Below are 288,358 nucleotides of genomic sequence, written 5' to 3'. Positions count from 1 at the left end.
TTCCACAATTAAAAAGTAATTGTATCTGAAGCTATACATAGTATTTGAACATGGTTAATTTTTATTTAACAGTGTAAAATAACGTAATATGGAAATAACATAATAAAAAACACTTTTAAAATTTTATTCTTTTGAAGATTTTTAAAAATTTTTATTTACTTATTTGACAGAGAGAGAGAGAGCACAACCAGGGAAAGGAGCAGAGCGAGAGGGAGAAGCAGGCTCCCTGCTGAGCAGGGAGCTGGTTATGGGACTTGATTCCAGGACCCTGAGATCATGACCTGAGCTGAAGGCAGAGGCTTAACCGACTGGGCCATCTGGGTGCCCCTTGTCAGGTACTTTTTCAGCTCTTTTCTACTGATTAACTTTGGAGATTTGAATAACATGTTTCTATTTTTAATACATAAAACTTAAAACAGGACTGTTGACTTTTTTATATTCAAAAAACCCCAGAAAATTGGTGCACTTATCTCTATTTCCTATCTGGTGGTCTAAGCTTCCTCCGGGCTCTTATCACTCACTGGTCAGAAGTTTGCCCCATGGGAGTGAATTCACCCCCCACTGTTAGTACTCTCATCCGTCCCTTCTGGGGGAAGCCAGAACGTATGCCATTTCCAGAAGTGGTGACAAGAGCCAGAAATACGGGGAGTAATGGATTGGCCTCCGTTCCTGGGATATTATTAGGTGGGCTGAGACCCCAGAGGCCACTGTGTGTCTGTGACATCAGTGTGGCCCAGAGAATCTGAGGCTGTATGTTAGTTGTGTTAGTTGTATCTGATACTGTCTCATCGCCCCCTTTTCAAGCATTAATTTCTCGTTTTATGTACACAGTATTTTCTTGAACATTATTAAGGTTATTTATTAAATTTATTTATTAAAATGTGTTCTATTCCCTGAATGATTCTCAGAATGTTTCCCGGAGATGTCCTTGTACTCCTTAATGTGTCCCTTCCGTTGATTATTCTCCATCAGATAGCTGAGATTTAGGCACTTATGTATTTTAATAATTGCAAAAGGTTTATGACTACCTCCACCACACAAACACACCCCGAATCAGCGTTTACCATATGCCATCTATGATCATAAGCATGTTTTAGTTATCAACTCCTTCAACTGCCATCTCACATAAGGAAATGGAGTTATGAAGGGGATCCTACAGGACTCAACGCCCAGCCTCTGACCCTAGAAATTGAGTTCCTTGCCACTGCAGAACACCTGCTGTTCTATCTGGTTTGCATTTAGGTTTTATTTGATTAAAGCATCTAAATCTTTTTTTTTTAGATTTTTTTTTTAATTTGACAGACAGAGATCACAAGTAGGCAGAGAGGCAGGCAGAGAGAGAGAGAGGAGGAAGCAGGCTCCCCGCTGCGCAGAGAGCCCGATGTGGGGCTCAATCCCAGGATCCTGGGATCATGACCTGAGCCGAAGGCAGAGGCTTTAACCCACTGAGCCACCCAGGCACCCCAAAGCATCTGAATCTTAAAGTAGCCCAAAAGTCCAGTAGTGCTATTGGTCCTATATTTTATCTCCTGTTCTTCCAAGGTAGGAAATCTGTTAGCTGGACATAAGGCTGTCTCAAATACGCACTATGCTTCCAAGCCTCCCTTGCAGCTAAAAGTAGGGGTGGGAAAAATTCTGGCCACTAGGATGGGAATACGAGGGCTATGTGGCTGGTCATGAAGCTTTCCTAAAGAGACCGCAAGGCCCGGTCTGATGTGCTTTCTCCTTAGTCCCTTCCCCATGTCACTGAGAGGAGGGTGGCTTTGGGCCGTGACTATGACCACTTCCTTAGGGCGATGAGCTGGGATGAACTGTCTGCTAGGTTTTCACAGAATGGAGCTGCCGTTCCGGAATTCAGTGTTGCCCTGTGAACTCTCACCTGAGCAAGGAATACACTTTGTCACATTTAAGCAATTGTTCTCTGTGTACATGTTATTACTCTCGTCCCTTGCCGCCTAATGCAGTCCTAAATAATACAATGCTCAAAGGCTTATAATGAAAAAAAAAAAAATAGCAGCCACGTGTCTCTTGCCAACTCCCCAGCCAGGTGTCTTCCCATATTTGCATTCACATTTCTTATTTTTTTTTAAGATTTTATTTATTTATTTGACAGACAGAGATCACAAGCAGGCAGAGAGGCAGGCAGAGAGAGAGGAGGAAACAGGTTCCCTGCTGAGCAGAGAGCCTGATGCGGGGCTCAATCCCAGGACCCTGAGATCATGACCTGAGCCAAAGGCAGAGGCTTCAACCCACTGAGCCACCCAGGTGCCCCTGCATCCACATTTCTCTCTCTCTCTCTCTCTCTTTTTTTTAAGATTTTATTTATTCATTTGAGAGAGAGAGAATGAGAGAGAGAGAGCATTAAGTGGAGAAAGGTCAGCAGGAGAAGCAGACTCCCTGTCAAGCAGGGAGCCTGATGCGGGACTCGATCCCGGAACTCCAGGATCATGACCTGAGCCAAAGGCAGTCACTTAACCGACTGAGCCAGCCATCCAGGCGCCCCTCCACATTTCTAAATGATATATTTTTTTGCGGTGTTTTTTTGATTAATCAATTTCGACAGAATTTACTGACTGCCTTTTATGGTTGATGTGAACTTCACTCTCTTAAATCTTTCCTTCCTCTCCCTCCACCCTCCCAGTAGAGATCTATTACAATGTATTCAGCTAAATTGCTATTCCCTAATGACACTGATACAATTAAGTGAACATTAATCACTGATAAGGCCAATTGTCACTTTTGCTTACGTGTCTTCTTCTTCTACTTTTCCCTTGGTATAATTTTCTTTTTATCAGTGAGAGTTTTCTCTGCAGTTGTGAGGTTTTTCCTTTAATCCCTCTTAGTGGACAGGCTTTTGAATTTTCACTTTACAGCTGAAGACTTTGAGGCCCTTTCTTTACCGTAATGATAGTAACATTTATTAGGTGTTGCGTTGTGTTAAACCCCGAGCATGATGCTCAGTGAATGCTCTCTGGTGCCTGCTCGTGTCCCTACTTTACAGAGCACGAAGCCGAGGGCAATATTAAATAACTAGCCTACAACCACAGAGCTGATGGGGGTAGAGTCGGGACTCAGACCCGGGTCTCTCTGACCCCAGAGGTTAACCCTCTTAGTTAGGGATGAGGAAGAGGAGGAGAGGGACATTGCCGAAGTACTTACGTACAGTCTGGGAATGACCAGACAGAATACGAGAGAGGAAGCACATACCAGATAAATATCAGCTCTGCCTTACCAAAGAGCTCCTGACTCAGCCGAATAGGGAAACAACAGCATTTTGTTTTTGTTTCGGCTTTTGTGGTTTGCTGCGGGTCTGGAGAAGAACCTGGGCATTTTGCTTCAAAGTAGAAGACGGGCCACAGCAGGGGCCCACAGACCTTCGTTTCCCAAATACGAAACTCGAGGATCTCACCTCGGGCCCTGAGCTGCCAGGACCCCAGACTCCTCACACACCGTACCCCCTTTCATGGCTATGCTCTCAGATCAACTGTTTCCACTGTCTCTAGGGCTTCGTGAGGACATTTATCCTACATGGATACACACACACACACACACACACACACACACGGGAAAGGTGAATCTGCTACATCTGTGTGCAGCGCTGTCCCAAGAGGGGACAGGGACTCTCTGGTGTTGGCACTTCCTTGAGAGATATTTGGGTGATTTGAGGGACAACACACTAGGACCTTTAAAATTGGAACCATCCGCGAAAATCTGAGGACTTGTCGCCAGAACAGAGATATTGGAAGTAATAAGATTAATCATGAGACGTTAATGAAGTAATGGCTTACTCCTGCCTTTTGAGTCAGCACCTTCCTGGGTTTAAATAAATCATGAATTACAGGAATAACATTACCTGAGATTTACGGAATATCTCCCAGCTGTTTGAAAAAGCTGTCTCTCCCTGAGGATCAGTCAGAGGAAGATTTTTTTTTTTTTAATTATCTTGAATGACTAAGATTACCGTTTAACTGGTGAATTATCATTTCCTACTGGACTCTCGAAAGCGCTTAATTATACATAGCGAATAATTTGCTCCAGCTTTAAAAATAAACTGGGATATTGCTTAAGTCCCTGTTTTAAAACCCTTATGGGAATGTGCTACTAATATAAATGAAATCAGTGTCTACACAATTCCCAGAGTAGCAGTGTATCCTTACCCCGGTCTATAAACTTAGTATTATAATGTATACCTCTTGGGGCTGAGGTGAGACTGACTGACAATAATCAGCAATGGTTACCTACCAAGCTGTTCCAAGAGCTTTATACGGATATATTTATAGACATATATATATTAACTCATTATCCTCGCAACCACCCTATGTGGTGGGCGCTATTGTTCTTTATAGATGGGGATACTGAGGCACAGAGAGGTTCAGTCACACAACTGGTAAGGGATAGATCTGGGGTTTCAACTCAGGCTGACTTCAGAGCCCATGCTCTAGGAAACAAGAAGGAGGTTGGGTTGATATAGACAGTGGGTGATAAAATCCCAGAGGAGGCAAAAACATCCAGCTAGAGTAGAAGAGAAGTTAGGCCATGGGAGATGATGATGCTGGGGGCTAGGAGTCTTTGAAAAGTAGAAAGTGAGAAGGAACAGTGTTCTTAACACTAGGAAGGGACTAGAGATCTGTGTGTCCCACCAATACCTCAAGGACCCATAACCACTGGCTGACTCTGCCCTGGGTGGGGGGAGGGTATGGCCAGTAAGACCTCAGAAAAGAATGGCTTTAAGGGGCACCTAGGAGACTGTACCCCAAAACTTGGCTATGGAGCTGTGGCCACAGAAATGATTATTCTGCTCTGCGTATGAGAGAGAAGCAGAGAGCCTCCAACTTCATTTAGTTTTTGCCAGTGGGAAGCTCTGCTATGACCAGACGGAAGGTGCCTCCTCAAATGTTTCATTCTGTACAAGACTCCAGGACCTTTGCACAACCCGTGGAAAGGAAACAAACTTCTTTCAGTCTCACCTGATGGGGGTTAGTGATTAAATTTACCTGATTTTTTTGAAGGAAGAAAGGTACCATTTGGGTTGGCAATCATTTGATAATTTCTGGAGCCACATGGAGGTTTGTTATGCTGTTTCAGCTACTTTTGCTTCAGTTTTAAATCCTCCCTATCAGAAGATTGAAAAGGATAAATGTGTTATTTTTTGTATACTGAGTTTATGGCTACACACTCTTAAGTCCTATTCATACATTCCCCCGCCCTCCCCGCCCAAAAAAGGCCTCTGTAATCTGAGAGTCTTGTATGTTTGGTTTTGACAGATAGAGACATCTGCAACTGTGAGTTCTAGGGGCACTACATTGTAGAGTTGATGTGACTTTTGTGGTGTTTGAGGGAGACCAAGGACTAGCACTACTTTCCTTTGCCACCCCACAATTCATCACCAATTGAAAGACACTCGCGTATGACAGAAGACCCAAGTCCAGGCGTTTTGTCGGTAAAGTCAATTGAAGAAAATAACTTGGTCTGCAGCCATTTCTGGACCTCGTCAGTACTTGGCATCAGTCTAGACCTCGGCACATGGTACCAGATCAAGATTTCATATTTGTGGCAACCCTGTTTCACACTCTTCCTCGGACAGAAGAAGGATGGGCATCTGAACCTGATTCTGGAAGCAAGTCCTAGGCTCACCTCTTATCTCCTATCTGGAAGTGGAAACATTTCCTACAATACCCATCTCATCCTGAGTCCAGGCAGATCCAGACCAGAAGAAAAAAGAGGGTCAAGCAACACGCCGCTCCCTTCCTTCTCCCAATGTTTATTGCTTTCTGTCTGCTGGCCAACTCTCCTAATGTTTATGTGGCTAGATTCATCAAATTGTAATGACCAAATAGGACAGGTGCAGTTATCCTTATCTCTATTCCTGCCGCGGAGGAAAGTAAGGCACAGTGAGATTATGTGCTTTACTAACAAGCGGTGAACTTGAACTTCAAGCCCAGTCTGGCTTCGGGCCCTCCCAATTAACTATTCCCCAGGACTGCTTCAGGAACGGTACCTGTTTCTTGGGGAGCAGCGAAGAAGGGTGAGGAAAGAAGGGTTGGATGTATTATTTCAATAATGTCGGTAATAAACATAAGGGGGGGTTAAAGTTCCTGTTGTCAACACTGATTGATTGTGGGCCGAGAAAGATCTAGCTACTTCTCAGCCCTGTTCTTGGCTTCCTCATGTGTAAAGAGAAGAGGTTGGATTCTTACAAGGGCTACATTTGTGTCCTGCTGTGAAACAGCACAGATGCTCAATCACAGCCAAGCTGTGCAGGGTCTGAAATATGCATGGTTTTGGTGATGCCTCTAACAAAAAGAATACAGGGTCACAAATGCAAATTTTGGGGTGAACATGAATATGGCAAGATGAGAAAAGGGGAGTTTGGGTCTCGAATTATATTTCTTTTGGGGTACAGAGGTCTTCTCTGGATGTTGTTTCTGTTACAGCTTGTTTGGTTCTCCTGCAGAAATACTAGGCTTTGTGGACAAATCCCCATTTGGTCAGTTAACATCTATCTCACACCTACTTATTAGGCAAGGTGGGTCCCCCCCACCCAAGCCTCCACCTATTATGAATCAGAGTGCAAAGACAAATTCTGTGGCTAACGGAATTGCTTCTGTTGGACAAAGGCAAAACTTACATCAGGCAAGATTAGCAAGATTAGAGAAGGCAGGAACCTGCCTTGGTATTGTTATTACACAAAAGTCCACACCAGATCAGGACATTCTGCTGTATTTCCTCTGTGGGAAATCACTGACTTCTTGGTACCAGGCAGTCTGAATTTGGGAATCTTCTATTCAGGAATTTCCTTTTTCTTTTTCTTACTCTTTCTTTCTTTCTTTCTTTTTTTGAGTTTAAGATTTTATTATTTATTGTTTTCTCACCAGAGCACATACCTTCCCCAATGTCCATCACCCAGTCATCCTATCCCTTCTACCCTCCTCCGCTCCAGCAACCCTCAGTTTATTTCCTGAGATTAAAAGCCTCTAATGGTTTATCTCCCTCTCTGGTTTCATCTTGTTTCATCTTTCCCAATGATTCTCTGTCTTGTTTCTCAAATTCCTCATATCAGTAAGAGCATATGATAATTGTCTTTCTCTCATTGACTTATTTGGCTTAGCATAATACCCTCTAGTTCCACCCACATCATTGCAAATGGCAAGATTTCATTTCTCTTGATGGCTGCATAGTATTTCATTGTATATGTATACCACTTCTTCTTTATCCATTCATCTTTGATGGACATCTAGGCTCTTCCCATAGTTCGGCTATTGTGGACATTGCTGCTATAAACATTCAGGTACATGTGCCCCTCCGGATCACTACATTTGTATTTTAGGGTAAAGGCCCAGTAGTAGTGTACTGGGTCGTAGGGTAGCTCCATTTTCAACTTTTTGAGGAACCTCCATGCTGTTTTCCAGAGTGGCTGCACCAGTTTACATTCCCACCAACAGTGTAGGAGGGTTCCCCTTTCTCTGCATCCTCACCAACACCTGTTGTTTCCTGACTGGTTAATTTTACCATTCTGACTGGTGTGAGGTGGTATCTCATTGTGGTTTTGATTTGTATTTGCCTGATGACGAGTGATGTTGAACACTTTTTCATGTGTCTGTTGGCCATTTGGAGATCTTCTTTGCAGAAATGTCTGTTCTCTTATGTCCTCTGCCCATTTCTTGATTGGATTATTTGTTCATTGGGTGTTGAGTTTGATAAGTCCTTTTTAGATTTTGGATACTAGGTCTTTATCTGATATGTCATTTGCAAATATCTTCTCCCATTCTGTCGGTTGTCTTTTGGTTTTGTTGACTGTTTCCTTCGCTGTGCAAAAGCTTTTAATCTTGATGAAGTCCCAATAGTTCATTTTTGCCCTTGTTTCCCTTGCCCTTGGTGATGTTTCTAGGAAGAATCTGCTACTGCTGAGGTCGAAGGGGTTGCTGCCTATGTTCTCCTCAAGGATTTTATGGATTCCTGTCTCACATTGAGGTCTTTCGTCCATTTTGAGTCTATTTTTGTGTGTAGTGTAAGGAAATGGTCCAGTTTCATTTTTCTGCATGTGACTGTCCAATTTTCCCAACACCATTTGTTGAAGAGACTGTCTTTTTTCCATTAGACTTTCTTTCCTGCTTTGTCAAAGATTAGTTGGCCATAGAGTTGAGAGTCCATTTCTGGGCTCTCTATTATGTTCCATTGATCTATGTGTCTGTTTTTGTGCCAGTACCATACTGTCTTGATGATGACAGTTTTGTAATAGAGCTTGAAGTCTGGAACTCTGATGCCACCGACTTTAGTTTTCTTTTTCAACATTCCTCTGTCTATTCGGGTTCTTTTCTGGTTCCATATAAATTTTAAGATTATTTGTTCCATTTCTTTGAAAAAAGTTGATCGTATTTTGATGGGGATTGCATTAAACTTGTAGATTGCTCTAGGTAGCATAGAGAATTTCACAATATTTATTCTTCCAATCCATGAGCATGGAACATTTTTCTGTTTCTTTGTGTCTTCCTCTATTTCTTTCTCTTAAGTTTTCTGAGTAAAGATTCTTTGTCTCTTTGGTTAGATTTGTTCCTAAGTATCTTATGGTTTTGGATGCAATTATAAATAGAATTGAGTCCTTAATTCCTCTTTCTTCTGTCTTGTTGTTGGTGTGTAGAAATGAAACTGATTTCTGTGCATTGATTTTATATCTTGACACTTTACTGAATTCCTATGTGACTTCTAGCAGTTTTGGAGAGGAGTCTTTTGGGTTTTCCACATAAAGTATCATATCATCTGTAAAGAATGAGAGTTTGATTTCTTTGGTGATTCAGATGTCTTTTATTCTTTTGGTTGTCTGATTGCTGAGGCTAGGACTTCTAGTACTATGTTGAACAGCAGTGGTGATAGTGAACATCCCTGCTGTGTTCCTGACCTTAGGGGAAAAGCTCTCAGTTTTTCCCCATTGAAAATGATAATCACTATGGGTTTTTCATAAATGGCTTTGGTGATATTGAGGTATGTACCCTCTATCCCCACACTTTGAAGAGTTTTGATCAAGAAAGGATGCTGTACTTTGTCAAATGCTTTTTCAACATCTATTGAGGGTATCATATGGTTCTTGTTCTTTCTTTTATTAATGTACTGTATCACATTGATTGATTTGTGGATGTTGAACCAACCTTGCAGCCCAGGAATAAATCTCACTTGGTCGTGGTGAATAATCCTTTTAATGTACTGTTGGATCCTATTGGTTGGTATTTTGATGAGAATTTTCGCATCTGTGTTCATCAAGCATATTGGTCTGTAATTCTCTTTTTTGATGGGGCCTTTGATTTTGGGATCGAGGTAATGTTGTCTTCATAAAATGAGTTTGGAAGTTTTCCTTCCATTTCTATTTTTTTTTTTTTGAATAGTCTCAGGAGAATAGGTATTAATTCTTCTTTAAATATTTGGTAGAATTCCTCTGGGAAGCCATCTGGCCCTGGGCTCTTGTTTGTTGGAAGATTTTTGATGACTGCTTCAATCTCCTTACTGGTTATGGGTCTGTTCAGGTTTTCTATTTCTTCCTGGTTCAGTTTTGGTAGTTTGTTTGCCTCTAGGAATGCATCCATTTCTTTCAGATTGTCTAATTTGCTGGCTTATAGTTGCTCATAGTATGTTCTTATTGTTATTTGTATTTCTTTGGTGTTGGCTGTGATCTCTCCTCTTTCATTCATGATTTTATTAATTTGGGTCCTTTCTCTTTGGTTTTTAATAAGTCTGGTAACAGCTTATCAATCTTACTAAGTAGTGCAAAGAAACACCTCCTAGTTTCATTGATCTGTTCTACTGTTCTTTTGGTTTTTATTCCATGGATTTCTGCTCTGATCTTTATTATTTCTCTTCTCCTGCTGGGTTTACACTTTCTTTGCTGTTGTTTCTCTAGCTTCTTTAGGTGTAAGGTTATGTTGTGTATTTGAGACCTTTTTTGTTTCTTGAGAAAGGCTTGTATTGCTATATACTTTCCTCTCAGGGCTACCTTTGCTGCATCCCAAAGATTTTGAACTGCTGTGTTTTCATTTTCATTTGTTTCCATGAATTTTCTTTCAATTCTTCTTTAATTTCCTGGTTGACCCATTCATTCTTTAGTAGGATGCTGTTTAGCCTCCATGTATTTGAGGTCTCCCAACTTTCTTCTTGTGGTTGGGTTCCAGTTTCAAAGCATTGTGGTCTGAAAATATGAAGAGAATGATCCCAATCTTTTGGTACCAGTTGAGTCCTGATTTGTGACCCAGGATGTGATCTATTCTGGAGACTGTTCCATGTGCACTAGAGAAGAATGTGTATTCTGTTGCTTTGGGATGGAATGTTCTGAATATACCTGTGATGTCCATCTGGTCCAGTGTGTCATTTAAAGCCTTCATTTCCTTGTTGATCTTTTGCTTAGATGAACTGTCCATTTCAGTGAGGAGGGTGTTAAAGACCCCTACTACTATTGTATTATTGTCGATGTGTTTCTTTGATTTTGTTATTAATTGGTTTATATAGTTGGCTGCTCCCATGTTAGGGGCACAGATATTTAAAATTGTTAGATCTTCTTGTTGGACATACCCTTTAAGTATGATATAGCACCCTTCCTCATCTCTTATTATAGTCTCTGGCTTAAATTCTAATTTATCTGATATAAGGATTGAAACCCCAGCTTTCTTTCTTTCTTTCTTTCTTTTTAAAGATTTTATTTGTTTATTTGACAGAGAGAGAGATCACAAGTAGGCAGAGAGGTAGGCAGAGAGAGAGGGGAAAGCGGGCTCCCTGTTAGCAGAGAGCCTGATATGGGGCTTGATCCCAGGGCCCTGAGATCATGTCCTGAGCCAAAGGCAAAGGCTTAACCCACTGAGCCACCCAAGCACCCCATCCCAGCTTTCTTTTGATGTCCATCAGGATGGTAAATTGTTTTCCACCCCCTCACTTTAAATCTGGAGGTGTCTTTGGGTCTAAAATGAGTCTCTTGCAGACAGCATATCGATGGGTATTGTTTTTTATCCATTCTGATATCCTGTGTCTTTTGATTGGGACATTTAGCCCATTTACATTCAGGGTAACTATTGAAAGATATGAATTTAGTGCCATTGTATTGCCTGGAAGATGATTGTTAATGTATACTGTCTTTGTTCCTTTCTGCTCTATGTGGCTTTCAGGCTCTCTCTTTGTGTAGAGGACCCTTTCAATATTTCCTTTAAGGGTGGTTTAGTGTTTGCAAATTCTTTTAGTTTTTGTTTGTCCTGGAATTTTTATTTTTCCTTCTGTTTTCAATGACAGCCTAGCTGGATATGGTATTCTTGGCTGCTCTGAATATATCATGGCAGTCCTTTCTGGCCTGCTGGGTCTCTGTGGGTAAGTCTGCTGCCAATCTAACATTTTTACCATTGTAGGTTACAGACCTCTTCTCCCAAGTTCCTTTCAGGATTTTCTCTTTGTCTCTGAGACTTTTAAGTTTTACTATTTGTTGCCAGGGTGTTTTATTGATTTTGAGGGAGGGTCTCTGTGCCTCCTGGATTTTGATGCTTATTTCCTTCACCCAATTAAGGAAGGTCTCTGCTAGTGTAGTTTGTTTCAATATACCTTCTGCCCCTCTCTTTCTTCTTCTTCTGGGATCCCAATTATTCTAGTATTGTTTTGTCTTATGGTATCACTTATCTCTCAATTCTCCCCTAGTGATCCAGTAGTTGTTTATCTCTCTTTTTCTCAGCTTCTTTATTCTCCATCATTTGGTCTTCTATATCACTAATTCTCTCTTCTTCTTCATTTATCCTATCTCTCTTCTTCATTTATCCTAGCAGTAAGAGCCTTCATTTTTTATTGCACCATATTAATAGCTTTTTTAAAATTTCAACTTGGTTAGATTTTAGTTCTTTTATTTCTACAGAAAGGGATTTTGTTTCTCCAGAAAGGGATTCTTTATTATCTCCTATGCTTTTTTCAAGCCCAGCTAGCATCTTTATAATCATCATTCTGAACTCTAGTTCTGACATCTTACTAATGTCCATATTGATTAGGTCCCCAAGCAGTTGGTCCTGCCTCTTGTTCTTTTTTCTGAGGTGAGTTTTTCTAACTTCTCATTTTGTCCAGAGAAGAATAGATGAATGAGGGAGCAAAAAAGAGTAGCAATGACCCCAGAAAAATATACACTAACCAAATCAGAAGAGACCTGAAACCAGGGGGAGAAGAAAGGAAAAAAAAATACATATATATATATATGATATCATATATATACACACACACACACATATATACACACATATATACATACATTACACATATATATATGATATCATATATATATATATATGATTAGGCTGGTGAATAGAATAGAGCCACACACTTGATTTTGGGTGTATTTTGGTCTGTTAGAAGAATCTGCTTCCCAAAATTAAAAAAAAAAAAAGAGAGAAATACACACACACACACACACACACACGCATATGTAAACACAATGCAGTGATGGAATATGACTGTAAGGATGGAAATTTAAAAAGATTTTGAAAAAGGAATAGAAAAGGTAAGAAGTTGGTTCAAAAAAAAACCAAAAAGAGAGAGAGAGAGAGAGAGAGAGAGAATGTGATCAGACTGGAGACTGGAACAAAGCCATACACTAGATTTAGGATATATTTTGGTCTGTTAGAAGAAACTCTATCCCAAAATTTTAAAGAAAGAGAAACTTATATGTATACAAAAAATAAGGTTAAATACAGTGAAGGAATAGGATATGACTAAAAAATAAAAATTAAAAAAGATTTTTAAAAAGATATTGATAAGATAAAAAAGTTAAAATAGGTTAAAATAGTAAAGAGGAAACATTTAAAAAATAGAAAAAGAAAAAAATAATGAAAATTTTAAAAATTTTACTTTGAAAGACTAAAGAATCATCGGAAAAAAGCCATGAATCCTGTGGTGTATTTCCCTAACACTGGTGTTTTGCAGTTCTCATTGATCGGTGAACTTGGTCTTGGCTCAATGCTCTTCTGCAGAAGGGGCCTGTGGCAGTGATTCTCAAATGTCTTTGCCTGAGGCAGAATTGCGCCGCCCTTGCCAGAGGCCATACTAAGTAATCTGCTTGGGTTCGCTCTCGGGGAGCTTTTGTTCCCTGAATGTTTTCTGTAGAGCTCTGGAGGATGGGAATGAAGATGGTGGCCTCCCAGTCTCACCCAAAGAGCTGAGAGCTTGGGGCCCTGCTCCTCAGCGCACCCTCAGAGAAAAGCACTCAATCACTCCATCTCCCTGGTCTCCGGCAGCGCTCCGAGCTCACCTGGCCTGTGACCGAGTGTTTCTATCTCTGGCACACAGCCCTGTTTGGAGTCTCCAAACCCAGCAGATTCCTGCAGCACACTCCTGGGCTGTTCTTTGCACAGGAAGGTGAGTTTCCCAGATGTGCCACTTGTGGGGTCCCTGCTCGAAGAGCAATGGCCCAACTGTGCCTCAGATCATGGTTTAAGGTAACCCCAAGGTGAGAGCCCCTTCTTCGGTTCCATCTCTGTGGCCAGCTGGGGAGTGTGGGAGTGTGGGAGCTCTGCCACACTCAGACACCTCTGGTCTTTCTGTGATTCCTCAGGTCCTGAGATCACACTGTCCCCACGAGGGCTCCATCCCCTGCTTAGCCTCTGGAGTGACATCCCTCAGCGGAGCAGACTTCTAGAAGTTCTAATTTTGTGCTCTGCTGCTCCACCGCTTGCTGGGAGCTGGCCCCTCCCCCTGCAGTCTATCTTCCCATATACCGCCTCAGATTCGCATCTCTGCATGTCCTACCTTTCAGAAAGTGGTTGCTTTTTTGTTCATAGAATTGCTGCTGTTCTTTTCTTCAATCTCCTATTGAGTTTTTAGGTCTTCAGTATGGCTTAATAACTATCTAGCTGAATTCCTGGAACCAGACAAATTTAGGTCTACTCTTCTGCCATCTTGCTCCTCCACCCTATTCAGGAATTTTCTGGCAATGACAGCTGCCCAGCACCTGGAGACCCTGGAGCTTATGGGATGTTGCAATCTTTCTCATAAGGGAAAGGGAGTTCTTGGTTCCATGGGAAGCTGAGCTTGAATATGGCCCTTTCTTGTAGAAGAAAGTTGCACCTCTGACCTGATCCAGACCAGCCTGCTGTCCACTTCATCTGGAGTGAAGACACAGGATCTCCTGCAGACATTTTTGCTCATTGCACCATATGTCAATATTCACATTAACTGTTGCTTTAAAATGCTTCACTATGTAATGTGCTATTTATTGAGCACTTACTGTACTACTGAGTACCTACTAACCTTGTGGAATAGGTTCCATTATTACATCCATTTTATAGAGTGAGGAACAGAGGCCTAGAGAAATAGAAATAGTGTAATCCACCATTGTCACACCTGGCCCATGGCAGATATAGAAATCTGACTCTGATTTCAAAGCCAGTGTCCTAAAATCTTTTCCCATTAAGTCTCCCAACATGACAGAGGGGGGAAAATCAAAAAAAATTTTTTGATTTAGAAAAATCAAAATTTTAATTTTGGGATTTTCTGGACAGGCTTCTCTGTGCACCTGTAGGCAAGTCAGTTGCAGCCTTAAAGGTAGCCCTGTCCAGGGGACGTGAACAAATTCCCCACTCCAGTATTGGGGGATGGGCTAAAGGACAATTCTCTAACTGGTAACACTATTAATAACATTAATGAAGCAGAGTTTGTGTCCTCTTCACTTTGGGATCTTTGGTGTTTGTTAGGTTCTCAATGGATGTTAGAAGAATGAATGAAATGAGAATTCCTTTTGGTTTAAGAGGTAGAATTTTGGCACAGGTTGGAAAGCAAAAAGGTATAAATAAAGGTAAAAAGAAAGGCATAAAGAAACATAAAGGAGGGGCGCCTGGGTGGCTCAGTGGGTTAAGGCCTCTGCCTTCGGCTCGGGTCGTGATCCCAGGTCCTGGGATCGAGCCCCGCGTGGGGCTCTCTGCTCGGTGGGGAGCCTGCTTTCTCCTCTCTTGCTGCCTGCTTCTCTGTCTACTTGTGATCTCCGTCTGTCAAATAAATAAATAAAATCTTAAAAAAAAAAGAAACATAAAGGAAACTCAATAATATTCTATTTCAGTTCACACATTTTTGATAATAAGCCATTGAGGAGAACACACACACACACGCACACACACACACATACAAACACACAGACATTATACCATGCATACCACACACTGCAAATAATTCTTGAAGCTAAGTGTGACTAGATTATCTGGCAAATCTTTCAATGAGACTCATGGGCTTCCTTTCAAATTACCACTGACATCACACTATCACACGAATTTTTAAAATTGATCTGTCTTGGGTGTATTGTGGAGGTAAAACTGAGGGACTATATTTCTTCCTTTCTCACCTTTGTAGTGTAACTTTCAGGTACAAATATAGATTAAAGTGTTGCTGTTGTTAAAATGACACCGTTTTTCACATAAGCTAAGATTAGTTTCAGAAGAGAAATTCACAAGCTCTGGTCCACCACAGGAGCCCCTCATCGTTGATTTCCCAGAGCAGTAAAAAATCAATCTGCTCACCTGGTTCTATTGAGAACCTACTGTGTGCTGTGAATGAGTCAAACAGATGTTGTAAAGATGTTCTTGCCTTCTTGTATTTGCAACGTGGTGGAAGAGACAGTGCATTTATAGACAATTTTCCTAATGCTGTAGCTAGTGCAAAAGAATTAGCATTCATAACTAATATTAAAACTAAGAAAGACTTACAAAGTAAACCAGTGCAATTAACTACATACTCAGATGTCTGGGGATTAACAATCAGGGTTGATTGAGTGGTTTAACCACCACAGGCTTCTGCGTAGCTGTCTTTGAGATAGTCCTGGTATTCCCCTCATGGGCACAAGATGACTGCTGCACATGTAAGTAAGACATCCCCACATGGCCATGTCTGAAGACAAGAGGGTATCAAGGGAGAGAGATCTCCTTGCATATGTCTCTCTTTTTTCAAATAAATGCATTTTTCAATACTTCCAACAAACATATTCATATCACATTGGCCATATCTGGGCCACAAGGACAAGCCTACCCACAAGGAAGTCTAGAGATAGAAGCAGTTGGGGTTCTATAAAAGGGAACAACAAAGAATTAAGAGAGTTGGGAATAGGTTATTTAAAAGCCAACCCAAAGTCAGAAACAATGATTAACTGCAACTAAGTGGCATAGACTTAGCTTTCCAATAGAATTTTCTTCAGTGATGGTCATGCTCTATATCTGTGCTGTCCAATATGTGAGTCACTAGGCTTTGTAACACCTGACCACTAGAAATGGGGCTAGTGTGACTGAGAAACCAAATTTCAGTTTTATTTAAATTTAAATAAACACATGAGGCTAGTAACTACTGTATTAGACAGAGTAGAATTATAAATAATATCTTCTTAGAGGTCAGAGGCAAAGCAGACACATCACTTTGGGCCAGAATAATGTGGTAGCCTTCATGGATGATGAGGAACTTGAAATGGATTCAGAAGACAGTTGGGGTTTGGAAGTTTTCTAAGACAGTGGACTTGTCCTATGTCAGGGATACAGAAAATCATAAAGTGGGATACCTGGATGGCTGTCAGTTAAGCATCTGCCTTTGGCTCAGGTCATGACTCAACTGGGATTGAGTCCTGCATCTGTCTCTCTGCTCAGCAGGGAGGTTGCTTCTCCCTCTCCCACTCCCTCTGCTTGTGCTCTCTCTCTCTCTGTCAAATAAATAGATAAAATCTTAAAAAAAAAAAAAAGAAAATCATAAGGTGTTCTTAGGAGATGCTAAGCAGATCTGTTTTACAGAAGTAGGTTTTTTTGTGGAGAGATGCGCAAAAAGCTGAAAAGCAGGTTCAAGTCAGATGGCAGAAATTTTTTGATACCAGCTTTGACTGTGTGCAATAGGTAAGTTATATTGTTGAGAGAAGAGTAAAATATAAGTTGGTTTCATAAGTGGGAAGCCATTAACCTTGTGATAGTATGAAAGATTGACCTGGTGATGGTAAGAGGGATGGATAGAAGGTAGGAAATTCAGTTAGGACAGTGTTGCCCAAATTTTTCATATTATGACTCATAGGAAGAATGGTGGGACAAATAGATAATGCAGCCCCTGGCCAGGAGTGACCAGCCCAAAGACTTGCGCACCCCAAGGCATTCATGCCCATATTGTCAAATGACAACCACCATGTCCTCATACCTGGACTCTTTATAGCACAGTAGTGAGCACCAGCACACAGCTGGCATCCTCTAAGTTAGCAGCCTGTCCTGAATTAAATAGGTACTGATGTATATGAATAAGGAAGAAAAGAACATGAGATAATTTACAAAAGAAATTGAAAAGAATTGGGAACTAATGAGATGTAGTTAGTATAGATTTTGCCATTGACAGTAACTCCTAAATTTTGAGAATGATACCAGAAATAAAAACAGTTTGAGAGATTGTTTGGAAGGCACATGGTGATCTCAGTTAAAGATATGGAGGCAAAAACTGAACCCCCTATTGTTGGAATCTCATCAGTGGCCCTAGTGATCCATGGCTCTAGTAGTCATCCTCTTGCATAGATCCTGTCATATTGACTCTGTCTTTGGCCATGTGATTTATTTGGCCAGTGAAACATTAACATGACGCAGGCAGAGGCTTGATGAGTGTTTGTGCCTCAAGGCACAAACAAAACTCTTGGAACCAGCCACTGTGGCATAAAGAAACTCAGGCTAGACCAATGACTGAGGAGAGGTCATGGGCAGAGAGATACAAGGCTATGTGAATACATCTCGGGTATTCCAGCCCTAGTTAAATCCCTAGTTGATTGCAGGCATGGCAGTTGACTTCAGCAGAAGAACCACTCAGCAGAGCTCAGTCATTTCAAAAATTGATTAGAAATGATAAATCGTTGTTTTAAGCCACTCCACTTTGGGTGACTCATTAGGTACAAAAAGATAATGAAAAAAATATTCAAATAAAAATGTTCAGGGAGGCCTTGGTGATATAGGCATAGAGCTCACGCAAGGGATCTGAGCTTTACATGTAATTTTGGAATGTATTCATGCGTCTGTCATAGCTCTTAGACTGTAATTGAATTGATTGCTTGTTTTCCTCACTAGACTATGAGCTCTTTGTGGATAGGGACTGGGTCTTTTGTAAATCCTAGTACACTATGTCTGGTTCAAAGCAGATGGATACTCAAGAGATCCGTGCTGAATCACAAAACAAAGAATAGAGTGAGGTGTCATAAAAAAGGGAATAGACCCAGGGATTAGATAGGCCAGATCTGAACTCCAAACCTCCCAATTGCAATCTATGTGACCTTTAGTAAGTCAACAGTCCTTACCATGAATGTGAGTAATGTCACCTGCCTCTCCAAGCCACTGAGAAGAACCAATATGCAGTAGACACTCAACAAACTGCAGCTGTTGTTGTTGAGGATGAATGAAATGATGGTCAAAATGTCTGTACAAATGAAATCAATAGAGGGAAGTGCATAAAGAGAAGAGCTGTGAAACTGGGGTAGAACAAGGGGGCAGGTAAAGGAGAAAGCAATTTAGAGAGAGCTAGAATGCATGAGCGAGAGTATGAGAGGAAGACCCAGACCAACTAGAATGTCAGGAAAAGAGCCAAGATTGGGTGTGTTTTACTGGCCAAAAAGGGAAGAATTTTTTGAAGATTTTATTTATTTATAAATTTATTTAGAAGAATGTGGGTGAGCAGAGGGAGGGGTAGTGAGAGAGAGAGAGAGAGAGAGAGAAAATCTCAAACAGACACCTCACGGAATACAACATGGGGCTTGATCTCACAGCCCTGAGATTGTGACCTGAGCTGAAATCAAGAGTCAGATGTTTAGCTAAATGAGACACCCAGGTGCCCCTGGGGCAGAGATTTTTAAGAAAGATCCATATCAACATTGCTAGCATTAGTAGTGATAGTTTATGGCGTCTGCCATTTGTGTATTTATTAAATGTCAGACATTGATCCAGGATTGTCAGTAGGGAAACCTTTGAAGAAAAAGATTGAGCTGTCTTGCATAATCTAACTAGGATTTCTTCTGCTCTTTATGATGTCTGCTTTGATCTGGTGGTTAAGAAAGTTTAAACTTTATGTGGTTGCGCTTTGAGTGTCCAGTAGAATCGTCAGAGGGAAGGGATTGGTGGAGAGTAAAGAAATGGTACAAGGGAGTATTATTCACATTAGGTCTTTTGGGAGATTCAATCTCAGGAATCAATTTCTCTGAAGTCATTTCTCTCAACCTAAAGACGGGAAAGACTTGAGTCTTTGAAACATGTTAAAACATGCACTAAAACCAATAGCTACAAAAACAGAACCATCCGTTATGCAGATATCTCTCATTCCATTGTGCTAGAGTTGGAAAGAAATAAGGGCAGACTCTTTGGGTTTTTGGTTTTTGTTTTTGTTTTCATTTTAGTATAGCTGACACACAATGTTACATTAGCTTCAGGTGTACAACATAGTGATTCCACAAGTTTATACATTATGCTCTGCTCACCACAAGTGTAGTTCCCATCTGTCACCACACAACACTACCACAATATCACTGACTGTATTCCTTACGCTGTGTCTTTATTCCCATGAGTTCCTCATTCCATAACTGGAAGCCTCCCCTTCCCCCATTTTGCCCAGCCCCCACCTTTCCCTTCTGGCAAATGTCAGTTTGTTCTTTGTCTTTATAGGTCTGATTCTGCTTTTCATTTGTTTATTCATCTGTTTTTTGTGGGTTTTTTGTTTTTTAAGATTCCACTTATGACTGAAATCATATGGTATTTGTCTGTCTCAGTCTGACTTATTTCACTTAGCATAATACTATCTAGATCCCTCCATGTTGTCTCAAATGGCACAATCTGTTATGGCTGTGTAATATTCCAATACATGCATTCCAATACATGCATGATTTTATATGTATATACACATATATGTATATATCACATCCTCCTTATTCATTTATCTGTCAATGGACACTTAGGGTGCCTCCATATCTTAGCTATTATAAGTAAACCTTCAATAAACATAAGGGTGCATATATGTTTTCAAATTAGTGTTTTTGTTTTAAGTAAATACCAAATAGTGGAATTCTTGGATCATATGATATTTCTGTTTTTAATTTTTTGAGGAACCTCCACATTGTTTTCCACAGTGGCTGGGTTAATTTACATTCCCACCAACAAATGTACAAGGGTTCCTTTTCCTCCACATTTTTGTCAAAACTTGTTATTTCTTATCTTTTTTGTTTTAGCCGTTCTAACTGGTGTAAGGTAGCTTTTGATTTGTACTTCCCTGATGATTAAGGATTTTGAACATCTTTTCTTGTCTCTGTGGGCCATCTATATGCTTTCTTTGGAGAAAAGGTCTATTCTGGTCCTCTGCCCATTTTTTGATTGGATTGCTTGCCTTTTTGGGTGGTGGATTGTGTAAGTCCTTCATATATTTTGAATATTAATCAAAATAAGATCAGACTCCTAGCGAAATCAGATTTTGTGGGTAAAATTCTGGAGTTTACATTTTTGAGTTTTGCTGCTCACTGTCTATGCTCTCTTTATCAGCTGATAGCAACCTGGATTTGATCTGGGAGCCGTCTTTGTTCCAATCTTAGTTCATATCGTTAGATGGAGAGGATTTCTCCTCTCCTCCTCTTTCCGCTCCAGGAGTAGATAATGACAAAGATTATTTAATAGAACATCACACCCATGCAACCATGGTGACTGGTTCAGAGATGGGTATTTATCCTAAGCCAAGCCAGTGCAGTCCAATCAGAGCTCATTCTGATGTTTTGCCTGAACACCTAAGAGAGAAATGCCCCCTTCCCACTGAACACAAGCCTGGGATGTTACAAATCTGGAGCTCCCAACCACCATCCCTGGAAGAGCTGTTGTCTGAGAATATAGTCGACAAGGTAGAAAGCAGCATGGGGAATGGAGAGAGCTCTCTTCCTAATGACGTTGCCTAAATTTCTGGATATAGCTATACCTGAGCTTTTTGGCTGTATAATATCCTTTATTGCTGAAGCCAGTATGAATTGCTATTTTCATTACTCGCAATTGAAGAATTCTTACTAAGAAAAACTCTAAATAATGTAAACGTATTAGGGTATAAAGAGAGAAGAGTAGCAGACATATGTCTTTCAACATAATGCCTGAACAGTTCTGTTGTATTGGACCCACTAACCACTCCGTTTTAAAGAGGAGAACTCTGTAGTTAAGAGAAATGAATCAGTTTGCCCAATGTCATAGATGAGGGAAAAAAAATGTCATTTAACCTAGATGATAAGGAAGCAGTGGACAAATTACTACTACAGAATGGCCAAATCCAGCCCACCACTTGTGTTTATATGTCACATGAGTTAGGAATGGGTTTTTACATTTTAAATTGTAGAAAAGAAATGGAGAGATGCATTTCATGACACATGAAAATTACATGAAGTTACCACTATGGGAGACAATGTGGCAGTTTCTTACAAAACAAGACATACTCTAATGATATGATCTAGCAATAGCACTCCTTGGTATTTGCCCAAAGGAGTTGAAACCAATGTCTCACAAAAAACCTGCATGCAGTTTATGGTAGCTTTATTTGTCATTGCCAAAATTTAGAAGCACCTAAGATGTTCTTTAGTAGATGGATGGATAAAGTCTGGTAGAGCCAGATGATAGAATATTATTCAGTGCTGAAAAAAAAATGAGATTTCAAACCATAAAAAAATATGGCAGAACCTTAAATGCATATTACTAAATGAACGAATTCAATCTGAGAATTGTACATACTTGAGGATTCCAACCCTATGACATTCTGGAAAAGGCAAAATTATCAAGACACTAAAAAGATTAATGGTTATCATTTTGTTTATTGATTCGTGACCATTTTTATAGTTTCTCTATTTCTTTCTTCTTATCTTGATCTCCTGCTTTTGGTTTGATGACTGTCTCCAGTGGTATGCTTCTATTCCTCCATCTTTATCTTTTGTGTATTTACTACAAGTTTTTGCTTTGTGGTTACCATGAGGCTTACCTATAACAATCTATTATCTGTAACAGTGTATTTGAAGTTGCTAAAGACTTACATCTGATCTCACTTTATTTTATTTTTTTTAAGATTTTATTATTTATTTATTTACAGACAGAGATCACAAGTAGGCAGAGAAGCAGGCAGAGAGAGGAAGGGAAGCAGGCTCCCTGCTGAGCAGAGAGCCCGATGTGGGGCTCGATCCCAGGACCCTGGGATCATGACCTGAGCCAAAGGCAGAGGCTTAACCCACTGAGCCACCCAGGTGCCCTGATCTCATTTGAAAGCTTAGCATTTTGAAGCTATTAATATTTAACACTATTTTTCACTTAATAATATTTGAGATCATAGCATATAACTTCTGAATATACAGAACTATCTAATAAGCTTGATCTTCTGTACAGTATTATTCCTTCCCCAATACTCCTTTGTACTACTGCTCATATTGACAGATGGTTAGGTTACTAATCTGTAACATGATCTGTATGTATGCATGTACGTCACACACACTCTTGGATATAAATGTCCGCTCGTGTGTACAAATGCACCTGGGGATGGATTTTCTCAATCTTTAAATTAATTTCTTTTCATAGTGGTGGAAAATTGAATTAAGCATTTTCTTTAGCATTTTTTGTCCAGGTTTACTTGTTTGGGGTTGGAGTAGCAGCAAGACAGAGGAAGAAGAGTGCCTGAAAACTTAAAAAAATATATATATCTAATAGGAAGAGTTCAGCTTTTTTAATATCAAGAAAAAAATTACTACTATGGGTGGCCACTATGCTTGTGGTTTTATCTAATTGGCCTTACCCAAACATCTGTGAAGTGAATATTCTTTCCCTTTTGTATAGTGCAGAAACGGAGTGTCTGAGCAGTAAATTAGCCCCTCACATTCCCATGTATTATACGTAGTAGGATTAGATTTGAAACTTTGTCTTCCATCTTAAACGTACTAACTTCATTTCACAAGACATGGTATTGAAACTTAAAAGGGAATCGAGAGAGATGTTACCAACATAATTTCAGGTTTCGATTTTTAAAGCCCTCCAGTGAGGAGTCAGACTAATATTCCACAGTATTCTCTTCTTACCAGGGCACCACTGAAGTAGGAGGAAGAACAAAACCCCCTTTTTGCCAACACATGAACAGAGAGATGGAAGATTTATTATGTAAGAGACCTATGAACAGAAACAATAAAAAATAGTCATCCTAACTGAATTCAATATCTGCTTATTATCTAGGTCTTTCTAAATTTCTCTCCTTGACAGTACCAATTAGCTACATCTCACGAAGAGATTTATAATCTGACAAGCCTGAAACCCTGGTAATTAGGAAACTCCTCATTATCACTCATCTTTTGAAGAGTGCAGACTGGCAGGCAATTGTCAGCTCTAAAGTGGTCAAGCTTTAAATTGGCTGAGGGTTCCTGGAGCCTCTCCCTCATGTCAGGAGGAGAAGAGAAAAAAAGCTGCAGAATTTGGGGCCTTGCTCTTGAACCCATTGAAATAGGGGATTCAAGCCAAATAAGGGAGTCATCTTATTAGCTGGGGCTAAAAGTCTACTCTGACCTTTGACATCTGAGGTTTTTTTTTTAATTGGTAGTATTCATATAACATATATAAGTCTGGATTTTCCAGTTTATATCACACATGTCCTATCTTAATACCTCACAAAATCTCCACATATTGTTACTGTGAGGCAGAAAAGCACATGAACCAGAAAAAGCACATGTTAGTTTATAATAATGGTAATTAATACTTACTGACCATTTATTTTTCATTAAGTACTGTGTGGAGATTTTTTACACGATCTCCTCACCTAACGTTAGCAACAACTTTCTGAGGTATGTTCTTATAACTATTCCCATTTTACAGGTAAAAAATTAAATAGTTAATCCAAGGACCCACTGTTCGGAAGTGACACAGCTGCGATTCGAATCTGTTTCTGACTGACCACAGTCATTGGCTGTAAACATGAAGCTCTAGTCCACAAAAAAAATACCCTGTAATTATACATCTCTCAAATGGAGCAATTTTCTATAAGTAGGAGACGGATGTTTGAAGTTACTTTGGGGCTACATGTCCCTTGGTTAGGGGCAAACATGGATTATAGCCATGTGATGGAAGAGCATTTTCTGGAGAAAATGTGGTTTGAAGAGTTTAACTGTTCTGCAGGAGAATGTAGAAGGCTATTTTACTCAATGTAAATCTTTATCTCTGCAGGCTGTGATTTCTATGATGTCTATATATTATTGTTTAGTTTTGGAGGGGGGGTATGCCTGCCCATGTATGCATGTGTGTGAGTGTGTTTTATTATTTAAACAATTGGCTGCTGGAGCAAGAGAGCCAAGAACATGAAATGACAGGAGAGATGTTCAGACTTGATTGTCAAAATGAACCGAAGGAATCTCTGGACTAAATTGCTGATGTCTGACAGAACTTCTATGGAAGAGTCTCCGAGATCAACCTTGGGAAAAACATGACCCTATCAAAGGCCTTAGAGCTACAGAGATAATGGAAATTCCTACCACTCGTCATCATGGAAAGAGACCGATCCTGGGTTAAAAATAAGAACTATGCTGGAAAGCCTTTAGGGGTAAGGTGACCTTTTTCATCTCTTTGATTTTGATAGACACAGGCAGAAGAGATGAGAGGTACTCAAAGACCCTTAAAGAGGAGATGTGAGCTATTTCCCAAAATTCAGGGCAAGGTGTGGATTAAACAACCACCTGATGCCTTTTGAGATGAATTGGATTCATGAACTCTGAGCAAAGCCAAATTTAGCACCTAACTTAGAATTTCTCTCCATGGTTGTGCTTTTCGATTTCTCCAAGATCTTTAGTAAAGTCTCACTGAATATTATAGCCTAGTGTCCGCATTCACTTTGAGTTGAGTAGATTCTTTTTGATTACATTTGAAGAGGAACACCAGCAGGCAGAGTAAAGAGAGTCTATAGTTGCTGTTTCCTTGTTCAAAATGTCAGAGAGACCAACTGTGTTTTTATATTCTTCCTCCCCAATTCTGCAAAATGAAACCAAATATATAAATAAGTTATTAATCCACATTGTAGTTGCTGTTGGTGCCCCAATCATATCTCTCAGACTCATCATGTCATTAGATAACCATAGCGAGTGTATTGGAAAAGAAAATCGAAGAACTCTCTCTGGATATAAATTGAAAAGATCAAGAGATGTCCAATGGAAGACAGATAAGATTTGAAAGCCAAGCCTGTAGAAACAACATATAAACCATAGGGAAGAAAAAAGAAGGTAACAAGAAAAAAGAAGAGAGGAAATTATCAAAGAACAAACATAAGGAATGACACAGCTCTTTAGACTAAGTCCAGCAAGAGCTCAGCATGATTATTAAAATAAGACCCACGTTATAGTGGGTTGTGTTGCATGCCACTCAGATTTCCCTACAGGACTGAAGTGCTCATTCCCCAAGTCCTGGGTGTATTGGTGGCTGAGGGTTCTCAGATGATTCCCCCTTGGGCAGTTAACATTTGCTCAAGAGTATTGCTTCAGTCAAGGTCAGTCCCTTGTTGGCAATGGCTCACATCCATGCCTGGTCAACAGAAGAAGAGCACATAAAGGTCCAGCCTACCTGCCTGAGGTAGGACAACCCGGAAGTGCTATTCCAACTCCATAACTCTCCATAGGATTAGCCAAAGGCTCTGTTGCAACTGCATCACTGTTCAATGTCTCCTCCTGCCTAATCCCACTTTCCTGATCCCTCACACATGCTGTTTTCAAGAGCAGTTTCAGTAAACTTCCTGCACAATATTCTCTGCCTCTGAACCCAGGCTCAGGTAATACCAAGGCATACTGCGATAACATTTCAGAACTCAAAGGCAAAAAAGAAGATCCTAAAAGCTTCTGGAGGGCAGTGGGGGACAAAAGATCAACTGTGAAGGAACTGGGTACAGAATGGTATTAGATTTCTCAATAGCAACATTGAAATCTACAAAAATGTCTTTTAAATAATGAGGGGAGGAGCACCTGGGTGGCTCCTTTGAGTGACCGACTCTTAGTTTCGGATCAGGTTGTGATCTCAGGGTGGTGAGATAAAGACCCATGTGGGGCTCTGTGCTCAGTAGGGAGTCTGCTGGAGACTCTCTCTCTCTCTCTGAAAATAAACACATAAATCTTTTTAAAAGAAGATAAATAAACAATGAGGGGAGAATATTTTCATCCTATATTTAGATTAGCTCTTAGACTGTAGGTTCTATCTCATGAGTATATAAATAAATGAAAGAAGGGCATAAAGACATTTTTATATGGGCAAGCACTCAACAAATCTACCTCTTTTTCAATCTTTCTTTAGAAAATACTAGAGTGAAATGATACAAGAGGGAAGCACAACAAACTGAGTATAGACAGTCTATCAAAATGAAAGATTTAACCAAGAAAGCAAAAGACACGAGAGATAGGAAAATATGGGACGTTATCCAGAAGGCTGGCAAAGATACAGTCTTAGGAATGCAGACTTGCAGCAAGCTAAGAGAAAAATTGGCCCAGATAGAATCAGGAGAACAGCAGGCTCCAGAAAGGAAGACTCCAGGAACCAAAATAATTAATAATAATAATAAACTATTAACTCCAGCAGAAATATATGTTTGAACCTGATTCTAGTGAGTTGAATATTTGCATAATCATGGTAATATAAACATGGACTCTTGATTTAGTAAAGCATATGACTATGTTGGAGTATTGAGTAAAAGGAAAAAGGTGGGACATGCGGATGAGCTAAGTGCTTTTGTAGAATATAGTGAAATCAGTGGATACCTTCTTATATTGATGAACAAAAAGATAGTAGCATATGCAAAATTTTATAAATATGGAAGTAAATACTAGGAAAGCTAAGTACAGGTTGCTTCATAGGGGGAAGAAATGAAGGACGGTGCAAGGAATGACTTTTTATTTTTTATTTTTTTTAAAGATTTTATTTATTTATTTGACAGAGAGATAGAGAGCACAAGTAGGCAGAGCGGCAGGTAGAGGGAGAGGGAGAAGCAGGCTCTCTGCTGAGCAAGGAGTCCGATGTGGAACTTGGTCCCAGGACCCCAGGATCATGACCTGAGCCGAAGGCAGCCGCTTAACCGACTGAGCCACCCAGGTGCCCCAAGGAATGACTTTTTAAAATATAAACCCTTAAGTACTGCTTATATTAGACTTTTAAAGCCATGTGCACACATTTATTTAATAAAAAAGAAATGGCAAAAAATGTTATGTAGTGATAGTGGCAAGTGGGGAGTGCAAAGGTGAAGGAGATGGCCTGCATCAGCCAACAAAGACTCATGGAACATGTGAGCATTTCCTGAGAGTTACTAGAAAAACTTGACAAAGGGATCCTGGTAAAGCACTGAACTTCCTAAAATCAAACCATCTTGATATACCAGTTTCACCTTTAGTTTCTGCGGATAGGTTTGAAACATAATGACAAGTGCCTGGCGTCCATTCTACCATAAGTACTCAGGCCTATGGTGGGCATCACTAATTTTGCACTGCTCTATTTTACACATAAACATGATCAATTAGCACTGTCCAGCATGGGCACAGAAAGGAGGAGAGACAACATGTTTTCCAAAGCCCTGGGGCTTCAGAACCCTTCTCAATACAAGACTCTAAGAAATATACCAGTGAGATGGTGAAATGACTCTGAAGGGCTATTTCACTTCCAGAACTCCTCATAGGATTGGCATCCCTTATAGACAATTTGCCATCCCTAGTATAAAAGCCTACCTCCCATATGTTAGTCTGGGTCTTTTCAAAAACAGATGCTAAGACAAGATTAAACGTACCAATGATTATGGGGGAAACAGCTGTGAGAGAAAATGGAGATGCTGGGAACCATCAGACTGCTGTACAACTCTGTCTCTAATAAAGGAAAGAAGGAAGTTTGAAGAGCAGTACAAGGAATGTTTGGCAAGACCACGGGGAAGTCCTCAAGTCAAAATTCACAACTTAGAAAAGCCCTGTGCTTTCCAGGAATGGTCATGCCTTAGTATCCTTGCCATGTTCAGGCATTGGCTATGGGAAGCATGGCCTCAGACTAAGCACAGTGATGCCCTTCAGAGCACAGCAACTGGGCTTAGTCAATAATTCTCCCTGCAGTTGGAGTTCTATAGTTCACATTGCCATGATTGCCACACTTCACCTTGTGAAATCAAGGGCACTGCGCAGGTTTTAGATGGGCCTATGGAACTAGATACCTGAAATGCAGATGTGACCACAGAGACACAAGGGTATGTTGAGGAATTGGGAGTGTGAACAAGGCCAGGCTTTAGGCAGTAGCAGACAGACTGAGTTGTTGGTATCTGCCTCCTAACAGATCTGGCCAGATATGGATAGGAAAAGCAGAATAATTTTGTTAGCCTGAATTTGGGCAATGAGATTGAGTAGAAGAAATAATCAGAATTAAGAGCTAGGAAGATCCTCTTTGGAATCTTCCCATGTGTTTGTCAAGTACTCCAAAGCACCGACCCAACACATTTCTGCTCTCTGCAATGGCTGAGACAAAGCTATTTTATTTTATTTTAAAGATTTTATTTATTTATTTGACAGACAGAGATCACAAGTAGGCAGAGAGGCAGGCAGAGAGAGAGAGAGAGAGGAGGAAGCAGGCTCCCTGCTGAGCAGAGAGCCCGATGTGGGGCTCGATCCCAGGACCCTGGGATCATGGCCCGAGCCGAAGGCAGAGGCTTAACCCACTGAGCCACCCAGGCGCCCTGAGACAAAGCTATTTTAATCAGTCATGACATTAGAAGCTACAGTTAGTCACAGCACTAACAACAAAACCCATTAGTAAGCACCTAGTAAGTATTTATTTCTATGCAGTGGGTACTGAAAACAAAGTTCTTGACCTCTGGGTGCTTACAGTAGAGTAGCAGCATAAGCAAATCCAACCAGTGGGTGCTGCAGACACCCACACACCCACACATCCACACACCCACACCCCCCCACACTCATAGTAAGCAACCCCCTTTACTTTAAAGAGAGACATCTGTGCCAAGTAGGCCCTAAAAGTCAGCTCCTTTGTCTGCTGTGCCATAAAAAAACCCAGAGATCTGTTTCCAATGTTAGATAACATATTTTTAGGCTCTAGTTACTGTCCTCCCCAAACTCACGACATAAAAAGCTTCTCTTTGAATTCATTTGTGTCATCATGTCTACAGAACTATACAAGCCTAGCCACTTAGGTTGTTGAAAAACCATCATTTTTTCCAGTTAGGCCAAAGATCGGTCATTCAGGCACGTCTGTTGTAGCTGATTCCATTAAAAGCTAGTGTCATTGACACAACTGTCAAAACATGTCAGACTGTATCATAAACCACCATCTTGGTTTGAGGTACTCACCAAATGCTGAAGATTCTCCCTCCTCTAACTCAGGATGTGGCGAATTGTATCTTTCCTTGCTTCCAAATCTGAGTATCTGAGTAATAAACAACACCAAGAGAGATCCAGGTTTGGTTTATGCATACTGTTGAAGTTTCAATATTCTGTGATGTATGAATTTGTTACCCATTGAACAGACAGGGAAACTGTGTTAGAGAAGTTATTCAAGGTTGCACCATGAGTCATGAGGCCATATCAGAACAGGAACACTTAATCACGTCATCTATACTCTAGCGTCCCATCCTTACATTTTATCTAGCCCAACCTCAAGTTGCCAGCAGCGGTCTCCACCAAATCTAGACTGTAGTGATCCAAATACTTGGCCGAAGAGTCATCTTTGTTATCGCATCATATTTCTAAAGTGAAGTCCAGATGGCCCTGCCATTGATGATTCAATAACACCCTAGGCCTTTTTTCAAACCCACCTTCTGAATTGAAAAAGAATAAGGAAAAGATTTGAGGACTTTCTAGTTCTTAGTAACTATGGTGAGATGATCTACCATTTTTAATCTATCTGTAGAGAAATACTCTGCTTTCAAAGAAGTGATGTGAAAACCAACTAAAAAAGACAGGAAGACACTCTCTGAAAAAGAAGAGGTCCCCAAATGATAAATACTAGAAGTGTTGATCACTCGGATGCAACTGGCCTCCCTGAATAATCTAACACTGGAAAAGCTACAGACCGATTATGTGCCTTGGCCACGTCCCTTCCATTAGAGTTAATGAACATCTCAGGGACCTGCTGGGCCACATTCCCATTGTAAGTACTGAGCTAGGATCAGACACTGCATTGGAAACTCAAAGATTTTCCCTTCCCTGAGAGGAGTTGCGTCATGTTTTGTTTGGAGTGTATTCCTAACTCTATTGTAATAAAAAAACAATTGAGTTAATAACATGCTGCCTTTGGAGAAGAGTCAGGATTTGTCTGAGAAGTGGTAGTGGCTTGGGTTTTTTGTTTAAAGCCTAAAAATAAGAAGGAACATTTGGCGGAAACCCAGGTCCTGAATATACTGTATTATTCTAACCATTAAATATAAGGAGGTTTAATATAGGCTTCTTAATTATTATTTTTGTCAAATGGGTAACTCCTGGAATGTCCCACATTAGCCTTAACTATATTAATTTTTCCACAGCTACAAAAGCAGAAGAAAGTTATGCCACAACTCTTCTTTTCACCAAGCAGTTGTTCTTGGGTTCATCTTTTGAGCTAAGAAAAATATATTAAAAATTTAAGGTAGTCATCTGAAGAATGTAATTTTCATGAGGAAATAATGAAATCAAATAATGCTTTACCTTAGAGATGATCATGAGGGAAAAAACAACACATTTCAACTTGCTTTTCAAAAATTCTTTGACAATTTCCAGCATGTATGCATACTCTCCCACACAACCCTCACACCCACACATACTCTCAGACGACACACATGCACCCTCATGCATGCCTCCCTCCTTTGGATCACCTCACCACGTTATCTAGATTCCACTGATCCTGCTGCTATCTAAGGAGTTACTTGCTTTTGGATCTGTCAAAAAAAAATGTTTTTTAAACCAGTGTTTTCAGGGGTCTAATTCTGTGGGGTTTGAATATGTGGTCCAGGGTGTGTGTGTGTGTGTGTGTGTGTATGTGTGTGTGTTCTGTGATTACATGGGTTTAAGAAATTCTGAGGTAAAGAAAGCTAAGCAGATATTCTTAGAGTAGGATCTTAGGACAATTATTCAGAGCCCTAATGTACTGTATACATCCCTTATGGAAACATGTTGTGCATAGACTGTGCTGTCTGATTGGTAGCACCTTGTGACAAGGCTGTTGAACCTTTGCTATGTGGCCGATCTGAGCTGAGATATGCTGCAAATAGAAAATACACAGTGTAGTACAGAAAAAAGGATAAAATATCTCATTAATAAATGTTTTCTATTGATTACATCTTAAAATGATATTTTAGATATATTGGATTCAATAAATGTATCATTAATGTTAATCTCACCTATTTCCTTTTGCCTTTTTTTTTTTCTTTGACAGAGAGAGAGAAATCACAAGTAGGCAGAGAGGCAGGCAGAGAGAGAGGGGGAAGCAGGCTCCCCACTGAGCAGAGAGCCCGATGTGGGGCTCGATCCCAGGACCCCGGGATCATGACCTGAGCTGAAGGCAGAGGCTTTAACCCACTGAGCCACCCAGGCACCCCTCCTTTTGCCTTTTTAAAATATTTCTACCAGAAACCTTAGAATTACACATGTGTCTTGTGTTATATTTCTATTGGACCATGCTGATACAGAGAATTTTTCAAACATAGTTGACCACAAGAATTAGTTTTTATATAATATCTTATGGATGCAGTCTGGTAGGCTTTGAATTCTGAGATTACACCATTTACCATTTAGGTCGGGAGTGGTCAGCCTTTGTAACAGAAGTGGAAGTAGTTTTGCATTCCTCTGGGAACACTGGTCAGAATGAAGATGAATCTTGTGTCTAAAAGTATTTTCCTGGGGCGCCTGGGTGGCTCAGTGGGTTAAAGCCTCTGCCTTTGGCTCAGGTCACCATCTCAGGGTCCTGGGATTTAGCCCCACATTGGGCTCTCTGCTCAGCAGGGAGCCTGCTTCCCTTCCTCCCTCTCTGCCTCTCTGCCTACTTGTAATCTCTGTCAAATAAATGAAATCTTAAAAGTATTTTCCTGAGATCCTACTATATGCCAGGCTCTGCATGAGGCACAGACACGGGTCAGTAGATCCTAGATAGGGCTCAAGAGATAACAATAGAAAGCAGTAAGTAATGGCATTGTGCTTTACAGAGTTTACTCAAATGCGGTTCCCAGACGCCACCTCAGACCTACTGAATGAGCTCTCTGGGAGTGGGGCATTTCTAGCAAGCACTTTCAGGGATTGTGGAACACAGAGAAGCTTGCAAACAACTGTGCTAGCTGGGTGGGTAAACATGAATAAAACATCTTCATCTGTCAGCCTCTTGGTTGCAAGCAACAGACATGGGCACCAGCTATCTTAAGTAAAAAGGGAATCAATTGGAAGGATATCAGGAGCTTACAGAATTGAAAGCAGGCTAGGAAAATGGGCTTCAAAAACAGAAAACAAGGAAATCTCAGAGGCTTGGCAGCAGGAACTGTATAGCTTAGGTGTGGTCAAGATATCACCAAACTTACAGCCTCCGGGGGTTTTCCATCTTTGCATCAGGCATGTGAGATTCAAAGTGTGAAATAGGGCTCATGGTCAGGCGTATATTGGGGTGAGGGCAGGACTTAATCTCCTCTGTGTCTGTTACAGGAAACAGCAGTGAGGGGTAGGTTCTGGGAAAAGCCATCTTCTCCATCATCCCCAAGATTACAAATAATGGAGAATTCCTCTAGAAAGAAGACCAAAATATTACCTAGAAAATGCACGATCCAGTGGTAGAGGGAAAGACTGAATATTCAGCTGCTCCCAGACAACCACTGCCCACTGTAAGACCCTGCAGTAAGATAATCTCCAAAGCTGAGAGACGGAGTATCAATATATATTATTTGGAAATTCCTCTGCAGGGAAGATGGGCTTCTTCTCCCCATCCATAAAATGAATATTTTTATTTTATTCTTTGAGCTATAATCCAATAGCCTCATTATGAATTTTATTGCTCAGATTGCCCCATTTTGGTCATTGGGAGCTCTTCTGGATTAGTTCCTATGACCTCTCTCCAAACTAGTTTCTGGGCTGGGAGAAGCTTTTTGAAGGCAGGGACTCTGTCTTATTTGACGTCGCAGAATGGAAAATGCCTTATTCATCGATGTCACTGGGCTCGAAGTTGAAGATTCAAATTATTCTTTGACTTAGCAAATACTCTGATGTGTGAGGTTACACAAGAAGCAGCTTTTGTCTAGGTCAGTAACCAACATGTAAAAGAGTGTTTAACAGCTTATAAAAGTGTGTCCGGTTGCATGACGTCATTCCATCTGCACAACCAACCTACAAAGTTGATACTTGAGAACAGAACCCACATTGGCACTGGCAGTAGAGCAGGGTCTCAGAGGTGGGGTCTTCTGCAGGGTCAAGTTTCAGGTCCTTAGTGGGTGGAGAGGTCCAGATCCAGGCCAAGGGCTTCTAAGAACTGAGCCAGGATGGCTAGGGTATCAGGTAGGGGATAGTCATCAAGCGCGTGGTCAAAGGATGCAGTTTAACCACAGCATAAATATCTATAATTTTTAACCATATTAGCCATATTAGAACATGCCAGTACAAATGAATACTTTTCTCTATATATAAGCACCATGTTCTCTGCTTGTGGGCACGATTATGCCCATTTTATAAACCAAGATCAAATAATGTGCCAAGGCTGCAGAGCTAAAGATAAGCCTAGATTTCTCAGTAGAGTTCTGTTCATGACAACATGAATTTTGTAAATTAAGGGAATGAACTTGAATTTTGAAATTAATCAGATTCAGATGCACCTTCTACCTTTTCTTAAAATCCCCCCTCATAATATGAAATGGCACATGATTGCATTCAAATTCTAAACCATGGGTGCTCAAATGCCCCCTGACTCTTTGATAAGACATCCTGTTTACGAGAAGGAGAAATGACACATTTGTGTGTGTGTGTGTGTGTGTGTTTTGACACACATCAAGTTTGAAAGTGGAATTTTTCGGGGCACCTGGGTGGCTCAGTTGGTTAAGCGACTGCCTTCCGCTCAGGTCATGATCCTGGAGTCCTGGGATCGAGTCCTATATCAGGATCCCTGCTTGGCAGGGAGTCTGCTTCTCCCTCTGACCCTTCCCCTTCTCATGCTCTCTCTCTGTCACTCTCATTCTCTCTCTCTCTCTCTCTCTCAAATAAATAAGTAAAATCCTAAAAAAAAAGAAAGTGGAATTTTTCTATTTTCCAACCTGAGACCCCATCCTTCTATAGAGAATTTCTACTTCAAGGTGCTAGAAGGGCTCTTGCCAGCGATAGTCTGGCCATGTGGCTTCCTCCTTCTTGATCGGCTTCCCTGGACTGCTTGTGGTTCTGCACAGCTGGGACTGATAAGAGACTCCTGTGCTCATTGGGCAGTAGTTTTAAAATTCTTATTTCTATCTTTCATTCTCTAGGACAGATTACTGGGTAGAGATGCAGGTTTGCATTTTCTGTCTTCCAACAGGAGAGTCAATTTGAGGCATACACCTGTGTAAGTACGTGTGTGTTGTGGACTGTGAGCTCAATTTTGCTTTTTGCGGACTCATTCAAAACCCTAGAGGTCCTTACTTTGAACAGGTGCAATTAAAAACAGAAACAAATCCCCAAATTTTCCACTGTCCTCAGTATCTACTAGAACCTTTGATTCCTGGGCCTTCTAGAAGGAAAGGGACCACTGCAGGTGCAGTCTTCATGGAAGATGCAGCAGTAGGAAGCCACGTTTGAAGACAGGTTATTTAATTTCTAAGCCTTAAATTCCTAAGTAGCCCAAATTTTATGATGTTGTCTTGAAAAGTAAATGAGAAAACGGATTAAAGATTCCTGACCACAGAGTTAATGCTCAGTTAAAGTCAGCTATCATTATTGTGGTGTTCAGTCCTTTAGGGGCCATAGCTGATTGGACTATAAGGAAGGGAAACCAGTGAGCAGACTAACCAGCACCCTATGCCAAGAATGACATGAGTAAGTCCTCAGAAATGGGACTTATTAATACTCAGAGGAAAAGTCCATTACTTAAAGAAACTGAAGCTAAAAGGCCAAGATGTAGAAGCAAGGTCATACTAGGAATCATGATGAAACCCAGAAAAGCTCAATTTCTGGGCTTCTGTAATTTTTGCTTTTTTTTGAACATGTATTAGGTTAGCCAATACACTTGTTTAATCATATAATTTTGTTACTTTTGACTTTTGAATGCATGTGTGTTGGTTTTGTGTCCCTATACCATTTAAGGTCCAGAGAGGAAACTGTAATTGCTCTGGGTATCCCAAACAGAGAGGATTTAATATAGGGAATTAGTTACACAGCCCCTGGAAGAGCTAAAAAGTGAAACAAGAGATGTGAGGTTGGCAATGGTAGGAAACTAGTACCAGGTCTGGGACTGGAGAGAGAAAGGATTTAAGTTACCAAAGCCCAGGGTCTGGGGTCATATGCTGGAAGCTGGAGTGATAATAGGCTGACAGGTGGCAGCTAGGATCAGGTTCCTGCAGAAAGGAAGCTACAAAGGAAATACAGCCATATCACCAGCACCCCCATGAAAAAGAGAGGGGAGCAGTATTCTTGCTCTTTCCTCCTCCTGTCCTTCAGTCTTGTACCGGTGCCTCCCATTGGCCAAACCACCTAAAAGGCAGAGAGCAACAGAACCTGAGGAATGCAGCTCCCTAGGGAAAGGAGCCTAGAGCAAAAGGGCACTGACCAGCAAGGGCCAAACCATATAAGCTGCTCGGTGTCATCTGTGGCATCTCCAAGGTGTGTCTTCTCTGTAGGTGGTCCATTCTTGAGGTGGACATGCATGATTGCCTCTGTTTGGGGTGTGATTCTCTCTTAGAGCAAGGAGAAGAGAAGCACTGAAATTCCATAGTCAAATTCAGGAGAATAGGCTTAAAAGTAAAAAGGATATTTTTAAACTCATAGAACTCTGCAGCTCATGTCTAATGTTTTCCAGCTACAACCTGATGACTCAGAAGATTTTTTTGGGGGGTTTTGTTTTAGCAAATCTTGATTATCAATGTGATCAGCCCTCTCCCAGATCTGGAGGGAATGATTAACAGGAGGCTAGCTGTGAACTGAACTAGATAACGTTGCACTTGAAAAGGATGCATCTTGCATCCTTAATCTCAAGGATATTTTATTTAGAATTGAAATAAATTTTGCCCATGACCTCTGGTGGGGATGGATTCTGAATTTTGGATAATATTTTGTGTGTTGCTTGCTTTATTACCTTCCCAGTCACTCTGATATATGTATATATATGTATATGTATGTGTATGCATATGTTTTAATTGCCTTTGGGTTAAATTATCAAAGCAATTGAAAATCCTAGGCAGTTCTTACATGGTAAAAGCTGATTTTAGTTCATCTATGCAGTGTCAGAAGTTGAACCCACTTGTAAAGTATGACTGGTTACACAGGTTTTGTCTTTTCCATTGCCTCATGGCAGAGAGGTAGATTCCAACAAGACTGGCCATTAATATCCTGCTACTGCTGGACACCAACTAGAAAAGTGGGCTAGACTTTTTCAACATCTGGAAATCCTCAGTCAACTCCTTCTGAGCTTAGTATGAACTCATCCTGATGCTTGTTCTTTCGTTCACGTTTCGCCTCAAGGAGTTCACCCACAGTGTATTTATTTTAAAACCAATCACTGCAAGAACTTATCACCTTACCAAGAAACACATCATAGACTTACTAGATTTTGGGCTGAAAATATCCCTGGATGTCAGTGGAGACTGAGACTACATAGTCATGAACTCCATTGTTGGTAACATAATTCGTGGCATTTCACACATTTGTCTATGAAGTTATCCCTCATTTATAAAAATATTAGCCTTTCTGCCATATGGTTGTAAATGGAAGGCACTGAGGAGGTCCTCCAACTTGGCATACTTCCCATTTCACCAACAGTTCCTGAATATGGGATCCAGTGGGAAACTCCTGTCTCACTTTTCACTCCTTTCAGTGTATCAGGCATGTAGAGCTGGATACTGGTGGGGTGTTTGTCAGGCCCATATTAAATACCTCATTTCCTCTGAGAATTGACTCTCTCCATATACACAGAGGACTGGGCCCCAGGTAGCCATGTTTATACAACTTAACTTCATCCACAATTATTGGACCAGAGTGGTCAATTGCATGACTCATTTCGGGCCAGTTTCTTTATCCCCAGAATTTACAACAAAGAGAATGCTGTTCTGGTGTCTTGAACAAAGAAGATTTACATGGGCAGATGTAAGTAGTCATTTCACCCAAGAGCATGAAATTCAAGAAGAATTACATGCAAAGAGAGAAAAGACAAAGAAGTTAAAGTATTGACTAGTGAATTCATTGCCTATTGTACCACAAATTGCCCCCAAAATAGCAGTTAAAAACCACCAACACTTATTAGCTTACACAGTTTCTGAGTATCAGAAATCTGGGACCAGCTTAGCTGAGTATTTATGGCTCAGAGTCTCTCATCAGTGTTCTGTCAAAATGTTGGTTGGAGCTAGAGAATGCACTTCCAAAGTCACTCATGTGGCTGCTGGCAGGAGAGTTCTGTTCCTTGCCGTATGACTTTCTCCATTCTTTTGCTTACATGACATGGCAGCTGACTTTCCCCACAGCTGAGAGAAAGAGAGAGAGAGCAACCAAGATGGCGGTGGAGCTTAATTCTCCTCTTCTTGAGTGCGTACTGGGTTTAGTGACTCTTCCAAAGACAAAATTATGGAAAGGGAAAAGTAGTAACCATAAAGTAGAGAAATATGGCAGATATCAGCTTAGCCAAGTAAGGTTAACATTGCCAGTTTAAGTCATGTTGATATTCCATACTCCTGATAAGATGTAATGAGCAGTTTATCTCATCCTGTGGTATTCTTTCCTCAAACCTGTAATCCCAGACTAGTTATGAGAAACTAGCAGACAAATCCGAACTGAAGGACAGTCTACAAAATACCTGACCAGTACTGTCCATAAGTCTAAAGCTTATTTAAGAAAAAATAAAAGAAACAAGACTGAGAAATTGTTATAGACCTTAGGAGATTAAGGACACTTGGTGAATAAATGTCATGAGATATCCTGGATTAGATCCTAAAGCACAAAAAAGACATAAGTAGGAAAATGGCTGAAATCTGAATAAAATATATGGTTTAATTAAGAATATTGTACCAGTGTTAATTTCTTAGTTTCGACAAATGTACCCCAGCTATATTAACATAAGGAGAAGCTGGGTGAATGAGATATAGAATCCCTTTGTACTACCCTTGCAACTTTTCTGCAAATCTGCAATTATTCCCCCCCCCAAATATTTAAACAACTACTCCCCCATTAAACAAACAAAACCAAGAACAATGTGCAAATTGACAAGCCCTGGGGGCGGGGTGGATCATACCTCTTATGAAGGAGATCAACTTGTATGTGGGTGGATAGGATAGTCTAACAAGACTTCTCAGAGAGAATAAAGTCCAGTTGCATGCAGAAGAAAGTGAAAACCGTAGCTGTAGCATCATTAAATGTTCAGCAGCTTCTCTTAGAATCGTACAGGCTCAACAAATGGGGTGGAGGTGGTACCTGGTGTGAAAGAGAGAGTAGCACAAGCAACGCTAGAGAGAGAGTTCTGGGCTCTTGGGATGAAACTAACTCAACGTTGACTTTCTGTAGGAAATTAAATGAGTCCACTCAGGCTGACATTTAAAAAATACCATACACTGGGTAGCTTAAACAACAGCAGTTTACTTCTAATGGTTCTGGAGCTTGGGGAGTCCAAGGTGGGGAGCCAGCATGGTTGCATTCTGATGAGGTTTCTCTTCCTAGCTTCTTACTAGGTTACCTTCTTCCTAGGTCTTTATGTGATAGAGAGAGATGATGTCTTTTCTCATAATGGCACTAGTCCTATTGTTATCCCCAACCTCACAGACTCATTTAAACCTAATTACCTTCCAAAGGCCCCTTCTCTAGAGATACATCCATAAATTTAGGGCACCCACATAGGAATTTCTGGAGGAGGGGCATGAATATTCAGTCCATAGGGATATCATGGGATACCATAGGGATAAATCTCTGTGGCTTAAATGTTTATTTCTCACTTACGCTCTATGTCCATTATGGGTTGTCAGGGACTCTGTTCCTACTATCTTCACTCAGGAACCCAGAGCATAAGGGGTCTTTACCATTAGTTATTGCTGTAGGCAAGAGAAGGGAATGTGACATCACACACTGACTTATTTTTTTTAAAGGTTTTGTTTAATCCCTGTTATTTAACATACAGTGTGATTTTAGTCTCAGTTGTACAATATAGTGATTCAACACTTCCATATATCACCCAGGGTTCAATAAAAGAACACGCCTTAATCCCCAACACCTGTTTAACACATCCCCCCAAGCATCTCCCCTCTGTAACCATCAGTTTTTTCTCTATAGTTAAGAGTTTGTTTCTTGGTTTCTATCTCTATTTTTTTTTTCCATTTGCTCCTTTGTTTTGTTTCCTAAATTCCACATCTGAGTGAAATCATATGGTATTTGTCTTTTTCTGACTGACTTATTTCATTTACCATCATACTCTCTAGCTCCATCTATGTTGTTTCAAATGGAAGATTTTGTTCTTTTTCATGGCTGAGTAATATTCCATGGTTCCTTTTTATGGCTAAATGATATTCCACATCTTTTTCATCCATTCATCATTTGATGGACCCTTGGGCTGTTTCCATAGTTTGGCTATTGTTGACAATGTTTCTATAAACATTGGGATGCATGTATCCCTTTGAATGAGTATTTTTGTATTTGTTGGATAATTACCTGTAGTGTGATTGCTGGCACACACTGACTTTTAGAGATTTCTGCCTGGATGTGGCATACATTGCTTCCATTCACGTTTTGTTGGTAAAAGCAAGACTCATGGCCAGTTATAACTTCAAAGGTGTGGTAAGTTCAATCTTACCATGTGTCTGGAAGGAGGAAAATAGAATGCTGGTGAACAGCCCTAATGATCACTATAATAACAAGTCTATGGCAGAATGTCACCAGGGAGTGTTACAACCCTTCTGCCTCCTCCTGCCTTTTTCCTTCCTTCTTATCTTTATATCATTTATCCCTTCCTTCTTATCTTTATATCATTTATCTTTTACTCCCTTCCTTCTTATTTTTATATCATTTATCTTTTTCCCCCTTTTTCTCTTTCCACAAATGATCATTTTTGAATCACAAAAATGATATATTTAAACCGCAAAAAATTCAAATAATATGGGAACATAAAAAACAATTTACACATTTATTTTCTCTTGCCAGAGATAACAACTCTCAACAGGTGGAGTGGACAGCCCTCTTTGAGATCATATTTTGCAATTTGCTTTTTTATTTAAAGTAAATAAGGGGGGCACCTGGGTGGCTCAGTGGGTTAAAGCCTCTGCCTTCAGCTTAGGTCATGATCCCAGGGTCCTGGGATTGGGCCCCGCATTGGGCTCTCTGCTCCGCGGGGAGCCTGCTTCCTCCTCTCTTTCTGCCTGCCTCTCTGCCTGCTTGTGATCTCTGTTAAATAAATAAAATCTTAAAAAAAATAAAGTAAATAAGGTTTCTTGGACACCTCTCCCTGTTTTTAAATCAGGAAACAACAACTATCACCACTTCTACACAACATTAACAAGGATTGGGGCACCTGGGTGGCTCAGTCATTAAGCATCTGCCTCTGGCTTGGGTTATGATCCCAAGGGTCCTGGGATTGAGCCCTGCATTGGATTCCCTGCTCAGCAGGAAGCCTGCTTGTCCCTCTCCCACTCCCCCTGCTTATGTTCCCTCTCTTGCTGTGTCTCTCTCTGTCAAATAAATAAATAAAATAAAATAAAAAACATTAACAGGGATCATTTGTTGAACACCTCTGTTGTAATGTTTTATTTTGTTACAACATATACATATACATACTGTGTACATATTTTGCATGCAGCCTAAAGAAACATCTATATTTGGTCCTGCCTCTACCACTAACAGTTTTGAGACCTTAGCCTAATATCTTGATATTACTGATTCTGTATGTTTTTGTCTTTTTTTTTAAACAACAACAGAAACCAAATGGTGAGCCATATGTTCTCACTGGAACTATGGGTCTAATTCTAACTATATTAGGACTTGTGGTATTGTTGCTGTAAACAGCAGACACGGACTTTCACTAACTAAAGCAAGAAGAAAGAATCAATTGGAAGAATATTGTACAGCTCAGAGACCAGAGGGAAGAGTGGAAAAAATCATGTCTGAGGTGGGGCAGAAATGAGCGGTTCTTGGGGGATCTCTGTAGCAGGAGCTCATGGGCTGGTTTCAAAGGTTTCTACCACTGGATGACTCAGGTCCAACAGCCTTCCCTCCTCGGGTTTCTCTGTAGAAGACTCAGCTTTCTGGGAGAGAGAAGCATATAGTTCTAGCAGTTCATTCCACTGACCGCAGGGAGCTGGGTATTGTTGATTGACAGTTCTAATGAACCCACCTGTGATGGAGGTTGGGCAGATACCCAAGGGCAAAGAGAGGAGCTCTTAGGAGAAGTAAAGAAGGAGGGAAGGCAGACACAATCCAAAACAGATGTTCACTGCATGAATTTCTTCCTTTTTCCTCACCATGTCCTTATTTTTCTTAGCTTTTATTATGAATTTTCCCAATTTTCTGCTGTCTTTTGCCTATCAGTGTCCTGGGTTTGGCAGCCAATGCTGGGCGTTACTTAACTGAGCTGGTGGGGTTTCAGTGTCTCAGGGTTTCTGATCTCTTCTTTGATGACCAAGAAAATGCCTTCTGGAAGGATGATTGAACTGCAGCACATACGTCTGGTTTTCAACATACGGAGTCTCAATGATATCACAGTACTTTGTGCCTTTCTTGTTTTCCCAAACAGCAAAATTAAAAATTCTTAAATTTACCTGTGGCACTGTTTATAATAGCAAAAGCTGGAAACAGACAAAATGATGGAGAAGAGGTTGGTTAGATAAGTCGTGCCATCTCTTCCTCAGGTGTATCAGCCCATGACTCAACTCTTCTTCTTCTTCCTTAACTATGGAATCCTCAGAGCATCCGAGTAGAGATATGAGCTCTCTTTCCAGAAAAATGTACATATATTTTGCATGCAACCTCAGTGTTTTGGATATTTGCAAACCCAGTAAAAGTTTACATATAAATCCAGAGACATTTCGTAACTATTTTATATACTCTTGATGTAATGGAACACTATGTAGTTTTAATCATTATGATATGAGTATGGTTTTCATATGAAAGGTTGTTTCAAATATATTATGTAAAGAAAAACGGGCTGCAAAACAATGCAGAGTATTTATTATCCATGATTTCAAAAAGAAAATTGTTTGTGTGTGTATGTGTGTGTCTGTCTAATAGCATTTGAAATAAACTTGGACAGTTGTCAGGAAAATACTAAAAGCATTTCTCTCTGGTGGATCAATGACAGATACTTTTTTTCTTTTTGTTTGCTGTGTTATTTTTGTATCCTCCTAAAATGAACACAAATTATTTGTGAAATTTTAAAGATAGTAAGGTGTGATAAAGGAAATACATGCTTTGGTCACTTATGGCTCAGCCTTTTCTTGCTGTGTGGTTTGCTTGCTTCCTTCCTTCTTCTTCCTTTTTTTTTTTTTGTTTTAGAGAGAGAGAAAGAGCTCACAGTGGATGGGGGTAGGTGCGGAGGGAGAGGGAGAGAGAAAATCTCAAGCAGGCTCCATACCCAACATGGAGACTGATATGGGGCTTGATCTCACAACTTTGAGAGCATAACCTGAGCTGAAATCAACAGTCAGATGCATAACCAACTAAGCTGCTTCCCATTGGGAAGAATAGATAAAAGAAAGTTCTAGGTCAGGCATTAAGGAGAATCCAAAAGGTTAAATCTGTCATTTATCACTCTTTCTCATCATAACCTTTCTGTTCTTATTACTGATGCAAATGGCATATTAAAAATTTACCATTTCTCTCCCCCATTCAAAAGCAATATGTATATGTTGTAACAAAATAAAATATTACAAGAATGTGTGATTTTGAAAGTGAAATTTCTTTGTAATTTCTTAGCCCCTGTCATGGCTATTAATGATTTAATCTATGTACAACATTACACACACACACACAGTTTGTTTCTTAAATGAAAAGAGAATTGACATATATGGTTTGCGATGTGCTTCTCTTTCCCATGTAAGATTTATTTTGTGCATTTATGTCTGGTCATTGAGCTCAGTCTCATCGTTGGTTTTTTTTTTTTTTTTTAACACTTCTATGGTGTTTTTAACACTTACGTAGAATTCAACCGTGAGGATACAACATAATTTATCTACAGCCCTGGATCCAGTTTTTCAGTGTAATGAAAAATATTGCAATGAAAATTCTTGTATCTACATCTTTGCACCTATGTGAGAGTATTTCTGTAGTAGAGATATCGAGAAATGTAATTCTTAGTTTTAGTTTTCCATCAGATACCTGTCACGCCAACCCCATTTCTTAGTTAATCTGTGGGTCCTACTGAAACAGTGGCAGAAGGCGAGCAGCTGAGCTGTCCTGCTGGCTGGAGATTGGAAGTGCTCGGGATTCCTTCTTGACCAAACAGCTTCAGTGTTAAGAAAACATGACTTTCTGAGTTACCGCAGCTAGCATGTTTGTTTTGGTTTAATTACCGGTCAGAGGAAAATACGTCCTGGGAGAGAGTGTGTGTCTCCATCTCATCTTCTCTTCTCATGTTTATTTGAGAAGCAGAAAGATCCAGTGACTACTTGAGGCAATATGAGGGATACTAAGGTTGTCACTTAGGATGTCAACTGACTTTTTTTTTCTTTTTTTGAGCAAACACTGCTTCACCGAAGGTGGATGGAGCCAGTGAATATTCTCTTTTTTATTTAAAAAAATTTTAAAGATTTTATTTATTTATTTGAGAGAGAGCACAAGAGGGGAGCAGAAGGTAGTGGGAGAAGCAGAGCAAGGGGTTGAGCAAGGGACCTGATGTGAGACTTGATCCTAGGACCCTGGGGTTATGACCTGAGCTGAAGTCAGACGCTTAACCGACTGAGCCACCCAGGTTGCCTCCAGCTGACTTTTTTGACAGTGAAGAGAAGTATGGATTATTCTAAGAAGTTTGACTTCGACAGGTCAGTGCTATTTATTCTTCCCTCCTGAATCTGCAGGGATCCATCCCCACATCAAAAATACCCTACATCTAGCTCTACAGGTTGAGAGTTTCCCCCACAGACAGAAATGTTCACAAACATCAAATCAAAATGCATCCATACATTCTGTACAATTCTGTACAGTAGTGAAAACAATTAAACTACATTTAGTATCATGGATGAATCTTTAAAAAATGTTGAGTATAAAAGAATCAAGATACAAAAGAACTCACATGGTATAATCTCTGGTTATCTCTTGCTGTATGACAAATTACTCCAAAGCTTCTTGGTTAACACAACAGAAGTCCCTTATTATTGCTCATGGTTTCTGTGGGTCAGATATCTGGGAGTGGCTTGGAGCAATTCTGCCTCAGGGTTGCTCTTGAGGTGAAGGTTGCAGTCAAACGCCTCTTTGGGGTATGGTCATCTGAAGGCTTGACTGGGTTGGGGATCCACTTCTGAGGTGGCTCAATCACAAGGCTGGCAAGTTGATGCTGGCTGCTGGTGGGAGGCCTCCAGTTCCTGCCCGTGAGGGTCTCTTCAAAGGACCACTTGAATCTCCTCACGCTCCCTTCAGAGTGAACAATCTGAGAGCTAGGCAGAAACCACAGTAAACTTTTATGACAGGCTTAGAAGTTAGTCACACAGACCAGCCCTGAATCAATGTAGGAAGAGACCATAAGGACACCTGCATCATTGGGGGCCATCTTGGAAGCTGGCAACCATAATTTCATTTCTTTGAAGTCCAAAAATAGGCAGAAAATATCTACATTGCTTAGGGGGTAGGCTTAGGTCTTAAAATTATAGGAGAAAAAGGGCAATGATTACCATCAAAGAAGAAGGTGTGAGTGAATAAGGATCACTGGTAAAAGAACACATTTTATGTTTTATGCACTTTTCCAAAGCGTAATACATTTCATAATTGCAAGAAAATGGTCTTAACATTTTTTTTAACCAAAGGGGAATTGACATGAGAAACAGAGAGTCGGGGCGCCTGGGTGGCTTGGTCAGTTAAACGTCTGACTTTGGCTCACATCATGAGCCTAGGGTACTGGGATTGAACCCCAGGTCTGGTCAGGCTCTGTGCTCAGTGGGGAGTCTGCTTGTTCCTCTGCCCCTTCCCTCTGCTCTCTCTCTCTCTCTCAACTAAATAAAATCTTTAAAAAAGAAAAAAGAAAGAAACAGAAAGTTTTCTATTTTCTTTTAGGTCTCAAATGTAGATCAACGATTCCTAAAGGTTAATCGAAAGTATGGTCAAATGAAGAGTAACAACAACAGCAACAATTAACATCAATAATAATAGACAATTAGCCAACAGTTCTTATGAGTTCCAGAAAATAGAATGCTAAGTGCTTTATACTGATTTCCTTGTTTAAGTTATGTATCAGTATAGTTATACTGTTATTTATCAGTTACATATCAGTAAGTTATACTGATTTCCTTGTTTATACTGATTTCCTCATTTAACAACTAATTTGCTTCCAGTGTCCCCTTCTTCACAACAACTAATTTGCTTCTAGTGTCCCCTTTTCATAAATTAGGAAACTGAGAATTAGGGTGATTTAGGTATCTTGCCCAAGGTCACACAGGCTAGTGTTTGGCTACAGCCAGGGTTCGAAGCCAGCCAGTGTGCCTTTCTGACACAGAAAAGAAAGTCCGACTACTGTTAGACGTTTTCACCTCTTTATTTTTGCCTAGATTGAACAAATTTAGGAAACCTTTAGCTGATCAGTCAGCCAGGATTTCCAGTCAGCGACTGACACAGTGAGTCCTGTCAACTAGACTTCAATATTAAAAAAATGAGCGAGAAGAAAATAAAAATAAATAGATGTGTTCTAAATGAATAAATATATCAAGTAATTAATTTTATTTATTTTGCTAATATCTTGTATGGAGCATATCATGTGGCAAGCATGGGCATGTGGTCTACATGTCCTGCAAGTATTAGTTCTTATGCAATCCTGTGACTGTCCCCTGATGACCACTCTAATTCATCTCTAAGAGGAAGTCTCTGGGGATCTCCCTTTCTTCACATGCCCTGAGACAGGCTGGAAGTTTTCTGTTTTTCCAATTACTTGACTTTTGACCCCTGGGGCTTGATATTTTAGCATCTTCCTTGTGCAAATCAATTCCACTGCAGTACTGTTGAACCCTGACTCCTACTGGATTTTAGGGGGAAAACAAAGATGAATGTATTTTCTTCTGTAACCTGATAAATGAATCCTTGTTTTCTCAAACTTTCTGACAAGCTCTTGGGTTAACCTGGATGGGGACATTAAAACCCTTGAGGTTTCCCTTATAAACTTCATGACAGGAAATGGGCATACATCTTGGTTTATTTCAGTTTCTGATTTTAGTTCTTTTAATAAGTGCTAAATATGATTCATTCAGTTATTTTCCAGCATGTTATTTCTCCAAATCACCCATCAGCAAGTCTGAACCTGTCTGCTTGTTGTTCTAATGAAGAGATCTCAGCCTCCTTATCAGCAATGCCTCTGGGACACAGGCTAAATTCTACTATGATAAATCAATTTAGACTAGGAGAGAGCCCTAGTGATGGAAAGTTATTTTGTTCGATCAATATTTGCCTGACGTACAAATGGACACGGTGGAAAACCAAAGTTAAAATCTGATTTTTATTTGCGTTACCATCGCTATCATTACAAAAAGGAACAATGTAAATTTGCGAGAAAACGTATGGCTAACCCGTTTGTTTATTCAGCAGTTACTGAATATCTATCGTGGGCATGGGGGCCAACAGTCAGGGCAAGGATAGGGGTATGCTGAGTTTCTGTGTGTGGTGGTGGTGGCAGTGGGGTGGGGAGTGGTGGATGTGTATAGAAAGCTAGACAAATAAATCTAATGTAGTATATTGCACATAGCAAATGTATTTGGGGAACAGGCATGGGATCCCTAAATCAATCTGGGCACCTGGTGAAGGTTGACAGAGTAGAGCAAGACTTCCTGATGAAGGTAACACACCTGAGCTGTTTCTTAAAGGTTAAAGAAGGATGTTGGGCAAAAGAGAAAGAGAAGGGCTCTCCAGACAGAGAGAAACAGTGTGACATATTCCAGGAGCATCAAGCAGTTTGGGGTTACTGCAGCTACTTAGTATGGAAGTCAGGGAGTGATCTGAGAGGAGGAAGAGAGGGGCGGGAGAATCCAAGGCAAGGAGAGCTGGATATCCGATATTAAAGAGCCTGGTCTTTATTCGGTAGCAGTGGGGATCCTAAAAGGGCTTAAAGTAGGGAAAAGACAAGGTGAGATTTGTGTTCTAGAATGATCTCTCTTGGCAAAATTTTGAAAACATGTGTCCTTGTTGGTTGAGCAATTAAACCTCCAGACAATTTGTGTGAAGAGGAGCAAAGATTTAGCGACTTAGGTAGAAGTGAAGTTATCTTTAATAGAGAAAAGTTGAAACCAGTGAAAAGGTCCAGCAAGGCAGAAATTAGAAAAATAAATTTTAGTAAATATATAAAATGGGAAGTATATTTTAGAAACACTGAAATGAGGTTGTAGATAAGGAAACTACTCATGGTACATGAAAGGGAAAAGTGTAACAAAGTGGTATATTCAGTATGACCTTGTGAATGTTTATTGAGACTAAGCATACATATATACATGTATAATGAATATATTGAATACTGAATAACATGTACCTAGATATGGGCATCTCTGGATAGTGGGATTAGGGATGTTCAGTTTTTTTCTTTTTTTAAAGGGGGGATTATTTATTTATTTATTTATAGATTAACATATAATGTGTTATTTGCCCCAGGGGTAGAAGTTCAGTTTTTTTTCTTTTATTTAGCTGTATTTTGTGATTTCTATTTTTTAATTATTTATTTGCTTGTTTTTTTAAAAAAAGATTTTATTTTCTTATTTGTCAGAGAGAGAGAGAGCACAAGCAGAGGGAGCCACAGGTAGAGGAGAAGCAGGCTCCCGGCTGAGAATGAGGCCCAATGCCGGACTCCATCCCAGGACCCTGGGATCATGACCTGAGCCAAAGGCAGATGCTTAACTGACTGAGCCACCCAGGCAACCCGTGATTTTTTAGTAATAAATATTTTTTACTTTATGTTAAGAAGATACTTTTTTTTTAATTAAAGATTTTATTTATTTATTTATTTGACAGACAGAGATCATAAGTAGGCAGAGAGGCAGGCAGAGAGAGAGGGGGAAGCAGGCTCCCCGCCGAGCAGAGAGCCCGGTGCAAGGCTCGATCCCAGGACCCTGGGATCGTGACCTGAGCCAAAGGCAGAGGCTTTAACCCACTGAGCCACCCAGGCGCCCAGAAGATACATTTTTTTTTTTTTTTTAAAGATTTTATTTATTTATTTATTTGACAGAGAGAGATCACAAGTAGGCAGAGAGGCAGGCAGGGAGAGTGAGAGGGAAGCAGGCTCCCCGCCAAGCAGAGAGCCCGATATGGGACTCGATCCCAGGACCCTGGGATCATGACCTGAGCCGAAGGCAGCAGTTTAAACCACTGAGCCACCCAGGCGCCCACATTTTTAAAAAATATTTTACACAAAAGCCGGTAATCTCCGGCTACTTTGGTAGCGGCTTAGATGAAGACAGAAATCAGGAATGCCAATGTGGAGGTATATATTCCATCTTCCGTTGTATTATCTCATGGAACATTTTTTGTTGTACTTCTGATTCTAATTCCTGTGACTGCAGATACGTTGTAAGGAGAATGAAAGGCATGACTTTTATCGATTTTTCTGCATTGGGTTTGGGCACAAAGTTCACACCAGGGTCTAGTCGCTCTTCTACCATTGCTTTGTAGCTGTAGGGTGACAGTCACCTGCTGCCATTGGCCTGGTTACAAAACGTACTTCTTTGCTTTGAGTCTCTGAACCAAATTTTAGTCTTCTCTGAATCCTCTTCCTAAATAGGTCTTGACTTTTGCACTTCCATTTACATTGACCAATTTTAGCAAAAATCCTGTCGAGATGGTTTAGCCATCATCCACATCCTTGATATCTGATCACCTTCCTCATTTCCCACCAGCCCCCTTATCTGCTGCCTTCAGCAAGAATCCTGTTTTGGGGCACCTGGGTGGCTCAGTCAGCTAAGCCTCTGCCTTCAGCTCAGGTCATGAGCTCAGGGTCCTGGGCGTGAGCCTTGCTTAGGGCTCCCTGCTCAGCCGGGAGTCTGCTTCTCCCTCCCTCCCTGCCCCCCACTCCCTGCCCCCCACCCCCGCCTCCTGCCCTCCTGCTCCTGCTCTTTCTCTCAATTAAATAAATAAATGAATAAAATCTTTCTTAAAGAATCCTGTTAGGTCACTTGAGCAAAGAATTACACTAGTCATTTAATAATTTTCTACCCACATTTCACCCTCATCCCACCCACATTCTGCTTCTTGGCTATAAATCCCCAACTTTTCCTAGTTGTATTCGGAGTTGAGTCCAATCTCTCTTTTCCAGAGCAAAGCCCCATTGCAGCGGTCCCTATACATATCACAACAGTAGCCCCTGAATAAACTTGGTCTTAGAGTGCTTTAGTAAGTGTCAGAATAACTTTTTCTTGAACAGATTTTAACAAGGTAATTCTATCCCCAAGCCCATTGGTCAGCTCATAACCTCGGTGGCTCCATTGCAATCAGCTTTTCTTGAGACCTATCAGATTTCCGTTCCTGAAGTCATTTACTTCACCCTCCAGATCCCAGTCAGCTCTTTCCTAATCCATTTATGTTGCCATTTATATTCACATGCAAATTTCACAAATTTTGCATTGGAATAATAATTATTTTGTTTTTTAATAAGTATTGTTATTTATCTTTTTTTTTCCCTAGCCTCATTTTTATTGTGCTTTCTTTCATTCTGGCTTTATGACATCTCCTAAAGTAGTGGTTCTAAAATTTTCAGGTGCATAATTGCTAGCTGGGGAGCTAGCTAAACATGTAGATTCTCAATCCCCACTCCTTCCTGATTTACTCATTCTGCTTCTGGGCTTGGAAATTTGCCTTGTAATTGGTGCCCTGAGTAATTCTGGTGGACATGGTTCATGGACAACACTTTGAGAAGGGCACACCCCTTTCCTCTCCTGGTCTACACAGCATAGCATGCTTTCCTCTCCCCTGGCCCCTGTTCAATGGCTCTAGAAAACCGCATTAGACAACACTTGTAAGAACCAGGATCCACAGACTCCAGGGTGGTCCCTGGTACCTCTGAAGTTGCAAAGATATTTGAGCATGCTCTCTTTTCTGGTGAGAAGTTCTCTAGCTTTCATCAGATTCTCAAAGAAATCCACCATCCACAAAGTCAACCGTACAAAGCCATTAAGCAGACCTGTGCCTTGAAAATTATCCTTCCACTTGCTATGTTTCATGTCTGAATTTTGTGTAGTTGAGATTGTTTTCTTGGAGCGGGTCCATGTCTGGGTGCACATTCCATTGCATTGGCACAGGTAGGAGAACATACCCTGGAAGGGTGGTGCAGAAGACTTGCCTGTTGACCACCTCCTTCCCCCTCCCTCATCATCCTTTTCCTTAGCATTTTTCTTTTATTTGCGTTGTTCTTCATCTGGGCCTGTTTCACCTTCTTTGGAAGTAACTGTACAGCCTCATTACTGTTCAATCCTGTGCTCCTTAAAATGTGCTTCAAGTAAGAAACACAGAAGTTAAAAGAGGCGGGAGGGTAGCTTTATGTGTTTCTGTCTACATAACTGAATTTATTGCTCCCAGAGAGATTGTGAAATCTTTTTGTATTTTAAGTCTCTGAAGCAGTGAGGGAAAGAGGGTACAGAAACGGTTTTGGGTGTGCATCCTTGCAGTCAGAATTTGGGCACAAAACTTCGATCTGCCAATGGCATCAAGTCTTGACCTTGGGCTGGACAATCAAATAGGTGAAGTAGCCGGGACTCAGCCTAATCCACTTTGGTGGTGGGCAGTTGTGGCTCTATCCAGGTCCCAGAGGCAGCACTTCGACAATATGCCATGTTCAGTGTCAAAGGCGCAAGCTGTCATGGTTAGCCCATGACACGGAGGTGGTGGTGGTGGTGGCCTCAACAGCTCAGTTCTATGGCGTAGATTTTAGAGTTGTTCCTGGTTGTACAGCTTCGGTGCCAGGCTCTGCTGCCCTTCTGGAGGGTCTGAAGCTCCTCTGTCCACTTTCAGGAAATTGCTTTCTGCTGATATTAACCATACCCGGTTGCTCTTGGCTGTTCCCTGCCAACATACCAAGGGCAACTTTGCTTCCACATCTTCCCAAGTCCATTTTCTCTTTCTGAATGACATGCCTTTTTATCTAATGTTATCAGAAATTCTACCCTGTTTAAAAAATCATACTGACAGTTCCCTCTTTTTCTTTCTTTTTTGCTTATTATTTTTCATGGAAGTTTTCAAATGCACACAAAAGTAGAGAGAGTACTGTAGTAAACTTCCATAGTGCATTACCTGGTTTCAGCGTTTATTCATGTTTCATCCTTCCTTTCCCCACTTTATGGGGGATAGAGGGAGAGGAGATGGAGAATTTTATGGCAATTCCTTGACATCATATCATCCCACCCATAAATACTTTATATGTATCTCTATCAGATAAGAACTTCAAAAATAAGATAAGCACAATGTCAATATCACACCTAATAAAATTGCCAATAATTTTTAACATTCAATTCCTGTCCATGTTCATACTCTCCTAGTGTGCTCTGAAATGAATTTTGACAATTAGTTTGTTCACATCTGGCTCCAGATAAAGTCCACACAATGTATTTGAGTGATATGTCTCTTTTTCCAATTTATTTTAAAAATTTCAATATAATTCACATGGATGAAGGTCTTTTATGTCTTTGAAAATCTATAGCAGTTCCCCCTTCCTCTTTATTTCATGCTATTTATTTGTTGAAGAATTTCCCAATGTCTTGTAGAATTTCTCAATTTCTGGGATTGTCTGGTCACATCCTCATGGCATTATTAACATGTTCCTCTCCCTTTTTTCCTGTAAATTGGTGGTTAGATCTAGGGGCTTGATTAGATTCAGTTTTCATGTTTTGTGTCCTAGATTTTTCCTTTCTTTTTAAAATCTTTCTTTCTTTCTTTCTTTCTTTCTTTCTTTCTTTCTTTCTTTCTTTCTAATAGATTAAGGTTGGTCACATCACATTCTCCCTGGGTTACAAGACTTGACTCAACTCCTGGACTATGAGTCTCTTGAGGGCAGAGAGAAGGTCAAATACTTAACATAAGCCTCTGTCTGTAACTAGTGTGTGTTCAGTGCATATTAAAGTGAACACCCTTGCCCATCCCTTCTTCTTATTTTTAAGATTTTATTTATTTATTTATTTATTTATTTGGGAGAGAAAGAGAGAGAGAGAATGAGAGAGCACACAAAGAGGGTGAGTGACAGAGGGAGAGAGAGAAGAGTCTCCCTTTGTCCATCTATTCTTGCTGGATTTTTTAAAAAAAATCTTTACTTCAGAGAGAGAGAGAGAGAGAGAGAGAGAGAGCGATTGAGCGCGCACAGAGGGAGAGTGAGAGTATAAGCAGACTCCCTGCTGAGCAGGGAGCCTGATGTGGGGCTCAATCCAAGGATCCTGGGATCATGACCTGAAACAAAGGCAGACGCTTAACCCACTGAGCCACTCAGGCGCCCCTATTATTGCTGGATTCATATGAGCTCAAATGAAAGGTGTGTGGGGTGCCTGGTGGCTCAGTCAGTTAAGCCTCTGCCTTTGGCTCAGGTTATGATCCCAGGGTCCTAGGACTGAGCCCTGAATTGGGCTCCCTGCTCAGCAGAAAGCCTGCTTCTCCCTCTTCTTCTCCCTCTGCTGCTCCCCCTGCTTGTGCTCTCTCTCTGTCAAATAAATAAATAAGATCTTTAAAAAAACAGTGAGAGGTGTGTGTGACAAGCATTTGCAAAAGAGTAAAGTATTAAAATATGGGTAAGTGTGACAATAATTATAATTTTTTGTATGCTTTTTCTTTTGTACATTCAATAGATACAATCTTTGGTTGAAATGTTTTTATCACCTTTTTAAAGAAGGGGTATATATTCCTAGGGCTAAATCATTAATGAAGAGGGGTTACAGTGCCATCTATCAGGTGGCCAACTTTTTATTATGTGGATTAATGGTATGGCTTCCCATAGGGAAGTGTCTAAAGGAGTGAAAAGTTTTTAGAGTGATTGATTGCTCAAACTCTTTTGGTTGCAAGTAACAAAAATCTAAACCATAATAGTATCAGCAAAAAGGAAAGAATTTTAGGCTTGTATCTCTGGAAAACCTAAGGGTATCTGTTTCTCTGATTGTTGATCTTACCCCATGGTCTCAGTTTTGGTCAGCTTCCCTATGTGGCCATAAATAATTAGTTTTAAGTTGTCTTCCTTGGAACATCATACTTCCACACATCAGTCTTTCCTGCTTGCTCTACAGAAAAGTTCAAAGGAGAACTTTTAGCCATGTTAGTGTCTTCTGTCCATCTCTAAAGGAATCGCTGTTGCTAAGGAAAAGGGGCCATTTATTGGTCAGGATTAATTCACGTACCCACTCCCATTAGGTGGCAGATGACATTCTAATCAATAATTCTGTCACATGTGATAGAAGAGAACGTTTCCTTAACCCAGAGCAGATGAGACCAGAAGAAAAGGTGTAGGGGAAAAAATAGCGGTTATCTGTGTGTACCTCAGGGCAACCTTAGCTCAGAGCCCTACCCTACAGGTCTCTCTGGAAGGTGCACTTTGTTAGAAGTAAATTCAGGGCTCTTAGCTTTCTCGACAGTTTTTTCCCCCTTCAGGTTTAGTTCGTTTGGTCTAGTAGGTCACTCTTTGATGTAATGAGTGACATAATGGACTATTTCATTACAATTCTAAAGAGGTTATACACTGCAGTTCTAACATGAAGTTCTTGATAACCTTTAAGGGGTCAATGGAATCTCGGAGAAGTCCAATCACCAGTCCAGCCTCCTTAGAGTTTTATCCAAGGATGATCATTTAGTTTACTACTTCTGGAAGGACAAACGCACAGATGAAGTGTTGGTCTGAGAGGAATATCTTCAAGATACAATAGATGAAAGAATGATCATTGAGCAGCGTTTTTATAGACCATAAATCACTTTCCCTTGCATTTGACCTTGCAACATCTTCTAAGACAGGTTTGCCAATCTCCTCTGTTACAGATGAAGAAATTGAGGCTTCTAATCATCAGTGACATGCCCAAGATTACATAGTGCTTTAGACAGGGATTTAAGGATTTCAACTTTGAGTCTCATAAGTTTAAATGCCACCCTGTAACTCTACTGCCTCCCTGATGCCTCCAGACATTTTTAAAAGAAGGAACACATCCTTTTGGAACTAATCAGAGGGAAGGTCTGGAGGTACAAATGAGCCATATCTAAGCCTGTTATTTTGTTACCTAAATGGGTGCCAGAAAGCTCAGGTGGGAGGATGACACCTCAACAATTCATTCACCCCCAAATTCACTCCTGAATTGTTAGGAAAATCTCGTTTGAACTCCCAGCCAACTGAGAAATTAGAGGCAGACAGGCAGACAGTGACGACGTTGTTTTGTAACTTTGTGCCTTTTAAAATTAACAGAAACTTTGAAGTGCTGCTTTAGATTAAAAGTGGCTAACCGGATATAGGGAAAAGAGCCACTCAGCTGGATGAATAGTATTGTAAAAGTCCAGACTGAGTTATAGAAAAGGAATGCAGAAGAAAAATTTTTACAATAATGTTTTAATTATAATACGAAGGCAAATTCCTCCACTCCACTCCAATCCGAGGACAAGCTGATATGTCGCAGAAGCGCTGGGAAGCATACAGCCTGATAGTAAGTCCTTTTATTTTAAGGCAGGCTTGAAGGCTAAAACTTTCCAGTGCCCAAACCCTTCACGATTTAAAAAATATATATATTTTATTTCATTACGGAGTTGGCGTGCCCTCGCAAATGTCTGAACTGGGAGTAGGGGCGACGGGAGGAGAGCAAGACTGAGTCCATTCTTATTAATATTAAATAGCCAAGTCTGTACCCTTGAAGCAACTCGGGAGAGAAGAGCGAGAGGAGCTGCTGACATTGACAATGAATCCAAACAGGAGTTGCAATAGCGGTGTCCACCACGTTGCCTCTGCCCCCGCCTGGCCTTCTGGGAGTTGTAGTTTTCGCGGGAGCGGCTCCCCCGGCGAGCCGGGAACACCCCGTCCGGGCCGAACTACAGATCCCAGGCAGCGCGCGACCGCCCGCCCCTCCCGCCCGGGTGCGAGTGTAAACTCGCCGCGCCGGGGCGGGCGGCCGCGAGCGGGCGAGCGGGCTGAGCTGGGCACTGCGCGGGGTCGCACCGCTGAGGGGACCCAGGCCCCGTCACCTTCCCTTTGCCCCGGGGCTCTGTTCTCACTTTCGAGCAGTGGAAGGACGGGAAGCGGGAGCCATGCAGTCGGAATCGGGGATCGTGCCGGATTTCGAAGTCGGGGAGGAGTTTCACGAAGAGCCCAAAACCTATTACGAACTCAAAAGTCAACCTCTGAAGAGCAGGTGAGTGGTGACAGCTGGAGGGAGGCGCGGCGGGCGGCTGGGGGGCCCCGCGCCCCACACTCTGGGGCGGGGAAAGCCGCTCGCCCGGGCTCTGGGACAAGGACCCCGTGTCCTTGCCCGGGGGCAGAGGGCGAACTGCCCCCCGCAGTTGGGGGCCGCGCCTGCCGGGCCGGTACACCCCTGGGGGGCTCCGCGCAAGTGCGCGACGGGGGCGCCGCGGGCAGCCCGGGACGGCCGGCCCAGGTGAGGGGTCTCTCGGCTGGGGATACCAGCTGCTGAGATCGGGTGGGGGCTGGGGAGGGACCTGGCGCGCAGGTGGGGGAGGAGGAGCGCGGGTCCCGGACCCTGTCCGGGTGGGAAAGAGGAAAAAAAAGAGTTTCTCGTGAACCCCTTTTCTGGAGATCCTAGCGGGTTGAGGACTCAGAGAGGGAGTGCTTGGGGTGGATTGAGGCGCGAGGGAAGCAATTAGTTCGTCTGTTGTCGCCTCCTAGGAGTCGGGCTCCTCTGGGAAAGCCCGCCCCTGGCCGCCTCCAGGTGATGCTTCCCGAGCCCCGCCTCTCACCTTGCAGACCTCGCCACCCGCGCGCGGGCGGGTTTGGGGCCGCGGGTGGGCGTGTCTCCCGTTCAGGTTAAACTCCCTAGGCAATAGAGTTCCATTCAAATCCAGGCCTTCCCTGGAGGGGAAGAAGCCTTGGAACTGGAGGATATTGGGACACACCTGCTTGGCAGGGCCCCTGCTTGGCCGCGACACGTGTTTTATTTGCTGGGGACTGCTCCAAAACTTTCTGGAGAGAAGTGAAGACACCCGCTGGTCTGGCGCCCCACCACGTCGAGTGCCCACTTCCTATGCTACCTCCATTTCCACTCGTCCATCGGAATGGGTTGGGTATCTTCCTTTCACTGTCCTGTGGTCCCTCGGGGCATTTCCACTGTTTACCAAGAGGGAGATGGGCATTTGAGGTTGTGATAGTAGAGAAGGATTTATGTCCACCCCTTTCAGTTGAGAAAGAAGATGAGGCTCTGCCGGGAAGGTTCAGCAGTGCTTCTGTACCCATCTCAAACCTTCCTGCCTGCCCCTCGCAGTGGGCAGAGTCTGGGTGAAGGGGCCTGGCTGGCAGACTGCGAGAGGTTCTAGAAATCAGGGTGGAGGAAGAGAAGGGCAACTGAATCAGGAGGGAAGTAGTATGGTCTTTGCTTCTGGGGCGCGTGGGGCTGGTATTTGTTCTGGTGGCAAGCAGCACCAGGTTCGTTTCCTTCAGGGCTGTGTCAAGACTCTGAATCCAAGTCTGGGAAGAAAATCTGGGAACGACATACCCACTGACTGGGCTGCTAAAGCAGTCTCTTTGCAGAAGCTTGAAGGGGATTGGAAGGAAATGCAGCTAGATGCCTAAAACCAGCCTTTAGTTGATGGTTTCTCTTCATAATGGCTGTTTTGTGTGTGAGCATAGATTGTGTGTGTTGGGGGTTGGGGGTTTTGAGTAATATTGTGTAAAGGGTATTGTTGGTTATGCTCACTGGGGCTTTATGTGCATTCGGCTGAAGGGACCAGTGTTTTACCGAGCAGTCTCTGCTTTTGCTTCTATAAGCAAATGCTTACATGGCCAGAATGAGGGAGTGAGTGTTTGAGTGTGTGTGTGTGTGTGTGTGTGTGTAGTCCTGAAAGAAATGAATTAACCGGACTGTTTGGAACATTTTTGATGGGAGCTGATACATAACATTAAATGAGTTTGAGAGAGTGAGGAAAATACCATCTGGAAAAACCCAAATGAGTGCCATGAAACTCATGTTGAAGGATTTGGGCCTGTTCTTTTTCAGAGTCGGCAAAAAATTACTTGCAAGGGTGAACGTCCTCGGTAGCTAGCTAGCATGTGTAAGGAAAAATGTGGGTACGTGGGAAGCAATGGCTTCACACGTTGAAGCTAGAAACAGGTGCGGGACAGAACCGGTATGGAGAGGAATGCTAAATTAAAAAAGTTGTTGTAAAACTTGTCTGTGGAGCAGACACATGCTCTTTGAAATAAACCAGTTAAATAAAATCTGTGAATAAATATATGGGGTTGGCAAAATTTCCCTATACTGTTTTCCACAGTTGTCTAACTTATTGTCATCGGCATCTGTTGTGTGACTTTAAAAGGGCTACATGTTGTTGGGGGCCTCCTCATGGCTTTTTGTCTGAAGTCTTTGCCAGGGCACCTCCCTTCTTGTAAGTGTTGGTTGGAAAAAGCAGAAATGGAAAGGTTAAGACTGCCGTAGCCATTTCGTCTATCAGTTATACTCTCTGGATTGTGTCTTGGAGTTGAAAATGTGTTCAGAGTCGGCCCACCTCTCAACAGCTCCTCTGCTCCCTCTTTGGTCCAAGTCCTCACCAGCCTGTGCCAGGGTGATTGCTGTAGTCTCTTAACTGCTCTCTCGCCTTCTCCTCTTACCCTTTCTGGTGGATTTTCTACATGGCAGCCTTAATGTTCCTGTTAAAATCGGTTCTCGACGGGGGGCAGATTTTTGCCCCCCCCAGGGGTCATTTGACAATGTCTGGAGATACTTCTGGTTGTCTGAATGAAAGGGCATCAGTACTGGTCTTCAGTAAATGGAAGCCAGAGATGCTGCTAACCATTCTGTAAAGCACAAGAGAGCCCTGGCAACAGAGAATTATCTGGCCCTCAATGGTCATCGCCAATGCTGAGAAATGGTGAGTTAAAACGTGCCACATCATGCCATTCTCTGCTTAAAATTCTCCAGTGGCTCCTGGCTTCAGTAACACTCTAAATCCTTTAACTGGCAAAAGGCAGCCTATATGGTCAAGCTCCCTGTCAGCTCTGAGTTCATGAGCTGTCGCCCAGCTCATTTTGTCGCTGTTCCTGGAACACTCCAGACCCCTCCATCATAAGGCCTTTGTATGTTGTTCTTACTGGTGCCTCTGTGTGGACCATCTTTGCCCAGAGAGCCACAGCGCTCACTTCCTCACCAACTTCAGGTCTTACTTTTAATACCCTTAGCAGGCCCATCCCACTATGTACAATTGCTTTTCCTCCAGACTCTAATCTTCCTTGCCCTGCTCTATTGGTTCCATAATATTTATATTACAACTGACTTTGTCATTTTTAATATGTTATGTTTATGTTTCTCCCCAGTAGACTGCCAGCTTCAAGGGAGCAGGGTTTCTTTCTGTCCCTTGTTTACTGTTGTGCTCCTAGAATCTAGAGCAGAGTTTCTCAACCTCAGTGCAATTGACATTTCGTGCTGGATAATTCTTTGTTGTGGGAACAGTTCTGGGCATTGCACGACGTTCAGCAGCATCCTTAGCCTCTGCCTGCTCGAGGCCAGTAACCTCCTGCCCCCAGTTGTGACCACTGGAAATGTGTCCAGACCCTGCCAGATGCCCATGAGGGGCACAGTCACCCCTGTTTCCGAACAGTTGGCCTAGAACATTGCCTGGCACAGTAATGGTTCGTTGTTTGAACGGGTGTTACTTTCTCTTTTAGGACTCTACTTAGGATGGGGTGCTTGGTTCTGATTTTGCATTCAATATTGCAGCCTTTTAAAATAGGTATCCGCCAAGGTCTCTCCAAAGAGGAGCTTATGTACTCTTTGTTTGGGCTAAGCTCAGATGTGCAGGTGTTTTATGAGGAAAGACAGTTTCATTCCTAAGCCAGACCTTCTGGCCTTTAGGAGTGTGAAGCTTCTGGGTTTAGATCACGTGAACCCCCTTTTGGTCATATTCAATGGCAAATCTGTGTGAGAGGAAGACACATGCTATGAGGGAAGGTTCTGATAAAGAATTGCTTGCAGTTTGGTTTCCTCAGCAAGGTTTTGTTTGTTTGTTTGTTTTTAAATTTTATTTATTTGAGAGAGAGAGCACAGAGAGAGAGAGAGAGTGAGAGAGTGAGAGGGAGAATCAGACTCCCTGTTGAGCAGAGAGCCCTCCCTGGGGCTTGATCCCAGGACTCTGGGATCATGACCTGAGCCGAGCCACCTAGGCGCCCACCCCTGCATCCCCCAGCAAGGTTTTTGAAGCCTTTGTGTGCGCTCCTGGGAATGAGCTCTGAATGGTGGGTGGCAGGGGAAAAGTGCCAGATATCAAGGGTGAACCCAGAATTCACACGTTGGCACAGTCCCACCAGGGAAACACATGTGGAGCTGTTCAGTGTGTTCCTAGCAGTGCAGGAACTCTCTGTAGGGCTTTGGGATCTGAAAACATTTTAAAACATGGTCACATCTCTCAGGTTTAAGGTTCTCTTGTTCACTTGACTAGGTGTGAAATTCTGTGGCTTTGTAGTCACTAATGCCCCTTTCCTGGACAGACTTCAGAATTGACCGAATCTATTTCCAGTTTCCTCTCGTCCAAAATTTTAGTTGCATTTTAGGTAACTGTTGTCTAACTTCCTGTGAATTAGAAATGGGAATGAGATTCTTAGATTTATTATGGCAAGATAGGATACAGCTGTAGTTCCCAAATGCTGATTCACAGATGTGTGAAGTTTTCACAGGTTTGTGGTGAAATGAGAAAGACAAAGACTATTGTGGCGCATGCACACGCACACGCACACTCACACATTTTAGTATAAGGCCATTGCTGTTTCTTGGATTTATTCTGAGATTTTTTTTCTCCTGTTTTCCTATTAAAAGTACCCTTTCTGAACCTGCATGTTCTCTACTCTGTCTTTCCCTTTTATTGCAGGCTGGGACCCAGACACGGTGGTAGTTATTTTGCTTAACCATAAAGCCAAGGGCAATACCCTAGGGAACACGGAGAAGACAAGATTAGAAGGAACATGGACATATGAACGAACTTGTGGAACACAGCTGGCTCTCCATCTGACCTATCAGTTCGAACTTCTACTTGAAAGAGAAATCTCTCTGATTAAAATATTTTTAAATATTTTATTAAATATAATATTTAATATAAAATATTTAATATAAAAATATTAAAATATTTTAAAAATATTTTTTAAAATACACTTTTTTGAAATGATAATCCATTCTTGGCAAAACAAAACTGTCAATCTCTTACTGGTTTCTGAGAGTTTTCTTGATTTTTCTGTCTGATCTGCGGGGAACTGCCAGCATTATTCTGACATCACTGTCTCTAACTAGCTGGGTGACCTTGGTCAGGCTGGGTGACCCCTGCCTTCAGTTTATTCATCTGACTAATGGAGGCCTGCATCCTAGGGGTCTTAAAAACAGTAGCTGTGACATTGACTGTGGGAGAGTATTAGCATGGTGCCAGGCACATAGTAAGGGTTCAGTAAAATGCTAGCAAATGGTGTTCTGATTATTAGTTCTTACTTCTTTATTACTTAGCAGTGAGTCCTGACATTCCAGAAGGTGTTTGCCTTTGGTTCTCTTTGGCTTTCTTCCCTAAGGCCAGAGTTGTTGGTGAACAACCACCAGTCTTCTAATGAATACCACCACTTAATGAGGTATTCAGAGACATTTTTTCACATTTTATATTTTTGATCCAACCCATAAAAATTTATTTGTGCTGGTTAAAAAAAAAAAGCAGTTGTGGTCTCAAACCTCATATTCAGCGCGTGTCTACTGAGCTCTGGTATGTGCAAATTAACACCAATAAACATAGTTAACATTCATGGAGCACATACCCTGTGCCAGGGTTTTTATGTATGTGGACTTAGTCTTTGCAAAAACTTGCATGAGATGATAATAATGAATAAAAACAACTAGGATGTTAATTATAATTTTTGAAACTAGTAATTCTTACACAGTGCTTAGCACCCGGCCGGACTGTATATTTTGCTTGTATTAATTCAGTTAGTTTTCCCTTCAGCCTTGGATGTATGTATTTTTATTATTCCTATTTTTTAAAAATATTATTTATTTGAGAAAGAGAGAGAGAGAGAGAGAAGCAGACTCCCTACAGGAAGCCCGATACGGGTTTCGATCCCAGCACCCAGAGATCATGAGCTGAAGGCAAGACGTTTAACCGACTGAGCCACCCGGGTGTCCCTTATTATTCCTATTTTACAGGGAAAGAAAATGGGATATAGTAAGTGGATGGGCCTGCTTTTAACCTTAGACCGCCTGGCTCTAGCCCCAAGCTCTCGTGCACTAGCCATGTAAGAGGACCATGCACAGCAGTGGAAATGCAGCACTGTATAGTTCTGTACGTTCTCCAAAGCTCCCAGCGGGTGAAGGAAAGAACACATGGCCCCAGCTAAACATACGAGGCAGAGTGTGAGCTTATGGGGAGGTGGGCGTCAGCAATGGACCTTTCCCAGAGGAAGGGACATTGGAAGCCAGTTTTGGGAACAGGTAGGGATATTTGCATTTGGCCTTGAAGGTCAAGCAATACTCAAGCATTATTTCTCTACAACATTCAATAAAATGTTAGCCCTCTTGGAGGACATGTCCTAAAATGGACTTCTGGAGGGTTTGGTTGCCTTTTAAATGTTTCAGTAGACTCCCGAAACTTCCTGAGGGTCTGGGAGTACCTGGTGGTGGCAGAGACCAGCTGCACACAGACGGCTTCAGAGGGAGCCATGACGAAGTGCTCCGCGCAGGCTTTGCCACGTGACTGCTGCATGTGTGTTCAAGACACTTAGCTTCTGGGCCTCAGTTTCTTTAACGGTAAAATGGGGTCAAGAGAACCATTCTCTTACCTTTGGGTTAAGTTTTAAAGTGGAAATAAAATCTGTTAAAGTGCTTTGCAGAGGGCCTAGCACATATTAGTAATACAATTCTTTCTTTTCTACTTTACCGTGGACATTTTGTTCTTCTTCATGACAATAGCTAAGACACGTATAGATCTGTGAATCTGAAGCCAAATAGGCAAGATCGAGGTGCCTCACACTGGCAGGTGTTCAAGTCTTATTATGCAAATGAGTTTTGTGGTATGATTAGATGGGAAATTTGATTAAAGTGGATTGTAAGTGTTGGTTCTGCGTGTTATTAGAGATTTCCTTTTCCTGAGTGTGGCTATTTATGGAATTTATTTAAGTGTATGTATGTGTGTGTGTTTTTAATTGCCTTTGAGTTCTGCAGTGCAGTTTGCACAGGCTGATGTTTATATCTGCTCCAGTTGTGCAAGAAGTGGAAAATATCCTTTTTTTAGAACAGGTCACATGTGCTTACTGTCAGGAATAGGACCTCAGTGTAAAAAAATGTATCTTGGGACAAATCAAAGTTACTAAATTTCTCCCTCCAACTGCTTTGTTTCAGAACTGGCAGTATTAGGATAAATAATAGGGAAAAAAAAAACCACTCAGCTATTTTTTTTCGGGGGGGGCATTTTTCAAGGACAGTAAGCAGGAGTTTCACTTGTTTTGTGTATGTGTTTGCATGGGTGTTTTAAGTATGAAATGTACTTTGCTGTTAGGTTTGTCTCACCAAAGTAAATTATAAAAATATGTTTGACTCCACTCCAGTTATATGCATAATTTGGAGAAAATAATCAAGAAAATGGGTCAGAGATACTAAATGGAATTACTACAGGCTTTTGATAGTGTAAAGACAAGTTGCGGTTTATAAGATGGTTTTTGTGAGTCTGGCAAACATTTCTAGGGTGGGGGATTCCACTGAGTCATGAAGTCTGTCTTTATAGAGGCAGATGTAGGCCGAGGGCAAGAAGACCTGCAGGCAGGTCTGGATCTCTTTTGCGATTCCTGCCCCCCCCCCCCCCCCCCCCCCGCTCCTGTTCTCTGTTCCTGAGGTCTTGGGGCAAGGACCAGGCTCCTCCTTTCTCTAGGTTGATTCTCAAACATGGCTTCCTTATTTCTTTCCCTCCTTTGGCCTTTCACGCAGGCCACGGAGAACAAAGGGATACACCTTTGCGGGGTTCATGCGAGACCTCTCTCCTGAGATTCAGAACCGTGAGCTCCTTGTCTCCAAGTTTCAAAATTTCCGTGGGCTTCTCAAACAATGGGCGCTGCCCCAAGTGTGTTGCAGATGATAACCTATTGGTTGTTTTCCTCCTGAGTCAGAAGTTGAGGCAGGGGGAAGAGTGAGGCAAAGGTGAGAGAAAAACCCACGGGGAAGTAAATGGAACCTCAGAATCATGAGGACCCTAGTGTCCTCCCCAAGGTGCTTCTAAAACATCCCTCAGTCACTTTAAGCAGAGGCTGTCTAACTTTGGGTCAGAAGGACCTCAATTTATTTGTTTTTCCTTTTCTCCCTCCTTACAGAAGTTATTTATTAAGCACCAATGGTGTGTCAGGCTCTGTGCTGGCCGGAGGGAATCAAATGTAGAACCAGACAGGCCAGGTTCCAGCTACCGTGGCGTTCCATTTTGGAGATGGGAACATAGTTAATAATGTACCAAATAAATGGACAGTATAATTTTTGTTGCTCAATAGGGTGTAATTGATACAGTGTGATTGGGAAAGAAGGGGATTTTTTGATTGGATCTGATATCAGATCCCATGACCTCATGGAGGAGGTGATTTTGAGGCAAGACCTGCGTGTCTGAAAAAAAGTGTGCAGATCTTGGTGCTACCACTCACTAGCTGTGTGACTTTGGACAAGTTACCCAACCTCTTCAAATGTCAGTTCCCTAACCTCTTTGAATCTCAGTTCCTTCTTTTGTAAAATGGGGGCAGTAGCTACCTTGTAGGGTTGCAGTGTGGATAAAAGGAATTGCCTATAAAGCCACTAACATTAGGCTTCACCTCATAGGTGTTAGGAGACACACAGGACTGGTTTAAAGCCATACATGAATAGTGGAGAAAAATACAGACATTAATCTTCCCTGTAACTGTTTATAACTTGGATTTAAGTGTTTTCCTAATGTTGAGTGAGTCACAGATTTATGCTTGTCTTTATAAACCTAAGCTTGGACTGAAACTGGAGATGTCTCTTGTTATTTTTATTATCCTTTCTTTCCTCCAGGATCATCTTACTTGAGTTGTCCCCTTGCTCTTTTCACTGTTGTTGCATTGAGATCATTCATGTTTGACCAGGCTTTGCCTAGAAATGGTTTCTGGTTGGATTTTGAATTAAGTTTTGGTATAAAGGAGAAGGCCAAGGGCCCTAGAATTAAAACGTCGAGCTTAAGAGTCATTTAACACAATATACACGTACCCCACGAACAGCTCTTACGGAACTCCTGACTTGCAGTCCTGTGTTTCAGCCCCTAGATCACGCTTCCTCTTCACACTGATGTGAAAATGTCAGTGTTGGTGCAGAAATGGAAATTCAAGAAGCCTCTCTTCCCACACAGCACCTCAAGCTTTCCTCAGTGTTGACATCTACAGGCAATAGCACGTTTTTAATTCAACAACTTAAAACAAAAATCTTCAAAGCATTCGAATTCCAGTAGCTGTGTTCTTTGATTCAAGTACTCATGGAGTGGTGACTTTCAAAAGGAAAAATCCTGGGTCATGTGAGAACAAATATTTTAAATCCAAATGCAGTGGGTTACAGGTCTGTGGAGTGCACGGGTAGAATCCTGTCCTTCTATAAGAAAATTGTGGTTTGTTGAGCAACTTCAGGAAGGCATCTGTGGCCTTCACCCTCACCACCCCCGCCCCTTCCCCAAAGTGGGATAACTTGCTGAATCATTCACACGCATTTGTCTGTGTTCCTCTGTGATCAAAGGCAGAATGGGAAAAGTGGTTGTCTCCACTGTTGGGAATGTAGAACCTACTTTGTAGAACACGTTTGCCTTCTAGGAAGCTTAACTTGTTTCGGTGAGAAGAAGATTTGAAGTTGGGAAGATTCATTTAGCCTGATGGCAGAGTTTATCTATAAAATTACAAACTGACAGATAGGAATGCTGCATTTCCTTCGGTACCTTTATTGTAAAATGTTCCTAAATACAAACTGGTTTCAAGACACATGTTTTGGGGCGCCTGGGTGGCTCAGTGGGTTAAAGCCTCTGCCTTCAGCTCAGGTCATGATCTCAGGGTCCTGGGATTGAGCCCCACATCGGGCTCTCTGCTCTGCAGGGAACCTGCTTCCTCCTCCTCCTCTCTCTCTCTCTCTCTCTCTGCCTGCCTCTCTGCCTACTTGTGATCTCTGTCAAATAAATAAATAAAATCTTAAAAAAAAAAAAGACACATGTTTTTCAGAGCATACATTTCAGTTTTGTAACTGGACATTTGAAACTTGATGAAAGGAAAAGCATGCAGAAACCCTTAAGATGATTTCCTGATGAGCTTGGAACCTAGCACAGTCCTGGTAAAGCCTACTGGAGGATCTCGGTGAGATCTGGCCATACTGTCTTGCTTGCATCTCTCCCAAGCAGCTGGAGAGAGTACTCTAAAATTGAGTCAGTGAACAGCCACACAGATAATGCAACAATCCCTCCTCCATCAAAAGAATTGGGTACATTATTGTTTTGTTTTTTAACCTTTGTAGTTTTTCAGCAAAAGATGGAAAGGTACTGTTGCTTTGTTGTATTACTGAGCCTGCATAACAGCACCATTTAAATTTAGAACATTGGCACCTTGGCTGGCAGAACCCTTTGCAACTAATTTATAATGCTTTTGGCAGAGAATAACTATGAATAAACATTAAAATAGTGTTGGTCAGTTAGGGTCATTTACTTTCAAGGGAAGAGGAGGACACCAGCCATGCATTCTTGAAAATTCCATTTATTTAGTTTTAAAAGAAGAGTTTGCAGTAGCTTAGTGAAACAGTACCTAAAAATATAAGCAACTAGCATGATTCCTGACATTCCAAATAAAAGTTTGTCCATTTGCTGCAAGGAAGCATGTTTGGAGGGTAACTGTTCGTGAGAAATTGGCACTGGCTTGCGTGGTGGACAATTGGTGTGTAGACTTTTTGGAACCATACCTTGCATCATCTTAGCAAGGTCATTTGTCCACTTGTCTTTAGGTAGGTAAACACTAATGATGTTTTATCTAAGTAAATGCTGTATATGTACATGCTAAATGATGGGATCCCGGAATGCAGTTTTAATGATACTGATTGCATATGGAAGCTTTCAGTCTTTGTTGATTCAGAAACGAACCAGAAGTTTTGATGGCACTTGCTTGGTCATAGCATCATAATCACTGAAAGGTGTGATTTAACAGCAGGAGGCTGAATGACAAGGACAGTTAATTGGGGTTTGTTTTTGGAGTCAGTGATACTGACTGAGTCAGTCATTCTGCTGGTCTGCTGTACCCTTCTTTCTCATTCTTGGGTTCATATACTTGGCATCTTTCTAGTCACTTCTCACTAACAGACAACTTCCCTTTCTTTATGTGTTTTCTCTCGTGGACACCTTTAGTTTGCCTGCTCATAGTCTCCTTTCCAAATTCCAGTAACAACCCCTTCCCACATGCTCAGCCCATCTGCTTCAGTTTCGCGGTTCTAGGAGTGGAGAATTTGACACAGGCCCTGCCACGGTTTTTTATCATGGAGATTGGTTTCAGGGAAGTACATGTTGACTAGTGAAAATGAATCCCAGGATTTTATTAGGGTGCTAACAGAAAGATTCTCCTTTTATTTCCATTGATCTTGAACTTTGGGGAGATGTCGGTGTTCAGAATAAAGATACCTCCTAGGCAGAGAACAAGCAAGTTCTTAAATTAGGTTAACGTTAGTTGGTGTAGCAAAGTGGCGCGCAACGGTCGTACGTGTAAATAGTTCCTGCTTGGCAGGCAGCTTTCCTCCACCTGGAAAATCAAGGACTCAGACTCCTTCTGTCTTCTGGTTCTCCCTTTGCCTAGGACCCTGGAGTCCTTCGTGTCTGGTGGTAAAAAGGAAGAAGAAGAGGAGAAGGCATAACTAAGGTCCAAAAGTGACAGGCCTCACTTTTGCTCAGATTCTGTTGACAAGGACCAGACTCCCATCTGTGCCTGGATGCAGGGGTGGGAGCTGGAAAATACAGATATCAGCTGGGCAGCGATGTTTGTGTGCTGGAGAAGTGTGCATTTTGGGTGGATGGCCAGCCATCTTTGCTGTGATCCTATTAGGAGTGTTTCACCTCCGGATCAAGTTGTGGCTTTCCTTGGTAGGCCTAGTTAGGCTTATCTTTGGACTTTTCTGTTATTTAACCAATAAATTCCTCTTCTAAGTATACATGGTTAGTTTGGATTTTCTGCCACCTGCGTGGAGACTGTCCATGCTTTTGTGTTGTCTGAATCCGACCTTTCTGCAGGGCTTCCTATTCTATGTCATTGAGTAAAATCACCACCCCAGTTCCCTTCAACAGCAGCCCATCCACCACCACCACCACCACCACCACCACCACCTGAGTGTAGTGACTTTCAACATGTGGCCCTCAGGCTTGTTATAAATGCACATTCTCAGACTCTACTGCAGTCCTACTCAATCAGACACTGGTGGTCAGTCCCAGGAGTCCGTGTCTTAATAAGCCCTCCACAGTTAGTGGTGCTCACTCATGTTTGAGAAAGACTGCCCTAATGCTGTCACCATAAATCCTCTGTCTCCATATGGAGTTGTGCTTATATTGCTGTTTTGGAATGAACAACTTCCTGGATTAGAATACATTTAGTAAAAAAAATGGGGTGCTGATTGTTATGATCAGGCTAGGGATGATCACTGGCAGTCATTCTGCACTGATTAAAAACCAAAAACCAAAACCCAAAAACTTTCCCTTCTAAAAAATTCACTTTTAGATCTACCCTAATGAAACCAGGGAAGGATTCTTGGTCTTCTGAATGTGATCTCTGGGTGACTTGGAGTTAACCTAGCTGCACTGCCCTAAGGAGCCCTGGCCTGTACCTCAAGACAGGGTTGTGATACAGACTCCAAGAGTGTGCAGTCACATGACTGAAAGATTTGATTGAGAAACAGGGTGATGATTTTGAGCATGCCCCCATGACCAAATTGTTTTTCACAAAACTTCTGCTGAATAAAATTTGAAATACGGCTTTCAGCCTGTTTTCCTGTCTTAATGAATTCCAGACAGTTTGCAGAGTGTAGGAGCTTCCAAAACAGGGGGATGGAATGACTGGGACCCGCCAGCCTCTGTCTTGTCACAGAAAGGGCGTCCTGACTTCATGGAGTCACTGCCCTTGTTCTGAATCTCACAGGGCCATTCACTTATCTGATGGAGAGGTATAGACTGCGGCAGGGAAGGACGAGGCCAAGGTTGTGTCAGACAAAAAGAGCCTATAGAGAACTGCCAGACTCCTTACTTTAGCAGGAAACTCAACCTTTACCCCTAATCTACTTAGACCCAGGCATTTTTTGTTTGTTTGTTTTGTTTTGTTTTGCTGTATGCTGACCTTCTTCAGAGAAAAGGCCTGCATCTCTTGGTGTAAACTGGTTAAAAGCCCTCGCCAGTTGAGGTCTAAAGTTCTGGGTGTAACCTTTAGAATAAGACAGATTTGTAACTTGAATTCCAATTTGACTACCTTTAGCCTTTTTTTTTTTTTTTTTAAATCATTGGGCAAGCTTTTCTTGTAGTTTTTATGTCAGTAGCAGGCTTGATGGGGCTCTTGGACATTAATATGATCTAGGCTATGGAGTCATCATGCGAATTAAAAGAAATAGGTGGGTGAAGTGCTCAGCCCCCAAACCTGGCTCTTGCTGCTGAGTATTTGGTCCCTGCATTCTGGTTCCCTTTGTATCCGCAGCATCAATAAGGGTTTGACTTGAAATGACTTTTTAGCCAGGAGGTAAAGGAGAGGGCCGTAGAAGAGAAGGGGGAGGCCTTAAATGATCCCAAAGCTGGAGAATCCGCAGAAGGATCTTTGAGAGCCGAAGCAGGTCAAGTAGTGGTGAACTGTGGGAAGCCTCGCAGGGAGGCTTTTTAAAGATGGCACCTGCTATTTACGGGTAAGGCGTTCCCTTTGTTGCCAGAACAATCTTTGTCTTTATCAACACGTTGCCTTTCATCATAATTACAGACTATAGCCAGGTGGAAGAATAAATAATAAGATGCGCTGATCGAGATTTCACAACACTGAACAGTCTAGCAGCCGAGCTGTATCGCTGTTTCCACATGCGAATCTGCCATTCCTAACTGTCAGCTTTCAACTTTGCCTCCAGTGAGTGCCGGCCTTATCTCTTCACATTTAACTCGGAGCCTCTTCATATAGCTGTCCTTATCCGAAGTAAGCCGTGATGCCCTGTGTTCCTGAACCTCAAAATCTTCATATCTTTTACTCTGTCAGGATTTTCCATCCTTGTAGCAAAGTATGGCTATTTTTGAGACTAGAGCCAAAGTTTTAATATTTTTTTTTCAAAAGAATTGTTCATTTCATGCTTGCTTTTTATCCTTTATCCTGAATTTTCTGAAAACTTGATTGCTCTAGTCCTTTGCATCTGTAGGGCCATTTCAGTTAACCATCTATTTGGGTTTCCATCTATTGGTTAAACTGATCCTGTGATAAAACTGAAATGTTTTTTAATCCACATCAATATGATAGCTTCCTTGTCTTTTATTTTTCCTACCTTTATTGAGGTATAATTGACAAATAAGAGTCGTGTACTTTTAAGGTGTACAGCTAGATGTTTTGATGAACATATACCACAATCAAATAGCTTGCTTTTCTTGAGCCTCAGAAAGTTTCTCCCCCAAACCATTGGCTAACGTGGTCACTAGAAAGCAGAAAGGGGGATGAGCCCAAATGGTAACTTTCTGTCTCAGGAGACAAGTATGCATGACATGGCATACATAAGTAGATGCCTTCATCATTGCGGTTTTGACCTGTTAGCTGGGTACCGGGTTACCTGCCTTATCAGATTGCTGTGAAGATTCAGTGAGGTACCGAGAGGACTTCCTGTAGGAAGCGTGCTGCAGATGCCGGCTCTCTGCTGGTGAGCCATGGCCCTACCATTCCTGCTGCACGACCATGAAGCCTTTCTCGGACCCCAGTGCACCCATGTGCTGCTGCTCGCGTCACTGCCATTAGAGTTTAGGGATTGGGGCACCTGCGTGGCTCAGTGGGTTAAGCCTCTGCCTTCAGCTCAGGTCATGATCCCGGGGTTCTGGGATCAAGTCCCACGTCGGGCTCTCTGCTCAGCAGGGAGCCTGCTTCCCCCTCTCTCTCTGCCTGCCTCTCTGCCTACTTGTGATCTCTCTGTCTGTCAAATAAATAAATAAAATCTTAAAAAAAAAAAGAATTTAGAGATTTACCTAAGAAGCAAAGAAGTGGTTAATCTATGCAAGTGCTATTGACTCCGTTGTTTGTCACTGGGGAGTAAATAAATAATTCAATTCCCCATAGCTTAAACCCCCCCGATCATATAGTCAGTTCTCAAAAGTTGGGAATATATGCAGCAAGTTTTTGGACACGTGCCAGCACTCATTTTTCTCCCCGAGTCTGCCAGGCCACTTTCCCCAACTCTCATCTGTTGTGTGCAGAGGAATGGCACTAATTTGATCAACAATTAATGGGAGACATGTTTTATAAGAATCCATGCACACATTCACACCAACACATACTGGATTCTCAAGGCCTCATTTTTCAGAGTATTTGCATCTTTTCTCTGGTATTATCATGACTAATCAAAACTTCACTCTTGGTTCAATAATTCCTGTCCTGAATTTTATAAAGAAACAGAGAAAATGACAGTTTTCCTCTTTCCGTGTGATTGAAACACACACACACACATGCGCGCGCACACACACACACACACACACACACACAGAAGCAAAGGACCATAGAGTTAGATGCTTTAGGGTAAGAACCAATGTGCTCAGAGAAGTCATGAGCACAGGGGAGAATGAAGATGAAGCCTGGGAAGGATGGTCAGATGTGGACAGTTGAAAGACCTTCTGAGTTCTGCTTTTTTGTGAGAGAGCAGGATGAATCAGCTGTGTAGGATGGAGTTGAGAGTTAACACACCCATATGTAGGGGAAGAGCCAGCCATTAGAGATGGACAAGGCGGTTTTGGAAGTTTTCAGAGTAGATTTGTTTCTTGGTCATCTAAATAGGGGGATATTAAGATATCTGACACCCTTGTTTTTTCAGAGTCATAGTTTGGGAATGATTTGCAAAATCCTTGGGCCAATGTTCCTTGCCCTAGGAGGTGAAAATGATTTTCAGTAAATATTCATAGAGCCCACTGTGGAGTCAGGAGATAATGTTGAGCATGAACCTTTGTCACTTTTGACAAATGGGTGGCCACCAAGGGATGGTGTGGAACCCAGATCAGGCCATCAAGGGCCAGGGGAACTCTTTCTGGGAGTGGGAAAGAACCCACTTGCTGGTCACATCAATTACCCTGTGAAAGAAATGTACTTTAAACTGGTACTCTCTGAAGACAGTCTTTAGTTGTCACTTCGTTTGATGCTCGTATTTAAAAGATGATGCCTATTTTAGGAAATCAAGCATCTTCTACCTATAAATAGGCTGATAGGTGATACTTATTGTCTGTCAGTTCTTACTTGAAAGACGCCCAGTGGGAATGGAGAATTTTTTCACTGAGCATCTCCAGGATCCAGGATAGCTAGTGTCTGACAAATAATCACTGAATAGAACACCTGGGTGGCTCAGTCAGTTAAGCGTCTGCCTTCAGCTTAGGTCATGATCTCTGGGTCCTGGGATCGAGTCCCACGTTGGGCTCTCTGCTCAGCATGGAGTCTTCTTCACCCTTTCTCTTCCTCTGTGCTTTCCTTCCCTCTCTCAAATAAATAAATAAAATCTTTAAAACAAATGCCGAATAAAAAATGTACAAAATGGGTGATGTGTTTCTTATGTACAAGAAGGAATCAGTACCTTTCAGGAACTCTGTTAAAGCACTTTCAGGAAAGTGTGTAAAATATTATCTTGACTTTTTTTCCTATTAGCTATGGGCCCTGAAGTTTTTCTGAGGCTCAGTTTTCTCACCTAAAATATGGGGGTAGTAGTGTTCCTTCTTGACATAGCTGTGAAGGTTGTAGAAGGTAATGTGTAATGTGCCAAGTGTATGTAAATGCTCCATTAAGCTAGTAGGGGCCATCAGTGTTATTGCTCCTATGGGTGCTCAGAGATGAAATAAATATGCAGTCAATTCTTGTTATTTGTGGTAGTTATGTTCTGTTAAACCACTGTGAACATTTGGTTAGAGGACACTACACCTTTGCTCCTAGAGGAAAGGCACAGTTTGGTTCCTGGAAGTCTCTGGTCACAACACGTTTGTTAATTAACTAATACCTAAATTTGTTTTATGTGTTTTTGTGTAAGGACACTTTATTTAATATATATTTGATTCACTGACATTGAACTCAAGGCCAGCAGTGCCGTAAGTCACACTGGATTGAACCTTCTCTAACAACTGTATTTCCTGGGTGAGGCACACCCTAGCCTTCTCGTGCAGAGTAACAGTAGTCTTGGGGACTGTCTTAAATGGTGAAATCACCTACAAAAACACAAAAATGCAAAAAGCATGGCACTAAATAAGCCTTGGAAAGGACATTTGTCTACTGTATGAGAACTGGAGCAAGTAGGCAGAGTGTCACCTTGTTGGATGTCAGTCGGGAATGCATGCATTGGATGACTCAACTTTTTCACCTCTTGGCACGTATCCACAAATGAGCGCAAAAATGCTACAAATATTAATTTGGGGGTTTCAAGTAAATTTTAGTAAGTAGGTGAATTTGCAAATGGGGGTTCCACAAACAATGAGGGTTGGCTATATTAAAAAATTGTTTTCTTCAATCTTGTTCCTCTAGCAATTCTTTCTCTGAGCTTAAAAACATGCTCACTTGGGAAAATATTTTCAAACAGTGTTTGCTCCAGCATTGTTGTGGATTATACGTGAAGGCACATTAACGAAGCTTTTCTAAGGACCCGATCTCCCATTTTTACATTTATTTGCCAATAAAAACGGTCCATTACTTCCAAATTTTTGAAGTTGAGTGGGACTGTTCAGATATGTTACTTTTAATTTTGACATATTCCAACTGTTCTTTACGAAGTAGAGTGTGGGAATGGGGCTCTGGAAAAAGAGCAGAGGTATTACGGGGGTCACTGGTGAAGAACCTAGCAGAAAGTGGTAGAATGAGGTAGATATTACGGTGTAGGCAGTTTTTCAAGAGACTGGGCTCAGCTTACTTCTCAGTGTATTGCAAATTAGCATATTATAAGGATCAGCAATTGTTATTGGAACCATGTCATTGTTATAAACATTACCTGAGTACTTGTTCTTGGAATTCTTTTAAGGAGAGAAGAGAAGACTTACTTTTAGTGGGGCCAGTGGTTTTAGGTTGCCTAGGAGGCAGATCACATAATTTAATAAAAACAAAGAAACCCAAACAGCAACAATAGCAACAGCAGCGCTTAGCATTTTTCAAGCCCTTACTATGGGCTGTGCCTTGCATTGATGCTTTCACCTCTTAAACTTTGAAAAGATGAGCTCAGTAGGGTTAAAGTCATTCAAGTTGCCTGTTGCTTTGCCTGTCATAGGTAGCCTGCCTTATGGATCTTCATACTGTATTTATGTGTAGGATAAAAAGAATTGCTTGTTCAGTTTGTCTCTATGTGTGTGCACATGTGTGCACATTTGTGTGTGTGTGTGTGTGTGTGTGTGTGTGTGTGTGTGTGAGGCCTGGGATCAGGAAGGTGCCTATGTAAATTTTTTCCCTAGGTTTTTCCTGTGTTAGAAAAGTCAAAAAGCAGAAGGGATGAATAATTTGGATCTGGCACAAGGACAAACATATTAACGCACTTCCTATCTACCAGGTACTGTGTTAAACACTTGAAATGCCTTCTATAATTTAATTCTAATATGCAGTAGGTAAGATCCCATTTTATAGATGAACAAACTAAGCTTGGCCATCTTCATTCACTTGCCTAAAGCCATTCCAATAAGGGTGGAACCATGCCGTAAGCCGAGGACTGTCTGACTTTAAAGCTCACCTTCGTAACTGCCATACTGCAGTGGTTGGTGTGTATATTGGGGTACAGAGAGGGAGGCAGGCTGGGAAGTGATGAGGGGTGACAACTCCTGTTGATTTTGGAATAGAAAGAGGACTAGGTTTCTGATGAAGTAAAGATAGGAGACTCTGGGTGTGGTTGAACATCTGAATCCAAGAAAAATAGGTCTATCTGTTAAAGGTAGTCCTTTGTTTTCAAAGCTGTTTCTAAAGAAAGGAAGGAGTTTGGTGCTGAAGGCTCCAAGAAAGGTAGCAAAAGATGGGATGGCGGACGCTCAATTATTCATAAGGATATATGGTATGTAAGTTGTAGATGTTCCTCATTCCTCATTAAAGATCTTCAGATTTTCCTTGCTGATGACATCAAGAAATCTTATCTACATACCCGTACTTATGGTCTGCCACTGAACATAGAGCTCCCGACATCTTGATGTTTTTCACTTATCTTTCTTTTCTTATCGCTCCCTCCCTCTTCAACCTGACTCGTTAATTGCTTTTCCTGTGTGTCTTCATAAAGTTATAGCCAGTTTATTCCATTCTGGACTGTTTATCTTTGAATGCCAAAGGCCTTGAAACATCATAATGTTGTGTAATGAACATAACTTCTGCCTTGGCATGTGGGTGTTAAGAGCATTAGTCATTGCAAAGTATTGAGTTAAATATTTTCAATAAAAGGATATAATGATCTAATAGAGAGGAAGAAATTATAAAAATACTAGTTGGTGGCTTTAATGGTGAGCTATATATTTAGTGGGTTCCATCAGCAATGGGCTAGACATTCTTAGAATGAAGATAAAAACATTATCACTCCTTATTGGTGGGAGGGAAAAAGACCAATAGAGGGAGGGGGGGAAAGCACTTGATTCTTATATGTACTAAGAGAAAGGTAAACCATCTGAGTTTCCAGTGCTTCTGTTCTCACATCCATCTTTCACTAAATACCACAATTGCTGGAGATTTCCATGAGATATTTAGGATAGGGACTCCTGGGCTGCGTCTTGTTGGAAAGCCCTTAGCTTTGTAATCATTTCTTCCTTTTTTTTTTTTTTTTTTTTTTAAGAGAGCCATCAGGGCATCTTTGCAATACCATTAGAGAGCCAGGGACGTCCTGAGCAAACGAGATGTTTCTTTACCCATGGAGCTGATTTTATGAAGAGTTTTGGTCAGCATGAGTCATTGTGAAACTATGTACCTTGCTGCCCTGGTTTATCTGTAGACATCTCCCTGTGGCAGAAGATTGAATCCTCATCTCTCGCTGTCTCCCTGGGCATCTAAAGATGTTAGAGGTACATTGGTTTGCTTCTTGCTGGGGAGTGTGTGGTAGGTACTGGCCTTCTCTGATGGAACATTGCCTGGATGCGTGGTCAGTTGTCAGTGTAGCAGGTTGATGTGCTGTCTTATTTCCTGGGGTTGGAGGTTTAAACCAGAGACACCGGGTGCTGACTCTCCTTTACCTTTCCGGCTGGGCCTCTTCAGCCATTCCAGTAAACAACTTGGGAGCTCAATACCTTTCTTTCCTAGAGAAGCTCTGAACTAGGACATTACTTTCATATCAAAATAGAGGGCCTAAACTCTGTCTACGGCCACCACTAAAAATTTCTCGCCAAACTGGGTGTTTTCAAAGGAGGTCCAAGTCAAAATGTATCACTTAAGGGAAAAAATTGTTTCCCTTATATGTTATCTTTTACAAATGGATAATTATTTTCACAATCACCTTTGGAAGTTAGGTCATTTTTGGAGTGGGGGAGTGTGTGGAGGGGAGCTCTGTTTTCTCCCGATTTCCCTGCATTTGTGATGATATTTTGGGAAGGGTGATTGATCTCTAGTCCTCCTTTGTCTGATCTTGAATAGATTGTTGTCATTATCAACTGAATCCACAGATAAAGAGGTAGTTTTGAATGGGAGCCAAGTAACCTGTTGATGTAAAGTCTGTTTTACCTTTTATGATTCCCATCATTAGCGCCTCCCTCCTTTCCTGGCTCAATCCCCTGTCATTTTAAGTAGGCAACAATTACGGGTTTGCTAAAGAAGCTGGCTCCTGCTGCCAAGGATCCTATTAATTATCACTCTATCTCTAATTTAGCCTTTCTAGTGTTGAGAGAAGGTGCACGTAAGCGTGTGGCAGAGCGGCTGCCATCACATCTTCTTTGTAATAATCTCCTTTCTGGGACAGTTCAGCGGACTCAATGTTCAGCCAAAGGGCCGAGGTGGCCCTGGTGAGTGTTTTCAACTCTCTTGTACAGGTTGTTTGGGAGGTTAAGTTCTGGGTGGTTTTCTTCTCCCTTTGACTGTGACCTGAGTAAAAAGCTGATGGCTGGCATTTACGTTGGGAATTCAGACCTACTCCCGGTCCGTCTGTGAGCTCAGATGGGGCACCTCGAGAACACTGCGGTGGTTTCCCCACGAACTGATTTTCCTTCCTGGGGGAAGGGGAGCATGGAATCGATCCTATGCCTGTCTTCAAGAAGGTAATGTAGACGCTAATGAAAGTCACTTGGTTGATAGTTCCTTGTATAGCAGATTTTTTTTTTAAGAGACTGGTGATCTTTATATAATACTGAGTCTTGGTTTCTTACCATTCATCAGTGGCTTAGATCGCTTGCTGTTTGTTTTCAGAAATGTTCAGTTCACTTGTTGGAGTGGACCTTTTTTTCAGAAGTTCCACTGGATCATTTGATTAGGTTTGGAGTGCTTAAGCTTCCTTTTCCACTTTTTTTTTTTTTTTTTTTGTTATTTTTGGCAGTGGTGGTGTTTGAAGCTGTTGAAGTGATTCACTGCAAAGTGAATTAATTTTCCACATCTTCAGATGTGTTTTCCAGTCGCCCCCAAGTTTCTTTTCCCCCTCTCATATGATTCTGCAGTTGTAGTTCTGTCGCTCTTGTTCTTGCTGGAGCAAATATAAATGCTGATGTCACCGAATTTCTTAAATTACAGCTGGTGGGGATTAACAGAAATTGTAAAAGAATACCACTTCCTCATTTTGCTTTTTTCTTGACTAATTATTGTCCTTTCAAGTCGTGTAGGAGGATGGGGATTTGGAAGTAAGTTCCCTGTCCTGAAGTCAGGACAGCAATTTTCCTTTCCTTTTCTTTCTTTCTTTTTTTTTTTTTTTGTTTCTTCTGTTAAATGTTGTTTTTCAAAAATGATTTGGGTTAAGGATGCTCCTTGCAGACGCCCTTTTATAACCCTGGCAGACTTGCCCTACTCATGATTTTGCACATTGGGTTGTCTTCTATCCTGGGTGAAGGGTTTTGAATACTTCCCGTAAGTAAGTTTCCTTATATAGAATATTTTTACTCAACAGTCTTTTGCCAACTCCAGACGGTTACTGGTATTAGGTGAAGGGTTGTGATTCATTTATAATTTTTTTCCAGAGCCTTTTGTTTTCCAAGGAATGCTGAGTTCTGTCCCCATTGTTTTCTTGTTTAGAATCTATATGTTCTTTTTGAGCATTCAGTGTGCTTGACATCCTCAAACATTTATTTTTCTGACTTTCCAAGTCCTTGTTCTAGTAGCTGGAGCCTCAGAGACCCAGGCTTTCCGGTCCTTCTCTTTGTGGTTTGAGTGATGGCTTTCTGAACCTTGTCCTGAGAGTTCTCTGGGCTTCTAGGCGGGACATCAGAGGCCACCTGGAAGTATGTGTAAATGGTGGCTGAGCAGTGCACCACCGTGGTATCGATTGGACTGCAGTCCCATGGAAATGGAAATAGAACGGGTTCAGCATTTGCACTTTCCTCTGGTGGTGTTTTTGCTTATTTTGTGTATTTGGAAAAGGCAGCCGTATGCAAACTGCTGACTTACTATTTTCCCTGGAATGGAAACCATTTGGATTATTTCAATGAGTTTTAGCTAAGATTTGTTTGTTCACAGTATTAGTTTTGTTTTCTGGTGTCCTGTTTAGAATAAGACCAGAATGTGTCTTTTTACTTTATGGAAATAAGTGCAACTTGGTGACTTGGGATTTTGCAAACCAACGTGAATTTGAAAAATTATGTTTACTTCAGAGTCAAAATGGAAACTCCTCAGTGAAAATTATAGATACTTACATATTTCCATTTTGGGTCACTTTCTTTGAAAAAAAATTTTTTTGACTAAATTATTTGAGATTTCAGAGCAGTCTCTTTTTCTGGTGAATCTTCCCCACTTGTTAATTTTTCTAATTTTGAAAGAGAAAGTGAGATTAAACAGAATTATAGGACAGAATCACGTGTTCTACACTATTTGACATAACATGCCAAATGGTGGCTTGAACTCTTCCGTTGTCTCTGAGGATAGAGTGAATCTAGTTGAGCTTTTAGTGGTTAGCTTTGGATTAGGAATAAAAATAGAATTTCTTTGCTGTAGGAACTCTTCAGGTCTGGTTTGAGTTCTTGAGTATAAGTTATGGTTGTTCAGTCTCTGGAAAATGTGCACTGCACATCTGTATGTTCTTACCCAGCACTTCCTTCCAACATTGTGATGTTAAATTCTTGGAATTGAGGTGAGAATGGTATAGGTATCAGCAAAATATTTCGAATATCACCATGGAGTTTTGCTTAAATGTGAATTTCACCAAGTTTGGATAAATAGAATACAGGTGGGGAAAGAAAGAAGAGTTATGAATCTGCTTAATTGTTTGGCATGAATTATTTTTTTTAAAAATAGCTTTTATATTTATCTAGGAAATGCCACTCCATATAAGAACTTGGGAGTTGAATAGTTGAGGGGAGGTGGGACCTGGAAACATACCATGAGGTAGTAAGAGGAACTGTGGTTGAAGCATCAGATACACGGTACATTTTACTAGGTTGATGGCTGTCACTGTTTCTGTTCGTTTCATCCCAGCAAGTGGCACCATGCAAGAACTAATAGCTACTGAATATATGCTTAATGAATGGAGGTTTCGGGAGCCTGGTATCAGGCCCAGTTGTGCCAGCAGCTGATCGCGTGACCATGCGTTAACCACTTGCGAGGACTGTGTCTCCTCTTATGTACACTGTAGGGTAAGGACTGGAGCAGGGTCGCCGTGTGTTACTCTGCTGCTCCTTCCCCCAGCTACACCATGGCACAGGTTGCCCATGATCACCTTGCTCTGTCCCATGATCCCAAGAGGTGCCTTGGAGCCTTCTGACTTCAGTGTACCGGGCTTTCACAACCTGTCGTGGATACTAGATGGCAGACTTAATCATTATCTCAGAAGTACCTTCTCTCTCAGGTCCCTCACTATGGTTCCTTGGTTTGGGATCATTTTCTTTTTGATACCTCAAGCCCACTTACAGGTCAGAAATATTCTATGATGTTCCGTGGTGAGCAGGTGTTTGCTTAAACAATGGAATAACAACAGCATACACCATTGTCGCTCCTTGAAATAATTTTTCAGGTAGAACTGGCAGCTACAGATAGAACTTAATGAATGATTCCAGACCATATTTCTCCAGTCAAGTAAGATACCAAGAAATGATTAATTAAGGGTTTTCACTTTTACTCTCCAAAGCTCGCTTATCCATCTAGGGAGTGATTTTTGAACACCTGTTACGTGCCAGACATTATGCTAGTGGAAAGATGGCTGGCCCATAAGGCATGAGCTCTGCCTTATAACTCACAGCAACATGAATATGATGCTATGTTTGTAATTGTACCTTTGGGGACAAAAGATGGAGGGGTCACCTCCTCTGGGGGGAGGAGGGAAGAGTGAAGTCTTATAGAAATGAAATTTGAGTTTATTAACAAAATTTGACTGCTGAGCCGAGGAGAGGAGGGCATTCCCGGTAGATGGGAGACACAGAGGTATAGCCCAGTATGATGCCTTTGGAGCTGTGTAAGCTTTTGAGCATGACCGGAACACCAGGGAGCATGGATGGATTGAAGCAGAGCAATAGCACTCTGACTGCCAAATGAAGGATGGGTTGGAGGATGGCCAGATCTGGTGTCACAGAGGCCGGGTAGGATGGTTCCGGCGTAACAGTCTCTGTGAGAAATGATGATACACACACACTGTTCAGCCCTAAGAGTGGTTGTGATTGCAAGAGGATGCAAATGTCGTTCTAGATTATACAGGCAGTGAAGGCAAAGACAAGACTGTGTGCATACTGCTTACTAGTGACAGTAGTGATTGCCTACTCATTTATTCATTCATAGTTGCGTGCCTCTTCTGTGCTACACACCTGGGAAATACAATGGCCAATAAAACAGACATGGTCTCTCCCCCGAGGGAGCCTGTATTCTAATGGAGACATGGTCAAGTAAACAGACAGTGACATACTAGTATGCACTCTTTTTATGTTACATGAGAAGAATTCTAAGTGTCTGTCCTATCACAGAACCACCCCCTTTTACTTCAGCTAACTCATGCCCTGACCACCCTGCCGTCTGGTCCCTAGAGTGGGTTTTGAGGATAATTTGAGATAAGCACTGTATTGTATATGCCTTGTACTGCACGTGCTTATGCGCACACATCCACCCACACCCACCCACACACACACCCCAATTAAAGATATCTGCGGTTACTCCAGAGGTAGACAAGCACCAAAATAAGCCATATAAAGGTTCCTAAAGGTCAGTCTGCTCCAGGTAAAGCTCCACGTATCTTCTGACATTCCTGAACTCTTATGTTTTACAACTTAACTCTTCTTGGATCTGGATCTCATGAGTTCCAGATCCAAGAAGAGACATCTTGGCTCTTGTGGTCCTTGCTGGCTTTGGTTGCTGCTTCAAGTTGGTCTTCATGTCCGTGTTCCAGGTCACTTCCAATGTTTGAGGTTCATGTGCAGTAGCAAGAATTTGCCTCAGGGCAGCAAGACTGGTTGACATTAGATAAGTGACTTATTTTAAAGTCAAAAGAGGCCAAAATATCTCTTTAAAATAAGTTCACATTTTGGTACAGAAATGGCAGTAACAGCAAATTCTCCCCCCACACATAAATCTCCACATTCTCCATCCAACTCAGGATAATCTCTTGATTATAAGGAGTCAAAATTTTGCTGGGGGATTCTGGTAGAAATTCCGGAGAAGCCATTCTAGGTTCAAACACTGTTCTTCGAAGAGGAAGCATTCTGACTTACTACAATGATAATTGCAGCTGGTTTAGGTGGAAGGTGCACTTTTCCCATTTTGCCTGGCCTGGCTTGTATAGGTGGCATATTCTTGGTGCTGAAACTCTGGAGTCAGACTGTCCTAGGCTTGAATTTCATCTGCACTGATGAGCAGCTGTCTGAATTGGGCAAATCACTGAGTCTTTTTTTCTTCACCTGTAAAATGAGGTCACGGTTAAGCTTGGAAGCCCTTTTGTTAAACCTGCCTGGGTTTGTATATCTGCTCTACTATTCCACGACATTGGGCAACTTGTTCTCTTTGTAGTTTGCTTCCCTTATCGGTGAAGAAGAAGAAGAAGTAGTAGTAGTAATAGTAGTAGTAAGAGTAGTAGTAGTAGTAGTAGTAGTAATAGTAGTAGTAGTAGTAGTAGTAGTAGTAGTAGTAATTCCTATCTCATAAGGATGTGGTTAGAATTAAATGAGATAATGTACACAAAAGATTTGGTGTGGTATCTGGTACATGGTTAGGACCCAGTGTTACCTTACTTAGTTTTCTTACCATGATTATATTGAGCATTCTAAAATATTCTGTAATGCTATTGGATGACTTATATTCTTTTTGAAAATTAAAACTTTAAATTTAAAAGCTGCATATGTGCTTTCCTTTTTCCTTTTTTCGAATTGGAGACTTGGGGTGCCTGAGTGGCTCAGTCAGTTAAGCGTCTGCCTTTGGCCTAGGTCATGATTCCGGAGTCCCGTGATGGAGCCCCACGTTGGGCTCCCTGCTCAGTGGGGAGCCTGCTTTTCCCTCTGCCCTTAACCCGCTTGTGCTCTCTCTCTCTCTTGCTCTCTCTCTCTCTCAAGTAAATACAATCTTTTAAAGGAATAAAATAAAATTTCAAGGTTTGGAATATGGTTGCCAGATTAAATACTGGATGTCCAGGTAAATTTGAATTTCAAATAAACAAAGAATAGTTTTTTAGTATAAGTAAGCCCCAAATATTTCATGAGATAGTTACACTAAAAACTATTCTTTGTTTATCTAAATTCAAATGTAATGGACTATCCTATATTTTTATTTGCTAGATCTGACAACTCTAATTTTGGGGTAAAACTTAACCCTTCACTTTCTCATCCATTTTTTTTTCTGAGGTAGATGTTTGTGGATGCTTAGACAAGCACAATGAATGATACCTTTAGAGCATGAGCCTAGAAATAGTTACTCAAATTTGATGGAATATCCCCTAGTATCTCTAGTAAATCTGTCTCCTAATTCATAGAAGCAGTGGGACTATCAAATTGAGGTTATGTTGACACCTGAGCATACAGTACACAGTTGCTTGAAAATTCTGAAATGTTCTCGTGTTGGTTCTACCCAGAGGGAAGTATTAATAATGACACATTAATGGGGTAGGTATGCATTCCAGAGAATCCTGAAAACGTAATCATCTTTGAAGGAAATTACCTCATTACTCTTTGAGTCGCTGATCTAGGGAATCTCATTTCCTGTGGCTGGCCTGATTTTCCAGGTAAGAAAATAAGCATATCAAGTGGTTAGTTTAATAACTTAGAATAATTTTATTGTGCTTGCAATTTAAGTTAATTTTTAGGTAGGTTTGGTCCTTAAGCTGTTAGACTGTTCAGAGACTTTGAGAGAATTAAATCCAAGACTGAGGTCCTTTCAATTCAGCCACTATGTACGGAGTATCTGCTGGGTGTACAGCAACTGCACAGGAGTAGAGAGGAATTGCAAAGACGGCCCCAGCCTTCAAAAACCGTAGTGTTCAGTGGAGCCGCAAGGCCAGAAACAATTACGACAAAAGACTGAATACATAAGGGCAGGGTCTAAGGGAAGTAATGCCAGGTCCCAGATGGTTGAATGTAGGAAATGATTAATTCTAAAGAACAAGCGGAGTAGGAACATACTCTATTAGGAATGGCTTTCTAGAGGTTCATATGAGAAAGAACTCTTCAAAGCTGGGAATGACTTCATTTGGGAAATGAATTGGACTAGGTATAGGCTTAGCATTAACAAAGACCTGGGGGTGGACACATTTTGAAATGAATATATTATTTAGACTCACAACAACAAAAAATATACAGCATGGCAGCTGGCTGCATCCTCTTCTCTCGTGAGTGACTGTTTCTGGTCTAGAATTTCTGGATTAGGAACTTGACTTTATGTAGGTGGAGCTGGATTTGTTCCATGTTGGTTTCTTAAATATTTATTGTGCACCTGCTGTTGCTATGTATGCAGTGGCCAGAAGGACTTAAGCAAGTTCAGACACTCTTTCAGTTGGTCACTTAAAACCAACTGAAAGTTTATTTAAGTATTTTTAAACAAAATGAACTTTTTTTTTTTTTTTCCTGAAATGCATTCCCAGTGATCACTGCTTTAAACTGGGCAAAAACAGCAGAAGGATATCTTACTAGGCAGTCTGACTTTGGGTATTTGCTGAAATGACTTTGAAGGCCAGCTTAACTCATTTCCTGTTGGATGACACTGGTTTATTAGACTTGGCCCAAGTCAGAGTTAATAGCCTTAATGGTTTTGAATGGTCCCAAATGATTCTCCTGTAGTGTGCCATTGGCTGATGGGAAGGTTTCTGCAGATGGTATGCAACACATACATACCGGCTTCAGCCGTAGTAGATGACAGGGAAGAGCTGTTCCCAACTGAGGTGTAGCCATGGACATTTGGACTCCCGGAGAGTAAGCATTGCTAATACTTAACAATGGAAATACTAAACAATTTTGCAACAGTTCTTTCCTAGTACTTTTTGTTGTTGTTTAAAATGATTACATATGAAATGAATGCCACTTAAAAATGGCCCCAGCATTTAGAACTCGTTCAGACCACCCAACTTCTCTGGCACATGAATTAACATCTGATAGGGTGTTCATGTTGTAAAGCGATTAAAAAGGCTATGTCTTGAAGAGCAGTGGATTGGCAGTTTGCCTAGTGCCCGAGACACACTACTGAGACTTTGGGATGGAAAAGTTCAGTCTTCAGTTAGTGTGTGTATGCTGGGCTGTAAGCCTCTGAATTAGACTGGAAATTAGCAAGGCATGCAGTGACCCCTGGTATTTTATTTTTGTAAATTACGATTAATCTTTGTCTTTCAAATTCTGAAAGGTCCTGCTTTGTGTGTATTTTGCCATTTCAGGTACTGGTGAGGTAAGATGAAGCCTGGATGTAAACCCTTATGGGGTTCCTATCCATGAAAGAGCATCACCAGCTTATGTCCGTTTGAGTCTGTGTGAATGTTGTTGTTATTATTTTTTTTTCCTTCATGGGCCAAATATTATGTAGTTTCAGTATCTACTGTTGGTTCTTACTGCCTTATTTTTGGCCTCTCTTAGTATCTTCCTTTATATATCTGTCATTAAGTTATAATTGAAGCTTGGTGTTTTATATTTAGAATGATGCATGGAGGTTTAGCTGTGCCAGCCATTCAGGCTTAATAGCAAATGTTGGTTCATGCCAGAAAGTTCTTGAAATCTGGTCTCTTTTTTGGGATGTCCAATCTAAGCAAACCATCCCTTTTTACTCTTAAGCTTAAGGCCATGGGGAAGCAATTCAGAAAATATTTCTATATCTATACATGTATCTATACATGGAAGAGCATCTTATTTCTGATTTAAAAAAAAATTGGCTTGTTAGTTCACTCTTCAACCCAGAGTCACACAGCCTCAAAAGGGACTGCTTTGACAAGTCTTTATATCACTTCCTTTCTTAGTTTCCTGACTTTCCCACAGGGTATCAGTGAATGCCAATTCTAGAGTGGGCACATAGCGACAGTAGATGACACCCAGGCCACAAGCTGCTTCCCAGGGGCTGCCAGACACTATCAGACATTTCACAGCTCTTGAATTCTCTGGATTTGGGCCACTTTTGAACTCCATCCATCAATCCATATAACCAGTTTTTCAGCTAATATTTACTGAGGTTTCAGTATTTGCCAGGCACCATCTAGATTTTAGGAGTTGAGCCATGAACCAAACTACCGAAAATCCTTATACTCATGGAGCTTATGTGTGGGGGAAGGGAGGAGTGTAGAAATAAATACATGCATAAATAGTAAAATATATACTATGATAAAGGGTGATAAGTCCTATGGAGGAGTTAAAGCACGGATGGGTTGGGGGTGACTTGTAATTTAAAATAGAGTAGGCAAGGAAGGCCTTCCCGAGAAAATGACACTTGAGGAAAGATCTCGAGGAGGTTAGAGAGAGAGTGGGTCATGCTCGCATTTGGAAGAGAAGCTCAGCAGACAGAGGGAAGGATGAGTACATAGGCCTTGGATAGGAATGTACTTCCTTCAGGATCCACATGCTGTCTGTAATGGCTGGGACAGGCTGAGCAAAGGGAAGGGTGATGGGAAAGGCAGGATGTGAGGTCAGGGAAGAAGTGGGATCCAAATGGAGGCAGACACTCTAAGGGTTTGTAAAGACCATGCTCTTTATTCACTAAAAATGGGGAGCCATGGCAGGTTTCCAGCTAGAGGAGTAAGGTGACCTGCTTAATTCAGGTCGCAGCTCAGTATGGTGGGGTCTGAGAATTTGGAGGTTCTTTGAAGTTTTGTCATTGTGCAGGGGCAGATTTGTTCAGCATTCTGAGCTTCTGGTTTTTGTGTTTTTTTTTTTTTCCCCTTCCTCCTTATAAAGCAAGCTGATGGACCAGATAATTTTTATTGACCTTGCAGGTTTTGATACTCTCTCTGCATTTATTGATTCCTACCTCCATCTCAGTGTGTGTGAGCTTTTCATATTTGTGGCTGATTACATTTCTTTTTGAGTTTGCACAGCTGGACCTCAGTGTGTGAAATATCTTACTGCACTTTATTTAATTTCTTGAAAATTTCCATAAACATCTCACATTGAAAACCTTATAAATATGAAGTAATTTTATATATTGATATTAAAGGTTGCTTGCAGGTTAAATGGTGTGGGTAAACACAAATTATATGCTTTCTCATATGGCCTTAATGCTATTTTTGTTGTTGTTACAGAAATAGAGCTAATTTATTGAGTGTTACCGTGAGCTATCAATTGAGGTAGAATGATAAACAAAGCACAGCTTCTGCCCCTCAGGGAGCTGAGTAGGAGGAGAGAGTCTTGGCTAAGGGACGACCCACAAAGCAGTTTTAATGCAGGCATTAGGGCAGGAAGCATAGCCAGCCTGAGGCCTGTGAGAGTCCCACATAGACTAATATTCAGATGCGCTGTCACACCGGTATTTTTAAGTATGTTCACCCCCAAGCCAGTTAGACCTAGTACCGTGTGGGATAGGAAGTGCCCGGGACCCAGCAGCTTCTCTTCCACAGCCTTGAGCAATTTGGCTCTGCCCCAAACTTGCATCTCACTGTTTAGCACGCCAAAGTTGTAGCGTTAACTGTCTCTAAGGCAGTTTAGGGACCATCTTTTGTTTCTTAAGAATTTGGGCATCTTAGTCCTTTCCCTTCGATCAGCATATTTTTTCCACTTCCTGTGAGAGTTTAGTGCCCTTGGAGACTGGTGCTCCAGGTAGACAATGGCTGGTCAGCTTATTCACCTCCCCTGTGGGGAAATATCGCCCTCGCCTTGCCTTACCTTCAGGTCTTCAGTGCGTGCTCTGTCAGGAGTCAGATGGGGCCCCAGTTGTGTCACCCACTGGCAATCTGTTCCTCGTATTCTGTTAACTGGCTTCATTTTGGGCAGCCAAAAAAATGTTGTAAGTTTCCAGGTTGAGGATTCTGGAAACAACTCCCCAGGAGATAAGAGGGCTGCCACTTGCCCAGACTGGCCCTTCAGCTGTCTCCTGGCGTATTCTGGGGCACTGGAGGCCTTGCTGTTGAGGACAGCTACCATGGTTGTGAACATCCTGATTTTAGCTAACCCTTTAGCACCTAAGCTGGGAACAGAGCCAAGAACTCTTGACTCTGATGTCACACTACTTCCTTTTGATTTTTTTCTACCTGGGGCCTTTTCACACATTCCTCCTGCAATCTGGAAAATTTTTCTACCACTCTCCTTTCTACTTTCTACTCCATCTTTCAGTGTCAACTTAAAAAGTTTGCCTCCTGACCCACTTCCTTGCCCCCTACTTGAGGTAGCTGTGTTATTCCTTTATGCTTGCTTGCTTGCTTCCTTCCTTCCTTCCTTCCTTCTGGACAGAGAGGGTGGGGAGGGACTCAAGGAGAGGGAGAGAATCTTAAGTAGGCTCCATGCCCAGTACAGAGCCTGACATGGGGCTCAATCTAATGAGCCTGAGATCATGACCTGAGCCAAAATCAAGAGTCTGATGTTTAACTGACTGAGCCACCCAGGCCCCCTCCTTAATGGTTTCTTGATCTTTTTCTTCATACCGCCTTCTCAGATACTTAATTACATACATAATTATCCTATACTTGTCTGTGTGTTCAGTATGTGTCTCCCAACTTCATGAGGCCAGGGAACCCAGTGATTTTGTTCACTATTGTATTCCCAGAGGTTAGCCCACGGCCTGCACACATAGGCACTGTATAAATATTTGTTGATTAAGTCCCTAAGTAAAAGAATAAAGTGATTAAAAGGCAGACCCTGCATTTTCTCTTGTCTATTCATATTAAGTGTCTCTGCCTATCCTGGCTAAGGGTAACAACTGTTATTGACTCTGCATTTTATTGAGGATGCTGAAGATGTGATTTTTGTCTCCAGCTTAAGTCTGTGGCCTTGCAGAATTTTATTAAAGTTGTCTCTGCAAAAACCAAAACTCAATGACACATACAAGTCAGCATTCTTTAACTGGTGTAGGCTTGACATATCGGGCTATGATTTATCAATTTATTTTGCTGTAGTTGCATTTTTGTTCCTTAATTCTGTTTCCAGAAACGAGCTTTAGTTCTCTTTAGATCCTCCTCCATTCTATTTGTTGAAAATGAATAGAGAACTATTGCTTTTTCTTAATAGGATTCATAATGCTTTTTTGGAGGGATTTATTTTGGCTTACATAATGGAGCTTTAAAGAGGGTAGGAATAGAAAACTAAGTAGTACTTTCTCTAGAAGAAAGAGCAAAGTTTCCTACTGTGTGTATAAAAGAAAAACAGCGTCCACAGTGGACCTTCTTTATTTCTAAAACTGAACTGTCTTGTGCGTTCATATCACAAAGATGGGCTTTTCCTAAGCCAGGCTGGCATATGTAATTTATAGAGAAAGCATGCATTGTTCTGCAGGATACATTGCGGTTACACTGGCTCCCATAAGATGAGCTCAACAGTATCTATGAATAGTCACACCCTAAATTACACGAACTGAACAGTTTTAAAGAGGTGGAAAATCTGATGCCTACTGTTTCCCAGACAGACATGCGTCAGGAAAAAATTTGGGGAGGTGGGGAGTGAAACCCAAACATCACTACTTTACATTCCCCAGCATAGCACTTGTTGGTTGTGTGACCCTGGGCAACTGAATTAACTTCTCTGAGTCCCAGAACCTCCATTGGTCAAGTGGAGATAAAAATACCACCTACATCAGTAATTACGAGAATTCCATGAGATAATATAGGGAAAGGGTCAAAATGCCCAGCACATTATAAATGCCCTAGAGATACAATTATTACTTGGAGGATAGTGTGGTGAATAGGGTGGTAGTTAAGGGCATAGATTCCAGAGGTCCTGGTCTAGGTTTGACTCCTGGATCTGGAGCTTATTGGCTGGGTCATCGTGACCTGGTAACTTGACCTTTCCATGTTTGAGTTTCCCTATGTGTAGAATGAGGATAGTGATAATACCTGCTACATGGGGTTGTCCTGAAAATAAACATCTGCTTCTGGTACATGCGAAGTGCTATGTAAATGTTTGCAGTTGTGATGAAGAAGCCTACAGATTGATGGTTTAGGGTCATAAGTCAGCTTCCGTTTTGGACCAGATTTACCAACATGAAGTTGTCAACTTCCTCAAGACTAATTTTTCTTTATTTTTTTTTTAAATGAGGATAATTCCAGTTTTAGTGCCAAGTTTTATGAGAAATCCATGAGATAATGCATGTGTAAAGTGCTTAGAGTAGGAAATGGCACGTGGAAAATAATTAAGTCGTAACTACAGTGAAGACTTTTCTTATAATTGTAACTGCTTCTATTATTTTTAATTCCACTGGTAATATATCTCTGGCTTTTACAGAACTTACATGGTAAGATGGAGTCCACAGACCCTCTCTGGAAATCAACATGCTTCATATGTAGGAAATAATGTTGAGGTCTTTTGTTACTGTTGGTATATCTATATAAATGGAGCTATTTCAGGAACTTGAAAATACTCAGTAAACATCTTACAATCATGCATTTATGATTTTTTAGGTCACAAAAGATTGAAGTCAGTCAGGGTCAATGTTACGTGGACAGTATTATATTCATGGAAAATGACTCCTAGGAAACATTAGGAACTAAAATTTCCAAAATAAAGAAATAAAGAGTCATTACATTAACCATGTTTAAATCAAGTCTGTTTCTTTTTCTTTCTTTTTTTTTTTAATTTATTTATTTGTTAGAGAGAGAGAGCGAGCGAGCACAGGCAGACAGAGTGGCAGGCAGAGGCAGAGGGAGAAGCAGGCTCCCCGCCGAGCAAGGAGCCCGATGTGGGACTCGATCCCAGGACGCTGGGATCATGACCTGAGCCGAAGGCAGCCGCTTAACCAACTGAGCCACCCAGGCGTCCCTCAAGTCTGTTTCTATTTCATATCTTCACTGGGATTGTCTTCACAGAGTAAAGTTTTGACATTGTTTAGATTTCTGATGTTAAATCTCACTTATGACTGATAACCATGCATTGTAACCGTGCATCACCGGAAATGGATAAACACTGATTCCAATGTTGGTAACATTTTCCATTTTAGTCATTTGGGTCACTGTTTCTACAGTATCTGTATTTAAACTTTTGTGTTGTTTTGCAATATATCTTTAGTTCAACTTCCTTTTTTTAAAAAAATAAGGTAGGGAAGGAGAAACAGTGATTATAGTACAGAGCTATAAATGGCATTTGAGAAAAGCAGGACTTTGACAAGCATTTGACCCCAAGTCCCTGTGTTTTAATGGAAGGTGGGAGCTGGCACTGGGCAGTTGGATGTGCAAAGAAGCACAAATGGTTGTACCAGTCCTAGGTGGTAAGATACTCAAGTCAAACATGGAAGTGCTAATGAAATCCCTACATTGTGTTCTGGAAGGATGCGTAGAGTTATTCAATCAAAAGTATATGGGAGAGCTTTCTTGGCGTCATGTGCAAATATCTGCTGAGAGTATGAGAATGGTTTGAAGGTTGGATCCTTGAGGAGAAATTAATTCAAGTTCAGTGTCATAGGGGCCATAGAACTTTTAATCTATGATTAGGAGGCTGGGCTTTGTTCCAAGGCCAGTAGGGAGGCATGGAAAAATTTTAAGTAGGAGCTATGGGATTCTGTTTGTTTCTGAAAAGGTCATTGTGGCAGTGCCATAGAGAATGGGTTGCAGAGGGTAGTGACAAAGAAGACCAGTGAAGTGCAGGCAGGAAATGGTGCTATCTGTGACTTGCCTGGTGGTTGGAGAGATGGAGAGATGGGGGTGGAAATAAGAGATATTGGGGGATGAAGAAGAACAGGCCTGGGTAATTGGTTGGACTTAGGTGGGAAGAGAGTGAGAAAAGAATGGCTCTCAATCAAGTTTACGTTTCCATGCCTGAAAACAAATAGAGATTCATTCATCTCCCCTGCAAGAAGCCCAGGGGGTCTGTGACCACAGCCATTAGTGGCTCCCCAGAGTTAGAACCATCCTCACAGCCATTTGTCTTGGCTTTTTCCTCATGTTTTTTACTTCATGGTTGCAAAATGGCTGCCTCTCCTCCAGGAATCACATCTGCTTAGAAGAGGGGAAAGGGAAGAGGAGTAGCATCTCTACCAGGAAGAAAACACAGACTTTCCCAGGTACCAGCGGCTCCCTGCTTTCCCCTCCCACCCCCTCCACCTGGCTTTCCTGGCTGTAGATGTCTCCTTGTATCTCGGTGGCTGGAACTGTGTTAACATGGCATCTTGTGTCTGGGCACTTGCCACCCTGAGCAAGTTTTAGTTCTGTTAGTAGCAAACAAAGGAAGTAGAATTTTATCTGCAAATAGTTACTGGGTTTGCCTCACCAAGGTTTCTGGCAAGAGGTGGAGGGGTATGAAATGTTTGAGGACATGGAGGAGTTTAATCACATGGGTGGGAAATGTCAGTGGGCATGTTTTCTCTCAACTCTGCAGTCAGCCCCAAGCTGCAATTTCTCATTAACATGTAAATTTTGAAGTTCCATTATATAATTGTTAGCTACCTTCAAATACCTGTAACTCTGAATTGTTTTAAAATATGTTAAACTCATCTTGTTTCCTGTCCGATTAAAATTCTCAACCTACAAAACACATTTTTCTCAAATTTATTCCAAATCTTATCCCTAATTTCTCAGTGGACCTCTTCAGGTTTAGAGCAAATGAGGACAGTTCCATTTGGTGTTTCCTTACTTATGTGCAAGTAAAATCAGGGAATGCATGATGGAAAATGTCATACCCTTTACTATGACTTTTGTATCTCTGAAGGATATAATTATTCTGTGTTTAAAACTAGGGAGGAGAAATGTTTGTTCACTTTTTTTTGAAGGTAACATTATTCAGGGTATCATAAGGTGCAAATATTTGTTTTCTACTCTAGTTTAATTCAAGAAAGTCTTATCACCTAATATATGCAGAATTCTGTTAGTGACTGTTTTAGCTAACAGCAGTGCTGAGGAGAAATTACTTTCCAGGTTTTGAGGTATAGCAGAATAGGAGAGATTTTTGGAAAGAGGCATCTCAAGCTTGCCACTTTGCTTTGTGATTTTGGGAATATTGCTTAATCTCTCTGAACTGGTTTATTCTATGAATTGGGATGATATACATCTACATATATACAGAAATAGCTTGTGCACCAGGGTGGCTGGGACACACTCCTGGTGCAAACAAAACATGGTAGGGTAGGATAGGGAGAGATTAATTTCTTTTCGGAAACTTAAAAAAGGCTCTGTGGCAGAGGGAATTTGAACCCCATGTTGGAGAAAGCAGAGGGTTTACTGGATGATGGAGGATGGTCCTAGGCTGGGCAAATGCACAGCATGTAGGATGTGTTTGAGGATTCTAGGGATTTATTGTTTTCAGTAAAGGACAAAATGAGGAAAGCCTTGGAAGTCTGGCTGAGTGAGTTTGGACTTTGTTCTATAGGTATAGATGTAGGGGAGCAAACAAAGACATTCAAAAATTATGTACAAATTGAATTTTGGTGGAAGTAGACTTTATGGGTCAAAGAATATGTACCTTGAAAATTTTCATAGCTTTAAAAATTAAACTTTTCATTTTGAGATAACTATGGACTCTGATTCCTAAAATACATGGTTTTAAGAAATCATCCTGAGGGAGCCCATGCGCCTGCCTAGTTTTCCACAATGGTGACACCTCATACAATATCACAACCAGGAAACCAACTGAAGACTTTTAAAAAAATTTTTTAAGATTTTATTTATTTATTTGAGAGAGAGACAGTGAGAAAGAGCATGAGAAGGGAGAAGGTCAGAGGGAGAAGCAGACTCTCCATGGAGCTCGGAGCCTGATGCGGGAGTCAATCCTAGGACTCCAGGATCATGACCCGAGCCTAAAGCAGTTGCCGAACCAACTGAGCCCCCCAGGTACCCTCCAACCGAAGACTTCTTTTTTTTTTTTTTTTTAAGATTTTATTTCTTTATTTGACAGACAGAGATCACAAGTAGGCAGAGAGGCAGGCAGAGAGAGAGGAGGAAGCAGGCTCCCTGCTTAGCAGAGAGCCCGATGTGGGACTCGATCCCAGGACCCTGGGATCATGACCTGAGCCGAAAGCAGAGGCTTTAACCCACTGAGCCACCCAGGTTCCCCAACCGAAGACTTCTAAGGACAGTTTGTGATATGCTCAGTCTGTGTTTTAAGTGGGTGGTCCTAGTGGGGATGGTCTGGAATAGATTAGAAGTACAACATGGAAGCTAGAAGACCCATAGGATGTTCTTGCAATGATCTAAGAGAGGGCATGAAGACAATGGTGATGGCTTTGGAAAGGAGGGGATAACCGAGGTAAGAGCGGTAAGATTTGGCAATCACGTGGGATGATAAGGCCAGTTGGTACTTTGTGCAATTGCTCAACCAAGTGTGGACCAACTAGTGTGCCAGTCACTCTATTAAATACTGTGGGGGGTGAAAAGATGATCTAACAGAGATGAGGCCAGGTGGAAACTCAGACTGAACAAGACCATGAACCCTTTGTAGAGGGGCAAGTACTATTCTGCTGCTGTTTGTTATTACCATGATGGAATGCAGGTCCAATGTGTCTGCTATTCTGATTTCTCAGAAACCAGAAATCTAGATTTTTATCGGAGATCTCCCAATTTTAAATGTTATCCAATATGATTAGAAAAATAAGAGAGAGAAGGATGCACGTGAACTAGCACTCATTTGTGGGCTAGATTCACCCATGGATGCCCAGTTCCTACCCTCTGTTTTCTCGATGGAATATTTAGAGCTTATTTCAGAAATGTTTTGAGCTTATTTCAGTTGCCTGCTGTTGTGTAACAAACGACCCAAACTAAGCGGCTCAAAACAATAATGATTTACTATCCCTCACAGTTTTGAGGGTTAACTGAGTTCAACTGGGCAGTTCTGCTGGTCTTGCTTAGGGTCCTTCCTGTAGTTATAGTTAGGTGATGGTTGAAGAAATCTGGATATCTGTCTTGAGCGCTGAGACAGTTGGAACTTTCTATTCCTTCTATTCCTTTCTATTCTTTCTATTCCTTACATAGTTTCATGGTCTCTTGTGGCCTCTCCGTGTGATCTCTCAAGGAGGGTCACTGAATTCCTTGCCTGGTGCCTCAGGCCTCTCCACCATGAATGTTCCAAGAAAAGGTAAGTGGAAACTACTAGTCTCCTTTATGACTAGGAGCATCACCTTTGCCACATTCCCTTGGTTAACACAGGTCAAGAGGCCAGACCAGACTCACTGTGGGAGGGGACTACACAAGAGTATGAACACTGAGTAGCCTGGTTCGGTTGATTGAAGGCCATCCTTGGAGACAACCTTCAGCCGTTGTTGGAGACTACCTACAGCTGAGGTCAAGATGTCCACATGGTGGTGACATTACTTATTAAGATAAGCCAGAAAGACAGGGCAAGTTATCCTATTCGCTAGCTCATGTTCCTCTGAAGTTTTTAAAGAAAACATCATTTAAAAAAATTTTTTTATGGTAACTGTGATTCTAACGAAATTTGGTTTTTAGTATAATGGCTTTCTTTGGACATGTAAATCATTTGTAGTCACCTGGGTTCCAGTCCTTTAAAAAACTAGTAATAATAAGTGATGAGACAGGTCTGTGCTGGTTTTGGTGAGAGTGTGTTTTTCACATATGTAACCAGTTTGTTAATGTTGCGTCCCTAACTCAGAAAAGGAGCCCTCAAATAAAATCTGTTGAATAGGAGTTGTAAATCTTTCCTAGCCCTTAATAGGTACAGCTACAGGGTCCATTCTGTTGGTGCTTTTGTATTCCTAAAACCTAGAACCAGCTACATAATTTGTGGGGCCCAGTGCAAAATGGAAATGTAGGATCTCTTATTTAAAAATCAACAATTTCAAGACAGTAACAGCAGGGTATTTAACCAAACCCGGGCCCTATGCAATTACCCAGCTCACTGCCCCTCAGGCCCGCTCTGGTCAGACTCTTGAACCTGTGTGCAAATGTTGGGGTCAAGTATATCTTTCCAATAGAGGGCTGTTGGCTCTAATCAAAATCTCAGTTGATGCTGACACCCCAGAAAGTTTCAGAAGCACTGCTCAGACAAATTAGAAAAGGTAGAAGCTTTGTGTGGAACGGTTCTGTCTCCCAGGCAGACTGTACACCTTCTGGCCACAGCAACTGGTCTTGGCCGGCATCAGATGGAGCTTCCTGCCAGTCAGTCTTCCTGAATTCCAGTGACACCAGTGCGGTAGGGACAGTACATGTTGTTTAGTGTTTGACGGGTTATCTCCTGCGTGTCCTTTCTCTCGTTTTACTGAGCTCCGCTTCTGAAGCATACAGAATGGATTGCCTGTCTCATCTGTGGGCACGTCAGTACATTTGGAACAGACACTAGCACGGTTTGTTATGTTGAAGATCTGGAGGTTCAGGGGTCAGCGTCTCTGGAAGCTAGGTTTGGACTGTGGACAGGGCTGCCACATTGCGTTTCTTGTCTCCTGGTTCTGGAGTTTGTGAGTCCAAGATCAAGGTGTGGGATGGGATGGGTTGGATTGCAAGTCCAGGATCTAGGCGTGGGATGGGAGCCAGGCCATGCTCCCTCTGTCAGTGCTAGGGAGAGATAGGTTCTAGGCCTCCTTTGTGAATTCCGGCAGTTCTTAGCATGTGGTACCCTAACTCCAAGTCTTCAGGTGACTTCTCTTTGCATATGTGTCTGTGCCCAGATTTCCCCATTTTATAAGAACATCAGTCGGATTCAGTTGGGACTCAGTTTCCATATAAGGTCATATTTGGAGGTATTGGTGATTGGGACTTCATCATATGAATTTTGGGGACACATAATTCAACATGTAGTAAGAGCATCTTCTGATGATGGTCTGGGAATGGCAGCCCCTGGCATTGGGCCATGTACAACCAAAGTGGCCATGCCCTGTAAGGACCTCAGTCTGCTCTAACCATTTAAAGAAGAGGTGTTTGTACAGTTGAGTTTTTATATACATGAGCCACTTGGATTTACTTGTTTGGGTCCCTGATTTGTAGCATCGTAAGCTCGTATGTTTTTTTGTTTGTATGTTTTTTTAATTTTTAATCTTCCCTGCCAATCAGTGGAAGCCAAGGTCAAATTACCTGTACACCCACACACCTGACCCTTATAATAGAATAATAATAAGCTAACATTTATTGAATGCTTATTATGTGCTAAGAACTCTGCATGCATTATCTAATTTTATCTTCACAACAACTCTATTAGATAGTTACTGTTATTCTTCCATTTAACAGACGAGGGCACTGAGGTTAAGGGTGGTTGTGTGATTTGCCCATAGTCACATAGCTAATTAAGTGACAAGGTGTGATTTGATCCCATGTCTGTTTGATTTCCAAACCAAAGCACCATTTCATAGGGTGTGCACTATACTTTTAGAGGAATGCTTACATAGGACACTTCACCATTCAAAGCCTAATCTGTCAGAGGCCTTTTCTTTCTTCTAGATCGTTCCCTGATTAAATATTTTCCACCTGTGTTTATTTCTCTCAGGATTCTTACCTCTTTTCAAAGTAACCACCAGGCCTTCCCTTGGTTTTATTGGTATCTATTTAAGTAAATCTAGGAATGTGCAATCTGAATTAATTGAAATTACAAATGGCAAATGATGATTGGGATTATGTTCGAGCTGTGTGTTTTACAGATCCTTAAGAGAACATAAAAATTAACTCATTTCCTTGACACAGATGAGAAGAGAGCCCTACACATCACCAGAGAATTTCCTACCAGTGATAAGGAAAATTAGTCTCATCTAATTTATACTGCTTTCGGTATAACGTGCTCTGTGATGAGAGGGGAGGACCATTCTCTTGATAAACACCTTTATGCTCTGTTTCTTTTTTTCCCAGGAAGCAGCTACGATTCTCTATCAGAGTGATTGTCAGTTAAGTTTATGTGTATAAAAAGACAGGCTCTTTTCCAGGTGTGAGAACAATGCTGATTTGGAAGCAGAGGCCAGGGTATCCTCTGACGGATTATGGCGAAGTTCAGATACCAGAAATTATGTTTTGCTTGGATGCTTCTTGCCTCACCTGCCCATCTGTATCGTATTAAGTTGCAAACAATATGATAGAGTCATCTTTCTCAACGTTCTGATTGTTTTTGACTAACAGTCTATGTTGAACAAGTAGAAAAGAAAGACAAGGTGCTTTATTTGACTACAGTAGACTTAGTCAAGTATGTACCTACACACACAGATGCATACTTATGTATACATGTACCTTTGTGTATATGTGTGTGTGTGTGTGTGTGTGTGTGTGTGTGTGTGTATAGGTATAGCCTTTGTTAAAATGCCAAGTCAGATATGTTGCTTTCAGTACCTCAAATATTGACCGAGGACTTCCCAGTTCTAACTGAACTAATTGCTAGGGCCTATGGGATCCTTTACTTATTTGAAAAAAGATACTTATTTGATAAAAGATGTTTTAAATTACCCAGAATATATATTTTTCCCTGTGTGTCTAAAAGCATTGTTTCACAAAATGTAGTTTGAAGGTCACCTGTGTCAAAGTCATCTGGGAGTGCATTAAAAATATGAATTCCTGGGTCCTGGAACTCTAGTGCTATGATTCGAGGGTTTCGGGACCACTGTATTTTGCTCAGCTCTTCTGTGAGTCTTTGTCCCACTGCAATTGGAGAGCCGCGGTCCGAAATCTATCAGCCTGAGGATAAAGGTTTAATTTAATTTTATCTTTTTTGCTTTACTTTCTTCTTGCCTGTTTCTCCTCCTCTTCCCGTTCCCTCAAACATATTAAAGAAAACTATTTTAAGAGTTATTCTGATGGTTTATGTTTTTTATTGTTCATGAAAGGCTTTTGCTAATTGTAGCAATATCACAATTCCGTCTTTTCCTTTGTGGTCTGTATAAAAGGAGCCATTGGGGAAGAGGTTTTTTTTGTTGTTGTTGTTTGGTTTTGTTTGTTTTGTTTTAAATACTGGCTATTCTTTATAGCAGATCTGCAGGAAGGAACAACATGCTGTTTGTTCTTTTCTCAGGATGAACCATGGCTTTCTTTGCTAGTGGGTGTTATGATCAGTACTTTCCAGCAAATCATAACTGATTTGTGGTTCCTCCTTTTTATAAATCCCAAAATTTAGGACAGACATTTCTGGTTTACAGAAGCTTCTTTTGAGGGTGAGAGAAGGCCATCAGAATTCTCTGGGAAATCATTTTGAAGGATTTTCTGGTATCTCAGAATAGGTAGTGATAGATGATTGCCTCAGTGTTTAGTGTTAAGGATTTTAAGATTTCTAAGCACTGGAAATAGTTACGAAACTAGAGTCTTGAGTGAATTTTTAAAATATGAAGTTTTTCACTAAAAGTATTCCAGACAAATGAATTTCCTCCCCTCATTCCCCCGTATTAGAGAAGTTGCTTTGTTGAGAAGCTGGACGAGCAAACTCTTCTCCACTTTCATCCATGACAAATCAGTAGTTGGACTGCTAGAGGTTAGACATTTTTCAGGTGATTTGAATGGATACTCGGGTGTATTAATGTAGACGATTTTAGAGGCAGGTCCTTCTTTGTAAAAGACTTGACAACGCAGGGCAATCATAATTTAAGTGTTGTAAGGTTAAGAAACTTTTGTGGTGATTTTTTCTGAAGCGTCAAATCCAAGGTATGTTTTCCGTTGGAGACCCCCCCCAGGTAAATCTCAAGGATCCTCTGTATCCCAGTCTGGAAAGATTGGCCTGGATTGTGGGCTCCAGCAGCTAACTGTTTGGGTTTTGTTTGTTCGGGCTGGTTAATACAAGTGAGAGCCTGTTATCTTTGTCAAAGTGCTGTGGTTGGATTTTTTTTTTTTTTTTTTAATGGTACAAATCTATTCTCTTCCTGCTGTGTCTCTTCATGAAAGCTGTGTACTGGCAGAGAGAGCTCTTGGCTGCGGAGCTGGGCTGACCATCGTGGTGAGGACTGTAATTCGGGTCATCCTGTGAGGGGCTCAAAAATTCCTCATAAGGGCTGAGGCAGGGCAGGCTGAGTGGAGCAGTGAGTCACGGCGTGCTGGGGCAGTTGTGTCCCGAAATAACAACAGCAGTGGTGGCAATTTAATAGCAGTCGCCAGCCTAGCATTTATTGAGGCTTCCAACGTGCCAGGTACTCTGCTAAGTGCTCCACACACATGATCTCATTTAAATCAGCAACAATCCCATGAGCCGAGTACCATGTCATCTCCATGTCACAGGGCAGAAGCTCAGAGTCATGGGATTAACAAGGAGTGGAAGTGGGACTTGAACCCTGATCTTTTGGATCCCCCAACTCATGCCTTTCAAAGCTGCACTATACTCTCTTTGACCAAAATGCACCATGTCACCAGGTTCCCTGCCTCTTCTTAAATCACATCATCGTCATCAGTGTTTACTTGGCAGTTTTGACTTAATGATTCAGGGACCTGGAGAGTCTCTCTTCTTGTTTTTTATGAGTTCAGGTTTTGAGTGAGAAGGAATAGGACTGCATAAAGTTCAGCCTTGGGAGACTGAGCATGACCTTCTGCCTGGAACCATGTCCATTTCCTGAATGGTCAGTAGATAAAAGGAATGCTCTGGGGTGAAAGGTTGAGGAGGGTTGGGTAAGAGAGAAGGGGATTGGCAGGTGGATGTATCCAGGGTAATATCTACCTTCAGGGACAACAATAAAAGGACCCACAGCACCTAAAGTTTACTGCTTTCTGTGCCTTGTAAGCCCTTTGTATGCACCACCCCTGTGGAGTAGGCATTGCACTTGACCCTTGAATGACATAGGTTAGGGGCATCTACCCCCTGCACAACTGAAAATCCATGTGTAACTTTTGATTCCCCCCAAACCTAACTGCTAATAACCTCCTGTTGAATGGGAGCCTTACCAATAACATAAATAATTGATTAACACACATTTTGTGTGTTATTTGTATTATATACTGAAGTCTTACAATAATGTTAGCTGTAGGAGAGAATTATCCAGAAAATCATAAAGAAGAGAAAGTACATTTGCAGCACGGTACTGTAAAACATCCACATGTTAAGTGCACCAGCACAGTCCAAACCCATGTTTTTTAGGATCAACCGTATTTTAATTCCAGTTTCACAGGTGAAGGAAGGTCATTCTGCTTTTGTGTAGTAGAGCTGGGAGCCTAACCAAGGCAGTCTGGGTCTAGATACTGGATTCTTTCTACTGTTGCCCCTTCTGGTGACATCTGTTGAACGCATATGTATGTGTCAGGCCTTTTCTGAGTTCTTATATATATTTATGTTTACTCACTTAACCTTCTCAAGTATCATAATGTGCATCAACATATTAAAGGTTCTGAAATGGGCAGTAATGAACAAACTGGTGTCTTCGCCCTGTGTTTCTCAGACTTACTTGACTCCAGAATTCTCCTGCCTTTTTTTTTTTTTTTTTTGGTGGGGGAGGAGAGTTGGAGGGAGAATATCTGCCAGTGTGTACTTTGGGAAATCCCAAACAAGAGAATCATTTTATTCTGACCCCTCAAACACAGGTTTAAGACATGATTTATTTTCAAGATAGAGTAAGGACTCCCTGAGTGTCTAGCTTTGTTTTGTAACTGCCCAGTGCCCAGTGACCTTCATCAGAGCTTCATCTTGCTGCCCCCAGGGGCATGAATACCTGTTTCTATCTACTTTATAGGAATGTTGACAGTAAATGAGCATTAAGCTCTTTGGGCTCCTTAGACGAAAGAAGCTGCTGACGTCCAAGGTCTTCCTAATGTCATATCGCATATCCAGAGTTCCTTCATTTTGGTTAACATTGAAAAATGAATGTATATCCTAGCAGGACAGATTCAGTAGCCTTAGATTACTCAGAAGAGGAAAGGAAATATATCTGGAAAATATTTATAGCCTCCTTGAGTTAAATCTTCAAGTGCTTAAGGGTGGCATTGAGATGATGGGTGACAGTCACTTGCGTAACATGGATACTGAGTTTCCCATAAGACCGCGAGAGCCATATGTTTGTTTGTATGGTCTTATCCTTTTGATGTCCAAATATTTGAGGCCAGAGACCTAAATACATATCTGGGGCATATATTCTTGGAAATGTATGTTATTTTAAAGTTTTGTTTTAGAATTAGAGTTTTATCAGTGTATAGGTAAAAATTCGTGTAGTTGTAAATGGCATAAAATCCAACTCAAGTAAAAAAGGTTTCTTGGTTGATTTAGAGGAAGAATCTAGGTCCTTTCAGAGTTGGTTTGAACTTCGTGGTTGGTTTTACTCAGAGGCCTAGCATTACTGTCGTGGGTCTCATTTCTGAACCTGTCCACTTTAGTGTCACCTTTATTGTATCATTGGTTCTACTTAATGTCAGGAGAGTACCAAATACTCTTGGGGCTGCTTACTCCCTCCTCCATATCCAGAGAAAGAAAGAGTGTGCAAATGAGAGAGGACAGACAGACAGACATGTTCCTGGGAAGCTCTTTCAGAATAGCAAGGAAAAAATCAAGCCTTTCTTATTGGGCATTCTCAACTCATGTTCCTTTTCATCAGCTGATGCCTTTGATGTGGGAATGGGTTGAGACTGAGTGGAAAATGCAGTGGTGCTCTATTCCACACGTAGGTTCCAAGGTGAAGTGAGCTTTTTCAAAGGAGGTCTGGATCCTGTAGGAAAATCAGGAATGGGTGTAGATATAAACATTTTGGACTCAGGACACAATCTGATAGTTTTCTCTTGTACACTCATGTTAACAGTTACTCGTGAAACTGCCCTTTTAATGAATAAAAGACCTAGATTGAGATTTAACTTATTAAGGATTTAGTTTTAAGTTCTTAGTAGTATGGGCTACACCAGACCAAACTGAGGATTCTCTTCCTTTTAGGTTGTTGGAAATTCCTGGTGTTTGGTATTGATTTGTAAAGCATATCTGCCCAGTGGTTCTCTGTGCCAAAAGCCTTTTGGATGAATGAATCTGAGTTTTATTAAAGTAGTAAAAATTACCCTAACTTTGTTTTTTCTTTGTATTGATCTCCTTGCTTCTGACAGTGAACTTTTTGCTTTAGTAAATAAAAAGTTATGTTTCCATATGGGTCTCGTAGGTGCCTGACATTGTATTTTATTCTATAAAATTTATACCACTGATAAAAATAGAATGCTTAATATCGAGAGTCATAAATTCCAGGAGTGCTGGTAGTAGCCATTAGTGGAATGAATGCTCACTGTGTGCCTGGAAAGCACTGTGCTCTAAGTACTTTTTCTGAATTGTTCTGTTTGTTCATTGCAGTAGCCCTGGGAAGGCGGTACTCTCATTGCTTCCATTTTGCAGATGGGGAAACTGAGATTAAACAATATGCACAAGGTCACATGGACAGGAAATGGTGGAGCCACAACACAGATCTTTTTTTTTTTTAAGATTTTATTTATTCATTTTACAGAGAGAGAGATCACAAGCAGGAGAGAGACAGGCAGAGAGAGAGGAGGAAGCAGGCTCCCTGCTGAGCAGAGAGCCTGATGTGGGGCTCCATCCCAGGACCCTGAGATCATGACCTGAACTGAAGGCAGAGGCTTTAACCCACCGAGCCACCCAGGCGCCCCAACACAGACCTTTTTGACCCTTGACTACTTTTTGTCTCTTGACCACTTTTCCTTCCACCAGCAAAGCCAGGATGCTTCCAGAGTACTCCATTTTTTGTTAAGTTTGGAATTCCTGTGAAGTTTTATTATGTCTTTATGTCCTTCTGAAGTTCTATGCTTCTGTATATATTAGTAGTGGTAGAGGATCGAAAGAGCTTTTACCAGCATGATCCTTGGAAAAACCCGAGCCAGGAGTCTTTCATGAAAAATTTGCATCTACCCCAAGAGTCAAAAGAATTTCGAAAAAGAAGAACAATGTCGAAGGGCTCACACTTCCTGATTTCAGATTTTATTGTTTATTTATCTGATAGAGAGAGAGACAGAGAGAGAGACAGAGAGAGAATGCACAAGTATGGGGGGAAGGGCAGAGGGAGGAGAGAAACCCAGGCAAATTCTGTGCTGAGTGTGGAGCCCAATGTGGGGCTCAGTCTCACGACCCTGAGATCATGACCTGAGTCAAAATCAAGAGTCAGATGCTTAACCAACTGAGCCACCCAGGAGCCCCATCACACTTCCTGATTTCAAAGTATATTACAAAGCCACAGTATACAAAATGTTGTGATACTGACATAAAGACACACAAAAAGACCAATAGAATAGAATATAAAGAGCTCAGAAATAAACTGACACATGTATGGCCACAGGATCTTTGATAGAGGTGCAAAGACCATAGAATGGGGAAAGGATGGTCTCTTCAACCAATGGGGTTGGGAAAACTGGATATTCACGTGCCAAAAAAATGAAGTTGTACCTTTGTATTACACTGTATAAAAAATTAACTCAAAATGGATTAAAGATCAAACATAAAATCAAAAACTATAAAACTCCTAAGGGAAAACTTGGGGGAAAAGTTTTATGACATTGGACTTAGCTAAGGATGATTTCTTCGATATGACAACAGAAGCACAGACAACAATAAAGGGAATGATATACCAGTGAGACTACATTAAACTTAAAAGAACTTTTGTGCCTCGAGGGACACAATCAACAGAATGCAGAGGCAACCTATGTAATGATGGAAAATACTTACAAATCCTATATCTCATAAAGGGTTGATATCAGAGTATATAGGGAACTTCTATAGCTCAACAACAAAAAGTCGAATAACTCGGTTTAAAAATGGGCAAAGGACAGTCCTCTGAAGATGACATACAGATGACCAGCAGGGATGTGAACAAGGTGCTCAACATCACAAATCATAAGAGAAATGCGAATGAAAACCACCATGAGGTATCACCTCACGCTTATTAGAATGGCTGTTCTTAAAATAACAGAAAATGTCAAGTATTGGCAAGGACATGGAGAAATCAGAAACGTGTACTGTTAAAGGCATTGTAAGATGGTGCCCATCCTATGGAAAACTTGTGGTGGTTCCTCAAAAAATTAAAAATAGAATGAACATGTGATCTGGCAATCCTCCTTCTGGGCATATATCCAAAAGAATTGAAAGCAGGGTCTCAAAGAGATATTTTTATACTTTTGTTTCTAACAGCAGTATTTACAGTAGCCAAGAGGTGGCACAACCCAATTGTCCATGGACTATTATTTAGCCTTAAAAAGGAAGGAAGTCTGTTACATGCTCCAACACGGATGAACCTTGAGGACATTATTGTGTGTGAAATAAACCAGTCCCCCAAAGACAAATCCAGTGTGTTTCCATTTATACGGGAACCTAAACTAGTCAAATTTGCGGGAACAGAAATAGAAGAGTTGTTGCTAGGGGTTTGGGGAAGGGGAAAAGGAGATTTTTAAAATGAGTGTAGTTTCTATTGTGCAAGATGATAAAGTTTTGGAGATGGAACTGGGCACTTAGAAGATGGTAAATTGTGTGTGTGTGTGTGTGTGTGTGTGTGTGTGTGTGTCTGTTTTTAACCAGAATTGAAAACGCAGAATTTAAAAAAAACAGAATTAGAAACTGCTGCTGATTTAACTACTTGATGGAGTTACTTGAACATTCTAGTCAAAGTTGCAAACTCCAAGCCTACAGGCTGAGCGTGGCCCACAGACACATTCGGATGGAGCCATAAATCTGTTTTCGACAAAATATGAATTAGTGGTTAACATTTAAAAAAAATTAGGAAATTTCACATAAAAATAGCTTCCCTCGGAAAACTGGAAAATCTGGAAAGTCTGGATCCACATTTCTGTCTAATCACCAAGTGGCTGGAGCTGAGGCATAGCCTCTTTTTAGACTGGGCATGAAATTCAGATTACCTTTTTCTCATTCCCTAGTTTCTTATACTAGACCCAACTTCTCATAGATTTATCCTAACTTGCTGGCCATGGGAATGCTAGGTTTAACGTAGTAAACTCCTTAATTCCAGGTGCCTCTCCTAAGAATACTCCGGGGACGCTCACTGGTCCTACACTAACTACTTCATTTTCCGGTGCCTAATCTCTAAGTGGCCCATTCTGTATTTAGGTTCGAGAGTTATGACCCGTCCTTCCATAGGAACAAATACAGCCTCAGTGCCTTTTTTTTTCCTCCTTTGCTGTTTTGCTTGCAGCAAATGTTGCCCTACAACTCATGTTCTAAATATAGATGTGTTAAATTTCAAATGTGAAAGTTTTTGATGGGTCTGAAGCCAGTTTGCTAATCAGGGGAAATGCTATGATTGGCGCCAGTGTCTTCACAGACCCTGGGGGGATTGTGAAATCCAGCCGCAACTGTGATTCAGCTCTGGGGTTGAAAGAAAGCTCAAGAGTTTTCCAAGTTGTTTTTCTTCTTAACAGCGTGGTGGTGGTTCTTTGACTGTCGTAACTCAGAAAAGATAAATACATGTTCCTTAGTTCATTTTACTAGTACTGGATTAATAGTACAGTAATAAATCATTTCTACAAGCAAAAACAAATCGTGTTTTCTTATTCTCTCTGTGCTATCTGCAAGTAGAAAGAAATATATGGGCGCCTGGGTGGCTCAGTGGGTTAAAGCCTCTGCCTTCAGCTCAGGTCATGAATCCAGGGTTCTGGGATCGAGCCCCGCATCGGGCTCTCTGCTCAGCAGGGAACCTGCTTCCTCCTCTTTCTCTGCCTGCCTCTGCCTACTTGTGATCTCTGTCTGTCAAATAAATAAGTAAAATCTTAAAAAAAAAAAAAAAAAGAAATACACAGACCCAAGGGCCTACTTGTTATGGGAAGTTAAGAATGGTTACTTGTGCAAAATATAAAAAGTTCAAACTGGCCCAACTTTTTATCTTGTATCTTTTAAATCTTATTATGTTGTCTTTCAAGATAGGGCTAGTGGTGTCCATTGCAAGTGGGAACAAAATATTAGAAAAGTGTCGGCCAGACATTTTTCAAGGTTACACATTGCTTGACGTTCATGGCTGCGTGTAAGTACGTGTGTGTGAGGCGTTACTAGGAGTGCCGCTGTGGTGCATGCTGGGTCTAATTCATTTGTGCAGTAGAATTGGGAAAATACAGTTTGATGCTTTGACTAATAGTGACCAACAGTAGAGGAGCCCTTAGTTTCGAGTGCTGGTGGCTGAGAGGTATTCAAAGAATTTTCTGGTAATGAGACTTGGGTAATTACGTTCTTGTGCCCTGAGTTGCTCCTCCAAGAAAACTGATGTGCCGAATCCTTATCTCCTCTCGCCAGAAGTGAGGCTGTCATCTAGCACAGTCGGTGTCTCTGTTTTTGAGAAGAGATATGACCAGAGTTGATTCCATCACTATGCGGTACAGAAGTTTTGAAGATGAGCAGTGGGTCAGAGAAACCAGACCAAACATGCCAGCTGAACGAAACCGTGCATTGCTGGCTGAAGGGGCCTGATGGTGAACAAAGGGACAGATGTTTGGAGTTGCTTTCCCCATTTTTATTTCGCTGCTTGTATCTATTAGATTGGTCAACAGCAGCACTCACTGGTAAAAACAGGAACAACAGATTCAGATTTCCCAATGAACTCTTAGCACGAGGCTCTCTTCCTTTCTCTTCTGTTCGTTCCTTTATTTACTCCTCCTCTCCTTTCCTAATCTCAGTTGACTTGATAAGGCTTTTTTTTTTTTTAAGATTTTGTTTGTTTATTTGACAGACAGAGATCACAAGTAGGCAGAGAGGCAGGCAGAGAGAGAGGAGGAAGCAGGCTCCCTGCTGAGCAGAGAGCCCGATGCGGGGCTTGATCCCAGGACCCTGAGATCATGACCTGAGCTGAAGGCAGAGGCTTACTTAACCCTCTGAGCCACCCAGGCACCCTTGATAAGGCTTTTTTAACTGCAGAAGAATAGTGTCATCTGAAGAAAAAGTTGTAAAATTTCCTTTTCACCATCTTCAATCCTACCCTTCTAAAGACCTCATTAGGTCTTTAGACCTAATGTTTCTATCAACAGTCCTTCCCCTGCTCATGCAAAACTATGTGTGGGTGTGTATATCTATATCTATATTTATCTATATCTATATCTATATATGGTTGTTTAATTTTTTACAAAAGGAGACTCCTGCTGTCTACAGTGTTCTGTAACTTTCTTTATTTTCCTGATACCGTTTCATGGGTGTCTCTCCAGATCAGTACATTTAGCTAAAAACCATTATTTTTAATGGCATTGGAGTATTTCATGGTATGATTTTATCATCACTTATTTATATAATCTTCTATTGATTAATTCAAATTGTTTACACATCCCCTCCTGGCACCCCCCGCCCCCGAAACACCGAACAGTGCTGCTTATTTTTCATATTTTTTTTGAAAAGCCTTGACCCTGTGTGACACTTGAAGAGGAAAGTTGGCAGGCTTATTTTTCATTTTACTTTTATTTATTTATGCTTTCATCTGGTTTCAGGAGCTTAAATCTCTAGCTTTTCTAATTTGCTAATTTGCCTTTTGGAATCTTTGCATGCTGGCTTATCTAGGCTTCAGTGCAGAGTTTCTCAGCCTTGGCACTCTTGTCATTTGGGGCCAGATAGTTCGTTGTTGTGGAAGTAGTCCTGTATGCTGCAGGATATTTAACAGCATCCCTGGTCTCTACTCACTAGATTCTAGTAACATGCCAACCCCCGTGTCAAGTTGTAATGACCAAAATGTCACCAGACACTGCCAGTGTTCTCGGCGGGGGGGGGGGGGGGGGGGGCAAAATTCCTCCCCCCCCACCCCCCGGTTTGAGGACCACTGCTATGATGTGTAATGTATATAACAGGGTCCTTACTTATAATCTGTGCTCTATTTATCAAACAGTTTGAGTATTTCTTGGTTGTATTTGGGGCAACACTTGCTCAAATTAGAGAACCATGGGAAGGAGATGGAAATGACAGGTGAGTTGTGCATGATTTCATTCGACTGGGGTTCAGGCCCTTCCGGTGGTGCATGTAGTTCTGTCCTTGGCACTCCAGATAGTTCAAGTGTGTAGGAGACAGTGGCACCCAAGTAGCCAGTCAGCTGCCCCCCCCCCCCCACTTATCTCTCTCCTACCAAATCTCTCCAGCTTCTAGCATTGGGCAGAATAGCCCCACTTGGGCATATCATTGAGGGGCTCCCTACTTTCCATGTATGATTTGTTTCAGGAAAGAGATGCATTGTGTATTATTTAAGTCACTTTATATCTTACAAATGACATTTTATGGGTGATTTGCTAAATTATTAGGGTGTGTGTTGTCATATCTGAACAAAGCTGGGCATCAGGCCCTTAATCCGAAGTGTGACCCCTGACCAAAGCATTGTTTGTTTGCTTATTACGGAAAGTCACATGGCCTTATGTTGGTTTGACTTAATGCCTTTTTAAAATAGGTGACTATAGGGCCTCCTGGGTGACGCAGCAGGTTAAGTGTCCCACTCTTGGTCTTGGCTCAGGTCATCATGTCAGGATATGCGACTGAGCCCTGCCTCGGGCTCTGTGCTCAGCACAGAGTCAACTTGAGATTCTCTGTCCCTCTCCCTTTGCCCCTCCTGCTCGTGCTCTCTCTTTCTGTAAAATAAATAAATCTTTAAAAAAATAGGTCACGATAAAGATTCCTCATGTTTCTATGGACTGGGGAATAAGCCATGTGCATGTCCCTTCTTTGGCCTTAATCGAGAGTTTAGATGATGGAGGCACAGTTGTCATGTGTTTGGTTGTCAAGGTAATATGCAAACATTACAATTTATATGCACTTAAGAAGTGGAATGTCATTTAAACTGCTTTGTGTTTGTGATTTATTTATCTATGCCCCACCCCCCATCCCCCATACCCATGTAGCTACTATCCAGATTAAGAATTAGACTGTTTACAGCATTGTAGAAGGTTCTCAGGTAACTTTCTCAGCCAGTGACCACTTGTCTGAATCTGTCTGACCTGTGACTTAGTTTAACCCATTCTTGAACTTAGTGTAATCAACCAGTATTTGATCTTTTGCCTTTTTTAAAGCAAGCCTGGTATAGAACAATTCCAACTAAAAAAAGATAATTATGTAATCACTCTTCATATGATAAAAAGATAATCATGGAACACTACATCAAAAACTAATGATGTGTACTGTACAGTGACTAACATAATAAAAAAATAAGATCACCTTTGGTTTAAAAAAGATAATTTTCATACATCAATTAATATCAATGCATTTATAAAATTCAAATGTTTATACATAGCTAATAAATCAGTCTTATATATTTCATGTTCACACATTTTAAAATTATTAAGTATACAGTACAAATTTTAAGGTAATCTGTGATTTCTCTTCACTTTTGTTCATGTTCATGCCTTAACAGTTTATATAGAACATTGGTCCCTGACGTCCTAACTTATGTAAAATCTTTTGTTATGAAAAAAATTAATTTTCTGTTGTCGTTTTTGAGGCTTGGGTTTAGTTGTTATTCCTTTGAGGAGTATGGCAATTTTACTTATTCTTTTTTTTTTTTAAAGTCACACAGCCTTATTATTTTATTTTTTTAGTTTTTATTTATTTATTTGACAGACAGAGATCACAAGTAGGCAGAGAGGCAGGCAGAGAGAGGAAGGGAAGCAGGCTTCCCGCTGAGCAGAGAGCCCAGTGCGGGGCTCAATCCCAGGACCCTGGGATCATGACCTGAGCTGAAGGCAGAGGCTTTAACCTGCTGAGCCACCCAGGTGCCCTGGCAATTTTACTTCTTGATAGAAAAAGAGGATCTGGTCTGGCAGGAGTTTTTCTTTCAGTGCTTGTGAGGAATCTTTTGAAATAGTTTTCCAGGTAGTAAACTCCAGTGCCTTTTGGATTCACTGTGGTCCGCGAAGCTGACAAGCCACATCTCTTTAGGATAGTTGTGAAACAAAAACGGGGAGGGACTGACTTGTTACTTAGTCCTCATCTGTTGCCTTGGCAATAAACTAAACATTTCAAAATACTTGGGCAAATGCCACAAACAAAGATGCCTAGGGGTTACATTGTTTAAGCAGATGAACCAAGACCACGTTTAGATGATAAAGGTTGCAGAAACCATACCCATTGAATAGAAGGTTTTTACTATAAGTTTTCTGACTCGCATATAAGCTAAATGCAGTAGCAAAGGGAAAGTCTGCTGCTCTCATAAGTTTACAGATTATTTTTAAATAACAATATGCAGTAATTTGCACTGTATTTTCATCCAAAAGGTACACCTATAACTATTTGGCTTTCATCAAACCAGTTTAATGCCACATGTAAATGGAAAACTAACTGGATTATACTTGTCACAGTAGCTGAAGGTTAGCCTGATTGATGGAAACATAAAATACAATCTCTGTGTCTAAGTAGTTTTTTTTTTAAACCTTTGTTCTCACTTTGTACAATAGTATTCACAGAGGTATTTGTTGCCCGAGTGGCAATATGTACAAGTCATATAAATGAACATTTGTTACAGTATCTATTATTTTACTAGAGATCATTCATTAGATATTTTGGGGAGTGAACAGATTATAGGGGGGGAAGAAAAGGATTCTTTTGACCAAACAGCAGGAATTTTCTGTTTTGTTGGACTCAGTGGGACACAGATACATAATTCCACATGTAGCCTTAGAGTTTCAAGGGGGGCAGGCTATGATGGGGGAATTAGGAATTCAGGGAGCCTCTTTCACTCCTTTGTTTTCTTGAATTCTCAGTCTAAAATCTTCCTCTTTGGTGGTAAGCGACATTTGTTTTCGGTCTTGATTTTGAAGTGTTGATACTTTCATGATGCATTTGGTGAAAATCATATGATTCCTCATAGATGACTTGATTGTCAGAGTCATTTCTTCTGCCCATTTTGGTGGAAATATTCAATGTTTTTCATCTGTAACTGAGATTATTTTTATCTCTATGAGCTGACAGTGATGAGGTGACACATGCAGTGATATAAATCTGGAACTCCCGATGCTGTGGGTCAGAGATTACAATAAAAATATGAATGTTCATTTCAGAAGCAATACCACTTTAGATTTTACAGAGGGTTTTTACCCTTTATCAACAGATAAAGGGATGTCCCAGAGTTTTATGTTCGTTCATTCTTTCTTTCTTTTTTAAAAATTTTTTATTTTTTAGAGAGGGAGAGACAGAAAGGAGGGGAGGGGCAGAGTAGGGGGGAGAGAGGGAATCTTACACAGACTCCATGCCCAGCATGGAGCCCTACGCGGGGCTCGATCTCACAACCCAGAGATCATGACCTGAGCTGAAAGGAGGAGTCGGACACTGAACCAACTGAGCCAACCAGGCAATCCTCAGAACTTTAGTTTTTAACTAATCAGCATCCTCATTGAGAAGGAGAAGCCCTCTAGAATTTTATTGCCTCGAACAGTCCAATTCCCCATTTTGTGACTTTGTGACCTAGGAACAATTAGTATCCAACATATCCCCACCACTGACCTGGCTCTGCCTCAGTTTCCCTTTCTTCAAAGTAGGGTCGCTGCTGTCCATATGGCACAGTTGTTGGGATAATTGAAAGCCCAACTGATTTTAAACATCCCAGCACAGTTCCTGGCTCTACAGTGGTTGGTATTTTTATTCCTTTTATGATAAGGAAACTATGTTGTGTTAGTAGAAACCAGGCAGATAGACTACTCATTCAGTTCCTCGTGTATCACATACCAACAGCATGGGGTCCTGGCCAGGTGACTTAAGTCACTGGGTCTCAGTTTCCTTGCTTGCAAATTGGGAATCACAACATTTATTGTTTAGAGTTGGGAGGGGGAAAAAAGATAATATATTTAAAATAAACAGCATGGATCTGGGCATGTAATAAGCATTTGGCAACAATAATAGCCACAGCTGTTATTATGATTGTTGTGATCGTTTTTATTATTTAAGTATATATGCCATTTCCTTAGCCCAGCTACTATCATCTCTCCCTGTATCGCTGAAATAGCTTTTCTAACCCTCGTCCCTCTGTTGGCACAAAAAGCCTGCCCAACTGGTCTTTTTGCCTATCCTCCCTGCTCTGCTCCCCTATTGTATCCCTATAGTTCTTTTTGTGCTTCAGCCAACAGGGACTTCATTTATTTCTTAAAGCAAGTTATGCTACTCCTTGCACAGGGCCTTTTCATATGCTATGCTTTTTCCTCGGGCTAGTTCTGTCCTCTTTTCCCCTCCCCTTCTACCTTTTCACTTGCCTACCCACCCATTTTTTAAATATCCTCCCGGGTCCTTGTCCTTAAGCTTAACTTTGCCTTGTACTTAATTATTTAAATCACTTTTCATTTTATCCTTTTATGAGTGCTCATTTAATGAATTCTTTGTCCCACCCTAGACTCTAGATTCTGATAGAGCAGAGATGATGTCAGATTTGGATTGCCATTGTATCTTTGTTTAGTACCCCACCACACTGATTTGCTAGGGGAGGGAGTGACCAACTGGACGACTGACACAGTTAAGAGAAAATATCTGGGCAACCTTCGAGGAGAGAGAGGAGGTTGTGGGGTGTGAAGTTCATCCTAGGAGAACACATCCAGAGAAGACAGATGAGCTAAAGGTCCGGCCCCCCTCCGTGGAGGAAGAGCAGTGTGTTTATGCAAGAGGGTAAACATGGAAATGAAGGAATGCGGGAGGAAGGAAAGAGCCCGGCAGGAAATAGTTGGGGAGTGTTGGAAAGCGGAAATAACTGAGAAGTGACCTGATAGAAAATTGTGCTTTTGTTTCCTCTGCCGTAGTTCTTATTTGTCTGGTTTACACATCGGTCAGCCTTGCTTTTTTTTTTTTTTTTAAGTCTGTTTTTACAGTGTTTACTTTATTCCCCTAGGATGCCATGTCTACTTACTTACACAGACAAACTTAAATACCAAAAACGAGCAAAGAAACGATAGCAGTTTAGCCTTTGTTTTGTCCTGCTTTGCTAGGGTACTCCCACCCCCTTATCACTTGTTTTCAGTCTTATTTTTCTTCTGTCAAAAATACACAAAAAGAAGCATAAATTTATATATGTTCTCTACACTGAAGTAGATTCGAGTCCCCCTACCATGCTCTCCTTACCATTTCTAAATGTTTAAAGCTTTAGCACTTGCTTCTCATCTCAGTCGTTCATGTCACTTAAATGGACAGGGAGACTTTCATTTTTGGAGAAGAGACCACTCACTCACTGCAGGGGTGCTGAGTGGTTGCCGAGGGTGAGGAACCAACTATACATTTGGAAGTTTAGTGTTTTTCTTTCGTGGTCTCTAACCTTTCCTTTCGACATTATGTTAAATTAAGATATAATCCTCATCACATAAAATTCAACAATTTAATGTTTTCACATTAGTGGTTTTTGGTATTTTTCACTCTCTCGTACAATCATTACCACTATCAAATTCTAGAATGTTCCCATCCCCCTAAGAAGAAGCCCTGAAGCTTTAAGCAGTTGGTCCCAATTTCTCTCTTCCCCATCCCCTGGCACCAACCGATCTACTTTCTGTCTTGATGGGTTTGCTTACTGGATATTTCATATAAATGGCATAACACAACATGGGGCCTTTTATGTCTGGCTTCTCTTACTGAGTGTAATGATTTTAAGGTTCCTCCTTGATGTAGCATGTGTCAGTTCTTCATTTCTTTTTATGGCCAAAGAATGTTCCAACATAGGGATATACCACATTTTGTTTATCCATTCCTTAATTGATGAAACTTTGAGTTCTGCTTTTTGGCTGTTGCATACAATGCTGCTCTCAATATTCTTGTACAAGCTGCTGTGTGGACTTGTGTTTGGTCTTCTTGAGTATGTACCTGGGAATAAAATTGTTGTGTCCTTGGAAACTCTAGGTTCCACCTTTTGAGAAACTTTGAGACTGATTTTGACAACAGCTGGGCCGTTTTACATTCCCACCACCTGGGTACTGGTTCCAGTTCCGGTTTCTCCATATTGCCAGCACTTACTGTTTTCAGTCTTTTGATCATTGCTATTATAGTGTGTGTGGAATGGCCATTGTGTCTTACTCTTTAAATGGTGGTTTCTGGTGGGCCGTGCTTAGTCCCTCTCCCCCACTACTTTCATTGAGAACAAATGATATTACTCTTGTCACTTTTGTTGGACCTGGATTTCGAAATGGGCCTTTTCTAGGACTGGGGGAATCTTGAGCAGTGTTTGAAATACTACTTTAGGATTGGAAAGGATGTGCTTGGAGAAAGTAACTAAACCAGAAAATGGTAGTTCTGGCCTACAAATTAGGATTTATTCCACCAAAATAAGCCTCAAGTAAATATTCTCATGTGTAAATTACAGAAGCCTATCATTATAGGGGGGAAAAAAAGTCAAAAAAGAAGTTGGGTAATAAAAATTGTCTTTCTATGGTTTTTTTCCCCCTTGTTTAACTTTTTTTTTTCAACTTTAAATGCTTAATCTTCATATCCTGTTACCACAATGATTATTCATTTGTAGGCTAATCTTATAAGATCCTTTAAATCCTGTAGAAAAGGCTCTGCTAACATTAGACAACCTCATTTTTGATTCTGTTGTTTCGAGTGGATGAAACATCATGGCTGAGGGCCCAGCTCCAGGAAGTGTAAACAATTACAGATTCTTTTCTTTGCGTTCATTAGATGTAGTTAAGTATTTTTTTTTAAAAGTAGAATTCCTCACCTTCCACTGAAGTTCAGCTGTCATAACCCCTCCTAAAATTCTGTATATGGCCTTTTCATCGTAAACCTAGACAATGCCAAATCAACACCTATGTATTTCGGTTACTATGTAGGATCACCACCATCACCCATAAACATGTAATGAATACTTCAGTTGTGTGGAGAAACTGGTCTCTGATCTTTAGGAACCTATAGCTGAATCCAGACGGCACTGATTCCTGTGGATACAGGGATGTGAAGGTTTTGGAGCATATACCAGGCAGGAGGAAGCCAGTGAGGATAAGGATGGAAGAGGCAACGATGATATGTTTGATATGGGAGTAGAAGGTGTCACTCTCAGATTTCCTGCAGTAAGGAAGCATACTGAACTCTGATTGTTCTAGGAAGAGAAAATTAAGAAAAATGTTGGAAGGAGACAACTTTTTGTTGAGGGCCTGTGGGTGCCAAGTGGTGTTGTGGGTTGACTGTAGAGTATGGAGAGTGAGAGCTAAGGCTCTTGGAGTCAGATGGCTTCTAATTGGATCTTGGCTGTGATAGCTCCTATTGGTGTGATTAGGGTAAAGAGGAGAGTGTCTGCAGTCTTTATGGTCATTGTGAGGTTTGGAGGGGATCACTGTAGGTAATTCCTTGGGGCCTGACATATCACAGGCACCCAATAAATATTAACCTTGTTGTGGTCAGAATTTTTTGTAATTGCTGTTATTTTATATTTTAATTATTTCCATCATTACTCGAGGAAAGTAGTATTACACTCATTTTTCATGGGAGAAAACGAGGTGTATATAATCAAGAGATTTGCCTACAGGAGTGGTTCTCGTCTGGGGATGATTTTGAACCCCCTCCCCCCGGAAATATTTGATAATGTCTAGAGAAACAACTCTTGGTTGTTATACTCAGGGTGCACTGTGATAATATATAGTGAGTTAGGACCAGATAATATATAGTGAGTTAGGAATGCTGAACATTCCACAGTATACAGCACAGCCTCCAAACAAAAGAATAATCCAGCCTAAAATGTCAATAGTGCCAAGATGGAGAAACCCTGGTGAAGAGTCATGGACTTTCTAGGTAGAGGAGTGGGATTTGAACTTTTCTGAATCATATGTTTATATTTTACCCTTGAAACCATTCCATTTCTTCTTGAGAATCCAAGGACTGAAGTAAGTTTTTGACAAGTCCCTTTAAGATAGTCTCATGCCTTGAGACTCAAATATGCCTCTATGGGGAGGGTGACAGGCCAGGTCCTTTGAAACCAAGGTGATGTGGGAGGGAAACACCATTCATTTATTTTTCTACCCTTCATTCCTGTACTGATTGGATATTCCTGTATTGATTTATGTGTTGATCGTTAATTCTCTGAGTATTTAGTGAGTATCAGCTCTGTGCTAGTTGATGGTCTCTGTTCTCATGCAGCTTCTCTTCCGCTAGCCAAACATCACCCTAAATGGGAGAGAACATTTCTGAAATGTAACAAGAGACAAAAAAATTATTCAATATACGAAAATCCAGTTGATGAAGTTGTCTGCTTGGGACCCTCCCATTAATCTTTGTTTATTCATTGACGGCTCAAACACGGCCATTCACTGGCATCTTCTCGCTAGGCACTGTGTTAGGTCCTGACACTGTACACTCAAGGAAATCTGCCTTCTGTTTGTCTTTCCAGAAGCCCTCCTGTAGCCCTCAGAAAGAATTTGCAGTTTTATCATTCTCATTACCAGTAAAAATCTTTTTAGAAACAGGAGATGTTTGGTCTGGATTTCGGATGACTTCTGGAATTGAGGTTAATACTTGAGGAAGCGAAATTCCTCCTTGGATGCTTACTGAGCCCTGGGGTTTACTTTTAATATGAGCTACATTGCTGGGTTTTGTGGGCAGAAGCATCAAATACCTAATTTCCCTCACAAAAGTAAATGCTTCACTTACAAAAGAAAAAAAAAAAAGAATGGGATTGGGACAAAGTGATTCTGTTTTTTTACAATATGTCTGTTTGGATAAAATTTTCTTACCGATGGAAAGCAAATATGTACACACGTACCTCAAAAAGGTCTTGATTCTCAACAGATTGTACTTTTATCCCATGAAAAAGCAAGAAAAGCTACTATTGCTATTATTATGAACTCCATTGACCCAATACCTCAGTGTTTTTTTAAAGATTTTTTTATTAACCACAAATTTTCCCATAGTGGGGAAGAGGTAAAAAGTTCCCCCAGTGCTGGGAAGTCCCTTTTTTAGAAGCATATGTTCATCACGGATGAGCTAGGGTAATGTAGATATATATCTTTTTTGTGTGTGAGTGTATGTGTGTGTGTGTGTATCTCTGTGAGTGTATATGTGTGTATATGTGTATATGTATGAGTGTGTATGTCTGTATATGTGAGTGTATGTGTGTATATGTGTTCGTGTATGTGTATACATGTGTGAGTGTATTGCATGGGTGAGTTTGTGTGTGTGTGTGTGTTTGAATGTATGTGAGTGTGTATGTGTGTATGTTTGTCTTTGGTGTACCTTGTGGTATACATAGAGAAGAACTGAGCACCACGGAGCTCGGTTTCACTGATCACCCCTGCGTAATCTGAGCCATTTAAACAGTTTGAATATACTTGCGCTGTCTGAACAATTGAATTTTTTCACTGTGGAGCAGCCAACTGTACAATCTTTCTGAAGTTCTAAAAATGCATAACCATTTGTCACGACAGCTAGTATAGTGTTTTGTTGCGTGATCAGTTTTTGCGGGTTTGGTTCATCTCCCTTCTCCTCTTGTCAACACTTAATCTCTTTTGAGCACTCTGCATGCTTGAGGACTGAGGCCTCCTTTTTATTCTGTTTCTCCTTTCCTTTTCCTGTTCCTTACTACCTACTTCTCTTTTCTCTTTTTCCTACGATTCTTCCATGTCTGGCGCTTACTGAGTTTTTATGGTTAAATCTCTTAGAAATTTTATATTGCTAGTACTTATTCTCATGTTTATTTTTGTTACTAGAATTTTGGAAAGTTGGGGTACACAGGTGCAACTGAGAGTGGATAGTTAGGAAATGTGACTTGCTTTTGTGATATATGATAACCGGATTTTTTATTTGGCCCTAATGTGTATTCTTTATGCTTCTTTTGGTTCTACTTTTGAAGAGCCTCAGAGAAGGCTCTCAGAGGGGCCCCAGAGAAATGGAGACCGTCTTCAGCGAGGGAGTTCTGAGTGCAAGGAAGGCGTGGAGTGTTGGCCGTCTTGTGGAAGGCCAGCAATGATGCAGTCCTGAGACTTTGCCACGTGGGATTTTGTCCCGTGAATTGAAAAAGCGGGGAAACCACCGGGTGCTGTTCATTAGAACAAGGAAGCCGTGTTGGGTTACGCACAGAGCTCACCTATCTCTAGTACACGTGTAGTGTTGGTGATTCTAAATCTAATTTTCAAATAAAACTTGTCATTTTCTAGGTGCATTGGAAGACCAGAGGCTACAGGAGTCCTTCTCTGACTTCTCACCCACGTTCCATTTAAACTCATAAGAAACTGAGTCTCTAAGATGATGTAATTTTGCCTTGCTGCTTTTTATGACCATATAATTTCCTTTGCCTTCTTAGCTAATCAGTTCAAATTAGAAAAAAAAAAACATTCATCTATGGCCACATGTTTCTTCACCTTCTCTCCATTTCTTCCCTATTTGTAATTTTTGTTCTTCGTTAGCTAGAAGCTAGAATTTAAAGTAATGGATATTGTAACAACTATTAACTAGTTAGCTAAAATTTTAATGCTTACTTGATATTTTGTTTAGCTACTTATTTTTAATTTAATTTAAACTTTTTTCTTCTTGTTACTTGATATTTTAAAGGTACTCTGAGCAAAAAAACCAAGAATCTCTGTAAGGTCTCCTCTAGTTCCAATTATTTGAAGATTTCTTCTTTTCTTGCTTGGAGGGAAAAAGAATGAGGACTTCCCTGACCACTTGATGTTATAATTAATCACAGCTGCTGGTTGGTTTCTTTCCTAGTGATTAAGAATGTTAATTATTATATATTGTATTCATTTATTTATTTGTTTATTGTCATCTTTTCCACTACACTATACATGCTATAAGGACAGGAAGAATGTTAAAATTTTGTTTATTCTTCCTCAGTACCTAAAATATGCATGATATATAATAGATACTAAAAAAATACTTATAGAGTGAAGAAATGTGTTTTTAGAGGCATGGCATATAGAGTTATTATAATTTAGTCCATTTAATGTATACTAGTTATGTAAAAATCTACCTTGCAAAGCAAATTTTGGGTGCAGGCTACCTGCACCCAATTTTCTTAACTGAGAGATTCATTTCACTGTTCTTTAAACAGAGATTCTTTTTTCAGTGAGGAATTCCTATAACAATGAAAAGATTCTTAACTCAAGAGCCAGTTTAGAATTTGAAGCTAAGACTTCTTTCCCTAGAAAAATAGTCTATTGTAAATGTGTACATGGAACAGTAAGGTTTATGGACCTTTATAGGTGGATCCTTGAACCCACATGTTAAGAATTCAGGCTCTTCCCTCTGAAGCTTTGTATAAGAACAAAACTGTGATAGTTTAAAGACGGAGCTCTTTTCCTTAAAACTCTGTGAGCTTATGGACTTGTAATCAAAACCACAATTATTGTTAGATTGGTTCCATGTGTAATTAAGACAGGAAAGAATACAAGCCAGTAAAATGAGTAATGCAAGGAAATTCTGATGCACAGCTTCCTTTTGAAGAGGGTTTTACACACTCATCCCTGTGTACTTCTCTGTTGAAGATTCTTATCTTGGCTACAAAGATTGTTCAGAATTTACAACCTAAAGGAAAACACAGTGGTCTGCTTTTTCTTGGTGGAGCCCCCCCCTCCAAATTAATTCTGCCTGGGCCAGATTCTCTCGTACATGATTTCCCCCAGCACGCTTGCTGGTGGTCTTATTGTCTGACTTGTCTATTATTTAAAATTCCTGTGGGGCATAATAGCGCTCATGGAGCCATGCTAGGGATGCCATAGTCCACCTCAGACCCGAGGAATGCTTGGATGTTATGTTCTTGCCTTGGGCTGTCTGTGGATCTCTTACTTCTTCATTCTGATTAATGGGGAATTCAGAACTGTATTAGGAGATAGTTCACCTGAACTATTATTGCTTTGATGGAATTAATGATCAGAGATTGGCTAGTGCCCAAAGCAGATGCATGAACTGGGCCTACTTTTGCATTGCCTTGCTTCTAAGACAGTTGTTTAACAAAGGCCTTTTATGTTGATGAAACCAATTAATAAATGGAAATGAAATCTAATTTCTTTTACGCTTATGACTGAATTTGGTGAGTCTCCATGACATATATACAGGCAACACCTTTGTTTACTCGGTGCAGTAATTAAGGCCGGACACTTTATTGCCCTTCTGTGGTAGATAACCACTTTGATACCTTTATTTGCGTCGAAGTGCTCTTTACACAGCCTTTGAGGTACTGACCTCATCGAAGCAGTTAATCTTCCAGTGACCTATTTTGGAGTAATATGGACACAAAGGTGCGTCTCTAGAGTTGATCTAAAGTACTGTGTATTTAGTAACTAACTTAGCTGTTGTGAGTGCCAGAGACTTAAGAGTTGGCCATATATTTGATGGTTCTCTCTGTTTAGCAACTTTGTTGGAAAGCTACTTGGTAGATATTTTTTCAAAAATATGAATATATAGCTTTATAAAATTAGACTTTTTTACTCACTAATAATACAATTGCTATTTCCTGACTGTAGAGTTGCTGATTTAAGGATGAACTAATTTACATTAGGATAACCATTTACATTTCAGTCCAACTGAAGACCTGCAAGAGGCAAGGGTAGCACTCTTAATAATTACTCTGGGACGACTGGTGTAAACTGGGACTGTTCTGGGAAAACGGGGGTGAATGGTCACCTTAGTTAAAGCAGGCATGGTCTCTGTCCTCATGCAGCTGCAGTCAGTGGAGGAGGTGGAGATTAATTCAATAATCAGATAATAAATACTAATTTACAGCTGTGAAAACACTATAAAAGACTGTGTAATACAAGGGAATTTGACCTAGTTGTGGGGTTAGGGAAGACCTCCCTAAGGAATTAAATTAATGTGCTGAGATCTGGAAGAAGGTACAGATTAAGTATATCAGAAGGAAAAAATAGTGTGCAGACATTTTTGGGGGTGGGAAGGCGTATGTGTGCCCAGGAAAAAAACAAGAAGACCAGAAATGACTGAAGCACAGATCTCAATGCAGAGCGCGGAGCGGGCGGAGGCTGGGAAGCTTGGTAGAACCCACACCACACCGGGCCTTGACTGCCCTGGAAGCATCGAGATCTTTACCCTCACCGAAATGGGAAGCCATCATGGATTTTAACAGGTGGGTGTGGTGGTGTATAGTAGGTAGGTGGGTAGATCACATGGTTAGATACGGTTTTTGAGAAGATCATTTGGACTGTAGAATGACGAAGAGATTGAGCAGGGATGGCTGGACTGAGCAGGGCAGGGAGCAGGAGTAAACCGGGGAGGGCAGTTAGGTAACTCTTGCAGTTGTTCTGCTGAGAGACTGTGGTGACTTTACCTTGGCCTGGTAACTAGCAAGGGAGTTGGAACAAGTGGATGGATTCGAGAGAGATTTAGGAGGAAAACTCCAAGAGCTTGGAAACAGAGCCCTCGGAGACATGGGGAATGAAGGTGTTTAAAATTGTTTTGGGTTTGTCCGGTCAACCCGATTTGTAAATTAAAAATGGGAGCACTGAGCAGAAACCACAGAACAGAGCTGACTTCACTGACTTCTCCGTTAGTCCCTGAGTGACTAGAGATCATCTCTAAGAAGTTTGAAACTCAGAAATATCCTTTTTTTTTTCCTCCTCTCTTTTGTGGTTCAGCACACTTTTTCTTTTTAATTCTACAATGTGCTATAAACGTTTTTCCATGCACTGAACAAAAATCTGTACCGAAACAGGACTGAAATTGGGAAGCGGAGAGTGGTCGCTAAGGCGAGTATTAGCATAAGGTTAAAGCACAGGGCCTGCCAGGGGCATTACATGAAAGGAATGTCTTCCATGCTCCTTTGTGGGGTCCTGCACCCAGCCCTGGAGACTCAGAGATATTTTAACTTTTCAAGATTACCAAGGTGCTGTGGAGTGTGTGGAGGAGGAGTAGCATAAGGAATGCGTTGGGTGTGGGGGGAGAGTATAGTTTTTTTTTTTTAACATTCTTTTATTTATTTTTATTTTTTTATTTTTCCCTCAAATTATTTTTATTTATTTATTTATTTATTTATTTATTTTTTACATTTTAAAAAATTAACATATAATGTATTATTAGCCCCAGGGGTACAGGTCTGTGAATTGTCAGGCTTACACACTTCACAGCACTCACCATAGCACATACCCTCCTTTTTTTTACATTCTTATGCAAGAGTTGAACTATAGTGTGATCCCAACCAGTACTGCTGTGTCATTGATTTCTTACCCTGATCTCTTCTCAACTAGCCTGTAGGACAGCATGATTAAGGTATCATTTAGGAGACCAGGGTGGTAATTTTCTAAATAATACCTTAGTGCATCGAAGGGGTTAAGGGAAGGATTCCCAAATGCTTCATCCATAAGCAGGGTGCATCTTAGACCTTGGGCCAACTGGTTTATTACATGGTTCTTTTATAAGGTTGTTGCTCATATTGAAGTGTGATGTAATAGAGCTTATGAATTAAAAATAAAAACCCACAGGGTCACGTGAGTGTGTATTAACACCAGTGAACTAAGTATATCTTTCTTTGTAGGACATAATGTCATGGGTAGAAGACTTTTGCTTTTGCAAATGGCATAGTATCAGGCTAACATTAGTGTTTAGATATTTGCTGAATGATGACATATTGTAGGTTGCTTCTCTCCTAGATTCTGGATTCTTGTTTCATTCATTCTGCCTTTGTTGCTGATATGGCAAGCACACTTTTTAGGTCTATCTCTGGGGCCTTCTTGTACTCTTAGTTCAGATACTATACTAAGAACATCAAAATTTATATGAGCATAAGAAAAATTCTCTTTACTCCTTAGATATTAAATATCCGTTTTAGGGCATTCTAAAATTCCTAATATGGTATCTTAGATGTTCTTCCCTAAATACTGTTTCAATTAAATAAGAGGAAGAAGTTTCTTTTCACTTCTTTTGCTGAGCTCTTATGTCTTGGCAAATTATGAAATTTCTACCCCAGTTGAGACAGAGATTCAGTTTCCATTAGCAGTCAGTTTAGCGTGACTGGAGGTGAGGAAGGATGTTGTTAAAAATTCTAATTTTCTTTTAATTTTTGGTGTCTTCCTTTTTTGGTTTTCTTTAAACTGAGTATTTTAAACAGGCTCATCTATCTTTGGTCCTTCATCCTGAGCCTGGCATTTGCTAGCCAGAAGAATTGGATATTATTTTTCAAAAGCTTAGTATGATTTTGGTATCTCATTGCAGGATTTAACACTGAGAATGACCAAGGCCAGCGTTCAGGGATAATTCAGGTGGCTTTGATTCCTGCTCGCCAACTCATTGCTTTACTAAGCATTGAGTCATATTTTAGATTAAATGCGGTTAGTTTTTTCCATTCAACTTTTTTTTTTTTTAAAGATTTTATTTATTTATTTGACAGACGGAGATCACAAGTAGGCAAAGAAGCAGGCAGAGAGAGAGGAGGAAGCAGGCTCCCTGCTGAGCAGAGAGCCCGATGTGGGGCTTGATCCCAGGACGCTGGGATCATGACCTGAGCTGAAGGCAGAGGCTTTAACCCACTGAGCCACCCAGGTGCCCCTCCATTCAACTCTTAAAACACTGAGTTAGATATATGGCTTGAGTTGAAACCCTGTTCCTTGATTATTACGCACGATGAACCTGAACAGTCCAAAGATTTATTTGATGGCAGTATGCTCAGCTTTTGAAATTAAAAAATAGAGCTAGTATTCAAGATAACTTTTTTCACATGACAGATTTGATCTTTGATCAAAAGATCAGTTTTGATTAACTCCCTGAAAACACATGTAATTTCAACATTATGTGTGTAAATAGAGCACATGTGTTGCTATAAGTTTATTAGAGTCTATCTGAGCTTGAAAAAACCCTCATTAGTGACTAGGAAATAATAACACCTACCTTCAAGGGCCACTGTGAGAGGTAAATAAGACCATTCATTCACTTGTACCTTCAACAAGTCTTTCTTAAGCATTTACATTGTGCAAGGCCCTGTAGTAGACAATGGGAATACGATAGAAGCAAACCAGACCCTCACCCTCATCGAGGTTATATTCTGCTTAGTGTTTGTAAAGCACATTATGGGTGATCAACAAATGGTAGTTCTGTCGCTATAGAAAATTTTTCTAAAACTTACGGTCTAAGATACATTGTTAAATCATTTAAGAACTTTCCTTATTTTGAATTTGAATTAAAATCGGGGTATTGAAGAATTTCTGTAGATGTATTTGCACCTGAATTTTAAGGTTTTAAAAGTAGTGATTTTTGATTCTGACTGCACATTAGAGTGAGCTGGGGGGCTTTTAAAAAACTAAAATACCAGTGTCACAAGGCTGTCCTCAGAGATTCTGATATAATTGGTCTAGGGTGGGACACAGGCAGTGGTATTTTTTAAAAAGCTCCTAAGATGATTCTAATGGGTCACTCTGGTAGAGACTTATTGCTTTACAGGTAGGGATATCTTATGAGTATTTACACATTATGGGTAATCATAGATTTACTGTTTGTATATCAAGGTGATAGCTGGATGTGAGAGAGGAGCTATACCATTAGCTATGGATTGAAGAATTTCAATGATAGGTTTCAGAATAGAATATGTGGCTTCAGAGAACCAGGATATGTGGACTGTAGGCATGACTGCCATAGTGCTTCTGTCACCTTAGTTAAGTCCTTTTAGCATTCAGACATCAGTATTCTCCTCTTGAGAGGGAGGGGTTTGGCTAAGTACAGGGCCGGTGTCTGGCAGTGCTTGTGTCTTGCTGTGCTATAGTGTAATGATTACCTGTTACCAGAATGACTTTCCTGGCCTGCTGCCTTGTTCCCTCCCTTCGCCAAAGCTAACCAGACCAGTGGTAGACATCTAACCAGAGCCTGCCAGACCGTCACTGGGCCAACAGACAGCTAATTCACACTTGAGAGAGTTTGAGTAAAGCTACAGTGTTGTCATAGTGTGTGAAGCACAGAAGCTTCAGAAAGGGTTGGGGGACCTAGATGATCACCTTGGACCATGTGTGAACCGAGGCCAACTGCACAAAGAGAAACTTCGTAGAGGAGGTGTGAGGAGAGGGACACAGATTTTGCAAGAATGCCACTCGATGACCCCTGAGAGTGATGGCAAGGAGAGCTTTGTCTTTGACTTCATCCCAGGTCCAGTCCCCAGGGCTCTGCCTGTATTTAATTCTTGTCCTTGGGCAGCTATCATCTGCCATTTCCTTATCATTTTTCCTTCCTCGTACTCCCTCCAGTGGGTTTCTGCCCTTTGCAACCCCATATACGTGGAGTAGGATGTTAGGTTAGTAGACCCTTTTGAGAAACAAATGGGACAATAATAAAAATAGAAACGGGGTAAGGAGAATAAGCAAAATTGTGCACGGTTGTGGAAAGAATGAGGATAGTAAGTTATAGTCTTAGCTCTGTCCCAGAATAGCTCAGTGACCTTATCCAAGGTGGCTGACATGACCAGGTTTGTCTAAAATGGGAATGGTGCAATCCTCACAGGGATGGTGTAGTGAAAAATTAGATTACCATTGTAGAAATGCTTTGAAAAGGGAAAGGGGCATGTCAGTGAGGGGACTGCCTTGTTAACAGATACTTGGAGAATGTGAGTTTTGAGGTGTTTGCTCTCAGAGACAGAGTAAAGAGAAACTGAGTTATAAAATATGCTTACAGGACCAAATTTTTAAGAGTGGATTTAACTCTAAATGGTATACTTCTTTACTCTGTTATTAATTTTCATAGCTTGATTTTCCCCCCCAATGGTTATTATCGCATTCTCTGAACTTCTACTTATTTGTTGCCCAAATTGCTTCCTGGATTTGTTCTAATACATATTTTTAGATATAGTTCATTTTTTTTTTCATGAAGTTCTGCTATAGATAGGGGCAACAGAGTTTTTTGTGTTATGAGTTAATGATAAAAGTTATTGTTTTTCTTTCTTTGGGTTCATTGGAGAGCAAGAATTGGGTCATGTATGCAAACGATTTAGTTGGTCGGTTTCCTTCTTGTCCTCAGTTGGTACATCGTAAGCTCGTTTTGTTGTCTCCCACTCAATGGGTTGGGCAGACAATGGGAAAGGTTTATAATTGAAATAGTAAGGGCATCAAGAGTTCAGGACTGAGGGGAATTGGCCCTGCAGTGAATATGCTTAGCATTTGGATACCATTAAGCCTGACTCAGACAAGATTTTCTCATCCTTCCACGGTACTCTTGAAGATAACTTTTCATTGACACAGTCAGGTAACTAAGACAGATAGGGTAAAATAAAAGGAAGATTGGATCAGTCAGTAGGCAGAACATGTACAAAAATCTTTCCAGTCATTTTTGTATTTATTGACACCAAGTGGAATAATTTGCTATCTTGGAAATGCTGTTACATTTCCTGATATATTTGGGCATTAATATCATTCCCTTTCTCAGAGCCATGGACACGTTTGGTTTATGTAAGAGACATAAGTGTAGGAAGTTTGATAGATTTTACTGCTGGAAAGACCTAGGCCATTTTCATTGCATTTCAAATTGTTTTCTATTGCTTTAGTGGAAAGGGAAGGTCATCAAATGTTGCTCATAGATCTGACATTGAAACACAGATCTCTTTTTCCTTTCTTTCTTTCTTTTTTTTTTTTTTTATATTTTGTTTATTTATTTGAGGAAGAGAGAGAGAGAGAGAGCGAGCAAGAGTGGCAGAAATCAGCTCCCCTATGAGCAGGGAGCTAGACACAGGGCTCGATCCCAGAACCCTGGGATCCTGACCTGAGCTGAAGGCAGTCACTTAACCAACTGAGCTACCCCAAAAAACAGGTTTCTCTATTGGCAGCTTTTATGGACTTACCTGACTGCTGAATATTTAAGATTTCTTTAAAAGGTGTGAAGCTTATTATTTCCAGTCAAGAATGAATGGGGTATGCCATACCATTCTTTTTTAAAAAACTTACTGACAAGTCAATTAAAGTTTATAGAATTAAGTTCAGGGAACAACCAGTAATTTGCAGAGGGTGCCTTTGTTTTTCGAGTTTTTTTGGTAACTGTGTTGCTGTCATTGTTTTTGATCGGTATAATGAACAAAAAGCAAAAATACTGAAGGATTGTAGCTAGAATACTGCAAAAACAGATGTTCACCCTAAATCACTTTGTTAGGAAGACTTCTCTAGGAGAAACTCCACTGTAAACTGGTACAGCATGGCCCAGGGCCTTAGGCATAAAAATACTCTCTGATCAAGCAGAATGTTCCAGGGCTCAGAGGTTATCTCCTCAGAGGCAAGCAAAGCCAGTCCTGAAGACAGACTTGTCTTTGGAATGTGCAGGGTTTGAGCAATCTGGGTGTGCTGAGTTCAGGCTTTCCTGCCCACAGGTCTAGCAGTACTTTATTGGTAGGCATTGTGAATGTCATGCTGTTGTGTCTCTGAATTTTTTGTTGTCTTTCTCAAAGAACTATCAAGTTTTGTTCTGGCAGGCAACTAATTTGCCCGGGAACAGCTTAATTTTTTTTTTTAAGTTGTTTTTAATCTTTGTGAGATTAAAACCAGAGTAACCTTCTTGTCGGCCTAATTTATCCTTTCTCCCAATTTAGCGACTCTCAGGAGTCACTGTTGAATGTGCGCAGGTGTTTAATGGAGGTTCTGCACTTTGACGGGTTGGATGCTGACCATCTCCCAGCCCTCTGTGGGCGCTGAAGGTTGTTCAGCTAATAGCTTCCCAGCAGATGCTTTTTACTGCTCGTCTTTCCTTCTCTGGTCGTTGCTTTGCTTAGCCTTGTAGGGGCTCACCCTCTGCATACATATCTTGCCATGTAGCTAAAGACTCAAGGAGATTCCTATGAAGATTTTTAGAAACCACCCCCCCTTTTTTTTCTTTTTGCCTAGTTCCTTCCTTTCTTGTGCTCTGGCGTACATATCCATAACCACCTCATTCTCCCTGTGTTCCAGCCCTTTTGCTCTCAACGCACTGAGATGCTCCGCCCTGCCCAGGTGACCCCCTCTGCCTCACCGTCAGGGAAGTACTTCTAGGCAGAAAGCTCGGCTGGTCATCCTGCTCGTGTCATTTTCCTTCAAGGATCATTGTCTCGACATGCCTATTGTTTAATGACTGAAAACTTTTTTCATGTATTTTCTCTGAGTAATTTTTTTCCAGTTAATTACAGGGGAAGAGATAACCTGGTACCAGTTACTCTGTGTTGCTGGAAGTGGATTTTTTTTTTTCTTCTAACAGTTCTTATGTACTGATTAAGAGTAGCACTTGAGAATCGGACATAGGTGGTTCAGAATTGTCTCCAACATTACCATCTCTTGATCTTTGGCATTTTGTTAACATCTCCCTAACTGACTTGCTTTATCTGTAAGAACCCTTCATAGGGTTTTATGAGCTTTATTTGTGAAAGCCCGAGTAAAATGCTTGGTATAGCTCTTGACAAATACTGGAGCTCGTTTTTTGGTGATGATGATGATGGTGGTATTTACTTTGGTGGTATTTGGCTTTACTTGCACCATTAAAGGAGGATGCCACATGGCAAAAAAAAAAAAAAAAAAGCTATTCTTATGTTAGAAGGTCACGGTGCTGCAAGTCTTTGGCAGTTAGTTGTCACCAAAGTGGGATAGGGTAAAAGAGAACATAGACATGTTTCCTTTTCTCTGCCTGCAGAACTATTAGAGAAGTTACACAAAAATTCACTGATGACTTCTAGGCATGATAGTAAGAAGAGCTGATGCTTGTTCTGAAGCTACTCCTATAGCCTCTCAGGGTAGAAAACTGAACATTGTGTGCAGAATGCCTTTAAAAATCAGCCTGATCATATCTTCAGTGTTTTATTTCTTAAGCTGTGTGGTGGATATGCTTGTTATATTTGTCTTCATTTGTTTAGGACACCTGAAATGTTCCATCATTTTAAAAAACCTGTCTCTGCCCCTCAAATAGTCCTGATGTATATGTTTTAAAAATATTGAATTAAACATACAAACTGCAGTATGATGGGTATGATAGGTTGCCCTTAAAATACATATAGAACTTTACCGTATACTCTTTTTTTTTTCCAAAGATTTTTATTTATTTATTTGACAGACAGAGACCACATGTAGGCAGAGAGGCAAGCAGAGAGAGAGGAGGAAGCAGGCTTCCCGCTGAGCAGAGAGCCCGATGCGGGGCTCGATCCCAGGACCCCGGGACCATGACCTGAGCCGAAGGCAGAGGCCTTAACCCACTGAGCCACCCAGGTGCCCCTACCGTATACTCTTAATGAAAGTATGTATGTGTATATGAAAAACTTTGTTTGCAAAGAAACATCAACTTCAGGAAAGCAGTTTCTTTCTGAGAAGAGAAATGAATGGGAGAAAAAGCAGGCAAGAATACAAGAAGGTCTTAAATTGAATTCATGATGTTTTATTTCTGAAAAAAAAAATGGAATCAGATATTCAGAGTAACATCTTAAGATCTGGATGGTACTTAAATGGGTGTTCGTTAAATTCTTCTCTGTATGCTTGAGATACACACACACACACTCACACACACACACACCACAAGACATTAAAAAGAAATATAAGAAAAGAAATATAATAACATTAATGTTCAAGTTGGAACTAAAAATCTGCTTTGGTGTCTTGGTTCATGCCTTTTTTTTTTTTTTTTAAAGATTTATTTATTTTTTAGAAAGAGAACACCAGCAGGAGGGGCAGAGGTAGAGGGAGAGAGAATCCCAAGCAGACTCTACCCTGAGCACTGAGCTTGATGTGGGGCTCGATCCCATGACCCAAGAGATCATGACCTGAGCCGAAACTAAGAGTCAAATGCTCAACCAACTGACCCCCCCACCCCAGGCACCCCTTGTTTTATCAAGGCTTTTTGGGGTGTTATGACAGTATTCTGCATTGTGTTTTATCCTGGGACAGCTCCACAGTAAAAACTTAAACCAGAGATTAAGAGCACCTTTCCTCCCATATGTGTATTTGTAGCTCTGTAACTTGGTGTGTGGTCTACCCAAGTTGGGATTTTGGGAATCCAGACTGCAGGAAACTTTTCCTGGGCTGGATTGTGCTCCAAGTCTCAATCACCCTCCCTCAAACCTTTCGAATCTTAAAAGCCCAGGATGGATTCTCAGTGTGAGGACGAAGTGCTATAATTTAAGGGTAGCTGTCAAGCACCCACCCTTCCTTGTTGCCTCCTACCATCGTCTCCTCTTTCTTTCTGTCATCCAACTATCCTTGACTTTCTTTTTCTTCTTTTGTTTCCTCTCAGGTTTCTTGTTCCTTCCCTCACTCTTTTCCCAGCTGTACATCTGTTAAGCCTTAGCTTCTGTATCCCTGTCTATCTATCCATTCATCCTTTTGCATTGTACAGTTCCGCCATATTAATGTTCATATTCTTACTGGTGTTACTTAGGTGGTCATCTTTCCAGTTTAGATTTTAAGTTGAGTTTTTTGTTTCCATTGCCCCAGCACCTCTGTAGCACCTATATGGTGTCTGCTGTAACTTAGGCAGTAAATGAAGATATCTGTGATGAATGAAGTACAGTTTAAGCTTTTGACTTACACATTTTCATTGACTGTTTAAAAATAGTAATGGAAGGTACTGGATTTAAATAAAACACTTGCAGTATTTTTGTGAACATTTTAATAAAACATAAAAGCGGATTTGGGGTCAGAGATACGTTTTAAAGTCAGAGATGTAAAGTGTTTACTCACAAGGGAAGCACTGTTAGAATCCATAGGCACTGATAGGCTAATTTTCTTGAAATAAATTAATTAAAACATTTCTTACTAGTAGCACATGGTATGGAAAAAAATCAAAGGAGAATGTTTAAAATAAAAAGCACTTGTCAGCTCCACTTTTCCTTAATCCTATCTGATTAATAGGTTGAAATTTCAATAAGAGGATTCATTCACCTTCAAGAAGAAAAAAATAAACGTTTATAGATTAGAACCTTGTAATGGCTTGAGAAAAGCTGCTGTCGTTCAGTTGAAGGGAGGATGGGAATAAAGCTTCACACTGAAGGGACTTTTTTAAAGTCACGATTTGTTTTTTAAAAAAATGCCATATAAAGGGTGCAGTGTCTCCTCCCGGGTTAGCTTATGTTTCCCGTAACCTTCTTTCTCAAAGGCCCATCCTAAAAAAGGTTCAGCCTTGCTTTTTTTTTTTTTTTTTCTTTCTCTTTCAAAGACAGTATCTCAAAAATGGTACTAATTTAAGCCCTGCTAAAATGTCCAGATGCAGCACCTGGGAAAAATGAGGTTCAGAAGTTCAGAGTTTGAAACTGCTTAAGCTAGGAGGAACTTCTTGCTGTCATTGCATGTCTGGTTCTGGAAGCTGGTGACTTCTTTCGGGTGGGCATTGTTCCATTGTAACAGATGGCCCCAAGCGTGGACGTGCCAGAGAGTGAAGCCTGAGTGTGAACTTGTCCAAGAAGTTGAAACACTTCTCAGAATATCTTCTCCCAATGATAGCCTTGTCACTGCAACTGGGTTGGAAGGGCGAGCTCAAAGAAGCATAAAAGAAGCCTTAAGAGCTTTGTCGTCCAATATGGTAGCACTAGGCACATGTGGCTTTTGAGCACCTGAAATGCGACTCGTCCAAATTGAGATGTGCTGTGAGTATAACATGCACATCAGATTTCATAGACTCAGTAGAAAAGAAGGATGTAAAATATCTGGTTACTAATTTTTAATATTGATTAATGTTGAAACATTATTTTGGACACTGTAGGTTAAATAAAATAAAATTAGTTTGACCTGTTTTATTTTGTTTTCTTTCTAAAAACAGCTACAAGAAAATATAAATTTATATGCATGTCATGCTTTATATTTTTACTGGACAGTGGTGTTTGCAGGACAATCTTTACCAGGGATGTCCTGGTAAACTTTGTCCAGCTTATACTTTGATTTGACTATTTATTCTGAAATATGTTAGGTCCAATACAGAATTAAAATCTTAGAATTTCTAGGTTAGTTTGTAAGTAGCTTGTGGTTTAAATGTAGCAGTAAGAGCAAGAGTAGGTTTTTGTTTTTTGTGTTTTTTTTGGGTTGTAGAAGAAATTTCTAGAAACTAAGAGCTTTGCAGAGCTAAAAATTCATTCTCATTGTTTTATTTTTAAGCTCTATTTTAGGTTTCTGCCAGAACAAAAATGTTCAGTCCCTTTTGGGTTCTGATGGCCTGGTAAAACTTCTTTGTAAACCCTGGGGATGTGATAGAATTGGCACAGGAGAAAATTAATTTGGTTGGGATCCATGAATGGAATGGAGGTAATGAGCAAGGCTTGCAAGAGTCCATGTAATCAATCATTGCGGAGGTTTTGCTGCGATGCTAGACGGCCCAGCACCCTCCACTGTGGGCAGCATCATGTCAAGATACCTTCCTAGAGACGCACCCCCCACCCCCCCACTCTCATGTAAAAAGAGAAGAGGGTAAACATACACATAGACTACGTGCGTAATTATAGGCCACATATACACACATCCAGTAACATTACTTGGCATTGGTTCTTGTGTATGTGTGTGTGTATGAGTATTTCTAGAAAAAAGTTAAATGGGTTTTCCACAACTTTTTTTTTTCTTTCAGCCTAGTTGTAGGATGTTTTCTGACCCCACACTTTCCCAGTAACTTAAACTCAAAACTCATAGCACTGAGGCACTTTCTTGTCAAAGGTGAGTCAAAAACAGGAACCTTTTAATTCTGTCACGTGACGCCGGATTTCAGAAAATAGTTAATAGCAAGGAGTTCTTACCGCGCCTCCCCCGCTCGATCCCCCCTCAGTCGTCAGACTCGTAGCTGCTTGACTTCTTCACCATTGCTAAAGCCAGGAATTCAGAAGTGTAGGTTGGATATTCTCCGTAGAAAATGCATTCAGGAGCGTACACATTACACGGGTTATAAATAGTGTCTGCCCTGACAATGCTGGAATTTTCTCAGCTTCTGGAGACATTGAAGTCTTTGTTTTGTGGGTCGCTGCCCTCTCCCCCACCCCTGTGTTTGAGTCATAAAGCCTGAAAAACTAATGAGGCTGCTGAAACTTAAAATCTAATTGCTAAGATGTATGGGAAACAATGAGAGATGGCACAGACCATACAGAAGCGTGGATGTGAGCTTCTCTGCTGCGACCCGCGCACTTTGCATTTTCCTGTTTTAGGATCTTGACTTTATTTTTTTCCATCAATAGCATCTAGTTAGATTTGGATTAAAAAAAAATTAAAACCTAAGTAGCTAGTCATTGAGGCTAATTCGAGATCCAGAATTCCCCATTTAGAATAGGAAAAAAAAAATCTATCCTTGAGAACAAAAGTACAAGCCAGCTTTTCTTGATATTGTGTGTGTGTGTGTGTGTGTGTGTGTGTGTGTGTATTTGAAAATACGTTGACCTTGTATTCTGAGTTTATATATGCTAGTGTACAGTAGGGGTTAGGAAACCGTAATTGGCATCCAGCTTGCCACCTGTTCCATGTACAGCCATAGACCTAAAAATGGTTTTATAATTAATAGTTGTTTTGGGGGCACCTGGGTGGCTCAGTGGGTCAAGCCTCTGCCTTCGGCTCAGGTCATGGTTCCAGGGTCCTGGGATTGACTCCCACACTGGGCTCCCTGCTCAGCGGGGAGCCTGCTTCTCCCTCTGCCTGCCATTCCCCCTGCTTATGCTTTCTCTCTGTCTCTCTTAATAAAATATTTAGGAAAAAACCATAGTTGTTTTCAACCATTTAAAGCTAAACAAGACAAGAAACATGCAATAGACACCATATGTGGCCCACCAAGCCAAAGGCATTACCAGGACCTTTACCTGAATAGTTTGCTGACCCCTGGTTTAGAATGTGCTTGCTGTGTTTAGAATGTGCGACCCTTGACATTCAGTACGTGATCAAATGAAAAGTACCTTTCTTGGATTTTTTATTTTTTTTGGACTCACCCAACAAATACTTCTTGAGTATTCATTTTGTTCCTAGCATTGTTCTAGATATTGGGGGAAATCAAGTTGGGAAAAAAAAAAAAAAAGAGAATCCCATCTCTACCTTCACAGAGCTTACATTCCCGTGGAGAAAAAGAAAAAAAAAAGACCAAGCCTGACCAAATCAAATGGGAAAATAAGAAACTGGAAACTGAAGGTCTGGGAAATCAAAGCCGCCGAGTGTGAGATCGGGAATAATGCCAGAGGCACTTCTGCCCATCTCACCGGCTGTTAAGCCTCCCTTGGACTGTGCTGTGAAATGGTGACTAAGTTATTTCCCAGATTTTGAATTCTCCCCGCACACGCCCACACACAAACACAAAAAAACACTTGTTTGCTTTTCCCTGTGATTTCCTTATTTTCTTTGTTACTTTATTCCCAAAGTTGCTTTTTGGCCCCAACTGAAATTCACCACAAGGTCTATTTCCATCCTTTTGTTTTTCAGTCAGCTTTTCTGTGTCCTTCTCCTTCAGGTTCACTGTTTGAATGCAGCATATAGTTGGGTTTGGAACTTCAGTCAAATAGCATATAGTTGGGTTTAGAATTTAGGCGCGCCTGCACGTTGGATTATTAGAATTTAGGCTCCCCTCCCCCGCTTTCTGGAGATAATGGGTTATGATTATTTATTTATTTATTTATTTTAGCATCAGGATCTTTCTCCACATCTCAGGTTCTCTGTAAAGCCTGCATTTTGTGATCTTTACCAAAGTGAGTTTTGGCAAGTTCCCTTCATTTTGGGTGTTTCCTGTTTTTGGAACCCTTTGTGACTCTACGTGATCATTGATGCTGGTCTTCTGAGCACATGAGTAGTCGAGTGTGATTTCTTCTCTGGTTTAAAATATGCCCTCTAGCCTGCATTTTGGTTAGAATGACTGGAGCTTGGACAAAAGGCCACGGCTGACACATATACAGGCCTGAAATTATCTCGTTACAAAACAGTTGCCACATTCATGTAAATGGCTAAGCAAAGGTCAAAATATGAGCAACATTATTTATGGCTCAGTGAGCGATTTGTTATTCAAAGCTTGTCATCTTTTGTCAGAAGACTGATGTTCTCAACGTCTGTGCCAGGCGAAGGACCATCTATGAAGTGATTTAGTACAAACTCAGAACACAGTCAAGAAGGAGACAATTCAGCTGTATTCCAGGAAACAAAAACCCTGCACTTGACCCAGAAATAGCGCTATTCTCTGTGCTTACTATTGGACTTGTTTGCCTCTTGACCCGAGAATTTTCCTCCCTCTAAATCAGGCTTGTCATCTGTAGGCAGGGTAGTACTCCTGGGATCAAGTTCATATCAGTGGCACGCCTTTTTGTTGGGTTATTAGAACGTACTGCATTTGCTTGCTGTAGGGTCTGAGCTGGCCATCCGTTTATCGCCTTTCAGGTCCAGGTGCACCCTCTCTCGCCTGCTCTGTGAAAATGGATCGGGACTCTGAATGTTCTTCCTCTGGCAGGTGGCATGATGTTCAGCACTGCTGGGAGAGCACTCTGGAGGAAGGAATTCTCCTTCCTGGCTTCTCCAGCGCCTGACTCTTGCAGCACGAGAGGCACCGCCAGTGCTCGTTTCCTGCAGGACCCATGCCTCTCCCATGCCCAGGCTCCTACAGCTTGGGGGCTTCTGCGGCGTCAGGCTCCTGCAGAGCATGGTGGCTGGGGCCGTGGTCAATAGCCAGCCGCTTCCTCTGGCATCCCCACTTAGGCGGTTTTGGAGCAGTGTGCCTCTGTTGAACCACTTGTCTGTGAACAGCTTTCCCTGGCACCCTAGAGGATGGATTTCCAGCAAATTTCACACATGCGACGTTGCAGTGAATTCCCCACCATGCCGTGAGCGCGGTGGACCTCGATCTCAGCCCTGAGGAGGAAGGCTCTCCCTTGGGCACTGTGTCTCAGCGCGAGGGATATGGCTGCTCCATATATCTGCCAATCTTACATTCTTTATGAGACTGATGTGCTACCTACTGCGCTAACGAGGCACCTCAATCTTACATTCTTTAGAATGCTATTTACTTCTTTCGTTTTTAAGATTTTATTTATTTGAGAGAGAGAGAGAGAGCGAGCGAGGAAGCATGAGCAGGGATTGGGGAGGAACAGAGGAAGAGAGAAGCACCGACTCCCTGCCCAACAGGGAGCCCGATGTGGGGGTCGATCCCAGGACCCTGATATCATGACCTGAGCCAAAGGCAGAAGCTTAACTGACTGAGCCACCCAGGCGCACCTTCTGTTGATGTCTTACTAGCTAATTCTGTTACAGTTAAGAATTCCTTATATTAAACTTTCCCTATTTAAATTACTATGTGGTTTCTTTCCTGATTGGACCCTGACTAATACGGGGTATCACCAATGGATTTAGGTTGTTTGCTTGCATTGCAAAAAGCATGTAGGTGAGAAGTGTCTAATGGATTTGTACAAAGGAGCATGAAATAAGAGTCCATAGGCTATTATATATTTCTCTGCATTCTTCTGATCATATGAACAAATCTTATGGAATTCTGGGAATTTGCAATTATCTGTAGGAAAGGAGGAGGTTAGTGGTTCTTGTGGTCCTAGAATAAAATATCCATAAAAGATTTTGTCTGATAAATTGGCCATTCTGTTTTTCTTTTTTTCTTTTCTTTTCTTTCTTTCTTTCTTTCTTTCTTTCTTTTTTTTTTTTTTTGTGGGAGCTTTAGAATATGTGAGCAAGACTGCTGATGGGACCCAGTTGGTGAGTGGTTGTTCTGTTTTTGGAAATCGTCTGCAGAGCAGTGCAGATCTACATTGATAATCAAGTGTTGATTAGATAGTTGTACATGTCAAGTTTGTTTCCTTCTATCCGAGAATCATGTGATAGGGTTGCAAGCGGTTGGTTGCTCTTCTGTTCCCCTTTTCTGTGTGATTGCTGCAGCAATGTGATAATGGCAAGTGTAGGACTCAAAAAAAGAAGGACAGAAGAATGAGGTGCCTTGACAATTATCTGGTCTGATCCCTTCAGTTTTCTGATGGGGAAACTGACTAAGGTGAGGTCAAGTGCCTTGCTCTAGAGTATGTACCCAGTTAGAGAACAAAAGAAGACACTAAGACATATCTTTTGATTCCGAGCCAGTCGTTTTTTCCCAACTCCCACCTATTAACTTTTAAATCTGATGTTTTATTTTTTACCTTCATACTTATAATTGATAAAGCTTAAGAAAATATAGTATGTGGTTTATTAAAGAATATTTAAGTCTAAACACATTAAAAGGACAAACCAGAAAATGCCTTGAGTAGGTGCTCATGTTTTTACTTTGAAAAATACTTTATTGAAGCGTAACATACGTGGAGGAAAGGTCACTTATTATAAGTGTATAGCATGATGAATTTTTTATAAGTTGGCCCCATGTTTACTAGCACTCAGGCCAAATTAACAGAATGTTACCCACACCCCCAAAACTGCCTTCTTGTGCCCTTTGGTTGCTAAGTCTCCGAAAGATAGCCACCATCCTGGCTCCTAACAGCTTTGGTTAATTTTGCCTGCTTTATACCTTTTAGAAATGGAATATCATGTCATCATATAATAGGTACTCACCCGTGCCTAGTCTCCATTAATCATGATTATGTTTGTGAAATTCATCCATGTTGCCGTGGTTGTGGCTGTAGGTCATTCATTTTCATTGCTATATAGTATTTAATTCTATGAACCTATTGGGATTTATTTATCCATTCTACTTTTGATGGGCATTTTCTAGTTTGGTGTATTTACAAATAGTGCACCTATGAACATTTGTCATTGTTGTTGCTATTTTTTAGATGTTTGGACATTGGAAGACTGCCAACTGTGAGGTTAAGGGCACAAGCTTGGTATTGGACAAACCATTAACTGTGTGTGATCTTGGTCAAGTTTTTTTTTGTTTGTTTGTTTGTTTTTATATCCTCGAGTCTGTCTCCGTGTTTGTAATGGACATATGAATTGCAGTCTTGCAGGGCTTTGGAAAGACGTGAATGAAATAATGAATGATTTGCATAGTGCTTGACATATAATAAGTACTCAAAAAATGGAAGTTGTTTTTTAAATTAAACTTTTGTAAATTCTAACAAAGCAGCTCCATAATTTACTCCTTGCATTCTCTTGCTTGTATGCAGTGTTTCTTTCTTTCTTTTTTTTCCCTAGAGGTTGCACAGGCTTTGTTAAAATCTTTTTCTTCCCTCTCCCTGCCTCCATGCCACACTTGTTACCTGCCAGTTATAATCCAGGTATAGGGGCAGAGATTGAAGAACAGAGTTTTTTTTAAGACACTACTCATTACTAAGTTATCTTCTCAGTTTTTGCCATAGAGGTTCACCATTATAGTGCTATTCACTTATGTTTTCTCTTATTTTGCTTTTAATCAGCTCACTTTCTTTTACTCTACTTTATGCAAAGATACAAAGTCCTTGGAGTAAGGAGTTTGTAGCAATATTTGAAGTGTTTGTCCTTTGCTGTCAAATACACTTCATGTGCCATCACTGCATATTACACTTCTGGAAATATTCCATCAAGCTTGGGCCTTGCTTGTTGGAATTCCTGGTCTGTGGATAGAGGAGGACAATTGAGCAAACAGCCGCATACCTTAAATTTTGCTGATGTCCTTCCTTATTACCACTGTCATGGCTTGCTTTCTCCTCACCTCTCACCAGCCTCTGAAGGAAAATACTAGCTTTTCCCTAGTATAATCTATGCTACCTGTGGATGATGGGGTAGCCCTTCTCCAGACCTGTGACTGTCAGCTACTCCTATAGGAAGAGCTTAAGAAAACTCCGCTTTACCATTGGGTCTTCAACAAACACCATGTACAGGCTTTTCTCCCAAAGACATGGATACACATTGAGAGAAGGTCACTGTATCAGTCAGCAGCCAATTTTGCCACATTAACAAAGCCCTGCAAAGTTTTAGGGACTTAAAAAAAAAAAATCTCAGCTTGGCAGTGGCTATGTTCTAGGCCTCCTTCCTTCTGAAGCTAATGCATCAAAATCAGCAACTATTTGGGACATATTTACCTTGAACACAAGGAAAAGGGAAATGGTGGAATCACACCCTGGCTCTTAGAACTTCCCCAGGGAAGTGGCACATGTCACTTGTACGGATGTTTCATTGGCCATAAGACACCAGTGGCAAAGCCTGGTACCAGTGGGAAGGAAATATAATCTCCCTGGAAGGAATAGTCAGTAAGAAGAGACTTGGCGAGAAAGGGCAGCAGAGTCATTGCTTTGGTAGATAGGGTCCAATTCCCAATTTGTTGGCAGACTGAAAGAAATGGGGATTCACCATTTCATTCTCTTATTCAGTAAATATTTACTCCTTCTCTAAATGATGTGATAGAAGCTCTATAAAGCTTGAAGGCTATGGTCTTGAATCCTGCTTCTAGAATTCATGCTATAAATATAATCAAGAATATCCTCACTTTTATTTACAATTGGCCTAAAACTAACACTACTTTCCTGAGTACTAGGTAATAAGTTAGTCGGTCCATACTGACTCCTTGCATGGCCTCAAGCATGCTTTTCTCTGGAATGCATCTTTTTTTTTTTTTTAAAGATTTTATTTATTTATATGACAGAGAGAGACAGCAGGAGAGGGAATACAGCAGGGGGAGTGGGAGAGGGAGAAGCAGGCTTCTCGCTGAGCAGGGAGCCCCATGTGGGGCTCAATCCCAGGACCCCAGGATCATGACCTGAGCTGAAGGCAGACACTTAATGACTGAGTCACCAGGCGCCCCTGGAATGCATGTTTAACTTGGACTTTGAGGAAAATCATGAACTCATCTTGACTTAAGAAAGCTTTGTGAATGACTAGAGCTTTCAGGATTATGTTTATGCAGTTTCAAAGGTTGTATTTTTTTTTTTTAGATGAAGGATGATTTAAGAAGATTAGATAGCATCCCTCATTAATCTGGAGCTATTTTAATGAAAACAAAAAGGGTAACCTGCTTCTTAGAAAGTCATATGTTAGTTTTATTTATAAATTATTTTTCATCAAATTTTATTTAGATTGGATAGGATAATTTTCAAGTAGAGAATGTTAACTAACCTAGAATAAGGAAAGGAAAACACTGTTGTCCAAATGAACCTAATTTTAATAGCATTTAAAAAACCCCATCATACTAGTTTACACAATAAATATGTTTCTATAAAGCTGCAGATACATAAATATGGAAGATAAATATATAAAGATTACATTTTGTAAATGGATTAAAATCGCCATGGTATTTAAGTACTTAAAGTCAATCTTACGATTATTATAAATGTGCGATCTGTTATAAAATGAACAATCTGATCCTAATTTTTCTTGTTTAAATCTTGGGTTGATTTGAAGAAGGGCATAATCCGTATATTAACAGATTCTTGGATTCTGATATTATGAGCATGATGAACTTGACAGTTGAAATAAATATTTGACAGAAATTAAATGGGTAGAAGAATTTTTTTTTATTATCAGCTGGAGAGCAAAAATATTTGCATCTGCATTGAATACTGGACTTCTTAGCATGTGCGCATGTGTGTGTGTGCACGCGCGTACATGTGTGTATGATCTAAAACTCATGCTATTCTAAGTGGGACCCATGAGCTACACTGGTTCATGAGCTGTGTGTTGCTGGTCTGCAGTAAGTTAAGAAGAAAAATTGGGAATGTTTAGAAATGTCTTTAGCAATTGAACGGAGTAATTTTAGGTCTGTTGAATCTGATATGAACTTGGGTTTGCATATTTGTGTGTGTATTTTGTTTTTCTTTTCGTTTGAGGATTCATTTTTATTTTTATTTTTTTTTTACAAAGGTATTGGTCTGTGATGTATTTGAGAAAACAGTCAAACTGGTGACACAATTGGTTTTGGAAACGTTAGTATGAAACCACTATCACTGTGGCAGAAAGGTGGTATAATTTCTAATATTCCATAGACATGCTTTATGACGTGGAATACTGTGACTCTTATGACATGGGCTTTTGTAATCCCTAATATAGCCATATTCCCTAACTTTTCTAGCATAACTATTCTGTCCGTCTCATGGTGACATTTTGATCTGCTTTTCTGGAATGATTTACAAAGAAGTAATTCTTTGGGTTTATGCATTCATTCAACCTTTATTTACTGAGCATCTCTTTTGTGCCAGTTACTTTTCTAAGCATTTGGAGTTCAGAGGTAACAAAACAGATGTATAATCCTGCTCTCTTAACTTATATGAAAAGAATTAAAATATGTGAATATGTTTGTAATCACACACACACATATGTATACACGTACATGAACTGCGAGGTGGTTGATTGGTTCCAAGTGTCATCCAGTCCCACTTGGGCAACTGATGCATACCTTCCTCTGTTTGGATATTAAGATCACTCTTGATGTAGCTTTGTGTCTGAATGCTATGGCTGACAAAGAGTCCCCGGGTGACAGGTGTGGATGGCTTCCCTTAGGGTCATCGAGGCTTTTGAGTGTGGCCTCCCCAGACTGGTGAGGACACTGGAACACATAAAACCTCAGGGACGGGAGGTGCTTGTTTACTGTCCTGAATCACTGTCCCCTTTTGGGATGCCATTAAATAGGGTTCTTATTGAGTGCATTTCTTTGGTCCAGCAGGAGGAACAATGGTCTTTTGCAGGACCGTGTTCCGGTCCTGGGAGTCTAAGCTGAAGCACCGGGGAGGTGTTAACACTCTGAACGTAGAGCAGCATTTTGTATACGTGCACTTTTCTGGGGTAAGTGCCCCAACTTCCGTCAGCTTCTGCAAGTGATCTGTGACCGTTAAGGCTGAGGAATCATTGGTGGACAGGGGCCTACAGTGCTGTTCGTAGTTTGGCCCTATTATTTAATCTGATTTTATCTCCTCTTATTTTGCCCCTTGGGCTTTTCTGCAGTGACTAGACTGGTCTCCTCCCAGCAGCTCCAGTGTGCCTGGCACGGTCCCATCTGGAATGCTTGGTCTCCAACCATCCCCAGAATTCCTCTCCTCGCCTCCTGTAGGCCTTTGTTCAGATGTCACCCTCTTGGTTTACCCTGACTACCATATTTAAAACCGTATCCGTCTCCTGCCCACATCTTGGTCCTTTTGATGCTTCTTGCTCTGCTTTACTTGTATGCCTTTAACATCTTTTGTGGCTTAGTTATTTATGGAGTTTATTATCCACAGACACTCTACAGGGATTTTGCCTCTTGGTCACTGCTGTATCCTGGGCACTTTGAACAATGTCTGGCACATAGTAGGTGTTCATTCAATAGTTGATGAATAAAGGAATAAATATGGGATCGGACTCTCCCTTTCAGAGCGCACAGCATGGAGCTTAAATTTGGCCAGTTCAGCTGAGGGTCCTCATGTTGCCCTGTGTGTACCCCATCCCTAGCTTATGGTTTCTAGCATAGGTCAAGACACAGAGCAAATGGCACTTGCGACAGTTATGCTTTTTTCCACCCATTATCACCACCGCCCATGATACTGTTCCAGACCATCATCAGAGGAAACTTTCCCTTCCCATCCCTTCCTCCACCTCCACATCTTCCTCTCCCATGCTGGGAATCAACTGTTTTTCTCCCTTGTTGTGCACTGGAAGACCTTTCAGGTTTGCAACTCACTCTTTGCTGTACAGTGTGATGGTGGCTGTCACCATCGTATAGCACTCAGCCTTTTGTGCAACATTCTGTTTGAATAGATCGCAATAGTTAACTAGCATGGTTCCTTGAGACGTATTTCCACACATGTATTTCACAATGATCACAATTTCTGGCAAAGGCTTAATTTTTTGGAGGGCATTTCAAGGAGCTGCCTTCTAAATCACTGAATGCCTGGCTTATTTGTTTTTTGTCTTTTCCCCCTCAGTGACAGGTTAGTAAAACTCCCCAGATTTGAATCTTAAAATCAATCAGCAAGGACTTATTAAGTATATATATGGAGGACTTTTTGAGAAGCAGAATGGTGTGGTGAAGGTTGAGTTTTAGAAAGCTTAACCTGGGGACTGTGTATAATTGATGGAGGGGATGTTGCAAATCCAGCAGAAAAGAGAGGGAGGGGGTGTCGTATAGGAATTGATTAGAATCAGAATTGCAACAGTGCTGTTGGCCGTGGAAGCCAGGCGGTACATGGGGTGGATGTATGTTCAGCTTTCTTAATTACTACTGAACAGTCTCCCAAAGCAATTGTCCCAGTCGAACCAGCAGTGTCTGCACGTTCTGGAAGCTCCCCATTCTTGCCAACGCTTGGTCACTATCACTACATAACAAATCCGGTTAAAATACAGTGACTGAAAAAAGTAACTTTCATTTCATTATCTGTTGTGGTCTCTGTGGGTCATGCATTCTGGAGGACTGGGCTGGAAAGTCCTGGCTTGGAGTCTTTCACGATGCTGTGGATTGAGGGTGGCTTCTATCCCCTTGGGAGCAGGAAGACTTTGATGGTCAATTTCTACCCTTTCTTAGCCTCTTTCTGCACCCCCACAGGGCTGGGCCAATGTGGGGTGAGAAGCAGATGGAAGTCCAGGTTCTGCTAAGGACTGAAATGAACGTTGAGCATCTACTGTGTGCTAGGCCTTGTGCAGGGTCTTCTGGTCTTATAGGAAGTTTTTTTATTTCCTTCAGCATGATCTTCCCTTCAGATTCAACTTCCTAGACAAGCTTTTCCTTAATAATCCTATTAATTAAATATACCTTCCTCTTTATTTCCATCTTATTGCTCAATTTATTGCCTTTGCAACTCTTGATTTACACTGTGTAGTGGTTTGCCTATTTGTTACTGCCTAGCTTCTCTCACCCCGTACTACCAGACTGAGGGTCCGTGGCAACAAGAACTCTGCCTCTTTGGAGCACTGTTCTTTACTGAGATGAAATATAGGACAGATGAAATATAGGGCCTCAGAGAAATTTGAATTTCAGAGCAAAACAAACAATATTTTAATATATGTATGTTCCCAATATAGGACAGTATAAGTAAAAGTATATCCCAAATGTGGGACTTTCTTATACTATATATTAATTGTGGTTTGTTTGGAACTCAAATGCAGTTTGGTGGCTGAAAGTTTTATTTGCTATATCTAGCCACCCTAGTACCTGATATTTAGCACAGTGTTTTTGCATTATAGAAACTGAACAAAGGGTTTGGCTGAATGAACGATTGAATAAATGAAAGAGCTCATTTCCTTCTCCGGAGCGGTTTTGCAAGGTGAATGTTATTACTTTACAGATAGGGAAATTGCTGTTGGACCAAACTAATGAGCTTGCCCATGCTCCCAGAGACACTTGGCATAGGGTGGAAATATGAGTCAAATTTTGAAAGCTGCTATCTTTGGCTTTCATTTATCTTTTCTTTTCACTACATTGCACTGCCTCGCCTTGTTAAAAGAGATTTTCTCCTTGTAGCAGTCACATTTCTTCATTTTTTAACAAACTAAACTTTGTATAGTTGAAGTAGAAAGAGAGTTTATTACAGAATATTCAGGAGCCTGTGACCCCTGGGAGGCCAGTGGAGCAGGCTTGGGGCTGAATAGTGAGGACCTATACCCCAGCACACCATAGAACCGATCCAGTGAGGACACTGATGTAGCCGCTTCTGGGTGTAGACATTGCGGCTTGCACCATTTTCCCAGCCACACCAGACCATTAAACCACACAGCCCAGCCCCACACCCCTACGCCTTCCAGATGTAGCTGCTTCTTTCCTCACTGGAGTATAGTTCTGCAAATTCTGACCCCGGTCCATCGGATCTTTGAAACGGAAGGCCACTGTCTCATCCTAGCTGCAAGGGAAAATGGGAAAATGGGAAAATGAGTACTTGGCTTCCCCGGTGGCAGCTCTCTCCGTGTCCCTCTGAACTCATAGGAAGGGGAATTCTCCAGGGGCACTTGGGTGGTGCAGTCGGTCAAGCATCTGACTCTTGATTTTGGCTCAAGTCATGATCTCAGGGTCATGAGATGGAGCCCATGTCAGGCTCCATGCTCGGCTAGGAGTCTGCTTGAGATTCTCTCCCTCTGCCCCTTCCCCCAACTTGCTCACGCTCTCTCTTTCTCTCTCTCAAAAAAAAAAAAAAAAAAAAAAATCTGGGATGCCTGGGTTGCTCATTCGGTTAAACGCCTGCCTTGGGCTTGGGTCATAATCCCAGGGTTCTGGAATCGAGTCCTGCATTGGGCTCCCTGCTTGGCAGGGAGCCTGCTTCTCCCTCCACCTGCAGCTCCCCCTGCATGTGCTCTTTCTCTCTCTCCCTCTCTGACAAAATTTTTAAACAAAATTTAAGTTGTTTTCAAGTAAAAATAAAAAGTCATTTCTGATATACACTGAAAAAATAAATAAAACCTTTAAAAATATAAAAATAAAATAAATCTTAAAAAAAAAAAAACACGAAAGGAATTCTCCAAAACACAGGCAGTGTCTTAAAAGGAGCTGGGTAGCCTGAAAAATAATACATGTCCACCTAATACTTCCTTTGAACTTTGGTAGCACAGTGCCTTTTAATTTTTTTTTTTTTTTTTAAGATTCCATCTATTTACCTGACAGAGACCACAAGCAGGCAGAGAGGCAGGCAGAGAGAGAGAGGAGGAAGCAGGCTCCCTGCTGAGCAGAGAGCCCGACGTGGGACTCGATCCCAGGACCCCGGGATCATGACCTGGGCCGAAAGCAGAGGCTTTAACCCACTGAGCCACCCAGGTTCCTGCCTTTTAATTTTTTAAAACAGGTATTACTTTGGACCTGGTATGAAAACAGGAATTACCTTTGCTTTGATTTTTTTAACCTGCCCATAGGATACTGAGTCTGTACTCCCTGGAGGCACTTGATAGATTAGTGAATAAAAATGCAATTCTCTGCATGGTAGGATTTTACAGGTAACTTTAACTCTACTCGTGTATGTTTTTCTAAATTTCCTATCATGAACATTTGGAATAAAAAAAAAAAACCTTGAAAATTTGGTAAGTAGCTGGGAGAAAACTATGGGTTTAAAGTCCCTTATCCACAATTCTGAAATGCAGAAGTCCGAATATTGAAGATTTTTTTTTTTACTTCGTTTGGCAGAATTACCTGACCTGAAATGACATGAGGCTATTTAAAGTCTTTGTTATCTCACTTCGTTGAATATTCATATGTTTCCCAGCAGAAATATCATTGCACTTGATTATGAGCTGTTGCCCCATCTCACTGGGGATGTTCTACTGTGTATGTTCTGTCACCTTTATAAAATCTGGAAATCTTTATAAAATCTTTATAAATTCTGATGTCCAAGAGCTCTCAGTCCCCAAGAGTGTCTTTGAAGTGTGTATGTGAATACACATGTGTAATATGTAAGTAGAAATTTGTGGGATGATATATGAAAAGCTCTTGACAGTGATAACCTCTAAGAGCAGGGATTGGATGGGGAATCATCGGGGGATGAATTTATGCTTCTTATTGTTCGGTTTTTCTAATAAAGATAAAACAGTTGCCTTTCTCCATGGAATAAAAAGCAAGTAGAATTGGCTGGAGGTTTTCTTTATTTGGGGAAATAGTGGCAATATTAATTCTAAAAGAATTAATATTTTTCAAGCAGGCTGTGCCTTTATGTCTTAGTTCAACATTATGGACTGCTGACAAGGACCAGAAAGTTAGGTACACACCAGGCAACCTACTGCTTTTTGGGCGATGTGTGCATGCCCTAGCGGTAGGGAATTTGCATCAGCAAAAAACACTAATTTCGCTTAGAAAAATAAAATAAAGGCACTCAAAAATGTGATGAGTAAATGAAACTACTGTTATTAGTGATGGGTTTGGCATGTTTTACGAAGTCTGAACGATTACTCATCCACTGTACGTTTGCAGAAGTTCTTTAACAAAAGCCAGATGCATACGTAGTAGCAGGGGTTAGTAGGTGGATGAGAGAGGATTAGACCCAGCGAGTTTTTGGAGCATTGGTCTGGAGCTGTTTTGGCTTGTCAACAGGCTCCTTTTCTGAGTCAGCCTATAGGATGGCTTCCCAGGGTAAGTCTGATTTTGCTTTTCTGGGTTTAAAATATAAGTGGTGAAGGAGGTCTGACGAGTTGTCTTTTTTTTTTTTTTTTTTTTGCACTGGATTCTGTAAATTAATAGTGCCTGCATTTCTCCTGTGAGAAAGACATTTATCCTATTCCAGCATATTCTAGTGTTCCCGCGGCTGATTTTTATAGCTTTGCCTCTCCTCCCCCTAAGTTTGAAAGTGGAATGCCCAAGTGCTGAAAGAATTTGCAAGGGGAATTGCAAAGGTCATATGTAAGTTCTGCGGCTGGCGGCTGGTGTGAGAGAGCAATGTGATTGAGCCAAAGCCCTTTGTGACCCTTTCTTTTAAAGAGGATGTTTCCAATAAATTAGTGTAGCACACTTTATGTGCTTGTTTATGACCTTAAAAATGGTTTAGCTATTGCTGAGTGGCCATTACCGATGCTTTATGACATGTTATAATGGTTTCAACCTGCACTTTTTTTTTTTTTTTGGATTAAAACAATGTCATGCATCACTCGATGTGAAGTTCTTTTTTTTTTTTTCCCCTCTTAAAGGGACTCGGGAGAACATTCAACATTAGAATATGTCCCTGGATTCTAACCCCAGAGAATGTTGGTTCTTGAGGTCAGAATAAGTGAGGATTCGCCAAGCTCTTACAAATGAGCTTTGTAGTAATTGCTGTTGAAATTATAAAAACACTGCTTTTCCCACTGGATGTTAAATGCCCCTTTTCATTAGCTATAGTATGGGGAGCAAAAGCATGTGATTTTTTTTTTTTTTTAATGTTTAACCATAGCTACTTTTAAAAGGCAGTTTTCATTTTGTGGCTGCTTTTTTCCTTCCGGTGCCTAGCACAGTCGAGGACTTTATCTTCTTGTATCTTTTTAGGACACTCTGATGAATAAGAGGGGTCTGACAAGCTCTCTAAATGGAAAAGCCTGCAGAGGAGCCTGGGCTGGAGGGTGTGGAAGAGCCTGGTTGCATCCTTGGCCAGCCAGGGGTCGGAGGTGCTGCCCTTTCCTCTCCCCCTTTTGCTTTCAGGCTGCCGGGAGGTCACTGTGATGTGAGGGCTGGGCCATGTTGGTGGTGGCCGATTAGCTTTTCCGAGTGACAGTGACATCTCTGCGGGCTCAGAAGGGCCTTTGCCTCAAGATTTCTGTTCATTTATGTTCAGTACACAGGAAACAGAAAACGGATCTCACTCGAAATGTGGTCCTACCTCAGCAAAGACGGGTACATAAAAATGAGTATATCAGCTGATTTTTTTAAAAAAGAAAACATTCACATTAGGAGACTATAAAATAGATTTTAAAAATTAAAGCACCCATGTCCTTAGTGCTGTGTGTGTCACCTAGAAATATCTATATCCCGCATAGTCTGAAGACTGAAGACCTCTGCTAAGGGCTCCATGAAGTTGGAGGTAGTAAATGGGGCTCATCTCTCCGGACCGTCAGTCGTTCTTGAATATTTGGAGAAGGGGAGCAAAAGTTGCAGTAATCCAGCTGATCAGTTATTTAGGATTTTTTTTTCCTGTTGGTAAAAGCAAGAATATATCATGGATTAGACTGTGAGATTAAAGTGTGAGGCTGCAAAGAGACATCTCCTTTACTGACTGTGAATTCAGACCCCGCTCCCAGGCCTTGCTCTCAGCTCTGCGGGCAAGTGTCCGTCTCCTATGCCGTGAGGTGTGCTTTGGTGGAAAAGTTACAGGATTCACTTTCAGCCCTTCTCAAACACAGCCTCCCCAGGAATATATAAAACAAGGTGAACCGTTGTGAGGTTTGAGGGAAGTTACAGCCCAGGGGGAGCTGGAACACTTAATCCATCATGTCGCACACACAGGGAGGAATCAGGACTAAAGGTTTAACTACCTCCGCCTGAAATTGTTATAGTTATAAGACAGTTGTCTTTTTCAATAAGAGAGAGAGAAGAGTCAAATGTGGTGGAGATGGGCACCCGAAGATATAGCCTTGTGACTCTTTCCAATGTTCTCTCCCTATACCTGGATTGCAACTTGACCAGTGACTTAGCCAAGAGCCCCCTGCCCACTTTTTCTAAGGTGAAGAGTGAAATAATTTATCAGTGATTTCCAAGAAAATTATTGTGTGTGTTATGGATTATTTAGCCTCTTTTGATTTTGTCCTATTGCCCTCATTTCTTACTGTTTGTGAGCAGTTTGTCAAAGCGCAAGAGGGGATGAAATCCCAAACAGCTTTTTACTCTTAGTTGCTTGTTGCTAGTTAGGGAATTTAGCTTAAACAGATACAGTGGCAAACATATTTCACATTTTGTAGTAAAGAAAATTCAAGAATATATATATCTGAGCCTGATCTTTGAATGATACATACATAATACGTACATACATACATATACATGTATATTTATATCTGTATCTATCTGTGTCTTGCACTTACATACCTACATCTTCCATGTAATACATGCATATATTTATATGTATAATCTTCCATGTTGTATATATATATAAATATATATATTTGAGCCCAGTATTTGATACAGACACATATATACATATGTATATACATGTGTATATGTCTATATTTTACTCATAGTTTACTAAATTTTTATAATCTATATTTATAAAAAATCAAATCTTAAAATAATTCTGCTGGAAAAAATAAAGAGGGAAAATTAGTAGGCAGTCTCCATGAGACCTTAATATATGTATTTACTACTTAGAAATACTCAAACGCAGCTTTGTTTTGTGTAGGTAATTTTGGTACGGTATTCAGAAAGGTGACGGAGCAAAGGGCAGATTACAATTCTTGAAGCTGTAATTTGCAGGAAACTAATAAGACCAGTCCATTTTCTTTTCTAAATGTGCTATTTATGTAATTTATATTTTTAACAAATCTTAGAACACAAATGAAAATAATGATTAATCTTAAGGGCAGGAAATGTTGTAATTATGCCAAATTTGGAAAGTTAAAGAAATTCTTTTGGTTGTTAAGCACAGTCTGTTGACTATTCTAATTTGTATGTCACAGAGCATAGTGCTAAGCGGGTGGTGTGTGCTCATTTAATGTTAAGTGATTGACTCAGTTTGGCAATGCCTTTTTTTTTTCCACCCAGAAAAATAAGCATATTTGATTTAGAAGTGGCAAGTCAATTTTTAAGCCAAATTAAGATAGATAGGTCAGATGAGATAGCACACACAGTAGGGATGGTGGTAGTACATATGTAAAGAAAAAAGACTGAAAAAAACATGAAAGTGTTTGCATTATAAGATGGTGAATTTTTAGTTTTGTGCATTTTTTGGTTTTCTTTTAATTTTCCAAAGTGAGCAAGTGCATTCTTTGGAACATAGTACTTTCATGACATGAGGCTTCATGTAATTATTTGTTGAGTGCCAGGTTAATAAATTGATCATAAAGAGGATACACATAAAATATGATGTAAATGGTGTCCCCTGGAGTTCAGAGCATGTTAGCTTTGCGAAGAACTTACATTCTAGCAAAATTCCTTTTTTCAAATATTTTATGTAGAGTCTAGGATGGTCATTTCTGCTGTAACATAACCTAGGCACTTCTAAAAAATCGCCAGGCTTGGCAAAATCACGGACTCTATAGGAAAAAGAGGATTAGGGGTATCATACTTACAAACTTTGTCAGTGACATGTTAGAAGAAGAAAGGACAAGAACCTAATAAAAACAGTAGACAGTTGTACATTTGTTAGGTGGGTAGGCAGTATATAAATACAACAATAGACTTGGTAGTTTGCCTTGAAAAGACCTGGTGTTTGCTTGTGGGAGTGGGTGTGAGAAGGGTTGCAGCTTGTACATTCCAGTGCAGAGGTGGAAGGAAGCCTATCTGGAATCGATGGAAAATTGTGCCTCTAGAAGTGGATGAGTGTGGTGCGTCGTGTGCATGGTGAACTATGGTAGCTGGTAGATGTTTGAAGTGCATGCGTTTTGTGTATGCCTACATGGCTTGATTCCGCTGTGCATTTTCTGTGTTCACCTCGTGTTTCTTGCAAACAGAACAATGCACAGCAAACCAAAATTCATTTGAGTTATGGGCAAATTGTTCTCTAACATAACCGTTGCATCTGAACAAATCTGCATTTTAGAAAGAAGCGTTCTAGCAGAACTGAGAGAGATGAAATAAAGCTACATTAGTTCTAGATATGTTAAGGGCCTAGGTTGGAATGCAACCTCCCTATCTACAACACCCCAGGGATTATGTGAAGCATCGCTGTGTGGCATAGAACTTGATTATCCTTTCGTTCGTGACCTGGGACAGATATAGAACAATGCTCTTTTTGTGGAGACATTTGGTCCTACGTGTGTATCCTTCCTTGGCCAGTGGCTGGAGGTGTGCCAGCTCCTTCAGCAATTCACAAAGGTCAGTCCCACTGCCAGACGGACTGTCCATTAAAGTGAACGGCCTTGAACCTAATGGCCGTATAGAATACCTCACGTTGGGTCCTAGTCAGGGACTCTAACCTTGAGCATGGTATTACTCAATACTTACCAAAAGCTGCTGTGAAAAAACAATATTTAGGGGTTACAGTTTGAAAAAGGTTTCCTCCCTTTCTTTGTATACTCTAAACCACTGTGGGAAGAGGAGAATGCTATTTGAAAAATTGTTTTCCAAGACAGTTTTTGCTTGGATTTGTGAAGTAACAGTAAAGAAAGGTGTGAGAATTTTACAAATGTTAAAAAGGGTAATTGGTTAAAAATCAGTTAAGGGAAATCTATAAAATCTGTACTTGAAATAAATGAGACCAGCAGAAGTCTCTATACCTGAGAATTTGCCACCTTAGTTGATTCTACTAAATTATACTTAGTATTATGCCCTTAGCCTCTGTTGAAGATCGTTATGAGATAGGGCTCTTAGCCCTATACATCTTGATTGTATGGGGTGCTTATCTTGTGGATGTTTCGGTGTCCTCTTTAGACTCTTGGGAGAAGTGTCTTTCTGGTTTTGATACCACAAATGACTGTACTTCTTTGCAGCTTTGGGTTAGTTTATGGATATAGTTAGTCATGTAACTGATCATGTCTTCTTCCTCTTTATGGTCACAGGCCTGTTTTCTTTAACTCACACATATTTTTTTTTTAGCCAAAAGAAAAACTAGCTCACCAACGTTGGAAAATGGGAAGATTTCACACAAGTATGTTTGAATTCCCAGCATCTATTGAAAAATCAGATCTGGTAACACTGGGCTCACATGTCTCCATGGCAACCTTGGGAGCTAGTAATATAATGCCTTTTCCTTAAAATAAAACAGACACTCAGTTTGTTTTATTCTTTTACTCTAACTGGTTGGCCCCTGTAGACATCAGACTCTCTGTCCCCAGCTTAGAAAGTGATTTGTGACCCACCTCTAAAAAAATGCCGACTCTTACTTGCATTTTGTATACTAATCTTATTAAGTTCATTACATTTTTCTCTTGAATTATCCTTCCTTCATCCATACACATTCATTTTCTGTTGTTGTTTCGTCTTCATATTGTGTGCTCTTACATAAGAGGTTCTAAGTCCTTTTGGGAAGAAACATAAAAAATGAAACAATGGGAAGAGAGAAAAGCCACTTTCCTATTTTTAACTTTTTATCTAACAGGAGTTTAAAATGCTTTCAGTTCTTTCCCTGGCTTATTTTAGTGCCTACCTGGTGCTAGTACCCTTCAAAGCTCCATAATTATTGACATTTGTTTGCTTGTGAATCTTCAGAGAGACCCCGAGAAACATTGTTTTGTACCAAAGATGGGTTGACTTTCCATGATCTTGCATTAAGAACTGCAAAGCTAAGTATGTTGGAATAGTTGTTCATTCAGTTCTAAGAGGGAGGATTAGGACGCCACGAACCTGCTTGGAGGTTCCTGGCCAATTGCAAAGACCACGAGAAGGCATCATTTCATGTCCTACATGTGGCACTACTGTGGGTCTTGGGTAAGTGGCCGGAGTAGACAGTAGGTGCCACTGGTCTGAATCTTGATGCTAGATGTTAGGCTGGCCCAAGTAGTGTTGAACACAACTCTGAATTAATGTGGAAACTTTATTTTCACATATGATTCACGACTCCCATATTCCTTTGAGAAGTCTGAAGATCCAATAGGAATGAGCCAACATTTGCCCTTGGATGGGTTTGTGTCGTGTTCACTGCCTCCGTCCACCTCTGTCACCTCGATGACATTAAGGCAGAATGCCATCACCCTAAATTTCTCCAATTCCTTCATCTGGAACCCATTGTTATTTAATGGCCCATTGAGGCACCACTCCCAACTCATTTTGCTGCTTAAGTATATCTCATATTTCGGCACATTTTCTACCTGCCATCGTCATGTGCCACGTGCTTCCCAGCCATCAGCTGTTTTCATAGCACTCACATTTCCTGAGTTGGATTCTTACTGCCCTTCTTACCCCCTGTCTCAGGGTTGTGAGTTTCCTCAGCAGGAGTATCATAAAGATAGAGGTGTAGATAAAAGCACCCTGGGCTCATTCATACCACAGTATTTATGGAACGTTGACTCTGGGCCAGGTGCCGTTCCTGTGTATGAAGAGCACAGTGAATAAAACAGACAAAAATACGTGCCCGACTGGACTTGACCCTCTGCTAAGCTGTGGTAAATGCTGTGAAGAAGAATAACACTGGGAGGGGTTCCTATTTAATTTGAGCCTGATAGGTTGGACCTCACCTCTGAGGTTCCTTGTGAGTCGAGGGGTAAGTTGAGCGAGCGACACAGCTGTCTGGGGAAGAGCATCGTGGGCTGTGGGGACAGTAGCAAGAGCAGAATCCTTGAGAAGGGAACATGCTTGGATTTGGCATTAGACGTGGCTTTTATTTCAGGGCTGGGTCTCTTTAATGGTGGGAATTAGGGTTAGTTGTTTTGCTCTCTGGACGTCTGTGAGCTCATCTCTGCAACGCTAAGATGCTACAGTAGAGAAAGATCATGCCTTTCTCTCCAGTCTCTACCCAAAGTCACATCTGGTCTTTGGCTCTTGGTGAATATGTGTCCAATTAAAGATGCACACATAAATGGTTTTAAGAGCATATAAAGCATTTCCAAAGCAGGCTCTTAACTAAGTATATATATCACAGTCCCATATATTAGTGACATGACCAGCTGGGAAGCATGTGTACAAGGAATTTTTCTTAAATGGTGAGTCTGTATTCTCTATGCTTAACAAGGCACATCTACAGAGTATAATTGGGTACTATTAAGACCCAGGAAAGGGACCAGGGATTCTTTGACGTTTTCCTTTGAAAGGCATAAGCCTAATCAATAGGGGGCCAGTTTCTTAAAGTCTACTAAATATTGCCCCCTCCCCCTGCACACACTGGGAGGTAGACAGAGAGCAGTGACTGGGTCTTTGCTTTCTTTTTTTTTTTTAAGATTTTATTTATTTATTTATTTGACAGAAAGATCACAAGTAGGCAGAGAGAGAGGAGGAAGCAGGCTCCCTGCTGAGCAGAGAGCCTGATGCGGGACTTGATCCCAGGACCCTGAGATCATGACCTGAGCCGAAGGCAGAGGCTTTAACCCACTGAGCCACCCAGGCGCCCTGGGTCTTTGCTTTCTTATCCTGTGTTCATGCTATCTCCCAACTCCTAGCATAGTACCTGTGGGTTCATAATAGGAGCTTAATAAATATCTATTAAAGAGTGAATAAAATTGAAGCCAGCATATATTTCCAACTCTTTTATAACCCCGTGGGAGTCACATTGGAAGGATATTGTACCTTCTATTTGCTTCCCAAGAAAGATACACCGGAGCTAGAGAAGATCAAAGAGATTACAATGGTGTCAAGTGCTAATGTCTTACTTGCTTTAACTCATTTAGTTACTTAGCCTTTTTATAGATGAATAGAGCCTGAGAGGCAGGAAGTGGCCCAGCCTGGTAGTTTGAGTCCAGGGGTTGTGTCCCTAACCCCCAGAGTGTGCTGCTCACAGGAAAGTATAACTAGCAACGGTAGCAAGAGAAGCATGAAGAGAATGCACTGAGGCCAAGTGGACCGTGCTGGTGGCATTGGTCACTGCTGGTGCTCTCTGTGGTAGAAGTTCCTTTCACATCTGACAGGTTTTGGATGGAGAGAAAGGTCTTCACCAATCATACTCCCCTCGTTTTCTTGTGCATGTTTCAAAGAGTGCTTTGGTTCAGCTTCTTAAGAATTCATCAGATTTTCTGGAAGCCATTTGGGAACCCCTTCCTTATAACATGAATCTTCTTTTGATGCTGGTAAGACCTGGGTATTTTCGTCAGAATCGCATTCCACTGGCTTCGCAGCCTGTAAGCTCTTCCTGTCACGTTCTGTTTAATGATGTGCTAGAAATACTCTCTTCTCTTCGGCCTTGATTCCTCCCTCTGTCCCCACTTCATGAGCACATTCTTCTGCTTGCTCTAGGACAATTGGGTTTTCTAGTGCTTATTTCTATTTTTGATGGAATGAACTCATGTACATTAGTGCTTTTGCAGGAGAACAGATTTTAAAGCTGAAAGGAAGCTTGGTGAATTTGTAATGGTCTGTTGGGTTCAGGAAGGATCGTTGGAATCCCTATGTTTTCCTTTGATTTGTGTGTTTTAAAGTGAGAGAATATTCTGATTTTGGTGGATGCTGTCAGCCTAGACAGCTGAGAGAGAAGCAGATATCCTGGCCAGCTTTCTGGGAGGAAGATGGGAATGGTTGTGTTTCTCATGACTTTATTTTTCCAGTGCTGACTATATGGCAGTATCACTATGGCAAATATTGGCTGGCCATGGAACATTTTTAAGAGCAAGGGTTTCATGAATGTTCTGTCTATTACCATGGCTGAGGAATCACAACAAAATAGTCTCCACATTTCCTCGAGGACTCATGGACGGATTCCAGTATATTACTTTTATGTTAGCTCCTAGATCACATGAAGAATTTAAGATAAAATATTACTGAACACATGGTGACTAAAAACCGAGTAGAATATTTGTACCATTTTCTTCTTTTTTTCATAGTAATGCCATGCCAGGAATGGTGACATAGATGGACTGGGTGCAGAAGGACTTTGCAAGAACATATGCTCTCAGACTTTTGTTATGGACACGGTAGTAATGACAACAGCATGCAACATCTCTTTAGCTGTTGATAATGACCTCTAATCTCACTTAAGAAAAGAGCAGACACAGATGATGTGACAAATATAAAACAAGCCCACCACAGATATTCCAACAGTCATCATAATTTGTTTTTTTTGTTTTGTTTTGTATTGTTTTGTTTTTTACCGTCTTCTCTAGAATATGCCTCTCATGTCTTGATGTGATCAATAAGAGTAAGAAATCAGGTGTGAGTGTGTAAAGAGAGCTTTTTGAGAGGTGCCTTTTGGAACTGGGATTTTTTGGGGGCAAAGGTCCTTCTGCAGCACCTCATGTGGGTAAGAATGTAGCAGGCTGACCCAAACACATAGGAGGAGTTTCAGCTCTGTTGCTGTTATGGAGGAGCTCCTTCTGTGGGGCCATGTTAGCATCAGGCCACAGTGATGACAAGGTTGGTAATAATAGCTGCTACAATGTATTGAACGCTTGCACCATTTCAGGTTTTGTGCCAAGTGCCTGTCATGCTTTTTTCCATGGGTTATCTCACAGCAGCCTGTGATGTTGGGGCTCTGCTTACCCCCATTTTACAGAAAAGGAAACTGAAGCTCAGAGGGGGTCATAATACTTTTCCCCTGGGTGACAGCTAAAATGAGACAGGAATGACCCTGGATTTGAACCCAGTTATTTCTGACCCCAGTTTTTCCTGACCTCAGAGCCTGGGCACACAGCTTATTCTCACCACACTGTTTCTAGAAAGAGGAAACTTGCCTGGATTGTTTCAGCGTCCTGCTACTTATTCCCCTGCTTCCCTCCTCTTTCAAGAGTCTTTGGATCTTTTCCCTGGCACTAGGCTTTCTGAAGCAAGGACCTCTCCACAGAAGCCCCCATTCTTTCCTCCCTCCCTCCTTCTTTTTCTCCCTTCCTCCCTTCCTTTCTTGTCTGTTAAATTCCTCTCAGTCTTCAGGACTCCAGTGCCCTGGCTTTCTCCTTTGAGTTCACACAATACTTTGCTTCTAGCTTAACCAACACTCTTTTCAGCTAACAGTCCGCTATTTAAGTATTCCAGGGAATCCTAGGTTGTGGCTCAAGCATTTGGTTGACTTTTGTGCGTCCGCCTGTGTGATTTTTTTCTGGAGAGCCCGCAGTTTTCATGTGAATCTCAGAAAAGGAGTTGACCAAAGAGGTTAAGGTATTATTGTTTATAGGTTTCTGCACCCTCCCCCAAGTAATGAACACCTGGAGGGGAGAAGCATATCTTACTAATATTTAGTTCCTTGGATGGATATAATAATAGATGTTTTGAGTTTGTGAATGAATGAATGTATTTACTGGTCGGGCTCTGGGGTGCTAGAATGTCTGGGTTTGGAACATGTGATCAGATTCAGACTGCCGTGAATGAAATTCCTTCAGCAAGTGCTAATGTCTTTCAGAGCCTCATTCTCCTCATTGGTAAAAGGGACATCCTAATAGTGTTTAAGCGAGAGGGTTTCATTGGGGATTAAAACAAGGCACTGCGTGGAAATGCTTAGTACAAGAGTACATAGCATACCCTCCATAATTAGCTGCTATTATGACTTAAGAGCACTGGAAAAGGGCTGAAGGATGAGGTTCTTATGATTCTCCTAGTGACTGTCATGGGGTGCTACAAAAAGAGTTCCCATGCCGCTTTTGAGTTTTAAAGGCTCAAACCAAGATGACTCCTCTGGCCACGGTGGCAGTTGCAGCTCAGACACCTCCCAGAAATGTTCTTGGACATACCCTTTCCCCATGGCCTCAACCTTGGCTGTGCAGTGGCTTAGGCTCCCCTCCGACGGACCCCCCAGAATGCCAGCTAATGGAAATTTTGTGATGTGGCCACTCTGCCCCTGAGGATTTGGACATATGCTTTTTGTGTTGAAATCAACAGAAAAAAAATGCAGTTGTAGCCACCCCTCTCCATAATCGTCGAAGTAGGCCTTTTGCTCACATGTTTTTGGAGCTTCGGAGTACCAAGGCTGTCGCTTGCTGTCCCCTCTACGCATCGCAGGAGAGTCCAGTAGGTCAGATGAAAGACAGAAGGCAGCAGTGCATACTCGCTTATTTACATAACACTGATGAATAGCTGCGCGTAGATCAAGACATACACATTATTTCTAATAGTATGGCCATAGGGTCACATTGGCAAGAAGCTGCCCTTAGAAAAGTGCTTTAGTGGGTTACTTACAAACTCTGGCCCATTAATGTGGGCTAAATATAGAAAAGAGAGCTCGAAATCTCTTTACGGAAAATATATTGTGAGCTGGATACATTGCCATAGGGAAAATACTGTCGACTCCTACTTTTCCCACTTAAAAAAAAAAAAAAGTTTATATTATTTCTCTTTATCACTGGTAACAGTATGACCTTGAGTGAGCTGCTTCCAAGTAGCTACTAAAAATAAAATCCTTAAAGTGGATCACAGCTTTCTTTATAATCACCAAAAACTGGACACAGCCCAAATGTCCTTTTCTGGTGGAAGGATTACAAGCCATGGGTCTCCATCCAGTGGAATGCTAAGTAGCAACGAACAGGAAGGAGCTGCTGACACCTGCAAAAAACATGAAAGCTCTCAAATGTGCTTGCGTAAGGGAAAGGAGCTGGACTTAGAAGCCAGGCATTTGGTCCCATTTGTATGGCATTCTGGATAGGAAAAATTGTAGGAACAGAAATAGGTGCTTTCTGGGAGTTGGGGGTGGGTGATATTTTGACTCCACAGGGCATCTCGGGGGAGTGTTTTGAGGTGATAGAACTGTTCTGTATCTTGGTTGTGGTGGTGGTTATAGTAATCTGTATATTTCAGACCTTGCAGAACTGTACACCAAAAAGATGAATTTTAATGTATGAAAATACAAACCAAATAATTTCAAAAAGGGAATGCCAGCATTTACCCAACACTCAGAAGTGTGGACTTGCTTTGAAAGGGGTAATGCATGTCATTCAAATCCCATAAATAATATTGATGAGCTACTATAATGCAGTATTTTATGGGAAACCATAAAGGGAATACTTGTCTAGTAGTGTAACAATTGGACTTTGATAAACAGGTGCAGAAAACTCTAAGATAACTTTAGGTTTGTAATTATCATATGGGAATTTAGGTAGAAGATACATCTAGTTGGGATCACGGATGCTTATTTTTTAAAAAGTGTAGGAGGTTTTTTAAGGAATAATCTTGAAAAATGGGTAGAGTTTTGAAATGTTTTTTAACAAACCTTTAATTGAAGTATACTATTTCTACAATAAATAAAGTATACAAGTCATATGTGTACTGCCTGATCAGTTTCCACCAAGTCGTCAATACCCAGTCTATGAGACCATTATTAGCGCTCTTGTACCTTCTGGTAGGCAGCCTTTCCCCCCAAATAATCACTATCCTGACTTCTAACACCATCGATTAATAATGTCTATGTGTCATTTAACTTTATGCAAATGGAATCCTACAGTATGTACTCTCATGTCTGTATTCTTTTGCTCAGCATTTTTGTGAGAGTCATCTCTCTTGTATGTGGCAATAGTTCATTCCCATGGAATATTCCCTTATAAAAATACATCACTATTTATCTCTTCTGTTGATGGGTGTTTGAGTTGCCTACAGTTTTGCGTTATCATGAGCAGTGCTGCCATGCACATTATTGTCATATAGTTTTGGTGAATGCACATATCCATTTCTGTTTGATATGTACCCAAAGGTTTTGGAATTATTAGGTTGTAAGGTATGTGTATATTCATTTGTCTTTTCCAATTTTTTTGAGTATATTTGACACACAATATCACGTTAGTTTCAGATGTATGACCTAGCGATTCAGCTTCTCTATACCTTTTGTTATACTTAACACCAGCATAGCTACCATCTAACCATACAATGCTATCACCATGCCAGTGACTATATTCCCTGTGCTGTGCCTTTTAGTTCTATGATTTATTCATAACTGGTATTCAATACAGGTACGAATCCTGTATCTCCCACCCCCCTCCCCACCGCTATCCCCACTGGAAACCATCATTTATATTTTTTGTATTTATATTTTTTGATTCTGCTTTTTTTCTCTTCTTTTTTTTTTCTTTTAGATTCCACATATGAGTGAAATTTATTATTTGTTTTTCTCAGTTGACTTCTCTTTTTTTTAGAGATTTTATTTATTTCACAGGTTGGGGCAGGGAGAGCATGCACAAGCAGGGGGTGTGGCAGAGGGAGAGGGAGAAGCAGACTCCTCCCTGAGCAGGGAGCCCCAGGTGCTTCTCCATCCCAGGACACTGAGCCAAAGGCAGATGCTTAACGAGCTGAGCCACCCCATGTGTCCCTCAATTGACTTACTTCACTTAGTATAATATCCTCTAGGTCCATCCATATATTTGCAAATGGTATGATCTCATCCATTTCTTTTTTTTAAATTATTTTTATTAACATGTATTGTTTGCCCCAGGGTACAGGTCTGTGAATCATCAGGCTTACACATTTCACAGCACTCGCCATAGCACATACCTTCCCCAATGTCCATAACCCAGCCACCCTATCCCTATTCCCCCTACCTCCAGCAACCCTCAGGATCTCATCCATTTCTTATGGCTGAGTAGTATTCTGTTGTGCATGTGTCTTTGTATAAATGTGTGTGTGTGTGTGTGTGTGTGTGTGTGTGTGTGTGTGTGTGTGTATACCACTTCTTTATTCATTTAGTGGACATTTAGGTTGCTTCCATATTTTGGCTATTGTGAATAATGCTGAAGTACACATAGAGGTGCATATAAAAAAATTTCTAAAGTCTTTGTACCAGTTTATACCCTCAGCAACAACATCCGAATGTTCTCCTTGCTCCATTCCTTGCCAGTGTTTGGTAATGCATCTCTATTTCATTTTATTGAGGAATGTATATGATTTTTCATAGAAAGGGATTGCGGGTATACGCTCTAGGCAAGAGGAACAACCCAAGCAAGAGCATGTAGTTAGGATGAGGGAGTGAATATGTTGTTTGTAGTGTTTGGAATACTTACAGTAGTTGAGACTAGAGAGGTAAGTGGGCCTTGATTGTCAGTCTCAAAAAGAAACCTGAAATTCACTTATTCTGTGTTGATGACACATTAATTTCATTAAAATAGTTGTATGAAAATAGCAATCCATGCTTTAGGAAGCATTCTCCAGTAGTAGCATAGAATATATTGAGGGCAGTTAGAGTGAACAGCTTAGCAGTCCCGGCCAGAGCTGAATCATGGCAGAATAACCTTGAGGGCAGAGGAGATGCAATTTGGTGGTTGATGGGAAAGATGTGATAAGTAACTGGACAGTCGAAGGTTAAGGGGACAAAGAGTAAAAGACACCTCTGACCTGGTGGTATGTTAGCCAGTCATGTCAAAGTTCACTGTTACCCTTAATGAGTGACCTATACTTGCTGTCTCTCTTTCTTCCCTTCCCTTACACTTCACACTTTGTAATTTTTTAAAAGTTGTAAATATGTCTAAAACCTGTTGGTTTATAAAGAACAATAAAATGAATAAACATGTACCCACTGTATCTACAGACACACAATATTTTAGAAGTCTCATCTTTGATTACATCCTTCTCTTTTACTCCTACCCAGCTAACTGCCACCCTGAATTTTAGGCTAATCACGTTCTTGCTTTTCATCATAGTTCAACTGTCTTTTATCTGATATTTAGTAGCATCTCTGACCTCTGCTTACTTGATGCCAGTAGGACCTGCCTCTCCATCTGTAACAGCTGAAGGTGTCTCCAGACTTTGTCAGGTGTTCTCTGGAGACAAAATCACCCCTAGTAGAGAACCACTGCTCTGAAGTGTTAGGATTCGGTGAAGAGGCATTGAGTTTCTGTGACTGACAGGAGAGAACCATTGTGTAACCTTCCTTCCTTCCTTGCTGCCCCATACCAGCCCCAGGTGGCTGTGGACAGTGGTACGTTCTTGTTTTTTGGTAGGGGACCTTTCCTGGTCCTGGTCCTTTTCCTCTTATAAGTGCTGATGACTATTTTCTATATTCCCATGGACCATAAGTCTACTTTCTGTCTAGCTGCATCTCTCTTTGCCCTAATCGCTCCCACCTTCGAGGTAATTTTTAATGGGCCCGATGAGCAAATCATGCTTATTGCATTTACAAATTGGTTCCATATCTCCCCAAGCAAACAAAAAAGCATGTAAGCATGTAATTTTTGAGATTTACTGTCATTAAAAAAAAACATAATAAGTACATGTTACAAAAATCAAAGTTAAAAGTGCCAATAAACTGTAAGATGCACATATTTTAAGTACACATTTTATAGCATTATTGATAGTTTGATACTGATTTGGGCCTAGGAGTGATGGAAAATATTCACATTGGTAAAGATGATGGAACCTTTGATTTTTTTAAATTAAAATCTGAAAAATTTAAACTGAAATATATTTCGATGTACACAGCTCTCCCATAACTTTGTGCATGGATTTTTTTTTTCAAGTGCAACACAAACCTGTCCATGAATCCCAAAGCATTATAAAGTTGGCTCCATCTAGTGTGTGAAAGTATTATACAGCTAGGGGGGGAAAGCTGTACTAAAAATCTCTTGGTACTTCATTATGAAATTAGGAAAAAAAAAACCAAAACAGACCAAAATAAAAGTGGACTACAAGTTATATTTGTGCCCTAGGAGGTAACACAGGCAGAAATGACCTTCACAGCAAGAGAGGAGAGAGGAGAAGTCGTTATACATTGAAACATCAACATCAAGCATGCCTGACATTTTGCTCTAACAGCCTTCCCTTTCCCCCCACTCCTGGATGGAGGGCTTGTTTACAGGCACAGCCAACAAACATGGCATGTCACTTGCATTGTGATGTTCTCCGTCCTACCTGGCCAGATCCCCACTCTTCCCATATGGAATCATATCTGAGAGTCATGCTCATTTTCCACAGTTAGGTGAGTGATGAGGGCTAGGCCCCCTTTCTCTGCTTTCTGAACGCTGGATGATTTTCTTGATCACACTGAAACTCTTTGTAGCTGGGAGCTTCTCACTGCCATGGAGTAGGCCCCTATCTCTTGGTTGTGTTTAATCTCGTTTCCTTGGAAGGATTCTGGCACAGTCTTCATTTCTTTCAATCAGCATTTCCCAAATTTCAGCCATTCGCACGCGAACTTCATGACTTTTGCCCCCATTGACTCTGTGGGGGCCTAAAAAGTTAGGACTGTATTTTCAAGAAATGATATAATGGAAATCACAAGTGGAAGTACATGTAAAATAAATAAAATGAAACGAGAAGAAAACTGTCAGATTCTTACAAGGTGTGTTTTCTGGAAGTGCCTGAGCCTGAGGTCGGAGCTTTTTTGGTTACAAAGGGCAAGTGTTGAGATATTGAAGACATATTTTAGCATCAAACAGAGACTTTTCCTGGGATGAAAGAAATTTGAATGGCCTCCTCACTGTGTAATTCCATGGTTATTTATTGTGGAGTCTGTGCGTCTGGATTTAAGATCATCTGTGTCCCACACTGGCAGACGGCTTAAGATTTACCATCTTTGCCAATGGAACTTCATCATTTTCCTCATTTCCAAAAGGCCTTGTTTCCCCTAAAAAGTCTTTTCAAATAATACTTTTCCAAGCACTTCCTTACTTCTTCCTCCATTAACAAGTATCCCATATTTTCTCACTCTCTTTTCCAACTAGATAAAGTAACTTGAAGACAAAAATTGTGTGTTTATGTTTCCTTCTCGCGAATGCCATTAATTTAATTCATGCTTGGCATAAATAAGCAGGGAAGCACGCTTCATTCCTTTTTTTTTTTTTTTTTTAAGGTAAATCATAGTCAGAAGTGGTCAGAAAAAGCACCATGGTCAATTAATTAATCACTTAGCCAGTTGACAAATAGTTATTGGGCTCCTTCTCTGGATCTGGAAAGGTGCCTGGTTCAAGAGAGAGGAGGTAAACTAAACAGACATGGTTTATGCCTTCATGGAATTCAGAATCTAGTGTGGGATGTGGGGCATAGACTACGAAAGAGACGACTGTAGTGCACAGTTCTAATTATAGACTTAGTTTGCTTCTGTGATTGTTGGGTGGCTCACGTAAATTTGGAACACAGGAGCGTAAAAACAGTCATGTGGGCGCTGGAGTTTCAAACCTCCGATCTACCGCTTATTAACATCTTGACTTTGGGCAAGCTACTCACCTCACTTAGTGTCCCTCAGTGTCTTTATTTAAATTAAAAAAAGATTAGATAAACATAAGGTGTGATATGCAAATACAAGGTACAGTTATCATTGTGACAATATGATGAATTCTGTCTTCGGTCCACCAACCCCCCAACTTTTTAAAAGTGAGGTAGAGAGAGACAGGATGTCATTTTCCCCAAGTACTCAAATTCCCTGCCTGCCACACTTGTAAATGAAAATACATTGATCTTTGATCCAGTATTAGAAAGCAAACATCCTTGTTAATGGGAGTATCACTGTGGGTAGTGCTTAAAGATTGCAAAGCCACACAATTTTCAAATTGTCTATTTAAATTAATAAATGATTTGAGCATTTCTCTGTCCAGGCTCTAAGGTCCCTGATAGTACTGATTTATGTCAAGTATATCGAACAGTGCCTGGGACATAATAGGTGCTCAGAAAAGTATTTGTTGAATTGTTAACAGAGTTGAGTTCCTGGACCTCCCATCGATGGAAAGGAGACCAGATCCAAAAGTCAAAGGCACAAGCAAGGCTTTAGTGGGGCTACAGCTCAAGTTGAAGGTAAACAGCACCAGCAAGAATGATCAGGGCAGCCTCCCAGAACAGAGGGGAGGCCCTGCTTCTATATAGAAAGTTCCCTCTCCCGTAGGTTCCTGCTTGGGTCTGGTCCACTATGCTAATAAGGTAGAGGCATTAAAAAAAAAGTGCCTCCTCCTGATTGGTGGGAAGGTCGATATTGGCAGGTAACTCAGGCAGCTCATTGGTGCGTTTTGGAGCCGGAGTCCTCAGTGTTGTCTGGCTTGTGTATGGGGCAGTATCCTTGGCCATATCCAGGCTCTCTTTGGTGAGAGAAGTAGTTTCACCCTGATGCCCACAGAAACTGTCCCAGATGCATAATGTTTTTCACTTGGGGCTTATTCCCACGGTCCCTAACTGCTAGAAGGAATGAGTTTTAATGATAATATTTTGAGTTTTCCTTTTTTTTTTCTTTCATGATTTCATCCACATCTCTTAAAAATGAACCAATGTTATTTGATATTAGAAACTAGAAAATCCTGAATAGGAATGGTTATTATTCTCTGCATCTGCTTTGCCATCCTTGCCTGTAATATCTGGCAGGTAATTAATACTTACTAGATGTTAAAATTAGGTAGCTTTGTTAACACTGTTTCTTTTTTTTTTTTTTTTTTAAGGACACATGACTTAATGTTTTAAAGCAAAGATTAAATTTTTTTCCTTTTTGTTAGTTTATGGCAGTATTACTTGAAATTACACAGGCCATTAATTTAAAATATTGGTTATTTTAGCATTTTACTATCCACATAAATATACACTTTGATTATAGGAAAGACTCCCTAGGGTGTAAATTAGGTACAGAACACTAATATGTATTGAGTTTATTATGATTGATTGGATTTAATCAACAGACAGGAAGGATTTATGTGCAAATATTATTTTTCTCATTTTAAATCCTGTTTGCTCAGCATAACCAAAACAGGATGTCATTAGAATAAGAGTCAGTACTGAGATGCTTTAGAAGTTTAGGAAATTTGACTAGTAAAACAAATTTATCATAAGGTGATCTATTGAACACAAAGAGGTTCTATTTGTTAGAGTTTTGCTTATTTAAATATGCGATTTCCTGCTTAACTTCTGGGCATATTTATATAGTAAAAATACAAGTTAAAAACATAATTGACTTACTGAACCAGAGCAGAGCATTCCTTGGACTAGAATTTTTGCCTATAGCTAAGACAACCATTGTAAAGGCAGTAAGTTGTCCATTATCAAAAGTTACAGATTATTAACATCTTAGTTTTTGGTTATTCATTATAGATACACTATTCACAAAAATAACAAATATTCACAAATATTTCCTGAGCTTATGAATATTTAGTCTGTATAACCTCTTCAAATAACAATTTTCAAAAGCATCTTCACTATTGCCTCTAAATAATAACTTTTAGAAGTTTTTTGAGGCTCTAAAGGCTGACTTATTATTCCTTACAGTGTTCTGAAGTCAAATCTCTGTTCCTTGCAGAATTTTGGTTGAGTGTGATTGTTTTTAGGCACTCTGCTAAGTATTTTTCATACATTACCTCATTTCATCATTACATTAATTATCAAACAGGTAATATTCATGCCTCCATTTTACAGATGCAAATTTTGAGACTCGGAAATTAAATGACTTGCCCCAGGTAAAACTATGAGGTCAACACAGTGTGTATGTGTGTGTGTGTGTGTTCCCTACACTGTACCACCACACTGTGTTGTCTCTGATTGAAAAATGGTTCTGTTTGTATCTGTAGGAGAGACATAGCAACTATTCATCCATTTCTATAGAAACCACTTTTCTGGGGCCTTACCACATCTTGTACAAACTGGAGTTTCCATACTTCACTCTGTGGACTTCCATACCACCTTCCACCATAGCCTGATTGTCCACAGAAGCAGTCTATCTCTACCTTCAGCTCAGATTTTGGAATACAAGTATTAAATTTACATGAATAGATTAGAAAGTTTAGCGGACAAAATATCCATCCCTTTCTTCTTATCTTTGTCTCCTTTCCTAACTTCTCTGTGGACTGTAAAGGATTTAGGTGGTTCTTTGAGTTGTTGATGCCCTGATAACCTCTTTCAGAGAGGGAACCTTGGGAAGGATGCATTCACCTTCCTTAGCATCTCATGTGGTCTGTGGAAGCCATTTCTAATAGCCGAATATTATGTTACTTTAAAATATTTTCATATCTTGGGGCGCCTGTGTGACTCAGTTGGTTAAGTCTCTGCCTTCGGCTCAGGTCATGATCTCAGGGTCCTGGGATCGAGCCCCGCATTGGGCTCTCTGCTTAGTGGGGAACCTGCTTCCCCCTCTCTCTCTGCCTGGCTCTCTGCCCACTTGTGATCTCTGTCAAATAAATAAATAAAATATTTTAAAAAATATTTTAATATCCTGACTCTTGCTTTGAAGAAGAAAGAAGCTGAAGTCTTAGATAGTGGTGACTGGTCCACACTCCTGTGTCAGTCCTCAGCACCCTTTAGAGGATGGCAAAGACATCCTGCATGCCTATTCGCTCTTCAGTCTTTAATTACTTAAAAAAAAGGTGACTACAATAAAAGGAAGGCCACATTTTTTTTTTTAATGAGTCTGGAGTTAGCCCCTAAAGTGAGAGAAAGACACCATGATTTTAAGCTCCTAAAGTGGAAGATTTTCTTTATCCTGATGTCACATTGTAAGTAACTTTGGTCCCCCACAATGGCGACAACCTTATCTTCTCCTGTTTATTTACCTAGATAAAGGAAAGTAAATTGCAGTTTTACTAAATTTCTCATTTGAAGAAATGCCAGTCAAAGTGACATAATCTCGTCTGTGTTTGCCTCCCCGGCTTTGTGTTGTCTCAGGAACTTGGCCGTATTGTAGATTGTGGTCTGCTTATTGCAAAATACCCCAGATAACAAAGAAACAGCCTCTTAATCTCCTTTAATTCAGGAACAAATATTTCTTTTGAAGTGAACCCTAAGAGAGAGAATATCAGAAGGCTCAAGAGAGGAAATTAATCTGTTGTATTGATTATTATATTAAATGAAAGGCCAAACTATTATTTCATGGATTTCTCCCTTTACTAATTGCTTACAAATTGACTTCAGACAACATTTGAGATGACTCTTTGTCAATTATATTTTTATAATCAGGACATATTTTTCTAAACAGTCTTGAAAGGCATTAGTTTTTCTCTCTGGATGTTTGCATAATAAGCATCTAAATAGTTCTTTACTAAGGTCACAGTGAGCCTAAATCAAGTTTACCTGGGGTCATCTTGGTCTCGTCTGCTTTTCCTTATCTACCTGAAAAGACTTGTGTGCCAGGTACAATGAGCAGTCTTTCAGAAGATGCTGTGCCATCATTTTTACAGGGAGATCTGTTCTTCGTAGAAGGAAATAGAAACAGGATGAAAGAGATAATCGTGATTGAATGGTACTGACCGGGTATTTCTCCAGATAGGTAGTCATTAAAAATCGTCTCCAGTCAGGCTGGGAGGGTTTCAAATGAGAACTGCTGGACCCCTTTCTTGTAACTTTGGATCACAGTACTTACTCATGAAGATCTGTTGTGTTCAGCAACCAAAAGCTTCCAGAGTATGTAATTGTCCCATTTATTAATTGTCCCTGTCGACTCCTCCTTCCTAATTAATAAAATGCCATCAGGCCGTACTTTGGAGGGCCTTTCTTATTGATCTTTTTTTCCTCATTTTGTCACTCCTCTATCCGTTCTTCCTTCCTTCTGTCCATCCATCCATCCATCCATGCAGCAAATATTTATTGAACATTTACTATATGTCAGGCACTGAGAATAAAGTAGATACAAAGGAACTTGCCTTCATCAAGGACAAAAGACAAACAAATAAAATGACTATTAGTTGGATTAAATGCTCTGAAAGAAAGAAGCAAATTTATGCTTGGAGAGCAAACAACCAGAAGTGGGTTGTTTTGCTTGCGGTAGGGAGGGTAGGAAAGATCTCTCTGAGGGAAAAATGTCAAACCTGTAAAGCTCTCCTCTGAAAGATGAGGGGCAGCCAGCCATGGGAGAGTCACTGGAGGAGGGAGAGCAGGGCCCCTGGCGATGTCCTCTTTGCCCAGTCTTCCGATAGGCGTGCGTATGGGAGTTTGGGTTTCTTTGGCGGGAACCCCTGAAAACCAGAGCCCCTTGCTTCTTCACTTTCATCTTGCACACAGTGCCGGAAGGAGCCTCTCAAACGTGCTGGGCCAGTCAGTCAGTGTTTGTGTCGCAGGGCCTTGCAGTGTGTTTGACTTTTCCCAGAATGGAGCATGGTGATATGTGGGGAGAAGACGGGGTGTCTTTGTTACTCTTTTTTTTTTTTTAATACTTTTTTTTTTAAGATTTTATTTATTTATTTGTTGGAGAGAGAGAGAGAGAGAGCAAGAGAGCGAGCACAGGAAGACAGAGTGGCAGGCAGAGGCAGAGGTAGAAGCAGGCTCCCTGCCGAGCAAGGAGCCGGACATGGGACTCGATCCCAGGACTCTGGGATCATGACCTGAGCTGAAGGCAGCCGCTTAACCAACTGAGCCACCCAGGCGTCCCTGTCTTTGTTACTCTTGAGAGTATTTCTTGGGTTTCATAGTCATGTTCATGGTACTCTTGAATTACCTCATAGTAAGGCTGTCACTGAACATTCAAAGCATATTCACAGTAATTCCAGCTGAATGCTTTAAAGGATTAAACTCTACAAGTAGAGACTTCTTTATGCAACAAATAAAGAGCACTTACCTTCTGGAGTTATTTCCTGCCTCTTTTAGATGATTTACATAGAATAGATTGTATTTAATTGTATGTATTATAATACATTATTTATTAGGGTTTCCCAGGCCTGACTTCACATTGGACTTTTATGAGAATCTTTAAAAAAACACAGAATTCCAAACTATACACCTGGGGAGTCTCATTCAGTCATTTGTTTGGGACAAGATCCTTGACATTGAATGCTCTGGAGTTGACTCCAAGGGAGTAATATGGGGAGAAGAATCCCCAGGTGATTCTCATAGGAAGACAGACTTGGGAACTGTTGGCTTTGATCATAATGAAACATTTGAAGAGTGGTTAGATGTGTCCTAAATTGGCCATGGGAAGTGGTTCTTGCATCAGTACGTGCTGAGCACATCATTAGCCCTGAACCGTGGACTGTCATTAGGCCAGTGAGCTGAAGTTCGATTTTACAGAAAAGAGCAATGACTATCAAAAGAAAAGGTAGAAGAAAATGGTGCACTTTGGGGGGCAATAAAACATTTGATATCCAAATAAAATGAGAAATCTGACCGTGGTAATGGTTCTACTTTTCTTCAGCCAAGTTTTGGCCAAGTAACAAGTAAAACCTCTTATCTCTTCTCTCACCCATTCAACGTAGTGATTGAATTTTTCCTTCCAAAAAGATTCCAAGGCCCAAATTTAGCATCCAAAGAAAAAAACTGGCTGTCACTTGGATGGTTGATAGTTCCATTTTAGTTAAGGTCATCCTTGGAGAGGTCAGTAAGAATTCTGATGACTCTTGTTGGTTTGCTGGAATTTGGGGCAAGGAATAATAATTAAGATTTTAATGCATTAGAATACAGGTAATATTTTTAGTCCACATTCAGTGTTTTATTTTTTAAATATTATTTTTCCTTTTCCTCCACTTCGCATTTGAAAGTTCATGTTTAAATTTAGGGCGTATATGTATGTATGTATGTATCTATCTATCTATCTCTATATATCTATATCCATCTATATATATCGATACACACATATATACATATGTATACATATGCATATGCACTTAGGATACTCATCTGGATAATATAGGTGTGTACAAGAGAGTTACTTTCATGTTGTAGATTAATTCATTTTAAAGATGTTTATTGAACATCAACTACTGACAGTTTATTCCACTAGGTTCTAGGGACACAGTGGTGAACCAAGCAGACATGGTTCCTGCTGCTCCGGGACATTTGTTGAATAATTGGGTGGCTGCTTGAGGACTGGTATTTTATTTTATTTTTAAATTTTTAGTTGGAGTATAGTTGACATACAATATTAGTTTCAGATGTACAACATAGTGAATTGACAAATATATTACAGAGTGCTCACCATGGTAAGTATAGTCACTATCTGCCACTGCACAAAGTTATTATAATATTATCGACTATATTCTCCATGCTGCACTTTCTGTACCCATGCCTTATTTATTTTATAACCGGAAGTTTAATCCCCTTCATCTGTTTTGCCTATCCTCCCACCCACTCCCCCTCTGGCAACCACCAGTTTGTTTTCTTGTATTTATGAGTCAATTTCTTTATGTTTGTTCATTTGTTTTTTAGATCCCACATATAAGTGAAATTATATGTTATTTGTCTTTTTCTGACTTATTTCACTTAGAATAATACCCTTTAGGTCTATCCATGTCGTCACAAATGGCAAGATTTCATTATTTTTTGATGCCTAAGTAATATTCCATTCCATACACACACACACATATATCTTCTTTATCCATTCATCTTTCATTGGACACTTAGGGTTTCATATCTTACCTATTCTAAATAATGCTTCAGTAAACATAGGGATACATATATCTTCTTGAATTAGTGTTTTTGTTTTCTTCAGGTAGATACCAGAAGTGTAATTACTGGATCATATGGTTGTTCTGTTTTTAAGTTTTTGAGGAACCTCCATACTGTTTCCCATAGTGGCTACAGTGATTTACATTCCCACCAATGGTGCCTTCCCCAGCCCACCCCCACATCCTTCCCAGTATTTGTCATTTCTTATCTTCTTGATACTAGCCATTCTTTTTTTTTTTATTTTTTTTTTTAAAGATTTTATTTATTTATTTGACAGAGAGAGAGAGATCGCAAGTAGGCAGAGAGGCAGGCAGAGAGAGTGAGAGAGGGAAGCAGGCTCCCCGCCAAGCAGAGAGCCCGATGTGGGACTCGATCCCAGAACCCTGAGATCATGACCCGAGCCGAAGGCAGTGGCTTAAACCACTGAGCCACCCAGGCTTGATACTAGCCATTCTGACAGGTGGACATGATATCTCATTGTGGTTTTGATTTGCATTTCCCTGATGGTGAGCCATGTTGAGCCTCTTTTCATGTGTCTGTTGCCTATGTGTATATCTTCTTTGGAAAGATGTTTGGGTTCTCTGCCCATTTTTAAATCAGATTTTTATTTATTTTTGGTGTTTAGCAGACCAGTATTTTAGTATTAGGGTAATGCATGTAAGGTTTCGTGAATTTTGTAGATGGTGGCATATATGCATATTTCAGTCAAGCTTTATACTCCATTGGCTGGTGGGTATTTCATTGCTGTGGCCAAGAGGATTTTCCAAGAACTCTAGTATAATATAGATCTTTCTAAATTACCATGAATAGTGGAACACATGCCTCTTAAAAGTAATTTTATTTAAATACTTATGTAAACAGTCAATGGACAGACAGCCTTCTTGGGATGGTGGATTATCTGGGATGAAAGGTAAGGTGATGTCATTGGCTGAACGTGCCAGGGGAGCTTTTGGCGCACCACTTGGTGTCCCTGCTGGAATGGCTGGAATTGATACCATTGGTTTCATGGTCAACACTTGAGAGCCCATGGAGGGTACAGATTTTCCCTGTGTGTAAGCATGTAATAAATCAGGGTTTCAGTTCTAAAAGTTACCCGGTACCTTGTAACTTAATGCAATTTCAAATAGTGTCCAAAGTGAGAGAGAGTCCAATTCAGACTTCTAAAAGATAATCCCTTAAAGGTCCTGATATAGTTGTTTCCTACCCCTTCCTCTTTATTTTCTCTGTTTTTTTTTTCCCCACTCTGTCCTATTTCCCTTAGTTCTCTAGATCAGTCAGTGTGAATCAAGGATAACAGCCCTAACCACAGTCATAACCCTAAGAGCTGGTTTTTTTTTTTTTTTTTTTGATTGAGAGCTTACCATATGCCGAAGACTATGACAAACACATCACTATATTATCTTCTCCAGTTCTAACAGTAACATATAAGATAGGCACTTTCCATTTCCCTTTCTCAGGTGAAGAATCTGGGGCACAGAAACTTTGGTAAATTTGCACAAGGCCACAGAGTTAGTAAGTGGTAGAATTTCAGCCTGGATAGGTTGACAGCAGAACCTGTGTTCTTTATTTTTATGCCATTTGTGACTTAGACAGGAGAAGAGAGGTTGGGTAGGTTAGTAAGGGGAATAGTGTAGCCTCTTAGTCATCTCTTTGCTCCCCTACCCAGCACAATACCTGGTGTGTAGGAAGTGCTCAATAACTCTAGTTAATGAATACAGTTATTGCATTAAGAACCTGTATGCCCTACCCTACCCCTTGTCTTTCTATTTATTGGTCTTTAGCTTTGCCAGTACTCTGTTCACTTTTCTGCACTTCTCTTCACCCTTTGTACCCTCAGGGCTCCCCATCTCCCATGAACTATCATTACCTCCTACCAGGACTATTGCAGTAGCCAATGTCGGCCCTCCTTTAGTTGAGTCTCAAAATAGCAGCTAGAGGGAACTTTCTAAAAACTCATCTCTGAACCCTTTGTTCTCCTTCATACAGCCTCTCAATGGTTTTCTGTTCACCTTGAATCGAAATCACCTCCTTCTCCCCGGCCTACCAGATCCTGTGTGGTCTGGCTCTGGTCACTGCATTAGTCTCATGGACACCACCCTTTTCCCTCCTTCTCTGTCCTCCAGCCATAATGGATCATTCTCCTAATTCCCATCTCAGGATTCTTGCATGTATATATTGTTACCACCGCTCAGAAGACTCTTCTTCCATGTCCTCCTTCCCCCAGCTGGTGCCCCACTCAGATCTCAGTGCAGAGGTCCCTGCCCAAGAGAAGTCTTTTCTGACCCTTAGATTTTAAGCCTTTCTAGCTCTCTGTAGCATTTACTACTTGCATCTTTATCTGTTTGCATGATTATTTAATATGTGTCCCACTAGTCCATAAACTCCAAGAGTTTACCAAAGCCTGGGACATAGTAGGTGTTCCATAAATATTTATTAAACAAAAGAATGAATGAATGAACAAATGAGCAAAGACTAAAAAGTCTATATAGCTTGCCTGAGATTCCTGGCTGGAGATTTCCTATTATTAAAGGGAAGTTAAGACAAAGGTAATTTCATTACATTATGGAATTCAGTTTGATTATGGCTTGTCGAGATTGCATTGTTTTCTAATCATTTACTTTGGAGATAAACTCTTAGGCACAGAGAGGTGAAGTCACTTGTCCTGGGCACACAGCTAACTCACGTCACATATCTTTGTTCTGACCTTTGAATGATGTGTAAAGAGAAACATACGTATTTTCATAACTCTACAGGACATCTTTGGTGTGCTGAGTCTGTACGAGCTCCATCAATATTTGATAATATTGATGTTGTCATGTTGGAATTTTTAAAGTGTTGTCAGAGAACATGTGTTGTTATTTTTTTTCTTCTTGTACACTGGTGTGTCCAGAATTAATTGGGTGACAGTCTAAGAGCACACAGATATACAGCCTAAAGATGTGTCCGTCCTAGAAGACGGTGCCCACAGTTAGAAGCAGCTTGCATTTGGCTCCTAGTAGGACAGGGCAGGGACACCCCTCATATTCTTGGGGTCCAAGAGTGAGGAATGCTGTCTGGATCTCTAGCCTGCCAGCAGGAGAGCATGGCCAATTACCAGCTGCAGTTCCGAAAATGTCAGAGATCGCCCAGACTGAAAAGGGACACAAGCGATCTCACAGCCCTCCTAGATTCTGGGACTGTATTAAGTGTTAAAAATTCACCGGGATGTGAAATTACCTCCCTTTCAAGTTCTCTACTAAGGCACAGCCACTGCAAGCCTCCACCAGCACCTGTGCTGGGGAGGGCTAAATGAGCATCCTGAGGTGCTCGCCTGACTGCTGGGGTGAATTGCGGGCCTCCTGGGTCCCTGCATCGCCCCCCGTGTGGGGGTGAGGCAGCAGTTTTGTCCTGCAGGTACAGTAGGTACTGGATTAAACAGGTCTGCTGTTGCAGACAGAGACCAGGCACCGTTCTAGCACGAGCTGTGTTTGGATTGGAGTTTCCAGGGCCTTATCAGGAGCCACCCCTAGTGACACAGCCGGTGCCAGAACTAACTTTGACTTTCACTCTTCGCCAAGGGCTTGCAGAACACCTTAAAGGAAAAAAGATGGAGGCGCTTAGAGTTCAGATGTTCATGCCTTGCTCCTTTGAAAGCTTATATCTGTAAGTGAAGTTTTATTCTGGAAATAATCCCGGGACCACTTAACAGGAGCGATTTTTTTTTTTTTTTTAAGGGGGAGGATAGAGAACGGAAAGGTTTTATTGGGAGTTAAAAATACTGGAACTGTTACTTTGTGACTGTGGCTTTAATCAGCTTCAGCTGTAGCCTCTAGTATGTGGCTATGACAAGGATAACAACTAATTTGTCGGGGGTGGGTGGCGGATCAAAATGCTGGCCTCTTAGCTTTGTCTTCTTGTTTAAAATTGAATGTTGATCTTAAATTAATAATGCCAAAAAAATGACCGCTTGAAAAATCTGAGAACAGAGCTTGATTTATGATTATGGGGTAGATTACAGCTCAGCTTCGTCATGAATAAAAAAGGGTTCTCTTCAGGAAAACGAGTGTGCTTAGCAATAACATTTGTCAGAATTGTCCTATTGCAAACACTTCGGGTTTTTTGCTTTCTCTCTCTTTCTCTCTCATTTTTTTACCTAACTGTGGAATAATAGCAGTTGCATTTATAAATAATCTTGTTTGCATTTCTGTATATTGATTTTTTTTTTTCTCTTTGAGAGAAAAACAAAACATCCAAACATCAGAATCATCTGCCTGGCATCTCAATGTAGAACAAGTTTGCGATGAGCAGTTTCAAAGAAATACTTAAAAAGAGAGAGACTAAGTAGATGATAGCTCCCCCCCTCCCCCTTAACATTTACTTTCAGTGTTAGGTGATAAGATTTGGAAACAATACTAAAAGCTGAGTCCCTCAGTGAATAGGCATTCAAGCAAATCAACTTATGCAAAAGCCACCTCTGGAGCTTAATAATTATTTACTGAACGTTCCTGGGTCATGAGAGAGGTTCTGATTAAGTCAGAAAAGCATTATGTTCAGCAGCTTGTGAAGGTGTGTTTAAAGACGGCAAGAATCATGGAAAAATACTAAATGTAGCAGAACTATTTTTAGAATTTGATTCTTAAAAAATCAATTCCCACAAATTCAAGTGCGGTTGAAGTTCCTAATGTTCAGTACGTACATCTTTAGAAGTTCTCAGAGTAGCTTTTTAAATGATTTCTAATTTCTTGTGCTATTTTGGATGTACTGAGTTTGTTTTCATTGATACTGTTTTCATTCCATAGGTCATTAAAACAGTTTAAATACTTACCTCTCTGAAACGATAGTGCATTTTACGAACACAGTTTATGTATTTTAATTATGTATTCAAAATGCCATTATCCTAGAGAGGTTATAAGTTTCTGCTTCGCAAACCGGATAATAGTTAAGGAGATGATGGCTGCTCTGTGTGATTCATACCCAAGAATGTATCTGTAACTTACTAATGTTTTAAATATTAATTTTATGCAAATTAGTGGATGGCATGAATGGATAAAACATGCCGTTCTGATGCAGCCTAAGGACAGTAATGATGTCACCCTTGAATTTACACCAGTTAATTCTTAATTTGAACTACTTTTGCTTAATTCATTCTGAATTTCTTTCTCTGGTTAAAGGAAATACTCACCATAGGAGCAGGCTTCCCTTCTAAATTCCCAGAAGGAAATTCTTAGCGCACGTCTTTGACAAAACTCTTCACTGAGCTGTTGCCTGTTAACTTCTTTGTTCCTGTTCTTTTAGGAAGGGCACTCCCTGTGAATTAATTGTTTCCTTTTACTTTCCTCTAGGAAAGCAGAGGAACACCATAGCAGAAGGCAACATTCTAAGAGTTTTGGCTTCCTAGAAAATAACTTGTCAGTTTTCACTAATGTTGAGATGTTAAGAAGATGCTCAGAGGATACTAAATCAAGAATTAGAACATAGTGTAGTATAATGTCTACTTCTTGTCCATGGTGTGCCAGACACCATTCTAAGTATCTTACCTGTACTAAAGCATTTAATTTTTATACTTGCTCTGTGACAAAGGTGCTTTTTTCCTACTTCCATTTTGCAGATGAGAAAATCGAGGTTTGGTCAGGTAAAAAAATCCTACCCAAGTCATATACCTGAGAAATGATAGAGCCAGCTTTTCAACCTTCGGTGTTCTGACTCCAGGACTTATGCTTGTCTCTGTTATTATGCTCTGTGGATTTCATTTAAGATCCTGAATGAATTGATATTTCTTCCTCTGCCTTTTTATTGAGTGGGCCTCTCCAATGCACACATTTCTGAATTACTCCAACGGTTACTCATTTGAGCTTTTGGAGGGCATAGTTCGTCCACTGCCACAGTATTTGTCTATCAAATATATTTCCTTATATCCAGTTCACTATTGATTATAATTATAAGGCATCTATTTGGGGAAAAGATCTACTAAATATATACATTGATTATGAAATCCATTCTGAATTGAGAAATCTTAAAATGTAGAGGGAAAGTTTGTCTTAGCGTTTAGGAAATACAGTAGGTCTCTAGAGCCCAGAGCTCTTTGGAAAAATGTTTTCTCTGTCACTGAATGATTCAAGCAAAATGGTTTGATGAAAGGTCTTCCAACACTAAAATTCTAATATCTGATTTTAATAGACGTGGAGTATTTATTAGAATAGAGATACCGCGTTTATTCATTGAACAGATATTTATTTGAGCCTACTGTGTGCCAAGTAATCCTCTGGGTGCTGGGGAAGGTATATGTGAATGAAATATAAAAAAATCCTGTCCTCATGGAGACCAGGTCATGAAGGACTATGCACATTTCAGCTCCATTCTTAAGTCTGGGCCTCATCCTTATAGTCCAGAGTGGCTGCTGGACTCTAGTCATTACAGTCAAAGTCGAGGAGATATGATGGTAGAACTTAGGCATGAAGCTAATCTAGCTCCTGAAAATCTGGGAAATGTCATGAGTAGCAGTGTACTAGCTAAAATGAAGAGAAAATAGGAAAATGAATATCGGATTGTATGAGTTGCAGATTTTAGGCTGAAATTTTATCTTTTTCAGAATGACTGATATTTTTCTAAAAAGTCACAAAAACCAACTGTGGTATCCCAGGACACATCAAACTGGCTTAATAAAAATGGAGATTGACTGGTCTTTGCAAGTCAGTGTCCAGTGTTCAGGGTTTTCAGGGCTTCAAGGATCATTTCATTCAGATGCTCAATGTCATCCTTCTTGTTCTCTGTCCTCTGCTTCTTCTTTCAGTTTACATTACTGTTTCACCTAGTTTGGGTTTCCTTTCAGTTGGCCCAGGAAATTGCAGACGTAACATCCCACTATCTTTCCAAATCTTTGTATAAGGAGAGTTCTTTTACCCTAGTAGCTGTAGTCAAAGGCGTAGGGCTGCCTCTTACTTGACCATCTTGGAGCACAAGCCCATTCGGTGGATATGCTGATTGGCTAATCTTGGGTTGTGTTTCTGTGTCTGGTCTGGGGTTAGTAGCACATCATAACCTCATGAGCTGAAAGTGAGGAGCCTGGTCCTTCAAGGTGAAATCAAGGTGCTTTACCAAAGAAGTGGGGCAGGATGCTAGGCTGCTCCTGAGGCCATCATGTGTACTTTTGTTTTGATTCCCACACCATTTTGCAACCTTTGCATCTTGGCGGTAGCTATGTCCAAACATGCATCAAGAGAGTTCTTCATTTTGAAACATTGTCGGTACATTATCATGTCATGCCATATAAATTACTTACACCCTATAGGGGATGAGTTTTTCAGAGCATTTTAAAACATGGCAGCTATGTGTGAATGGGCTTCCATAGTTGGACAGAGTAAGCAAGAATTCTAGAATGTGGTCTAGTGGAAGGAAGCTTGATGTGAAAGACAGAAAGCTCGAGTGTGGGGCACCTTAACTTTATTGGCTTTAAAACCTTTTGATGGCCTGGCTCTCAGAGGCAATTCCTGAAGGGAACTGAGTGTTAAGATTATGCCAGCCTGTAGTGGCATCTGTGGAAAACGGAGAACATTTGTGGTCATAAAATGAGGAAATAGCATGCTTGTATCATTCGACTTCATCTTTTAGTTAGAGTGTATAGAACTGAGAAACTCTGGGAGTGGGGAAAATAATCAACTTAAAAAAAAAAGTCTGATGATGAAAATTGCCTGACAGAACAGTGGTCATATGTTACAGAAGTCTCTTGAACATTTTTGGTCATCCTTCCTAGTTAAATTTTTCAAGCAAACTCTCACAACATACTTTTATTTTATTTATAAATTATAAACCTGTTTATAATGTTTATATATTATACACATTACTTTATGTTACATTATATTATAATTATATTACATTATACAATATGTACAAAAGTAGAAAATAAAAATGATGGCTAAAATATATGTAAAGAAATGTTCTAATCTTTTCTTCCTGAGCCCCAGAATACCATTTTTTGAACCCTCTTTTGAAGAATATTGATATACTGGGAGTCTTCTTAGGGTTCTCTTTCATTTGACCTAATTAATTACTGAGATTATCCTTCCTGATACTGGAGGTCCAGCCTCAAGAATATTAATCCTGGGGCGCCTGGGTGGCTCAGTTGGTTAAGCGGCTGCCTTCGGCTCGGGTCATGATCCCAGCGTCCTGGGATCGAGTCCCACATTGGGCTCCTTGCTCAGTGGGGAGCCTGCTTCTCCCTCTGCCTCTGCCTCTGCCTGCCACTCTGTCTGCCTGTGCTCGCTCTCTCTCTCTCTCTCTCTCTGACAAATAAATAAATAAAATCTTTAAAAAAAAAAGAGAGAATATTAATCCTGAATAGATGCAGAGAGTCTCCAGTTTTTACCAACGAATTAGGGCTTAGGTTTGGAAAAGTCAAGATTTCAGATTTTAACTTACATGGGATTAGTGGTGATTCTTTTAGGATGTTCTCTTCCTTTCGTACAATGAAAGGTACAGAGCTTCAAAGCACAGGAGTGCTATCCACTTAGGACACCATCATCTCCCTCCTGTCTAGCAGAACCTGACCTTTGGGAAGCATCCAAGTATTTGGTGAAGGAAAGGAGAGGAGAAAGACAAGCTGTACTTTGCAGTCCTTTTTCTTTTCTCCGTGCCAGAACCCTGTAGTATGTATTATCTGAGCTGGTAATGTTACCAGAAACATTTTGGCAGGTTTTCATTTTTTTTTTCCTTGACCACTAAAACCCAGAGTTGGTGATGACAGAAGTCCAGAAGATCCCCGTATTTGAAGCCGAACTATGAAATCTAGTACTCTGACATGTACAAGTAACAAAATCTTTTCTTACTGGCACTTGGTTCTATCATGAGTGGTGCAGAGGTCATCCTTATATTCACAGAGAGATTACTTGAGAAGGAATGGGAAGGTTAAGATAATGGAAAGGCTGATCATTCTGAAGTATTGAATACCTCGACTGTCATTTAAAAAGATAAATCCACTGACCAACTCCTTCTTCAGTGATTTCTGCACTTGGAGGCACTCACACAGGATTCTTAATCATTTCTTTTTGCTGACAGAACCAACTGATTTGGGGGGCACTTTCTGTAAATTCAGCCTTTTGGTTCCTTTTTCTTAGGATAACGTAGTTGTGCTGTAACCATAAAGATCCACTGGCACTTTTTGGATGGATGTTTTTATTTGTTTGGTTTTATAGCCCATTTGGCAGGAGTGAGTAGTCCCCATTTCCTTCCATTCCTCATGTTGGAATCCGTGTAATAAAGACTTCAGAACTCTTGGCAGGCTTGCTGGAGGTGGGGGATGGCATGAATTTCCTCAGATGTGGAAGAAAGTGTTCTCATCTGAGAATACGAGTTGTGAGCTTCAGTGCCTCCTAAACTCCTTAGGTATTAATTTACTCTTAGTTTCTGAGCATGGTCAGGCATCAGAATCAGCGGCAGAATTTTTATAGACATTGATTCCTGAGCCTCCCCTTTACCTGAAATCAAAATTTCTAGAGATGGAGACTGGAACGGCATTCTCAGCTAATTTTTTGGCAACCACTCTTACATTTGGAAACTCTGGTGCCTTAACCTGACTTTGACCTGGCATTCTCACTTGTGTGCCTTCTTGTGTCTCCACTGTGTATTTGAACCTCAGCCATTGTGCCTTCCTGAGCATCGTTACATTATACTCCAAACGTACAGGCAAATGCTAGGCTTTGAGCTCTGTTAACTTAATGATCATACTGAAGATTAATTTTCCCTGGAGAAAAACGCTAGGATTTTTACTTTATATCTCAGGGGAGAATTGCAGGATAAATAATCTCCCTCCACCCCTGCAAAACTTTGTCCTGTTCTCTGAATTAAACAGGGATTCCCTAAATCTTAAGAGAGAAATGTTGTCATCTGAACTTGAATATAGGCTTATACAAAATTGCTTTTTAAAAAAGATTTTATTTTTATTTATTTATTTGAGAGAGAGAGAGAGAGCATGAGAGGGGGAAGGTCAGAGGGAGAAGCAGACTCCCCACTGAGCAGGGAGCCCAAGGCGGGTCTCCATCCTGGGACTCCAGGATCATGACCTGAGCCGAAGGCAGTTGTTCAACCAACTGAGCTACCCAGGTGTCCCACAGAATTGTTTCTTTGCATCAAAAAAGAAGTTGCAAGTTCATGGTTTGCTATTTCTTCTACTATTAATTTTTGAACTCTGTTCCAGTTTAATGGACTCTGTTCCAGTCATGCTAATTTTGTTTACATCTGTCATAGATTTTAATCCTCATCACAATGCTGATAGGCAGGTATATTAAACAGTCTTCATAAATAAGGAAAACTGAAGCTCAAAGGGATTGACTGAGTTGGCCATGGTCACAGCTTAATAAGTGGCAGAGCTGGACTCTGCCTGAGGAATTGAAGAGAGGAAACACAGGAAGAAGTATGTCATCTCCTTCAGCCCAGAGACTACATTGCAACTGACATCCAGTTTCCTACCTTGGTTAATAACCATGTTATGGAGACCAAGCTGAACCATAAGGTCTATTAAAGGGATATTGGCATCACTGTCAAAGATGAAGCGTGGCTGGGTCAGTGTCATTTGGATCTCACGGAATTTCTTTTTTTTTTTTCTTTTAATATTTTATTTATTTATTTGACAGAGAGAGGGAGAGAGATCATAAGTAGGCAGAGAGGTAGGCAGAGAGAGAGAGAGGGAAGCAGGCTCCCTGCTGGGCAGAGAGCCCGATGCAGGACTCCATCCCAGGACCCTGAGATCTTGACCTGAGCTGAAGGCAGAGACTTAACCCACTGAGCCACCCAGGCACCCTCTCACGGAATTTCTGGTATATTTAAGAGGTTAATGAAAGCCATGGAATTGACTGTGTGAATTGAGGAATTTATAAGACATTTTGGACCACATATCCACATACCAACACCATCCCAGAGAAAGGGGAAGCTTTGAAGGTTAAATACAAATTCAGCCACACAAGTGGGAACTCAGGTCACGTGTGTGGCTGCCTGGTGTTCATCCAACGGGTGCTGTCTTGTGGACTTTAACGTTGGTGACATTGGCACACTCAGCCATAGCCGTGCACTAGGGAGGTGGGGCTTGGAGAGGGTCAGAGCGGTGGAATGGCTCATGGATGATCAGGCTGCTCAGCAGTGACTGAGCTAGGACTTGGGTCCAGTAGATGGCCTTCCTCCTTGAATCCCGCTGAGAAATTCGCAGCTCTCGGGAAGTTGTGTGTCAGGCTTCACTGCTTCAGGGAAATGCTAGTAACGGCATTTGCCTCTCCTTCCCTTGGCTGTGAAGGGGTGATTTCTTACAGTGAGAGATACACCTTCCCAGGTGGAACTATTTAAGAGTCAGACAATCTGGGTAACTGACTTAATTTTAGGGCATCTCAGAAAAACGTTTGTGACTGTGGCTTTAAACAGTGTGAGGTTAGAAACCAGGTATCCCCAGCACCTGGCACAGAGGGAACACTCCCTGAGTAGTTGTTGAATAAATGACCTTTACATAATCTGATTAAAAGGAATCAGACTCACAGAATTAGGATTACCTAACGCAGATTGAGCTCCATGCGCCCCAGATGAGTGCAGTTAGCTTTTAAAATTAAATTCATCTGGACGACTCTCCTTGCTTATCTTTAATGACGAAAGCATCAGGTCCCCATTTTAAACATAAGCTTTTGTAGCCACATGTGATGTTCTCACATAAGCCACGACTTTGAGTTTAAAACCTGATGCTCCTTTGTCTTGCTCCCACTTTGAAGGGTAGATATCTTCATTTTTGTCTATGATTGCTGATTTAATTAATTCTAAGAGACAGAGGTCTTTAAAAAAATGTCAAATAAAGCTGAGGATCTGGGAGTCATCTTTAACAATGTAGAAAGACCCTGCAGGGAGTGCGTGCAGTGAAGTGACTACAGTCTTCCTTCTGCGTTTTTTTTTTTTTTTAGAAAATTTATTAAAATAATTTCAATTAGCCAAGCTCTGCTACATTTTACTTATTGGACTTTCAATTTATTTATAGGGGTATACTGTATAAATATGCATTTTTTTTCCTGATAGGGTATCTCAGCAAATGCTTTAAATGATATTGTTGGGAACGTAAAGTCTGAAGCCTTACTGTGGTTGATAACTGGTAATTTTAATTTAAGATGTCTCAAGAATGCTTTACTGTTAATTGAAAGGATTTTTCCCCCAGTATCACAGCCAATGGCTTGTCTTGAGCAGCTAATTAGTGCGATTATTCCACAGCTGCATTTGCTACAGCACAAAGGTTTGCTCCTGTTTTTATCAAAAGGATCAGTCTCTCTGGGAATGTTTTAACCTGACAGGCTTTGAATAGTAAGGCTGGTTATTTATTTATTTATTTTTTAAGAGCTGTTCTCCGGCTCCCTTCTTCCCCCCAACCTTCCTTTCTTCGTTCAAGAAGCTGCATTTGAGCTTTGAACACACACTCAAAAATGTGAAAATACCTTTGCTTTTTATGCTCTTCTAAATAGAGCCTTACCTGGTGAATAGATTATTTTGAGTAACGTCTAGGTGTTCCTACTGTGTGGATGAGTACATGATATTAAAATAAGCGGGGTACTCACGTTGTTTAGTCTGTGCGCGTCTATAGGAAACTGTAAAGGACAGAGGATTTAAGTCTTCTGGAATGCTGAAGATCTCCAGGAGAACCAATGCACTGATACTCTCAGCATTTTCTCTTCCTACTGTCAAAATACAGTCTGTGATGGACCCTGTCTCTTTTCCTCCAGGCAAAGGGTGACTTTGATTACCAAGTCATTCCTTCATGTTCGTAAATTAGTTCATGTTCCACATGTTTTTAAATTAGAGACATATATTCTGCCATTGAGAAAAATATTTTGGATTTTTGTAATTTGGGGGGGAGTAGAAAGAGAAAGAAAGAAAGAGCAGAAAAGAAAAAAAAAACAGAAAAGAAAAATAAAGAAAGAAAAGAAAGAAATTAACTTCTAGTTCTACTTTCCATCTGACAGCTAAGATCACCCTGATACAGTCCCTACTAGGCATGTGTATTTGTGTACATACACACACACACTTAACTTATTTTAAATTAAAACATAAATACTCTTTCGATTGCTACCTTTTATTTTATCCTTATTATACACTTTTCTTACTTTGCTCTGTAGTTGTGCAGTTTTTTTAAAGTAGTATGATATCAAATTCATGTATTACAACTTACTTTTTTAAAACCAGTTTTATGCTTAAATCTCATAAATGGCTTTATTTTTCCCCCAGTTTTATTGAGGTGTAATTGACAAAAGCTATATATATTTAAGGTATATAATGTGATGACTTGATATATGTATATACATTGTGAAATGATTACAGTCAAGCTAATTAACACATCCATCATGTAGTTACTATTTCTTTTCTTTTTCTTTTTTCTTTTTTTGCTATGAGTAAGGTCCACTCTTATAGCAAATTTCAAGTGTGCAATAAGTATTGTTACTGTAGTTGCCTTGATGAACATTGGATCCCTAGAACCTGACCTTATAACTAAAAGTTTATGCCTTTTGACCAGGCTCTCCCCTAATAATTTATGTAGTCATTCTCATATTAGGGGGAAGATTTAGGAGGTTCAGAATATTTTTTTTAAAGATTTTATGTGTTTATTTGACAGAGAGAGATCACAAGTAGGCAGAGAGGCAGGCAGAGAGAGAGGAGGAAGCAGGCTCCCTGCCGGGCAGAGAGCCCAATGTGGGGCTCAATCCGAGGACCCTGGGATCATGACCTGAGTCAAAGGCAGAGGCTTTAACCCACTGAGCTACCCAGGTGCCCCAAGGTTCAGAATATTTTGCAATGTGTAAATAGCTTTGCAATGTCAAGTTTTCCACATTTTGAATTATGTTCTTAGGAAAACTGTCCATCAGTGAAATTTCTGAGTCAGATTGTCTGAACAATAGTAAAGCTTTTTGATAAAGTTGTTTTTCTTGTGCTTTTCTTAATATGCCTTAACGGATTGTGCCAGCAATGGCTCAGACTAGCATTATTGGTACACTTGTTCTGGTAGTGAACATTTTTTTTTAATTGGGTCATACCGTAAATACTTTTTTTTTGCAGCTGACTTTTCTAAGTTTATTATATTGTGTAGATTTAATTACAACCATAAACATATTATTTCTTCAGCATTTTGAATGGCTGCATAGTATTACCTTATTTGATCCTATCATAATTCCCCGAATTGATTTCCTGTGGTGAGTAGTAAGTTAACTTCTGGTATAATTTTTATCATGTAGTTTTCTGGAACCGTGTGAGAGAGAAACAGAAACATCTCATCTGTTAGCATGTTTAGTTACCTGCAGAATTTGAAGGTTCTTGTCTTTAAGGAGTTCATAAGGACGGCCAATGGCTTAAAGGCTTTATTTTGTCTTTTGTTGGAAGGTAAAGACCATACTGGGGTTTATATTCAAGGAAGGAAGCTAAAGCCTTACATATTTCCCTTGATGAGCGACTTCCTTGAGAGTGAATATTTTCTCAAATGTTACTGTTTTTCCGTTTCTAGGTACCAAGGTTTTGCACTGTTTGCCCTAAGCAGAGATTTTTTTCTTTAAAGAAAACCAAATTGCTGGAAATAAATAATCAATGAAAATTTCTAGCTAGTAATAATAGCAAGGACAAACCTTTATTGAAGTAGTACCACATGGCCTTCATTGTACTAGGCAATTTATGTGCATTATTTTACTGAATCGTCTCCAAATCCTGAAGAGGTAGGACCATAAAATACAAGGAACGTAACCGAAGTTTTTAAAACCCCCCCTCTCTCTGATAAATGAGTAAATGTGTGAAAAAACTATTATTATCTCTCTTTTCCGGATAAGGTAACTAAGGCAGAGGGAGGTTGAATAAACTTGTTGATGCTGTAAAGCTGGCAAGATAAGCAGTCGCAACCCATATTTAGGAAAATTAGGAGGTCTTTTCTTACTAACTTAGGACTAGTGTTTAAGCTTTTTCTGTAATTTTGGATAGAGTGAGCACCAAAACCATCAGAAGTAGGCCGCATGGGGATCTCGCAGACACGTGTAGTGGAGAGCTTGCCAAGATGAATCAGGAGAAAAGACCGTACAAAGAACACCAGACGGAGAATTGCGTTGTCAAACCAGCCTGTCCTCTGCCCCCTCCCCGAAGCCTGAAGTTGAGCCCAGGGTTAACCTTCCTGGTCCAAATGCTTCTTTCATTACTGATTTTTACTTCCCATATCCTCACAGAATCTCCCCATGACAAAGTTCACCTTTTCTTGAAATTATTCCACGTTAGTAAACATCTTCGACATCTTCAAGGAATTTAGATAATGTGTAGGAGTAGTTATTTGGTTAGAGTCAGTTACGAAAAAGCAAATCAAGCAATTTATTTTTAAATGTGGAAATCTGGGTGCCATTAAGACGCAGTGCTTCTTGGCGCTTCATATGGCGGCGCTATATTTGGTGGTGATGAGTAGTATGTGGTATAAAATGTTAAAAAAAAAATTAAGCCGCATGATAAAAATGCCTAGATGCAATCAAGCTGCCTTATTTTAATTCAACTCCTAATGACTTAAATCCTGTCACCTCTTGATTTTCAATTATGTGGAGTACCATTCTGCAACTTGATTATATTCACACAGGATCATTTCATAGTTTGGTGCAATTTAGGATCCCCCCTAAAATGCCGACGAAAGGTCTCATTAGGAAACTAAATGTTGTGCTTTTTTTTTTTTTTTTTGGTTTTCCCACAGCAGTTCCGAGGAGCATCCTGGGGCCTCCAAGCCTCCGATAAGCTCCTCCAGTATGACATCACGCATCTTGCTACGCCAGCAACTCATGCGTGAGCAAATGCAGGAGCAGGAGCGCAGGGAGCAGCAGCAGAAGCTGCAGGCGGCCCAGTTCATGCAACAGAGAGTGCCTGTGAGTCAGACCCCAGCCATAAACGTCAGCGTGCCCACCACCCTTCCCTCTGCCACCCAGGTGCCGATGGAAGTCCTCAAGGTACGTGAGTGTCACTCTTGTCGGTTGGGCCAAGGCCTCTTCCAGACCAACATTGTCCATTTCCTAGGTGTTTTATTTATCTGAATGTGTTTTTGGTCAGATTAACCCATCTGAATCCTGTTTGTCTTGTCAATGCCAACTCTACTGATGCTACCTGGCTTTGCATGTTCAAGGAAGGGCGCAGAATAAATGCGAACGGAGTAGTAGCCCTCACTAAGCGGGGGGAGAGAGTCGATGTTCCATGAGAAACAGCAGGTAGGAATAGGCATCGGTTGTAATGATACCTTTCCATTTTTTCTTTGGGATAATTTCAAAATGTACATGTTACCTGAAATGAATCTCATCTAATAATGTATTTTTTTTTTCCCCCTCCAAACATTCCATGGAGAGCCTTTTAATTTTCTTCTTTATTTAGTAAGTAAGCTTGGCTGTAGAATCTGACTGGTTTAGAAAGTCTCTTCTGGGATAAAACTGTAGGAGAGCTTTCTTCACTTTAATAACCAGAATGCATAATCCTTTAACTGAAGTGGTCTGTTTGGGGGCTCTTTGATTTCTTGCTAGAGTAGAAACTGCAGGAGCTTGTTAACATCATTCTATCAGGGACATATAGCTTCCTAATTACTGGGGAAAACTGTAACAAGTCTAAGAATAGAATTCCATCTCACACATGTCCTCCACCTCACGTTGGACACACTCCTTGTTTAAAGATAAACATTCCAACTCTTAAATATGACGGAGGCAAGGAAAGCTAAAAGGAAAGTAAGGGAACTTCCTTACTTAAAAGAACATTTTTTAAACCCATTCACCTAATTGATTCATTCGAAAGAGTCCCAAGTGTTAACGTTCATTAAACAATGTGAACTTTACACTCTGGTGATTCATTGTTGGTCTTCGCATTCATTCTTGTGCTCAGATAAAAAACATCTCCCACTATTTAAAGTTTACAATTAAAGTAAATAGAGGGATGATGTGTTATAACTGGAAGTAATATATCATTCTTACCAGGAAGTGGCAAAGATTCTTGAAAAACAAATTTAAAGTCAATTGTTTTTTATTTTCATAGACCCTATTAAGATGTAGTGATGAAATAATGAAGCTCTTTCATGAAGAAAACAAGCAGAAATTTGGTGAGGGCAAAAGAGATCCAAAGAGTTTAGCATAAAATATTACTCTGATGTGGTTGAAGTTCTAGATATTGCCGCAATTAATGGTTATTTTGTTCCCCTCCCCACTGCCCCCATAAAGACAAATTTTCTTTCGGGACTAGACTATACATTAAATCTTTCCGTTCTGCTTGGGTGAAAATTGACAAAAACTAAGTTTTTATAATTTAAGATTTACGTTGTCTGGTGTTCACAGGAATCACAATTGTTTTATCTATTTAAAGTTAGATGAATTTAAAGTTATATGAATTAAATTATAATAAAATGTGGAGAAATATGTCTGTTTTATTCACCATAATAGTCTACTTTTTAAATCTGAAGGATACATAGTAGAAGAGATGACATGGATTTGTGCTAGTAGTGATTTGTGTCCAATTCAAAGGTAATGTTTCATATTGTATTAAAGTATATTACTTGCAAACAGTATTTCTATTCAGGCAATTACATGTGATGGTGCGGAAATCACCCATATGCAAATACGTTGAAATACCGTTTTTGTATCATCTTAAATATGGACATCATTCCTAAATGTTTTTATTACTTAAAGTGTTATTTTGAAAATGCTTAGAATGAAAACCTGTACTACGTGGTTTGAATAATACACCCATTTTTCCTTATATGTTGCTGTTTCCTGGTAACGGTGACTGGAGCTACAACCTTCAAGTTAGGTATCACAGAAAAATGCCAAAGTTGAAGCAGAAATAAATTTATTACAAGTAGAAGTCCCAATCTAACTAAAAATGAGCAATTGGTAAATCTGTGTTTCAAGTTGGATATAGTTTCTTTGACTTGTGCATTTTTATATTTCAGTGTATAAAGTAGTGATATCCTATTTTAAAAAGGTATATAGTTGGCATAGCACTGCGGATGGGTTTGATAGTCATTTAGACAAATTGTAGTGCCCTTTGATAAAAGACCAAGTAAAATATGTAATTGCCTATAAAATGACATTCTAAGAAATTCAAATAATATTTTTGAGGAGAGTAGTATGTAAGGGATGGCCCCAGATACTTGAGGATTTGTTACTTAAAAATAGTTTACATATTTTCAAAACTTGCATATATGAAAATATTATTATGAAAGATTTTCTATAGAAAGGTAAGTGAGAGAAATGTTTTTTTTTCTTTTCCCGCGTATGGTTTTTAAATCATAAGCATAGTTTTGTAAAGTTAAATGGTTAACTTAACTAAAAACAGTTAATTTTTTCAGTCTTGGACTCTTTCTACAAATATACATTTTTAAGGAATGAGTAATCACAAGTCTAGTAATTGAGTGCATTATGATACAGATTATGTTGAACAAATATTTTTTCATAGTGTAGCCTCAGTAAATTCTTCATTAAACTTTTAAGATTTAAATTGTCAAAACAGAACATACCTGCTTCTCAGTGGAGGTCGATGTGTATACTCAGCCGTGGTTACAAGTGCTAGAGAATCCTGGTTAAATCTCCCCATCTCCTACTGGTTTTCGAGAACTTGATGGAAGATCACCCACGCAAACTCATTACCAACATTTTGCTATCAGTGGGTTGAATGATTTTTGAAAAGCTAACTTCATGTTTTCAGATTAATTCCTTTTTTTGGCAGAGTTAGGCTTAAAAAAATGGAGCTTTATAAAGCATGTTTAAAAATTGTTGACAGCTTCCTGTAAACTTAGGTCCAGTCTTTGGAATTCAGATTAGAGGCTGGAAATATGCATTACGACTTATTCCTCACATTTTCACCGTTTAGTCTGTAAATTCACAAAGCTTTGTAGGATTAGCTTCTTGTTTCTATATTTATTTAATTACTTTGCAGCTGTGTTCTTATTGACTCTCATGGTGAGTAATATGGACTGATCAGTCTTACTGCTGTATATTTAAATATTAGCTATGTCATCTGGATTTCTTAAAAACAACCTGACTCAATTGGGTATTATAATGAAGGATGCTCTTTATCATAAATTAACCAACACTTAGCGTTCATAATGCATTGTTCATCACAGCGAACACACCTCGTATTTCAAATTATGAATTGACAAAAAAATCATTAAGAACCGTTAATGGAAGCAGTTTCTTCCACAGGTGGGTTTTGTTGACATGGGAGTCATGCATATCTTAGTTGTGAGGTTTGATCTGACTTCTTTCAAACAAAAGCAGAGGAACCAGGGGTGGACTCTGCAGACGCCTGTCAGGTCTCATAGTTAAAGAGGCATCATAGTACCATGCACTGTGTTACCATCTGCACACACCAGGCATGTGTTTTCACTGTCCCATCTGTAACACGGACTGATTGGAGGAGTGCCTGGTTGCCCTGACCTTGGATTGGCAAGTTCATCAGAATTTTTCCCTTCATTCCCTCCCACAAGAAGGACTCTGACAGCTTATAACTTGAAAACATTATGGTTTGAAGACATTTCTCTGTTCAGAATTTTGTAGGGAATCACCAAGGTTTTCCCTTCCTTCCTCCATCCCCTTCTTCTCTTCACCTTGGAATTTAAAAATTTAAAGGTTTAGGATATTTTAAGTCATTTGCAAGCCTATATTTTTAAAAATTTTTCCCCCTTTTTTAAATCTCGAATAATCCAAGAAGTTGAGCAGATTGCTGCAAAATTTGAAATGGTGCTTGTTGTCCGGTGAAACGTACAAGCGGTTTACCAGGGGCTGCTACATTGTAAACTCAATTTACTTTGGCATTTATTTGGTTGTGTAATAATGTGGCATCCTGTTTAGATAGTTACTCTGGTAGGTCAGGATGGAAGTCCTGCTTCCTTGTCACCTTGCTCTACACCCGATATTCCATGAGATTTCACTAGTCAGGGAAAGGTGTGTGACTTATCTGCTGGCCTTTTGTCCATAACTTATGAAGAAGACCTGGTGTAGCATTTTTAAGGTGTTGCTTCTCCTTTAGGTGAATACAGAAACATGAAAAAGGATATGTGGAGTTCCTGGGGGTTGGTGGGTTACAGATTAGCAAAAGGGACTATTTCCATACTCCACTATGCATGTAAATTTTGTTCCTGATTTATTGAGCCAGGAATACAGAACCTTATGAGCGTCATGGTGGCTACAGGAAGCAGGAACAGGTGCAGGGGGTCTCAGATAGGCTCACATTGTTCCTCTTAGTTACGAAATCTGTTGCTACAGGTGCTGTCCCCAAAAGAAAGGACATCTGAGAATTCCGTTACCATAGTCTGGGCCATAACATATTTATTCTTGTTCATCTGTGGTCCATCATATATTTTTGTCACTGGATGCTGTGACATAGACATTCTGTGAGCCTGATTTCAGAACTGTTTATAAACTTTGGGGTCCTTTCATTTTTGGATCAGACTGGGTGTCTAGAAGGCCACATCCTTCTTTGGGGGGCCAAACAGATTCCAGGTTCAAACAACTTCTCATCCTCCCAGAGACCTCGTTTCCCTATAGAGTCTGTGAGTCTTCTGGTTGTATCATTTTGATATGCTCATCGTGACACATAAGGCAAATTTTTTTCTCTTCAAAACTCATTTTTATTGATTTTTAAAAATCATAGACCATGTTTGTTAACATGGAACCAATTTTAACAGCGGGGAAGAAAAATCCAGCTGGAAACTCTCCCTTCTTTCCTCCCTCTCATCGCTTTCGTCCCTCAAGCTCCCTGGAAGGAGCTGCTCTTAGCAGTTTAGGGTACAGCCGCCTTGACCGCTGCTGTTCTCCCACCCCACAGTTGCCTTCCGTGGGAGCGAGGTCTGAAGAAATATATTAGGCAGTTTTGATCCCTAGTCATAAACCCTGCCTTCCTCTTTGTTCACATTTATAAACAGAACAAAAGAAACAGAGTTTCTTCTTCTGGGATTCTCTCTACTTTGAGACTCTTGCTTCAAACTTCTTCCTAAAGCAGGGTGGGGACTTCTTCCTCTGTGGTGGAAAGCAGTTAGATGGTTCCGGGGACACAGGTGTGTGCTAGCTTCCATGGGCACTGACTGACAGACCGTTTGCCTCCCATGCTGCCTTACAAACCCCTGTGGGTTGGAATTTAGTCATCTCGGGACTGGCGCAGGGAGCGGCTCCATTGGCTTCTCTTAGATTGGTAAAATCAAACTTAACACGGTAAGTGGTGTAAGAATATCTGTAAATGTACATTGATTGATTTTATCTACTGTTTTCTGTCTGCACTGCTTTCCATGACTAGGAACCAGTGATAATATGCTGACTGAAGAGAGTCATCTCTGCTTAGCTTTTTAGGCTTCGTCCACTTAAATGGGTGGGCGGGCCCATGGGGAGCCACTACCTAAAACAAAATATTTAGTCTTGACACAGATGAGTGTATGAATTAATTCCACTTTTCCAAAAACATTGAAACATCAGCTCTAATCACCTGTTCACCTGGTAATATTAGCACAGAATGTAATTAGTTTCTCTTCCTGTGACCACAAGGCCCTTTTTATGTGACTGAGGAATACAGTAGAATCTGGGTGATTCGATTTCCTTAGGTTGTAGATGGGCCAGATGCACTCAGTGGACGCCTGGACCGTGCAGGTTTGAGAGGGACACCTTCTCTTTAGGCACAAGGATCTTTGTTTGTCATCTTGAGCTACCGAAGTCCTCTTGTAGGTTTGTGTGCACAGGTGCCTGCTCAGCTCCTTCTCTTTCTGCTGTTATAAGAAGCCATGCTGACAGGCGTGTGTCTGTTCATTGACAGTTCTCCTCATTTAGGACTAGTGGAGGCTAGGGTAGCGTCTTATGGAGAACAGTGATGTAGGGGGCCTAGGAGTGAGGCCTGAAAATTGAAGTAGGGTTTTAAAATTTGGCTCTGTAGAGTGTGTGCCCCCAACAAGAATGATATTGCCCCCAGTTGGGCAAGGGGCCAATTTTGGTTTTTGGAGGGCAAAAAGTCATAGATGTTACAGTGGTTTGGGCTTCTAAGGAGCCTTCGTATACCAAGTTTAGGTGCCTGTTAAAATTTCATGGGTGTGGGATTTAGGAGAGGCAATTTGGGGGAAAAAAATGCCTAAAAAGTCTCCTTGTTGTGGGGGTGGTGGTGGTGATGATGAAAAAAAGTCTTGAGAAATATGCCCGTAGAGTGCTCAGCACTTTCCTCAATTCCTCTCTTTGTTTAGAGAACACTTAGCAAGGCCCTCGTCGATGGACTCCTACATTCCAGCCAGTCTATGTCTCCCTAGGAGGGCGGTTAGGGTATCGGTCATGGTTGGCGTGTCCAGCTCCGGGCAGTTAGCATTTGCATCCCCATGTCACAGATGGGGTAACTGAGGCAAAGGGTAAGCAGCTCATCCAAAGTCAAGGAAGCAGGTGGTACAGTCAGGAAATGAACCTGCTCAGTTAAGACTCCGTGGCTCAGGTTGTTTAACCATTGCTAGTAGTACCTCTCTTAGAGTAAATGGCCTGGGAAGCCTCAGGAGGAAGAAGTAGTAGTGTTACTCTCTAGAGTGACATAGTAGCCTAGGGCCTGCAGCAGATGTTTATTGCACAGCTTCAGGCCACAGCTTAAAATTTTAATAAGAATTACTGGTGGAGGGGTGCCCGGCCAGTAGGGATACCAGCCAGTACAGTGTCAATAGAGCATGCGTCTCTTGATCTCTTGGGTTTGTGAGTTCGAGCCTCACACTGGGGGTAGAGTTTACTTAATAAAAGAAAGAAAGAAAGAAAGAAAGAAAGAAAGAAAGAAAGAAAGAAAGAAAGAAAGAAAGAAAGAAAGAATTACTGGTGTAAATACAGTACTGGCTAAAGCAACTTGGAGGAGGAAAGACAGTGACTGTACGGACATCGATTATTGGCTGGTAGGCTAAATATGTCCTATTCTATATCTGATTTATTCCTCTAGCAACCCTAGGGGCTAGATGGGATAAGCCCCATCTTCCAGATGAGGAAACTGAGGCACTGTTGTCACACAGGCTCCACACCCTACCCTGTTACTTATAACCATATCCCCTGTGGTTTTCTACAAAGTTCAAGGACATGCAAGGACATACTGTAAACATTTCTAAGGAATCATCAGTAACAGAGTGTGTTAGAGCAAAGTGGGAGGTTAGAGAGAAACTATAGAGGAATTTTATAGGTTTAATGGAAAGATACATGATCTGAAGCATTTAGAATTATTATGGGGCCATCTATATTGAATAATTAGAGTGGATCCCTGAGTCTCCATGATTTGCCAGATAAAAGATCTGAATATGTTCTTATTTCATAAAAGACCGCCTGGCCACAGTGACCACAGTGGTAATTTTTGGTTTAGTTATAGTATCATTATTGATTAATGTAGCACTACAGTGAAAGTTTCTGTGACAACATCCAATAATTGTAACTCAGGATCGCTTATGTTCTAAGGATCCTGTTGGCTCAGGCTGTCCCAATTCATGTCCTTTATAGCTATGTACATTTTAATAACGTATTTGTTTTGCAGCAAATTGCTTTTGAAACACTGATTTCGATGACTCATACACATCTTTTAATAGGAATCTTTTTCTAATGAACAAGATGGGATCAGGAGGGAGACAAACCATAAGAAACTCTTAATCTCACAAAACAAACTGAGGGTTGCCGGGGGGAGGTGGGTAGGGAGAGGGTGGTTGGGTTATGGACATTGGGGAAGGTATGTGCTATGATGAGTTCTGTGAAGTGTGTAAACCTGGTGATTCACAGACCTGTACCCCTGGGGCTAATAATACATTATATGTTAATAAAAAATAAAAATAAAAAAATAGGAATCTTTTCCTACAATTACAGTTGCATTATTGTTTTCCTTACCCTGCCCCCCTGCAGTATTAATATTAATAATGCACTAATAATAGCTTTTGCTGTATTTTAGCACTTAAAACTGGAGCTTCAATTCTGATTGTTTTTCTGTTGGCTTTCAAGTGGATTTTAAGTGAATAGGGACAGCTGTAATAAATCTTACATCACTCTACAGAAAGGTCACAAGTCCTCTTCACGAATGTTACCTACTCATTCCCAACAATGAGGGAAAGGGCTTAGATTTGAAAGACCACCTTCTATAAATACCCCCTTGAACAACAGAGATTGTGGACATGTGTAAGCACAATCTAATTTTACCATTGCCCTACTAAAATAAGTGGGTGGGACCTGTGTTTAAAATTATGTAAATCAGCACTGTGGCTTTATGCAAGGGTATAACTGCAATCAGGGCTAGAATATTAGCTCTTGTCCTGAATATGTCTCTTTTTATTGAGTTCTTTTGATATCACCTTGAACTTTAAGGACACTGTAGTTCCTGACAATACACTAGTCATTCAGGCCTTGTTTATGAAGTTGGATGTTTTGCATATTAATTTATAACTTTGCACAAATGAGATGACTCAAAACTATAAAACTATTTAAAGCAGATGAAATTGGTGACTGCCAGAGATTTATTTTGTGAAAAAGAATCGTTTTAACCATTCTTTTAAAAACTAATGTTTTAGTAAAGGGTCTGGATGAATCTGTACCAAATGTACAGATGTACAGATGTACAAATGTACAAGCGTACACCTCTGGAACGGGTTTTGGGATTGGAGGTGGTAGTGGTGAGAGGCTTTATTTTTTTTATTAGAAGAGTGTGCGCATACATTCTTAATGTAAAGTGAGTGTTTCCGGTGCATTTTATTCGGGATCCTTGACAAAGTCCTCTTCGCCCACAGCTTTCTGAGCAGTACAGTTGGTCTGTCAGGTGAGTTGGCTGGACTTCAACGCATCATGTAACTCTCATGGCCTTTCCCGCAGGACAGATCGCAAGGTGTACGGGTCCTGGAAATTAAACATGAAGAAAAGGATTTGAATCACCAGGTTGTGAATAATTTTCAAAAGTAGTTAAGAGGCCCAACATGAAAAGCGAAATTCAGATTTCTGCTACCTTATCACCAGGCATAGCTTTGTCGTAATCTCCCCTGTTGGCCCTGAGTTTTGTATAATTAAAATTTAGGAGCTCGAAATTTTGTTGAGACTTAATTAGAAGCGACAAACCAGAGACATTCCTGCTGGTTAGGAAGGGCTTAAGAAATTCTTATTGGCTAAATTACAAATATGTAACATTTTTTCTGAGCACTGCATGGTAGTTCAGACTGCCTAAAGGTGACAAGATTAGCTCTGTTTTTCTAGTGAAGTAGTAAAAATTAGATTAATAAGTACCAGGCAAAGAACCTTTTCTTTTTTTTGAAAGAAATCTTACCTTGAGTACTTCTGGCTGTGGAGATCGGTGCCTTAATTAGCCACATGTTCTTTTTACCTCCTGGGAAATAAGTATGGGATAAAACTGGGGATCAAGACGTAGACGCACATTGACTTAGCACACGCCGCTAAGTAATTCATCAAGGAATGTTGGTAATTAGTCCTGCCTCTTTCAACTCTTGGCTTATTTCATAAAACCAGTTGATTTAAAATAATGCCTGCTGATTTATTACCAACACGTTTCAAGCCTGAGAGTTGGCTCTTAAACAAAAGCGATATTGTGCAGTGATGGAAATGCACCCTCTTGTTTTTGTGTTTTTACAAATTCTGAAGGGCCATTTATAGGCCCCTGTTAACTTTGTTGTGTTTGCTTTTGCCCCATTCAGCATTTTACTGGGTTTTCTTTTGTCTCTTGGTGCAGAGAAAGGGGGAGCAAATTAGGAAAAAAAAAAAAAATTCCAGGCTCTTGGAGGTCTTGGATGTGAGGTGCTTGTCAAAGTGTATTGGCTCAGTGTGGTTTGATGGAATTTAATTGGAATCCCTCGTCTGGTAAGACAGGCTGTAGTAATGGCCTTTGCTCCTCCCGCATTGTTAAGTGTTTGGTGATATTTATGACAGGCAGGTTAATCTGAAAAGATGGCATTTATGAGAAGTACAGCACCTTGTGACTTCAGCCCTGTAGTCTTGGGATCCATACAATGGAGTAAATTATTATTTGGAAGCTAAGTTTCCATTCGTGCCGACTGCTCTGCTCCTTCATGCTTTGGGATGCAGTCATAATCAGCTTCCCTGCTGAAAACCTGGGATTAGCTTGGCTCCAACACTTAACTGGGTGACTGGGCAAGTTTACTATTCTCTCTGGGCCTCAGTGACCTCATCTGTGAAATAGAGATCTTAGTACCTCCTCTGGAGAAGTTTTTGTGAGAATTAAATGAGATTGTACATTGAAATTGGTGCTGCCCACTAGAGACAGAATGTGAGCCACGTATGGCAATTTAAGTTTCCTTGTAGTCACATTAAACACAGTGAAAAGAAATAGAGAAAAGCAATTTAATAATGTATTTTATTTTACCCAGTATATCCCAAGTGTTATCATTTCAGGGTATCATCAACATAAAAATTGTTAACAAGATCTTTTCATAGTTCATGCTAGGTTCATACTAGGTTTTTTCATACCAAGTCTTCAATATCAAGTGCGTATTTTCCCTCTGTCAGTACATTTCAGTTTGAGGCTAAACTTTCATCAGAATTACTCAGTCTGTGTTTAACTTCTCTGAGGTTTACGGTTGAAAAAGTAGATTCATATACCCAAGTTGTCTTATGTTAAATAAACATATTTAACAGATTTCTGATAACTAAATTGAGTATACATCTTTAAATTTGGATTTAAATGAAATAAAAGTAAAAAATTAGTTTTCTTCGTCACACTGGCCACATTTCCAGCACTATTCGTGCGGCTTCTGTGTTAGCACAGACCCAAAGCATTTAACACAGTGTCAGGTAGATGGAAAGTGCTCAGTAAAAGATTCTGCCTTGTTTTTGTTGATAATAAATGATACAATAATTTCTAGTTACTAATTACCAAAATACAGTAATTAATATCATCTCCACATTGACATCTTTCTATGCTGCCATGATACCTGCCCAGTAAAATTCGTTCCCCGCATCCTCCCTCCCCACCAAAGAGACCCTAAAAAATTTAATCATTATTTTCCTTCTTACAATCCTTGGAGCCCAGATTCGCTGACATACCTCATGTATGGTTGATATTTTATGTCAAAAACAGCGTCTCACAGGGGAGCACAGTGAAGAGTCACCCTTGGTGACGTGGCGTTTGGACCTTTCTCTGCCAACAGCCTTTCATTCAGGCCTGAGCTCAGTTACAGCTCTTGACTTGTGAGTCACACGTCTTATTTGTGCTTTCAACCTGATTTCTTTTCAAACCTCTATGTGTCACACTTACCTAGCGCCTGTCTAGCATGTTCAAGATGTCTCAAACCCCAGGAATATTTAAGCATTTTAACATTGATAAAATGTTCTCGATGCAGAAGAAGACTTTGAAGTAAAAGGAGATTGGTTAATCCTAGGATTAACTAATGTACTATATATTCATTAGTAGCTAAATTAACATGTAGGTTATTGAAAACTAGTTTTTTTGGTGGGGTTTTCCACATGATTTCTGTCCATGCTCATGTTGCTAAGGCAACTTTTTCTCCATTAACTTGCAGTATATTTTTAGGCATTTTCAACACAGCTAATAATTCAATGAAACCATTTTTCTTCCTTTTCTTATTCATTGGGAACCCAAGTTTTCTGTTTTGATACCAGTTTTGACCATTTGTTAAACCAGAAATAATACACCTAAAATGATAATTTATATTTTATTAGATACCTTGTTATTCCTAATGCGAACAATGAGTTGATTATACTGGAATTAAACTGTGTTGGAGAGATTTAATTTGTTCTTTATATAATACTAAAGGCCTACAAAGTAACATTCTTGTTCAATTACAACAAGACGAAAGTCAAGAGAGCAAAAATATTAACTATGCTGTGACTTCCAGAAAGAAAAATCATTGTGTTGTTAGATTTTATGATTGCCTTAGCTTGGAGTTATATATTTTCTCAATGTTTATTACTTATTTTATTATCATCTTGATGTAAGTTAATAAACACATAGGCCATTATAAAGTTGCTTTCAATTTTCCTAATAGCATTCCAGGTTTATATTAAAATCATATACCTCAAGAATTTTTCAACTCATTAATTGGCACAATCTTGATAGAATTCATAATTTAGTGTTAAGGGTATGGGTCATTGTGACCATTTTTATGGACACCACCGATATCTCATAGACGGGGGGAAAGCTGTAACATTCTGGAAGGACATTTAATCTTGATGTAAAATTTTATTCAGTTTGACACAAAGCTAATGTGTGTAGAACTTAACCCTACATGGTGAATATTCTGTAACTCAGTGGCTCTCAATGTGTGGCCAGGGGACCTAAAGGCCCTGCAATGCCCGGGAGCTCTTTAGAAACACAAATTCCTTGAGTCCATTGCAAACCTGTCAAGCCAGAAGCTCTGAGGGTGGGGCCGTTAATCTCTGTTGTAGCCAGTCCTCTGGAAAGTTCTAATGCTGTGCTCATGTTTGAAATTCACTGTTGTGGAAGTCTGGAAGTTAGTTTGTAAGAAACATGAGGAAAATTGGGAAATGCTAGTACAAATAAAGTCAACCAAGTTTCTTTCCTGTAGGGCTTCTTAGATCTATGGTAAATACGTAAAGAGTTGTGGCAACTTTCCAAGAGTGGTACAATAGGTAGGCAGTTACTTGAGAAGAGAGGGGAGGAAGACGGCAAGCAAAGTAGATGTTGCTTTCAGGTAAAATAGATAAGTAGAAGTTGCGAAACAGGGACGCCTGGGTGGCTTAGTGGGTTAAGTGTCTGACTCTTGATTTTGGCTGAGGTCATGATCTCAGGGTCCTGAGATCGAGCCCTGTTGTCGGGCTCTGTGCTGGGTGTGGAGCCTGCTTAAGATCCTCTTTCTTCCTCTCCCTCTCCCCCCACCCCTTGTGCATGCATGTATGTGCTCTCTCTCTCTCTCAAAAAAAAAAAAAAAAAAAAAGAGAGAGAGAGAGAGAAAGCGAGAGAAGAAGTTGCAAAATATCCAGTGACCCAGTGGCCCTTTAGAGCCTTCTGTATGTGGGGTACATCCCATTATATCATATACTTGTGCAAAGTTGTTAAAAATAGATTAATCCTGTAAAATCCCTCAGAGATGAGAAATAAGAAATTCTAAAATTACACAGCGGTTCCTATTTAAGTTACAGAAACCGCTGTGCTTTTGGAGGAGCTCTGAAGGGTCAATAAATCCACTGTCCACAATCTGTATCCCAATGTTCATAGCAGCAATGGCCACGGTCACCAAACTGTGGAAAGAACCAATATGCCCTTCAACGGATGAAGGGATAGGAAGATGTGGTCCATATACACTATGGAGTATTATGCCTCCATCAGAAAGGATAAATACCCAACTTTTGTATCAACATGGACGGGATTGGAAGAGATTATGCTGAGTGAAATAAGTCAAGCAGAGAGAGTCAATTATATGGTTTCACTTACTTGTGGAGCATAAGAAATTACATGGAGGACATGGGGAGATGGAGGGGAGAAGGGAGTAGGGGGGAGATTGGAGGGGGAGACAAACCATGAGAGACTATGGACTCTGAAAAACAATCTGAGGGTTTTGAAGGGGCGGGGTGTAGGAGGTTGGGTGAGCCTGGTGGTGGGTATTATGGAGGGCACGTATTGCATGGAGCATTGGGTGTGGTACATAAACAATGAATTCTGGTACACTGAAAAGAAATTTTTAAAAAATCCACTGTCCACAGGTACATGGCAACTAAATTTATATCTCACTTGCATGTATACTGTACATCGCTCCTTCAAGTAAATGTTGACGCTGCCGTGTGAACCAAGTCCAAATTGATACAAGAACCATGGAATTCATTTTTCCCTTACTTCTATTCATTTTCTTAACAAAAATGAAAAGCCCAGTTTCTAATTAAATGGGGGCGTTAAGGTATTTGACTTTTAAGAAAGGTTAAGAGCTATTTCTTTTTAAGAGACATTAACTATCAACTGTTACTTAAATTCTGCTTTTGGAAACTACATTCCTTTTGTCAAATTGGATTTAGTTAAGTGGTAACACAGAATGGCCTTTCAGAGTCCAAGGGACCCTAACATCTATAATTTCACAAGCAGCAGGCCCTTGATGGGTCAGACCATGACATCAAAGGTCTTTACTGACGTGACCATGGTCTTGGCTTTGCCTTTCACACTGGAGCATTGACATCAACAGAAAGTGTTTTTCTTTCTTTTTTCTTTTCCAGTATTAGTTTTCTGCCTGAAGGCAGTATAGGCAGTGCATGTGGCCAACTTGCCCCCTGGTTGGAATAAAACAAAGGTTCATTTTTGGAAGCTCCACAGGAAAGACCAACTCGTTCTGATGCTTGGAGTCCTTCACTTGTACAACCGGAGTGTGGACCTAAGTCCAGACTTCAGAGAGGCCTGGCTCACACAGGAGCCACCAGTGCCCTTTGCTTCCACCGGAAGATAAAGGTTGTATTCTTATCTTCCTCCTGCTAAGAGGAGGAAATCAGAAACAACCCTAAGATGCCCCTGGCAAAATTTCTGCACCAAAAATTTGCTTTTCTAGTGGAGTTACCATTTTTCAATTAAAAATCACTCAAAGAACTCCTTCCTAAAGGTGTTTGATTATGTGCTGTTCCTGTTCTCACATGGAAAGGCATGGGATCCCAAGTCAGATCGGCAGCGTCCAGATCCTTTCCGAACCACAGTTGCCTTGTCTGTATGACAAGGTTAGTAGAAGTCCCTCGTTCATAGGGTTACTGTGAGAAGCCAGTGACATGATGCTTGCAAAGTACTTAGCTTTGTACCTGGCACAGGACTTGTTACTGCTGATCACTGTCATCACCGTTTCACCCAGGGACACACACCACGTCCACAGTGACTCAGCCACGTAATGGGTGCTTGAGAAATGATTAAAAGGTTAATGCTTTGGCAAAAAGCAAGGGAAGTTGATTCTGCATACAGTCTGGAATTAATTTTTCCAGCGGTCTATGGGATGTATAAAGATCCTTATAACTGGTAACTCTTCAATTACGTTTCCGCAGCAAGGAATTTTTAGTCTTAAAAATCATCTGGTGATGCTGGTTCGCTTCACAGTGACTTTTTCTTGGAGGGGAAAGATCGTGGGATGCTTGGCTCAGTTTTTCACTCCCTCCTCCCCCCAAATTACTTTACACCCATTACTTTAAATTCTTAGAAACTGTTTTGATGATTGACAGTAAAGATTAAATCTTTTCTTATAGAAAATCCTGGGGAAACTGGTATACACGGGGGCTAGATTTAAATAAAATTAGTAGGTATCAGGCTCTCAAAATTGCTCCCTGATTCTGAGTTTAAACTTTCACTTACAAGCTGAGGATTTAGCAGTTTTGGTTCTGGTTAAATGTAAGTGACCATACATGATTTTATGAACTGTTCACTTTTGAAGGTATTCCTATATTTAGGTAAGTAGAGGTTCAAAACACATTTAATCACAGCATCTCATCCATGAGCCCTAGTGCCTGATTTATGGAGCCAGTCAATTGGTGGAAACCAGCATCTGTGTTCAGAAGATTTTTGTTGCTAATCAGATGTCATAATTATTTTTTCTAGTATCCAGGTCTTTTGACTCACGTGGCTTGGGTTTACCTGACTTCTTCCTTACATGATACATCCTACTTTTTCTTGTCTAAGATTCTGCTGTCCTAACCCCATCTCTTACAATTCAGATAAAATTTTAGTCTTTCCTTTTTATTTTTATTTTTTTCCTTTTAGAAACATATGTCACCTTGAGTGTTCTGTATTCAGCACTGGCTTACTCACTGACCTTCATTTTTTGCTATTACACCATTTATCTTATTTCCATGATATGCATTATCTTGAGATAAGACCAGAGGCCATTGTCTTCAGCCGCACTTACAGTATTTGCTACTTTACAATCAAAACTACAGCCATGAAATCAAACATTGACCTGTAGTATGACCTTGGGGAAGTTGCCTTCCTGGGCTTCAGTCTCCACATCTGACTAGTTGGTCTCAGACTTGCCTCCTAACACTGGCGTTCAGTGATCTGTCTCTTTTTGCTTGAGAAGGGCCCACCTACACATCGCTGGAACTTAATTCATGGTGAGATGAATAGGACAAAGGACTTTGAAAGCCCTTGAAAGAAACATTAGGTTTGTTTTTAGCATGATATACACAGAACAGCTACCGTGACAAAGACCTCAGTGTATATAAGGCTTACAGTTACACTGTAGTTAAAGTGACCAGTTTCTCCTTGAGGGTGGCAAAAGGTGAGTTGGAAAACCTCTTGTATTATTATTTAGATGTTCTATTATTTTGCCTATGTGTGCTTTACTTCCTATAATTATAAAAACAGTGTCACTACTGACTAATCACTCACCGTGTCTCTGAGATGTTCCCCAGGGCTTCTGAGCAGAGACTGAGCACAGGTGTGATAGGACCAGACGATGAGCGTGAACCCAGAATTGCCGCGAGTTTATTTGCACAAACTGCTTGAAATACATTTTAAATATTTAAATCTCAGGATTACTGAATCTCTAACATGAAAACTCATTTCTGACATAATTATTTAAAATATTTTATCTTATTTATTTATTTGACAGAGAGAGAAAAGGAGAGTGAGAGAGAGCACAAGCAGGGCAAGTGGGAGAGGGAGGAGCAGGCTCCCTGCCAAGCAGGGGACTGGATGTGGGACTCGATTCCAGGACCCTGGGATCATGACCTGAGCCAAAGGCAGATGCTTAACCCACTGAGCCACCCAGGTGCCTGTCTGACATAATTTGTAGTCACAGAATGTTCGATAGTTAGCTTTTATTTCTTTCCTATACTAAGCAGAAAATGAGTGGAGGCTAAGGATGTTTGTTTATGAAGTGTGTGATTCACTTCTATATTTATTAATTTTACTTTAGTTTATATATTAATACTGATTTGAATTCTCTTGAGAGAGGAAGAGTGTGTATTTTTTCAAGTTTTCTCTCAAAGGCTTTCCTTTTTCAGTGATACTGCAATTCCTCCTTCCTTCTCTTCTTCCTTAAATGCACAGATCTAGAATTATGCAGCTTGTCTTTGAATCCCAGCTCTGTCTTTAGTAATCTTGGTCTGGTGATCTAATCTCTAGTCTAACCCTCAGCTTCCTTATCTGTAAAATGGGCGCAGTATCAGTACACCCCACCCATCCTGTTGCAGTACGTTTCTTTAATGTGCGTACCTCCAGTGTTCTTGGTAAATGAGGAACTTGTGCTGGTGTAACACGGAATTCCTTTGGAATTCATCCTCCACAGCATGTAGATGCTGGAAGCAGCTAAGGGCAAGCTTTATCATAGCGAAAGCCTTAGCCGTAGATGAAGACTGTAAAATAGGCAGATTGTCTACGAAGCGTCCGCCCCTTCTGGAGGTTTCGTGCAATCCAGACTCCTGGAACTGCTTGCCTTTTCCACCAAGCTCCACTCTCCGGAGAAGGTGGGCGTGCGGAGGAAGCAGCCGCTAAGGTATTTCTCTTTACAGTGACGCAATCACTCACAAAAAAAGGCCATATTCAGGATCAGGTTGTAATTTTTTTTTTAAGATTTTATTTATTTATTTGACAGAGATCACAAGTAGGCAGAGAGGGAGAGGGAGAAGCAGGCTCTCCGCTGAGCAGAAAGTCTGATGCGGGGCTCAGTCCCAGGACCCTGGGATCATGACCTGAGCCAAAGGCAGAGACTTAACCCCCTGAGCCACCCAGGCACCCCAGGTTGTAATTTTTAAGGAAACGATCTCCATCAGAAGCACTTACCCTTCGTACTCTACCTTTTGAGGGGTGGAAGCAGGAGTCTCAGGGTTTAAAAACCGTCTGTGAAGCTGGCGGCAAATGCCGGTAGAAATTTAACCAGCTCGTGTTGAATTAGGGTTTACTGATTGTTGTTATTCGTGCTCTGGTTACAAAGGTCCAGAAGTTTGGACAGGTCTGCCTCGAACCTCTTTTCCTATATGCCGCCCTGTTTACAATGTGTGATTTTGCAGAACGTGACTTTTTCCAGGACTGTATAGACGAAGTTAGAGCAGAAACACCTGAATCAACCCCCCAGTTGTGGTCATTTAAGGAATTAATGTATGTAAAGTACGTAGCACAGCTCCTGAGGTGGTTGCCTTTGAGTGGAGGCCTGAAGGACAAGTAGGAAGGAACTCAATAAATATTAGCCAGCACTAGGAAAGCCTTCTAACGTTGAACCCTTCACTTTCCCAGCGCTGGGAGGGCAGTCGGTCTGCCTGGTGGCGAAGCACAGTGAGCCCAGAGGGACTGCGGTTCCGCCCCCCAAGGTGAGGTGGTTAATGTTGAGTGGAACCCTGAGGAACAAGGAGGCCACGCTAGAAGGATCAGGGAGGGTGGCATGAGGAGAGGAACGAGTCAACCATACCTGCTCTGGTTCTTGGTGTGGAGCAGTGAAATGTGAGTTGATAGAAGATGGGGCCGAGAATGAGTCGGGAGGTGAAGCGGAACTGGTGCCAAGTCACGAAGGGCCTGTATGTGACCCTGCCAAGCTTGGCTCTGATGGCGTGCGTGCTGGGGAGCCCCTGATGGCACATGTTTCTATTTGTTTCTGTGGGTTGGTTCATATATTTTCATTTTAGAGAAAAAGAGGGATGTTCGGAGAGATGCTTCTGGGAGCTGGTGGACGTGGGAGGTTGAGTTTTAGAGGAATACGGTGAGAGGTGGGGAGGCTATCAAAATAATTTGGGGAATAAATTATGAAAGCGTTGACTCCAGAAGTCTTAGAAGACATAAATAGAAAGCAGTGGTTAAAACCTTAAGGGGTAAAGTGAGCCGAACCTTGTTAGATAGAAAGGAGAAGGAAGGTAGGGTAATACTGTGTGTATTTGACATAGAGGAGAACTGAACGTAGTAGAGATGAAGACATTGGTCTATACCAGGGCTTGGCAAACAATGTTCACAAGCCACTTTCTGCCTTCTGCCTATTTCTGTGAAGTTTTGTTAGAATACAGGCGTGCTCATTCATTTTCAAACGGTCTCTGGCTGCTTTCGCCTTACAGCAGAGGGCTGACTGTGCAACAGAGAACTCAAGGGCCACGAAGCTGAAAATAATTACTTTCTGGATCTTTATAGAAAAAAAGTTTGTTGACCTCTGGTCTGTGGACATAGGCTTCCAGTCTTTGAGAGTTGGGATCACATCTCGTTTGTTCACCTCTGATCATGAGCATTTTACACTGTGTCCAATATATGGTAAGGCCTCATAAATAAACTCTTACTGGATTAATGAATAATGGATGTGAATGATTGAATGAATGAGCAAAGTAGCAACTTAAATCTACCTATTTACAGCCTTTTATTTCTGTTCTCATTCTTATAAAGCTATCGAGCAGGAGTTGATATATAAAATGAGTATTTATTGAGTGACACCAACGTATAGGGTGTTGCTCTTGGTTTGAGGATTTTTATATGCCCTTATGATGCTCACCGCTAATAGAAGAGACAAATGTTCATCACATAATCACAGAAATGGATACCCAGTTGCACTGTTGATGGAGTAGCCGAAAAGAGAGGGGCACAGTGCTAGGGGAGCTAGAGATGGAAGATTCAGTATAAAATGACAGAGAGGACTTTCCTAGTTATACCTGACCTGCAATCTGAAGAGTGAGTAGACTTCAATTTGGCGTAGGGATGTGGGAAGAGTATTTCAAGGAGATCCATGTGCAAAGGCCCTGTGGCAGGTGAAAGCAGGCCAAGGACACAGAGAAAGCTATCTATGCTGGGGGTGAGACTGGAGAGATGGGCAGGGCTCTTGTGATAAGGATCAGGAGTCCTTATGCTTCTTGAGCTGAGTCTGAACTTGAGCTACAAGTTTGAGACTTATGAGTAAATATTTTAATCCAGAGAGAGTATGGGTTTACCAGATAGAGTGTTGTGAGAGAGGATCTAGGTCTTGGGAAGAACTCTGGAACACACCAATAGAGGGAAGGACAGAGTATGGAGAAACGGAGAGATACAAAAACTAGGAACAAAATCTGGAGAATCCGTATGGCAGAAAAGTTTTGAGATGAAAGAACAGCTGGTCAATTGCAGATACGGCGTGTACGTCCAAGAAATTAAGGATTAAGAAGTGTGCATTGGATTATTCCATTGGGAGATCGCTGTGACTTTGAAAGAGTAGATTTTGGGTAGTGGAGGGGGAAGGGTGAAGCTGTCAATTTGTTGAATGAGTGAGCAGAGAGGAAACAGAAACAAGTAAATATTCATTCACTTATTCAGCAAATAGTTATTGAGCATCTATGGATTAGGGATCCAGTATTGAGCTAAACCAGACAGGGCCTTTGTTCTGGGACCTACTGTTAATTGGGGGTGGTGGTGGAGGGGGATGGACGCTTAATCAAATAATCTTCCCAGTACCACCCAAAAAAGTGAATTAAGGAAAGTGCTATGAAGGAAAGAAAAGTGTTCTGTGAGTATAGGAAGCAAAGGAAAAGGGAGTAGTTTGGGCGGGGGTGAATCCTCCGAGTGATCCTGGAGCTGAAGGAAGCAGAGGTGTTAGCTCTGAAATCTGTGGTGAGAGAACATTTCAGAGAGCAGAGAAGAAGCTTGTGGCCAGGGTCTTGGTGCTAGAGGGCTTGGCAGCTCCACGAAGGAAGAAGTGAAGTCAGGGTGGTTCTGTGCAGAGAGCGAAGGTGAAAATGGTACAGTGTGAGGCTAAAAGGTGGGCAGGGGCCAGAACATGCAGGGCTTTGTAGACCCTCTGAAGGATTCTCATCCCAAGAGCAGTGGAACACCGTCGAAAGGGAGTGACCAGGCCAACTAGACTTCACCAGACTTAAATTTTAGGAAGTATACCTTACTATTTGTAGAGAGAAGGTGAAGCTGTTACACCCTTCTGTACCATCGTGAGCAGACAGTCCTGAGAAAGATTCCCAGCTCAGGGGAAAGTTCCGTTGTCTGGGAGTGGTTGCTGTGAGGCTGCTCAGGGAAACACTAGTTCATATCCACCCTCTGCCTGCCTGGCAAATAGCATGGAATTTTCTCTTGAAATCACTTGGAGAAAATACTCCCGAGGAGAATATTACCCATGTTGATTCTATACAGTGTTATCAGAAGCTCAGAATTTCTGGATTAACCAACTTTAGGCAAAAAGACAGAAGTACAGGTGACTTCTTTTTTTTTTTTTTTTTTTTAAATTTTTTATTTATTTTCAGCGTAACAGTATTCATTGTTTTTTCACCACACCCAGTGCTCCATGCAATCTGTGCCCTCCCTAATACCCACCACCTGGTTCCCCCACCCTCCCACCCCGCCCCTTCAAAACCCTCAGGTTGTTTTTCAGAGTCCATAGTCTCTCATGGTTCACCTCCCCTTCCAATTTCCCTCAACTCCCTTCTCCTCTCCATCTACCCTTGTCCTCTATATTATTTGTCATGCTCCACCAATAAGTGAAACCATATGATACTTGACTTTCTCTGCTTGACTTATTTCACTCAACATAATCTCTTCCAGTCCTGTCCATGTTGCTACAAAAGTTGGGTATTCGTCCTTTCTGATGGAGGCATAATACTCCATAGTGTATATGGACCACATCTTCCTTATCCATTCATCCGTTGAAGGGCATCTTGGTTCTTTCCACAGTTTGGCGACCGTGGCCATTGCTGCTATAAACATTGGGGTACAGATGGCCCTTCTTTTCACTACATCTGTATCTTTGGGGTAAATACCCAGCAGTGCAATTGCAGGGTCATAGGGAAGATCTATTTTTAATTTCCTGAGGAATCTCCACACTGTTCTCCAAAGTGGCTGCACCAGTTTGCATTCCCACCAACAGTGTAAGAGGGTTCCCCTTTCTCCACATCCTCTCCAACACACGTTGTTTCCTGTCTTGCTAATTTTGGCCATTCTAACTGGTGTAAGGTGGTATCTCAATGTGGTTTTGATTTGAATCTCCCTGGTGGCTAGTGATGATGAACATTTTTTCATGTGTCTGGTAGCCATTTGTATGTCTTCATTGGAGAAGTGTCTGTTCATATCTTCTGCCCATTTTTTGATATGATTATCTGTTTTGTGTGTGTTGAGTTTGAGGAGTTCTTTATAGATCCTGGATATCAACCTTTTATCTGTACTGTCATTTGCAAATATCTTCTCCCATTCCGTGGGTTGCCTCTTTGTTTTGATGACTGTTTCTTTTGCTGTGCAGAAGCTTTTTATCTTGATGAAGTCCCAGAAGTTCATCTTTGCCTTTATTTCCTTCGCCTTTGGAGACATATCTTGAAAGAAGTTGCTATGGCTGATATCAAAGAGGTTACTCCCTATGTTCTCCTCGAGGATTCTGATGGATTCCTGTCTCACGTTGAGGTCTTTTATCCATTTCATCTTTGACAAAACAGGAAAAAATATCCAGTGGAAAAAAGACAGTCTCTTCAATAAATGGTGCTGGGAAAACTGGACAGCTATATGTAGAAGAATGAAACTTGACCATTCTCTTACACCGTACACAAAGTACAGGTGACTTCTTAAAGGAATGATTTTGAGGGTCATTGGCTTTGGGCTTGAGTTACTTACTACTGGTGGGTTTCTGTCTTGGGACATGAGTGCAAAGCAGAGAAGGGTTTCCAAAGACCCCCCCCCTCTCTTTTTAAATTAACATATTATGTATTATTTGTTTCAGGGGTACAGGTCTGTGAATCATTATGCTTACACATTTCACAGCACTCATCATAGCACATACCCTTCCCAATCTATAAATCAGCCACCCTATCCCTACCTCCCCACCCTGCAGCAACCCTCAGTTTGTTTCATGAGATTAAGAGTCTCTTATAGTTTGTCTCCCTCCTGATCCCATCTTGTTTCATTTTTCCCTCCCTTCCCCCATGACTTCCCCACCCTGCCTCTCAAATTCCTCATATCAGAGAGATCATATGATCATTGTCTTTCTCTGATTGACTTATTTCGCTCAGCCTAATACCCTCTAGTTCCATCATAAATGGCAAGATTTTGTTTCTTTTGATGGCTGCATAGTATTCCTGTGGGGTGTGTGTGTGTGTGTGTGTGTGTGTGTGTGTGTGACATCTTCTTTATCCATTCATCTGTTTATGGACATCTAGGTTCTTTCCATAGCAAAGACCTCTATCTTAAAAAGGCATTTATACCCCTCCCTACTTCTGGCACTCCTGTTCTTAGATTTGATGAATCAAGAAAACCACAAAGAGTATCTCACTTACATGATGTCCACCAAGAAATCTTTGTGTGTTAAGAGAATGTGATCACCATTGGCCTGGATGGAGAATGAGAATTGACACTGTAGGGAGGCTTCCTCTGCTGTACTTCTGATCACAGTGGGTGGGTGGGTGGTCTTTTCTCTGTCAAGGCTCACCTCAACTGGCCCATTGCAACTGGTGTATTTTTATGTCATTGATAATCTTTTTCCACAGAATTAAAAAATCTTGATACCTCCCTGTCTTGTTCGTGCCTATGTTCTACTGTTCCTAAACCCTTTCTCCCTCTTTTTCCAACGGTGTCTTCTTAATTAGTTTTGCAAAAAAATGCATGGTGCAATTACCTGAATTTCTTCTCATCCTTCCTGGCACTGGTTAACCAAACACCTCCCACATCTTTGTTCTTAACGCTCATCCTGATTGACTCAGAAGGTGACACTGGCTGACGTTTGGCAAGACAGCGACCTTCTTTTTGAGCTGAAGTTGACAAAAGCTGAAAAAAGAGGGGCAAGGGTAGATAGAAACCTGTAGCCAGCCCTTTCTTTAGTAAAGAGGAAGGAGCTTAGGTGAATATATTAAGAGGAAATTGTGTTTTGAGTATTTGACTAGATTTGTTCAAGGACAAAAGTAACATAATTAAGGCAAACAAAGGATGTGGGGGAGTGCACTCACTCAGGGCAAATATGGTCGATGGATAAGTGAAAAATGAGTGTCTAGTGTCTATTTTAGATTTAATAAAAGTGAAAGTCCTGAATTTGTTACCTATTAAAATAAGAAGAATTTGCCTGGAAAAGTAATACTTAACAGAGGAAAAGTGGGCTTAAAGTATTGTAAACACCAGAACCCCCCTGTCCCTTTTAAAGTCGCCCCAGAAAAGATGTTTCAATTAAAAAATAAAAAAAAAAACTTGTAAGGATGGAGTGAGATATGTGCGAAGTACATTGAGCTCTTTGGATGAAAGCTGCTACAGTGTAACTTTTATTTATCTGTCTGTTACTTGGGTTTGGGTTGTAATTTCAAGCAGCATACTCCTAGACCAGCTAGATAAAAGGAATTTCTTATTCATTAAATTAGCAGTCATGTGAATTGACGTGATGTTTAAAAATTTGATATATGTGAAGTAAGTCTTTGCCTGTGTGTTCAATCAGTAGTATTTTGCTTCATTCAGAGCCTATTTTTCTAAATATGAACAGTGTGTTATTAATAATGCAAGTTTTATTAGTCTTTTTTTCATTCTTTTTTTAATAACAGTTTTTGCCATCGCCATTTTGCCAAGGTTTAGATCACTTTTATGGGTATGAGCACAGTCTTTTCAATTTAGAAACCCAAGTTTTGGGCCATTGTGCCACTGGCTACTCTTTCGCTCATCCTCCATCCCTCTCCCACCCACCATAGTTTGTATTTCTTTAAGATGATCTTCGTCAGAGTCTACTCAGAATGAATAGTGACCATGGAAATTAGTGATTGCTTAATTGTTTTTCTCCCCATGGCCCATGGTCATTTTAAGACAAGGCAGCTGGTCCTATCCTGTGAATAGCCCTACACTTCTGCATAAATTGCAGCTAGATGAAGAAACCAATTAATATCATAGTAAATTCTGAATCCAGGATTTAACATGTCACCACCTATCTGTAGTACTTTGAGCCTCCAAGATGTGCCATATGCTGAGTGTAGCTTCCTATCCCCATGTCATTAATTGCTCATGGTATAGGCAATTAATTGACCTGTTTATCCCAGAATGTGTCAGCCTCGCAGGCACTCACTGGGAGCTGTCCGTTCCATGAGCACACGGGGATAATAGAGGCAGATGGAAGCCTGGCCCAGTCTGGCAAGGTGGGAGCAAATGGTGGGAGTTCCGTTTGCTTTGCATTGGAAATTGAGATGTGGCCCTATTCCAGTGGGCAGTAGAGAAGGAGACAGATGTTCCTTCTAGATTGTGTCCCTCATGTTTGGTGAAAATTAAGATTAGTGGAATTGAGACCTTTGACATTGGGATCATAAGATCTACCACAGAGAAATACATTCATGTTGTGTGAGGGTTACTTTCTTCAGTTTTTCTTTTGCATCTCTAATGATGGATCGCTGTGCTTTGTCTTTTCTTCCATGCATATAAATTCATAACTGCTCTATACTTAATAGGTTTATACTTGAAGCTTGGTTTTAACTTCATGATAACATGGATCTTGTCTACTTAGCTTATGGCTGGGGCCTCACTGCCTAGAGAGTTCTGAGGCATACTACAGGCTCAGTAAGTGTTTTCAGAGTGGAATTACAGTCGAATTCATGGCTTACTTTTCATCCCATGATTTTATGTTTGAGTGACCTAGTTGTCCAGTGGGCTTGTATGGGTGATTTATGTTTTCCTCCAAAGGAAAAGTTAAACAGATAGCTCATAGGTTATTCTGGTGTAAAATAGACCCCTTTGAAAACCAGCCTGAGGCCTTTTTTTTTTTTTTAAAGTATATGACGCTAGTTTGATCTTCTGACAAAAATACTACTTATAGTTGCTTTAGTTATACTCATTACCTCTGGAACCCTGAGATGGTAACACATTCAATTCTTTGTCTTTAGAGATATTGTTTTTTGACTTGGTTATTGGCAGTCCATGATATTTAATTGGAATTGCCTCTGGATAGAAAATTTTAACATACACTTTTTTTTTTTAAAGACGAAAAACCAAAATAAATAAATAAATAAATAATCCAAATGAGTTTGTTTTTGAGTTTTAATGTAAGTTACTTTGTTTTGGTTTTGTTTTACAGAAATATAGAATAGTGAAAATAATGCAATAAAGATTTTTTTCTATCATGTTTCATCATTTCCCATTTTGTTTGTGGAGTTTACAAGCTGTGGTCTCCGAGTCTTCAAAAAGTTTAGGAATTAGATTACTCTTTTAAGTTGACCACATTTTATGGGTCTTAGTTTCAATTATTATGAGACCATAGAAATGAAGATTCAATGTGTATCAGTTCTTTTCCCTGGGATGTGGTCTGGTGCGTGGTTGAGGACTGTGATTTCCAAACTACCAAATCATTGGGATACTCTGGAGAGCTCTTAAAAGTAAAGATAGCTGGGCCCAGACATAGGATATGGAAGTACTCTTTCAATCTTTATTTAAAACAAAACAAAACAAAACAACAACTCCCTTGTGGTTTCTGATGATAAGCAAAGTCTGATTTAGAACACTGGATCAATGAGTTCAAGGTCATCGGCATGATTTGTCTGTTGGCCTATTGATTATGCTCTGTTCTGTGACCTGAGACCTACTTCTGACCCTGACCAACTCTTAGATGATGGGGGTGACCGGGGTCATCTTCTCTAAAGGCAGCTCATTTTGTTAACTATGCCAAGCAGCAGCCTTATCACTGGGGGCTTCTTTATTATTATTATTTTTTAAATCAGTGGTCAGCAGAAGGATGTTGTTGAGTTGCTACTAGGCAAGATTCAGTGGTCCTTTCCAGTATCCACTGAAGCTGGAGTTCAGAAACTCAGTGCCCTTCTAGAAGTCATAGCTGTTAAGTCTGCCTTCGTGTTGGGTATGTTTTGGGAGTGTCTGGTCAAGAGGTGCTAGAATCAGATCACCTGGGTTCCAATTTTGCCTCTCCTATATACATACTAAGGGTATGAGCTTGGCTGCCAAATTACTTAACCTCTGAGAGCCTCTACTTTTCCTTTGGCAAAAAGGCAATAATAATTATCATTGTTGTAATACAACACATTGTAAAAACAGTGATTGTAAGGTTGTTGTGGATAATGATGTAAAGTTGTTGGAGATATAAAATAATGCCTCTTTGTGTAAAAATGTGTTTAGTCATTGTTAATGGCTGATATTATAACCCTATTACTACAAATTTTGAGTTAAAACTCTAGAGACAACTTGTCATCATTGGTTTAAGGCAGTATTACTTATAATTGTTTATTAATTACTGTCTCCTTTCATCCTTTCTGAAATTTTTATTCATCTCACAAATACTGATTTAGTATTGACTATGTGCCAAGCAGAGTACTAAGCACCGGGGATACGGTGGTGAACAAAAGAGACAAAACATAAATGATAGCTTAAAAAATTTACTTATTTTTTGACATTTGAGGTTGTTTTCAATTTTGGAATATTATAAATAAAGCTGCCTAAACATTTGTACAGGTCTCTCTATGAATGCATTCTATCTTTTCTCTTGGGTCAACTCTGGGGAGTGGACCACTGTATCATACAGTAGGCATATATTTCACTTTTTAAGCTTTTTTAGGAAGCTACCTAACTTTCTTCCAAAGTGGTTGTACCACTTGTATTCTTAGTAGCACTGTATAAGAGCTTCATTTCCTTAAATCCTCTTCAGCACTTGCTATGGTCAGTCTTTTTAATTTCTGAGAGGTGTGTTTACCTCTCAGGTAAATGCTGTATAATGCTGTCACATTGTGGTTTTAAATTCACATCTCCTGAGTGACTGATTATGTGGAGCATCTTCTCATGTATCTGTTTGCTGTTTATAGATCTTCTTTTGGTGAAATGTCAGTGCAGATCATTTGCTCATTTCTTATATAGCTTCTTTGTTTTATCACATTTTGAGAATTCTTTATTTGTTCTGAATCAAGACGTCCTATATCAGATGTCTGCTTTGCAAGTATTTTCTCCCAGTTTCTAGTATATCCTTTCATTCTCAGTGGTGTCTGTTGAAGAACAGAAGTTTTTAACAAAGCCCAATTTATCAATCCATCCCTTTATTAATTGTGGTATTGGTGCAATATCTAAGAACTCTCAGCCTAACCTAAGATCATAACAATTTTCTTCTAGGTTTTCTTCTAGAATTTTCATAGTTTGAAGTGTTATGATTCATTCTGAGCTTTAGTGTGCGTCTGTGTTATAAGATATGGGTTAAAATAAATTTTTTTTTTACAGATGAGTGTCCAGTTTTTTCAGTATTTGTTGAAAATATTTTTTTCTCTATGGCATTGTCTTTGTACCTTTTTCAAAAAATCAGTTGGTCATAAATGCATAGGTCTATTTCTGTACTTTGTTCTTTTCTGCTGATTTGCCTTGACATTGATACAGACTGTCTTACTGTAAGTCTTGAAGTCAGGTAATGTCTGCACTTCAGTTCGTCATTCTGTTGTTACTTTATACGTGGAATTTAATGGTTAATAGTTGTGTACGTGATGTCAGCCTTTAGAGAAGTGAAATTGAAACTTTGCTTTATCACTCTGGTTAATAAATACCATGATTTGGCATTCTACTAGGTGTCTTTCTCTTAAGATAATTTATTTCTTATTATTCTGAGATGTTTCAGAGTTTTCCCATATAGCTGAGGAATGAGTTATGTACAAGTCCATTTGTTTAATCTTTAATTTTCTCTAAGCCTTATTCTACAAAGCCTACAGCAATATAGTTACTTAACATTTAAGAAGTAACTTCAGAGAGCTTGTCACAAGACTGATCAAACTCTGGGTAATTTTGGAAGTAGATTGCAGAGACCAACCAGGAGGGCCGTGGTTTTATTTTTGTTCGCTTGTTTTATAAGATGCCCAAGTGGAGAGAGTCTAGAATGGAGACTGGCAACCTATAGTCTGTTGGGTGTGATTTATAATATGAGCTGTCAACGCACTCCGTTTTCTGCTTCTTTGACCACATGTATACAATAAAAGAAACAGCTTTTATTTATTGCCTACTTAATATATGCTAATCACCGTGCTAAGTACTTCTTTCAAATTGTTATACTTGATACTTCGATTGTCACTGTGAGGTAGGTGCCATCACCGCCTGTTCGGCTTGGAGAGAGGTTAAGAAACTTGTCAGAGGCCACACAATTAGAAGTGGTGGGTCCTGTATCTGATCCTTCCCCTGCCTCCTCAAATACTCTTTGTTCCTAACCACTGTGCTGTAATACCCTTTGCACTGAAAGAATGAAAGGGATTCAAAACTTGAAATGCAACTTAAATAGGCCATTGATCTCTGGAATTCCTACTTTCTATGTCCAAAATGTTCTCTTTTGAACCACTGAATGAAGAAGTCTCATGGTATTTAGAGATGGGGCCCTGTGGGTCAGATGCTTGAGTCAATATAAACAGATCATTTATTCATTGAGTAATTCAACACAAATCTGTGTATATGTACCGGGCACAAATATATACTGGGTATACAGCAGCGAAACGTCAGATAAACAAACACGAGGGTCCTTCTTCAATGAAGGTTATATTCTGTTGAGGAGGGACACATGACGGACAACTTTGAGGTAATCCGGGCAGCTTAGTCTGTGAGCTGGATGTAGTACCCTCCTCCAATCCCTGGCTAATGGCCTTTACAGCGACTTGAAGTTGGAATTACCTTTGCTTTTCAGGCAGGAGACCCAGCTTGTCTGTCCCTGGCAGTTTTGAGTGTTCTTTTTAGTTGAGTAGACTATCTGCTTTACTTAGATCATTGGCTGTACTGCCTAGCATCAAGTTTTCCTCAAGACCACTCATCTCTCCATGTATGTGCCTTTTAAATGTCTGAGAGCAAACTCCCCCGAACAGAGTAATTGCTCTTGAGAATAAATAGTGTCGTATGAACACAAGAGAAAACGTTTCTGCTGGACTCAAAGAGAATTTCTCGAAGTTGACTCAGGAGAAGCTTCAAAACAAATATTAAAAACAACTTTTAAAAGGAAGAAGGAAATGATCTGTGTATCATCTTAACGGTTTTATTTCAAGACTGAGGAAAATAACCCAAAATATCCAGTTCTTTTTTCTTCTAATACTTCTTTGCAGGAGGTCTTGCTGCAACTGTCCCTCCCTCTTGCCTTTCGCTCTTGCTGTGGCATCTGGGAGGGATACGTGAGATGGAAAGATAACGGAGAAATGTCCAAAGCGGTTGGTTAGGCCACCCACTTAACTCTGGGGGCATGACTCAACTTTGTAGTATGTTAATCAGCAAGAAAACATTCTAGAGGGAGCCTTGCTCTCCTTGGGCATAGTTCTGTCTTCTCCCTGTCTCCAGTGCAGTCGAATGGTGAAGAATGGGTTTCCATGTTTTTGCTTTGCCTGATGGGATTTTAAAAACAAAACAAGTTAAAACTATTTTACATCCTATATCACTCCTTTATTTAGCATGAGTTTCAAAACTGACTCATACTTCCTTTTCTTAGTCCCTTCCCATTAAAAAAAAAAAAATTACTGGGTGGTACAGTTTTTTAAGAATTTGACAAAGAAAAAAAAATGGTTGCTCTTTAACAAGCATAACAAATCATTATTCTTAAAAAGCGTATGGTAAAATAACAATGTTAAATATTATCAAAATAAAATAAGAGTACGAATTTTTGTTTGCCACATTATTTTCTTTATGTTTATGGTTTGTTTAGGACACTGCAATTCAATCTCTTATGCAGATGTGGGGAAATGGCTACTCACACACTGCCAGTAACAATGTAAATTGGTATTTTTGTGGTGAAAATTTGGCAAAATGCATCAAAAGACATTATCCTTTTATCTGGTAATTCCACGTAGAGCTTATTTTTCCCTTTTGGAGAAAAGAATAAGGAACAATCTGAGAGTATTTGTTTGTACTTGAGCAAACACAATTTCTGAAGATTGTATCAGAGTTAGTTCCTTTGTAGTGTCAATTCTGCTTTTAACTTGAGATTATTTATGTTATAAAATATGTTTACTATGAAATTAGACCCTAGAAAATGTGTCTTTGATGCTTATTACTATAGGGTATGTTGATTTCCTTTACCGGTTGCTAAATTGTGTTTTTAGTTACACTTTCAAGAGATGGTATTATAAAAGTTGGGACATTGATGCTATGATTCTGTGACTTTGAACTTGAAAGGCAAATTGAGTTGCCACAGAGGTGATTCTTAGTTATCATATAAGGTTTTAATCTTCTGTATTAAGCTTGAATATCATTCTGAGTGATTGTGTTTAAATAGTGAATCTTTTTGTATACAGAAGATCTTGTTTAAAAAGAAAGATGCTGATGGGGCACCTGGGTGGTGCAGTTGGCTAAGCGTCCAGCTTGATGGCTCAAGTTGCCATCTCAGGGTGATGAGATCAAGCGCAGAATGGAGGTCCATGATCAGTGCTCAGTGAGGAGTTGACTTGAGATTCTCTCTGCCTCCCCCTGTTCGTGTTCTCTCTCCCTCTCTCTCAAATAAATAAATAAAATCTTTTTTGAAAAGCTGATTTTCCAGTGTTAAGAAGCCAGATTTTATAGATCGACACCTTTATTATAATCTTTATGGATTAGTTCCCTCATAAGATTATAAAAATATTTTGGGGGAAATAATTTAAAATCAGGGTATGCTTTCTTTGTTTTTTTAATCTCTTAAATTTTACTTTGGAAGCTTGATGAACGCACAGTTTGAATGTAATAAATGACAATGGAAGATCTCTTCCTAAGGGTTTTTATTCCTGATCCTTTTTTCAAGGAAAGTAGATGTAGTTAAATAGAAACATAAAGTTAAAAGACAAGCAATAAATCTGAAAACAATGTTGATAACATAAATAATAGGCATACGATTAGCACCTGAAATATTTAAAGAACTCCTGAAAATCAGTGAGAAAAGCTTTGGGTAGAAAGAAGGACAAAGAATATACATTGACAATTCACAAAAGCTCAACATGATTCATAATCCGAGAGCTGCAAATTAAAGCAATAACCAGATACTATTTCACATATAATCAGGTTGGCAAATATTAGAAAGCCTGATAATACCAAGTTTGGACAGAACAGAGAAATCACAGCCTTCATACGTTGCTAGCAGGGTCACAGATTCTACAAATACCCTGGGAAAAATTTGGCAACATTTAATGACGTTTTTAATGCAGGGAACCTACTATGTAGCAGTTCCTTTAAAGAAACCATAAAGGAGACATGCGCAGGGATGCTCACTCAGTATTTTTTGTGATTGTAAAAATTGCGGTTAACCTAAATGTCTATCAGTACAGGAATGGATTACACAGAACATTATAAAGTGGAGAAAACAAACAAATTAGATGTGTCTATATCATCTTGGACAGATCTCAGATATGTAATGCTTAAGTGATAAAAGCAAATTGGCTCAATCATACATTTGGTCAACATTTATGTATTTTTTAAAGATCACAGCAAATAACGTATTTTATAGGTGCTATGTTTTAGATGTATAAAGACGTAGACTGGATGAACACACAACAAATTCTGGGTAACAGTTGCATCTGGGGAGAAAGACAAGGGAATGGGACTGGACAAGGGAAACCGAGGGACTTACTGTTATTTCTAATATTTAATCCAAAACAAACAGACAATATTTTAATTATATTTTCTTTCTGGGAGTGGGAAGATTGCTATTATATCATTCTGTACAAATTTTAAAAATAAAAAAGAAATTTTAACTGTGGGGTGAGGGATGTAATCTAGACTTATTGTGATTATTTCACAATATAGAAGTTTACTGAATCATGCTATATACCTGAAACTAAGAGTATTTCTCAATAATATCTCAATAAAACATTTAAAAAATCATCATTTAAATTGTTTAAATTTTTAAACACCTTTTAAGGAGAAAAAAATGCATTGAGGCTTATCTCAACTAAAGAAACCACTAAAGTATCACAGAAGCTTGTCATACTATCTTTGCTTAGCTAGCTCCCTTGAGTGCCATTTTTAATTGCCTTCTTTTTTGCTATTTTCCCTTGTACTGTAATTATCTTTGGGACAGGAGCTTTCCCTGCAATTTCTTTGAAGTCAAACTTCATATATTTTCCTAAGGAAAAATGTGACACTCATTTCTCAAGCTGTTCACAAAAATTGTTAGAAAGCTTCTCAAACCTTTTGGAGTCAGAGCACTTGGATCTTCTGTTAGGAATATAAGTGTAATAGTCTTTTCGTGGGGAATTTGGGCAGCATCTCTTAAAGTGTAAAATGGGCATTCTCTTTGTTCACCTGTCCTCTACCTTAAAGACAAAAGCTCATATAATGGTATAAAATATTCATGAATGCAGTGATATATACATCTGCATTACTTACTTTTTTTTCCACGTTGCTTATAATAGTGAAAATTGGGAACTGTCTTAATGTCCTTAAATCTAGAAATCTAGAATGGAACACTAGGTAGCTGCTTTAAAAGGAAGGGGGTAGATCAAGGTGTGTTGACATGGAAAGCTGTCTATATTGTTATTGTTTTAAGAAAACAAACTGCAGGAACATAGACATCACCCAACCAGGTGTTTGTTTTAAATGCCTGTATCCTATAGATGTGATTACATTTTTATGTAATTCTGTTTGAATTAGGCTGGAACTATAGAAAATGCACATAGACTCTAATCACTTTCAGAGAGTAGAAATAAAAGAGAAGGAGGAGGTGGGACAGGCTTTCGTTCTAGATGTATGTTTGTCTTTATTGTTTTCAGATTTTTTTTAAGGAGCTTTTGTTTTATCAGTGTTAACAACCCACCAATATTGCTAATGGTTGGGTGACATTTCTAAGTATGTGAAGGATGCACGTCACGAGTTGCGTGTCATGTTATAGGTCCTTATTTTTCTTTAGGAGAGGAATTCCTCCTTGAGAGCTCTCATTTGCCCTGCATTTGAAATGGAAGCTTTTTCTACGGTTCCAGAGAAAAAGCAGAGGTAATGGAGCCATGACAATGGCGGGTAGCCGAGTTTGCATGAAGGTGACTCAGATTTCAGCCCTTGAGATACTCGATCATCGTGTGCGGTGATGGGCTGCGTCTCGTTTATGATAATACAGTCCCTTCTCTTCAGGTATAAATAGTAGCACAGTTCACTGGACAGGAGGGGAGAGCCGGGCAGCTCCGCGGGTGTCATCAGCATGTAAACTAAGCCAGTGATTTTATAGCATTCTAACAGACATGTTAATAGCATGATAAAATGAAGGGCCCTGAGTTGTTTTGATGGTGGTGCCTATTCAACCTCTCCCTGTTTGGGGCGATACAGAGCTGGAACTGGCTGTCACGAATGCCGTATCGGTTTGGTATTGCGCTTTTTATTAACCGTGACACTGTGGGTTACGGCACTTTAAATGAGAAAGGGAATGCTCTCTCTTTTTGAAATGTGAATTAATAAAATGCTTCTTGTTGGGAGAAGCTGTTTTCCTGGCCTTCTTCGTGTGTTTCTGTTGTGGTTGCCCTCGTCTCCTGTCCCTTTATTGGACAGACAGACAGACCCCCACGCAATTCATACTCATCGATACTTGCTAGTAGAATTGAACAATTTTGCTTTTGAAAGACAATGTGGATTTTAGAAGAGGCTGTTTAGATTGGGCTGTGCAGTGGCTCAAAGGGATGCTTTGCCTGCCTGTGAGGAGGCAGTCATCTTCCCTGTCCCGCTGGAGTATTTGGTCCTTGTTATCATTGTGCAGGGGCGGATGAGAAAATGTGTGGAAAAGGGTGATTGGCAGGGGCTGGCTGGTCTGCAAGGGGATGGGCTGTAATAGTTGGCCGGTTGTTGAATAGGAGACTGGGAAAGAGAACCCAGAGCTTGACTTCTTCTGGGGGACTTAAGCTTCAAAGGTAATGAGCAAATTCGGGAGAGTTCACATCAGTTCAGTATTTGAACCGGTATTTATTGAACACCTTCTGCGTGTAATGTATTAAGCATAGGAGGGGATCTAAATCCTAGTTTAGTAGGTTCTAAGGTAAACACCCCAAAATGGGTGTGCTTGTTTATGTAACAAACAACTCATGTCCTGTGGGTCACTGTACAATACATAGATACGAGCATGAATATTAAACATGATCAGTCACACTTTCCTCCAATGTTAATCAGTGATACTGCCTGCTTTCACATATTAACATTGAATTGTAACATATAACCCAGTTATATGTTATATATAACACATAACATATAACCCAGAGAGAAATGTTAACAGCAAATTTCAGTTGCTTCCAATGGGAAGAAATCTAAGAGAACCCATTCATTTACAGTTTTCCCATATTGTTAGGATTCTTTTCTAAACTTGAGTTTGTATTCCTTAAACCCAAACAGTCATAATCAGGCATAATAAAAATGAATCATGCCAAACAGTTCTTGTTTGGGTAAAAGGTTCCTACTACATAAAGATTAATGAATAATAATTCCTCTTTATATCTATATAAGTATATTTGTATGTATAGATGCATATATTCATGTACATTTAAATATGTAGTATTTTATAATAAATACATATTTATAACACACTGATATATGTATCTGTAAAAGTAATCAAACCTTAGCCCTGTGTCAGAGTTTTTAATAGCTAGCAGCAATAAGCAACTCTGGTTAGTTTTAAAAGAAAAAAATTTATAGACAGGATGTTGGGATATCTGCAGAGGTAGGTAGGAGAACCAGGCTTGGAGCAGTGTGGCATGGTGCAGAACCTCCAACTGTATAGACCACAGAACTGGTCTGGAGAGCTACTGCTAGAGCCTGCTCCTTCGCTTCTGTTGTGGGAGGAACCGAATCTTCTTGCAACACGAACATCCAGGGTTGTACCTGCTACTTCTCTCTAGCGCCCCATTCCAGTGCAGGCACATTTGATGGGTGAATCCTAAGTCATGTGTTCACTTTGAGTGGCAAGGGAGGCCAGAAAAGAAATACCTACATTTCCCCACTGTCTTCGGTAAGAGGAAGGCTCTACAAACAAAAAAGGAAAAAAAAAAAAAGAAATTGGCAAATTGTTATTATAATGGTTATATGGCAAATTCTGGAAAGTAGAAAAGGTGAAAATGTCATTGTATTCTGTTGTTCTGATACGATGCTCTTTTAAAATGCAATTTTCTTGAAACTAATATTATACTGTATGTTAACTAACTAGAATTAAAATAAAAATTTAAGGGGTGCCTGGGTGGCTCAGTGGGTTAAAGCCTCTGCCTTCAGCTCAGGTCATGATCCCAGGGTCCTGGGATCGAGCCCCGCATTGGGCTCTCTGCTTGGCAGGGAGCCTACTTCCTCTTCTCTCTCTGCCTGCCTTTCTGCCTACTTGTGATCTCTCTCTCTGTCAAATAAATAAATAAAACCTTTAAAAAAAAAACCCTTAAATAATAAATAAATAAATAAAAGCAAAAAAAAAAAACCAACAAAAGCACTTTTCTTAATCTTTTCTAACCTTCCAGTTTATTTCTAATAAACTGGAATCATAGCTTTTTAAATTTTACTGTGTTTTTTTCCAATATCATATGTGTTTTTATATTTCATATAAAGTGTATTTACACAGTGTACTCTCCATATGTATCATTTTAATAATTTCATAATGATAATAATTTGAATGAAATAATTTCATCATGATAATAATTCAAATGAAATGTTCTTTGACATTTCTTCTAAACATTGGAACTTGCTGATGCATTTTTACCATTATGAAAAATGATGGTGAAGATGTTCCTATCTAAAGCTCTGGCATCTGGATGTTAGGGGTTAAGAACCCAGAGATGTATCTTATTACCTCTCCATTCTCTAATAAGAAAAATCAATATATTTAATTTATACCTTTCTGTAATTGATTTAAATGTAGACACATTTCTGACTCTTTTTGATGTGACATTTTATAGGTTCACAATTGAGTAAGTTAAAATTGAGGCTGTTTGAACTTCTAAAACATTTTATTTAAGTTGATTTTTTTAGTAATCTCTACACCCAACATGGGGCTTGAACTTAGTACCATGAGATCAAGAGTCAAATGCTCTTCTGACCAAGCCAGCCAGGCATAGGCAAGATTTGTTTGTTAGTCAAACACTGACCACATAGCAGTGCTTTTAAAATTGATATTAGGAATACAAATACGTGACCTAATAATAAGTACCCTGTATCTAGATGAGGTAGTTTGATGTGCATGATAATAAGCTTATGGCTGCCTTGTGACTATCACCACTTGCCTCAGTATTTTTTAAAGTAAAACATGTTCATTTTTATCAGGGTTACATTTATTAGAAAGATACTGTCCTTATTAATGTCACAAAACAAACTGAGGGTTGCCGGGGGGAGGCAGGTAGGGAGAGGGTGGTGGGGTTGTGGACATTGGGGAGGGTATGGGCTATGGTGAGTGCTGTGAAGTGTGTAAACCTGGCGATTCACGGACCTGTACCCCTGGGGCTAATAAACCTGGCGATTCACGGACCTGTACCCCTGGGGCTAATAATACATTAGTGTTTATGAAAAAAAATTTAAAAATTAAAAAAAAAAGAAAGATACTGTCTTTACTTTGTGGATATTAATCAATTACAGTATTTACAAGTGGGTTCTTTTAGAATTAAATGATACCATGGTTTATTAGATAGCCTCTTTGGTCAATCTGTCAGTCTACCATTTTGAATCTTTAGGAGACTTAATCTCTCCTATGAGTTTCTCTTGTCACCACTTGTTCATTTGCGATGTGTTTATTACCTGTCTCATGAGTGCCAGACGCTGTGCTGAGTACTAGAGTACAAGAATGAGAAGGAAGTCTGTTCTGCTGTCAAGGGGCTTCTGTCAAGGAAGTGGTTTTATAATATGGAAATGTATGTGTGTGGATGCTTTTGAAAAACCTCAATGGACTGTTGCTGGGAATAATGACCAAAAGAATTTCATTTGTGCAAACTCAAGTTACTGGAATTTAAGTTAGGGTACATAGTTTGAGAACTCAGGTCTCAGAGAACTCAGGAAAATGCTTAGGTATTACTCAGCATTCTTGCCTTTGAAATATGGAGATATTTGACTTGATACAGTTTCTGTCTTTTTTTTTTTTTTTTTTTTGGCCATCATTAGCCCTTGAACCCGGTCTAGGTTGTAATGCTCTCTTGAGCATTACACTTATGGCACAATGTAGAAAAGACATTAGCGTAGCAAAAGTGGAAGGGTTGGGGGACAGCCCAGGATTTTTCAGCACTAAGTCTCTCCTTACAGCATACTCCTCGTATTCCTTACATCGATGGCTCCACTTCTACTCCCTGGATACCTAGCAAAGGGTTAATTACAGCCCCAAGTATTCTCTAGGATGGGGACCCTACAACATGTAGTTAGAGAGTCAGGAGTGGTAGAATGTAATTTAAATTAATAATCCAAATCTGAACTGTACTTCCGGAGATCGAATTGAATGTAATCTTACCTGATCTCAGTGGGGGTAGGTTAGCAAGTATGTTTTCTGTTTTAGAGTTATGTATAAATCCCCCTTTAGGAAAGATGGAGGAAGGAAGGCAGGAACCTTGCTCTTTTTGAACATGAGAAATTTTGCTCTAGTCCTGCTAACGTTGCCTGGTGACCACATTACAGTTCTCCTTTGACCTATAGAAAGATAAACACCATCATGCTTTCAGGATTGATCTCTCAGTTTGGGATTATCTGTGATATATTTTTTTTTCCTTTCCTTTGCTCACCTTTATTCCTTAAATTATCTTCAACTACATTTTTAATAAGAAAAGTCATAAAACTTTTGTTTGGTCCCTACGCTTGAAGAGGATAATAATTCAATAAAATTCCCTTGGCGAATTTTCTCTAGTGCATTCCTTTTTGCAGTAACAATTTTTGGCGGTCTTTAAATAAGCATGTTTACCATATTACTTGGGCAGGATACTGATCACTCCCGAGAAGTGAAGCCATAATGCATCCTGGGTATTTCACTTGGTTTGGAAGCCCAACAAACTAAGGGTTAGGTTCAGGTCTGTCACTGTATGAGAACAAGCAGGTAAGACAGGACTGGCTGTTAAACTTCTCTGCTCTTGTTTCTCCCATCTGTAAGAGCAGATGGGCAAGGGCACTTACCTTGGTTGCATCGAATAAGATTGATGTATTTGGAGGCCTGTATTATGCCTGACACAGAAGAAATGCTCAGCAGAAGTTAATTTTCTTCCCTAATAATTTTTCCCTGAACAGAGAGGGTGAACATTGTACTGTTAACTCGTTCTCCTACACTCCAATGACCATGTTGAGTATGGAAAAAGGCTTCCTGCTAAGTAAATAATCATGCTCTATCTAAAGGAAAAACAAGGCAAAATTACTATATTACCTGGCCTTTTATTACACACTTTTCCTTAACCATTTCTTTCGTTTGAAGAGAGTGCTCTCTCTTGCACACGCATACTATTTTCTATTAGAGGTGTAACTGCATCACTCCATATTTTAAGGCCGACGGAAGAGAAGGAAATGCTCACATTTGGTTGCCACAAATGCATTTCCTGGAGTGCTAATTAGATAAAACACATAATACAAAGAAGTTTCAATTTGCCAGTTGAAACCTTTTGTCATTTTGCTGAAAGATAAGTCCATTATTTAAGGTCATTGGGGTGATTTTGTCTCTTATAGACATCCTTTGAGACAAACTATGTGGGAAGGATATTGTTTAATTAGTGCTATTTCTACAACTTTAGGGAGTTGTTTGTTTTTCCTTCCTGAGCATTTTGTAGATTTTTTTTTTAATATAGATGATGGGGAGGCAGATAGAAAAATAAAGCTAGATGTAAAATCCTTGAGACCACAAAGAATTTGCCATTGAAGTCATCAGGATTAAATTATTTTATGTAAATACACATGGCCATATGTGTGTGTGTGTGTGTGTCTATTTATACTTTTTACCTTTTTTTTATAACTGGAAAATTTCTACTGTGTATGGAAGTGGGAAGAATTGCCCAGTGTGACTCTTTCTCTCCCATTCTTTATCTTTAAAAGTTGTCATTATCGCTACACTTCCATTTGTACTTTTCAAAGAAATTAGAAAATACCGTGTGTCAGATGCAAAATGATAAATTAATGGCTTTCGAAAGTTCTGAAAAATATATTGAAAAGGATACATAGTGGGTATCATGCAGCCATGGAAAAGGATGAGATCTTGCCATTTGCAACAACACAGGTGGACCTAAAAGATATAATGCCAAGTGAATTAAGGCAGAGAGAGAAAGGCAAATATTACATGATTTCAGTCATATGTAGAATCCGAAAAACAAAACAGATGAGTAAATGAAAAGAATTAGATCTATAAGTAGAGAACTAACTGATGGTTGCCAGAGGGGAGGGAGTGGGGGAATGAGCAAAATGGGTGAAAGAGGCAGGGAGATACAGGCTTCAGGTAATGGAATGAATAAGTCATGGGAATAAAGGGCACAGCTTAGGGAATATAGGCAATGATATTGTCATAGCACTGTATGGTGATAGAGGGTAGCTACACTTGGGGTGAGAGTAGCTTGACCTACAGACTTGGCCAGTCACTGTGTTGTATACCTGAAACCAACGCAATCTTGTGTGTTAACTATACTCAAATAAAACCATTTTTTAAGAACCCCGCCCCTCCCCCAAAAATAAAAAAAGAAAAGAAAAGGATAATTCCTCCTTAACGCTGTAGAAAATGAATAGACAGGGAACTGTGGTTGTTTTGCTATTGACAGTTTGGGACGAGAAGGAAGACTTACATGAAGCCCTGTAAAACTAAGCACTAGCAAATGACTTTGTTTGCAAGGATTGGCATGTTCCTTTACTCGGTATTTTGTCGGACAGAAGGGACTTGTGAGTGACACTCTATGGTATTGACAGTTCATGTTCAGAAACACCAAAGCAGGTTCCCAGCAGGCTTTTGAATAATTGGAATCATCCGTGTTCGTTCTGCATAGCTTTAGGCATAGTTTATTATTGTGTTGAATTGATGGTTCTGTGTTCTAGCATAACTTTTCATTCCCACATTACTGTCTAGTTGATATGAAGGTTTTTTTTTTTTAAAGATTTTATTTATTTATATATTTGAGGGAGAGAATGAGTGAGAGAGAGCACAAGCCAGGGGAGGGTAAAGGGAGAGGGAGAAAGCAGACTCCCCACTGAGCAGGGAGCCTGATGTGGGACTCGATCCCAGGACCCCGGGATCATGACCTGAGCCGAAGGCAGCCACTCAACCAACCGAGCCACCCAGGTGCCCAATATGAAGGATTTTGAATTAATCGATTCACTGTGATGACATTTCCTCCTCCTTACAATTAACGAAAAAGTTGTCCTTTGTGTGTCAAGACGGGGTGTGAAGTGACCCTTGGCTCACTGCGGAGCTCAGATACCAAAAGGAAGCACATCTGTGGTTCATGGGATATCTGTGCCCTTCCTGTGCCTTGACTGGTTTCACTGCCTTCTCTTGAAACTACCTCTGAGAAGGTTGGTGCCAGGAAGTGACCCCCCATCTCCTAGTTGTGGGTTCTCACCGTTGATGTTGGAGCTAGGTAATTCACTCCCGTGAGGAGCTGCGCTGGGTACTGTACCGTGTGTGGCATCATCGCCTTTGTCTACCCACTGGGGAACTGCAGCCTTCCCCCCATCCCTGGTACCCCCAGCTATGACAACCAGAAAATGTTCCTCATGGGGCAAAATCACCCGTGGTTGAGGACAGCTGTTTTAAAGTGTAGGGGCACCTTAAGTACAAATTTGTGTGTGTGTGTCCCTTTCCTCCCACTGTCACCCTAACCCTAGAGCTGTAAGCTCCTTGAGGACAGGAATGAGGGATTTTCTTTCGTATTGAGGACTTTCTTTCCATTTACTGTGTGCAATATATAGACTTTTGGGGACTGATAAAACCTTCATTTTTTGTTGTTTTTATCCAAACCATATAGTGCAGCCAGTGGGTCTTTTTTACAAAAGGGTGATATGCACATTTCTCTTCTTCCCTAACTATTTTGATAACGGTTTATAATTAGGTGTGTGGCAATTGGCATTTCTCTAATACAGTGGCCCATTTTCTTTCTCATAAAAGAATTACTATATTGTACAATAGTTTAATCTTTCCTTTAGAAACCGCATGATACTTAGATGCTTTTGGTTAACAAAATTCCTATTGAGTCTGGAAGATTCTGTTTGCCTGCTGCCCCCCCAACCTCTCCCCTCCCCCCCCCAAAAAGAAAAAGAAATAAAAGGCATCAACTCTTAAATTACTCAGAGTCCTGAGGCAGTTTTCCCGTAACAAATGTTCTCTTTAACTTCTCTGTTGTAAAGTCCTGTCTTCTTTGACCCACTGCTGGCCTGAGTGCCTGCATCTGTTCATTTAGGAACTGAGTAGAACTTTGGTTTAAATGCCCCGTGTCCACCTAGGTGAAGATCAAAGATTTAAGAGAGCCTTATTTATAACAAAAGCGTGAAAGCGTGTATACAAAAGAAGTAGTTATTACAGAAACTGTACAGTATCAACACCAGAAATATTACATTGAAAAATGAATTCTGTAGATAACTCATAACGTGGCAGTGGCTGGGAAGAATCCTCAGTTTTTTCTTCCCTAAAATGGGAATAATGACAGCTCCTACCTATGTCATAGGGTTGGAGTGAAGATGAAATGAGCACATCCATTGAAAACTTTTAGAAAAAATCCCTGTTAATCATTACAGTGTTAATCATTACTTTGGGGTCACTTTTTATTTCTTTATCCTCATTGTGAGAAGTTCCAGTATATTCCCATTTTCTTATACTTTTCAAAATTCTCACCTTTCTTTCCCAAAGAAGTATTTTGTCCTTTTTACCTTCACTCCCTTTATTCGTAGTTTTTGTCAAACACAAAAATTCAAACAGCACTATCCCATTTTTTGGTTTTATAATAAGTGCCTCCTACTTCTATAAATTTATGTATATGTGTGTGTGTATGTGTGTGTGTGTGTATATATATGTATATGTATGTATGTATATATATGTGTGTGTGTATATATATACACACACATATATATATGTATATATATATATTTCAAGTCCCTCTGAGAATTTGCTTTGGAGAGTGTGATGAATCATTTTTTTGCAAATGTTTTTTAATGAATAAAAACAACTCCTTCTAAGTATCTTTATAAACTTAATCTTCAGTTGCTTGTCTTTTTATCTGACATAAATACAGATCACTGGGCATTTTGTTTGAAAGAGGTAGTCCAGATCCTGATCTGAAAAGGTCAGTCTGAATTCAGTTTTGTACCCTCTGTGCAAATAAATGTCTTATTTTTGGCTAAAATACACATTCCTGCTTTGATCAGTGAGAACACTCCATGGACAGATCCAAATTACTTTTGTAAACAAGATGTTTCTCTGAGAGTTGCTCAAGCTGACACCACCACAGAGGAATGGCAGGGACCATACTGAATCCACGATCAATTCATAGAACATAAAATCAGCATTTTGGGACACCTGGGTGGCTCAGTTGGTTAAGCAGCTGCCTTCGGCTCAGGTCATGATCCCAGCGTCCTGGGATCGAGTCCCACATCGGGCTCCTTGCCCCGCAGGGAGCCTGCTTCTCCCTCTGCCACTCTGTCTGCCTATGCTCGCTTGCGCTCTCTCTCTCTCTGACAAATAAATAAATAAAATCTTTAAAAAAAAAAAAATCAGCATTTTGAGAAGCAAGTTTGGGCATAAGTCCAGAAAAGCAAGAAAAAAAAAACCAAAACAAAAAAACAGACACTTTTGCTTATGATATGTTGATGGATTAACTAAGTGCTTGCTTAGTAAATATGTTACCATAAGACTTGCCTTTTTATAGGAAATTAAGTTAAAAAATGAGTACCCATGAAAATACCTTATACATAAATATGTATGTTGTACGTGAGTGTTTATAGGTTGTTTCAAACTCATATAAAAATAGAATAGTGTAGGGTCACCTGGGTGCCTCAGTGGGTTAAGCCTCTGCCTTCAGCTCAGGTCATGATCCCAGGGTCCTGGGATCGAGCCCCGCATCGGACTCTCTGCTCAGCGGGGAGCCTGTTTTCCTTCCTACCCCCTGCCTGCCTCTCCGCCTACTTGTGATCTCTGTCTGTCAAATAAATAAAATCTTAAAAAAAAAAATAGAATAATGTAATGGACCCTGCACATCTTCATCCCCAGCTTCAACAGTGATAACTCAGGGCTCATCTGGTTTCATGTACCTACCTTCCTCTCCCTTGTAAATCCTAGACAGAATTTCATCTTTGACTGTTTTCTTTTATTAGACCTCTTCCTAGGAAAAATGCACCTCAAAAGTTTGCATGCCGTTTTCAGGAGTTCCCAGGTTCCCTGAAGCCTACTTTAAGAAGCAGTGACTGAGCTAGCTGATTTGGCAAGTAGAGGAGAGAAATAATTTCACAAAAGCCTTCCATGGGACATTCCTGCCAGCAAGTGTCCCAGGCACTAAGATTGTTGTTTATCTACTTTTACCTTTAGTATCCATCTGTGATACTTGAGTCAGCTAAAAAGGAGGTCATAAAAGCTTACCTGGAAGAGGCTGAACATGGCCCCCATTCCCTTCTGCCCTCTCCTCTCCTTCTAGGTGGATTTACTCCCCCCGTCCCCCCCGCCCCCCCCGCCTCAATATGGATGAGCTAAATGACCTAATACTGGTCTGCTTGAATGGGAAAACAAAAATCTGGGTCTCACAATAATAGTGAACAGTGTTTATTTCTTGAGCATTTATTTCATGCTCAGCACTTCTCATGCATGTTGTCACTTACACTAATTAAGCTCAGCAACTACCAGGTACGTATCCATGCTCCCATTTTTGCAAATAGAAAACTGAGATTCAAAGCATTTAAGAACTTGACTAGGATTTGAACTCAGGTCTATATGAAATTTCAGCCAGATATTTACCATAGTAGATCAGTTCTCTCCACTGCACTCTGACAAGTGGCCATACACTTAGCTCGTGGGCCCCAAACAGGTCTATAATGGGGTATTTTATAACTGTATGCATCATTTACCCTAACTTCTTGATGGTGGTGTGAGACATTTCAGAGCATCGCGTAAAGTCTTCTTTGTTGTTGTTAGTTCTTTGTATGTGCTTTTCTTAAATGAAATTGGATGCAATCCAGGCACAAGACCTGGTAACATATATTTCATACTCAATACCATCTTAATATTGGAGGTCAAGGTCATTATTCTTTCTCATATATGGGGCTGTGGGAGGCTCTGAGTTGTTCCTCCTGTGTCCGTTCTTACCTTCCACCCACATCAGCCCCAGAGTGATGTGTTACAGATGTTCATCAGATCATGTCACTTCTCTGCTTAAAACCTTCAAAGAAAGAAAGGTTTCTTGTAAGTAGCGGAGAAGAAAAATCAGATTCCTCACAGAGCGTACAAAACCCCATATCGGGGGGCCCCGATTGGCTGTCTCAGTTCACATGCCGACCTGGTCACCACTCCAGCACCGCTGGACCCTTGTTGCCTTGGCATCCTTGTCTCTCCCAATGCGCCGGGCTGCTTCCCACCCAGGATTTCAGCTCCTCGGCTTCTCCACGTTCCTGGCTTCTTCCTATCACTCAGGCTTCAGCTGGAATGCCACCGCCACCAAGCAGCCTCTTCTCCCAATAACTTTCTTTTATTGTCTGCAATGCACTGAGTCACTGTATGAAATTCTCTTTGTCGACTTGTTTCCGTCGCACTTGTCTCTGCTTCCCCAAATTAAAGAGGTTTGTTGTGGGGCCAGGAGCCCCGCTGCACTTGCTGTTCTCCATATGCTCAGTGAGTGCCCATGTGCATGCTGGTCGCCTGAACGCCTGAGGAGGGAAGGAGGGTAGAGACCGCGTGCCTGCCTCTGAAGGGCTCCGTGCAGAGCCCAGCATGCCCCGAAAGCCCTCCCATGGGGTGGTTCATTCCAAACCAGGTTTTCCTCTTCCCATAATCTAGGCAACGAGTCTTAGGAATTTCTTAAGACAATGCAGTTCCTCAAAAACCAGGAGACCCCTCGGTCTTGTGATCCGGACCCTGAAGTCTGTGTTATTAGGAGGCGGCTGCTTTTTGCCAGTTTGCAGCCGGTGTGGACTTGACCTTCAAACCGGCAGCCTTCAGCTCTCATTTCTGACTGACCTTTTGCTTAAGCCCAGGGCAATGTTTTCATCTTTGACAAACTTGACCACTGCCAGTTTCTTAAGAGTGCTGGCCCTTATGAAAAGGAGTTTTGCTGCCTGTGCCATAATGATCTCTAATACCCGATAAACTGCAAACAATGGGGGCATTTTGGGGGGGAAATACTAAGACAAAAAGGCGTCTGCAGTTCTGAGGCCCTGCTAAACTGGGGCAGATGGAAAAGTTATAGCACGTGGAATGCTGCACTCACAGCTCCCGTTAGGAGCCCTTACAATGGGTTATTATTAGGGTACCACTGGACCACGTAATCACAGCCCTTTACAAAACCATAAAAATGTGTCAAATATTATACAAACTCAAACTGTTGGGGCTTGAATGTTGGACTAAAAATTTCATGAATAACAGGGTCCTCTTAATCTGATCAAGTATTTAAAGGGAAAATTGAAATGAGACAGATTTCATCATTATATAACAACTTCATGGATTAATGTATTGTTTGCAAAATTTTCAGTAGAGGAATTCTGCCTGAATATATTTTTATTCGTCCAGATCCACAGAATTTAGTTTTTGTGCAATTTGTGGATTTTTAAAAAAGATTTTATTTATTTATTTGACAGAGACACAGCGAGAGAGGGAACACAAGCAGGGGGAATGGGAGAGGGAGAAGCAAGTTCCCCACCGAGCAGAGAGCCCGATGTGAGGTTCGATCCCAGGATCCTGGGATTATGACCTGAGCCAAAGGCAGGCACTTAACGACTGAGCCACCCAGGCACCCCTAGATTTTTTTAAAATTACACAATTAATGCCCCATAGATTATAGAAGATGGGAGAACACCCCAATAAAGTAACAGTCCCCTATAATTGCATCATCCCAGAATAGTCATGGTTAAGATCGCTGAATGATTGGTGAGTGGTCTTTTTTTGCCTATGCTGGTATATAAGTAACATTTTTAAGCCAGTTTAGGATCATAGTGTATCTAGCATTTCTAAGTTGCTTTGGATTCCTATGTACATTCTGAACATTCCCACTGATTAAATCGTGTTGTAAGATATGGTTTTTAATGACTGTATTGTATCCATCTACATGCAGTGGTTCTCGACTGGGGGCAGTTTTGCTCCCCCAAGGATGTTTGGAATGTCTGGAGACATTTTTGGTTGTCACAATGGGTGTTGCAGGGAAGACGCTACTGGCATGTTATTGGGGAGAGGCCAAGGATGCTGCTGACTGTCCTATGGTTTGTAGGACGGCCCCATAACAGGAAAGTATCTGACCCCAGAGCCAACTGGCCAAGGGTGGGGGAACCCTGAACTTATGTGGCCATCTTGTAATGAATTTAACCCATTGTCTGCTATTAGATTTTTGTTTCCATTTTGTTGTTGTTAAAGATTTAAGGTTGGCAAACTTTCTGTAAAGGGCCATGGAGTAAGTATTTTAGGCTTTGGGGTACATGAGGTCTATTGCTCAGCTCTGCTCTAGGACTGTTCTGGCTTGAAAGCCATCACAGACTACATGCAAACAAATGGACATGGCTGTATCCTCATAAACTACTATGGAACCCAGCCGTGGGCTTTAGGGTAGTAATTTGACCATTCCATTAATGCTCTGATGGACATCCTTGTACTTAAACCTTTTCCTATATCTTTTGATTTCCTTAGAAAAGTGTTTGAATGTTTAATTGTTGAATGGACGTGCATGTATCTTCAGGAGGTATACAACTGTTTATTTTATGTATTCAGGTTATACCAATTTATTTTATATTCTCTCCTCGATCACATAAGATTGTTCCTTTAATGTGGCTTTGTAAGCATATGTCTGCTACCCATTGGAACGACCCTGGGAATGGGAAGTGTTTAAAGGATAAGCAGGGTTTGCAGCTAGTTGCCTTCAGGAGTCAGGGAGATTGGTGAGTGGAGGACACAACTGTTACTGTGGCTGCAGGGAATGGTGCAACACTGGAAGAATGAAGAGCAAGTGGCCCATCCAAAGAGGGAAGCTGCCATTCCACTCTGTCCATTGGTGGCCCACTAGAATGTGCTTTAGTGTTGTTAGATCTTCTGATTTATCCAGAGAAACCAGAATTCCAAAATGTGGTGTGAAAATTCCCAATTTTTAATTAAATACTGAGATAATTGTAAGCCACATCTGTGAACTGTGCCCATGGACCACGTGCTTGGGGACCTCTACTTTAACTGTGACTAATGCTGTGCCATGGTTTAGACATGGAGGCAAATCTCCAGGCTCCTGGCCATGTGTCAGGACCCTAAGCCTTGTAGATGAGAGCTCTAAGAATTGACAGTCTTTGGGAAGACCCTAAAGAGAAAAGGAACCTTTATCTCTCTGAGTAGGGAGGCTGGCTATGAATCACTGCCTAGCCTGGGTACTTAGTTCCTCCAGAGCTTCCTGAATTAGTCAGGAAGAGAGCGCATTTGTCACTTCTCCATTTCCTCAGAACATTTCGAGAGGCTCTCAGAATCCTAGCCTTCAGCCCTGCACAGTCTGGCTCCTTGTCCGTAGCTTCTCTTCTCCCCCACATTCACGCCCTTCAGCCACAGTCGCTCCATTCATTCACTGATTGACCAGATTCTTGCTGAGTACCTACTACGTGCCAAGCCATGTTCTGTACACAGAAGCGCAGGTTATATGGTGATCAGGAGCCCTGGCAGGGAATGGGTTGGGATTTTGAATAAGCTCTTAGAATGGTTGTGGGAGATAATCAGACAGGTCATGATCCCAGGGTGAAGGGAGAAGTAGGCAAAGAGGGCAGGGGTCTTCAGACTTTGATGTGCAGAGGAATCTACGCGGATCACTTGTTAAAACATGGATTTCTGGTCCCCACCCAAAGAGTCTGGGGTCTGGGGTGAGGCCTGAGGCTCTGTTTCTAACAAGTATGAGGGGTGGTTTAGGGACTTAATAGCCATTGTAAGTACTTTTTTTTTTTTTTTAAGTTTTCCCTCAGAGATCGATAGGGAACCATTACAGAAGGTTTTTTCCCCCCCAGAGTGCTGATATGAGCTGACATATTTTACAAGGATCACTCTGTTGGTGTGTTGAAATAGACCGCAAGAGGGCACAGACAAAAGCCAGTAGAAGAGTCCAGTGACTTTCAGTAATCCACGTGAGAAGTGATGATGGCATGGATCAGATGGTAACGTAGAGGTGATGAAAATCTGTTAAATTCTGGATATATTCTGAAGAAGGGGCCAACAGTTTTTTGATGCAGTAGATAGAGGGTGTGAAGAAAAAAAAAAGAGTCAAAGATGACCAATTTTTGAATGTGCAGCTAGGTCCAACCATATGAGGACCACTTTTTTGACCTACAAGAAAAAAAAAAAAGGTGATTTCCTGTGTAGATGGAGTTGCCATCTACTGAGGCAGGGAAGATGGTGGAGGAGCTGGTTTGGAGGGGACGGTGACCATGTAAAGTTCCGGATGCCTGCAGTGCTCCAGATGTGCTGTTGTCTAGGCAGGTAGAGGTGAATCCGGAGTTCGGAGATACCCGAACCGAGTGTTGAAATTCCTGAGATTAGCTCTCTGGGGCTGTGCATGACCAAAGAGAAAATCAAGCTCTGAGCCTTGAGACACTCTGAGATTTAAGAGCAGAAGAGAGAACTAGCCAAAGAGACTGAGAAGGAATGATGAAAGAGGTAAGAGGAGAATGAGGTGCATGTGTTAAATTGGAAGCCGGGAGAGGACTGTGGAGTAGGAGCCTTCTTGCTGTTCCTGGAGCAGGTGAGCCTTGTTCATACCTGAGGACTGTTGCAGTTTGCTGGGATGCTCCTCCCACCAACCTGCCCAGCTCGTCTCCTCCCCACCTTCTGGCCTGTGCTTACCTGTCCCCTTCTCTGTAGGACCTTCCCTGAGGAACAGCCTGGGTAAGATGAGGGCAGTTGTCTGGCGTCTGGTTGGCACTTAGGCAATATTTACTGAATGCATCATGAACATATCACTTTTTGGGGAGAAGTCCAGGTGAGAACGTATTACAGCCCTGCACTCAAGGTGTAGTGTGGTCCACGGACCAGTAGGGTGGGCATCCCCTGGGAACTTATTATAAATGCAGGATCTTGGGTCCCACCCCAGACCTACAGAATCACACATTTAACAAGATCCCAGGTGATTTATATACACATTAAGGTTGCACTCAAACCTATATTTAGTTCTCGATGTCTATGGTATGAAGGCAGTTGGGTGTAGGCTCAGATAGCAGCGACTCAAAATAAGAGTTTCAAACTATCAAGATGAGATTTCTTCTTAGTTGCTTCTGATTCAATCAGTTATCATATGATTTAAAAAAAAAACAACTTCATGAAGAAGCTTTCAAGAAAATCTTATGTGGTTATCCAAGTGATTTCTTCATTTTGTTTTAAAATCACCTAAACTTGGAGCAAATATAAAATGCACAGTGTCTGGTACAGGGTAGAGAATTTTGAGTGAGTGAATGCTAATTCTTTTTAATATATATTTTAAAATTTTGCTGTTTAATATGACATATCCATGCATAATGACTGATATAACCTTCAGAGTACAGGACCTGTAAATGTGTAGTTTTCTATTAAAGTGAGTAATGTGTTACATTTATTGGGTTTTGCTGCTTCTGTCATAGGAGTTTGATTCTGAAAGTGGTGTTTTTTATTCTGGGATTATAAATACTAAATATAAGAGTGGTAGCAGACAGCTACCACTCTTAAATCTCATATTTCTATTTGGATGAGATAACACTTGATGTTCTTTTTATACTCAGACCTTTGGCTTATTTTAGTCTGGGAGAGGAAAGATCATGTATATGGTAGGAATTTACTTACAATAATACTCTCTTTTTCCTAAGGCTACTAAATGTTGTTAGCCATGAACCCAAAGCATGCCCACCTTGTGGTTTATGTTTATAATAAGCACACTGTTTTATAGGTCATCAGCTAAGGATAAAAGAGCTGTTAGGAATTTTTGGTAAAGCTGGTCTGGTTTATTCTATTAATACATCATAATTTTAGAAAACTGGATTTGCCATCCTCTCCTTCTGTACACACTCATAACTCATCTCTCTGAATTCAGAAGCCTAATGATCCTACAAAGTGGTATGATAGGAAGTTGTGTGAAAGGATACAGACCAAAGAAATGGCCTACAAATTTATCTATATTTGTGTGTGCACACATAGAGTATGTGAGTATACCTCTGGGTTTACATAGTTTTATCTTTCCCGCTTAACTAAGTTAAAGCCCTAGATCAAAATCTATCAGTGACCAAGGGCGACACTATAGTTTGCCACTGGGGACGGAATGATGAAGACCTTGGTTTGATTTCCAACCCTGGCACGGCTTTGAACTCTCTTTTCAAAGTTTTTGAAAAACTTTAAAACTTTAAAACAAGGATAATTTAAGCATATCCTGGGTTTCTACATGGCTGCTTGCCCATTTTAGACAACTTTTGGTGAAAAAACTACAAAATTGTATCTCCATACACTATTTCTCCTTAGAAAAGGCACCTCATCATTTCCTTCTTAAAACTTACATTTAATAAGAAAGCCGAACTCCAGTTAGGTAAGACTTCCTTATAGAGCAGAGGTTGGCCTTTTCTGTAAAAATCCAGGTAGGAGGTTTTAAGGCTCCAGAGGCCAGACAGGCTGTACCCATCTCTGCCCTGCAGCAAGAAAGCAGTCCTGGGCCATATGTAAATGAATGGGCATGGCTGTGTGCCAAGAAAACTTTATGTATGGCCACTGAAATTTGGATTTCCCATAATTCTCATGTATCATGAACTTTTCTCCTTCTGATTCTTTTCCAACCATTAAAAAATATAAAATGTATCCTTAGTTTACAGGCCCTATGAAAATAAGGAGCGGGCCCAGATAGGCTGGAGGGCAGACCCCCATGCTAGGGAAAGGGTCTTGGGCTCATCAGCCTTGATCCCCTGTACCTCTCCTTTATGTGAGTCTTCTTTAGTTTTGCTTTTTGTTTGCATCCGATTTTTTTTATCCTTTTAGGTCAGGATTCATATCCTCATCCTTATTTTCTGTTAAGGATACCTTTATATAGTCTGTTCAGAAAAACATGACTAAGTGTCTGAAAACGTGTGTTTTGGGCTTGAGGCTTCTGTAGTGGTAACATTACAGTTGTGGGACTGAAAAGAGCCCTGCAGCTGTCAAATGTGACCCTGGACAAGACTTGGCCCAAGCCATTTTTAAAAGCTAGCTTTCTCTGTTTTACCATGTTTTTCAGGGATGGTGATTGCATAATTGACCATCTCTATAAATTGTCATTTAAAAAAAAACAATATCAAAGACTGGTAGTGGGGGACAGGACAGTCAGTGGATAGCAATTGAGGGAATTATAATCCCTTTAAGATTCCTGAACCTTACTGAGCAACAGGACACATCATCTCCCTAAACATTACATGAGAAATCTGAACTTTCCATTGACGTGTTAAAAAAAAATAATAAATTTGTGAGCTAAAAGAATTACGGGAATCTTCCCTCAGTTTTATTTACCTTCTGGTTTCCAAATAGAGGGAATAGGAGAACCGTGGACCTTAAGATGGTACTTTTTTTTCCCCCTCCAGTGAATTCTTTTGTCACTCAAGATGGTAATATCTCTAGGCACCATCTCACACTGATGTGCTCCCGGATCTCTTTCGAATGAAACTGATGGAAAATAACCTGTCATTGTCACCCGGGAAGTGGCACAGCTAGCGTGACAGAAGGTGATCCATTCCACTTCTCTGGGTATCAGTTCAGGATCTGAATGAAGAAAGGAAAAGACACGAAAAGATAGTAGCAGTAACAAGGACAAAGAGTTTCACAGCCTTTGGAGTTTTGCACTACAACAAGACAGCTAACATACTTGATTTATATGAAATTTCCCTTTTATCGACAAAATAGTATCTCTTGATGGAGTCAGAAGTACTCTAGCTTTATTTTGTTGACTGTGCTTCAAGGGCCCAGCAATACCTAACTTTGCTCTCCGAATTCATTAAGTCAGGTAGTTAGTTTGAAGGTCAACCCCATGCCAAAACTCTTAGGAAATCATTCAGATGTTTAATGTTAAATATATGTTTTCCTTTGTATGCTCGCTTGGTTGGCTATTTAGAAACTAACACAAGGGAAGTCACTAACTAAAAAGCTATGGTGTAGGATGGTTGAGGACAGAAGATCTTACGTATATGGCTTTTAAAATTGTCATAGGACTTTAGAGCCTCATAATATTGCTGTGAGGAAGTTAGAGGGTTGAGTGTCTTGCTCCAGCGTCTTCTGGCCAAGGGAGGCAAGACACACAGGTTGTGTCACACCCCACTGCTACACAGTGGTGACTAGCACGTCTAGGATGGGGAGGTGAGAAGGTTCTAGATCCGCCATTCTCAAAGTCAGAGAGCCCGAAGGGTCTCCCAAGACCCTTTGCAGTGCTTCTGCCAGGTCAAAACTATTTTCTTAATAATACAGAGTGCTTCTCTCCCTTCTTTCATTCTCCTCTTGTGACTTTACAGAAGAGTTTTACGAAGGCGTCACGAGCGTTAAAATGTCATTCTTCTGATGGCCAGTGGAATGTATGCTCGTGTACATTTTTTTTTTAAGATTTTATTTATTTATTTGACAGACAGAGATCACAAGTAGGCAAAGAGGCCGGCAGAGAGAGAGAGGAGGAAGCAGGCTCTCCGCAGAGAGCCCAATGCGGGGCTCGATCCCAGGACACTGGGATCATGACCTGAGCCGAAGGCAGAGGCTTTAACCCACTGAGCCACCCAGGTGCCCCTGCTCGTGTACATTTTTAAAACTTGCTGCTCTAGTTCATAAAATGGTAACCACTGACGGATATAACTTACAGAGACAATCTAAACTTGAAGGGCTGAAAATGGTTTTAAAACCAAAACCAAACAAATGAAAAAAAGTTTGAGAACTATTGTTTTTCAGATATATTGGTAAGCCTGTCAGAAGTGTGATTTCATTTAATGCTGTATTACCTCCATGATGCAGGCCCAGTTACCATCCCTCCTGAGCACGGGAGGAGATGAAAGCCTGGAGGAGTTAGTGACTTGCAAAGGGTCACTTTAACAGTGAAGATGCAAAGTCTTAATTTGAACACAGGTTTTGAATCCTTAAGTCTTCTTCAGGCATGCTGACTGTCAGGGGGGCGCCAGGAAATGCCTGGATGTAGGCAATAACTTGCCCTCAGAACCTGCCCCCCCCCCCAATCCTGCCCCAGGGAATGTAGATGGGGGATTATCCGCAAGGATGGTGTGAAGCTGAGGCCACATTCTGGCTTACCGACTGAGTTCAGCCCACAGGTGTGTTTGCCTTGTCCCATGCAGGATGAGAAGTCAAACAGTTGGGCATCAGTTTTTTTTGTTTGTTTGTTTGTTTGTTTTGTTTTTTTTCATCTGGGAGACTTAACTGAAAAAAGTTTACTTTGCCAGCTGTATCTAGAAACTGGAAGGTCTAGACTGGGTGGTATCCCCATATGGCCATAATCAGCTGTAGCTTATGTCAGCTCTTTCTTTTAGACGTGTGTGTCCTAGTTTGCCACAGACCTCACCACCCCCTATTACCTCAAGCTCACCTTCCTCCTTGCTGTTACCTGTTTTCAGTGTTTGGGTTGGAAACAGCTGGAGATGTTCTACCTCCTGTGTAGTGTTAGTACTGCACCCAGCTTATTTGAAAACTAAAAAGACACTGGCAGTAAAGGGACAAAATACATTCCACTCTGATTAACCCAACCTAGATATAGTAAAGAGCCCACTGTCAACGCTGAACACAGAGCAGGTTGCTTCCTTCCATACTGAAGCATCAAATTTTAATTCATTAAAGAATAAGGATCTGCCAGTGAATTAACATTTATTTTTAAATGTGTAGCCCTTTCTTTTTTTAGTGTAATAGTGAAATAAGCACATTACACCCATTGCCCTCATTTTGTGTTTATTTTAGTAATGTCTATTGTCCTCATCATTATCGTGTCTGGACCCTTTCGTACACTTAAAATGTCTCCCTGAACCTCTGTGTGCATGTTAGATCAGTCATTTGAAACAATTTGAGATTGGCAACGTAAAGGATTTCATTTTTCCTGGGCATTTGGACCAAATTACTGAATTTCAAAATTTTTATCCTTAAAATATTTCCCTATTTCAGCAGTGAATATCGATCATTTATCCTAATATTTACATATATACTCACTTGCCTTTTTCTTCTTTTGTCCCACCCCAGACTACAAGTTTCATAAAGCTGTCAGGTCTGTTTGTGCACAATGTCTATTCCGTGTCTTGCTTGGCATTCGGCACATAGTAACAGTAAATAATGGAACAAGGAAATGAGTAAATATACATCAGTTGTGCATATGATAACTCTTACTCTTCTCTATCCCTAAGAATTATAATAAAAGATTTTTAGTAAAAGTTTCCATCCTTCCCAACTTCGTTAAATTGGGGAGGCATTTATTTCTTATTCTCCGCATAAATACACATCCAGTCCTATACGTGTGCACGTGTGTGTTTCTTGTTCTGTTTAGAATACTTTCCCTTCTTTCTGATGCGAGGTCAGTAGGGAAGTTACATTTCCATGCAGCTGAGAATAAGATGCTCACTGAAACCAGGGTACATGATGAGGCCATTGAACTTGAAAGTGCAGCACAGAGACTCCTCCATAGACACTCTTCCTGCAGTTGGCAGTTACCGAGTTATGTGGCCATTAGAAAAGTCTCAAGTGTAACAGTAGCTTTTAGACAGTGTCTTCTCCAAAGGGGGCATCTAGTTCTTAACCTATTGCTGAAAGAGAAATACCATTGTCTATTAATACTACTGGAACTAAAGATGAATAGTGAATTGGCCTTGATCTGACAGTGAGTTTGACTTTGATAGCTCATCACTTAAAAAGGTTCTTTTATATTTATGAAAAAAGCATGACGTCAAGCCAGGGGGGAAAATTGATACCAATATTGAAGACCAAACTCGTAGGGCTTCCAAAAGAAAAAAAAAAAAAGCCCCTTGTGCGAATGGGTTTTTTTTACATGCATAACTAATTAGCTTAGGTTATTATAAGCAGGGCTGCTGTGATAAAGTTTCCGGTGGTGTCTCGGGATACCTTGTTTATAGTGCCTTCTCTATGCCAGTCAGTCTTCGAACTGGAATTACAGAAAGTAGAGGGAGTGAATAGTCTACCGTTTCTCTCGTTGGATTGGGGCCACCTAAAACGTTGTTATGCTGGAAATGCTAGAATACAATCACTATCAGGTGAGCTTTATTCTTATTCATATGTAGTGCCTGAAATGTAATGCAGTAAATTGAGTAATTCACCTTTTCATGTTATTGTACTCTTTCCAATAAGTGTAGGTCTACTAGTTTAATGCTGTTTACTGTTTGATACCGTAAGAGGTAATTCAATGTGGTTTTGAACAAAGTAAATATTAGTAGGGTATTTTTTTTCCCCTAGTGCCTGGCTGTGCTCTCTCCATCAGCTCCTGTTCAGAGCTCATAAGATTGAATTGTGTTTATCAAGGAAAAAGTGACTTTAAATTGAGTATCATTGATTTTTTTAAAAAAGCATTTTTAATTCTGTATTAGTTTTTCTAAGAAAGGAGGAAAAAGATCCTGGTGGTTTCACAGTCATGCCTTGAAAAACGCATACATGTAAGTGTGAGGCATTTTGAAAGAAACTGCTTCCCGTAAATTGCTTTTTATGTTGAGTTCAGGATCTTAATTAAAATGTTGAATAATCATGTCCAAATGAAAGTGGGAGGAATTAATCTACAACTAGTTGATTTAATCATCAGAATGTTTCTGTTTATTTTCTACAACCATTTACAGCTGGCTCTTAAGGAGGTTTGTTGTTGTTGTTTTTAAACAGAAAGCTGTTCTGTTTGCCAAGGAAAGTAAAATAAATTGTTAGGCTCCTTTTTCTAGATTGTCCTTCTGATCTCAGTAAACCCTGACAGTCGTGTTGGGGAAAGTATTGCCCTCCAGATGGTTGTGAATTTTAAATTATTGGACATGAGCAAAAAGGGCACAAGGTTTCAAAGAGATGTGCAGCTAATTAGCAGGGGAACTAAAACAGGGCAAAGTATTACCCCAAATCCTGAGTGTTAGCCTTTAAACTTCAGTAATATCAAAATCCATTAGCACAGTGCCTGGTACATAACAGGGGCTTAGTAATTTATTCTGTTGGTGGACTTGGCCAGTCTCATGTTTGTGCGTGAGAAAAGAGCCGACCGAAACTCACAAATAACGGCGCTGTCTTCTCTTCCCTCCGTGGCTATGTTCAGGTGCAGACCCACCTCGAAAACCCCACCAAGTACCACATACAGCAAGCCCAAAGGCAGCAGGTAAAGCAGTACCTTTCTACCACTTTAGCAAATAAACATGCCAACCAAGTCCTGAGCTTGCCATGTCCAAACCAGCCTGGCGATCATGTCATGCCACCAGTGCCGGGGAGCAGCGCACCCAACAGCCCCATGGCTATGCTCACACTTAACTCCAACTGTGAAAAAGAGGTAATTCATGTCTCCTCCCCTCTCCTGTCTTCTTACACTAAATGAATGTCTGTTGGCTATTATTCCCACACTTGACTGTGGACTCTAGTCTGTCTGCGGGGCCACACGCGCCAGGCTTTGTCCCACATTCTGCCGTGTGGCCACGCTCCGGCCTCTTCACGCCGTCACCAGGTCCTGTTGGGTTGTGCCTCAGGTCGGGACACCTGGCCACTCCGGAGTGGGACGTGGAGGCGAGGAGGACACTTTCTCCCCCACCCCCCCACTCTGTTTCCGCTCCGTGAGCCGAGCGCTCTCTTCTCTTCAATGCCTTTCCATTTACAAAGCCGGAAAAACGCAGAGAGAGGAGAAGGCAAGGTGGAGAAGGAAAAAGCAAAAATAGAAAAGGTGTGGGACAGGCGGTTTAGAAGTTCCGCTTGTTGTGAATGTCTGGAATATTATTTTTATTTCTCGCTGAGTTGAAGTAAAAAAAAAAAAAAAAGCACAGCATGTGCGTGGATGGATTTGAGTAATGTAGCGCATGAGAATTTAGCAGAAAAGCTAAGGTTTTAATTGCTAGAGAAATTCCGTTTCGTAATAAGATTGCCGCTGCCGTGAAACCTGCTTTTGTAAAGGCCGGATTGGAGACGAGATTCAAACACACCTCAAGCTAATTGTTGCATCAAAATTTGAAGCATAAAAATACCTGAGGGGAGAGTTGTGATTTAATGCCCGTCATTTCCAAATTATGAGATGATAAGCCTCATTTTAATGGAGTTTTACTGTACTCTGAAATGTTCATGGGATTTCAGAGGTGACTCTTCTGAAGTTGCTGAGTTTTAATTTCTAGAGGGACTAAGTCTTTTCCCCTGTGCCCAAACCAACTGTCTTATTTTTCTCTGTCCATAATTGTCATCTCTCAAGCTGATTTGGTGGAAGTTCTTTCTGCGCTATTTTATTTCTCGGTCAGATTCCACTTTGTTTGAAAGCTTATTAGTCCATCTTGTTGCTGCACCATCAGCCTCTTGTGAACATGTCATTGAAAAGTCATTTGCCAATCCAAGTCATGGGCTGATTTTGCTTGTGTTTTTGCAGGGATTTTATAAGTTTGAAGAGCAAAACAGGGCGGAAAGCGAATGCCCAACTATGAACACGCATTCACGAGCATCGTGCATGCAGGTACTGAATGACCCGGCAGCCCAAGGATGTAACACTTTGTAGTGAGAATCTATATTTGTGGCTCATCACACCTTCCTGATGACTCAAGGGTTTTGTTCCCCTCATTGATTTTTTTTTTTAAATAAAGCTATGAACAGGACCATCTTCTTCATAGTGTCTCATGATGAAATAACTCAGGGAAATTAAACTTAAAATGCACTTTCCCTAAGTTGCTTCAAGTCATTTAAAAGTACTTGAAATACATAAATTTTGGTACGTAAGATATAATACGCTGTACTTCATTTAAATATCATCAATGTGTTACACAAATTTGTAGGGTAGCAACTTCAAAAGGCTCTTAATAAAACCACGATATGCATGTGATTGTGTGTGTGTATGTGTGTGAGAGAGAGAGAGAGAGAGCTCTATATATTTTATGAAATGGAATCTCAGGAAACACGCATTTCAAACTTTATTAATTTAGTAATACTTCATGGATTTTTCCCAAGTGATTAGAGATTCTTCTATGGCAGCCTATTTAATAGATACATAAATAATGCTACATTTATTAACATAGTTATGTATTTTAAAATAAGTGTCAATGTATAAGAGAAAGAAGAATAAGCACTGAAAAATTCTTTTTGTTTTTTGCTTTTCTGTATTTCCTGTTATTAATTTGCATTAGTGGTTCTTTTTTACAAGAAAAAGAAATTATTTTAAAAAACAATCACACCAAGCCCACTAAATTTATTTCCCTAAAAAAATTTACAAGGAAAGAGGACTTGATCATAAGTACTCTGACCCATTTGCCTGTTCAACTCAATTAGAAAATCATCTCTTGAAAGCAAACAAACAAAACTGGTGTATCTAGAAATGAAACTTAATAAACCACTGGCAGTTAATCAAAACTGACCTGCAGTTACTCTTCTTAGGGGGTCACTTAATGACCCTCATTTTTTTGGGATGTTTAGCCATAGCACTCCGAACACTTTATATGGTTTATCCTGAAATCTCACAAGAATCCAGTAAGGCAATGAGTATTATTAACCCCATATTCCATATTGGCCCCGTTGAGGCTCTTTAAAATTGAGGGCTTTGCCCCTAATACACACAGTCGGAGAATGAGGATTCCAAGCCCTGTGGCACTGGAGCCTGTCCCCTTTAATTGAAAATGGTAAAAACATGTAAAGGAGCATTCCTCTGAGTTTTGAGATTTCATTGTGTACTTGTGAAGCACTATTTAGATCTGTGCGTGCATGCGTACACACACACACACACACACACACACACACACACACCAGCCAGCTCAAATACATCAGGTGTTTACAAAGAAATGTTTTCACAGCCTTGTCTTTGCAACTGCTGCAATGCACATGTAATCACTGTTGTTTATTATCATAACTGATGTTTTGGTACTTCAGGAATAAAATTGATCTAGTGGGAATGTCAGCTCCATGACTGTAATGATAACCTCGTCCTGCTGTACTCCTCCGGGAGTACTGAGCACACTGGCAGCTGTACAAGGAGAAACTTATTTTACAAGTCATTGTAGGATCAGTGCAGGGTTAGCCAGCAGCCCAAGAGCCGCGGTGCCGCATATGTGCCTAAGAGAATGAAGGTCTGAACTACCATCTGGGTTGTCTTACTGAAGGGAGGGTCTATGAAGGCTATGGGGTATAGTCTTGAGAAAAAAAAAAGAGAAATGGCAGCCATCGTTCAAGATGAGGTTTCCTGGTTCACCTTTCCTGTTTGGGGAAGGCAGTTAGGCATAGCACTTGAGAGTGTGGGTTCAAGTTGTGGCTCTAACCCTCTTCCGTGTATGACTTTGGGCAAGATGCTTCTCATTTATGTCACTTGGCAAATTGATTTACTAACAGTACCTGCACTGATAGAGGTATTCTGAGGGGAGAATAATTTAACCCATCCAAAGCCCTAAACCCAGTGCTGGGCACCTAGTAATCCCTCACTAAGTGCTGGTTGCAGATGGCATCCTTATCACCTGTTAGTGTCTGTGACCTAATGGTAATGTTCATATTTGGGAAGAAGAGGGAAGTAATTTCTTAGCATCTAACTGAAGAGCATTAGTGCTTAGGGTAAGAAAAGACCATGGCTCTCTCTTTGGGTGGCTTTGCACAGTGTTTGCTTATGTTGGTCTCTCTTACATTGCCCTTTTTCCTACAGATGGATGATGTAATCGATGACATCATTAGCCTAGAATCAAGTTATAATGAAGAAATCCTGGGATTGATGGATCCTGCTTTGCAAATGGCAAATACGGTATTGGTGATTTTTTTTTTTTCCTTAAGAAAATCTTGAGATATTTCCAGATATTCCCTTTTCCTGATCTCTTAGCTTATTTCCTCAAGGGACTGATTGAGAAACTTATTGAGAATATAACAGAATTATATCAGGATTGCAAATAAGTGACTGACATCAGAAATTAAGAATTTCTCATGGGTTTATTGGTAACCCCACGATAAAGCTCTACATTCCCTGGAGTCCAGGTCCACTTTCAATAGGACATTAGGCATTCCAATTCCCCCTGACATCTAATGCCCAACTTAGTACACTGCTCCCAAGGGAAATACTATGGATAGTACTATTTACACTAGCATTCTAGTTGGCCTGAAAAATGAGTGCAGTTTTTAAAAAGGCAGTAACTTACTATTCACGAGTAATAGAGTGACTGATACTCGATTTACCTTTCTTCAATAGCAAAATTTATTCTGATTTTGGTTAATAAATCAGTGGTTTATTAAACTTATTTCTCTCTGTCATTAGGAACCTTGCACCTACTGGGTTTTTCTCTTTTTTTCACTCCTTACAATGGTGTCTTATGTTTCCATTTTACCAAAGTCTTATTGTAGATCTTATTTAGTCCTTGTAATAAGTCTCCAAATCTAGTCCTTGCAATAATTCTGGGAGTCAAGTTGGGGTGGTATCATTGCTCTCATTTTCAGGAATAAGAAAGGTTAGCTGGTCTTACATAGGATTACATAGCTTCGATGTGTCAGAGTCAGGACTTCTCAGTAGGCTTTGAATACCTTGTCCAGTCTTTTTCTGTCTTCTGTGAGATCAATGCCATGAGACTGTCATAGCCTTTGATAACCTGTATTGAAAAGATTGACTCCCACTGGGGAGATGGGGTAAAGGTGAGTTGTTCTTCAATGGGTATAGAGTTTGGTATTTGCAAGATGAAAAAATTCTGGAGATTGGTTTCACAACATTGTGCATAGACAACGCTACTAAACTGTACAGTTCAAAATGGTTAAGATGCTAAATTTTATGTCATATGTGTTTTTACCACAATAGAAAATTTTTTATGACAAATTCTCTCAGTCAGGGAATATGATAGCCCTTACTTATTTACATCAAAATTCTTAGTGAACTAAAGTCTGATAGGTAGTACTTTCTTTTTTTCCATCTTGGTCCAGTTCTTTCGTTTCATTTACCTGAAGTCCTGAGGGGTAAGGAGTACCCTTGAAACTCCAAAGTCTTTTCTAGGATCTTTAGTTTCTGTCAACTTCCTGCCCATTTAAATTTGCCCCCCAATTTTGAAAGAACTGGATGTTCTGCCATCTTGACAGATGTTTCCATGTCAGACTCTCCCCACCCTCTTTGAGCCCTTGGTTTGCTTCTGTAGAACCCTCCTGCTTCTAATTTTGTGCCTCTTGTGAGGCAGGCTGTACTTGTCACCGGTCAGAATCCTAGGACCAGTGTGAGGAAGACACTTGTGAGAGCTTGCACTGTGAAATTTATAAATATACCCAGAAATGTGGGTATATTTATGGTGTTTTCAGTGTCCTAGCAGCAATTATTAGCAATGGCCCAGTCATCCCAAACGAACTGTGCTGGATGAAGGTGGTCATTTTGCCAGTGGTGTCGGGTGGTATCTAGGTATGTTAGGAGGACTATAAAGTTAATATGATTTTTTACAAATCATCTTTAAAATTTTCTCCAATGGTGAGGACCTTGGAAGTCATCTGAGCCAATCAAATACTCAGTGCCTTAGTCTCCTCTTGCATATCTTCTGTGCACCACCCCCATACACAGAAAAACTAGACATCCATCTTCTGGAAAGCCTCCAATGAAGAATATGCACTAACTTGCAAGACAGGCTGGAAAGCACAGAGGTTAGAAGTTGGAGATGTGAGATTGTATCTCAGTTCATCTCTAAAGTCTGCCATTCCCCGTGTGATCTAGCATATTACTTAGCTTCTTAAAGTTCTCCATTTCTCCATCTCTGAAATTGGACTGATAATTGCACCTACCTCCCATGGTCATCTGATAAAGTATAGCATTTAGCATCGGAAACCTAAGCTGTACTCAACAATATCTCAATTAAGTATAATTCCTTATAACAGCAAATAATTTTGACAGTGTTTTATTCAGGTGATAGTCCTGAGCATCTGTAATGTGTCCAACTCTACTTCAGAATAACAATATACTTAATAATCCAGATATTACTTACAGTGTGTCTCTGAATTCCAGACATGGGTCCAGATTGCCCTCATGGAGAACTTGTCTTCATGACAACCCTTCTGAAGACAGTTCTCAAGACCCCCAATTGCTTCTCTCCTTTAGACTAAACACCCATGTCTCCTCCTCAGTCATTTTGCATTAGAATGGAAATCTGACTGCTTCTAAGCTAACATTAGGATTTAATTAGTATTTATTAAATGACCTAATATGTCACCAGCCCTAGACGAGGTGCTGTGGATGAAGATGAGTAGGGTGTGCTTCCTGTTCTCAGGGGGCTTACCAGTCTGGGAAGGGGAGACCCTGTCAGACCCTGAATGGAGGAGGATAATTCTGGGGCAGAAGGACCATCTTAGGGGTGTTCCTAGGTAGAAAAGATCTGCTGGGCAGAGTTGAATTAATTGCCAGCTGGGGAGGAGTAACCCGTAGCCCCCCTCAGATATCACTGATTGTCCAGGCATTCATTACTTTTTTATATTTCCACCCGAAATAGTCTAAGGGTAGCCCCATCAGAGCCAGCCCATGACAAAGCCGTTTTAGCATTTTGCTATTAGAGAAGACCCAGTATAGGATAGAGGTCAGGATCACAGACTGAGAGTCAGATAGCTGAATTCAGTGCCTGCTGTTGAGTGAGCTGTTTGACCTCTTTGCCTCACTTTCTTTGTCTGGTAAATGGGCATAATAATAGCATCTAAAACTATAGGATGCATATGAAAATTATAAGCACTAATCTATAGAAAGCACTTAGAAGAAATCTTGGTTCTGATGTGTTCTTACTAAATGTTAATTACTAGCTCTTATTCTTGATAAATCTGGGTTTGGATTGTCAAATAACAAAGCTACCAACAACTCACTAACGTTTTAATTTTCTTCCCCCTCAATAGAGTTTAAACTTAATGTTCTTCATGTTAGGTATTTTTCCCCTTTTATCTGATTCTTTGATATGCTTTATTTCAAGTTAACTTCCTAAAAAAAAAATTAAAGTGGAGGGAGCACTTAGAGAGGAAACTATCCTAAGGGAATTGGAGTCTAGAAATAACTATTCTGAGAACACAAGGGCCCTCTTGTACCATTACAAACAAAGAATAAAAGTCCCAGTTTACTTGTGCTAACAGTGCTCAATTGATATTCAGTGAAGGGGAACATCCAGAAAGAAAAAATAATAACATTTTACAATGATCATTTACTTGGAAAAATACTCATTTTGGTGGAGGAGCACATTGAAGAACTCAATTCAGAACAAGTTTGGGACACAGTTATGTGTCTACCTTCTCTTTCTTTGTCCCTCTTAGGCTGTGGCTTCTGTCCTCTTTACTGCTTGTATGCTGGAGGTAAAGTCTTGCCAATCAGGTGAATGTACTGGATAAAAACCCAGCAAACACACAGCGTCACCATGTTAGCAGAAGGTGCCTCTTCCTCTTCCTTAGCTCCAAAGATATTTTGACCCAGTTATAGTGTTTATGGGGCAGTTTTTCTAACCCAGAAAAGAAACCACAAAATCCTTTCTTAAATACGTGTGACTGATTTTTAAATTAGAAAGCCATTTTCCACCAACCTTCGTTTTAGTAGCTTCAACAAATGGCAGCCATTAGTATAAAAAATGTAAGGCACATTTCGAGGCAGAGTCTCTTACCTTCAGCATGATTAATATTTGAGATGGATAATTCTTTGTTGTGAGGCTGTCCTGCCCATTGTTGGACGTTTAGCAGCATCCCTGGCCTCTACCCACTAGATGTCAGTGGTACCCTCCCCCCTACTTGTGACACCTGAAAATGGCTCTAGACAATTGACAGATGCCCTCCACTGACAATGGAGAAGCCCTGATTCGAACTCTGGGTGGTTACCCAAACCCTGTAGTTCTGTGTTTGGATTTGCTTTGCAGGCAGTCTGGTAAAATCAGTACAAAGGTTGACAGCAATTAACTTAGCAATTAACATGGCACATGGTGCAGTCGATCAAAGTGGAAATTAGCTTGACTGTTGAAAACAGACTAGGAATACAGTACTTTGTAGAAAATTATATTATTAAACATGGCAGTACTGATCACTTAAATACAGTGTCTCACGCAGTGGACCTCTGATTCGTTCAAAACCCTGTAAGGTGGGCGATAGGATTGCCGCTTTGCAAAGGTGGGGGGGGCAATGCCTCAGGGAGGTTAGTATCACCCAGCACGTCAGTAACACAGGCAGGTTTTAACCTAGTTCTCTGCCTCCTGAGCCAGCCTGCACCATTAATTTGTACATTTGAGTATCCATACTTGGCTCATGAGCAGCTAGGTTTTTATTTGCTTAGAATTAGTTGGAGATTAATTGAAAATTGCAGCTTTGAATTGGTTTATCAGCAGTTGACCCTGCCCCCCAAATATTGCTATTAACAAAGTATATAAACCTTCTACCACAAAGCTCTATTCAGACATAGCTAGAACCATGGTTTTTCTTTTGTAAAAATCAATTAAGACAGCATATACGAAGTGCCTTTCTAGTTCTGTGCCTGACCCAGAGTAGGAGGCCACAGAAAAATGTTCTGCAGCAAAATATTCCGGCAGGATGTATGCTGCCAATTCCTAATCGGCAAGTATCAGAAAAGCAGCCAAAGCGGGAAATCTTTTAGAGAAGTTGGGGGACGATTATAAGCTGCTTTTTGGGCTGAAAGTAATGACGTCTGACCTCAGTGGAGTGTCCGATAAGGCATCTCATTACAGAGATTTTAATTCGTCTCCCTTCTTGGCAGGCAGGGCTGTCAATCCATGCCACTCACAGCAATCTCATCTGCCCATCCCATTTGTGTCTGGGTGTCCCCAGTGTTGTGTTCTTCCTCCCCACCCCCATCCCGAATGCCTCTCCATCCCTCTGTCCACCTCTCTCCCCTTCTGTGTACATGTGTCTCTCTCTTTAGTTTCCACCCCTCCCCTTGTGTCTTTGTCTCTGTCTCATTCCCAGTTTTTGTTTCTTTTGCCCTCTGTCTGTCCCTCTCCCTCCCTCCCTTCATATGATTCTGCATTTATTAAGTACACATGCGCATCGTTTCCTTTAGAATGTGTTTAGAAAACATGGTCTTGTCCCAGAGAAGCTTATAATTAGATATCTATCCATTCAGTGTAAATGCATTGAGGGCTTAGAGGGGTTTTGTTTTGTTCTGTTTTTTAAAGTTTACTGTATGTATCTCTTGCCTATTACATTTTCCCTAACAAATCATCATCATAACACAGTTGCATTGTTTTGCTTACAGTTTGCATTTGAAAAGATGATAGCTATGATTTGTATTTCTAGAGGTATGGATATATCTTTTTAGCTTGTTGTGTTGAATTTTGAAGCCACATTCTTGGTTTATTAACACTCAGTAGTTCCCCCAGAATCTGAAAGTCCAGAAAGATAAGAGGATAAATCTTGGGAGTCCGGCAGGGGGTTACGAGATGTCCTAGCGGCTTTATGAGTTTTGTTGCTCTGACTCTATACAGTGCTGTATTAAGACATTTGTACACCTTTCACTTTGCTGTCTTAAGTTGTACAAGAAAGGAACTGAGCACTCGCAGAGCAAGACTGACCCCAGGAAGGTGACCTACTTCAAATAAAACCACTTAGCAAAATGACAGCTAAGAATCAAAGTCACTGGTCATCAGGTTTTTAGCTAGAGGGGCTTGACTTGTGCTTCGAGGGCATTGTAAATGCTCACAGTGCATGGTTTTTATGCATCTGTGAGGTGGAACAGGTGTATTACATTTCATATACATAATATAAATCCTGCCTTCAAAAAGAAGAAAAGATGGTGTGGACGGAAGAGAGACCCGTTCCGCTGATCAGTCTGTCCTTCCTGTTCTCAGACCCAGTCGTGTTAGAGCCAGTGTCCTGTTTACCTGTCAGAAAGTATAGGCGTCTCCCTCCTCTTTAGCTTGGGGTTGGGTTCGTGGACTACTTCTCTAGAAGCTGCAATGGTAATAGACGGTCGAAGGCAACCAGTGAAAGGAAACACATTTGTATCTGTATTTTGCGAGTATTTTTATCTGTATGTTAGTGGCCACTGGAGAAATCGGAAGGCGAGATGTGCGGTAGAATCTCTTCTCGATACCTCTTGGTCACTAAGCAGCTTGAATGCCATCTCAAGTTACTTTTCTCAGATGTAGAGTGAAATTTCGAGTGTCTGATCAAGGATGGGCCAAATGCTCTAAGACTTCCTTGGTAATGATAGTTCCAGGAATTTTTGAATTAAGCTGGGAAGAGGGAACCTTTGCACTGACTGTAGTGAGGTCACTTAACTCCGTCCCTCTTGTTAATAATCAGAACTTTATTTCAGAGGGTAGGAAGACGAAATATCTGGGACCTCTGATGTCCACAAACATGGGTGTCCTCAAACTCTTTCAATGAACGAGGTGCAGGGAAATGCTTCAAAATATTCAGTTCAGAACTGGAGAAAAAAGCACTCCCAAGCTAGCTTGAGAGGGCTAGATATTTCTTTACTTTTTTTTTTTTTTTAAAGTGTAAATTTTTATTTTTATCAAAGTCAGTGGGCTCCCTCTTGTGGCTCTACGAAAGATTTCAGTTTCAAGGAAAGATTTCAGTTTCAAGGAAAAGAGCTTTTCTTTAGCAATAAGGAAACCGTTTCTTTTCCAGTAGAAAACACTTTGCACTTGGGTTTTCCTTATAAAACAGAGATTTAAAAAAAAAAAAAAAAGGAGAGGGAAGGAGAGGGAAGGGAAAAAAAGTGACTTTGATGAAAAACCTGATTTGGTGAAGAAGTCAGGCCACATGGAACCCCATTTTACAGTAATAGCCAGTATTTCCTAGTAATAGCCAGTATTTCCTAAACATCTACTATGTGCTGCTGAATGTGCTAGATAATGAGTTTGCCACAGTGTCCATTGCCTCCATGTTCAAATTATACCTATAGGCTGATCATAGAACCGTCTTATGAGGGTGAGATTTTGTGCCCTTTCTTCTTTCAGAGGAATAAGCTAAAGGTCGCCATGATCTAAGTGAGTGCAAAGGTAAACAGGTCATGCTTTCCTGTTTAAATTTTTTTTTTTTTAACTTCAAACCATTTCTTTTAAATCAAGTCTGGAATAGATCTGGGTTCTAGCTGAATAACCCAGGAATTGTTCAAGCAGTTCAGTTCTCTTATTCTCTTATTGTTTCTCTCTCTAGTTACCTGTCTCTGGAAATCTGATTGATCTCTATGGCAACCAAGGCCTGCCGCCCCCAGGCCTCACCATCAGCAACTCCTGTCCAGCCAACCTTCCCAACATAAAAAGGGAGCTCACAGGTAAATACTGGCGAGTGTGCCTCTCCCTGGGGATTTTCTGTTAATTTTCTGGCAAGCAAAGTTATCAGAATTGTGACCTCCAGACTCTTCCCAGTTTGTAGACATATTTTTCTTCTTAGATCTGTACAGTGGTGAAACCATTTTTTAAGATGGAGGATTTATACTTGGGAATCCTGGTTTCCGGTATTTCTTGAGATGCTGGGTGTTGGGGCTGCTGTCACTCCAAGGCACCACTGTTATGCCATGACACCCATCGTTGTGTCTTTGGCTGCTGTCCGCTTTGGGGTGGGGAGGCAGAAGGCAACATTTTTAATTATAAATTGTCGCCACCCAGTCTGATGTTTGTGTTACTTGCCAAGCCCCTAGAGGCATTCCAGTTTGAGAACCATGGTCTGAATTTTCCTTTACATACATTCAAGCCCACATTTGTAGGATAGGGTAAGAATGAATTTCTTACATCTTTAGATGCCTCCTGTTATTTTTGCTACATCATGTGCAAAAGATTTATTATACAGAGGAAAAAAATAGATTATGAAATGGAGCGATGGGTATTGTTTGTTCCTGAGGCAAGTGTGAAATTATCTATTTCGCCATTTTGTTCAATGCTTTAGGGAAGGCATTTGGCCATTAAAACATGACAAAACTCCATTAGAACTGGCATTCTACCATGATGAGTTTTATGGCCCTCACCTCATCCCCCTTTTTTTAATCCCCCTTTTTAATGTCTAGTCCTTGCATCTTGCAGGATTAGGTGAACGGTCTGAAAATATGAACTATATATTTGGTGCAAAAAAATTCCTATTTGTTCAAGGGTGTCTTTTTAAAAAAAAAATATTTCAGAAGATTGTGTCAGGAGAAAGTTTAAAAAAACAATTTTGGGGGTTAAAAGAGATAATAAGTTAATTACTGTGTAAAACCCATTGAAAGTCAACAAAAAGTGGGTATCCTCCCAGAAAGGAAAAGTACCATGAAGTCTCAGAAAATAATGCTATATGAGATCTATAATAATGATGATAAAATATGGTTAATGTGGCATGAACAGAATTCTTGTAATTTACGTGCAAAGTAAACTTTTTTTTTTTAGATTTACAAAAAATTTATTTATTTTAGAGAAAGAGAGCATGAATGGAGAGAGGGGCAGGAGTGAAAGGAAGAGGGAGAGAATTTCAAGCGGAGTCCGAGCTGAGCACGGAGCCTGACGTGGGGCTCAGTCTCACAACCCTGAGATCATGACCTGAATTGGAACCAAGAGTCGGAGTCGGAAGCTTGACTGACTGAGTCCCCCAGTGCCCCCAAAGTAGACTTTGGAATTATATGTGTGATTGTTTGTTCAAAAACAAAACAACAAAGGCCAAGGGTGGGAATGAGAGAAATGGGTAAGGGGGTATAAATTTATTTATTTTTTTAAAAAAGAAGCAGATCAACTATACACTTCTAGAATCACTTTGTTATCTTAGAAAATTACCAATCCAGACAGGAAGAGGGTAAAATACCAGGAAAAGGAGAAAATGGACAGGAATTGGGGTTCTGAACACTGCTAGCTTGAAAGTCAGCATGAAGTAGCCAAAAGAGAATAGGCTTAGGAGTCAGGTGTGACCTAAGGGGAAAAAATTATCTTTCCCACCTGCATTAGGATCTAGTCAGGAAGCAGAGTCCACATGGTGATTTAAACCGGAAAGGTTTAATATGAAGAATTATTAACCGTGTATGGGCGTTTAGCTACTAGGAGAGGAAGAATACTATAGAATATCCTGAGGCTGCAGGGGGGGCTCTCTAAGCTTGGGAAAGAACCAACCCCCCCTCCCCCCGCAAGGCCAAGAGTCTACCCCCTTGGGGAGGATGTGGGTGAAGCTACAAGATGGCGGAGAAGTTCACTGGATTGCCTTGACCAAAGCTGGCCCACAGTTGGTGGGTTGAGATGGACGGGCAGAAAACCGTGATTATAGGGCTGGCAAACTGAAGAAAAAAAGAAAAGAAGAGGAAAAAAAAACCCTAAAATACTGAAGGGGAGGGTATATAAATAAAAGCTGACTATAATGCTCATGTGATGAAAAAAAAAATAGAAAATGGTTTGGATTGATCATCCCAATTGAAATAATTCAAGCTCTGAATTATTTATATGTATATAGGTATACATAATACACGTACAATAAATATATATACATATATAAGCTTCAGTGGCTATGAGTTATGCTAAAAAGATTTCTAATTTTGGATACAATTCTGAAAGATAGTAGTGTAATGTTTCAGGTATCACTTGTGAAAAGAATGTAACAGATGTCCCAGAATGCCAGGACTAATCAAACAACTGTCCTTTTGTTTTGTTTTGCCTTCTGTAAGGTGCAAAGTCATCCCCTCACAGAGATCTCACAGAAGTTGCACTGCAAATATATCTTTTCAAATGGAGTTGCCACCAAACACCTCTGTACCCTGTTCCTATTTTTGTTTTTAGGAACTCAGGCTCATAGGGTCTGAGTTCCTGAGGGTCATCATTTCATTCTAGCAAGTTCTGTTGGAACCTAGCTCCAAGTTCCCGCCCACAAAAAAGAGTCCATTTCTACCGTCAGAGATCTGACATGATAGCTTCTCTCCTCAGTTTTCATGTCAGTGTGTTACAAAGGCATGGAAGAAATAACGAAAAGTTCTATTGCATGAAAAGAAAATTTGACTCTCTGGGCATCGGGTGGCTCAGGGTGGTTAAGCATCCAACTCCTGGTTTCCACTCAGGTCATGATCTCTGCGTTGTGGGATCAAGCCCCACATGGGCTCTGCACTCAGCATGGAATCTGCTTGAGATTCCCCCTCACCATCTGCCCCTCCCGCTCATGCTCTCTCTTTCTTTCTGAAATAAATAAATAAATCTTAAAAAAAAAAAAAAGAAAAGAAAATTCAACTCTTATTAACAGAATATCAACAGCAAATTTCCATAGTTTTCTAGTTACTTTTCTTCTTGTATGTTTGTAGTATGTTAGACACCTTTGCTACTGGTCTTATACCATTTTGTAGAAGCCGTGGCTTTGCATTTATTTGATATATGTTACTTTTGAAAAAATACAAGCTTTTGAAGAATCATGATTTTAAAAACCCTATTTTTTTATTATTAGAGCATGGTCAGGTAAGTTTCCATATCTAACTAGAAAATGAGATGTTTTGTAGTGTACATCATTGCGTGCCTTAAACAGTTCCCATTTCTAATTACTTCATTCACGTGGACAGCGTGTATTTTTCCCACAGAATCTGAAGCGAGAGCATTGGCTAAAGAGAGGCAAAAAAAGGACAATCACAATTTGAGTAAGTTGGTTTTATGTTCATGATGTTTGATATTGGAGTGGATGTTCCCCCTTATATCAAAATTGGTTGAAATCTTGTGGGAGGAAATTGATATGCATAGCTGTTAAAGGTACATTTATGGAAGAAAAAATGTTTTTCAGAGAAACTAAGATTTTCCTATATTTTATCTCTAATCAAATTGAAATTTTCCCCAGTATGCTGAAGAGTATTTACTTATTTATAGTAATAGTTTTGGTGTGTGTGTGTGGTGAGAGGGACACTTGATCCCCAACTACCCAATTATAAGTGTTGCTCACACTGGAACTTATTAACAAAAGGGGATTATGGGATCACCTTCTCCAGTGAGATTTGAAAGAAAAAAAAAATGAAACGGAAGGGAGTCTGTGAGTGAGGTACCCTCCCCAATTTCTGACTTAAACTGTGACTTAAAGAAAATCTTCCAACATTTAAAATTATTTTTTATGTCTTTAATTTACTCAATCAAATCCTTAAGTTTTTTCTTGTGAGAACTTAAGATTTTTGTTTCATAAACAAAAGTAAAAGAGGCTGCACAGTTAAAAAAAAAAAAAAAAAGATTGGGTTTGGTGGTGGGAAGTCATTGGTGTGTGTGTGAATTTTTCCTCTCAAGGCCTCCTGTCCTCTTCCTATATTGAGTTTTAAGAATGTAGGTTACATATAAATACTTTGTCCTCATAAAAAGGATAGAATGAGCCAGAATTTAAAATGATAGAATAAAGCTAGAGTTTTCCTCTGGCCCCTGAAGCCATCATCCTCGTTGTTACCATTGTTGTTGTTTTCAGTTTGCTCTTGGCCTTCCCAGCCTCTGCCTGTGTATTTAAGAAGACGCACACATACAGATGCACACAGCGAATAAATAGTGTTTTTTGGTGTCTTTTATAACACAACCAGTGTCATGTTAGCCATATTTGTTGCTATTGACTTTCTTACTCAGCAGTCCATCCTGAAGAATTTTGCTGTTATTAGTCTCTGTCCTTTTTAACAACTGTTGCATACTATTCCACAGCGGAACTGTGTGACATTCAGTAATCCTCCTACTACCAAGTGTTGATATTGCTTCCAGTTTCTCCCAGTTACAAACAGAGCCACAGTGAACATTTGCATAATGCCTCTCTGTGTACAGGGGAGTTTGTTTCTCCAGGTTAGGTACTGAGAAATGGAATCGCTTGGTCCCAGAGGGGTGTGAGTTCTTTCTTTTAATAGATCTGCCTTTCTCAGCTCCTATATCAGGTACGAGAAGCTTTGCTCCTTTCCACCAAAAGATTTGCACTAATATTTCTAAGGGCTCCTCCAGCTTCCAAGGAATTGGACTCAAATGAATGTATTTCTTCTTTTCAGATAACTTAGAATTAAGATCATTAAGCATTATCCAACTTCTCTTGACAGAAATGTGGGAAACTAAGTTGTATCTTGTCAAAAACATTGCCTTTACTTAGGCACCTGAACTCTCAAGTTTAGGGTTGGCAGTAAAGTATACACCTGATTAGGTCACATTCTGAGGGCTATAAAAAACCTTTTAAAATCTCATTTAACCATTAGAAATGAACACTCAAGGTTAGATTGTCCATTGGCATAACTTTTCCTCTCCTAGAAACTAACCTTGTGAAAGTAGCTGCCAAAACGTGCACAATAATATACTCGTTTATTTACTCGTAACTATTTATTGGGCCCCCCATATCGTACGAGGCATTTTTCTACAGAAGTGAACCAGACAGACAGGCTTCCCGCTCTTATGAGCTTCCATTTGAGTCAAGGACAGACAGAATAGATGAGCCAAAAAATATAGTAAGGTGGTGTTACCAGTGTAGAGCAAGAATTGCAACAGTAGTGAAATGTACATGAGAGCGCTGGCCGAAATGGTCATTATACCATTGACAGCGGGAAGAATTGAAAGTAGTCTAGGTATCCATCACTAGAGTATTCGTAAGTATATTATGGGATGTCCGTATACAGGATACTCAGTGGCTATTATGAAGAAGGGAGTTGGTCTGTTTCACCTGATTTACATGGATGTCCACAATATATGACTGAGTGAGAAGAGCAAGTGGCAGAATAATATGTATAGTATCTCATTATATAAAAAGATCACAGTGTATAAAGTTGTGTGTGTGTGTGTGTGTGCATGTGTGTGTGCTGGGAGAAGATTTAGGAGTTTACCTTTATCATCGATAATTTCTTCAGGCATATAGGTGTTGCATGGTATAAAAAGTTGGCTTTTACTTTTTTCTTTATGCACTTTTATGTGTTTTGGGACATTTTACAAGTTATAATAAAAAATAACTGGGGAGGGAAGGCACTGCATTCAATAAAGTGTTACATGATGTCAACAATATACTATTAATTTTTACTGTAATCCTACTTTAAGTGTATCATTCTTTGTTTAATACTTAGTTACTGAAGGCCTACTGGGTGCCAGATTCATATGGGTACTTGGAATGCATCAGTGAATAAATATACATATATATGTGTGTGTGTGTGTGTATATTCAAACAAATGGTAGAGGGTTCTGTGAGGAGACAAAGTGCAGGCAGTGGGACAGAGTGTCAGGATGAGCATGGGACGAGGTGGTGGTTCAGTTTTAAATAGGGCTGTCAGGGAGGCTCGTAGGTAAATTTGAGTCACTACCTGAGGGACAGGGAGCAGAGCCATTCAGATAACTGGGGGGAAGAGTGTTCCAGACAGGGTGAAGAACAGTATGTAGTCCTAAAGTGGAGAGCCCTAAAGTGGTTGAAGACTCGCAAGCAGCCCATAGGACTGAAGGGATGTGGGACACAGGTCAGCCATGACAGAAGGTGTGGTCAGAGAGAGGAGGAAGAGAACATAAGGTCAGAGGGATAGGAGCCAACCAGATCCTTGTAGGACTTGACTTTTGTTCTAGGGGAGGTGGGAAATGATTGGAGGGTTTTCAGCAAGGGCTTGGATGCTCTGAGTTGTGTTTCGACAGAATCTAAATAGATCAAAGTGGGTAAGAAGCAGTGGGCATGGGTGGCACAGAGATAGCCATTAGGAGCATTGCAGTCATCCATGCAGTCATCTCAGGTAGAGTGGAGGTTGAAAGTGCACAGATTCTAGAAATATTTTGAAAGTAGAGCCAACAGACTTTGATGATGGATCAGATGTGGGATATGAGAAGAAGAGAGGTACAGAATTGATTCCAACATTCTGGCTTAAATAACTGAAGGAGGGAGTTACATTAAATGAGGTGGACAAGTCTGTGGGTAGAGTTGTTTGAGTTTGGAAGACCAGGAGCTTGTATGTGGAGTATTGTGGCTGCTTATTAGACATCCCTGTGGAAACATCTAGTAGTCAGACATATGAGTCTAGGGTTTTGGGACATGTCTGAGCTGGAAAGACAACTTGGGAGGTCATCAGTGTATATGTGGTGTCGGAAACCATGAGACTAAATGAGGTCACCACTAAGCGAGTGTAGATCAAAAAGGGTCCCGTACACAGCATGTTTGGAGAATAAAAAATCGTCCCAAAGGATCTATAAGCAGCTTAACAGTGGTCATATCTGGATTATAGGGCACTTTTACTTATGTATTTCAGTGCTATTTGAATTTTTTTTATGATATTATATTTTATGATTATTATATGCCTAGAAAAGTAAGAAGACATGTCATGCATCAGAGTTTTGGAGGAGCTTAGCCAGAAGATCAGAGGTCTAAAAGTTCCTTCTTTAGAACCGTTGAGTATCACTATTTCTGTTTTATAAAAGCTTAATGATAAGGCAATACTTTAAGTAACTGATTGAATCATAGAAGTGATTCAATCTCAGCTAAGGAAAAAAAAAAACATGTTTGTTGGGAAGTAACACGTAATATTATTTACCTAAGTGTATGGAATGTTAGTTGGTCAAATATAAATATGTATCTGGACATAATATGTTTAAAGTGAAATATTAACATATTTATTCCAATTTATTAGACCTTAAGTTATTTGGAATTTATTTGCCAGAGTAGGTAAATTAGAGACATTTATTAACGTATGCTTTCCTGTTTCATCTTCCCCTAAGAAGATGATAATTTAGCTAATGATGCAACTGAACTGATAAAACAGGGATGCCACCAGGACGCAGAGTGTAGTGAAACAAGCTGGACTTGACTCCTAAGCTTATGTTACTCAGTCCTGTAGCCACTCAACACAGCTGCCTGTTGAGCACAGGAAATGTGGCCAGTTCGAATGTGATGCCCTTGGAAGTATAAAAAAGACACCGGATTCAAAAATTCAGTGCCAAGAAAAGAATGTTTGGTATTTAATTTATTAATATTTACATGGATTACAGGTTGAAGGGATGGTATTCTGGCTATATTGGGTTTACAGAAATACTCAAATTAATTTTACCTCTTTCTTTTTACTTTTTCAGTGTGACTACTAGAAAATTGAAAATTACGGAAATACAATACTTGCATTGTATTTCTGTTGGGCAACACTGGGCCCAGAGCAGGGAATTTTGTACAGCCTAGAGGCTAAGAATGTTTTAAATAGCTTTAAAAAAAAAGCCGTGAGAAGAATATTCTGCGATAAGTGGAAATTATATAAAATCTAAATTCTGGCCCCCTGGGCTTCTTGTTGGTAGACTTGCATGGCAAAAAAAAAAAAAAAAAAAAAAAAAAAAAAAAAAATTGTATCCCGTTAATATTACCACATTTTGAATTTTGTCAGTAAAGAAAAAAAAAAATCTGTGGAAATGTATTTTCTCTTCCGTTCTTTAGGTATCTACATAATATCCTCAATTTTGCCATTTGGCCCTCAATGCCAAAAGTAACTCATTGTCTGGCCCCGTAAAAGTTTGCTTCCCCCTAATCTGAATACTCAGGGTTGAGTCCTGGCTGTTCCCACTTAACTGCTGGGTGTCCTTGTCAAGTCCCTAACATCCCCCAGATAGTTTTGACATTTGTAATTGAGAATACTAACTCTAATTTCAGTGGTGTTACAGGATCAAACGAGAAATTACAGTCTTGGGACTTTGTAAATGATAATGTTCTATGCAAAGGTAGCCCATTTTTTGGAAGTGCTTTAACCTCAGTACCGAAAACATGACAACAACGAGGAGATACCGATTCGGGTTATATGGCCTTGGGCCGGCACAGTTAAGGCACACATGGCTTTAGCAAGATCTACTAAATGTGTATGTCGCCCTGTTACTAATCTTCCCTTCCTGTGCTCTTTTCTTGAAGTTGAACGAAGAAGACGATTTAACATAAATGACCGCATAAAAGAACTAGGTACTTTGATTCCCAAGTCAAATGATCCGTGAGTACAATTCCATGTTAATCTGTGTCGTATATTTTTTGGTACCTTAATGTTTATTCATCTGTTGCAAAAGTGCACAGCTACAGAAACTAGAGTCAAGAAATACCCCCTCTGCCTTTGGTTCCATGGCTGGTATATTTCCCCTCTCTCTCTTTTGGTTAGTCTCATCAGACTAAAATTTTGAGAGAAATCAACTGAATTGCATCCAAGGGTTACTGGACATCAGCTCTGAGCGTGGGATATAAGGAGGTGGCTTTCTGAAGTCTGAGACTCCTTGACAAATGATCCCCAAGCTGCCAGAAAAATTCTCTTAACCATTCATGCAGGACAGAGATTGCAGTAGTGGTTTAGACTAGATTTGCTGGCTCCTTGTGTGCAACTCATCCAGTACCGATGGGCCCTGAGAGCTGGTATTAGAGACTTCAAGTTTAACAATAGTCAACAGATAAAAGGTCAAAAATTTTTTTTTGAAAACGTACATGCCCTCGCTGTGTTTTACCAACCTGGAAAAAAGTAATTTTCTTCCTCTTTTAAGTACACGTCAGCTAATTTGGGTTTCAGCTTCCAGGCTCTGCTCACCTCCCACCCCTGTTCAGACAGATAACAGTTGTAAAGATAATTTCCCTACCAGCAACGTCAGCAAGTAGGACAACAAATACACAATTTTTATCCATTAGAAAGTGGCCCATTTGAAGTAAGGGGCTAGAGTGTATACATTTTAATGGCTCCCACAGGCATCCGATGAAATTAGCCTTTGAATATGACCTTTTAGCTACCTAATAAAATGTAAAGATGAAATCAAGCATTATTCATGCAAGGCTTATTAAATTTGCTATTCACATTATTGTCGGGGAATTTGTGACAAAATAAAATAAAATCATTGCCCATTGTAAGGTGGTTTTGATGGATGTTCAGGCACAATTTCCATCATCAACATTTTGCTTTCCCAGGTTTCAAGGAAAGCCATTTTGAAACTCAAAACATTCAGATTCTCAGTTCTGCAGCACAAATTTATCCTACTAAGGGGCTGTGACCTTCATTTCCTATAGTCAGTCTTGCATGATAGTTGAAATTGAATTCCCATTTTCCTGTTCTTTATCAGCTTTCACTTTTTAGCATATTCTTTTAAACTGTAGCATGTGAATCTCTTTAGCAACGTATTATGAAATTATGGGGCTGCAGTGAAAGCCTCTATTTGCATATCTTCTTTCTCTGTTGTATTAGAATACTTACGTGTTTATAATCTGAACTGATAATGATCTTTAATTGTAGGCATTGTTTTGAGATAAATGGACTAGAATCTCGAATGGGGGTTTTCCATACCAGTTTCTGGAACAGGCTCTGGGGCTGCTATAGGACCATAGTCCGGCTGACCAGGGTCTTGCCCCATATGCTCTCCTCCCCCAAAGCAGATCTGCTATTGTTGATTTCCATATTGGGGATCTTTTTATACTTCTGTGTGAAAAAAGGGTGGTTCTCTAATTACAAGGGAAAAAAAAGTTTGAATACCCTTCCTTTAAGCCTAAAAGCATAATTGATTGATTGGGTCTCACAAGGAAGCAAAACCTAATAAGATAATTGGTTGGAACAGTCACTTCTTAGAAACTCAGTAACTGCTTACATGTGTCATGGGTCGGTACAGGTTTTTCAACTTCACTGGCCTAGTTAAGGCATCTTTCATTATGGTTACATTTCTCTCTGGCTGCTAAAGGGTCTGTTACTCTGATCTCGGCCCTGAACATTAGACAAGTCAGTCCCGTGCTCCCCGTATCTCAGGACATCTCCCTGGGTAGCCATCTTCAGTGCTCAGACCCCAGGGATCGGTCCCCGGGAATTCTCTGGGGTCTGTAAGTCTGCCTCTCAGGGGAGGACTTCTGTTTTGTTCTTCATCTAATCCATAGGAGGATCAATTACTTGGTGAGTTGTTTTAATGACCCTCCATTCACACATCCTGGCTGATACTTCCGATCTTCCTCCAGCAGCCAGCCGTAGGTTGTGGGGTAGAAGAGTTTTCATCCGTGAAGTTGTTTTTGTTTATTTTTTCATTGTCCTTGTCATTGTCATCATGAACACTGTTGCTGAAAGAGCTCAGATTAATTTAAGGTGCCCCAGAAATACTACTTAGGTAATTATAATTTCATTCTTAATTATTCTTCTGCAGTGCTCTACATTTTTCAGCTCACTTTTACCTACATTTTAACGGTGTTCTTCATTTCCTCATATACATGAGTACATTACAGTTACAGTGATGAAAAACTGAAAGGCACCAAGCTCAGGCTGCCTGGATTTGAGATCCAGAAGAGTCCCTTACTAGATGTGTGATCTTGGGGAAGACAGTTGATTTTCCTCATCTGTTTAAAAAAGGCAAGGGTGTTCAGAATATTCCTTCCTAGTCTGGTTCTTTTGAGGACTCAGTCACATAAGAAGAATGACAGAATGGTTCAGTGCCTGGAGTCTGGAGCCAGATCCTCTAGACTTCCTGGCTCTGCCACTTCCTAGCTGTGTGACCTTGGGCAAATTACTTCACCTCTCTGTGCCTTTGTTTCCCACTCTACAAAATGGGGACAATATTAGTGCCTAGCCACTGAGGTGGTTATGACATGATCAAATGAGCTCTAAAACACCTTAAAAGATACCTGGCACATATTAAATGTTGTTTAAAGATAGCCATTGTAATTATTCTGTTGAACCTTTAACACAGTGTCTGCTGTTACTTGAATTGCCTTCTAGACTTTTCACAGCACATTCATCCAAGAGGCCTCCTTAGAGTTCAGTAATGTACATGCGAGGCTGTTCATACATATGTGGTATTACCATTTTATAGATGAGGAGATGGGAAGAGCTTAGAGAACTTGGCCGGGAATATTCATGAGAAAATCCAAGGATACCACTTTTATCCTTCACATGGTCAAGTAGTAGGATCTCACGGAATTTTTGTTTTTAACTGTAGCTTATTCTGCCTGCCTGAATGAGTTAACTTTGATAGTCCTAGAAACCTGTAACTCTTTAATATGGTTTTTAAGAATATCGATTTTGTAATCAACAGAACTAAATTTAAGTCCTGACCCCACCTTGTCGTAGCTCTGTAACAAGGGCATACTCCTTCAAACAGTGTCTGTTTCAGCCCATGCACTACTCCCCTCCTTCCAACATGCTTGTCTGGGTTAAGTAGGATAATGTCTAAGAGGTGGGCAGACAGTGTCCGGCACAGGACAAGCACTCAGTGAATGGTACCTCTCATCTCGCGTCATCGTTACGGTATCTTTAGAAATCGAATGCCCTGAATGATGAATTTTCATTGTGCCTTGAATCCCGAAAAAGGTTGTTTTCTTCCTCTTCGTTACAGAGACATGCGCTGGAACAAGGGAACCATCTTAAAAGCATCTGTGGACTATATCCGAAAGTTGCAGCGAGAACAGCAGCGCGCAAAAGAACTTGAAAACCGACAGAAGAAGCTGGAGCACGCCAACCGGCATTTGTTGCTCAGAATACAGGTATGGGGCATATGTTGTGAGGGGTTTGCGATATGTCCCTGACTTGGAGGTGGGAGGAAAGGGGATATAATGAGCCATGGGGGACTTGATTTACATGATCCTAATACAGTAGCTACTCATTATTTATGGATTGTCTCTTTGTGAATTTGCCACTCATAAAAATTTACCGTAAGCCCAAGATAAACACTCATGGCGCTCTCATGGTCATTCGTGGACATGGGCAGAGTGGCTAATCTGAGTTAAGGTTGAACAAGGCAGTGACCTGCTGTCTTGTTTTAGCTCACACCATAAGCATCCTTTTCATGGTCCTTAGTCCTAGGCTTTTCACATTTCTGTGGGTTTTATGGGTGAATTTTGCTGTTTAAAATGGTTCCTAAGAGTATTACTGAAGTTGTCTGGTGTTCCTAAGCATGAAAAGGCTGGGAGGTGTCTTCTGGAGATAAGTTTCCTTTGTAGGTAAGTTCCAGTGCTCTTGGCTGTGAGTTCCATATTAATGAATCAACATTGTGTATTACGGTGTCTTTAAACATAAAACAAGGTTACATGTTGACTCGTTAATGAAAATGTGACTAAGATACTCATAGAAACCTAACTCCGTATTTCCTTTAGAAGCAATCGTTTGGTACATACTAATTCAAGGTTCAGAGCATTTGGACTGTGGTAGCAAAATACCACAGACTGGGTGGCTTACACAACAAACATTATTTCTCAGAGTGCCGTAGACTAGGAAGTCCGAGATCAGGGTGCAAGTAGATTCGGTGTCTGGTAAGAGCCTGCTTCCTGTTTCGTAGACAGAGGCGGTGTCCCTGGGTCTTCACATGATAACAGGGGGAGAGCGCTCTCTGGTGTTTTTTTTAATAAGGGCATGAATCCCATTCATGAGGACTGTGCTCTCACACCCTAATTACTGCCCAAAGTCCGACCTCCAAATTCATCACCTTGGGGATTAGATTCCAACATAGGAATTTCGGGGTGGGGCGAGACACAAACATTCAGTCAATAGCAAAAATTATTTCAAATAATGAGAATTGAAGTTGTTAAATACCAAGATGCCTCAGTATTCCGTGGTGGTATGTAGCCCATGGTCAAAGCCTATGTTTATAAGGAACTTGGAGACATCCAGAAGATCTTATCAAGATAAAAATTTTAGAAGTCTTTGCAGACAGTGAAATTATACAGTATGTATCTTTAACTCACGCTACTTACTCTTGGAGGGAGAAATGCTAATTTTATTATGTGGAATTCATCTGTCATTCTGTGTACTGAGTAAACATGGTGGTATGAAGTGTGAAATGGGGCATTCCTTCTGTAGTATGAGCTCATGGTACTCCTCTTAGGCGCTCGGGCTCTCATGCTGAGGGTAAGGGCATAACCATAACATCCTCCAAAACTGTCTTGAAGAAGGCAAAGAAAAGTGGATTCCCAGCTCATGACCAAAGGAGTTGGCAAGAGTAATTTTCATTTACTTGCTGACCTTGAACACAGTCCACCGGTAAGAGACAACAGAGTATCTTCTTGAGTAGATGGACCCGCCTTTTACTATATTTTCAGGTTTCCAGTGCAACTGTTTGTGGCCAGCAAAGCCTGACCCTTCCAGACAGCAGTGTGTTCGATCTGGTGGTGTGAATCCTGGACACCCACCCTCTCTAACAGAGTAATTCGTTTATGATAATGGTCTCCGACCTTTTGAAAGCCCCAGAACATGGTTGACATTTCCCAATATCACTTCTCTCATGACGTGACCATGATCTTCAGCAGGGAGGCAGAAGACCATTCTCCTCTACGGGGTGCATTTTGGAATGTCCGCAGTGAAGCAGAGGTTGCATGTCATTTGAAAATCCTTTTTTTTTTTTTTTAAGTTTTTGTTGTTTGTTTTATGTTCGTATGATCCTAAGTAGCCATAGGTCCTTTTCTCTTGAACTTAACATACCCTTTTATAAAAGCAGCATATACTGATGTGTTATTTCTTTATCCAAATGTTAAAACATAGGAACTATTTTGAAGGAGAACTAGGTTTTGTTTTCAGCATCCAAACACGTCTCTTTGTGTAGAATATGAATATTGTGAAAAATATGGATTGGAAATGCCACGGTGACAGCATCATAGGTTTCTTCCAGTGACAGCATGAGACAGACTGTAGAACTTAACGCATATCACGGAAAACATTATTAATTAGGAAGGCCCTGCCACGCAATGAGCCTGAGTTCTCCAGATGAGACTTATCACATTGTTTAGAAATCTAAGTAATGCTTTAATCAGCTGATAAACATTTTTAATTAAGCAACAAGAGATCAGAGTGAGATGTTTGCCTCTTTTCATCCAACTTTTTTTTTTTCTTTTTAAAACAAACTACACGTGTCGGGGAGCTGTTCGTATTAGCATGTTGGTGTAGATTTACAATAGTGCATGTTTTAAGCTTGGGCCTAAGGGCTCCCTTTCATTTTCACTCCAAGTGATGCATGCAGAAATTTTCACAGAAGGAAGAGCATGAAGCCTTAATATCTTTGGAACCGTAATTTTATTAAACAGCCCAAGGCTTTAAAATGACGCCCGAAGAGACTTGTGTTTCTGGAGATTGAGTAAAGGAACATGAACATACTTGTGTGACATCTCAGGCTCCCGTCTCTTATGTGTCCGGCGTCCAGAGAATAATCTTGACTACACACTGGACATGACTTTTCAGGAAAGTGTATTTCTAGGCTTGTGGGCAAAGGTCAAGTGGCTGGATCACGCTGGGGGCTGCTTGTCCCTCCTTTGTGTGGCAAGGTGACTTCACATTTATATTCTGTCGTTATTATATTAGGGTACAACAAGCATAGAAAGAACACTCATTGAGAGTCATTTGGGTTCATTTTAGGAGGGTCCAGGGATACTCAGGGAGAGTGGAAAGAGCTTGCTTAGAAGACATTTTGCAAAGAGGAACCTGGAGAGGCTGTGACACTTGGAAAGTGCATTAGTCCGCTCAGGCCACTCCAACAAATACTGCAGGTCAGGTCGGGACAGGCGTCTCCTCCTTGCAGTTCTGAAGGCTGAAGCCCAAGGTCAGGGTGTGGGCAGAACTAGTTTTTCTGTACTTCTCTGGGAGGCTGCCTTTTGGTTTTCCAGGAAAGGCTTTCCAGGGTCTTAACCTAGGTGTGTCTGTGTGTCCTGATCTCTTCTTCTTCTTCTTTTTTTTAAATTTAAATTCAGTTAATTAACATATAATGCCTGATTGGTTTAGAGGTAGAGGTCAGTGATTCATCCGTCTTACATAATACCCAGTGCTGATTATATCACATGCCCTCCCCAAAGTCCCTCACCCAGTTACCCTATCCCTCCATCCCCACCCCTCCAGCAACCCTCAGTTTGTTTTCGTTTGTCTCCCTCTCTGGTTTCCTCTTGTTTCATTTTTTTCCCTCTCTTCCCCTATGATCCTCTGCCTTGTTTCTTAAATTCCACATATCAGTGAGATCATATGTTAATATCTTCTTCTAAGGACATCTGTCCTATTGGAGGTTGGATTAGGGCCCACCCAAATGACCTCATTGAATTTAATTGCCTCTTTAAAAAACAGCATCTCAAAACACACATTCTGAGGTGCTGGGGGTTAGGACTTGAACATATGAATTTTTCTTTTCTTTTCTTTTTTTTTTTTAAAGATTGAGAAAGAGAGAAGAGAGGGGGAGAGAGAGCAAGCGAGAGGGCGAGCACAGTGGAGGGGAGGGGCAGAGGGACAGCCTCTCGAGGAGACTGGGCATTGAGCCGGGAGCCTGATGCGGGGTTTGATATCCTAACCCTGGAACATAACAGATTTTTCAATTCAGTCCATAATAGGAAGGATGTGGAGAAAGTATAGAGAGAAATTATTCATCCTCCTTATAAAAACTTTCTTTTGGAATTAAAAAAAACAAACCATCCAAGCACAGCACTTCCCTTGGGCCTGGTAAGATGAGTTAGGCAACACTTCTCAAATTGAATTTCCTTGTATACAACTTCCACAAGTTTTGCCATTCCCACCCACTTTACTAGGTCATGATACCCTTCGTATCTTAGTAACTGGTTAGCTGTGCCCTAGGCCAGAGGAATACCTACCATTTCTTTGTTAGGTCCAAGCAACTTAATGAATGTTTAGGTCCTAACAACTCAGTTGCTATTTGAAAATACAAAACATATAAGCCAAAAGAAAAACAGCATTTTTATTTGATTTTCTAATAATTGTATTACCTACTAATGGGCTGTGTGTGTCTGTTGCACACTGCACAACCTCTCTAGCCGCGGACTCCAGTTGGACAGTGCCGTCCTCATTTCTCATCCCGTGTTGGTTTTCATGCAATTCTTACTTTTTATCACAGCGACCACCAAAGACCCGGCTTTACAATGATATGCGATGGAGAACCTCATGGTCTCAGTTTACCGCTGAGACCATGAGGCTTCTTGAGTTTGGTAGTTCTTGGAGTAGTGTGCTATTTCTCCAGTTATCTGAAAATGTCGCAGTGCCCTGCGAGTTCACTGCAGCACCCCTGGATATGTGTTCAGAGTTTAGGGACCCCAGGACTGTATTATTTACCAAACATTTTCTTTCAATCAGCTCACATTTTGAAATTTTATTTTTATATTTATTTTTATTTCTGTGTTTTAAAAATTTATCTTAAGGAATATGAACATCTGGGAGAGACAGCCTCTATATTTAATACCTAATGAAATCTGTGTAGCATTTAAAACTCATATCATGTACTACTGGTGGTTCCTATACTCTACTGGAAGAAATAGCATTTATTAATTGAAAAGAGCAAAAAAATTATTTTCGTAATTGATTGTTTTTTCCTCTAAGTGTCAGATTTTTTAAAGACTTTTTAAAAAAAGATTTTATTTATTTGAGAGTGAGAGACAGCACAGAGGGAGAGGGAGAAGCAGACTCCCACTGAGCAGAGAGCTCCACACAGAACTCCATCCCAGGACCCTGAGATCATGACCTGAGCCAAAGGCAGACGCTTAACCAACTGAGCCACCCAGGTGCCCCTATTACTTTACTTTTAGAGAAGTTTTAGGTTCACAGCACAATTGAGGAGAAGGTAAAGAGACTCCCCATATGCTCCTTGCTCTCCCACAGGTACACCACCCCCCAGTCACGCCCCCCACCACAGTGTACATTTGCTACAACTGGTGGACCTACACTGCACGACACCATCACCCAAAGTCCCTGCTTGACCTCAGAGTTCACTGTTGGTGTCATACAGCCTATGAGTTTGAACAAATACATAACAACACATATGCCCCCTTATAGTACCACACACAGTCCTTGGATTGCCCTAAAATCCTCTGTACTCTACCTCTTGAAACATCGGGTTTTCGCTTTCATTTTAGGAACTTGAAATGCAGGCTCGAGCCCACGGACTTTCACTTATTCCATCCACGGGCCTCTGCTCCCCCGATCTGGTGAATCGGATCATCAAGCAAGAACCCACTCTCGAGAACTGCAACCAAGACCTCCTTCAGCACCACGCAGACCTACCTTGCACGACGACGCTCGATCTCACAGACGGCACCATCACCTTCAACAACAACCTTGGCACCGGGACTGAGGGTAACAACCAAGCCTATAGCGTCCCCACGAAAATGGGATCCAAACTGGAAGACATCCTGATGGATGACACTCTTTCTCCCGTTGGCATAACTGACCCACTGCTCTCATCAGTGTCCCCCGGAGCTTCCAAAACAAGCAGCCGAAGGAGCAGCATGAGCATGGAAGAAGCCGAGCACGCTTGTTAGCAGGCCGTCCTGCCCTGCGCTTTCCGAAACTGCTTCCTTTCTTGATTCGTAGGTTTCATAATTTCCCCGAAGGGGGTTTCTTGATAATTTTTCCTTTAATATGAAAGTTTTTTTCATGCTTTATCAATAGCCCAGGATATATTTTATTTTTAGAATTTTGTGAAACAGACATATATATTCTATTTTACAACTACAGATGCCTCCAAAGTATTGTACAATGAGTGTACAGTATCTGCGAACTGAATTCACCCCGGACTTTAGCTTTCTGAGCAAGAGGATTTTGCATCAGAGAAATTTCTGTCCATTTTTATTCAGGGGAAACTTGGTTTGAGATTTTTTTTTTTTAATGCCTATGACATCTTTGGAAATTAAATGTAAAGTTTAATTAAAAGAATGTAAAGCAACCAAAAATTAAAAAAAAAAAAAAGGCAGAGAGAAAGAGATTGAGGAAAGAAAGGAAGAAATCCACACTAACCTTTTTTTACTTTGTAAATGTATTGATTCATTGGTACTGCCTTAAAGATCCAGTACTGTTCTAACAGCATTTAGTCTTTCTACTGCAAGCTATTTAAGGCAATACAATATTCTGTTTTAAAAAAGAAAAAAAAAAGTGCACCCAATTTCATGAGGATTGTCTGGTTAGAAAATGTAGTTGATCCCTTACTTAGGTGCAAGTGAAATTGAAGGGTTAGAGAGCGAGGCCCTGACACAGGGGCCCTAATCTTGCTGTCCTTCACTCTGTGCTCTGTTACAGTTTTCCTCATCAGTTAGTGTGATTCAATTTTCCATAAGATATATTTTATTTTGAAAGGAAATGAGTGTCCTCTCATGTAAAATATTGAGGAGCACTGAAAGTTGTCCTTTTTTAAATTTTTTTCCTCTCTCTCTCCCATTTCACTTTTGATAAAACCAAACTGGGCACATTTCTAATTGGCTTTCCTATTTTTATTTTTAAATTATGTTTTACTGTTCATTTGATTTGTACAGATTCTTTATTATCATCGTTCTTTTCAGTATGTTTGTATTAATTTGTAAGAATATGCATCTTAAAATGGCAAGTTTTCAATATTTTTACAACTCACTGGTGGTTTTCCGCATTCTTTGTACCCACGTGAAAGAAAACTTTTATGCAAGGTCTTGTGTTTAAAGAGAGCTTTGCGAATATTTTGTATATTACCGTCTCACTTGGAACTGTTTTTTTCCACACGTTTAAGGTGTAGTATTAATAGGCAAAAACTGGCTTTCTAGAGAAAATAAACTTACATATTTATTTTTAGTGATATAAAAGTAGCAATATTCTTGGAGACTGATCATCATAGCGTTGATACGCCCATTATGGTCATTTAAATTGGGGTTTATTTCAGCAAACACTTGCTGAATTTTTGGAAGGAGAGAAATAACTGTATTGGCAAATTACTGTTACTGGGTAACAGTGTTTCAACAAGCAGCAAAGTTGTAAGTTAGTTTCAGTGCATTATCTACTTGTGTGGTCCTTTGCAATAACAGTAGTGTTACATGTAATCTATCTGGCCTACGTGTTTTATACAGCTGACATATGGTGTTAAGAGCCAGGCTGTTGAATGGAATTTCTCAGTAGCAGCCTACAATTGAATAGCAAGTGGCATAAAGCATATCCATTCAGAATGAAGTGCCTTAAATATAGCAGTAGTCTTTTTTGGACTAGCACTGACTGAACCGTAATATAGGAGACAGTTTCAAGATGGTATTTTTCATATTAAATATATTTTAGTGACAGAGTGCCAACTTTTTTCATCAGGAAACCTTATTCAGGAGGTTTTTTTTTTTTTTTAAGAAATGAGTTTAAATGTCAAATACGAATTGGCGGATGGATATTGGAGGGTTCAAAGAGAAAGTGTGATTGTCAGGTGTATGAATGGATGGCTTCCGTGAAAATAATCAACTGAATAGTTCCCATGCACGTCGGGCAATGAGAATCCTTGGAAACATTGATGATGCGATCAGTTTTATAGCTTTATTACCGAAGGGGGTAGGGAAAATTAATTCCCATTCTTTCAATCCCCTTAATTGTATAGCTCTTTTCCTAGAATAGTGATGCAAATCTGCATGAACAGCTAACTGTACCATAGTGTTCACTGATACAATCATAGCATTGTCTATTTTTCTCTTCATATTTATATGGGGGGAGGGGAGCTGGGTGCAGAAGTCAAAGATCGCGATGGTATGATGCTTGTTTTCTTTAGCTGATGGTGAGGGTTCTTGAAAACGGAGCAAGGTTGACGAGCCCCTGGCCCAGGGAATATGGCCAGGGCTAAGTGACCTTACACAAAGCTCTGTTAGAGGAAGCATGGCATCTCGTACCACTGTCCTGACTTTCGCAACTCCTGAGCTCACTGCCACCTGCTTCCCCATCCCCTTCTTAAGAGACAATTTCTGGGAGTGGCGGGTGAGGAAGCCCAGGAGAATGCTGCAGCCTCGGGGGGTGGTTTTATTTATTTATTTTTTGCCAAATCGAGTGTGGATTTGTTTTAGGGACTAGTTAAGCCAAGAAGCGGTGGTTTGGGGTCGTCGTTTGTGACCGCGAGAGAATGATCCACACCACTCCCCCCGTCCCTGAGAGCACACTTGTGACTCGGGGTTGGGCCTCCGTATGGAGTGACCAAAATGCCAAACTTGTCCACCTGCCTCCGGGTAAGGCCATGGAAATACCAAACCTTTTGACTTTGCCAAAAACCCTTACAACCAACCTGGTCATACACAGGATGACAAAGTTCTTTCTGGTTGTTTTTAAATAATAAAGCAATAAGAACAAATAAAATACATAGGAAGTTAAGAGATATAAAATAAAGCACAAAGGAATGCACTTATTAATATTTTTTAAAAATGCACTGGGGAAAAGTTGGTGTTGATAACAGTATATTAAAAGACCCTATTTCTTGAAAAAAAAAAAAAAAGACAAATGACTGTCTCTTGCGGACGCTTGGTACTGTAATGTTAATAATATAGTCCCCTGCTGTTGGATGCAGCAATCATTTCTGTATGGTCCATAGCACTGTATATTATGGATCGATATTAATGTATCCAATGAAACAATTGAACTGTTGTTCTTGATAGCCTCATTAAAGCATTTGGTTTTTCACATAGTGGTGGCCAGTTGTTTTTAGTTAATGACAATTTTGAGTATTGTTTGCCTTATCCAAAATGGTAGTGCACATTTTCTTCTGATGGAACTAATAACGAATTGCAGGAAAAATTTTAAAATGCCAGTAAGTACTTTTTTTGTTTGAAATGCCATTCTAAGATACTACTTTTTGGTTTTCAACATTTTTGATTATGACTTGCACTCAGATGAACTATAATTATACAGCTTCCCCCCCGCCACCTCTGAATTTGGGGGAGATTTTAAACTCCCAGATGCCAAGAATTCATTTTAGATACAGGAGTTTTATTTAACATGTTTTAGTGAGAGGTGGCTTTATAAGAAGAGAAATTGTCAGAGAAGCCCTTGCATATTTACGAAAAAGACATTGGGTTTTTAAAATACAAATTTACAATAATGAAAGCTTAATATACCCAGGTTGCCAGCTCCTGGCTGTATTTTTTTTAAATACAGCACTTAAGAATCATTTGATAAATGTTGGATTTGACTTGGGAAGTGTCAGACAAAACATGTCTTTATTCCCTAGCTAGACCTTAAACTTCTGCCCTCTTTAAAAAATATTCTGGTTTAACCTCTGGAGAAAACGAGCAAGAAACTTCCCGTAATGCTTCTGACCTGATTGTCAGCTTTTTGTTAAATTAGATTTTTTTTCTTAAATTGTAATATACAATAATCAAGCCCTTTCTTTTTCAGAGTTATTTGAATTATTTATATTTCCCATAGAAAAGTGATAATGTGATGCCTTAAAAACGTGTAAAAGTAGGAAGATTTCCTATGTCAAGAAGAAGTTTTCTGGGCAACCTTGAACGCAGGTAAGCTAAAGTCTGGAGCGCTTCAACTCAGGAGGTCTGCGGCAGAACCGTAACCCTGTCCTGGCATTTGCCTCTTCACGATCACCTCACAAGCTCTAAGGATCCTTAATCTTTAGCTAACCCCTGCCAAAAGGAAGAAGCAAAAAAACCCCAAAAAACCCACATCCTATATGTTAAAGCCTTGTTACCTGAACATCACACATTTGCCTACAGCTTGTGTGACTTTATTTCATATTCACAGATTTAGATTTATTAAATTTTCTATTAAGTGAACCCACTTAACCGATAAATCTATCCACGAAGTGACAAAACATGGACTGGCAGCTAGATCTGAATTTCGGTCTTGCCTCTGCCCATTTCCAGCTCTGTGGTTTTGAGTAAGTTACTTAGCCTCTCAGTGCCTCAGTTTCCTTTCTGTTCTTCGGCAGTCCTAACAGCAGCGACCACGTGGTGGTCTTGTGAAGTCCATTCAAACAGACGAGAATTTTTGCTTGGCTGCACATAATAAGTGCTCAGTAAATGGTAGCTGTGATTGTATGATCATAATACCCTCCATTAAGAAAATGGCACCCACTCCCTGGACCTCACGCAGTCATCGTGTGTATCAATGGTGGCATGTGCTGTGAGAAACACTGCATTTTAGCACAGAGCTAATATTCGTGTGAACTGGCAAGGTGACAGAAGCCACAGGGTGCTTTCGAGAAGAGGACTGCCCTGTATCTAGGACCCGGGGTTAGAATATTTTACAGAATAATAAACCCAATTTATCACCTTTTAAAAACACCATCAGCACAAATGACCTAAAATTTAAATTGTATTAAATGTGTATAATCTGCACGGATGCCTCTGCTATGAGAATAATTACACTATATTATTCCCAGGAAATGCGCTTTACTGAAGTTGAAATCTCCATTATATTCCCTAGAGAATTAAACTTTTTAATCCTTTATGATAGACACTGATGTTATGTATCTAAAGAGCGATGTCTTGACTATATCCTGTCTGTTCACTTTCCTATCAATATTTAAATGGTTTTTAGGTTTTTATTTTCAATTATACTTACATTTGATGACTTTCTTGGAACACCATCTGAGGAGTTAATCTTCATAATCCAGCCAACATAAATGAACCTTTAGAACTACCCTGTTTTTATTTTTTGTGTATGCCAAGATTTAATGCATAGCCAAGTAGCATGAGGCAAGCTCGTTTAAGAGGAGTGTTGTAAAGTTAGATTTTCATTATATTTAGTGAGAGATGGTGATGATCTCTTAATTCTTTGCTGCCACATCTGAGGCTCAATAGCAATGGCTTCATGTCCTCACCCATACTAACATGAATCCATAATATACATCTTGTGCAGAATGTAAATGAAAAAGCTTCCATTCCATTCCCAGTTTTCCCAAGAGGCATGTACAAAAAAAAGAGAAAGAGAGAAAGAAAGAAAGAACGAAAGAACGAACCAGAGCACATTTGCCATATTAAAATTGTCAAACCCTTGTTTATAGATAAAATTTAGACATGGCTAATCTTATTTGTGTTCAATATTTATAGGTCTTTGGAGCCTATTACCTATACCAGATATATTGGAAAGTAATATAACTGCACGCAAATCCAAGTAAGTCTCAGCAACATTTCTAAATGGTAAAGGCAGTTTGCTTTTGAAAAATTTGCATTTTAAATTTCTAATTATGGAGTCAGTTGAAGTTAAATCCAAATGGGTGTAATTGTCACTCAAAATGTCTTCCATATTATTCAGACAGCAAAATCTGTGTAGATAGAAACCACTCAACTAGTGTTTCCCAAACTTTGCTTTATGGAACTAGTTCCACAAGCTGTTCCAAAAGTTGCTTTGGGGAGTTGGGGTTTGGAGGTTGGGATAGGAAGCAAAACACCGTATTTCGTTTTGAGGAACTTAATGTTGGGAAATGCTGTGTGAAACACATTTGGACAGGTATCTGTACTGCGAGACTTCTCACATTTTCAAATGTGCTAGTATGCCCTGAGAGTTTTCAGGATTGACAGTAGTATTGAATGTTTCACAATCTTATTTGACCACAGGATTTTGTGTGTATGTGTGTGTGTAAAACACTTGTTCATGGTTCCAAAGAACATGGTTTGGGAAAATCCAGAGATCTTACGGAAATTATATAGAGCTGATGAAAGATAACTTCTTTTATTCCTAAGTATGCTTACATTTATTTATTATTCTCTGGGGAGAAACCATTGTCACTGAAGAATTCTTCCTGAATAAGCAGATTAGCTGAGGTTTGGACTTCCATTGCAATATAACATTCTGGTTAAGGGAACTATTGCCATTAAAATATTATTATTCCTGAATTTAAAAAGAAATTTATGTCATCATTTATAATGGAAATACAAATTTTCTTATGCTCACATTCAGTGTATCTTTTCATTTTTTTCTTTCTCTTTTTTTTTTTTTTTAAAGATTTTATTTATTTGACAGACGGAGATCACAAGTAGGCAGAGAGGCCGGCAGAGAGAGAGGGGGAAGCAGGCTCCCTGCTGAGCAGAGAGCCCAATGCGGGGCTCGATCCCAGGACCCTGGGATCATGACCTGGGCCAAAGGCAGAGGCTTTAACCCACTGAGCCACCCAGGCTCCCTCAGTGTATGTTTTCTATGAAAAGAAAAGTAGTGAAAAGTAGTGAAAAGTAGTGAAAAGTAGTCCCTCATATTGCATATCTCCCACCCCTTTAAATACAAATACCTGATGTGTGGGAAGAAGGGGGCAGATCTTGGCTACAGTACAAGGGGTTTATAACTTTGGGTCCTGCTCACTGATTATTGGTGGAAGGGAGTTAAGAAGAATTATATGGTATTCAGAGTTTACAGAATCTTCTCCATGATTTCATTTCATTTCTTTTCTTTTTCCTTTCCTTTCCTGTCCTTTTCTTTCCCTTCTTAAGATTTTATTTTAAAGTAATCTTTACACCCAAAGTGGGACTTGAACTCACAACCCTGAGATCAAGAGCCACAGGCTTCACCAACTGCGCCAGCCAGGCGATCCTCAATGATTTCTTTTTTTTTAATGCAGGCAAAGCCTAATAGATAGGTTATATCACAAAAGTTCAGTTAATTGGTTGTAGGCCAACCCACAAAAGCCACATTAATTGTCATGGATCTGGTATATTATAGTATTAAGAATGTTACAGAATTTAAATAGCCATATTACAAAGTCTGAGGGAAAGCACATTAACACATCTTTCTATCCCTTACAAAAGAGATCAGAGATTTCTTTCATTCAACACCTTTTTTATGATTTGTTTTTTTCAGCCTCCACACTTTGCCTGGAAATAAATGGTGAAAAGAGGAACTTGGCTCTGGTGGGACGGAGGAATTCGTTGGCTTATAGGACCACAAAGTTGAAATGGTAAATGTCACTTCACATGTGTCTGAATTTAAGGGCTTAAAGGCATTCAGTCAGCCTGTCTCTCATTTTCTTGATTCTCTGCTCCTCTTTGCAGGTGAATCTTCTCCATGTGGACCCCACAGTCCAGCTGAAAGCCAACACTTCCTTCCCAGTGTCTATGGTCAGGTCCCTGTATCAGTTCTGGTCAGGCCCACTAAGAGCACCATGGCAGGAAGACGGAGCACTCCTATTGGCCAGGTCTGGGTCACATGGTCCACTCCTCTAGATTCCCTCAGCCACCCTAAACTGTGTGAACCATAGGAAAGGAAGGGGGGGTTAATTCACCCAGACTGCCAGGAGTGATGCTGAGCCTAAAATGGGAAAAAGATTCTGGGCAGACAAAACTACAAGTACTCAAGCTTGTAGATCTCAAGAGGTTTGGGCAAGCTCTCCCTTTGCCAGTCTCTTGCTCCTCCCACGTGCATCGATTCGACTTTTCTTTACTTGAATGGCAGGATGGTGGAAAGGGAGGGAAAGAAGGTGTTCACTCCCTAGAGTTGTATCTCCGTCCTCATCATTCGTGGCTAGTTTTCCACAAGCACTTCTCTAGCTCCCACCCCTCCCCCACATGGAGATCCTAAGACCCAAGTTCTTCAACAAGATGTTGAGAGGACTCTCGAAGCACAAGTGCCTCTCAATACATAGGAACTCTTACTTCCATTATTTCCAAAGCCCCCCTGGGCTGTCAGGGTGTTTTCTCTTGCAGGTGACACAAACCAAACTCCCGTCTGGCTCAAACTGGAAAGGGAGATTTGCTGGTCACATAACAAAAAAACTCCACGGATGAAACTCGGCATGGTGACCTCAGATCCTCAAACAACAATATCACAAATGGTTTGGTGTCTCCTACTCACCTCGGCTGTCCTCTCTGTTGGCTTCCTTTTCATGCAGGCTCTCCTGGTGAGGCAGCGGAATGACTCATGACCCCAAACACACCCCTGCAGTTTATCAACCAGCCTGGAAGAGGTGTTTCTCTCCTCCTAGAGTCTTCTTGGCCCAGATTGGCCAGTGTGCTTATCTAGGGACCCATCACTGTTGCCAGGGGCATGGGACAGACTGATAGGTCATGCCTCATCATGTTTCCACCCATTGAGTCAGGTGGTCTCTGTCCTTCTGAAAGGGAGAGGGGCAGCCCTGAAAACTGGGAAGGTGGTCCTCCAATGGCCCTTGTTCGCTTGTCCTTTCTGTATGTGGGTGACTACCCCTTGCTCTCCCACCCCTGGACTCTTTATCATTTAGGGGTCAGGTTAAATTTTACTTCCTCAGAGGGCACTGACTGCCTTTCAGAAAGGACGTTCTAATATGCCCTCTTGTTTATTTCCTTCACAGCCCATTTGATCTTCTCTTCCTCCCCCTCCTGTTCCACCTTATCCCACCTCCTCCTCCACCGCCTCCTCCTTTCTTTAAACCAATGAGCTGATTTCCAGTCACTTATATATAAAATAATCATTTTTGCAATCAGTGGAAAAGTACTGGCTATTTTTACCACAATATTATCAATAAGTATGCAGTCCTTTTTAAATAACACAACATAAATAAGATTGGAAAAAAATATTAGGTTGAAAGAATTTGTGGCTGAGACTATAGAAATATGTTTACAGGGCGCCTGGGTGGCTCAGTCATTAAGTGTCTGCCTTTGGCTCAGGTCATGATCCCAGGATCTTGGGATCGAGCCCCGAATTGGGCTCCCTGCTCAGCAGGAAGCCTGCTTCTTCCTCTCCCATTCCCCTTGCTTGTGTTCCCTCTCTCACTGTGTCTCTCTCTGCCAAATAAATAAATAAAATCTTCTAAAAATATATATATTTACAAGGACATCATCACATCCTATTCCTGTGAGTTCTTGGGAGATTACGAGTTCCGTATGAATTAAGTAATCTAACTTGTGTCTTTAAATGGCCCAAATTGTCTCTTCACTATTTTTGATGATAGACTTTCTCAAGTGTGTTATTCCCTGCCTTTTGAGACAGAATATAATGACAATAACTCTACCTGAGCTTGATGGCCCAGGGTCATCTGTAAGATCCTTGTTTCGCCGAGCTGTAAGACAGTGGTGTCTTTGGGGACTTCAGAGCTAGAATGGAGGTTGTGGTCCCTGGTATTAATGGCCCTAGAGACAGTGCTGTTACCCAGTCCTCTTTCCTCTCCAACCCCTTCCTGTGTACTGCTGCGGCCCTGCCATGGGTTTGGGAGATGTGCTAACCCAGTCAAGTCATTGACAGTTAAGGGAATTGTGTCTTGTATGAGGGCAATGCACCATGGAGGACCATCAGAGAATAGCTTTCAGGCTTTGACTGTGGCTGTGCAGAGACTGTTTTCTCTTACTTTCCTATTTCCCACAGGGCTTGAGCTAACAGAAGTTGCTGGATTTGTGACTTGGTTAAGGACGTTTTACTACAATTAGAAACCTCAGCCAGACTCCTTGGGATCACGGGCCCCTGGGTTCCTACACCACCCACAGGCCATTCTTCTCTTCACGCATGTCACTAAATTAGGAGTGACACTAAATTAGTCCAGCTCAGACAAGGACAGTGGTCAGCAAATTCTTCCCTAAGGAACCAGGTAGCCAATACCGTAGGCTTTCTGGGCCAACAGGAAAAATCAAGGATAGGATCCTGGTATGTGAATGAAAAGGCAAAAACGAATTTCCATGGATTTTGTATGAATGAGTTTCAAAGTATAAATAATGATAATCTAGTATAATTTTTGCAATATAGTTTTACTCATGAAAAAAATGAAATCCCTTTTTGGAAGGGAGTAACATTTTGCTTAATTGGGGTTCAAAGTTAGTGTCCTTTAGCATCAAATTGATTATAAATACTCATCTGTAAAAGCCATATTAGCTCCCAGGCTATTCGGAAACAGGTAGCAGGCCCGATTTGGACTATGGTTTCCTGGCCCCTGGACCATGGCATAAATTGATAATTGTTCCCCAATATCTGTTGTCTCCTCTTCCTTTTAGTAATATAGTGCTTTGAGTTTTCACTCAGTTCCTAGCCACACTGCTGGCTTGCTTTCTTTCCAGCCTTCCTTGTGACTCGGTGCGACCAGGTCATTCCATTCCGGATAATAAGATGTGAGCAGCCCTCCATTCCTTGGAAGAAGGAAATGCTCTGATGACAATGGTAGAGCTTCCCCCACCAGGCTCTGGACAGCTGTGTGGACAAGATAGAAACTTATTTCAAGTCTCTATTTTGAGATCTTACAGTTCAGTTATACTCACAGATACTATATGCTCTATGGTCTACAGTTCAAAGGAAGAAATGTTCTCTCCTCTTCCATGTCCTCCTGTTTTTCCTTCTCTTCTTCCTCATCCTTTTCTTCAGTGACATTACTTCAGGATTTTCACCCTTTCCTACTGGCCTTCCTACTCAAGTCATCTAAATCAGTGAGTTTTTCTCTCTTTTTTTTTTCCATGCTTAAGCAACAGCAAATCAGATTCCCCCTTTGTAGCTGATATGAGCATCACTGACTAGAATTTAAAAGCTGGCTAAGGATTTTGTGTATTTCCGCAACAAAGCTCGTGAGACGGGCTTGTCCTTTTGTAACAGTAAGAAGCAAAACAGCTTGGCAAATAGAATCTTACCTCGGGGAGACCTGCAGGCAGGTTTTTTCTGTTTATGGGGATTATTATAAAAGGCTGGATAATAGCCTTGCCTATTTCTTTGGTTGTCAGCAGAACTTTAATCACATCCAGGTTGAGATGAGGAACTGCTGAGCATAGAGCGTTAGACGTGCATGCGCACACACACATACATGCACGCACACGCACTGCACAGAACTGAAAATCATACAGGAGGCATTGAAAACTTGTACAAACTCATTGTCTGTGGGTTGTGATTCTCTGTAGGAAAAGAGGTCTAGAAAGGCATTTTTTGTAGTTGTTGTTGTTGTTATCCTTTTATAAGGCTATGGGGTATGTGATACATTCTTGGACAAATACCTTCAGCTTTCTGGGTCTCAGTTTCCTTGTCCCGATGATGGGGATAACGGGGCCCGTTGTAGAGGGCTGAGGTGAAGTCTCATGAGAGAAAATGCAAAATACATCTTTTTAAAAAAATATTTATTTATTAATTTATTAATTAATTAATTAATTTATAAACATATAATGTATTTTTATCCCCAGGGGTACAGGTCTGTGAATCACCAGGTTCAAAATACATCTTTTCATACTTGATGGTTGCTGCGATTTTCTCTCCAGTTGTGTCTATACCCCAGTGTTCTCTTTGAATCCAGAGTTGTCTTTTCTCCATAAAAAAGCAACTCTTACTAGCCTGCATATCCTAGTGGCCGTAAAGCCCAACCTGCATTTGGTCATAGTGTTTGAAATGGTATGAGAATGTCAAACGTGGTTTTTCCTATCCTTTAAATAGAGTTTCTTGAGGGAAAAGGCCAGTAGTTGTTTTTTCTTATAAATCAAAAGTGCTAATAGAACCTTCTCTAGGTTTGCAGATTTTTTGCGGGACCCACACGGATTCTGGCCCATATACCAGGCTCTCTAATGTGGTTAAGAACATGGGTGCTGGAGACAGACTGGGTTTGGATTCACTGCCCTCCACTTTGAGGAGTCACTTGGGGCAAGATATCGAACCTCTGTTTGCCTCTTTTTCCTCTTGTGTAAAATGTAAGTAATACTCCTTACATTGCACAGTGTGGGGCTCACTGAATCAGGACATTTCAGAGGGTCTGTGCCTGTCACGGACTGACAATCTGTAAGTGTTAGCTCTTCTGTGCCATGGGGGCTGACTTGTTTTTTGTTTTTTCTTGGGTGGGCCTTCTATTAAAGCAATGGGCATCTCCAGCCAGCCTGCTACTTTTCTGGTGTTTCTCTTCTTGGTTCCAGACTGTCCCACGTATCTATTACTGCATTAAAAAAAAAAAAAAGGGAAAAAACAGCCCCAAATCGTGGCAGACAACAAAAACCATTTTGTTGGGCTCATAGATTCTGCAGGTCAGGAATCTGGACAGGACGTAGCTGGGATGGCTTGTGTTTTCTCTGCTTTGTGTTGTCTGGGGCCTCAGCTGGGAAGAGTCCAGGGACCGGTGGTGACTCAATGGCCAAGGGCTAGGATCACTTGGAGGCTCCTTCACTCACAAGTCTGGCGCCTGGCCTGCGTGACTCAAGAGACTTGGCTCAGCTGGGACCGTTGACCGAAGTGCCCACACGTGGCCTTTCCACGTGGCTTGGGTTTCTCCCAGCATGGTGGCTCATTTCTGAGAAGGAGAAACCCCAGAGCAAATGTTTCAAAAAAAAAAAAAAAGAAAGAAAAGGAAAGAAAAGAAAAGAAAGAAACAAAAACCCAGACAGAAACAGCATGGCTCTTTGTGACCTGGCCTTAGAAGTCAGAAAGTGTTATTTCTTTTTTTTTCTTTTTCTTTTCTTTTCTTTCTTTTTTTTGAAAGTATTATTTCTGGTACTCAGCTAGCTGATCTAGCAATCCCAGGTTTTCTCTGATTCCAGAGCAGGGAAGCATGGACACCACTCTGGATGCAAGTGGCAAGGATCTGAGGCCTCATTTTTTTGTTGTTGTTGTGTTTTTGGTTTTTTTTGTAAAACTTTCCTCCTATAAATCTGGCTCTGTTTGGAACTTGTTACTCAAGTTCTGGCGAGTGGTCCCTAGTCTTCCCTGGCTGCTGTGTCCCCTTGACTAATCCCAGCCTCTAAGATTTGAACTCTAGAACATGCCTCTGGCCACCTTCACTTGGTCCCTCCACAGCCCAGACTGCGTTCCCTGTTTCTACCCACACTCCAGCCCTGCCTCCCTCCTCCTTTGTTCAGTCCCACTCATCTGCCTACAGAACACTCACTGAGTGGAATAATATTTTTGTAATGCTACCCAGACGTTCCCTCAATCCTGTAACTTTCTCCTTGGTCTACCCACACTCATTGAAACTCAACGGTCCTGTGCTTATGGACACAGAAAAGGAATGTCTCTTCACAAATGGAAAAGCCGTGGAGGCTCTTCATAGGAAAATAGAAAAGACTATCACTGCGTAGGATAAATATTTGGATACAAAGACTCTCTGGTTCGGGAGTCCAAGGGAGAGTAATGAGAGTAGAGACAGAAAGACAGGTCTTGTGCACTGTTATTTTGGTTAAAGGCTGGGGCGACAGCAAAAAACCGAAAGTAGTTTTATGGGATCGGAGAGCTGAGAGGACATGAAACTCTCCCCAGGTGCGTCCCTGGAGAAGAAGCAGTGTTCTAGAGGAAAACATGATGACTGCAGTATTGAGGTGGGATCGGGGTTTCAACAGCATCACCCACTAGAAAGACCCGGAACCGAAGAAGGAAATAACTAATTAGGGAAGGACCTTGCAGAGGAGGATGAGAAAAGACTCATCATTCACCCACATGGAGCCATCACCCAGGACAAGAGAGAGTGCCACGGAGACACAGTGCTTTGCTTTGTCCAAAGCCTCTTTTCTATATTCACAGGAAACTTAGACAAAAACCCCATGGGAAAAGGAAGGGAACTCACCAATGACAAAGATTCCTCTTCCACTTCCTTAATAAGAGGTGATAGATTCAAAGGAGAAATTCAATTTAGTTTTAGAAAAATGAAACAAGTTCTCCCTTTTTTGCACACCTAAAGATGTGTACCACGATCCATGTTCACTAGATATATTCCGGGTTTCATACGGAAGTCTCTGGGAAGAGGTGGATGTATGCAATAAAAGTTGTCTAGGGCATTTTTTTATAATCAATTCTTATTTCTGTTGAAGTTTTATTATATATTGCATTTCCATCAAATACACTGATAGAGACTTAGTTGTTGAGTAAGTGGAAACTGTGAGTGAAAGTTACCATTCATTCATTTAAACCTTTCTGAGCCACTACCCTATGTCAAACCTTGTTTTAAGTGGAGTTAACAGATGTAATAAGGCCATAGTCTTTGCCCATGACAATAAAGCTCACATTGTAACAGCTCTAGAACAGACATGACTTTTTTGGTCTCATAGCTAGGTCTTAGGTTTACAGCTAGACACATATAGATGAGGGGAATCTGATCTGTTAAAAAGACACACACATCCTCAGAGCTTCTTGCCCCGAAAGCATAATAAGAATCACCATAGTTCCCCTCTTCCGTGGTTTGGTCAACAGAGTCAAGAGAAAGGCTTGAAACACACATACGCACACATGCAGCCGAGCCCACCATCTCTCTATTCAGTGATAGGATGTGTTGTCATTGCATGATATATTTAGACAAAAACCACTTACTATATAATGATCTTTGTTCGCATGAAATCTGCAGAAATAAATAGTATTACTGATTTCTTCCTTTGTTTGATGTCAGTGTGAGATATTTATTAAGAAAATGCGCTGGATGTAATGTCACCTTAATTATAGTATGAGAAGGCTTAATGAAGGCAAATTCCCCTTTATAGCTTTAGGCTTTAATGCCACTAGGCTCTTCTGTTTATTCCAATGAATTACATTCTGGCACCCACGATCTCATGTAACAAATGCATAACTAATGTGACATTCACACAAAACATCACATTAGTTCCATACGATCAGTTCTATTCCAGTGAACACCAAACCAAATCATGTTATTGTAATGTGAGTTGTGATTTAATACCCTAATTTGTAGGTAGTTTTGTCTGAATCTAGCATTATTTACAATACGCACGGTGGTTTCTAAGACATACTAGATGCACACTTTATCTGGCTTGGCTGCCTCCCCTCCCCCAAGAGACACACCCCTAAATAATACATCAAATAGTCTGTTAACTAATTGCATTCTCAACTCTCTTCCTACCTGGTTCAAAATTACGGGGTGCCAGTAGTTGGCTGTTTCAGTAACTCGAAAATTCCCATAATGTAACATGCTTTGAATTCTGGAGAACTAAGAATTACAGAAGAAAAGAGACTATCATCTGGCCCAGAAAAACTTACTAGTTGCATAATGTTATTTGTAAAATAAGGTCAAGATTATTCTGTGAGCCTAAGTCAATCTCTTTTGAAATAAGGCATTCTTTCTGCCGGGTGTCCTCTCCCTGCTGTCCATATGGGGAGCTCACTTGCATCCTTTGGGTTTCAGCTTGATTGTTAACTCCTTCCTAAGACTATCCTAGTTAACACAGCCCCTTCTGTATCACTGACTGCCCCTCACATCACCCTGCGTGGCAATATCTGGTACCTGTCTATCTGCTCTCCC

At 40.5% G+C, this 288,358-nt stretch overlaps 1 protein-coding gene across 20 annotated transcripts; it reads left to right on the top strand.

The window, feature by feature from the left end:
• Positions 1 to 55,298: 55,298 nt before the first annotated feature.
• MITF (melanocyte inducing transcription factor) lies at positions 55,299 to 275,939 on the top strand (the record flags this gene model as incomplete). Of its 20 annotated transcripts, none has more annotated exons than XM_080822814.1 (11): positions 55,299 to 55,569; positions 186,606 to 186,855; positions 243,919 to 243,978; positions 244,054 to 244,146; positions 245,218 to 245,301; positions 247,462 to 247,557; positions 254,898 to 255,015; positions 258,232 to 258,306; positions 263,505 to 263,580; positions 266,927 to 267,074; positions 272,418 to 275,939. In XM_080822814.1, 11 exons carry the CDS (start codon positions 55,466 to 55,468, stop codon positions 272,820 to 272,822), a joined length of 1,509 nt encoding a protein of 502 aa, XP_080678940.1. In that variant the 3' UTR covers positions 272,823 to 275,939. The 20 variants fall into 20 exon arrangements, with proteins under 20 accessions (XP_080678940.1, XP_080678941.1, XP_080678929.1 ...); XM_080822815.1 differs by having other exon boundaries at positions 55,317 to 55,569; positions 258,250 to 258,306; XM_080822816.1 differs by lacking the exon at positions 55,299 to 55,569 and adding an exon at positions 174,492 to 174,556.
• Positions 275,940 to 288,358: the final 12,419 nt, after the last annotated feature.

This window comes from Martes martes (assembly GCF_963455335.1).
Source record: "Martes martes genome assembly, chromosome: 1".
NCBI classification, from domain to species: domain Eukaryota; kingdom Metazoa; phylum Chordata; class Mammalia; order Carnivora; family Mustelidae; genus Martes; species Martes martes.
The sequence above is the reverse complement of the archived record's forward strand: the minus strand, read 5'-3'. Positions and strand labels throughout refer to the sequence as shown.